General features: G+C 54.5%; 6 protein-coding genes across 12 annotated transcripts; 3 read left to right on the forward strand and 3 right to left on the reverse strand.

The window, feature by feature from the left end:
• Positions 1-20263: 20263 nt before the first annotated feature.
• On the reverse strand, positions 20264-55837 carry USP48 (ubiquitin specific peptidase 48). 7 transcript variants are annotated; one of them, XR_014786059.1, is made up of 27 exons: positions 55494-55836; positions 53497-53617; positions 51190-51346; positions 49893-50020; positions 47995-48119; positions 47772-47880; positions 46118-46251; positions 45773-45855; positions 44854-45033; positions 42576-42698; positions 41626-41775; positions 40386-40586; positions 38965-39079; positions 38661-38791; positions 37547-37615; positions 33621-33745; positions 32150-32272; positions 31320-31381; positions 30747-30857; positions 30230-30355; positions 27601-27707; positions 25603-25707; positions 24468-24623; positions 23609-23734; positions 22528-22576; positions 22272-22298; positions 20264-22171 (listed from the first exon to the last, which is right to left on the reverse strand). XR_014786059.1 is itself a non-coding variant. In XM_084822191.1 (27 exons), the coding sequence occupies exons 1-27, from the start codon at positions 55625-55627 to the stop codon at positions 22149-22151; spliced, it is 3105 nt and encodes a 1034-aa protein (XP_084678317.1). In that variant the 5' UTR covers positions 55628-55837; the 3' UTR covers positions 20264-22148. The 7 variants fall into 7 exon arrangements, 6 of the variants coding, with proteins under 6 accessions (XP_084678317.1, XP_084678318.1, XP_084678316.1 ...); XM_084822191.1 differs by having other exon boundaries at positions 30230-30360; positions 55494-55837; XM_084822192.1 differs by lacking the exon at positions 22528-22576 and having other exon boundaries at positions 30230-30360; positions 55494-55837.
• Positions 55838-62360: 6523 nt separating this feature from the next.
• Positions 62361-66309, forward strand: LDLRAD2 (low density lipoprotein receptor class A domain containing 2). The gene is made up of 5 exons (XM_084822197.1): positions 62361-62448; positions 64778-65248; positions 65335-65484; positions 65859-65993; positions 66086-66309. Exons 1-5 carry the CDS (start codon positions 62361-62363, stop codon positions 66307-66309), a joined length of 1068 nt encoding a protein of 355 aa, XP_084678323.1.
• A 735-nt stretch (positions 66310-67044) lies between these two features.
• On the reverse strand, positions 67045-194579 carry HSPG2 (heparan sulfate proteoglycan 2). Its single transcript, XM_084822320.1, has 101 exons — positions 194438-194579; positions 193643-194298; positions 161503-161638; positions 160999-161079; positions 152390-152499; positions 151587-151645; positions 150991-151151; positions 146112-146237; positions 145853-145981; positions 143721-143987; positions 143416-143535; positions 142470-142601; positions 141329-141473; positions 141084-141235; positions 140035-140181; positions 139308-139471; positions 137943-138122; positions 136770-136966; positions 136018-136165; positions 135744-135871; positions 135242-135328; positions 134515-134576; positions 133653-133720; positions 132661-132801; positions 132058-132240; positions 131330-131509; positions 130520-130638; positions 130166-130277; positions 129109-129222; positions 128566-128684; positions 128390-128476; positions 127173-127222; positions 126666-126745; positions 125646-125786; positions 125356-125547; positions 123452-123490; positions 122624-122728; positions 121425-121517; positions 120822-120905; positions 119015-119107; positions 118141-118221; positions 117441-117671; positions 117249-117362; positions 115897-116024; positions 115690-115776; positions 114811-114869; positions 114019-114192; positions 113498-113608; positions 113111-113211; positions 112016-112196; positions 109877-109936; positions 109258-109380; positions 107794-107946; positions 106670-106812; positions 104331-104466; positions 103385-103536; positions 102530-102668; positions 101680-101822; positions 101409-101544; positions 100504-100655; positions 99818-99947; positions 99563-99714; positions 98199-98340; positions 97683-97837; positions 96563-96701; positions 95827-95978; positions 95407-95545; positions 94665-94816; positions 94088-94226; positions 93805-93944; positions 93410-93560; positions 93183-93323; positions 91521-91655; positions 90863-91044; positions 89998-90190; positions 88995-89174; positions 88234-88494; positions 86896-87070; positions 86451-86548; positions 85546-85812; positions 85136-85248; positions 84735-84882; positions 83837-83953; positions 82870-82954; positions 82185-82329; positions 81882-81981; positions 80893-81002; positions 80488-80596; positions 79124-79222; positions 78817-79038; positions 78357-78601; positions 77961-78132; positions 77630-77752; positions 76823-76879; positions 76425-76500; positions 76028-76106; positions 75376-75417; positions 71315-71385; positions 71137-71220; positions 70690-70793; positions 67045-69071 (listed from the first exon to the last, which is right to left on the reverse strand). The coding sequence occupies exons 1-101, from the start codon at positions 194577-194579 to the stop codon at positions 68899-68901; spliced, it is 13830 nt and encodes a 4609-aa protein (XP_084678446.1). The 3' UTR covers positions 67045-68898.
• A 12606-nt stretch (positions 194580-207185) lies between these two features.
• Positions 207186-214574, forward strand: LOC146335166 (proproteinase E-like). The gene is made up of 8 exons (XM_084822011.1): positions 207186-207253; positions 208140-208225; positions 208915-209012; positions 209534-209668; positions 211771-211907; positions 212940-213082; positions 213849-214001; positions 214479-214574. Exons 1-8 carry the CDS (start codon positions 207214-207216, stop codon positions 214494-214496), a joined length of 810 nt encoding a protein of 269 aa, XP_084678137.1. The 5' UTR covers positions 207186-207213; the 3' UTR covers positions 214497-214574.
• An 8590-nt stretch (positions 214575-223164) lies between these two features.
• Positions 223165-229655, reverse strand: LOC146335167 (proproteinase E-like). The gene is made up of 8 exons (XM_084822012.1): positions 229585-229655; positions 228600-228685; positions 227808-227905; positions 227404-227538; positions 226004-226140; positions 225363-225505; positions 224185-224337; positions 223165-223266 (listed from the first exon to the last, which is right to left on the reverse strand). Exons 1-8 carry the CDS (start codon positions 229622-229624, stop codon positions 223249-223251), a joined length of 810 nt encoding a protein of 269 aa, XP_084678138.1. The 5' UTR covers positions 229625-229655; the 3' UTR covers positions 223165-223248.
• A 3560-nt stretch (positions 229656-233215) lies between these two features.
• LOC146335168 (proproteinase E-like) lies at positions 233216-240357 on the forward strand. The gene is made up of 8 exons (XM_084821988.1): positions 233216-233265; positions 234041-234126; positions 235467-235564; positions 236821-236955; positions 237519-237655; positions 238725-238867; positions 239289-239441; positions 240105-240357. Exons 1-8 carry the CDS (start codon positions 233226-233228, stop codon positions 240123-240125), a joined length of 813 nt encoding a protein of 270 aa, XP_084678114.1. The 5' UTR covers positions 233216-233225; the 3' UTR covers positions 240126-240357.
• Positions 240358-263408: the final 23051 nt, after the last annotated feature.

A 263408-nucleotide genomic window follows, 5' to 3' on the forward strand; every position in this document is an offset into this window, starting at 1 on the left:
AGGGCAAAGCACAAGCCCGCGCCTCCCCTGAGATCAGGAAGGGCGGGGTGTAAATGGGAGAAAGAAGCCCCCCCCAAGCAGTGACTTGCAAGCAAGCAAGGAAGGGACGGATCCTGCAGCGAGCCTCAGCCTGAGCCACTGTGCGGTTAGACTTGCAGCCTTACCCAATCTCAGTGCCGACTGGCTTCCCTGTGTGTTTGTTGGACTACAGCTCCCATCACCCCCAGCCAATCTGGCTGCCATACTTGCTCAGGATGATTGGGGAAGGCTGAGCTGGGGTGTCTGACTATGACCGGGGAGACCCAGATTCCAATCCCCACTCAGCCATGACACTTGCTGGGTGACCGAGGGCTTGTCCTATGCTGCAGGGTTGTTGTGAGACTAAAAGGGGCCGAAGAGCCACCACGTAGCATGCCTCGAGCTCCACAGGGGAAGGGTGGGACTGACCCCAGCAGCACCAGAGACTGGGGACCTCAGAACCCATTGAGGGCATGGTGCCTATTCCCCGTACTACTCAGCAACGCTATCTGAGCCAATGGCGATCAGGATTTAGCCCAAGGAATGTGCCATCTGTCACAGGATTCGGTCCCAGAGCATGAGCAGTCATAGGAGTGACCTCCACACACACGCACAGTGCCTGTCCTTCACTGCCACCAGACCTGCTCCCCCAATTGGGCCGCCGCAGTGGCATGCACGGGGCACACCTTCGGAGCAGCCTACAGCCCTAGAGCTTCTTAACGTAGAATGGTAGGGACTAGCACCAAACTCACCGCAATGCCACAGCCCAAGTAATCCCAGCCTGCCCAGTTCAGCCAAGCGGCATGAGGTCCTGCCTCAACCCGCACACCAGGGACGGCGCAACACATTTTACTGCTCAAGGTGGAGCAGAAATACCTCCCCCTGCCCCATGCAGCCAAGGCCAGCCAAGTTTATTTGGGCACCCAAGGCAGAAAAGCCGGCAAGCGCCTCTCCCCAGCCCCTGAACAGAAACACCAGTCACACCTTAAAGTGACCGTTTCCTGCCCTTTCACAACACCCCAAGCCAGAAGGCAGAGGCAGCTGGACTGCTCCGCCCAACGGCAGGGCCAGCGCTCGCTCACTCCCCTTCCCCTCGTCCCCACCCCCCCCGCCCCGCAGTGAAAGGCTGGGGGCCCCCAGCTCTAGCAGGCCTCCCCATTTCCAGGAGACCTCTGTCGCTCCAGCCAAGGAAGCCTCTCCCCAAGGAACAAGCTGGGCTTGTGGGCCTGCAATGGGGAGGGGAGGGGGGAGGGGAGGGGAGGGGGGAGGGGAGGGGAGGCCCGCCCACTGTCAGAAAGTGCCCCCCCCATGGCACTGGGCTCCAGTCAAGTGGCGGGCGGGCGAGAGCAGCAGCACCTTGGACAGCAACTCTGGCCTAGGAACCTGGCCAAGAACCCTTTATTTCTGGGGAAGGACAGGCAGAAGGCTCCAGGTCCAAGCCCAGCGAGAAGGCGCTCAGGGCCTGCGCTCAGGGCCTTCGGTGAGGGGAGAGGCCCCCCCACGCGCAGGAGCACTGCTACCAGCCAGACCGCACACAGAAGGCCTGCAGGCTTGACCCCGGCACCTCAAGGTAAAAGAGATCTCTGCTCACAGGGCTGACAATGGCTTGAACCTCGCGACAGCTTTGCCAGGTGGGCAGAGAGGGCCGGCACCCATGGTCGGCACACTTGGGCACTCGCTGGGGGACCCCGCATTCTGCGAGGGGCCCACCGCCAACCCAGGCCTCCTCGGCTGCTCTCATTGCACCTCACTGCTGCTGCCTGCTCAGCCTCCCTCCTCTTCAGTTGCTGGGGGGGCAGCCAATTACCAGGTCACACCTGAAGGATGGCCAGCTGTTTCCCCTCACCATCCTTCCAGCCCCAGAGATGCTAGTTCAAGACCCACTGCACCAGAGAGAGGCCTGGTCGTGCGGAACCCCTTGGAGCCCAGCTCGCAATGGGGGAGGGACTCCTCAGCGACAGCCCCATGGCTGCCCCCCCCCCCGCAGCCTGGATGCAGCCCCAGGGGTCCAGCCAGTGCCAGGCACAGGTGGCTAGCATTAACGCTGTCTCTGGGGAGACTCCACGTGCCTCGCACGTGGGGACAACGGATCGGGAGCAGGGAGCCGTGGGGGCTGTTGCCGGACCACACTGCAGACGGGAGGACTGAGGCAGGGGAAGGGGGCAACTCCTCTCGCCCCACTCCCCCGCGTGGGAGTTGGGCCAGGGGACCGTTCAGCTCATCCGCTGAGCAACTCCGCTGCCTCCACTCGTTTGGTACGCACGGAGATATTTGGTGTGCCTCCCCGCTTTGTCGAAGGGAAGCTTGACAACGACATTTGGCCGAGCCCAGGGCGGTGGGAGGTGCGAAGAAGCCACCACAAAGAATGCCACATGCTGGGACCTGGCAGAGATGGAAGCTGGAGCGCGAGCCATTAATGAGAGCCTTGGCATTCCAGTGCGCAATTCAGAGCGGGGGGAACCATCTCTGAGCCACATGCACCGGGCTGGAAATAAACACACAGCCGGCGGCAGTGGGGTGGGGAGGCGGGCAGGCAGGCAGCCATGATGCAGGCCCAGAGTGAGTGAGGCCGGCGTGGCCCCATGGCTGAGGAACCAACCAGCAGGCAAAGGATGATCAATCCCACAGTACTGCGGGCAGAGGTAGCCGCCACAGCCTGAACCACAGGCCTGGCGATCGATTCCCAAAGGTCCTAAAATTATAACAACAGCCACATCCCGAGGGTGGCAGGAAGGAAGAGACCGTGGTATTTCTCTTGCTCAGAAATCTGAGAAGAGGGAGAGAGAAACAGACAGCCCCATCTTGACTGCACTTTCAAGATCCCAGCACGATGCTCAGTCTCCTGCTAGCACAGCGAAGCAAGCCCAGCACGTGGGACACGCACGCAGGGCCCCCCTTTTGCATGCACAACCCCGAGTCTGCTGCTGCTGCACCCTCCGCCTGATGCCACCAGCCCTGATCACGCCCCCATCTCCCACTCCCTCCCACTCAGTAGACATGAGTCACCAGAGATAACTGCCATTCCCAGGCCAAACAGTGCAGCTATATTCAGCCCGTATGTGCCGCGGTGCCCCTCGTGCCCTTGCCACAGGCGCTGCTGGCCCTACCAGCGTGGTCACACATGCACAGAAGACATGTCCCTCCTTGGGCCAGCTGCCTGCATGGAGCGGTCTCCCCTTCGGAGCAGCCCAGGAGACTCAGCCCTGCGGCCCTCTGCAGGTGGCACTATGGCCCACGGCACGGAGGGCTGCTGTGCGCCACCTGGAGCCATGTGCAAAGGGCATGAAGTCAGATGCCTTTGCTATGAGGAATAGGCCACATGCAAAGTGGCAGCCATGGCCAGCCTTGCGGGAAAGTGGCTTCTTTTTGTGCATGCCCAGAACAACCAACTGCTCACAGCCAGCTGCTCAGCCCTCCAGCGAGCAGAGAAGCCAAGCAAAACCTTGGTTCAAATCCCAGGGCAGGTCCAGGGCTCGTGAGGAAGAGCCCCACAGTTTGCTGCTGCAACATGGAGCCCTTGAGTGGAGCCTTAAAGCCAAGGGGAGTAAAAAAGGGAAAGAAGGAGCTGGCCATTGATTAACTTGCCTCTATATGGGGAGTGGGGAACCCTCAGGGCCAAGTCTTCCCCAGCCTGATGCCCTCCAGATCTTTTGGACTTCAGCTCCCATGAGCCCCAGGCAGCATGGCCAATGATCAGGAACGCTGGAAGTTGTAGTCCAAAAGATCTGGAGGGCCCCGGGTTAGAGAAGGCTGCTCTAGATGCCGCCAGACTCCCAAGTCCCCTCTTCTGACCCTTGGCCATGCTAGCAGGGGATGATGGGAGGTGGAGCCCATCAACACAAAAAGGGCCACCAGTCCCACCCCCTGCTCAGGTTTCCCAGGGTTCAGTCTCCACCTCTCCCACCGCGCTCCCCACCCCTCCATCCTCCCCTGCTAGCTTCCCCCCAACCCCTCCCTCTGCACTTGGCTCTCTGCCAAGGCTCCTCTGCCTCGATTTGAAAGCTGTTAACAGGGCTGCTTTTCGGGAAAGAAAGCACTCTCCCCCCACCCGCTCCTTCAGGGAACACTCCAGGGTGCATAACCCCTTCGGCGCCACTCGCGCACCGCAGGTGGGACTACAGCCCTCCTCAGCCGGCCACCTGGCCATGATCCTGCTGCTGCTGCTGCGGCCGTGTCAAAGCCACTTCCTCACCCCGCAGATGGAGCAGAGGCTTCGAAGGCGGGGGGGGGGGGCTGCAGGCCCCTGACCCAGAGAGGGACCCATGGCTCCTTAAAAGAGCCAAGGGGCCGTCCTTGCACCCTGTGACCTGGCGCTGAAGGGACCCCTGAAAAGAAGAGAGCCCCTCCAGCTGGCCCGGGCCTGGCTGGGGCGGGAGAGCTCCTACTTTGCGTGCAGAAGATCCCAGGGCCCATCTTCGCCATCTCCCGCTCAAAGGAGCGGGGAAGGGGGGGTGCGGGAAGCTCCTTCCCTGCTGCAGACCCATCAGAGCGGATGGGCCAGGGCTGGCGGGTCAGAGAGTCCGGCTGCTCGGCTGCTCTAAAGCGGGTATCAATAGCTGCTAGTCAGGACCGCTCTGCCTTCGCTCCAGCATCAGAGGCAGTACACTGGGAGGCATGAGCGGCAGGATGCGATCGTGTTCACGTCCTACTTGCAGGCTTCCCACCGGGGCAGCTGGATGGGACCAGAACACCGGACTAGTTGGGCCTTGGTCTGAACCAGCACGGCTCCTGATATTCCTGTGCCGCTCCACCCCACCCCCGTCTCCGCTGGACCCGCGCTGACCCCCGAGAAACGGAGCTGGGGCGTCGCCCAAGGGCGCCCGCACACGCGGCGCACAAGAGCCACGAAGACGCGCCGCGCGGCAGGCCGAGCGGGGGGCTGCGGCCACCAGCCTGGGGGGGCAGCCAGGATGCAGGAGCCGCCGCGCCGGCTGCGGCTCTGCCCTCGCCCTCGGGCCGGGAGATGCTGTCTCGCGGAGCCCCCGCGCCCGGCGCCGCTCGCGCCCAGCCGCTTGCCGGGGCGCATCCCGCCCCTGGACGGCCCGCCGGCAGCGCTCCTCGCAGAGGGCCCAGGAGCCGCCCGGCCGCTGGATGAAGGCCGGAGAAGGGCCGGGGGCGGCCGGGGGCGGCCGGGGGCGGCGGGGCCCCGCCAGCCCTCCTCCTCCCTCCGGCGCCTCCTCGCCTCCCCCAGCAAGGAGACTGCCGCACAGGAGCAGCAGGCGCCGGGCGGGGGCTCTCGTCGCGGGCCCCCTTCTCGCCGTAATGCCGTCGACAGACTCCGGGGGCGGGGCGAGCCCCCCCCCCCCCCAGCAGGCCGGCCGTACCTCCCCGCTGAGCGGCTTATGCACAGCAATGGCGCGCTCGGGGCATCTGGAGCACGCGCCCCCCCCCCCCCCATCACGCGCCACCCGAGGAGACGGCGCTCGCAGAGGCACCCTGGCCGGAGAGAGAAGGCAGGCACTCGGGGCATGTCCCGGAGAACCCTCGCCACCGCTCCTGCCCGCTTGAGAGCTGGCTCCTCCCCACCAGTCACACGCCGCACGGAGGACCCCGGCAGCGCGCCTCCGTTCGCGTGGCCAGGCCAGCGCGCGCACGCGCCCCGTGACGCCGGCGAACCGCGAAGACGCCCCCAACCCCGGCACCATCGTTTCCAGGCGAGAGCGGGATATTCGGCAGGTGCGCGCCGCTAATTCGCCCCAAACGGACACCCGAGGGAGGGGGACACGGCGCGTGTCGAGGAAGCGCGCGGAAGCTCGCCGGGAGAGCGCCGGGCGCTCCCGCCAGGTGGCCGCGCGCTCCAGGGGCCCCGGGCGGCTGCTTCCGAGCCCTCCGAGCGGCAACAGCCCCCCCGCAAAGAACCCAGGCGTCCGAGCCCTCCCAGCAGCGGGCGCCCCCACCTCCGTCGGCCCGCAGCGGCGCCGCTTACCGGAGCCGGCGCGCTCCTGCCCCCGCCGCCGCCGCACTGGCGAGCCGAGCGAGGGTGCCCAGGCGAGGCGAGGCGAGCCGGCGCGTCACGCGGAGCTCCGGCCCCTGCGCCGCTCCCATTGGCTGCCTCCGGCGCTCTGGCTCCTCCCCGATCCCGAGAGCTCGCCCCCCCTGGGCAGGAGAAATCCCGAGTTCGCCGGCGGCAATCCGGAGACCCTCGCCCAGGCGCGGCGCTCGCTCTCCGGGCCAGGCGCCGGCAACCGGCGGCCCTCCAGAGCGCTTGGACCGCGACTCCTTCGGGCCAAAGCGAGCGGGGGGGGGGGGGACCCAGGATGGCAAGGGATCAGGGCAGCAGAAGCACAACTCCCCTTTTATCGCTGTAGCGACGGCGGCGCCGTTGTTTGGGGGAGCGCCGAATGCAAACCTGCACCCGCGCAGAGGGTTTTTGTTTCAAAAAAGTAGGATTGGCAAACAGGTGTGTTGTTGTCCGCGCTCTGCTATACCAGGAATGTAGGAGCAGGTGTAAATCAGGGAGAGGAGAGACCTGTGAGCGGGGTGCTTCACAACGGAAGCGACGCCCATCGCCGCTAAAGCCCCCCCCCCCCGTCTAACATTGGGCAGCTGCAGCCCTGACACCAGCATCCGCCCAGCTCTAGCCGAGGGGCCAGGCCCCTGCAGCCCTCTTGCCCACGCTGGTGCCCTGCAGCTGTTTCGGACTCCAGCTCCCATAAGCCCCAGCCAGCATGACCCATAGCCAGGAATCTGGAAAGCTGCTGCCAAAAGCACCTGGAGGACACCTGCTTGAGGAAGGCCACTTGAGATGCTGCTGGCAGAGCTGCACGAGAGGGCGAGGAGAGCGGGGACCAGGCCATGCCACCAGCCTGCTGGACGTCGCCTCTTCCTCTTCCTCTTCCTGTCCCTCCCTTTTTCATCGAGTCTTCTTCGCTTGTAAGCCTGCAGGCAGGGGCCGTCTTGCTCTACCGATTAGAGGCAAGTCACTCCAGGAGCCGTTTTGGCTGCACCGTGGGATAAAAACACGACAAACAAAGAACACGATATGGATTTTGGAAGTGTTCTTATGGCCATCCTGACTGCCTTTGTTTGTTGTGTGAGTGAGAACCAGGATGTGGGGCTGGATGCGCTCTTGGCCGATGATGCAAGAAGACTTTGCTTAATCTTTTTAGTGTGGCTGTCAATGAAAACCAAACCGGAGACACTTCAGTGATGCATTAGACCTAATAAAGAATGCACGGGTGCATTATCTCATTGCTCCTAAAGAGCTACAGCCATATGAGTTCTGATTACAAACTAAGTGGGTGCCAAACGGGTTTAACTGTTCTGGTCTCTCCCTCCCACGCAGTCCTGGGAACTGTCGTTTTGCAAAGGCTTCAGAGTCCTTTGCTCTAGCCTCAGGGTAAGGTTACCCCTAAGCCCCAGCCACCATGGCCAACAGGCAGGAATTCTGGAAGCAGCAGTCCTTTGGGGGGTCCCACTGCATAGCAAGCATCTGCTCCTGGTGAGGTGACTCAGTGCCTCATTTGGGGGGCATGACTCCCCATAACACCAGTTTTAACATGATTAAGAGTTCTTCAAATTATAACATATTTAGACCGGTTGCTGGGTAACATGGGTGGGAGGGTGCTGTTGCACCCATGTCCTACTTGTGGGTTTCCTGTGGTTGGACACTGTGAGATCAGTCTGCTGGACTAGATGGACCCTTGGGCTGATCCCACAGGGCTCTTCTTATACTCTTCCTGGCGTGTGAGCTGTGTTGCCTCTCACACCTGTCAAGCAACTTTTGGGCCTCCACAAGGACTAGAAACATTTTGCTTTAAAAGAGAATTGAACGTTGCATCCAGCAGGGATGGTGAGGAGACAGCGATGTTGGCCTTTGGGAAGACTTGCCTAAGTATAAGGCTGCGACTTCCAGCGCTGCAGAGAGAATCCGTGCGCAAGAGAACGGTTTGAACACAGGCTTAAACTTTAGTGTAGATTCATAGATTCATAGATTCATAGAATAGTAGGGTTGGAAGGGGCCTACAAGGCCATCGAGTCCAACCCCCTGCTCAATGCAGGAATCCAAGTCAGAGCATCCCTGACAAATGGCTGTCCAGCCTCGTCTTGAATGCCTCCAGTGTGGGAGAGCCCACCACCTCCCCAGGCAATTGGTTCCATTGTCGTATTGCTCTAACAGTCAGGATGTTTGTCCTGATGTTCAGCCGGAATCTGGCTTCCTGTCACTTGAGCCCATGACTCCGTGTCCTGCACTCTGGGATGATCAAGAAGAGATCCTGGCCTTCTTCTCTGTGACTACCTTTCAAGTACTTGAAGAGTGCAATCATATCTCCCTTCAGTCTTCTCTTCTCAAGGCTAAACATGCCCAGTTATTTCAGTCTCTCTTCATAGGGCTTTGTTTCCAGTCCCCTGATCATCTTTGTTGCCCTCCTCTGAACCCTCTCCAGTTTGTCTGCATCCTTCTTAAAGTGTGGCGCCCAGAACTGGACACAGTACTCCAGATGAGGCCTAACCAGTGCTGAGTAGAGGGGAACTAGTACTTCCCGGGATTTGGAAGCGATGCTTCTATTAATGCAGCCCAAAATAGCATTTGCCTTTTTTGCAGCCACATCACACTGTTGGCTCATATTCAGCTTGTGATGGACAACAATTCCAAGATCCTTCTCGCTTGTAGTGTGGTTGAGCCATGTATCCCCCATCTTGTAACTGTGCATTTGGTTTCTTTTTCCTCGGTGCAGAGCTTGGCATTTATCCCTATTAAATGTCATTCTGTTGTTTTCTGCCCAGCGCTCCAGTCTATCCAGATCACTTTGAATTTTGTTTCTGTCTTCCAAAGTATTAGCTATCCCTCCCAATTTTGTGTCATCTGCAAATTTGATCAGCATTCCCTGCACCTCCTCCTCCAAGTCATTAATAAAAATGTTGAAGAGCACTGGGCCCAGGACCGAGCCCTGCGGTACCCCACTCGTTACCTCTCCCCAGTTGGAGAAGGTCCCACTGATAAGCGCTCTTTGAGTCCGATTCTGTAGCCAACTGTGGATCCACCGGACCGTTGTTTCATCTAGCCCCCTTTGAGCTAGTTTGCTCATCAGGAGATCATGGGGCACTTTGTCGAAAGCTTTGCTGAAGTCGAGGTATATGATGTCTACAGCATTCCCACAGTCCACAAGGGAGGTGACTTGATCAAAAAATGAGATCAGATTTGTCTGGCAGGACTTGTTTTTGACAAATCCATGTTGGCTTCGAGTAATCACTGCATTGTTGTCAAGGTGCTTCCAGATGGATTGCTTTATGATCTGCTCCAGAATTTTCCCAGGGATTGATGTCAGACTGACTGGTCTGTAGTTCCCAGGTTCCTCCTTTTTACCCTTTTTGAAGATAGGGACAATGTTAGCCCTCCTCCAGTCATCTGGCACTTCTCCCGTCCTCCATGATTTCTCAAAGAGAACAGACAGCGGTTCTGAGAGTTCTTCTGCCAGTTCCTTTATTCCTCTAGGATGCAGTTCATCTGGCCCTGGAGATTTGAACTCATTCCAAGTCATTAGGTGTTCCTTGACCATATGCCTATCGATCTCAAGATGCAATCCTGCCCCTTCAGCCTGTACTTTGCCTTTGCCAGGGGGGTCATAGACCCTCTTTTGGGAGAAGACTGAGCCAAAGTAGGAATTGAGCACCTCTGCCTTTTCTTTGTCATCTGTTATCATTTTGCCATCCTTATTTAATAGCTGAACCACCATTTCTTTCCTCTGCCTTTTACTATGCACGTAGCTGAAGAAAGCCTTTTTGTTGTTTTTAACATCCCTTGCTAACCTCAGCTCATTCTCCGCTTTAGCCTTCCTGACGCCATCCCTGCAATTCTGTGCTATCTGCCTGTACTCTTCCTTTGTTGCTTGGCCTTCTTTCCACTTCCTATATGTGTCCTTTTTTGTTTTCAGGTCATCCCTAAGCTTTTTGTGAAGCCACATTGGCTTCTTCTGTTGTCTTCCACCTTTTCTTCTTGTTGGAATTGCTTGTGATTGTGCCTTGAGAATTTCCTTTTTTAAAAGCTCCCACCCATCTTGGACTCCTTTTCTCGCTAGCGTCGCTTGCCATGGGACCTTACTGATCATTGATCTGAGTTTATGAAAATCAGCTTTCCTAAAATCCAGGGTACGCGTTTGACTACACTCGGCTTTTGCTTCCCTTAGAACCAAGAACTCAAGTACAACATGGTCGCTTTCCCCCAGAGTTCCTGTAACTGCTACTTTATCCACTAAGTCATCTCTGCTGGTTAGGATCAAGTCAAGGAGAGCCAATCCTCTAGTTCCTTCCTCTACTTTCTGTAGGAGGAAGTTATCCGCCACACAAGTCAGGAATTTCCTGGAGGGGCCATGTTTTGCAGAATTTGTCTCCCAACAAATATCGGGGAAATTGAAGTCCCCCATTACTACTACATCATGCTTCCTTAAAACATTGGCTATTTGCTTTTCAAAAGTTTCATCCTTGTCTTCTCCTTGATTGGGTGGCTGGTAGATGTAGCTGTGCAGAGCCATCTGCTGGCTTCCTAAGGAGATCAGGGGAGGGACAGAAGTTTGTCTGTTCAGTATTCAGTCACACCCCCAAAACACAGAGGGGGCAGTGCAGAAAAAGGCCCTGCACAGGAATCAATGCCCCAGGAGGAAGGAACAAAGGAACATGAGGTAGCTCCTTAAAAGCTTAAAGTGGCCACTCATCACGACAGAGAGGCACGCTAGACTTTGCCCACATAATAGGCCCACATAGCAGCAGCACAGCAGGATCAGACCAAAGGCCCATCTCACTGAGCCGGATGCGCTTCCAGGGGCGGATCAGAAGAAGCGGCCCCGAGCAAGCCTGTGGATGCACCAAGCTCAGCATCGTCAGAACACTGGATTGGCGGAGGGTTTCCAGCATTTTGGGTGGGGGTCTAAGACCAGGCCTACGTGGAGATGTGGGGACTAAACCTGGGAGCTTTGGCATACAGCGCGTGCTGAGCGTTGGCCCTTCCCCTAAAAATAAAGCATGGTTCCAGCCCTCATGGTTCTGAATTAAGGGCTGACTTAAATAGGACTATGGAGTCAGTCCACTGGCCGGCCTCATCTGCGCTGACTGGCAGCCGCCCCACAAACAGGGCTTTTAGGGGACAGCCCTGCCATTTCCTCCCAGAAACTGGCATATAGAGCTATGCCAGCACACGGACGATCCATTCTGCTCTTATGGCTAATATAACCAGAGGCAGAATGACACACACAAGAGCAGAAGCCGTGTTCCGTTTCCCGCAGTGGCTAGGCACCTCTGGAATACCCACAAGCAAGACACAAGGGAAATGTGATCCACAGCAACTGCTAGTTAGAGGTATATTACCCCTGAACATGGAGGTTCTATCCTTTTAAAGGCAGTAGTCACATCTAAAGCAGTGAGTTCTGTACATTTATTATGCATTACGGGACCAAGTCTTTGCCTTTGTCTGGCCTGAATGTACAGCAGGGCTAACACGTTCTTCTCTTCTCTCTTGCTCCCATGCCCAAGTTCCCTGGGTTGGTTCCCCTCCGACTGCTGCCCATGTGGGAGTGACCCTCCAGTCTCCATCCACTCTGTGCCCAACTTAATTTTTTCCACAGTGGAAGCATTCATGCAGTTGGGAGCCACAACCCAAGTGCTGAGAAAAGAGGGGGGAAAGGGACTCGCCGACTGGCGCAAGTTTACAGCACAGCACCACTCAGGTCATGCGCAACAGGCCTGCTACCGACTTGCTCCTCATCTTCAGGAAGCAAGTCAGTAGCCCTCAAGAACCCCAAGCTAGTAGGCCTGGTGCTGTCCAGGGGTGTTGGGTCCCAACTCCCATCATGAGTTGTGGCCCAAGAGGTCTACAGAGCACCGGGTTGGAGGAAAGTTGTTGCACAGACCCATGTTGTCACTCGACGTGGAGACCAAGTCCAGAGCAGGGAACCAGGGATGCAGAAAAGCCGTGTGCCAAGTGCCCGAGGTGTGGGGAAGGCGCATTTCAGTGAGGGAGCGCAACGCGGCATTCGTGTGGGTAGGACCCTCCATCCTCAACGGGTGGGCCCCTTACCCACTGTGTAAGCGAGGCAGGGCAGAGCCTGCTCCTCCGTCAGCCCCACTGAAAGTGCTGCTTTTGACACAGGACACTTCTGGCTGCTCCGGCCTGGTTCCCACGGCTCCTGTCCCTGCTCCTTTAGCACGGACTTAAAAATGGTGGCGGGGGGGGGGGGCATCTGATGGAACGTTTTACATGTCGAGAAGCAAAGGCAAACAGCCTTCCTAGCGCTGCCCACCATGGAGAAATGGAAGGGGGGCATTTTAACTGTACCACCTCCCCTAGGAGATGCTTCAGCTACTAAAGCCTCACAGAGTGGGCCATTCACCGAGGGGCTTTTCTGCCAAGGGGCTGCTGCCTCTTCCTCACAGTCTCCCCCGCCCCTGCCCCGCTCCCATGCAACCTCTTTGGCAAGGAAAGGAGATCAATAGGACGAGAACAAGAAGACTGATCGATGCAGCCTGCAGCAGAGAGGCAGAAACCGCTGGATGGAGTAGATGCAGGAAGAGACGGGCCTGCCCTTGGAGGGGGGTGGGGGAGAGAAGTCTTTCTGTGCACTGCAGCACAATTCCATCCTTGGCTACCCGGTGGGATTGCCCCACACGGCTGCCCTTGACGTTCAGCTCTCTTTTAAAGCAAGGCATGTCTAGCCCTGAAGCCCTAGATCCTGAAGGCCTACGATCAAATCCCTATAGCTCGACTGGCACAAGGAGCTCCACGATGAGACAAAGCAGTGGGCTGTAATGTAGCCGCTTTAAAATGGCGTTACTTTTAGGGGTCAGCAATTCCCTTGGCCCCAGAAAAGGAGGCCCCAAGCCGCCTCACTTGGAGTAGATGATTGCTTTGCAACTAGACACCTGTGCCCTTTTTCCCCGCACACATTGAACTGCAGTGCCAAAGAGCTTCTCCTGAACACATGAAGACTCGCTTCCATCTTGCCCTGGAATCCCCAGCTCAGCTCAGCTCGCAGCCCACTTAAAAATCTGCAACCTTTTCGTGCAGGGCTGGGCCACCACACACCACAGAGCGCACACACGCAGAGGCTTGAAATCTCTCACTTCAAAGCCGCTGGAGCTCTCCAGGATGGGGCTGACAAGCGGAATGGACTCAGGGACGGGTGCATGCGAACCAACGCTTCATAGAATCATAGAATCACAGAATAGTAGGGTTGGAAGGGGCCTACAAGGCCATCGAGTCCAACCCCCTGCTCAATGCAGGAATCCAAGTCAGAGCATCCCTGACAGATGGCTGTCCAGCCTTGTCTTGAAGGCCTCCAGTGTGGGAGAGCCCACCGCCTCCCTGGGTAATTGGTTCCATTGTCGTATTGCTCTAACAGTCAGGATGTTTGTCCTGATGTTCAGCCGGAATCTGGCTTCCTGTCACTTGAACCCATGATTCCATGTCTGCATTCTGGGACGATCAAGAAGAGATGTTGGCCTTCCTCTGTGACAACCTTTCAAGTACTTGCAGAGTGCTATCCTATCTCCCCTCAGTCTTCTTTTCTCCAGGCTAAACATGTCCAGTTCTTTCAGTCTCTCTTCATAGGGCTTTGTTTCCAGTCCCCTGATCATCTTCGTTGCCCTCCTCTGAACCCTCTCCAGCTTGTCTGCATCCTTCTTAAAGTGTGGTGCCCAGAACTGGACACAGTACTCCAGATGAGGCCTAACCAGTGCTGAGTAGAGGGGAACTAGTACTTCCCGGGATTTGGAAGCGATGCTTCTATTAATGCAGCCCAAAATAGCATTTGCCTTTTTTGCAGCCACATCACACTGTTGGCTCATATTCAGCTTGTGATGGACAACAATTCCAAGATCCTTCTCGCTTGTAGTGTGGTTGAGCCATGTATCCCCCATCTTGTAACTGTGCATTTGGTTTCTTTTTCCTCGGTGCAGAGCTTGGCATTTATCCCTATTAAATGTCATTCTGTTGTTTTCTGCCCAGCGCTCCAGTCTATCCAGATCACTTTGAATTTTGTTTCTGTCTTCCAAAGTATTAGCTATCCCTCCCAATTTTGTGTCATCTGCAAATTTGATCAGCATTCCCTGCACCTCCTCCACCAAGTCATTAATAAAAATGTTGAAGAGCACTGGGCCCAGGACCGAGCCCTGCGGTACCCCACTCGTTACCTCTCCCCAGTTGGAGAAGGTCCCATTGATAAGCGCTCTTTGAGTCCGATTCTGTAGCCAACTGTGGATCCACCGGACCGTTGTTTCATCTAGCCCCCTTTGAGCTAGTTTGCTCATCAGGAGATCATGGGGCACTTTGTCGAAAGCTTTGCTGAAGTCGAGGTATATGATGTCCACAGCATTCCCACAGTCCACAAGGGAGGTGACTTGATCAAAAAATGAGATCAGATTTGTCTGGCAGGACTTGTTCTTGACAAATCCATGTTGGCTTCGAGTAATCACTGCATTGTTGTCAAGGTGCTTCCAGATGGATTGCTTTATGATCTGCTCCAGAATTTTCCCAGGGATTGATGTCAGACTGACTGGTCTGTAGTTCCCAGGTTCCTCGGTGCAGAGCTTGGCATTTATCCCTATTAAATGTCATTCTATTGTTTTCTGCCCAGCGCTCCAGTCTATCCACATCACTTTGAATTGTGTTTCTGTCTTCCAAAGTATTAGCTATCCCGCCCAATTTTGTGTCATCTGCAAATGTGATCAGCATTCCCTGCACCTCCTCCTCCAAGTCATTAACGAAAATGTGGAAGAGCGCCGGGCTTGCACATTCATGATGCGTAAAGGAACTGCCAGAGTCCTGGCCCAAGTGGTCCCCAAGCAGCCGCACATTTCTCGGGCCAAAGCACGCAAGCCCAGTACGCTGCCAGCTGCAGAGGTGGAAGCATCTCCCCACCACCTTCTGAAGCATGGAGCCAGCTGTCCCCAGGAGGGGCTATGGCCACGGGGCCAAATCAACTGGGCGGGAAACCTGTCCCTGCTTCTGCGGCTACATATCATACTCTGGCGAGCCGGCTGCTCTGCGGCTACGTCCAGCTGCCAACGAATGTGGGGCAAAGGGGCCGCGTCCATGGCTCAAAAGGGTTTTCACCCCAGGCATTGGCCTTGCTGTGATTGGTGCCAGCCGGCTTGCAGGAAATGCAGCCTCATCCATTGTGGAGGGAATGAAACGCTGTTTTATTAACACCGCAGAGAACAGCCTGGACTGGGAGATGAGGATGAAACAGAGCCATTCCACCTCCAGACAAACTGGGCTTGCTCATTCCAAACGTCTTCCCTTTCTTACATGCATAGCTCCTCTCCGGGGACCAGTAAAATATAGCGGATAAAGAGGTAGGAACTTCGGAAGGTGCCTTCTACGGAGTCAGACCCTTGGTCCATCTAGCCCAGTGTTGTGGACTCTGACTGCAGCAGTGGCTCTCCAGGGTTTCAAATGGGGGTCTTTCGCGGTCCTACCCGGAGATGCTGCCAGGGATTGAACTGGGGACCTTCTCCCCGCAAAGCAAGGGCTCTGCCGCTGAGCTACAGCCCCTCCCCACTGGGACGCCTCCTTCGGTAGAAAAGGAAGCAGCAGGCCTGGTTCTTATTTGGAGGTTATTGGCCAGGAAGTGGCCAAAACTGGCAAGATGCTTGGAAGTGGGGCCTGGCAGAAAAGGGCCCACATGCTCCGGTTAGCCTCCAGATCCAGTCTCGCTCTTTCTCTGGGGGGCCCAGCTGTGCCCTCTGGGGCTTGGACCCTGGTAACCAAGACCAGAGTTCAGTAGCCACCAGTATATATGTATCAGACACCAAATCTGCCCTCCTACATCTCCAGGAGGTTGTGGGTGATCCTGCCACTTGGCATATAAACCAACAGGTAGCTTAGTCCTTCCTCAACCCCACAATCCAAACCCCATCAGAAAAGAAATCTTGCAACTTCTGTTCATAAAGGATGAATCATGATACTATTTTGGATGGGGGGAGGCAGGGAAATTGGGCCCCAACCAGATGTGGGCAAGAAGAAATAATGTCGCCAAAGGTTCACGCCATCACAGATGGCAAGATGGTTACAGGCCTTATTTATTTATTGCATTTATATCCTGCTTTTTTTCCTCTTGCGAGGAACCCATGGTGGCTTACACCGACCTCCTCCTCTCCATTTTATCCTCACAACAACCACCCTGTGAGGTAGGTTGGGCTTAGAGTCTGTGACTGGCCCAAAGTCACCCAGGGAGCTTCCATGGCCGAGTGGGGACTAGAACCTGGATCTCCCAGCTCCCAGTCCAACACTCATAAGGAGAGCCCTGCTAAATCAGACTCAGGGTCCATCTAGTCCAGAATTCAGTTCACACAGTGGCCAACCAGCTGTCGACCAGGAACCCACAAGCAGGCACGAGCGCAGCAGCACCCTTCTGCCCATGTTCCCCAGCAACTGGTGTACAGAGGCTCACTGCCTCTGGTACTGGAGGTAGCACAGAGCCATCAAGACTAGTAGCCACTGATAGCCTTCTTCTCCAGGAATTTGTCCAACCCCCACTTAAAGTCATCCAAATTGGTGTCCATCACTACATCCTGTGGTAGCGAATTCCATAGTTGAACTCTGCGCTGTGTGAAAAAGTCCTTCCTTTGATCTGTCCCACCAATCACCTTTATAAGGTGACCCCAGGCTCTAGTATTTGGGGGGGGGGAATGTGCCCCTGTCCACATTCTCCACACTATGCATCATTTTGTAGACCTCAGTCATGTCTCCCCTCACCCTCCTTTTTTCCAAGCTAAACAGTCCTAGCTGTTGTAACCTTCTCTCACAGGGGAGATGCTCCAGCTCCTTGATCATTTTAGTTGCCCTTTTCTGCACTTTTTCCAGCTCTACAATATCCTTTTTTTAGGTATGGTGGCCAAAACTGTGCACAGTATTCCAAGTGTGGTTGCACCATAGATTTGTATAAAGGCAATATGATATTGGCAGTTTTATTCTCAATTAATTTTCTAATTATGCCTAATATGGAGTTTGCCTTTTTTTTTTTTTTTAACAGCAGCCACACCCTGAGTTGACATCTTCATTGATCTGTCCACCACAACCCCAAGATCTCTTTCTTGGTCAGTCTCCGCTAGCTCAGATCCCATCAGGCTATGCTTGAAGCTGGGATTTTTTTGCCCCAACGTGCATCACTTTACACTTGCTTACATTGAACTGCATTTGCCATTTAGATGCCCATTCTCCCAGTTTGGAGAGATCCTTTTGGAGCTCTTCATAATCCCTTTTTGTTTAAACCACCCTGAATTTCTCTGTCTGGAACCACCCTTCAAGACAGAGAAATAAATTGTACTCCTTCAGCTCAAGGTTATTCTGTTTAAAAAAAAGGGCCTGCCCCCCCTTCCTGCTGGAATTCTGTGCCAGCTGCTAAGTCCTGACCACAAGGGTCCCCGTGGGCCTCTGCTGTCAACTTGTGGCTACCTTGGACAGAGTCAAGTGACCTTCATGCTCAAGACAGTTCCAGCATGAGAGATGTTTCGGCTGAAGCACAGGACAGCAGCCAAGTTGCTTTGACACACAGTTTGCAATTCAGCCTCTTCTACCACTGAGACAGGACGGTGGAGTTGAGAAGCATTGCTCTCTTTTAGGTGTGTTCCTACCCTTGGAACATTGTCGCATCAGGGTTTTTTTCAGGCATCCATCACACAAAACACACTAAGTGAACTTACCCTCAGCTGCATTCTCACCTCCTGGCACTTGCGCTCTCATGGAGAGAGCTGTGCATTAAAGCAGGATTGGACCTTGAGCAATCTTTTTACATTTTTGCTCTGACATTATATGCTCATGGGACAAGCCACGTCAGGGCACAGGACTGCACTTTTGCCTTCCCTGTTTTTCCACCACCAGAATGGTTCAATAGACGATCACTTAAAACAAGGGTCAAAAGCCCTGCTCAGACTAGCTGAGTATGCTTGAATCCAGGACTCAGTCTCTCTCCCCTTCGCGCTCACCACCTACCACTGCTGGAAACAGAATCAGCATGCCTCTAGAGCTGCAACACCCTCCATTAATTCAGCTATCTTCTCCAGAGTAGGTGCAAGCAAAGTGCTATCTTCATGTAGTGTCAATTGTCCTGTTATTTGGTAGTTACGTAGTGCCATCTGTGTGCATGGCCCTTTCCATAGAACAAGAGGGCAGGTCCTTATCCAGGGAAGCTTGTAGGTTAAAATTCGACACGGGAAACATTCGATCAGGCTGTAGAAGAGAGCGAGCTGGGGAACAGGGCACTCCATCGACTCAACTGCCATCGACTAGCCATTTTTTGGCTCCTCTTCTTCCAGCTGCTTCTATTCTAGGTGGCTACAATAAGAAGAGTAGCAACATCTACCTGCACTACTTCTGGTCCTTGTAAGGAACCACAGTTTTCCCTTCCCTTCCCTCATCCGTTTTTCCTTTTGTGGCGTCCCTTCTTTTTTCTTGCAAGCCTGAGGGCAGGGGCTGTCTTGTTTTTATCTGTAAGCCACCTTGGGAGTCTCTCCAGCTGAAAAGCAGGGTATAAATGCTATAAACAAAACCAACCCAGGAAGGGAAGGTGGTTGTTGAAGGAAGGAAGGATCATGCAGGTGTTCTGGCCATCCCAAGTACAGGGTACAAGGGAGAAAGGGCCAAGGCTTTGAGTGAGCAGGAGGCCTTCGGACGGAGGAGCTGGAGAAGGGGAAATCCATTCTTTTCTTTCCTCGATTTCACTGACTCATCTCGAGCTGATCACTGTAATGTTCTCTTCGCTTCTTGAATAGCGTCTCGGCTGGACTCCCAGGTTCTGCTGCTCCCATGATCTTCCTCACTCGGTGCTCCAATTATCTCTCTCCATACTTCTCACTCACTTCCTCTTGTGCCTCCTCTGTTCTCAGTTTAATTACAAGTTTCTCACTTGGGAGGATTTTCATGCCTCCTCCCTCTACCTCTTTATATTCCACCAACACTAACCTCCTACGGCTCTAGCTCTTTCTGCTATTTCCCCTACTTTGTCCATCTTCTCTTGTGGCTCCCTGGGCCGTGAACACCCCCCCCCCATTATATTTCCTGTATTTCCTCATTAAAAAGATGTTGCAAAAGAAACATCTCCCCACCTTGTTTAATCCCTGTATCCTCCGCGATTAGGCCTAAGCCTGGCTTTCCACAATCTCCTTTCTGCCTCCACTCTCAGATACACATCAGTATGTGTTTTATATCTGATGAGGCAGGATAGCTTGAAGCAGCATTTCTGGTCTGACTGGAAACTGCTGAGGGTAACATTGGGACTAAAAGAACAAGGGAGTAGCGTGTTGGTAGTGGAGCACAGGCTGCTTTCTTCTAGGAATCACAAAGTTACTCCTTTCAAAACAGCACTGTTTTGTTTCTTTATTTAAAACAAAGCATACAATTTTGAAATAAGTTACTTGGCCATTCCTAACGGAAAGCGGTCCACATTAACAAGCATTAAGATCAGCACTGGAGGTCCTACCAGCAAGAGCCGTTAGGCTGGCGGGATACTAGAAATACAGCTTTCTCAGTGGCGGCCCCAAACCTTTGAACTCCCAGGGAGACATGCATGGCTTCGTCACGGCTAGCTTTTGGAAAAACCTGGCAGGCATGTTAGTTGCGGTCTGCTTAAAAATCAGCTGCAGCTGGTGTGCAGGTGGGTGCACTTCACTGCAGTTGTACGTTCGCGTTTGTGTAGTATTGCAAGCCAGCTTGCGAGGGCAGTGTGCCCGAAAAGGAGGGTGAAAAACCTCTTGGAGGAGTAATAACAATAAGAACTCACAACTTGCTACTAGCAATGGAACTTTAAAAAAGGGAAAACATTAAAATAATTTGTTTTAAACCATAAATTCTGCCAGGCAGAAATGCTTCTACAAACTACCTCAAACATCCTTTAGTGAAATGGATGTAAATATATTTAAATGCATTAAAGAAATTATACAGCTGCTCAGCTGCAGTCTAAATATCTGCTGATGCTTAACCAGTTTGTGTTCATAGATACAAGAAGAGCTCGCCCAAGAGCTGAGGTGGTTGAAAAACTTCGTATTAGAGCAATACGACAACGGAACCAGTTCTCTAGGGAGGCGGTGGGCTCTCCCACACTGGAGGCCTTCAAGAGGAGGCTGGACAGCCATCTGTCAGGGATGCTCTGACTTGGATTCCTGCGTTGAGCAGGGGGTTGGACTTGATGGCCTAGTAGGCCCCTTCCAACCCTACTATTCTATGATTCTATGATCTTCCTAATCCTAACGCAGAAAGAGTCTAGACTGGTCGATAACGAGAGCTCAACAAAGTACAGATGACAGCTGAGCAGGCGAGTGGAAAAAAAAACCTTTATGCAATGCAATACAGTACAAATCAGGTAAGACGGTCCACATGTACACACTTTAATAAGGCTCTGAAAGCTAGTCCAAAATGTTTTGCAAATACAGACAGAAAAAGGTGGCAAGCGATCGTGGTTTGCACCTGTTTCATCTGTTCAGTGGCAACCTACAGAAGTGCCTGTTTAGTACAACTTAGGTGTGGTCTGTGTGTGTGTGTGTGTGTGTGTGTCTCTCTCTATATATATATACGTATGTATGCACACACACACATACATACACACACACACACACACGTACATACGTACGTACGTACGTAATGGTTGATCAGTCTTCCCTGTGAATTTAGACAGACATTTTCAGCAAGGAAGTTTGTATAAAACCTGGGGGTGGAGGGGGGAGAAACAAATGGAAAAATAAAATATCAGAATTCCAGGGGCTAGATGTCCATGCATGGCTGCTTCCATCTAGAGCAATTAAAACCCCTCCCGGGCCTGGTTTTGTGGGGAAAAGAGAAAGAGAGGCTGCTTCACGAAACACTAACAATGGTTTGTTGAATTATTACTGTCCTCTTTACCTTGGGAAAGAATAAAATTGGTCACGCTCCACTTTCCACCTCTTAAAAAAACAACAACACACAACCCAGGCAGTTCCCTGGATCCAAGCCCCCAAAACGAAAGAGACACAGAAGTAACTTCAACGCCAAACCTCCCTCTCCCACTACTCAAAACCTCACAAGCTTTTCTGATCTTGCTGGTTCCCTCCTGCCCTCCCCAGAACAGCAAATGGAGGTTACAGTATAACCACCAAGAAATGTACAGCTCGTTACAAAGGAAGAAGAAAAAAGAAAGATGACCTTGCCCACCCCTCCCCCACACCGGCCTTTAGCCTTCAGAAGTGTTTTCCCCCCTGCTAGCATGGTTGAGCAGAAAAGCCCTTTTGGAGACATTCCTGGAGGTCTCGGGAAGTGTTTGTGCAGAGCCCCCTCGACGCAACCAAGAGGCCGGCGAGCTTGAAGGACACACACTGCCTCCGCACCCCACCTTGCACTTCAGCCCAAGACAACCGGAGCAAGGCTGGTACGAGGTTTCCAGACCTGAAGCTCTTCATTGGCTCCTGCGCCGCACAAAAGCAAGCCCACCATTCCTGGGCCCTCTCTCTACTGCAGCAAGTGGTTAAAAGCAATGGAATGAAGTTGTTCTGCAGACGAGGTCCAGGGCTATAATCAGGGGCCACCTTAAGATGCTGGAAGTAAGACCACTCAAAGAGGGCGGGTGTCGTTAGGTAACAGACTAAGTGCCACCCTCTTTCCCCCTCCTCACCCACCCAGCTTTCTTGGGGCAGCTGATGGAAGGGATCTTCCTGCAGGCAGGTCACAGTTTTCACTCCTGGGGGCATCTACGAAGCATTGAAAAGGCTGGACGTTCCAAACTTCATGAGCAATCGAGGGCCAAAGACACTGGAAGCACACCCATTCAGGATTCCAAAACCCTGCTGAAGCACGGAAGGCAGGCCTCGCCGACAGCAATTTTGGAAGAGAGGCTTGGAGGGTGAAAAGCCAAAGAGCAACAGTGCGACAAGCCCACTTTCCTCCTCCTCCTGGTCTGCTAGAATGCACAAGGTGTAATCAGTTCCTGACCGCTACTCAATGGTCCACCTGTGTTGTCCTGGGTCAAAGGCCGGAAACGCCCTCCACAGAAGCCTTCTGATCCTGCAGCGCAGTCCGTTCTGAGACATCTGGGGCGGTCCTTCAAACGGAGTCCTGCCGTTGGGAGGGGCTGAGCGGCTGGTCTTCAGGTCCACTGTTCCTGGAATGCCCAACCAGGTCCCAAACTCATCCCCCAGCTGGGCTACTTCTGTTACCGGTAGTAGCTGTTGAGAGGTTAGTGTCCAAGGAGACCAGTCCCTGAAGGGAAAGGGAAAAGGAATGAGCAAATGGGTGCGGAGCTTAACAGGTCAAGGACAATAAAACAAAAGAGGCGGCAAAGGGAAGAAACAAGGCCTACCTTTGAATCCTTCTTCAGGCATACAGACTGGAAAGGAAGGCAAAGATGTCAGAACACACACTTCTGGGGTGTGACTCCTAGCGAGACATTTTGGTGGCCTCCACTGGCACTTGTAAGGCAAGTGCAGGGTTATTACTTCCCTGCTTCCGCCACTTGGTATTTCTTTCCCTCCGCCTGCCCCCCTAGACAGGCCAGAGGGTTGGGTTAGGAGACGTAGGGATTATTTTAGGGGTGTGTGCATGCATGGCCACTTTACCTTGCATAACATCGTCTATTGCTGCATAATCCACAATTGGTTCGTCGGCCTGTTTTTTTTGGGGGGGGGGGGGGCGGGAGACAGACATTAACAAAAAGAAAGAAGCCACAGGCCCCATTAGCTGCTTTATCAGACGTACTTTCAAAGAGAAGACAGCACCTGCTTCGTTGCTAGACGTTTCCAGGCCAAACCCTTCAGATCCAGGAAAAAACCCACCAGCCTGCCATGGTGGTTCAGACAAGCATTGGTGGGGGCTATCCAGCCCCTTTCCCCACGGGTTCAAAAGCTTCAGACAGAGAACACCCAAGTCCTGTTCACCGGGCTGTGCATTTTCAGTTCATGGCTGATGGTGATATTGGGGTGGGGGTAGGGTGTCTTGAGTGACTGGCCGGATTTCAATGAAGTTATTTCAACATGTTAATTTTGCATTTAATTGTTTCCTGCCTTGAGACTTTTGTGTATGTGTGTGTGGGGGAGATGTGAGGGGATGAAGATGGGGCAATTATCCAACTGAGCTACAGATCGGGGAAGTGAGGTAGAGGCGGCAACTTGAGTTCATGACCATCACCTTTCGGGGGAGGGGGGGTCAGTGGGACATTTATTTATTACATTTCTATACTACCCAATAACCAGTGCTCTCTGGGTGGTTCAGAACAGTTGGAGGGGGGATCTGGACCCAGGCCAAAAAAGGTGCCCAGGCAGGCATTTCAACAAGGCATGCTCGTTAGCCCCCAAGAGGTTGCCAATTAGCACCTTGCCCACTACTGTGGCACGCTTCCTAGCTGGTGGGCTTTTGCTGCCCTTGGATGGCTTAAATGCAGCTTTCCTCAACTGGGCGGCCTCCAGATGCATTGGACTCCAATTCCCATCAGCCCCACTGGGGCTGATGGGAGCTGTACTCCAACGCATCTGGAGGCCGGCCAGTTGAGGAAAGCTGGCTTGATGTGCCTTCCTGGCAGGAGGCAGGTACATGCTTTGATGTACATGCTTTGATCAGCCTCACTGCACTATGCGCAACCTCACCGCCAACAGCCTGGCGGAAGGAGATCCATTGCAGCTTGCAGGCAACCCCTCCAGTTACCTTTAACAAAACCACAGATTCTGGAGTGACCCCGAGGCTGCCGAGGGTGGCCGAGTCGTCAGTGAGGATTGTCCCATCGATCGACAGGTTCTGGTCGAACGGAGCAACGGAGAAGGCGTGCATGATCTGTGCCAAACAAGGCGCAGGGGGAGATTTTTGTGCATGCAGAATCAGAGCAGCGCGTGCACACACACACACACACACACACACACACACAGGCACTTAGAAACCCACACCCCTGGCAGTATCCTGGCATTTCAGCAAACATTCTGTTTCCTTCAGAGGGCTTCCCATCAGTGCTACCCTGGCCGAGGAATCCCGGTTTCCTCACTGCCCCTGTTCGTACATAAGGTCTGGGTTCAGATCTCATGCTACATAAGGTCTGGGTTCAGACCTCATGCTACACAACCTACAGAAAAGCCAATCAGGGCTGTGCTATAAAAGCAGCAGGGGCGGCTGTGCTGCATGACAGCCCCTCCGTTTTCACACTGACAGGTGGTCGTTACGTGCAGACCAGGCCACTCTGCCTCACATGACACCTGTTCTGAATCGCCACTGCCTCATCCGTTGCCTCCTCTCTGCTTCCTTCAGTCCTGCCACACTGCCAGTGAAGAGAGGCCTGCTCCTGAAAGCATGGTTCCCTTTTGATCTTTGGGGCGGGGCGGATGAAATATGCCTTAAACAGGGCTTCCAAGACAGTGACAAGACCTCTCGGAGTGGCCCTCCCTCACAGTGACACCGCCCCCCTTTCTTCCCCCCATGGGATTACTAGCCGCGGTCTGGGGGGGGGGCAAGAGGCCTCCCCACACCCGCGGGAGCAAGACGAGCCATCTCAGGTCGCCAGAGCAGTCTGCCTCACCTGTATTTTCAGGTCCTTCAAGGTCTGGTTTGCCGAGACGAGGAGCGCCTTCTCCCCACGGACCTTCCTGTGCCGGGTGCTCCGCCGGATCCCCTGCTTCTGGTAGACGATGTAGCTCGGGTGCGACACTTTCTGCCGCTTCGTGTTGCTGTTGGCCTGGAAGCAGGAAGGACTCGCTGTCAGGTCTGCCCAAGCAGCAAATCACTTCTTAATCTAGCAAGAAAGATCTAGCATTTTTATTTAACAGCCATTATTCTTTATTTCAAATATTTCTAGCCCACCTTATAACTGATTGGATCTCAGGCTGTGATCCAATCAATAAAACTACCTACAATATATCATCAGCATCGAATCGACACGAATAACGCATGCAAACAAACCTGAACTCGGCTCCAGTCAATTAACCCTCAAGCCCTGGGTAAATAGGCAGGTCTTAACTTGGTGGCAAAAGGCAGCCAATGCTGGCGCCAACTGGGGAAGGGGACTCCACGACCAGGTGCCACAGCTAAATCCCTCCCCCATGCCTCCAGGTGATGCACAGCTCCCAACAGTGGGATACGGAGGACAGCTCCCTTGGATATACAGGCAGAGGTGCGCCCTCAAATATCGAGGTCTCAAGCCATTTAAGGGGTTTAAACGCCCTCACTAACACCTTGAACTTGGAGCAGAAGCATATTGGTAGCCAGTGGAATTCCTTTAAAAACTGGCGTTACGTGGTCTCTATATGTTCTTGAGAGCAAGGTAGCCGCTGCATTCTGCACTCGCTGCAGGTTTTCGTTGTCTTCAAGGACCACCCCACAGAGAGCTCATGGCAGTAATCTAGATGGGAAGTTGCCAGTGCATGAACTATGGTAGCCAGATGATCCCTGATCGGCACCGGTCGTAGCTGGAGGATCAAATGCGGCTGCCTAAGAGCTGCTGGACGTTACTTCCCGTTTAAGCCATTGGCCAAGCTGGCTGGGGCAGATGGGACCCAGAGTCCAATGTAACCTGGAGGGCTACAGGTTCCCCACTCCCGGTTCAGAAGATCAGGTGCATAGTGAGATTGCCCCAGGACAGGGGGACAAAGTTAAAAGCACCCTCTCGGCACCAGGAGAAATAACCACTCCCAAGATCAAAAAGTGGCCAAGCATACCTGGCTAAAATCCGGATCCTGCTCCCCTTCCAGCCGGGCCTCCTCTCTCTCCTCTTCTGCCTCCGAGCTGCTGACATTGAGCTCTGGGGCAGCATCCTTCATAACCTGGATTCGTCCGCCGAGACACAGAAAAACAAACTCCTGTGAGCCATGTTGTCAAAAGACACCCAAGTCCCATGTTGTGTGAGTTCACTGTGACCAGGACAGGATTCAAACATAGGACAGCTGCGTAACAACCTGTCAGTAGATGCCACATGACTCAGGTTTGGGTAAGGAGCGGGACGGCGAAATTATGAAAAGCAGCCTGTGCTGGACTGTGGAAACCAGAAGTGTGAACTATTGGGGGGGGGGGGGCGGATAAAAAGATCACAGATCAGAGATAAGGGGGTCCCTCTCCCCATTCTAGCCTCCAGGCCAGGGGAGAGGACTTGGGGAGGGGCATAGGTGGGAGCCGCCAAGGTAGTCCAAGCCTCTGCACTCAGGATAGAACCCTGTGGGCTCAGTAAAGTTTGACTCTTGGTGGGCTCTGTAGCTGCTACAGACACCATCCCCCCATTTTTTCCTTAACCCCCCCCATTTCAGAAGCAGCGATGGGGGCTGCATGTTGTCCAACCCTGCACTAAAGCATCTCCTTCACTATCCCAGCCCCTCTACTTGGAGCCTTCTCAGTTGCTCCTTCTACAAGCTGTTTTAGCTCCCCAGAATTCCCTGAGCCCTATAATCTTGCTGTACATCGGCCCAAGGAGAAGCATTGCAAGTGGAGCAAGAAACAACACACACATGGCAAACAACCATTTGAAAATCAAAGGCAGGCACAACCTGGGCCTGCATGCACCCCGGGCTTTCTCAGAGCGGCTGCCGTTCAAGTGCATCTTGGATAAATGAACAGAAGCATCGCTCTTGGTTTTATACACGGTGTTATTAAGAAGCAGGGCCAGCTTCTACAACAGAGAAGGAACTGTGCTGTAGTATAATGAATTCTCCCCTAAGAAACATCTTCTAAAAGCAGCTAACTGGACAAAAATGGAGAACTGCACCAGGAAGGCTTTTAACCGTCAGAGGGAGAGGGACATACGCACACGCACTCATGGACTACGAGAGTCTATGAACTGCCCTGCTTCAGAAGCCCATCGGGGGCGGGGGGTGACCACAGCTCAGCGGTGGAGCCCCTGCTTTGCATGCAGAAGGCTCCACTTCAGTCCCTGGCAGCATCTCCAGGTAGGGCTAGGAAAGAATCCTGCCTGCAACCCTGGAGAGCCGCTGCTGCCAGTCAGTGTCAACAAGCTAGATGGGCTGAGGCTCCGATGGCGTTGAAGGAGGCCTCCAGTGTTCCCAGCCCAGCACCCCGGTGCCCAGCCAGCCACCCCTGTGAAGCCCACAAGCCTGACACAGAAGGGATGGCCAACAGCTCTTAGCTCCAGTTCTGATATGCAGAGGCCGTAGCTCAGGGGTAGAGGCCGTAGCTCAGGGGTAGAGGCCGTAGCTCAGGGGTAGAGGCCGTAGCTCAGGGGTAGAGGCCGTAGCTCAGGGGTAGAGGCCGTAGCTCAGGGGTAGAGGCCGTAGCTCAGGGGTAGAGGCCGTAGCTCAGGGGTAGAGGCCGTAGCTCAGGGGTAGAGGCCGTAGCTCAGGGGTAGAGCCCCTGCTTTGCCCACAGAAGGCCCCAGGTCTGAGGCCTGGCACTTCCAGACAGGGCAGGAAATATTGCTGCCCAAAACCCCAGAGAGGCGCTGCTGCCAGTGGGCTAGAGACCCAGGGTCCGACTCAGTAAAGGCAGCTTCCTCCATTCCTAGGCATATCGCCGTCAGCCACAGGAGATGTTCCATTCCTAGCTATGAGCTCCCAGCCGCTGAAGTATGTCCCTTCCCTGACTGCAGCTAAAGCCCTCGTGGCAGTGGCTGGCGCAATATCCCCCAGCGATGGAGCGCCGCATCCGTGACCAGGCGCTGGGCGGGAAGAGGGCCCGGTGGCGGCTACCGAAAGGCGAGCATGCGGGCCTACCTTTGTGTTGTCCACCACTTTGCGGACGTAGATGGTGGCCTGGGCGTACTCCCGCAAGTCCCTCTGCTGCTGGCACAGGAGGCCTTCTCTGCAATCCGAGCACAACTCTGGTGGGGGCGAGAGAAGGCAGGTGTTCTGGCAATGGGGTCTGCCTCTGCAGAGACCCAGTGGTTGGGGGGGCGGCGGCAGCCTGGGGCAAACAAGGGCCACGGCCCTTTCATTTACTCACAACACTTTGCAGGATGCCTTTCAGTGACTACCCAAAAGACAGCTTGCACCAAGCTTTCCCGACCTGGGGCTTTCTGGATGGCCTGGACTCCCATCACTTGGCCATGCTGGCTGGGAGTGACGGGAGTTGTAGTCCAGCACAGCTGGAGGGCACCAGGTTGGGGAAGGCTGGCGTACACCATAATGGAGTAATAAAACCCTAAAACCACTAAAATTATACTTTGGGGCAGGGCTGCAGTACCTCTGGCCCTGGGGCCAAATCCTGCCCTCCCATGTTTCCTCAGATGGCCCCGCCCCTTCCCCCACCCCCCAAACCGTTTGGTGGCTTCCTGGGTTTTGTGCATTTTTCCCCATTCTAAAAGCTTAAAATGCCTCTCCAAAGGCTTTGCTACCGGCAGGAAGAGCGTGAAGCTAGACTGGTGTTCTGGCTCTTCCCCCGGGTCCCAAGAGGGCCAGATCTGGTCCCGGAGTCTGAGCTTCTACTTCCCTGATGTAACAGTAACACTGTCTTATACGTGTCAGTGCAAAACTGAGCTATGGAACCAAGGCAGGTGCATTCGACCCCCGATTTGCTTTTCTGTTTTTAACAGTCTCAAGACTGCCTTACACCAGAGGACATTTTTTTTCTTTGAGAGCATTTCAGACAACACATTTTATCTGCTGTTTGCCGATACATTTTATGGCGCCGTTTTATTGCTGTTTTCCTAGAGTTTTTATTGCTAGGCTTTTGTTTTAGTTTGTTATTTGATTATATACCAACTACACTCATTTCTCCGAGTGTGGATCCTTATCGAGTACAAGAGAGAGGTATCAGCTGGCCTGAGGAGTGGGGAAGAGGACCCCAAGAGTTGCAGAAGTGCAAGAAATGTTCAGAAAAGAAATCACCAAAAGAGCTGAATGCGGACTCTGTGGGCATGGAAGGCTGACTGGGGTTGGGGAGGGGGGAGGAAGGAAAAGCTGTGGGGAGGGGAATTGGGAATGGAACAGAGCATTCAGGAAGAGGTCATTGCTGACTAGAACCCTGAGCAGCTGTGCTCCACTTTTATTGCAAGTCCCCTTTGTGTACCATAGTGTGTCAGCACACAAGAGAAAGGGGGGGAGGTGTAAAGTGGCACAACAGCAAAGCAACAAGGAGGATGTGGATCCACTATGGATGCTGTCAGTCTTAAGATAAGACCTTTTTATTTTCCCAGGCATTTTAGCTTTCTAGACTTTTAGCTTTGCTGTTTTAAATCTGTATTTTAAATTCCTGCACTGCTGCTAGGTTTTATTGTGGTTGTATTGTTATATTGTGGTTTTAATGTTCTATATATTTTAAATTGTTTTACTGTGTGCCGTTTGGTTTTAATTTTTGTGAACTGCCCAGAGAGCTTCAGCTATTGGGCGGTATAGAAATAAATAAATAAATAATATAAAATATAAGAGCCAGATAAAGGCTAACAGAGTATTTAAAAAAATATATTTTGAGCTAAATGTTTCGGCTTCTGCAAGGCAGAAGCCGAAACATTTAGCTCAAAATATATATTTTTAAAAACTCTGTTAGCTTTGAGAGAGAGAGAGAGAGAGAGAGAGAAACATATGAGTTCTGTAGGCTGCCGTGAGTATACATCATCACAGAACAGTGGGCTATATAAATATCAAAACCAATATTCCCGTGAATAGTGAACTCAGGTGGTTGTGCCAAGAGGAAGCAAAACGGGGCCGCTGAGAAAGAAAGGGAGATGCACTGGCATTTTCAGGTGAACCTCGAGGGATGCAGAAGTACTGATATTTTTTAAAAATCATAGAAGAGGCAAAACCTTTAAAAAACGCAGGCCGGTGAGGACCGAGCATGCTTAGCGGGCTCCAGTGGCCACAGAACATTGAGGGTCAGCTGGAAAAGAGAGCCAGAGAAGGGGGAGAGTGAATTGGCTTGCTTGAGCCCCTTGAAGCTTACTGGTATACAGGAGGAGGACAAGTCTGGCTATCCTGAACAGGAGCACGCTGGCTGGGGGATGATGGAAGTAGGAGTCCAACAGAATCAGAGGACCCCAGGTTGGGGAAGGATGCTGTTAACATTTTGTCATACATTCCACTTGTCAAACGGTGCGCCTGAACGGGCACCAAGCCTCCAAGGACCTTGGGCTCCAAGCCCAGCAAGGAAACTCTCCTGCAAAGAACTGCAGACATCATCTCAGGAGCACAGCAGTTACCCAAAATAATTTCTGGCCAACCCTCACGCAGCTGATCGTTTGCACACCATCCTGGAAGGCAGCCCAAGCGGCTGGCGCAGAGTCAGACGTTGAAAAATAAAAATACATGAGCTGGCAGCCCCGAGAGAGGGAGAGCACCAGGACTGAACGGGCCAAGGGTAACGCAGGTGCTGGCATGGATGTACCCCCCGCCCATCTCGCTTGCTCACCGGGTTCAGTGATGTAGGGCGGGCTTTCTGGGCCGGCCTCGGCAGATCGCCTCCGGATGACTCTGATGGCGTGGTCCACCACAAAGAGCTTTTGGACCCTCTCCCACTCGCTGGGCCATATCAGAGCTATACTGTGCAAAGAAGCAGAACATGCTGCCTGCCGTGGAAAGGGAAGAGCATCCTTGCTTCTCCCCCTCCCTCCTGCATGCCATGGGTTGCGAGTTGCGGATGCAAGCAGCTTCCCGTTAAGAGGCGTTTCAAAGACCTCGGCCCGAGTAACGCCACTGGAGGGGAAAGTGAGCCGGCCGGCCACACAAGCTGCTGTTCCGCAGGCCAGTGCTCTCCACACAAAAAGGGTGCCTTTGCCTCAGCCCCAACAGCCGTGCCTCCTTGGGAGGCTGCGCACTCCGTGGAAGGGAGCCCCGCAAAAAGCCCCCGTTTTATGACCCCTTTCCCCCAAGTCGTTTCCCCAAAAACATCCCTGGCAGAGACAGACGACTGAACAGCACAAACTCACAGTTTAGAGTCTTCTTTGGTCATGGAAGCAAACGTGAACATCAGGCCGCCGTGTGGACAGAGAAGATCCCGGTTCCCTACCGAGGAGACAGGGCTGCACCGTGTCGGCCTCCTGCGTGGAAGTCAGGAGGAGAAGATGGCAGTTTGCAGCAACATTGTTTTGCAGGCAGAGATTGGGGTGGATGTTTTTTATTTTAACCGGGACAGAAAGAGAGAAGGTGCTAATTGGAAACACAGAAATCCAGTTCTGAGAAGGGATGCATGAGGACACGCTGAGCATCATTTCAGTACATGTCTACAAATGGTCACAGCTCAGCGGTGGAGCCCCTGCTTTGCATGCAGAAGGTCCCAGGTTCAATCCTCAGCACCTCCTGATAGGGCAGGAAAAAAACTCCTGCCTGAAATCCTGGAGAGCCATTGCTGCCAGTCAGTGTCAACAACACTGCGCTGGATGGACCCAGGGTCTCAGTGTAAGCCAGCTTCCGATGGTCCGCTCAAGGTCAAAGAGCAGGGGACAAGGGGGGCAGCGGCAAGACAGGAAGAACAGCAGAGCCATGAACAGAAGGCGCTTTACCTCACAAACTTCCTCCACTCTTCCACAAAGAACTTGGAGACAACATAGAGCTCCCCCACCTCCTGAAAACAAGAGAGTTCAATTTTGCGACATCTTTGAAGAGGAATCCTTTGCTTTCTCGAGAGCAACAGCTTGGATTCAATTAGGACTGCAGAACACCAAGGAAAATTAGAACTAGGGGCCATGAAACAAGCACGGCTTCAGCTGGTCTCTTCTCACCTGGCAGACCCTGCCTTGCAATTCACATCTACTCCCAAATAATTACACATCACATCTCTTGAAGTTTCTGTTGTACTAGGAAGAGAGGGGGATCAAGCTTCTAGATCAGGGTGGGCAGCTTCTGGCCCTCCAGATGGTTTGGCCTACCACTCCCATCAGCACTAGCCAGCAAGGGATGGTAAGGGATCATGGGAATTGTAGGCCAAGGTATCTGGAGAGCCACAAGTTGCCTCCCTTGCTCTAGAGGCCAGTTAAGAGTCTCTTGCCTTCTAGGCCCCATAGCCACTGTTCTGGATTCTTCTGCGGAACTAGACAGAACTGCACAGGGCAATGCCGAGCCCCCACACCCCTCGCTCTCTCCCAGGAGAACCAATGGAATTCTGAACACGTCCACCAAGCTTACTCAGTGGGGTTTACTTCCAGGCGGGCAGGGCCGGGCAGGGCTGCAGCCTTCAGCACTCGTGTGACACATACAGACACGCTCAGCATAAGGATGGGGAGCACAAAGCGGAAGGTGATGCACTCTGCCGCTCACAGACAAGTCCACTACCCCGAGACGGACCCTCACAGCACCGGAGCACAGCAGCTGCCCCCCTGCCTGGCCTTCCCACCTCAGGCCAGCTGCTGAGGCACGGCCGGCTTTTGTCCTGGAAGAGGTTTGGAAGAGATGCCTTCTGCTCGCCAGCCATCATTTTGTGGAGGGCTTCATTCTCCTCGCCTTCCCGCTCCAGAATCTGCACAAACACACACACACACAGGTCACGCTCGCCTGCTTGCTGCTTAAAATACAAACAAACCAGGTGGCTTTTTAAGTCAAGGGTGGTACCACGATGCACCCTACTGCAATTCTCAGACCATGAAAACAATTCTGCAGCACTGGCCTCGGGGACTGCAAGGTGGGCACAGGCCCAGCGAAGGGCAGGAAGGGCAGAAAACCCCCCCAACGGCACCGGAGAGCACCACTCCAGCAGCTCTCTGTTCTACCCCTACAGGCCTTCTCCCCTGGACACATCCAGGAGCCTTCAGGCTCCCTGCTGTGGTCATGCCTCATGCAGCTGATGGTCAACTCCAATTTGCCTCTTCCATTCCTCCTCCTCTCCAGTGGCGTCCTGGAGACAAGGCTCCCAGGGTTGAAGCACGAATGCTGAGGTCACCTGCCACCCTGCTCAGGCTTCCCTGCTCTCTCTGAGCTTAGCTGCAATCTCCACAGTAGCTGGGGGGAAATGGATATATGGTTCCCTGTCTAATGCACAGAATGTTTGGGTGACTTGGTCCTAAGTGGGCAATTAAGACCCATTAGCTCTACAAAAGACCTGCTCCTGATGGAGATGAAAACTGCTACACCTAGTTTGCTGACTCTGAGATAAGCTGTTTTCCCTTGGGGCTGGGAAAAGAAACTCCTGGAAAACCTTGATCTGTTTGGGGGAAGGCTGTGTGCCCTTCTCTTTCCCTTTCTCATACTATCTCAGGGATCTTCAGCCATGGTTTAAGATGCTAACCACAACATTGACCTTTGCCGGGCTCGCTCTTCTGTGACTGTCAGCTGATGCTGATAAACTGGGGGGTATGCTATGTACTCCTGCTCTTGGGTGGCAGCGGGGATTGTGTGTGTGAGAGAGCATGTGTTAATACACACACAGAATGAACATGCACACCACATACAGATATAGATCAACATAACGGCCTACATTTCTGGACTCTTCTTGGGGGGCTATGGGAACTGTCACCATGAGTTCCTGAGCTTCAAAACTGACTGCTACACCACTGCTCCTCTCCCCCACAGTGGGCACAGGGGCAACAGAAGCCAAGCCCCTCCGCTTGGGAGATGTTCCTGTGCCAACCTCAGCCCACTGGCCTCACACTGGGAGAAAGACTCTTCCCTTTCTTAGCACAGGGGCAAACCAAAGAGGGTTTAATGACCACTCAAGCGGCTATGTAATCTGGCAGAAGCAAAGAGTTGTTTGCAGCAGTGCAAACAGCATTTCCCCTTTTTGCCTGCAGGACATCCTAGCGTTTGGGCTTCTGTGGTGTTCTTGCATGCAAGTGAATTCTGGCCACCACAGGCAAACACGAGCCAAACACCTTGCACTGAGAACAGGAGTCTTTGTTGTTTGGGAACTCTGGGGCACTGCGGAAGTAACACTGCAGCTTCTCCCACGCCTCTCTGGAAACGACCCTCCGCTCGTTCTCCAATATGCACAGGTTGCCTGTGTGGAAAAACAACAGAGAAGCAGGAGTGGTTCTGGCTGCCGCCAGCAAACCCCCCTCAAAAAACAGTCACACAACAACAAACCGAGAAAGGTCTGGAAGATCACTCTGCACGTCACACAAGAGCTGATGCCTGCGACCTCGTTGGGCCAGGGCGGCAGCCAGGGGGAAGAGGAGGAACCACTTCAGTCCCCTTCGACCCTTTTAAATGCTCCCTAGTTAACTGCCAAATGGAAAGGGTAAAGTGATCCCAAATGGACGGCACTTCTTAACATGTAGGCTTTGCGATTCTCCCTGAAGGAGAGAATCCAGGAGCTGGCAGGAATCCCAAATCAGGGAGGGGGGGGGGAGAACAACGACGACAACACTTCCAGTCAGTTTCTCAGCAGATTCTATTTGAGGCCACTGTGGCAAAATTCTGCCATGCTCTAAGGGGAAAACAGCAGCAGCAGCACCAGTGTCTTGGTTGTTTCACAAGGAATGGCAGCCAGAGGGGACAGCAAAACTGATCAGCTCTGGACGAACAAGGCTTGCTAAGTGTTGAGGGACATGGCATCACTGCCAGATTGCAGCGGAAAGCAGAAGGGCAACGGCTATGCGAGCATATGTACGAGTGAGGGGACAGATGACAGAAGTGTACAAAACCATGTGTGGTGTGGAGAGTGGATAGGGAGACATTTTTTTCTCCCTCTCTCATAATGCTAGAACCCAACGGGGTCCTCTCATGAAGCCGAGTGGTGGGAGATTCGGGACAGATCAAAGGAAGGACTTCTTCACACAGCACAGCATTAAAGGGTGGAATTTGCTACCACAAGGCGTAGCGATCGCCGCCAATATGGATGGCTTTAAAAAGGGGTTAGACGAATTCCTGGAAAAGTGGCTACTAGTCCTGATGGCTCTATGCTACCTCCAGTATCAGAGGCAGTGTGCCTATGTACAGCAGTTGCTGGTGAACATGGGTGGGAGGGTGCATTGCACTCCTGTCCTGCTTGTGGGCTTCCCACTGGGGCATCTGCTGACCACTGTGGGAACAGAATGCTGGACTAGAGAGGCCTTTGGTCTGATCCAGTAGGGCTCTTAGGCTCTTTTATTCTTATACGGATGAACAAAGGCAAAACAGCTCCAAAGCAGGAGGAAGTTGGGCTTTCCTGAACAAGGCCCAAACCTGGGAGGTCCCCTGCTGTCAAGGATGCTATCCCTCGCCCTGGCAAGACAGGGCCACCTTGAGAGAGGCCCAACACCCCAGGGCCGGAGCACTTGCTTGCCTGTGGGAGGACCCCCTCCCAGCCCAGGGTCCATTTCAAAGGTCTCAGGGGACAGGGCTGGGAAAGGTCTTCGCCAGCATCCCAGTAGAGCTGCAGCCCGTGTGCCACTCTAGATGGCCCCTTCCCCGCAACGCTTTCAGGTCAGCCTCCCCTCAGCTGTTGACCTCCAGATGTTGGACTACAACACCCAGCATTCCCCAGCCAGCACAGAAGGCTGCTTTAGCCAAGTCAGCAAGAAGCAGCTTCCAATTCCTTCCCCTCTTCTCATTCTAGGGAGCAAGCAAGCACAGTCACATCTCCGGCTCAGGGAAGGAGAGGAGAACGGGCACGGGCAGGTGCTGGATGCAAGCCAGGACAGACTGTGCCCCGCCCCACAGGGCAGACCCATTCTCGCGAGGCAGCCATCCTCTGTCAATTATTTGCCCCCCTGGCTCAGCAGAGCCGAAACAGCTGGCGGCACCCACTGATTTGACACAGCTCCTTTCTGCGCCGTCTCTAAGGTTACAGGCCAATTACAAACGCAGGCGGCAATTAATGGGAGGGGAACGTGCTTCGTTTTAGCTTCTGCTCTTGCTCCAGGGACAACACAAGTAGCACTGGAAGGGTGTGGCAGAGAGGAGTGAACCTGGTTCCAGAATGTGAAATGGCTTGAGATCCGAGAAACACACTCTCCAGCTCACTCGGTGTTCACTAATACCGACTGCGACAATACAGGCATTCGTGCCCACACAGGTATGAAACCTCTTCAGGAAAGGGCCAAAAGGGTAAGCTCCATTTACTTCAAAAACACACATAACTGGTCCAACCAGGCCAAGACGATGCCTAGGAAACACAACTAGCTCTAATGGACCCACCGTGTACTCATGTGCTTGTGACGCTCTCTGGTTTTTCATCCACAGCCACACAAAAGAGCCCGGCTGCTCCGGAGAAGAACTGCCCCAGCTTCACCACCGTTCTCTTCTGTCAGGAGGGGTGCTATCAACTATAGTCATTTATGGGCTATTTCTACGCCCCAGGGAAACACACAAGCCTTCGTTGGCTCCTTCGGTAGCTCCAAGCCTATTCACCTACAGCCCAAATAGGACATCTTTCCTGTGATGCTTGGGTGTCAATGCTGCCATGTGTGGGTAGAAGCAGTGAATCTGGGCCCCCACACTCTGATTTTCTGGGGAAGGCTGGGAGGGAAACTGGAAACCCTTGCCAACTTTCCCTGGGTTTTTGTATGCCGAGAAGGAATGGCTCACATTTTCCCACGTGTTTGTATGTGTCTCTCTCTCTCTCAGCATGACATCTAGGAAGCCACTCTGCCTAACGCAGACAGAACAAGAGCTGGTAGTATTCGGATGGGTCTCTGGCACCATTATAGCTGCGCTGATCCCCTTTCATCCGCTAAGAACATTTTGCGTGCACACCAACAAGATCAGTCTACACCTTGTCAGCTTGCAAAGCCTGATGGGGGAGTCTATTTTTCCTCCAAAGTCATAACATTACAAATAAACTTCCCATCACAATAAATGTTTAGGAGTGCAAAGAGGTGCATCAGAAATTACTCTCATCAGTGAATTGTCAATGACTCATCTCCAATGTACTTTTGGTTTGATGAGACTACCTATGTCAGCTTTCCCCAACCTGGCGCCCTCTGGATGGGTTTTGGAATGACAACTCCCTGCATCCCCCAGCCAGCAATGGTGATGATGGGAGTTGTAATCTAACACATCCGCTGGGAACAAGGTCTGGGAAGGCTGACCTACATAGGTGTCCCCCAAGAAATGGATGTCATGCATCACACTGACCAGAAGCCATGTGGCAGTTTAAAGATTAGCCCATTTATTCTGCCACATCCTTTCATGAACACCATCCCCTTCATCCAATTCATTCCTAAGGTGCCAGAAGACTCCCGGTTGTTTTTGCTGCAACAGACTAACACAGCGAACCCGCTGGAAACTGTCCGAGAGCTTTTCTCTAGGGCTTTGACTTCCTGGGAATGAGCCGCACTCACCTCTCCTGGGCCTTCTCAACTCACCTCTCAGGCACGATTTCAAAGCAAGCATCACATTGGGACACCAAGTGGCCCCTTTTCACAAGCTGCCCTTGGTACGTAAGAGCCAGCGCTCAGAGCATTGGACCGGGAGTGTGTTCAATTCCTTACTCAGCCACGAAGCTCACGAGGGGACCACGATGGCTATATATGGCCTCCAGGAACAGGGGCCATGGGCCTGTAAGCACCAGCTGCTGATGTACATGAGGGGGAAGGTGCTCTTGCACTCATGTCCTGCATGTGGGCTTCTCAGAGGCATCTGTTTGGCTGCTGTGGGGACCAGGAGGTCCAACCCAGCACGGCTCTTCTCACAACCTGGGGGCAACCGCCATCTCCCAAGCCATACCTGCCTCACACGATAACTGTGAGGATAAAGCTGTAGGCAGGGAGAGAACTACATGCGCTATTCCACGTCCCACGGAGGGAAGGCGGATATCAACGCAACCTACAGAGGAACAGCGATGCGCTCATGTCCCACTCCCTGTGCCTACTCTCACCGTGGGGGCAAACGACGTCCTCATTGAACTTCAGGTCCTCTTCTTCGCGCTTCTCTGTGCTGGATTCATCTGGCGAGCAAGGAAAGAAGGCCAGCAGCCAAGTGAGATGTCCGTCTACTGAATGGCCCGCACCTCGCAACGTGCAGCAGCACAGGGCAACCAAGCCGTCCGCCCTCCCTCCCTGCCAAGGCTGCTTCTTCACAGCAATGTAATGGACCAATGCTGAGCCGAAAGACTGCACAGCCCCACGTACTGGGGGAGAGATGGGGGGAGAGATGGGGGGAGAGATGGGGGGAGAGATGGGGGGAGAGATGGGGGGAGAGATGGGGGGAGAGATGGGGGGAGAGATGGGGGGAGAGATGGGGGGAGAGATGGGGGGAGAGATGGGGGGAGAGATGGGGGGAGAGATGGGGGGAGAGATGGGGGGAGAGATGGGGGGAGAGATGGGGGGAGAGATGGGGGGAGAGATGGGGGGAGAGATGGGGGGAGAGATGGGGGGAGAGATGGGGGGAGAGATGGGGGGAGAGATGGGGGGAGAGATGGGGGGAGAGATGGGGGGAGAGATGGGGGGAGAGATGGGGGGAGAGATGGGGGGAGAGATGGGGGGAGAGATGGGGGGAGAGATGGGGGGAGAGATGGGGGGAGAGATGGGGGGAGAGATGGGGGGAGAGATGGGGGGAGAGATGGGGGGAGAGATGGGGGGAGAGATGGGGGGAGAGATGGGGGGAGAGATGGGGGGAGAGATGGGGGGAGAGATGGGGGGAGAGATGGGGGGAGAGATGGGGGGAGAGATGGGGGGAGAGATGGGGGGAGAGATGGGGGGAGAGATGGGGGGAGAGATGGGGGGAGAGATGGGGGGAGAGATGGGGGGAGAGATGGGGGGAGAGATGGGGGGAGAGATGGGGGGAGAGATGGGGGGAGAGATGGGGGGAGAGATGGGGGGAGAGATGGGGGGAGAGATGGGGGGAGAGATGGGGGGAGAGATGGGGGGAGAGATGGGGGGAGAGATGGGGGGAGAGATGGGGGGAGAGATGGGGGGAGAGATGGGGGGAGAGATGGGGGGAGAGATGGGGGGAGAGATGGGGGGAGAGATGGGGGGAGAGATGGGGGCTACCTTTGCTCTTTGCATTGCCGTTTAGATCGCCGTTGCTTTGGTCTCCATCCTCATCTGGGTAATCCAGCTGTTCCAGGGCCAGCTGACGCCAACTCCGCAACGATGACTTCCCAACCCAAAACCCATCATTCCTGTAAGGAGGGGAAGACCACTCAAGCCCAGGGACCAACCTGGCTTCCGAGTACGGTGCAGGGGTTCAAAGGTAAGGCTGTGCCTGGGGAGACGAGGGTTCAGTTCCACCTTCAGCCACACCAGCGCCCCCCCCAGCCAACACACTCCGCACTCTTCCAGAGGATCGCCTTACCCCTTGACGGTCACTTTAAGCAAGTTGGAGACCGCCTTGTAGTCCTCGTTGAGCTGGTTCTTCAGCCGCAGGACTCGGCACCGCTCCACCACACAATCCCTGCACAGTGCTTTTACTGGGGATGGAGGAAGTGGCAAACGAGGCCGTCAGCACCAGCACTGCTGCTCTGTGTTTGGGCCCAAGGCTGGCAATGTGTTCTGCCCTCGGGTAGGATGTAAACGGGCTGAAGACAACGGCCCAGCGCCCTCCCCTCCCCAGGCCCCATTTCATAGAGCACCCGCTCTCTCTCTACCCTCTTCTCTTGGGGGGAATTTTTGACTCTTTGAAGCTCCCCACTGGCCCCAATCAGGTACCCCCTCTCCCGCCCCAAATGTAGTGATGTCGCCCTCCCCACTTCCTTATCCCACGGAGAAGGCCGCCCCCCCGGCTGGCTCCTGCCTGGAGAGAGGGGTGGTTTCCCTGAAGCCATTCACAGACGCGTGGAAGCCCAAGGGGGACCGGGCGCCATGCTCGGCATTCGCAGGCCAGCACTTTGCAGGCTAGCAGTTTACCTCGCACGCTCCAGCCCTGAGAATGCGGCTGGCAGGCACCTCTGGGTGAGGCGTGAAGGGAAGAAGGGGCCGGCTGCCGTGGCAGTACGCTTCCCAGCTGCAGTGCACAGTAAGCGTGGAGGGATCACCCACGCACCGGGACGGTGGGCTTCCCTGCTGCTCTGCCGAGGGAAACATTTCTGGGGTATACTCGGCAGCCCAGGAAACACCCCCCCCCCAAACACAGGGAAACCAGGCAGGGGAAGGGAGGGGAGATGCAGACGCTTCTTCGGCGGCGCCACTCTCTCAGATCCTTCAAATCCCTCTTGGAGAAAGCTGCCTTTCTTGTGAAGCTTTCAGCACACAACCTTATGGCTCCATGCCCTATCTCCCACAACCAGGTGTCTTCCAGATGTGTTGGACTACAACTCCCAGCATCCACCAGCCAGCCAGCAACCATGCTGGCTGGGAACTATGGAACTGGAGTCCAACACATCCAGAGGGAGCCAGGTTGGGGAAGGCTGCCATAAACCTTATTCTCTTTGCATCTTGTTCTCCCATCCTAAGTACAACACTTTCATCCCCCCCTCGTCCTATTTACTGCCCCCTGCACTGAACCATTCTCCCTGGCCACAGGGCAGACTCAAAAAGCAGGAAGCCCCCCCCATCACCCCCCCCCGTCCCAGAAAACAGCATTCATCTGTCATTTCCCACTAAGCAGAGGAAGTTACAACTGATACAGAGGGCAACACTCTCCTCTTGCAATGAGGGACGGTCTGACCATCGCAAAGAGGGACGGTCTGACCATCGCAAAGCTTTTGAAACTGGTCAAAAGATGGGACTTGGTGCATGAGCGACTCTTCCCAACGGTTCTCCCTGTGCTTTACTCACCCGTCAGCCGGGGTCCCCCTCCGTATCTCTTGTAGAAATAGTCAGCAACGTACTCGGAGACCCGCTTGACAGTTGGTATTTTATCCGGGTGCAGCTTGCCATGTAAACACAAGCAGGCCGTGTTATCGATGGGCTTGGGAGGGGTCGATTCGTCCAGCCACTGCTGCAGCCACTCCAGAGACACGAAGTCGTAGGGGCAGCCTGGAAGGAAGGCCGGGAGGTGCGTCAGCGCCGTAGGCCAGCACCCCTGTTCCGTTCACTTGCCCAAACCTGACCTTGGCTAGCGCAGCCTAAGACCACGCATTCCCCCATTCTGTGAAACTCAGGAGTCTGCACAGTCTTCCCGCCACCCCAAGGTTAAGGAATTCAAGATCCTTCCACCAGCAGAACACACTCCTCCTGCTGGGGAAGGAGCATTCAACAGGAGAACAGGTCTGCTTCCAGGAGGTGAACTTCCTCATGGCCCGAAAAGAGCTCCGTCGCCCTCTGTTTAAATCACGGCCCTCTGGCCAGCAGGAGCGTGCGTCGGGCACCTGGAGCAGCCTCCTCCCGAGCCTGGCACACTCCGAATGGATTGCGCCACAACTTCCACTATCCCCCAGCCAGTAGCCATGCTGGCTAAGGGATGATGGGATATGTAGTCCAACCCCAGTGGAGGGTGCCAGGTTTGGGAACGCTGACCTGAAGCGGAGCGCCACTGGTGTGCTCGCACAAGCCTCTCGGAAGGCCTTCCCCTCCATCGACGCAACGGCAGGAGGCCTCTGAACTCCCTCCCCCCTACCAGCTGTCCCAGCAGCAACGCAAACGCTCCATCTGCACCCCTCAGAGGCTTACTCCCCGCAGCTTGAGGCAAAGGAGACTGGCTAGTCTGTACCTGCAGCAAAATGAGGTCGTGAGTGGCCTTCCCGAACACAAAACAGTTCCCTGCAGGTGAAAAGCTAGCATAACAAGGGAGCAGATCAAATCACACACGCTAGTTTTCTTCCTGCAGGGATGTTTGCATGTGGGGAAGCATTGAAAACTGGCCTCGTCTGTCTGCAGACTGAAGCAGATGGCTGACCACCTCAGGATTCTGCCACATGAGTAGACCACGCCTGAGAGGGTTAAACAGCCTCCATGGCCACGTCTCTGCTCATGTGGGGCCGAGAAGCATCCCCTCCCTGCAGCTCGCCTAGGACAGCCCCACTCTCAACCCAGCGCGCTACCGCAAGAGGTTTTATGAACGGAAGATCTTACAGACCAGCTTTGGCGGGCAACTTCTGGTAGAGCTCCTTCACCTCCTCGTGCTTGATCTTGCCCCTGGCCACGCTCTGCTTGCGCATGTCAGACATTTCGTTGCACCACTCCTCAAACTTGCTGTTATCCCGCTCTACGAGCTCTCGTAGAAAAGCTGGGCAGGGAGCGGAGTGAGGGGGAAGGATTAGAGCAGAGCCCAAGAGGAAGAGGAAAAAATGCAAGGGAGTCCTTTACCTTAAAACAACCTTCTCCAACCCAGCAACCTTCAGATGCATAGTACTACAATGCCCAGCATCCCCTAGCCAGCATGGGAGTTGTGATCCAACACATCTGGAGAGCACCTGACTGGGGAAGGCTGCCCTGAAGGGCCCAGTGAGGAGCAACTCTACAAGCATTCCTCACTCTATTATCTGAAGGACTGCCTTCTATGAGAGTCAGAGCTTTCTTGGTGGTAGCCTGGCACTTTTCGATTTTCGTCCCCGGGGAGATACGTATGGCCTCATCACTACTGGTTTTTTTTTAAAAAAAAACCTTCAAGACACATTTATTGCAGTCTGCATTCGGTGCTTAAAAATCATTAGCAGCTTTGCGTGTGTGTGTTGGTAAGAGGCTGACTTTCTCTGAGGGATTCAGTTCATGTAGGTTTTCAATTAGATCATCCTAGATCTCTTTCTGGCACAAGACACACTTCTTCCCAACCAGCATCCTAGATTCCACCCTTTGGCTTAGGCAGCCGCAGCAGCAACTGAACTTGGGTTAGGAAGGAAGAGGAACATCTGGCTGTAAGGAGACAGCTTAGGATGTACCCCAAAGCCAGTACATGCAAGAGGGAGAGACAAATCTGCAGAGAGGGAGAGACAAATCTGCAGAGAGAGAGGACTGGCTAAAAAGAGACCAGAATCTCCCTCAGTCTCTCCCTCTCCCCCTGCCCCCCACACACTCAATCAGCCTTACCTGGGATTTCAACGGTGAGCGATTTTTCCCGCGTCTGTAACCTGTACACCAGCATGTAGGCGTTTCGAGAGCGGTACATCCCCTTCCCGCACTTGGGCCTCCGAGACTGGGATTTAGAAGGCTCTAGTGGAGAAGAGAAGCCAAAGCAAGCCACCACTGGGAATCCTGATCTCACTGAAGAAAGCAGTGAGCGCCTGTAACCTGTTCACCCCATCCCGCCGAAACCCCCTTCTGGACTTTGGCATGGATATGGCCTGCACTGAGGGGGCAGGTTTCTCTCCAGGAAGGGCCAGCCCCCCGCCCCCATTCTAGGGACCCAGGCAGGCCTGAAAACACCCATAACAACCTAAGTAGGCCTGCAGCAACGGGCAGCCTCTAGGATTCACAACTGTTCTCTTGTGTTTGACTTCCTGCCTTCCCCAAGTGCCTCCCTGCAAAACAGCTCCGCACACCATGAACTAAGAAGCAGCTGTGGAACTGCTGGCTATGTCCACTTAGGACATGAGGTACTTTGCAAGAGGGTAGATTAAGGGCACAATGCTAAGCATGTTTGGACAGAAAGAAGTCCTGCATATCCCAGCATGCCCCAGCCAGCATGGCTAGCTAGGGCAAGCTGAGAGTTGTGGGACCTTTTTCTGCCTAAACACATTTAAGATTGCACCTTAAAACTGCCTTTTTGAGCACACAGAGTCCAATGTAGCCTTCCCCAACGGGATTACCCTCCAGATGTTTTGGACTACAATACCTGTCAAACTCAACAAGGGGCAGATGGGAGTTGTCGCCCCACATCTGGAGGGCATCACATGGGGGGGCTGGCCAAAGGCATCACCTGGAAAGGGGGCACTTCTGTCCAAAGCATCTGCTGTGTATTCCATCAGGTCTGCTGACCCCCCACTCCAAGTCCTCCCTTGACTGTCACCACCAGCAGCCATTCCGGCAGGCTGCAACAGAGGGGAGTGAGAAGGGGAAAACAGGGCCATTGCACCTGCTTTCTGAAAGACTTAAAATTCTTCCCTTTTCCCTTGTGTGTAGTGTCTTTTCAGGGTATAAGCCTGCAGTGAGGGACTGCCTTGTTTTACTGATTATATGCAAGGTGCCCTGGGAACCTTTCTGGCCAAGGACCAGGATAAAAAATACTGCAAATAAGCCAACAGATTAAAGAACATTTCAACAGCATTTCCCCTCCAAGTATTATTTCCCAGCTTAGATGGTGCTGGCCTTCGACTGCCCTCCCATTCCGGAGGCCTGCCAGGAGGACCTGCATGGCAGAAGAATCTTCCAGAGCAGCAGGTCCATGTGGTGGGCCCGCACACTCCCCAGGGGCTAGCGGCCCCACTTCCACCAGCAGGCTTTCTGACAAGGTGCCTGTCTCTGAATATTTCCAGTCATGAGTAATTAATATCACCTTCCAAGCACATGAGGGAACAGGCAGATGCCCATGGCGGGCAGCAGGCAGCGGACAGGGGAGGTGGCTGCTGGCAAAGCCTCACGGGAGGCTGCAAGCTGCACAAAGCAATCTGAGGCTGCTGCAGACATGCCCCCCTTCCCTTCGCCCAGCCCACTCAAACATCAGCTGCACAACAGGATTGCATGAACATGCTAATGGAGTTGTTTCTTCTAGGTACAATTATACCGAGACCCAAGAGATTTGATGCAGGCGGAATAGAATCTAGGTAGCTAACCTTTTGTTGATCACAAAGGACTAGTTGCACATCCAAACTCCGCAGGGCGTCGGTGTCAATCCAGGAGCGCTCAGCACAGAGATGCCATGAGTCTCAGAACCACATATGCAACCTCTATGATCTCCCCCTGACCAGGCCTTGCAGAGGCCTCAAGGAGACAGATACCCAGGGCCTGATGTTTGCACCCGGATGGGATGGGGAGCAATGGGTAAGATTACAGGGGCGGCCGCCCAGGTGTTTTGGCCTACAACTCCCAGCATCCCTCACCATAGGCTATACTGGCTACAGCTGATAGGAGCTGTGGCCCTCCAGATGATTTGGTCTACAAGTTGCCCACCCAGAGATAGAAGGAAATATGAGTTCTATGAGCTCTCAACATGGGCATTTAGACCGGGAATCTTAAGAATGCGAGTCTGTCTGCTGTAATGGGTTGTCTCCCAACTATGGGAGATTTTGAGACAGGAGATTAACAGTACCATCCTAGGCATGTCTACTTGGGAGTAAGCCCCACAGCATTCAATAGGCCATACCCTCAGGTAAGCAGGAGCAGGAACAGTGAGGGTGGAAGAGAGCAACTCACAACCGGGGTGTTTTACCTAGGTCTTCTTCTGCACCCAGCTGCAGTTTCTTGCCTTCCATCTTCTCTATCTCTTCATCATTAAACCTGTACCACTCTCCCGTCTGCGGGTCCTTCACATGGGCAATGTAGTGGCCAGAGTAGGCGCTCACGCCACGGTGGATCAGAACCGCACTGAGCTCGTAGACAAAGATGCTGGCTGGAACACAGAAGAGAGTGTCGGCTAAAGCCCCCCACAGTGCGTATGGCACACCCACCATCGCAAAAGCAGAGCTCACCTGACTTGTTTTTCCACAGCCCTTTGAGACACAACCCATAAAAAAGCTGCTCCTTGACCATCTAAGGCCACACACCTATGTCCTAACCCCAGATCTGGGGGCAGGAACACATACTCCAGTATATCTGAAAGACCACCTCCTCCCATGTGAAGCTGCCTGTAGTTTAAAATATGCTCAGACATCCTTTCGTATGTCCCACCACAAAAGAGGCTAGTTTGGGGCAGGGGCTTCTCTGTGGTGATGCCCAAGTTGTGAAACTCTCCCCCTAAGATAATAGGCCCCTTCTTTGTTCAGCTTTAGGCGGGCTGTTAAAATGCTGTTCTGCATGGCATTTGAGTGATTTTAAGGGCGCAATCCTATGCAGGTTCAGACAGAAAAAAGTCCTACAACTCCCAGCATGCCCCAGCCAGCAATGCACCGTAAATGTATTAACTCCACACTCTGCTCTTAAAAGCAATTTTCTCCTGCTCTTCATTTTGCTGTGTGTGATGTTTTAAAAGTTTTAGGTCACTCGGAGATGCCTTTCTGGGCCTGAAAGGCAACTCACGTATAATTTTAGAAATACATCTAAATAAAAACAGCCTGGGTACACAAGTTATTCTAAGAAGAGAATCTGTATCTCTCTGGTAGAGAGCAGGAGGCGCCTCACGTACAGCCCACCTTTATCTTCCAGGAAGGGCTCCATGTCCAGCAATTCAGAAAATTCAAAGTAAGTGTTTAGCTTCTTCTTATGGCCTGTTTGTCTGGAGATGGAAACAAGAATGAAGAAGAAAGAAAGAGGCACACAGCATTCAGTTGGGGAACTCACCACCTTGTTCTGGCCTTGAAAAGCTGATCTCCCTCCTCTTCCTTTCCCCTCCACCCCTTTTCCCTTGCGTGTTCTACCATCTTAGTTTGCAAGCCTGATGGGATGGTCCCACCCCTCTCTTTATTGACATGAGCCACTTTGGGAGACAACAATGGTCCAAAAAGTGGGATACAAATTCAGCAAACAAACACAGTCACCTATCGAATACAAAGCGCATGAGCTGCAGGTTGAGGGTGCAAGGAAGACTCAGGAGACGGATCCTTCTGGTAGCATTCTGCTTGCTCTGGCAGGTTTCACAGAAGTACCGGTTGTCCCCTTCTAGTTTTTCTTCCTAGCCAGGAAAGACGAAAAGCAGGTCAGCAGGGAGAGGGAGCTGCCACCTCACTCATGTGGGAAAAGACCCTTGGCACCAAATGCCATTCAGGCCATGCAAACAGACCCTTCCCTATTCAGGGGAAGAGTGTGAGGGCAGGGAGGCACTATCTCCAGTCCTGGACAGTCACCAGAAGTCCATCTCTGAGAAGAGCCAGAGAAGGAGCTGGATGATGGGGGTGGGGGTGGGGCAGGGGAAGAGTGTAGCTTCGTGGCATTACTCATGCCTCATAGTTTTGAAGAAGGCAATTCCTGTTGGTGTAGGACGAATCTTCCCATAACACCACCATCTGTCATGGGGCTATAACCATGACCCCTATTTCTCGTTGTAAGACAGAAGTGCCGTTATAGGCTGGTCAAGACACACGCTGGATGAAATGCATGCAAAAAAGGCTTTTCCATGCTCCAATTGCTGCCTGTGTATGTCACCTGATTCACAAACTACTTCTGTGGGTTCTTTCCTCCAAACAGCTACACTAGTGGACACAATCAATTTGAGACCCATATATTAAGGGAGCATTCAAGGAGCTATCCACCTGAACGCCCAAACTTGTTCCGTCCCACTGCTTTAGGACCCACAAACACTTCCAGCACGAAACAAAAGATACCCCCCACCCCAGGCCTGGGGTACTGAAGCCCTTTCAACCCAAGGGCCAAATTCCATTTTGGAGAAGCTCTCAGGGGCTACAGTGCACTGGTGGGCTGGAGCAAAGGACAAAAGGGGCAGGGCCAAAACACCCCCCCCCCCGGGCGTATTTCTCGCTCGAAAGTTCTTACTGCCAGTAACTGAGCCTTAGGAGAGGCATTTCGTCCTTGTAAAAGGTGGTGAGCTCTGCAGAGAATCCAGGAAACCACCAAATAATTGCTGATTGGGGGAAAAAGGGGGCAGACTGATCTGGGGAACCCGGGAGGGCTGGATTTGGCCCCCAGACCTGAGGTTCTGCACCCCTGTCCTAGGCACTGCATTCTAGCGGACTTGCAGTGCAATCCTATGCATGCTTATTCAGAAGTAAGTCCCCATGTGTCCACTGGAGCTTACTCCAGGGTAACTGTGCATGGGATTGCAGCCTCAAGGATCTTTGTTTAAAAAAAAAAAAAAGTCTCCTGTTTTCAGATGTACAATTCTTCAATTAACACGGCCAGACAGATTACAATCTGTAAGGACCAAAACCTATACGACTGCCCTGTATTCTTTGGTCATCACTTGAACGGATGCCTCAAAGCGTGCAGAAACAAGGGTCAGGTTAAAAGCGTTAATGGCCTGAACCTGATGCCCCCCATATGTGCTGGAAGTACAATCCCCATCATCCCCAAACAGCCAGCATGGCCACTGGGGCAGCCTGAGTTAGATCTTTCTTCAGTTCCCAAAGAAAGAGAGCCAAGATTCTTCAAGGCAAAGCAAATAGCATCACAAGCAGCCAGACTGAAGCATGGAAAGAATGGAGCATTGGAAGTAACAGAACCAGGAAGGGCTTATACCTTCAGGAACTCTGTGATGCAATCCGACAGCTGTTTGTGGCCCTGGATATTCAACTCAAGCTCATAGAATTTGGACATGAGTTTGGACTCTCTGCTACACTGGTTGCACCTGAAAAAGAAGCCACAAATGAACGCCACAAGAAGGATGACGACAAATTGCAAGCACCAACATTGGAAACATTCAGAGCTGAACAGCAAAATGGCTTGAGCGAGACAGGCTTACACTGTGACGTACGCGTACTCTCCGCAAAACTGCTTCTGGACGATGTCCCGCACATCTGGATTCTTCTGTGAGGACAGGGTATCCTCCAACAGCGACATGAACAGCTTGGAAAACTCCTGCGCGTCCTAGGAGAGACGTACCCAGATTAGACAGCATAGTAAGAAGCAGAGACATCACCTTGCCGACAAAGGTCCGTCTAATCAAAGCTATGGTTTTCCCAGTAGTAATCTATGGCTGTGAGAGCTGGACTGTAAGGAAGGCTGAGCGCCGAAGAATTGATGCTTTCGAACTGTGGTGCTGGAGAAGACTCTTACGAGTCCCCAGGACTGCTAGGAGGTCAGATCAGTCCATCCTAAAGGAAATCAACCCTGAGTGCTCACTGGAAGGACAGATACTGAAGCTGAAGCTCAAATATTTTGGCCACCTAATGCGAAGAGAAAACTCTCTGGAAAAGACCCTGATGCTGGGAAAGACTGAAGGCAAAAGGAGAAGGGGACGACAGAGGATGAGATGGCTAGATAGCATCACCGATGCAATGGATATGAACTTGAGCACACTCCGGGAGAGAGCGCAGGAAAGGAAGGCCTGGCGTGCTATGGTCCATGGGGTCACGAAGAGTCGGACACGACTGAACGACGGAACAACAACAACAATATGTCGCCTTATTTGATAAAAAGCCCTCACGGATGTTGCACAGCAAAGCTTTAAAACAATAGAAAATAAGAATGTTAAGTACAGTAAAAACTAAGAACATTAACCCTGCATAATTTAAAAGACAAGATTAAAAAGATGCAGCTTCAAACCCTTTCTAAAAGCCAAGCAAGTGCAGGCCAATGGTAATTCTTAAGCGAGTGGATGCCACAGCATGGGAACGACACAGGAGAAAGCTCTTTCATGCGTGCCTGACAAGCAGGCCTCTCTGAGTAATAGTGTCTGCATAAGGGGCTCTCCTGCAGATCTTTATACCCAGGCAGTTCGACAGAAAGACAGGTGGTCCCTTAGATAGCTAGGTCCTAAACGGTCTAAAGTTTTAAAGGTTAAGACCAACACCTTGAATAGAGCCCAGAAAGCATTTGGCACCAATCACAGGTCTTTCAGGAATAGTGTAATATGGTCGCGATACCATATACTGATTAGCTGCTGCGTTTTGCACCAATTTTAACTTCCATTGTAAAGTCGGGGTTCACTTTAACAAAACAGGAAATGCAAATAATAAGAGATTTGAATTTAGCTCTTGAATTATGTTTTCATCTTATGGCACTTTAAAAAGCGGGGAGGAATAAAGCCATACACATCCTCACTCCATTGCACCAACTGCGACTTTCTGGATCAGCACACTGCCTTAGATACAAGACGTTAAGTGCGCAATCCTATGGCAATAAGCCTCCAAACTTGGAGGCTGACGGGCATCCAATGCAGAGCAGGAGGGATGGTGGAGGTGATTGTCACCTCTGCGCTCCTCCCACTCTGCATTTCAGCTAGATGGGCTTTTCCGCCTGTCTAACTGAGGTGTTGGAGAGGGAAGGAGGCTGGAGGATTCCTCGTAAGGCAGCTCCCCCATCCCCAACTCTCCCACGGGAACGCCCCTTTTACCTTCCCTCCAAGTCTGCTTTTCCAACCTCAGAGAGGCAGCTGGCACAGTTCTCCCCATGCCAGCTGTAAGGGGGAGGGGGTGGGGAGTGGTGACTCCAACCTCAGATCCAGGAACCCGATCCTATGTCCCCCGCCCGCAAACACTGTCTAGGGGGCACAGGATTGCTCTCCCTGTGTATAAAGCATTCCTTGTTCTCCTCAGCTCAAGAACTGCTGTTTTAACGTTACAGGTGGCCATTTGTTTGATGGAGATGCTCCCCCAAAGTAAAAAGACCAAACCATGCACCCCCCCCCCCAAACGTTACCTGCTGCTGACCTGTGTCCAAACCCAGAGCTTTCACAAACCCCGACGGATCGATGTAACGCCTCCGGCTGTTCTGCAGCAAAGCGAACAAGTACTGGAGGTGCTCGCAAATGGTCTGAGGCTCGTAATCTATTGAAAGGCAAAAGGGCTTCCTTGAAAGTGGAACATCTACCACAGCCATTCCCAAAGTGGTGTACTCCAGATGTGTGGGATGACAATTCCCAGCTTGGAGGGCACCAGGATGGGGAAGGTTGATCTACTGTCGCATACACCCATTGGCAATGCAAGAGGAATACTTTGGCTCTCCTTGTTTGCAATAAAATCCTCAGTCTGTTACATACGGAAACAGCAACAGAAGCAAAATTCTCAAAATATACTGGTCTAAATAACCATGAAAATCAAATCCTTTCAGAAAGACAATTAAGATTTCCACAATCCCCTCTGTTAGGGCTTGTTTGTGACCTAGCTGCTGCTTAAGTACTATGGTGCCCATGAGAAGTTGCTGTAGTCTAGAGGGCAGAGGGATTGTCATCTGGGATTTCAGCTATCATGGATTGCGACCCCTTCTGAATAGAGATTTATCAGCAAGCTGAATGACCTAAGCCCCAGAACATGGAGGGGCTGGAGCCTCTACGATGTGGGACTGCTAGAACCTGTCAGATGAACCACCATTATACAAAGATATTTGTTCAGACTTTAAAAAGAGGAGCCAGTCCTGCTCTTTCATTTGAAGCTCTTTGATCATTTACAAAAGGTAGCACAACATCTCCACAAAAAGTAATATAAATATTAAAGAAGAAATGAATCATGCAGTAAACCCCAATAACTCTCACTCTTTCTAGAAGTCCCACTGGCACAAACCTTAGGGACAAAGGCACATCCCAAAATGCAGGCAGGAAAACACTTATAAAGTTCAACCCCCTTTGCCCTCTCCTTCCTCTTCAAGGGTTCTCTTCGTTCTTATCAGAAGTTACACCATTCAGCCTTATCTCTTTTCTGGAATGTGCATTCATGTTTTCTCTGCCTTCTGAGGATCTCAGACTGACAAACCATGGCCTCTCATCTGCCAGGGATTCCCTGTGTAACCTTAAGCAACTGTCTTCTCTGTCTCTATCAAATGGGAACAACTTCCCTCTCAGTGGTGCTGTATGAGCAAAACACGAAGACCACAAAGCACTTTGCCATCTGGGTATGCTACGCAAGACACCTGAGTGTGGCCGATTGTTCTGGCTTTGAACAACACAAAGTCCTCCCAGAGCCATCAAAACACCTCCCTGCGTACAAGACCCTTGACTGACCTTTGTTTACTGGGGAGCCCTCCGCCGTCACGTATTCTGGGCGGGCAATTGGGCACAAATAGAGTGCCTGTCGGAGCTCCAAATTCAGGAACCACATCTGTAGGAAAGTGTTGACGTAGCAGGTGGCCCCCAGGTTTGTGAGGCCCACAAACGCATTCTGGTGGGGGAAGGGGAAATGCAGTCAAGCATTTGAGAAGGATACCCATATATCCAAAAGACAATTGCAGCTGCAGTGAGGCCTTCTCCAGAATGGCCTTCCACAACCTTGCACCCTCCAAATGTGTTGGACTACAAATCATGGCCAGGTGAGGGAGTATTGGAGTTATAGTCCAAAATACCTGGAGGGCACCAGGTAGGGGAAGGCTGCTCTAGAATATAATCCCCACCCTTAATGCCAGTTAAATTAGTCTTGGTTGGGAGGCTGAGTTTATAACAAGTTGACCCCCAGTTTACAGAAAGCTTCATCATTCCATTTATTTATTTATTTATTTATTTATTAAATTTATTAATCGCCCATCTGACTGGTCACCCAGCCACTCTGGGCGATGTACAACCCACCATAAAACAATTTAAAACAATAAAATTTTACCATAATTTTTTTTTTTTTAAATACCCTAACCCACCCCAAATGCCTGCCTGAACAACCACGTTTTTAATGCACGACGGAAGCTCATTAAAGAGGGGGCATGACGGAGTTCCCTAGGGAGGGAGTTCCACAGAGTGGGGGCCACCACAGAGAAGGCCCTCTCCCTCGTCCCCACCAGTCTAGCTGTCCTGGCTGATGGGACAGAGAGACGGCCATCTGAGGCTGATCTTGTTAAGCGGCCTGTCTGGTGTTGCTGGAGGCGCTCCTTAAGATAGGCTGGGCCAGAACCATATAGGGTTTTAAAGGTCAAAACCAACACCTTGAATTTGGCCCGGAAAACAACTGGTAACCAGTGCAACTCCTTCAGCACTGGAGTGATGTGATCTCGCCGGCGGCTGCCTTTAATCAGGCGAGCCGCCGTGTTCTGTACCAGCTGCAGCTTCCGAACCGTCTTCAAGGGTAACCCCACGTAGAGCGCATTACAGTAGTCTAAACGAGAGGAGACCAGGGCATGTACTACCGATGGGAGCAGATGGTCGGGAAGGAAGGGGCGCAGCCGCCGTATCAGATGGAGTTGATACAGCGCTGTCCGGCTCACAGCTGACACCTGAGCCTCCATGGACAGCTGGGAGTCCAAAATGACCCCCAGGCTGCGGACCTGGTCTTTCAAGGGTAGCCGTACCCCATTCAACACCAGGTCAACATCCCCCAGCTTCCTCTTGTCTCCCACCAAAAGTACCTTGGTCTTGTCAGGGTTCAGCTTCAGCTTATTCCTCCCCATCCAACCACTCACCGTCTCCAGACATTTGGACAGGGATTCTACGGCCAACCTTGGTGAAGATTTGAATGAGAGGTAGAGCTGCGTGTCATCCGCATATTGATGACACTGCACCCCAAACCTCCTGATGACAGCCCCCAGTGGCTTCACATAGATGTTAAATAGCATCGGGGAGAGGATGGAACCCTGTGGCACCCCACAAGTAAGTGGCCACGGGTCCGAAACCTCCTCTCCCAGTGCTACCCTCTGGTACCTGCCGGAGAGGAAGGACCGGAACCACCGCAATACAGTGTCTCCAATGTCCAACCCCTCCAGGCGGTCCAGGAGGATACCGTGGTCAACGGTATCAAAAGCCGCTGAGAGGTCGAGGAGAACAAGGAAGGAGCATTCACCCCTATCCAGAAATGTTTTACATTTCAAACACCTTTTTCTCCTGCCTTCCCATAAAGAAGTGCCAAGGCAGCTAACAACATTTAAAACCAATAAATATCGAGAGAGTTAAAGTGACTCATAAAATCCAAACATACGGTGACGTATACATATATACAGAAAACCGCAGTGTTGCCCAATCACATAAAAATATTATTAAAACAGTTTCCTGCAAAACAACTTCCTAACATGTGGGAGAGCTTGTAGTTTCTCATCTTTGAGGATAAGGATCCATCCCATTGCAAAAGGATAAGAAAGAGGCAGATGAGGCATGGCCTACCTCAGTAATGCTCTCTATGTCTTTGTAACAGCAAAGCAATCTCCCAGCTTTCCTTAGGAAACCTTTCCCAGTTTGGGCACTCAACAGCCAGGACTCCAGATCTTTGGGGAGCCAGTGCAATTCCAGCCTCCCCATATTGGGCCTCAAACATGAGCACCAAAATAAAGTTAAGGAAGCACCTCAGGGAAAGAATCCTCCTTGCTCACGCTATGCAGGAAGACCACGCCAGCGTACCTTTTTTCTCCTCTCAAAGTTTGGATCGTCAATGTTGTGAAAGGTGTTTTCGTCAATCTCTCCCAGCCAGATGTGCTCACCGATCCCTACTAGGCAGTTTGGGTTTCCTCGGCAGTTTCTCCTGCAAATGTCACAGGGCAGATTCAGTAATCTTAAACAGACTGCCTTCTCCCCCTTTTCTACCCAATCACACTCTCCAAGACCGGGGTGGGCAACTTGTGAGTCTCCAAGTGATGTTGGACTGCAACTCCCATCATCCTTCACCACTGCCTATGTGGGCTAGGGCTGATGGGAGATGCAATCCAACATCTGAAGGGCCACAAGTTGCCCGCTGCTGTCCAAGACCAACCAAGACCACTTATTTTCTAAAGTAGGCCTACATTGCTTGTTCCCATAACTCTACCGTGTCCTAGTCACCAAAAAAACAATAACAGAAGCCATGATGTGGAGGAGATTTAATTCTCAATGGGTGGGGTTACTGGGGGAGGGATGAACTTTGTCAAGTAACAGGCTGGGGAGGGGAATCTTTCCTCCACAATGGTGTGCCTGAAACATTCTTACTTTCTCCCTTAGAAGTGAAAGACAGGCAGTACTCTAGTGGGGCAGAAGTAAAATCCTGCAGCGGGAGATGAAGCAAATGCTGACACAGGTCCTGCAACAACCAGAGCCTCCCTCTCACCCACCCATCACACACTGCCAAGCATGGTCATGGGCCCTCAGCTCTTGTGCGTTAATAATTAAGGATCCTTCTTCACAGCAGGCCCACCAATTATTGACAACATTAGCTAGATGGGCCTGCTCTGTTAGCTGGAGGCAATCAGAATCCTCTCTTGCAGGGAGCCCATCTATACATATTGATAATTAAAATTAACATGCGTTCATTCCTGTTTTACCAATTACTTTATTAGAAATATATAATACATAAATGCACACACAGCGTATTTATTTTGTTTATAAAATAAATAAATTTATTTTATTTGTTTGTTCCATTTATACCCCACCATTTTCTTCCAAGGAGCCCAAGGTGACACACATGAATCTCCTCCTCCTCTCCATTTTAATGAATTGTTGGGGTTGCTTTGGTAATAATGATGTATTATTATTATACCTGATGTATTGATACACATTCTTGTTTTTGTACCACTGTTCTTGTATTGTGAGCCGCTTTGGGCACATTGTGTGGAAAAGTAGCATATGAATTAAACTAAGTAAGGATGATGGTAATGATTCCATCCTCACAATAACCCTGAGGTCAGCTAGGCTGAGAGTCAGCAACTGGCCTAACGTCATCCACTAGCCTTCATGGCTGAGGGGGGGCTAAAATCCAGCTCTCCCCAGTCCCATACACACACACACGCAGACTACAATATAGATACATGGATAACACTGTATAATTACTGGTTATTATTAACATTCACATAACTCATTTTATGTTATGAAGCTTATTTATTTTGTGCACTTTAACCACTACCCCATACCACACTGGTGCTCTCTCCTTCACACACACACACACACACACTTATACGCTACTATACACACACAAACACATATTATTGTACAGTTATTTATCATTAACATCTTTATAGTTTATGTTATTTATGAAGTTTATTTTGTGCACTTTCATCACTACTCTACTCACCAGACTGGTTCTCTCTCTCTTACACACACGCGCGCGCTCTGATACACTACAACACACATACACACACCTGTCTAATTATTCATCATTATTAACATCTGCATCACTACACCACACTCTCCCCCCGCCCTCATACATCCTGACTACATTCCTACTTGTTCCGTTTTCCTCATACTCCACATGCGCCTTGCAGTCTGAGCACCGGGCAACGCCTGGGCACGCTGCACGTGACAGGCGGCACAGGAGGCCTTCCCAACAAGGCAGCCAGCGGCGCCGCCGCAGGGGCGCCTAAGGCCTGCGAGGGGGCCGGGGCTGGGCAGGCCCTGCTGCCCGGCCTGGCCCCCTCCGCCGCCGCGCTCACCTGCAGGCTCCGCGCTGACAGGGCTCCAGGCCGACGCGGTAGGCCGCCTCGATGTGCTCCTGCGTCACGGCCTCGGGGGGCACCGTCTCGGTCCACCGCCAGGCCGCCTTCTCCAGCTGCAGCCGCGGCGCCATCCCGGGCCCGGTACGAAGAAGGAACGCCAGCCAGTGAAGGGGGGCAACCCGGAAGAAGACCGGAAAGCGCCGGAAGCGGAAGTGGCGAGCGCCAGCCCCCCTCCTCCTCCGCCACGCCCCTCGAGCGACCACGGCCCTAGCCGGCTCTTACGGGCGCTTTCGGGGCGCCGGCTTGTGACACCACGCGCCGGGACGCGGTGACGTCACGGCGAAAGGGCGGGAAGAGAGCCACGGAGCGGGGCGCGGCTCGGAAAGGCCGGCTCGCGCGGATTGGCGGGCTCTTTTTCAAAGACCGCCTCCCTTTCTCTCGCGTTTTCCTTCTAGGCTCCGCCCCGTCCCCGAAATCTCCTCCCGCTGGCGGCAACCAGACAACGAGAAGCGGGGGGCGGGGAGAAAGAGAGCACGGCAATTTCCCGCGCGTGCGCAGTTCCGCGTAGCGGAACCCTTCCCTGCTCGCGACGGGCCCGAAACGTTTCGCCGAGGCGAGGGCCCACAATGCATCGCGCCGCCCGCGGCGGTTGGTGGCGCGAGGCGCTGCGTGCCGGTTTTTACCTCAGAAGTGCCCCTCGTTTAAGACAGAGACAGAAAACCCCCCGTTCGCTTTCGCGCTGGAGTTAAGAGAAAAGGGGATTGTAGTTATAAACAGAACATTTGCGAGGGAAGCAGACTTCTTCCTCCCTCCGAGGCGGCTGCCGCTTGGCCCTGCTTCTCGTCACGCAGGGATGTGCAATCACTTCATTTCTCTTCACTTGTTCACGATACATTTTTATTCGTTTTAAGAAACGAGTACATGTACTTATTAAGACAAATGTACGGAAACAATACATTTATTCATTTTTGTTGCTTCAAAAAACGTATCCTGCCTTTTAATTCAGAATTTACAATTTAAGGCAGCTTACAAAAATAAAATCAAAACACCAGTGTGTGTGTGTGTGTGTGTGTGTGTTTTAAAAAAACAATTTAGTGGTGTGGAAGGGAAACAAAACAGCCCTATAGTGCAGGGATGGGGAATATGTGGCCCTCCACTTAGAATAAATCCCCTCATTCCTCACTATTTAAGGCACATCCCTATGATGTTTAAACAGGAAAAAAATCCTTTTTTTCTGTCTAAATGTGGGCTTATTTATTTATTTATTTATTAAATTTCTTAATCGCCCATCTGGCTGGTCACCAGCGTCCTCAATTTATATCCCGCCTTTTTGCCAAAAAATGGCACTCAAGGCAGCTAAGAATAAAATTCCGATTGAAAACAAAAATTTTAATTACAATGTAACATAAGAACAAATAAATTAAAAACACGCTTATGTAAATTTGTTCTTAGTATTGTACGCTGCCTAAAGTGGCCGGGTAGCTGGCCAGATGGGCGGCTAATATCAAATAAATAAACGTCCGACACTACGGCAAGTTCCCCATCCCTGCTATACTGGCAACCCTGCTATACTGGCACGTTATCCTGAAAGTGAAAGGAGCAATCGTGGGAAGGGAAAAGAGGCTGAAAACGAAGAGAGGAAGGGATAAATTACATTTGACTGAAGGGGAAGTCTGAAGAGGGAAGAAACTGAAGAAGAAAGGGAGAAGTGAGAGCAAGAGAACTGGAAAAAGGAGAGAAATGTTTAAAAAGCTAAGAAGTAATGAGAAGCCAAGGAAGAGGCAGATAGAAAAATATTACAGCCTGCCATAGGGAACTCCTTGTTTCGGTCAAACAAGGAAATGACTGAAGGGAAAAAATATGAGGGGAAAGAATGAGAACAGGAAAAGGAGGCTGCAGAATAACAAGATAAGGAAAGAAAAAGAGTGAAGTGGTGAAGGGCAAGTGCAGAAGAGGAGAAATAAGAAATATTGTGAGTTGTTTTGAGCATTATTCAGGCTTGAGCATTGTTTCTAATGGAAAGAGGGGATATAGATGTAATAAATTTTTAAAAGGTGTGGAAGCACAAAGAAAAAGACATTCAAGCAGGGGGGAAATAGCAAGGAGGAAAAGATGAAAGAAACACAAGACCCCAAACGACCATTGGACTAATGAGAGGGTCAGTTAAAATATAACTCTATTTAGTAGAACAGAAACACACACATTCTTCCTGCAATTTCCAGAGGGTTCCACAAATTAGTCTGTTGCAGCAAAACCAACAACTAGTATTGTAGTACTTTAAAGACGAACACATTTAGGGCACAATCCTATGCATGTGTAGATTGAAAAATGTCCTACAACTCCCAGGAAGCCCCAGCCAGTACTGCTGGCTGGGTCATGTTGGGAGTTGTAGGACTTTTTTCTGTCTAAACATGCATGGGATTGCACCCTATTTTGGCATAAGCTTTTGTGGACGCTGCCCACTTCATGAGGTGCAATTCTTCCTGCAGAGTCTGCTACTATCTGTGTGATGTTAGATGAAGCACCTTCGTGATGGATAGATGCATTTGTCCAAATCCATATTAGAACTGGAATGTCTTATCATTCTTATGGGCACCATGGCTACTCTTGCTTTTGCAGATTTGCCAAGACATTGCTTTACTGCAGGCAGTGCCAGCTACAGGTTGGGCAAGGCACCCCCTTCATGGGTCACTGCCTTGTTGTGGCGAAGGGGCTTGCGTAACTCAGTGAAGCCATAAGCTATGCCGTGCAGGGCCACCCAAGACGGACAGGTCATGGCAGAGAGTTCTGACAAAATGTGGTCCACTGGGGAAGGAAATGGCAACCCACTCCAGTATTTTTGCCAAGAAAACCCCATGGAACGTAACACAAGGCTAAAAGAGATGACGCCGGAAGATGAGCCCCTCAGGTCGGAAGGGGTCCAATATACTACTGGGGAAGAGCAGAGGGTATTTCCAAGTAGTGCCAGAAAGAGTGAAGCGGCTGGGCCAAAGCCGAAAGGACACTCAGCTGCGGATGTGTCTGGTGGTGAAAAGAAAGTCCGATGCTGTAAAGAACAATATTGTTTAGGAACCTGGAATGTCAGATCAATGAATCAAGGTAAGCTGGAGGTGGTCAAACATGAGATGGCAAGATTGAACATCGACATCTTGGGAATCAGCGAACTCAAATGGACAGGCATGGGCGAATTTAAGTCAGGTGACCATTATATCTACTACTGTGGGCAAGAATCCCTTAGAAGACATGGAGTAGCACTCATAGTCAATAAAAGGGTGGGAAAAGCAGTACTGGGGTACAATCTCAAAAATGATAGAATGATCGAATCCAAGGCAAACCATTCAACATCACAGTAATTCAAGTCTATGCCCCAACCACTGAGGCCGAAGAAGGTTGATCGGTTCTATGAAGTTCAACACCTTCTAGAACTAACACCAACAAAAGATGTCCTTTTCATCATAGGGGATTGGAATGCTAAAGTAGGAAGTCAAGAAATCACCGGGATAACAGGCAGGCATGGCCTTGGTGTACAAAATGAAGCAGGACAAAGGCTAATAGAGTTTTGCCAAGAGAACACACTGATCATAGCAAACACTCTTTTCCAACAGCACAAGAGGCGACTCTACACATGGACATCACCAGATGGTCAATATCAAAATCAGATTATGTCCTTTGCAGCCAAAGTTGGAGAAGCTCTATACAGTCAGTCAAAACAAGACCTGGAGCTGACTGTGGCTCAGATCATGAGCTGCTTCTTGCAAAATTTCGGCTTAAAATGAAGAACATAGGGAAAACCACTAAACCATTCAGGTATGACCTAAATCATATCTCTTATGAATACACAGTGGAGGTGATGAATAGATTTAAGGGATTAGACCTGATAGACAGAGTGCCTGAGGAACTATGGACGGAGGTCTGTAACATTGTTCAGGAGGCAGCAACGAAATCCATCCCAAAGAAAAAGAAATGCAAGAAAGCAAAGTGGCTGGCTGATGAGGCTTTACAAGTAGCTGAGGAAAGAAGCGAAGCAAAAAGCAAGGGAGAAAGGGGAAGATATATCCAACTGAATGCAGAGTTCCAGAGAATAGCAAGGAGAGACAAGAAGGCCTTCTTAAATGAACAATGCAAAGAAATCGAGGAAAACAATAGAATGGGAAAGCCTAGAGATCTTTTCAAGAAAATCAGAGATCTCAAGGGAACGTTTTGTGCAAAGACGGGCATGATAAAGGACAAAGAAGGCAGGGACCTAACAGAAGCAGATGAGATTAAGAAGAGGTGGAAAGAATACACAGAAGAACTATACAGGAAAGATCTGAATGTCCCTGATAGCCATGATAGTGCGGTCACTGAACTTGAGCCGGACATCCTCGAGAGTGAAGTCAAGTGGGCCTTAGGAAGCATTACTAACAACAAAGCTAGCGGAGATGACAGTATTCCAGCTGAGCTATTTAAGTTCCTAAAAGATGATGCTGTTAAAGTGCTGCACTCAATATGCCAACAAATTTGGAACACTCAACAGTGGCCACAAGACTGGAAAAGGTCAGTTTACATTTCAATTCCAAAGAAGGGCAATGCCAAAGAGTGTTCAAACTACCGTACAATTGCGCTCATTTCACATGCCAGTAAGGTTATGCTCAAAATCCTACAAGCTAGGCTTCAGCAGTATGTGAACCGAGAACTACCGGAAGGACAAGCTGGGTTCCGAAGAGGCAGAGGAACTAGAGATCAAATCGCCAACATTCGCTGGATCATGGAGAAAGCAAGAGAATTCCAGAAAAACGTCTATTTCTGCTTCATTGACTATGCTAAAGCCTTTGATGGTGTGGATCACAATGTTGTTGTTGTGGATCACAATAAACTGTGGCAAATTCTTAAAGAGATGGGAGTACCAGACCACCTTACCTGTCTCCTGAGAAACCTGTACGAGGGTCAAGAAGCAACAGTAAGAACCGGATATGGAACAACTGATTGGTTCAAAATTGGGAAAGGAGTACGACAAGGCTGCATATTGTCGCCCTGCTTATTTAACTTATATGCAGAGTACATCATGAGAAATGCTGGGTTGGATGAATCACAGGTCAGAATTAAGATTGCCGGGAGAATTATCAACAATCTCAGATACGCAGACGATACCACCCTAATGGCAGAAAGCGAAGAGGATCTCAAGAGCCTCTTGCTGAAGGTGAAAGTGGAGAGTGCAAAAGCTGGTTTGAAACTCAACATTAAAAAAAAGAAGATGATGGCATCTGGCCCCATCACTTCCTGGCATATAGAAGGGGAAGAAATGGAAGCAGTGACCGACTTTATTTTCTTGGGCTCCAAGATCACCGCAGATGGTGACTGTAGCCATGAAATTAAAAGACTCTTGCTCCTTGGGAGGAAAGCTATGGCAAACCTAGACAGCATAGTAAGAAGCAGAGACATCACCTTGCCGACAAAGGTTCGTCTAATCAAAGCTATGGTTTTCCCAGTAGTAACGTATGGCTGTGAGAGCTGGACTATAAGGAAGGCTGAGCGCCGAAGAATCGATGCTTTCGAACTGTGGTGCTGGAGAAGACTCTTACGAGTCCCCTGGACTGCTAGGAGGTCAGATCAGTCCATCCTAAAGGAAATCAACCCTGAGTGCTCATTGGAAGGACAGATGCTGAAGCTCAAATATTTTGGCCACCTAATGTGAAGAGAAAACTCCCTGGAAAAGACCCTGATCCTGGGAAAGATTGAAGGCAAAAGGAGAAGGGGACGGCAGAGGATGAGATGGCTAGATAGCATCACCGATGCAATGAACATGAACTTGAGCACACTCTGGGAGAGAGCGGAGGACAGGAAGGCCTGGCGTGCTATGGTCCATGGGGTCATGAAGAGTCGGACACGACTGAACGACTGAACAAGGACAACAAGGGCAAGGCATCCTCGATCGCTCCCCTCCCTCAGTGAGTCCATCTTCTCACTGCCATTGACACCAGCTGCTATTCCTCCTCCTCCTCTTTCTCATCTCTTCTACCACTTGCTTGTTTTATAGGCAAAGAGCCAGTGAACAAGTAGGCAGTGGCATCTGCTGCTTTTCCTTCTCACCACCACTTTTGCCTGGGCCTGAGCAAGAGGCAGGTGAACAAGCAGGCTGCATTATGGGAGACGGGGAGAAAGCCCAGGGTGGGTCCCTGATGGGTGTGGGCCCTTGACAGGTGCATGACCATGCTGACCTTTGATGCCAGCCCTGGAGTCTGCAGGAGTAATTGAAGTGAACACTAAGGCATGGCACCACCCCCCGTAAACGGCACTGCAGATACAGCCTCAGCGTTCCTCGCCCTCACGGTTCATAGTAGGCTGGCTTTGATTGAATTGACTTAGAATTTATTTCTAAATTGCCACGCTCTGGCATGGCTTTGCTCAGAAAACAGATGTGAGCTCCCTGCCTCATAGTGATGCCAGCTGGCTCGAGATTCTCATGCGGCGTTAGGTTTTATGGCATGACAGGATGCTTGCGTTGCTCCATCAAACTCCCATCATCCCCATGGCAACTGAGCCATGCACTCAGTGGTTGCAAAAGCGGAGGTGAAGAAGCACAAAAGTCAAGCTGTTGGAGCCATTGTGCCCCAGGTTTGTTTTTTTTTAAATACACATATCCCAGGATTGGACCTCCCCCCCACTTTTCTTTTCTTTTTTGGCAATAAGCTTGCCAGCCTCTGCTTTTGTTCCCTTGTCAGGCCATGCTAAAGCAATCTCCCGTTAGGTTTGCTCATTAGAGGCTGGGGGGGGGGGGTCAGTTCAGTCCTGCTTCTCACAGCTGTTACCATTTCAAGCAGGTCTGCCTTTTCCCCCATGATAGCCTGGTGTAGAGGGACTCCCAAAAGAGGCATGATGGCAAGGATGGGCAAAGAAAACCAGGGAGGATGTTTACAGGTGTGGGCAACAGGGCTGCTTCTGTTGGACATTGCGGTCTCGGCCATGCAGACAGGTAGGATGAAGCTTATGGAAGCTTCCTCAGTTTCCCTGCTGGGCTGTCTGCTAGGAACTCTGCGGCCCGGGCTTAGACTGATGCTGGCCCCCAAAGACAATTCTCTGTGATGGAAGTTGAGCTGGCGATGGGACCTGCAGTTAAAATGGGAGTGGGAGTGTCCGGGTGCAGTTACTCAGTATCTCAGCAAGCTCTGCCTGCCTCTGCTTTCATGTTGCTGGCCTTGCAGAGTAATTAAACAGCCCTGTTAACGGAACTTGGGTTGTAGGTGCTGAAAGTGTTCAGCGGGTGGGCATGAAGCGGTAGGATGGGTGCTTCATGAGCTGCATGTACTGCAATTATCTTTTGAAATGAACTCGGAGGATGCAAAATCTAAGGAAAGAAATGTGGATTCTTCTTTAATAGCTATAAATGCTCTTGTGTGGAGCTGAGGTGTGGGAGACAGAACAAGGGTGAATGCATGTGCAGTCAGTATCAAATAGACACAGTAGGAAGCACCCTAATCAGAAAACCTTCAGCCTGTCAACATACAAAAGATACAGCAGGAAGCTTAAATAGGGTTTGGTTTAGGTCCCACCATATCAATTTTGTAGCTTGTTTTTCTTTGCCTCTCTGCCGGGTGTCCTGTAGATCTGGGGTGTGCCCTGAGCCGAGGTATGCAGCACTCACAGAGTTTTCTTTTTTGGTCTTTTTGTTTTAAGAGAGAAGGGAAGAAAAGAAACACCCCAGGGAGATAGTTTGAAAGGTGAGAGTGAGAAAGAAAAGAGAAAGATGTACGCGCACGCATGCAGTGAAAACGTTAACCGGGATACCATATGGCAGGTTGAAACCCAGGTCTGGAAAGGATGCAGCATCTGATATAGATGAACTCTATACCTTTTCCACTCACTCAGTTGCAAGGTCTCTATTATTCATTTTTTTAAAAGCTACTTTGAATGCTATAACTTTAAGCCCAATAAGCACTTGGCTGCTGAGATAACCATTTGGATATTTGGAGATAATCAATTTTGAGATAACCATTTGGACTGGACTTCATATTCTCAGGACCTGCGATCAGGGTACTTGGCACGATTCAGTCACTGAGAAAGAAGCCAGAATAAGCTAGTGCCAGAAAGCACCTGAATTAAATTTCCTAGAAGCATGGGGGAGCAGGGAGAGGAGGGACCCCTCCTTGAGCTCCTGGGCTAGTTTTTCATTGCTTTCACTCCGGTATGTGTGTAAATTATATGATGATAAACAGCAGTGGGAACTGAATGACCAGAATTCTTGGATCTAGTGTGCAGCCTTTTGTCGTTGTTTCTGGGTAATGCTGAAAAGGACTATTAAATTATCAAGTGCCTGGGAATTGACGCTCTTTTGGATTGTTAAAGACCGAGAAATTTATTGTGGCAAAAACTTTTGCGGATGAGAGAGAAAGAGGGCTGTAGTTCACAAAAGCTTCTGCCACAGTGGAATCTCTTCGTATCTAAGGGCTAAACTACATGCTATGTTAAATACATAGTGTGCAGCTGATCCTCACCGCTATTTTGTTTACCTTGGTGTTAGCATATTGAGAACCATCAGGATCAAGACCACCACACATAGGTAGGGGTGATTTAAACCTAACCCCCCAGCCACTCTTCCCCCTACCCAAATTCCCCCCACCACAGGGACTAAAAAAAAGAGAGAAATCCTCCAAGGCACTGCTGTTTTTGCTACAACAGACTAAAGAGGGCTATCCCTCTGGAAGTTATTCCGATTAAACTGGCTTCTCTTGGCAGTCCCTGGCTCACAGATGGACCCATACAAGGTGAAGTGTGAGGCTCTTCTTCCTACCTAAATAAAGATGCAATGTGCTTGGCACTGTAATTAATAAACTATTTGAGAAATACTGTCTCAGTATACTGCTGGCAGTAGTTGACATTTCCACCATATAACTGCCAAGAGCATAGAGTTATCAACAACTCATCACAAAGTTCTATTAGCCATAAGAGCTAAATGAAACCTCTGTTTTCCGAGTCTGTCTTCCTCAGAGTATCCGATGGCTGGGGATAGATAAGAAGCCACAGCTGAGGCAAGACGGACTCACTTCAGTCTGCCCCAGCAGGGCAGCTTCTTGTTTTCTCATCTCACATGCTAGCTAAGCCTTTACTGAATGTTTGTTCACATGGCCTGCTGAGGGCCAGGCCAGCTCTGAGGGGTTCTGCAAACTACAAGGAGCCTGCTAGAAACCTCTGAGAAAAGGCAGGGCCTCCAGGGAGGGTGTGCCCCACAGATCTGACTCCTTGTGCCGAGCAGATGGCTCATCTCCTGATGCGCGTGCCCTCCCTCTCTCTCTCCCTCCCAACAGTGAGTTTGGTCGATGTCTGTGGCCAGACCCTCCAAGGGGATGGGATGGTGTTAACGTCCCACCGAGACTCCCGCCACTACTACTTTGTGGTCACTGGCACGGACTGCCAGCTTACCCTGCAGGCTGCGTCCCCTAGAGACAAGGTCCAGTTCCAGTTCCGCTTCTTTCTGGTGTACAGCATGCTGCGCTTGCCTTCCAGCACTCCTCCTGCTGCCAGCAAGGGCCACCACCCCGCAAGCTCCCCCCATCCCCGCAGGGAGCAGGACACCCTCAACCCTTGCACCACAGGCTCCTACCTGCAGTTTTATGATGGCAAGGACCACATTAACAAACCCCTGGGGACACCGCTGTGTGGGAAGCACATTCCCAGACCCATCATGTCCACCAGCAACTTCCTGACATTGCGGCTTGTGACACGTGGCCAACAGCCTCGCGTGGACTTTGTCGGCGACTTCACCTCCCTTCGAACCGGTAAGGTGGGAGCAGACTCAGCAGGTGGGCTTGGGCTGAGCTGGCAGCCGCTCTGCCCTGCTGCATGTGCCGTTTTGTGCTCGCAGGGCTGAACGCTTCGGCTTGCAGCACAGAGTCATACTTCCCCTGCCGCAACGGCAAGTGCATCCCCCCCAGCCTAGTGTGTGATGCCAGCAACGTGGACAACTGTGGGGACGGCACAGACCAGGCTGCCCAGCCCCCGGCCTGGTGCAAAGGTCAGTGTGGCAGCAGAAGAGGAGGGAAGAGCATGGGGGTGGGGTGTCCTGGAACGTCCCCTGCATGCCCACCACTGTCAAAGGACAGCATGGATGAGAAAGGGGGACGGAGTGGCTATGAAGAGGAACTCTCCATCTCTGCTGTGAGAGCAACCTCTAGGTGCTGAGGAAGGAGCTGGCTGGAGGCACAATGGGGAAGTGAAAGGGGGCTCAGGAGCCGCCTCGCATCCGTCACATGCACCTGAAGCAGAGGCTTTTAAGGTTCTTGGGGAGGGTGGTGGGAGAGCTCCCCACTTTGGCAATCTCAGTGGCCAGCCAGGAAGCACAGAGGCGATTCCTAATGTGTGTTTGACTCTTGCCCCTCTTCTACCCAGGCTCAGCCACACATTTGCCACCCCTGCATGCTGAGGCCTCTTCTGCAGCTGGTGTCCTGCCAAGTCAGGTGACCTGTGCAGGACCCCAAGAAAGCCAGCTCCTGCCCCCAGGCACAAACACTTGGGACAAAGCAGGTACTGCCTCCAGGGCAACCTCAAGGGGCTGGATGGTGGGGAACGTGGTTGGCTCAAATCATCTGCCCCTCACCGCCTTTCTTCTTCTGCAGACAAACGCAAGCCTTTCCTCATCTCGCTGGCTGCCATCTTAGGCGCAGCCTTGCTGTTCTGGTGCTGCTGGAACCCAGGCTGGTTCATTTGGCGAGTTGGTGCTTGCAGGTACCTGCCCGGCTGCAATGCCATCTGTGCCGCCTGCCACCTCTGCACACGCAGCTGTGCCCGCTGCGAGCCAGCCAAGGTGACCCCGCGTACAAGCGCTGAACCGCCCGTGTGACTTTTCTTTCTCCTGGGATGGGTGACAGGGCCATGGCCCTCAGTGTCAGGGCATGAGCGGGAAAGGCGTAGGTAGTGGAGACATGATGGGGCTCAGCAGACAAGACATCCAGCAAAACTGCATCATGGCTGGTCTCCCAGGGACAGAGGACAAGAGGGAAATCTGCTTTCCTCGTCAATATCATGGGTTGTAAATTAACTGAGTGCTCAAGCACATGGGTCTCTCTTTTGCTCTAGGCTTGCCCCACTCTCAAAGGAGCCCTCCCTCTTAAACTAGCAAACAGCAAATAGTGTGGTATAAAGTTAGGCCTCTGTTCCCGGGGTGCAGTTACAGACAACCAGTGAAGAATGTTAAGCTTCCAAACATGAGTATTTTAGACCACAGGGACGATCCTTCAGCCAAGGATTGCAAACAGAATCCTGCTTAACCATAACAGGTGGTAGGCCAAATACTGAAATCAATCTTCCTCATAATTGGAATATTGATCATTAAAGACAGAACATGAGTAGAAAAGCAAATTACTGGGGCTGGGGGGATTTTTTCTTCTGGTTGTGCAGCTGATTCACTGGTCCTGGTAGGTACACAATGAACCCAAAGATCAGTATTACATCCCTCTTCTCTCTCCCCTCCACCTGCCCCTGCTCCACCCTATGGTTCTCACCTTGTCCTTGGCCAAGTTATTGAGATCTGCCTCAGCTGAGGGTTGTTAAGAAAGGGAGCCACAGCATTCCAAAGTTTGTGGGGTTCAGCACCATTTATTTAAGAAAAAAATAAGAACAAATGGGGAGATAGCAAAGGGAAGCAAAGACAGGAACGAGTTTTGGAGCAACATGAGCCCTGCGGCGTCTCCCGGAGCGGAGCATATTCTGACCTGGAAGGGAGTGGGCAGGGCAGAATAATGGACACTGGTCACGAAGACTCAAGGGGCCAAGCCAAAACTTGCCACAAGACAGAGAATGTGGGAGCTTGGCTGGCATGTAACCCTGCGATTCCAAAGCTTGGCTGATGAGGCCCCCGTGATCCGCTTAGCACCACCACTGTCTGCGAGAAGAACGCCTGAGACAGTTTGATGGGGGAAGAAGGGTGTCACGTTGGCCAAGGATCAAGCTCTGCCCCCACGTCTGTCATCCTCAGCGTTTTGGGGGTGACTGGGGGAAGGAGGGAGTGGTAGAGACCCCCTCCCTGGTTACGGAAGGTTCCTTGTGCCTCTTCGTTGCCTGATAAAGAACTCCCCTTGTGGAACCGCTGGACGGGAACTCCTGCTGTCCGGCTCAGGGCACAGAAGGCAGCTAGGAGCTGTTGGCAGGGAAGGGAGGAAGGAGGGGCAGTTCCTTGCAACTCCCCAGCTAAGCCGACAGCACAACACCCTGTTCCCACCCTGCCTGTGGAAAAGAACAGTCTGATCTGAAATGTCGATGGGGGACATGAATGCACTTCCAGGTGGCAGGGCAGACCAAGCTGCAACAGGCCAAACCCAGGTGGGCCGGCAGCTGCTCCCTTGTCTCACCCTGGCAGAACCCAGGGCCAGGGGTGGGTGGCTGCAGCTAGGGGACTGTAGACTGCCAAAGAGCAGACTGGAGGGCCCCACACTTACTAAGGCACTAAAGGAGCTTTAGGGTTGTGGCTTCATGTGGAGGGTGAAGCAGCCAGGCCCATCTCTGCCTCGTGGCCTGTGGACATCGGCACTCTTGGTGCCTCCTTGGCATGGGATTCTCAGTCCTAGCTCTATGCAGAGTTCTGCCTTTACCTGCGGCAGGTAATGCTGAGAATCAGATGGGCATGGAGGTGCAAGGGGTGGATGCTTGGAAGCACCCATGCCTGGCCCTGATCTCTGAGTCCGGACAGCCAAAGGGGTAAAAATTCCACTGTCGGGATGGGACATCCCTACAAACACAGAAAGCTCAAACTCCTCCTCGTTGAGAAGTGCCATTCATGCTGCACTGCTCCTGTTAATCCTGACCCGGCGAGTGTGCCGGATGCTGCTGAGGGTTGGGAGCAGCAGCTCCTCCCTTTGCCCCCCTCAGCAAAAGAATCCTTTCTCCTCATAGAGCCCTATATCTTTGGTCACGGCCTGCCTGGCCCAGCCTAGCAGCTGAAGCAGAGGAGCCATGTGGCCACTTTGCCCACCCTGTGGCCTCAGGAGTGTCTTCTCTCTTCTTTGGCAAGAGGTGAGACAGCACACCCTCTCCCGCCCCCAGCTTGAGCATCCAAGGCACTCTGTGCATGCTCCTCTGGCATTCCTGGGAGTCCTTGTCCGGCACAGCACTGTCCAAGGCCCTTTCGCGCTGGGGCAGCTCTCCAGTCCTTAGTGTCCTGTGCCGTCTCTCTGTCCTTCCTCGTGAGGGCTGGGGAAGGGAGAGGCAGGCCACAAGTGGCCCCACTGGTCTGTCACTTACACAAAAACACAAACCAACTCCCTTCCCCTCCCCCCTCCACTTTTTTGGTAGCAGCAAAGCACCATTTTTTCTGTGTTTCTTTCTTTTAAAAAAATCATAATAAAATAATAATAATAATATTAATAATAGATGTCTCTCAATTGGCCTGATGACAACAAACGGCAGCAAGGAGCGTGGGAGAGGCGAGCCTGGCCTATGAAGGGCACTCCTGGATGTTCAGGGCTGCCTCTGAGTGATGCTGTAGGTCGACCGGCTGCTGAGGCTGCTGGCCTGGCCTGTCATTGATCAGCACCACGTTTTTGATGCAGCCTGTGATTCCTGAGATGTACTTTCCTGCAGTCAGAGCCTGGATGTCAGGAGCTCCCCCTGTGCAGAGAAAAAGGAGAAGCCATCAGTCCAGCTGCTTTCCTCCTCCCTGTCACCAGGAGGACATCCAAGGGTCCAGGAGAGTCCACAACCTCGAGACCAGGGGTGGGGAACCTCAAGCCCGTGGGCCAAATGTGGCCCTCCAGGTTTCCCCAGATGGCTACATTCCCTTTCCTGTGGTTTTCCAGCTTTTGCACCTCCCCCCTCCCCAAATCCTAAAAGGTTGAAAAGCCTCTCCTAAGGCTTAGTTACCACCAGTAAGAACTTTGAAGCTAAAATATCCTGGGATTTTTTTGTATTTTGGCCTTGCTCCTTTTGCCTTTGGCCCCGCCCAATACTTGAAGGTGGCCCCCCAGAGAGCTTCTCTGGAATTGAATTTGGCCCTCGGGCTGAAAGGGGTTTCCCACCCCTGCTCTATACCAAGACTTTGCTTCTGAGCTTCATCTACCAGCACAGCCTCCCTTGCCACAGGCCGTGATTTTTAATTATTTCGAGTTCTTCAGAGAACTGTAGCCTTTTGAGTCGTCATACAGCCTTCCATTTAGTCACATCTGAGATTCACGTCACTTCCTACTGTTGCTGCCATGTCCACTAAGGGGCTGCACTTGTTTTTAAAACATGAAAGAGTAACACACCCTCATTTCTTTCCAATTTGTTTCTATGAGAAATGAACAAGAATATGGAAATAATGGGGAGAAATGAATTAAAAACCCTTTCAGTTTGTTTCTCCCATTTATTTTTCATGGGAAGTATTCTTGCAATCAACAAAGAGATACTGCGTTGCTTAGGAAACCAATACACACGGGGCACATTCTGTAGGGAACAGATCTCGGAGTGCTCTGAAAGTGACAAGATATGAAAATTGCCCAATTTGAAGCATAAAGCTATGCGAAGCTTAGAGGGTAAGCCCTCTCTTAATTAATTACAAAATGGGAAGCCTTTATGCGATCTGTCTGAAATTTGGCATATCTGACGCCATGGGAAGTTAGCATAACACCTGCAAATTTTGTCTCCTTTAGATGGGAGCCACCAAAGTTGTAGGTATCAGGTGTTAGGTCCATTATAATCAGTGTAGAAGCAAAATGAAAGAGAAACAAATGAAACAGTAACAAAACAAAACAAACAGAATGAATGAGGCAATGACCTGGTACACATGTAATGACAACTCAGAGTACAGGCTGAGTATGGGTTAAGTATGAGTTATTGTTGAATCGTGGGTAGTCGTTATGTGCAAAACCTGCACTATGGTTTAACTATGGGTTGTTAACCACAAACAAATTAGAGTTCACAACCGACAACAAACTATGGGTTCTCTTCCTGGGTTGCTCATGGTTAACAACCCATAGTTAAACCATAGTGCAGGGTTTGCAGCCCACGATTTGATGACAACCCATACTCAGGGTTATCATTACATGTGAACCAAGCCAATGAATGGAAAACAAAATGAATGGGGCTCCAAGAAACAAAATTAAAAATGATACAATTCCCCCTCCCCAAGTGCTCATTCCTAATGTCCACACATCAAGGCTCCCATTGGCTTTGACGTGCAGTCCACAGACCACCAGCAGGATTGTGGCCCTTTAAAGAGGTCCAGCTGGGTAAGGACAAAAGCACTTACCTAGATACACTCGACCTTTGGTGTTCACCATGACATTCTTGCCGGAAGATTCCCCAGTTATCATCTCCTCACCGTCCACTTGAAGGAAGCCTTTCTTCCCTTCCCTGAAGAAGAAACAGGACAGTCTGTCAGAAAGACCCAAAATGGTTTTGATTGAGGTTGGATGGCAGTGAACAACTGTGGAGAAGGAGGTGCGTGTGTGATTGCATGTATTGCCCGCAGGAACCAAATTGCAGATCCGGCCAGAGGACATTGCAGAACTTCCTCAAGGGAATCTTCACTTGTAACACCCACATTTCTCTTTGTTCCTGTCTTGTTTCTTCACTGGGCTGGGATTACCCACCCTCGGTAGGGCCTGTGCCTTTCTCTGCCCTGTAACTTGTGAGCTCGCTGTACTAGGGACAGCCAAAGCACATCCCCCACCCATCTCCCCGCTGCTCCCCTCACCGGACAGCCGTCACTCTGTGCCACTCGCCATCATCGACAGGGTCTTCAGAGAGGATGTTCGCTTCCCCACTCCCTAGCTGGTAACTGCAGAAGACACACGGTTAGCATCGGAAAACAGGCAGCTCCATCGGCTGGTGCAATATGAAGGGAGAGTTGGGTCTCAGGCGGCTTTGCTTACCTGAACACCAGGTGCCCGTCCTTTAGCCCAAGGCTGATGAAATCCTTTGCTTTGCCACTTTCCCCTTCCTCCTGTGAGAGAGATCAGGCATTGTGCAACTGTTTTGCCCACTCTTTGCCTTAGGAGATGGTACCACCATGGCTTAGCAGGAACCTCCCATGGAGGGAGAGGAGTGCTGCCGTGAGCGCATGTCAAACGAGAGGTCGGCAGGGAACCTGGGGTGTGTTTGGGGTGGGCCTGGCATCAAAGCCAGCTTGCTGACGCCTCTCCCACTAGCTACTGCCATTAGCCGTCCAGCCACTCTTCTACCTCACAGGTACATCACAGCAGGGGCTGCCAGAGGCAGCGCCTCTGCGTTGCCCAAAGTGTGGTGCTCAGTGCGCAGCGTCGCACTTGGAGACACACTGAAGAGCACGAGCAAGACCTACCCACCAGCTCTCCATACTTGTAACCAGCTAGGAGCAGCAGAGAGCAGCAGCTTCAAAGAACAAGAAGGGGCAAATGCAGATCTTCACCTGCTCTTTCTTAGCTGTTGCTCTCTCTTTTATGTTGTTCTATATTTTAACATCTTTAATATGTGCCTGCGAAATCCACTGAGTAACTCAGGGGGTCGGGGGGGTGCCACCACAACTGTAGTCACGGGTTGGGGGGAGGTCTGGGGTTGGGGGATTAACAGGCCAGCTGAAGAGAAGAGGGGCTAGACACCTTACAGCTGTCCCCTCTTCTGGTTGTCCCCCCAACCAGATGGATCCTGGCAGCCTTACCAGCTTGCCCTTGGGTCTGCTGCTGCTGCTGCTGAATGCCTGGTCAGTCCACAATAAAATCTCCCTCATCCATGATTTGATTGCGGATGAGGGGGCGACCTGGTATTTATTACTGAGACCTGGGTGGGGGATCTGGGAGGGGTCGCTCTTTCCCAGTTGCGCCCTCCTGGGTACTCAGTGCAGCACCAACACCAACTCGAGGAGGGGGGTTGCCGTGGTCTCTAGGAATTCTATCTCCCTCTCTGGGCTTCCTGTTCATTCGCCTGTGGAACTTGAGTGTCTGTACCTTGTGTTGGGTACCCAGGACAGATTAGGGATTCTGCTGGTGTACTGCCCACCCCGCTGCCCATCAGACTCCCTGCCTGAGCTGATGGAGGTGGACTTGGACTTAGTGTTGAGGACCCTTAGGATGATGGTTCTGGGGGATCTCAACTTCCATGCCAAGGCTGCTGTATCCAGGGTGGCTCAGGACTTCATGGCCGCCATGACAACCATGGGGCTGTCCCAACATGTCATTGGCTCAACACATGTAAAAGGACACACGCTCGATCTGGTTTTCTCAACTGAGTAGGAGGATGGTGATCTGAAAGTGGGGGAATTCACATCTATTCCCTTATCATGGTGAAATCACTTCTTACTGAGGTTTAGACTCTCAGCAGCCTTTCCCCTCTGCAAGAGTGGGGGACCTATCAAAATGGTCTGCTCCCAGAGGCTAATGGATTCTGATGGATTCCAGAGGGCTCTGGGGGTTTTCCTGCTGGTATGGTTGGTGCTCCTGTCAAAGCCCAGGTCGCTCTGTGGAATGCAGATATGACTCGGTTGGTTGACACGATCACGGCCAAGCGCCCTCTCCCTCTGAGCAGAGCCCGGCCAGCTCCTTGGTATACACTCCAGCTGAAGGCAATGAAGCACGAGGGGAGATGGCTAGAATGCAGGCGGAGGAAACTCGTGCTGAGTCTGACCAAACACAGGTTAGAGCTCATTATCAAGCCTACTCTGTGGCAGCGAGGGTGGCAAAGACACAGTTCTTTCCCACCAGCATTGCATCTTCTCGGTGTCCCCCAGCGCAGCTTTTCCGAGTGATTCGTGGGCTGCTACATTCTGGCCCAGGGAGAGAAACTGTGGAATCCTTGGTAGCACACTGTGACAAGTTTGTACGGCACTTTGAAGATAAAGTCGCTCAGATTCGTCATCAACTGGACACCACAATTAACACAGCTCCATTAGTAGAGGTGTCCAGAGCACTGTCTGGTCCAGTTTTATTGGATGAGTTTCAGTTATTGAGGCCTGAGGATGCGGACAAGATGCTTGGCCAAGTCGGGTCGACCACCTGTGTGCTAGGCCCTTGCCCTTCATGGCTTATTACATCGGACAAGGAGGGGATGTCTGGCTGGGTCCAGCAGGTTGTAAATTCCTCCTTGAGAGAGGGTGCCAGCCACTTTAAAAGAGGCGGTAATCAGGCCACTCCTGAAAAAGCCTAACCTGGACCCAGAGGATGTTAAGAACTATAGGTTGGTGGCCAACATCCCCTTCTTGGGCAAGGTGCTTGAGCAGGTGGTTGCAGGACAGCTCCAGGCACTGTTGAATGAAACAGATTATCTAGATCCATTTCAATCGGGCTTCAGGCCTGGTTTTGGAATGGAAACTGTCTTGGTCGCCCTGTGGGATGACCTCTGCCGGGAGAGGGACAGGGGGAGTGCGACCCTGTTGATTCTCCTGGACCTCTCAGTGGCTTTCGATACCATCGACCATGGTATTGTTCTGGATAGGATGTCTGGGTTGGGAGTTGGAGGCACTGCACTGCAGCGGTTCCGCTCCTACTTGGCTGGCCGATTCCAGAAGGTGGTGCTGGGGGATTACTGCTCTGTGCCATGGCAATTGTGCCATGGGGTTCCACAGGGCTCTATTTTATCCCCCATGCTGTTTAACATCTACATGAAACTGCTGGGGGAGGTTATCCGCAGGTGTGGGCTGAGGTGCCATCAATATGCGGATGACACCCAGCTCTACCTCTCTTTCTCATCAAATCCAGGTGAGGCAGTGGCTGTTCTGAATCAGCCAATGGACTGGATGAGGGCCAATCAACTGAAACTCAATCCAGACAAGACGGAGGTACTGTTAATGGGTGGTTCGTCTGCCCGGCTAGGTGATGTTCAACCTGTTCTGGAGGGGGTTGCACTCCCCCTAAAGGATCAGGTTTGTAGTTTGGGGGTGCTCTTGGACCCAGAACTGTCACTTGAGGCACAGGTGAACTCAGTGGCACGGAGCACTTCTTACCAGCTTAGGCTGATATATCAACTATGCCCTTATCTGGGCAGAGATAGCCTAGCTACAGTTATCCATGCTCTGATAACCTCTTATCTGGATTACTGCAATGCGTTATACATGGGGCTGCTTTTGAAAAGGTCCGGAAACTTCAGCTAGTCCAAAACAGGGCAGCAAGATTGTTAACAGGGACTGGCCGAGATCACATTATGCCAGTACTTTTCCACTTGCACTAGCTGCCTGTTCATTTCCAGGCCCGATTCAAGGTACTGGTTTTAATATTCAAAGACCTTAACGGCTTGGTGCCAGGTTATCGGAAGGATCGCCTCCTCCCATATGTGCTTGCCCAGACCCTAAGATCACCTTCAGGAGTCCTTCGCTGTGAGCCCCTGCCAAAGAAATGTGGCAGGTGGCTACCAGGAGGAGGGCTTTTTCTGCTGTGGCACCCTGGCTGTGGAATGAGCTCCCTGGAGAGGTTTGCTTGGCACCTACATCGCACTCCTTCCGGCGCTAGGTGAAGACCTTTTTATTCTCCCAGTATTTTAGCATTGTAGCTTCATAGTCTTTTAGCTCTGGCGTTTTAAATCTGTATTTTAAATCTCTGCATTGCTGCTAGGTTTTATTCTGCTCGTACTGTTATTTTGTGATTTTAAGCTTTTATATTTTATATTGTTTTATGCTGCGCTTTCAGGTTTTAATTTTTGTGAAACACCCAGGGAGCTTCAGCTATTGGGCAGCACAGAAATAAACAGAGAGAGAGAGAGAGAGAGAGAGATGATAGATCTGTTCTGAAGGCCTTGGAACAAATGGATGCTCTCCCAGCGACCTCAGGCCCACGGCTCACCTGCCCACTTGGAACACTGGAGCCTCCCTCAGAGCTTCTGGAGGCCTGGTCAGCGCCACTGCAGTGAGCTCTTCTGACATTGGCTCGTGCTTGGGTTAGCTAGTCCCATGCTCCATTTCCCCCGCCCCCCATCACGCATTTTAGCATTCCCCTCACTGTGCCACAAACCGAGTCCAGCCAGTAAATACCTCATTAGCAACATACGGCTCAAGACCCGCCTCCCCGGTTGCCTGGAAAGAGACAGAGAGAGACAGCAAAAGCCACGCGTGTGAGCAGTGCAATGGTTAGCAAAGCAGCATGCCTCACAGCAAGGTCACAACCTGCCTGGAGACAGGGGCGAGCAGCGGAGGTGCGCCTCGCAGCCTCAGCAACAGCTGTGCAGCAGAGTGTGTGCGTGCGGCATGCGCAGCCTCGTGAGGCTGGGCAGAAGAAGCCCACAAGCCATGGTGCGAAGGCACGTGCAGGCAGCGCCCTGTGCGAGCCTGCAGGGTCTTGCAACAACCAACATGTGATCGCACAACCACCAGGCTCTTCAGTTGCCCTTCCTCCCCAACACTGTGAACAGAGCTCTGCCTCTGCCGCCCGGCAGGATGAACAGCAGCTGCCCCAGAACTGCTGCGCGGGTCTCTCCAGTCCTGCCGACCTTTTCCGCACCGAGGGGCCAAGACACCGTGGCTTTTATTGGGGAGGCCCGGTGCAAACAAGCCTCCCCTGATTCGCTTTCTCCTGCCACCCTGCTTTCCCCCATGCTCCCAAGCTCACGTCTTCCCACCCCGTCACACCCCGTCACTCCTCCATAGCCCAGCGCTACGTCTCCTTCACGCGCTTGCCTTCACTCACCACACCCTGCCAGAGGAGGAGCCCGCTTGGAGAGCTGGTGCGCACTTCCAGCTCAATCGTTTCCGGTGAGTCGGGGAGGCTGCAACAGAAGGAGACAGCGGTGGCGACCCTTCCTTGCACACTCCCTTCATGTGAGGGAGGGGCAGGCGAAGCAGGCTCCTGCAGCGCAGGGCTGTTATGGCAGAACAACCATGTGCCCAGCCTGCCTGGAGCCCCGCAGCTAAAGAAGTTCTGCTTGTCTCTCTGTAGTTCTGCACAATTGCGCCGTCCGCCCTCCCCGGAGCGCTCTCTGCCGCCTCCAGTGTGACTGGCACTTTTGCTAGGTTGCCAGCACTACTCAGGATGGGCACCATACGCGTGGGGTGCCCAGAGTCACAGCACCAGCGGTGACGCTCACCTCCTGGGGAAAGCATGCCGTGGGAGGGCCACATAGCCACCATCATGGAAATACACGCCGTACTGTCCAGGAGCATCTGGTGGATCGAAAAAGAAGGGTGGGTTTGAGTTGGGGGTGTATAATACGATCCAGCACCCACCATGGTGGCTGCAGCAGCCTGAGGGAATGGGAGGAAGATACTCTGGATGGGGGGGGGGGAGCCGAACTGGTGCCTGGGGGTAGCAAATGGCTCTTAGTGTAAAAGTTGCTCTGAGACGACATGCTGGTCTGAGTGGGCCCCGCCCACAGAGATGCCTTCTTACCACCCCCACCCCCAGCTCAGCTGCATGTTTGGGGCCAGAATTTTGGCTCCCTGCCAGAACAAGATGTGGATGGAGCCCAGAGGGAGCCCGGCATACCATTTCCTCCACTGCCTTCAGGAGTCCACTCGGCGTTCAACTGGCGCTGCGATTCATCTGCATGGAAAAGAAACAGACACCGGATTTACATCAGGGGTGCAGAATCTCAGGCCTGGGGGCCAAATCTGGTCCCCCTGGGGTCCCAGTCCAGCCCTCTGTGGTCCCCAGAAGGCCACACCCTCTTCCCCCAGCCCCACCCCTTTCCCCTGACCACTGATTGTTTGGTGGTTTCCTGGCTTTTGTGCATTTCCCCCCATTCTAGAAGGCTGAAATCCCTCTCTCAAGGCTTTGTTACTGCCAGGAAGAGCTTTAAGCTACAATAGGCTGGATTTTTTTTTGCATTTTTGGCCCTGCCCCTTTTCCTGTGGCCCACCAACCTCTGGGACGCGGCCCCAAGAGCTTCTCTGAAATGGGATTTGCCCCATTTCACATTTGCCCCATTCCTGCTTCACATAGTCAGTGACCCAGTTGGCAGGAAGACTGTTTACCCTACAAGGCCACGATGATCTGTCTGACTTTGTTTTCTTTCGGCACCAAATTAAAATATTCCTTTTCCCCCAGGCCTTTTAAAACATTTTAATATTTTAGAATTTCACAATGTAAAATTTGATTTTATTTTTAAACTCAACGGAGTGCTGTTTTTGTCTGGCTTGCTGGTTAAAGAGTTGCTGTTTTTAACTTGTCTTTTAATGTGTCATTGTATGTGTTTTTAAAATACTAGAGTTGTTTGCTTCCAGTGTTGGTGAAGGGGGGTGTATAAATTCTAGAAATCAATAGACAGAATGAAGAAATTACCCCTGAGCTTACCGTGTTCACAGAATGACCCCAGGAAGCCTGGGGGGCACACGCAGGCCGTGTCTCTACAGGTGCCCCCATTGAGGCAGGGGTGCTGCAGCCGGCACTGGGCTTCGGACATCTCACAGCGCTCCCCTGCAGAGAGACACAGAGACACTGCTGTGAAGATGTGCGAGTGGAGGACAGTCCCTGCAGGGGCGACCCACCATGAGCAGCCGGGTGCTGGCCGTGTAGATCCCAGACGATGCAAGCGTGGGAAACGTCCCAAAACTAGGCCAGTAAAAGCCAGAGACGTGGCTGCGAGGGGCTTCCACATCCCCCGCCTCTGCCGTGGCTCTCTCACCCTTGTAGCCGTCCAGACACAGGCACTGGAATTCGTACTCGCCGGTGAGCAGGCACTTGCCGCCATGCTGGCAGGGCCTGCGGTCACAAGGAGAGCTGTCGACACACTGCGAGATGCCACGGCTTTCCAGGAAGCTGTAGGAGACGTCCACCTTCTTCCCGTTGATCGAGACCTGGAGGGGAGAATGCCGGCACCTCAGCTCCCAGTGTGCATCCGGTTCCTGTCACAAGGCCCGGTGAGGAAGGACGACATGGTGCTTGCTGGGGAGCCCCTTCCCTTCTTCTCGCTGTAGATGTGCCCAGGCGGGTCTCCCGCAACGGGAAGGGGGGACCCAGGAACCAGCGGCCCCTTCCCTCCTGCCTGGCCTCCCACCCTCTCTGCCGCACAGGCACTCGCCTCCCCGATGCAGCCGTCGAAGTGGCTGGAGAGGTTGGCAGCAGCCGGCACTCTGACGGTGCCGTCCACACCTCCCAGGTACATGGGTGTGCGGAGGTTGAGGCCCTGGCTTTTCCCGGGCGAGGACCTCTTCACAGGCCGCTCGTCGTCCACCTGCAGGGTGCCGTCCTTGTTCAGGCGCTCTGCTGTAATCTTGTGCCACTGCCGCAGCTCCAGGGGCTTTGCGCTCCGAAGGACGGCCGTGCCTGAAAGAGGACGGAGGGAGGCTGCTGGCAATGGCGGTCTGCTTCGAGGTGGGCAGAGGCTGCATGGGGCGGCAGCTGTCCAGCTTGGGCGATCGGAAGGGTCCCCCCCAGTTCGCAGAAACAGCTCTCCCGGTTCCAGGTGGAGGGAGCTCCATAGGGAAGGAGAGCGCTGCAACTGGGAGGCGAGGACGCGTGCGTGGGAGTGGAGCCATCACCTGATCCCAGCTCGTAGCGGAACTCCACGTGCCCGTTGGCCATGTTGAGCGAGACGAAGTCTGCCACTGGGGCCCCGTCGCCACCGCTGAAGAGGACCAGGCCGTTGGGGGACAGAGGCTTGATGTCGACGTCCACACGCAGCTCGTAGTGGATGTTGGTGAGGGGCGGGTAGGAGACGAAGGTGTCACCCCCATGGAAGTGGGGTGTGGTCACCGTCTCCCCTGTGGAAAAGAGGAGGAGGGCGAGGTCAGCCAGAGCGCTGCATGGCCCCTCGCCCCCGGGGCCCCTCACGCTGCCCTCGCTCACCTGCTGTACACCTCTCCCCGTGTTTGCCCAGGAGGCAGCGGCAGGCGTAGCCTCGCCCGGTGGCTTCGTTGATGCAGGTGGCGTCTGGGCCGCAGGCCTCTGTGAGGAGAGCGAGAGCGAGCTGGCAAAAGACTGGGCCATGAGGGCATGCAGGGCATTTCGCTGTGAGCCAAGCACTGCAGGAAGGGGGAGCCTGGCACCAATCTGGGTGGCGCCCCTTGACCGGGGGTCCCCAAGCTTTTGGGGTCGCTAGGCGCCTTTGTCGTTCTGAGGGAATATTGCGGGCGCTCTAACAAAATGGCTGCCCTGGTGGGTACAGCCGGTCACCAGAATGGTCCTTTCCCAGGAGGCAAACGCATGAGGCTACAAGGAAAATAACCTGCCCCAGCACCTGAGTCCAAACAGTCTGAGCTCCGAAACACACAACCCCTCTTTTGCACCCAAATAAAGATGGCGCTGGAGGGCGGCCCTTCGCTGTGTGGCATGCCAGCCTCCCCATTAATTGAAGAAAGGTTACAAAACGCAATGAAAATCTGGAGGGGCAGGGAGCCTGGCAGACGCCGAGAGAGGGGGACACGGGCGCCCTCGAGAGCCCCCCCAGGGAGAAGCCAAGCTCCGGCTGCTGGGGAAGATCCGCGTGGCCAGCGCAGTGTGCTCAGGCGAGACGCCGCCTTCCCTGGGGTCAGACCGCTGACCACCCAGCCCAGGGTGGCCTCCGCTTGCCTGGCCGCAGCTCCCCAGAGAGGACTTTCCTAGCCCTGCCAGCAGAGCGCCTTGGGGGATGCACGGGACTGGCCCCAGGGGCTTTCTGCATGCGAAGCCGGGGCTCCCCAGGCAGCTGCTGGCCCGCCCGCCATCCTTCTTCCTGCCTTCCCTGCGAGTGGCCCCAGGGGTCCTCCTGGCCCAGGGGCGCCTCCTCTGACTGGCAGCAGCCCTGCGGGCTCTCAAGCGGGGGCCTTTTCCCCTCTCTGCCGCCAGAGCTAATGCAACAGGAGATGTCGGGGACGGAGCCTGGGACCTTCGGCACGCCAAGCAGGGCGCTGCCCCCAAGCCACAGGCCTGATGGCTATGGGGCAGGGCTGAATTAAGCTTGCCCAGGGGCACGTTCCATTGGTCTCCCCCGCCCCCATCGGGAGTCGACTGCCGCACACTGGGAATGGCGGCTTGCTTGGCGGAACCGCTGTGCTGCTGTGAGCCCACTGCTCCCTTCCCCGCGACTCGTGGGCGTCGTGCCGGGCCACGGCGGCTCCGCTGGAATGTGCTCCAAGCGACGCGCTCTCCGATCCCTGCTCTGTGAGGCGCCGTGCCTGAGTGGAGTGGAGAGGGAAGCGCCTGGCGCACGCAGTGGGGGGGCCGTGCCTCACCTGGGTGGCAGCGCAGGGCCTGTGGGTGCTCGCAGTTGCTGCCAGCAAAACCCTGCCGACACTCACACACGTAGCTGCTGCTCTCCGAGTCCCTGCAGACGCCTCCGTTCTGGTCGGGGGAGAGAAGGGCAGGAAGCGGTTATGGCCGCTGCCCAGGGCCGCCCCGTGCTAAGGGGGAGCAGCGAGGAGCGAGGCTGCGGAGACCCCCTCTGCTTCTCCTTGTGAAATGCTGGTGCCGCCCCTGCCTTTTTCCTCTTCCCTCTCCATCCCCTTTTCCTCCTGTGTCGTGGGTTTTTTTCGTTTGTAAGTCCACAAACTGGGACTGCCTTGTTTACTGATAGCTTGTACTATGGGAGGCTTTTTCACTGAGGAACTGGGTAAAAATACTTTAAATAGAAATAATACCTGGCATGGCCGGTCCTGGCAGGTGGGGCAACTGGAGACGCCCTGGGCGTGCAGGTCCAAATCCTTGAAGATCACCTCCTTGCCTTGGATGATCAGCTGCCGCACACATCCTAAGCGGGGGGAAAGGGAACAGTGAGGTGGGAGTTGTGGGGGAGGAGAGAGAAATGGTGTGGTCAGTAGTGGGGGGAGGAATTAACGGGGGGGGAGAGGAGAGAGGTGCCGTTAAGCAGCGATCAGTGATTAGGGCCTCTGTGAATGGCAGCTCTGGACCTGCAAGCGCACCTCCCGAAGAAGCATGGACACTGTGTCCACAAACGAGAAAGCGGCGGGAGTGCTGGCAGCGGTGCGACGGACGCGGGGTCGGACTGCAACTGCAGAGACCCGGATGTCTGCCACTCCTCAGCCGTGACGCTCGCTGGGCAGGGCTTCGGGCAGTCACTCCCTCAGCCTAACTTGCCTCATAGGGTTGTTGCGGGGATGAAATTGGGGAGGGGGGAATCTGGAACTCCTTGGAGAAGAGGCGGGGTAAAAAGTTTAGAAATAAGCAGCCCTAAACGCAGCCTTCCCCAAGCCGGCGCCCTCCAGATGAGTTGGACTACAACTCCCATAACACCCGGCTGGGATTATGGGAGTTGTAGTCCAACACATCTGGAGGGCGCCAGCTTGGGGAAGGCTGCCTAATGGACAGGAGGGAATCGCCTTTACGGAATCACCTCTCCTTGCTGTTCAGGGCTCCACCCAGAGAGCTCCGGCTATCGGGCAGTATAGAAATCTAATGAGCAGAACTAGGAATGTAATAAATAAATAATAGCCATCGCAGGGTGGTAAGTTCTGGAAAGAGAGGCGCCCCACGGGGTTAAGGGGAAGCCAGCCTCGGTGCTGGGAGGCCTGAGCCGGGCGGGGGGCTTTCTCTGAGACACACGTGGCGCCTGCTGTTGTGAGGCCTGCCGCCAGCCATGTGCGTGTCATGGCGGCCGCAGGACTCTCACCGATGAAGCCGCTGCTGAGGCCTGTCTTCGCCACGGCGGCATAGCTAGGGTACCCGCCCAGGTAGAGCCCCTCGTTGAGGTCCAGGCCCTGGAATTTGCCCTGGGGAGACACAGAAGCGGGAGGATAAGCCCAGCAGTCCCCCGCACGCGCACAGCCGCCTCCCAAGAGCCCTGCGCCGAGTCTTGCCCTGTCTGCGCACGGCGCGCGGTGTCTTGCCAGTTCCAGTATCCGTCCCACAGAGTCCCCCTGCAGGTCGGGGCCCTGCAAGAGCAGACCCCCCTCCCCTCACACTCGCCGCTCACCTGGGACGTGCCGTTCACAGGGGGGTGGCTGTCGAGCACGAGGGAGCCCTGGGTGAGGTTGCGGTAGAGGCGGACGGTGTGGAACTCTCCGAGCCTGATGACTGAAGGGTGGCGGATGGTGGCCATGCCGGAGCCGGCGTCGAACCTGCAAGTCCAGACAGCTTGGAAGGGCAAAGGCACCGCCCCAGCCCCCCCTTCCCCGCGCTGGCCAGGCCGGGCCTGCTTAGAAAAGGACCTTTCCACGGGCCAGCAAGATGCTCACGGGCCACGCTGGCGTGGCCCCGCTTCAGCTGCCACATCCCAGACCTCTGGGCTCGTGAGCAGCGTCCAAGCAACGCCTAAGGCCGCCTTCCCCAAGCCCACATCATCCCCACATCATCTTCAGCCACGGGTCATGCCAGCTGGGGTTGTTGGGAGTTGTGCCTGTGGGGCACCGCATGGCTCAACGGAAAGAGAGGCGAAGGTGGACGGGGCGGGCCTCAAGCCCTGGAGGCTCATCTGGCTGTCAGGCGGCCCGGCCCCGAGCCTGTGAGACCAGCTCAGCGCCCCCGGGGATTGGCGCACAGGCCCTGGGCGGTGAGGGAGCCCGCTGTCCCAACGCCGCTCCTGGAGAGCCCCCGAGGCCCGGGAGGGGCTGCCTGGGCCGAGCCGCCTCCGCCCGCCCCGAGCACATCGAGCACCTCACCTGAGCTCTGGACGGCCCCCCACCAGCCCGAAGGACACGAAGTCGGTGCCCGTGTTCTTCTTCTGCCCAGTGTACACCAGCATCCCTGTCGAGAGCACAGCGGAGGGTGAGCAGCCGCAGCGGCACGCGCTGCCCGACCCATGGCCAGAGAGATCTCGCCGCCAAGGCACCGAAGCAGCCCTGGCTGACTCCCAGCCCCACGCAGCGGTCTGGGCCTAGAGCGGGGCGCCGCTCGCCCATCCCGCTCGCCCAAGCGGGCAGCTTGTCTGTGGTCAAGCCACGGAACCCGGCTGTGGCACAGCCTCCCGGAGGGCAGCTCTTAAAGGGCCAGGGCGCCCGTCATGCCCACACTGCGCTCGCTGCCTGACCCTGGCTGCGCAGCAGGGCAAGAGGGCCCCGGAATCCCGCAGGGCCTCTTGTAGCCGGGACGCAACAACACGCCGCCCCGCCCTGGGCAGGAGGAAGCGCCACTCCTCGGACTGGCAGTCGAGGCGCGGGGGTCAGGCACGGCCCAAAAGATGCAGCCCAGCCAGCAGGGGTTAGGCAGGCAGGGGGGGGCTTTTGAGCCACCACAGCAGCTCCCCAAGACACTGGTTAGTTTGCCACTGGCGGCCTGTGAAGGGGGCACGCCTCACAACACACGCACACACGCGCACACGCTCCGATGCTGAGAGGTTAAGAGAGGCGCCTCGGACCGGCTGGAGAAGCAGCAGCAGCCCAGCAGACGCAACTTACCTGAGTAAAGCATGAGAGCTGGAAAGGGGGAGGGGGAGAGGAGGGGCGGGGGGCACGGAGGCAGGGGGGACGAGATGGAGGGAGGGGCGAGAGGGGGAACAGAGTGTTGAGTGAGAGAATCGAGGAGGCGAGGAGCCGGGCCTCCGTCAGCAGCGAGAAAGGCGGGTTCGGCCCGGGGAGAGAGGGGGGCTGCGCACCTGGTGCCCGCCCCCCGCCTGGCCCCTCCCCTTACCATCGGGCGTGTCAGGCCGGAAGGAGATCTCGATGGCAAACGTCTTGTAGGCGTCCTTCATGGTCGGCAGGAGTAGGTAGGACTGCGGACTCTGGGTGAAATAGGGCACCACGCGCTCTGCGAGCACAGGGGGGCAGAGCGGCGGGCTGAGGGCTGGGCAGTGGCCAGGCGCTGCAGCTCCCCTCCCCTCCCCGGCGCCCATTTGCCTCGGGGGAGACCCCCCGCCACAGCCTCAGGAGTCACGCCAGCACCCCAAGCGGAGGTGGGCTCCTCTTTGCCGGGGGCGTTTCAGCAGAGGCTGGACACCACTGTCGGGGGTGCTGTAGAGGGCTGGGCTGGATGGCTCCCAGGGCCCCTCCCGATCGCATGATTCTGTGAACAAGGCCCGGCGGGGCGAGCGGACGTGACATGCGCACATCCCATGCGCCTGGAGGTCCTTTCAGCCAGAGGCACCGGGGGCTGAACTGGGGGTTCTCCCCCACCGGCCTTCCCCTTCCTGCCCTGCAGGGAGCCCGTCGGGAGCCCAACCAGCGGCTGCCAGGCCAGGGAGCAGGACGGGACGGGCTCAGAGCCACCCAGGTGGCTGCTCAGTCTGCGCCGCACTCCTGGCATTTCTCGAAGACGCCCAGCCTGGCACCCTCCAGATGCACTGGGCAGGCCATGCTGCCTGGGAGGCCACGCATCCGGTGGCCCCAGGCGGAGGCTGGCGCAGGCCCCCCAAGGGAAGCAGGATCCCCGGCCCCCGGCTGGGGGAACCTCGGAGGGCCGCCTCTCCCGCCTCGCTCTTCCGAGCTTGGCGTTCAGCAGCCCCCTGGACGCATCCCTTGCCCCCTTCGTGACGCTGCTGCGGAAGAGCTGGGAAAGGGCCTGGGGAGGCAGGGCTGGCCAGCGCGCTCACCTCGCACTCTGAGCATGGAGAAAGCCGTCACCTTCCCTTGCCGGTTGGATGCTGTGCAGACGTAGATGCCGGTGTCCTCCGGGCGGGCGGCCGGGATGGTCAGGACGTTGCCCTCCAGGCGCACGCTCGGCGGGAGGTCCCCCTCCAGCTGCAACACAGGGCAGCCCCAGGGCCTCAGCGGGCCTTTCCTTCAGCCAGCCAGCCTGCCCCAACCCTGCTCCCTGCTGCTCCAAGCGCCCAGCGCTGCGTGCGCAGCCTCGCCGCTCGTCTCCAGGCTGGCCCACTCTTCCGCCCCCAGGAGGCCTGGGCTGCTCCTCCCCATGCCCCCGTCCCACCTCAAGCCCGGGGGCCTCCGCCTCACCCGCCTGCCTTTCTGGAGGGGCACCCCTTGCGAGGGCTACCTTGGTCCACGTGACGTCTGGCACAGGAAACCCGGAAGCCAAGCACGGGAACAGCACCGCGGACCCCGCGGAGACCTCTTTCACTTCCGGCTGGGCTGCTATTTGGGGGACAGCTGCGGGAGAAAAGAAACGCAGGCTTGTGAGTTGCGGGAGGGGCGGGGGAGTGGGGCCATGCCCCCTGCCCCACTCAAAGGCTTGATTTTCTCCCTCTTCCCTCCCCTTCCCTTCCCTTCCCTCCCCTTCCCTTCTCCTTGCGTGTCATGTCTTTTCAGATCGTAAGCCAGGGACTGCCTTGTTTGACAGCCGCTCTGGGGGCCTTTCTGGCTGACGAGTGACCTAAAAATGCTTCATATACGCCGGTCAGTGAATGTCCCTGGCGGGGACTGCGCAGCACAGCTGGGGGCACTCACACTGGACGTGCAGGATGACGTGGGACTGCACTGTGCCGACGTCGTTGGTGGCGGTGCAGCGGTACTGCCCGGCGTCCGCCTGCTCCACCCGCTCGATCTTCACCATGGCGCCGCTGGCCAGCACCCCTGGGCGCAGCCGCCCACCCACTTTGCTCCAGGTGACCCGCGGCTTGGGGTCCCCGAAGGCCAGGCACTCGAACTCCACGGCATTGCCCACCAGCACCGTCTGCACCGACGTCCGGATGTTGATCATCACTTTGGGCAGCGCTGAGGAGACGGAGGGGAGAAGCGACGGGGCCTTGGGGTGGGGAGACACCGGCCTCCCCCCGCCCACCCCCACAGGCAGGAGACCCTTGGCCGCAAGGGGGAGGAGCCCGGAGGCACCCCAAAGGCTGGGCCCAGCCTTCCGCAGGCTGTGGAGGGAGGCAGTGGGTGCAGCCAGCTCTCAGCCGCTCTAGGCAGCCGGTGGCAATGCTGCTTCTTGATGCTCTCGTGACCTGGGTTCGGTGCAGCGAAGGAGCCGAACAGGGGTGCAGAACCCTTTCAGCCTGAAGGCCAGGTTCCATCTTAGGGAAGCTCTCGGGGGCCGCATTTCACTGGTGGGCGGGGCCAAAGGCAAAGGGAGAGGAGCCCCAAATACAAAAACGTGCCAGCCTAGTTTAGCAGACAGCCCTTCCTGCCCGCAGCGAGGCCTCAGGAGAGGCCTGTGCCCTTCCCAGAACGGCGGTGGGGGCGGAGCAACAGAAACGCCGGGGCAACGAAAGCGACAGGTGGGCGGAGGAGAGGAGTGGGACGTCAGGGGGCCTGGGGGTGGACTTGTCCCACGGGGCAGCGCAGCCTCCAGCCGGGAGGCCTCAAGGGCTTGTTGTGCCACCGCCTCCCTCCAGCTGCCCGCGCCCGCTCACCCTGGATGGTCAGCCTGACTTTCTCCTGAGCCTGGCCAGAGGGGCTGCTGGCGCGGCAGACGTACACCCCCTGGCACCCTCGGTCCAGCCTCTCGATCCTGCAGGGAAGCAGAGGAAGGCTCTGTGAGCCGGGCGGAGCGGGTCTGTCTCTGCCTCCTCGTAAGGAGTGTGCAGGCACGGCGCCCCCCTCTGGCCCGCTCCCACCTGCCCTGGGTGGGGGACAAGGGGAGACTGCCTGTCCCAATTCTGCATGGTGCCATGGGGTCCCAATTCTGCACGGTGCCCCCTCCCTGGCCACCCCCCATCTTCTTCCACTCGCTCCCCATCACAGACGCCTCCATTCTGTTTAAATCCACTGTTCTTATGTAGCTCCCACCACCAAATTCCCACTCCATCACACTCTCAGATGAGGGACCAGGGCTCCCCATGGCGCCCCCCCCCTTACCGAAGCACTCCGTTGTTGATGGTATGGCTGGGGGGCAGCTCCCCCTCCTCTTTGAACCACTCAATCCGTGCCCAGGGGTCTCCAGCAACGGAGCACACGAACTCCGCTGTGCCGCCCACAGCTTTCGTGTCACTCCGTGGGGTGACCTGGACAGATGGAGGTCCTCCAACTGGGCCTGCAGTTGTGGGGACGGAGGGAGGGCGGGAAGAAAGGTGCTGTTTATGCCAATGCTCTTTACAGCCTGCTGGAAAGGCCTTGCTCTGGACTTCTTCTCCAGGCAAAGAGAAATCTAGTGGGGTCTGGAGCAGGGCCTTTTCCATGGTGGCTCCAGGCTCCTCTGGGCAAAGAGTACAAATCTAAGAACTGGTTCTTCCTCAGGCCCTCGTGGGTGGTGCCGCCGCCTGTCTTGGGGATGTGGCTCTATTGCGTTTGATCGCAAATCACAGGCAATTAGCGAAGTTTAACTGAAACCCAGTGGAAACCACTTCAGTCCATTGATTTCAGGAGCTTCCATCTTACATTTGCACATGGGGGAAAACGCTTCTTCCGAGCCCAGAAGCAAACATCTTTTGAGATGATGCACAGATTTTAGCAGCCTTTATCTCAGAAGAGACATAATGGAGGAAAACTTGTTTTCAAGACAACAAAGAGTCTTGTGGCACCTCAAAGACTAATGAATGTATTCTGGCTTCCACAGGCGCAGCTTCCCGCTGAAAATGAGTTTAAGACGGTGCTTGCCACCCGCTATTTTTAATACTTTATTTATTATTTATTCACAGTATTTATCCATAGTGTTCCTGCCCACCTGGGCTCTCAAAGCAATGTACAGCTGCATAAAATCCAATAAGGACATAACCCCCCACACGTCTTGAAGCAGGCCAAAAGAATCTGAAACGTCAAAGGCCTGGCGAAAGAGTGCAGCTTCCGCTGCCTGCCTGAGACCCCAGAGGGGCGGGTGCAACCTGACCTCTCTTGCAGGGAGCCAGTATGGCACAGCAGTCAGGAGTGTTAGGCTGGGACTGGGGAGGCCCAGGTTCTGGTCCCCACTCAGCCATGAAGCTCTTTGGGGGACTTTCGGGGACACCGACTCTCGGCCTCACCGGGTCGTGGTGAGGACAAGAGCAGAGGATCATGTATGCTGCCTTGGGCTCCTTGGAGGCAAGGGGGGGACACAAATGTAACAACTAAATACATAAATAACATTTGCAACCCCAGCTGTTGTGCAGTCTCCTCATGGCCTTGTTCAGAGCCCCGAAAATATCCCCCCCCCCGGGGGCCTCTGTCCCCGCCTTGCAGCCATCAGCACTGCCTCTGCTGCGGCCGGGGCCCTCCGCTCACCTTGCACCTGGACGCGGGCCAGGGCCTCGGCAGAGCCCACCCTGTTCCTGACGTGGCAGCGGTATGTCCCGGAGTCGTGGGCCATGGCAGGGCTGATGTGGAGGACACCCTCGCGCACCGTGGCACGCCCGGGGAGGCTGCCGTTGACCTTGGTCCACTCGTAGCGCAGGGGCGGCGTGCCATGGGCCAAGCACTGCAGCTGCACCACCTCACCGGCCCGTACCGAGGCTGCGTCCGGGAGGCTGGTGGCGTATGGAGGCGCTGGGCGGTGGGGAGAGGGGAGGTCAGGGCTCACCCAGACATCCGGAAGGCCCTCCGGAAGACGTGGGCAAGCGGTGCTGTGCCCCTACTATGGGGGCAGGCCCCGCACGGCCTTTTGTAGCCCCAAGCGCACAGAGCATCCCCAAGGCCAATGCAGCAGCAACTGTCCGCCCACACATAACCCCCCACACACGCACCCCTGACCCATGCTGGGAAATGGACCATTCCTACCTCCTTCTCTCCCCTCCCTCTGGGAGGTCAGTTCCTGCCCCGCAAGGGTGCAAGAGAAGCAGCCTTGGGCCTGGGTCCGCCCAAGCCACCACCGCTCAACATGTCCTCCAGATGCGTTGGGCTGTGACTCCCAGGATCGCCCAGCCCCAGATTGGGGATGCCTGGCATACTCTGACATAATTCCCGTCCTCCACCTCCCTCTCCCAGTGGCCGGCCGGCAACCCCGGGAACGCCGCATCCGCACCGCGCCCCGTCCCGTCCCCGCTCACTCTCCACGTCCAGCATGATGAAGGCCTCTGTGAAGCCGGCCGTGTTGGTGGCGTTGCAGATGTACTGGCCCGAATCCTGCTGGGCTGCCCGGGGGATGACAAGGGTGTCGTTCTCGAGGCGATGCTGCCAGGGCAGGGGGGCCCTCAGCTTGGACCAATGGATGGCTGGAGGGGGGTCGCCTGCGGGGAAAGGCAGAGCCGTGAGACGCAGGTGGCCATGCACCAGGTGAGAACAGCTGCTTCGAGCACTCTTCCCCCTGAGCAGCGGTGTCTGCGTAGGGGTGCGGCTCGCAGCCAGGCGCTGCTCTGCGAGGGAGCGCCTGGGGTGGCCCTCTGTCAGGGAGGGGCCCTGCGATCCAGGGAGATGTTCCGGAGTCCTGGGACTGGCCCCTTCTTGATCACGCGCTGCATCTCCTCCGAATCCCAGGATCGCTGGTGGTTCTGGCAGGGCAAAAGGCCCACTTCTTGTCCAAAACTTCCCCATCCCTAGACCTGGAGTGCAGAACCTCAGGCCCAGAGCCCAAATCCAGCCCACCTGGGGGCCAAATCCAGCTCACCGGGGTTCCCCAGATGGTCCCACCCCTTCCCCCTGATGGTCTGGTGCTTTCCTGGCTTTTGTGCCGCTTTCTCCCATCCTACAAAGCTGAAAGGCCTCCCTCTCCCAAGGCTCAGTTGCTGGCAACAACAGCTTTAAACTGTAACACAATGACATTTGGGGTGTCTGGGCCCTGCCCAATTTCGTCTCCCCCCCCCCCCGGAATGTGGCCCCCAGGAGCTTCTCCAACATGGAATTCAGCCCTCGGGTGGAAAGCAGTTCAGGACCACTGGCCTCCACCAACCTTCCCCAACCTGGTGCCCTCTGCATGTCTTGGACTGCAACTCCCAGCATTCCCAGCCACCTTGCCCATTGGGCATGCTTGCGAGGGATGGGAATTGCACTCCAGCACATCTGGAGAGCATCGGGCTGGGGAAGGCTTCCCCACAGACCCACACAGACGCACACCTGTGGCAGAGCAGCGGAGCTGCGCGGTCTCTCCCGCCACCACCGTCTGCGTCGGATTCACGCGGATTTCAGGCGCCCCGGGGTCCCCGTGCACAGCCTCCACACTCACTCCCACCTGCGCCTCCGCTGTGCCAAGGGTGTTCTGGGCCATGCACACGTAGGTGCCGGCGTCTTCGAGCTTTGCGGATGTGATCTGGGAGGGCAGAGAGAGCAGGGGGCGGGGGGGTGGGGGGATGGGATGACCCGGACAGGGCTGTAACAAGAATGTGAGAGGGGCCCAGGGCCCAACTAGCCCAGCACCCGTCTTCCCACAGGGGCCAGCAAGGTGCTTATTTGACTGACTGATCAACTGATTTGATTCGTGCCTTGCCCTTCCACCCAAAAAGTGGTGCTCAAGGCGCCATCATCAAAAAATCCAAGTTTAAATGAAACTTAGTTCAAATCATCAAAAACAAATAAATTAAAAACACAGGAAAACACAATTATAAAAGAAATCAAAACAGCACCCGACCCGTTAAAAAACCCTTCAGCAACAGACCAGCTGCTGGGCCAAAGGCCTGCCTGGATCAAAGCACCTTGGCCTGCCTGCAGAAGGACAGCAGAGGACAAGCTGGCCTAGCCTCCCTTGGCACGGAGTTCCAGAGCCTGGGAGGGGCCACCGAGAAGGCCCTGGTGTGTTTCCAGAGACCCGCAGGCAGGACAGGAGGCCAAGGTCGCTCCCTGCTGGGCAAATGGCATCCTCTGCACCCTGCTTCTGAACCCTGGAGGCTCTGTATGGGTGGCCTGGCCCTGAATCGCTGGTGCCGTGACCTTTTGGGCACCGCTCCCCTTGCCCCATCCCACAGGGGGTGAGCCTCCGACCCACCTGCAGCACCGCGCGGCTATCCAGCGGCATCAGGGTCTGGTGCTCCACCTTCTGGCGGACACCCAGCTTGCTCCAGCGCACCAGGGCCCGGGGCTCGCCTGCCCCCAAGCAGTCCAGGCTGATGGATTTGCCCACCTTCACCTGCACAGGGCCCTTGGGCACCACCGAGACCGTTGGAGGCCCTGCGGGGGGGAGGGAGGCGGGATCAGGCTGTGGCAGCCATGGAGCACGCCATGGAGCACGCTATGGGCTTGAGCACCTGGCCCAGCAAGAGTGGAGCAGCCCGTAGCAATTCTCCTGTGCCTGATCCTGCAGCGTGCCGGCTACGCGATCCTTTTAACTCAGATGGCCACGCCCCTTCCCCGCCCACTGGTCACTTGGTGGTTTCCCAGATGTTGTGCGGTGTTTCCCCCCATCCTGAACGGCTGAAATGCCTCTCCGACGGCTTCACGACTGGCAAGGAGAGCTTTCAACTCAAATGGGCAGGTATTTTGGGCCTCGCCCCTTTTGCCTTTGCCCCCCCACCCCGGGATGCGGCCCCTGAGAGCTCCTCGGAAACGGAACGTGGCCCTCAGGCTGAAACTGGTTCCGCGCTCCTATCCTGCCCCTGGAGTTCTCGAGAGGGACGGGTGCCCCGGCAGCAGTGCCCCTCGCCTACCTTGCACCATGAGGTTGACCACACTGTTGGCGATCCCAAAGCGGTTGGCGGCCACACAGCGGTAGGCCCCCTGGTTCTGGGGACGCGCATTGGAGATGGCGACCACCGACCCGTTGGGGCTGATCTTCACGTTATCTGTAGGGAGGGGCGGGAGAGGTTTCGTGGGCCCTCACACCCCCGAGGCCCAGAAATGCACACCGGGGGACTGCACCTTGGATCTCCTACACGGGAAGGGTTATGATGTTTCGCTGCTGTTTTATTATTGTTCTACTGCAAGTTAATTTTAACAGGGGGAAGGGCACGACATAAATGTCGTGAATCAGGGCTGGGAAACTTGTGGCCCTCTAGAGGTTTTGGCCTGCAACTCCCATCGTCCCCAGCTAGCATAGCCAATAGTGAGGGATGATGGGAGCTGTAAGCCAAAACAGCTGGAGGGCCTCATGTCATCCACCCCTGTAGCAAACAGCTCACAAGGCATGCGCGTCACGCTTTGCCTCCCCCTCTGTGCCTGGGTCGTGGGGTGGGCCCGGCTTGGGCGAAGCCTCCCGCCGCTCTGGCCCTTGCCTGCTGCTCTGGAGCACGGCCCGTCTCTGTTCTGGACCGCGGAGCCCTCTGTCCCCTGTGGACTGACAGCCAGCCCCTGCCTGGGACCGCGGCGCCGTGGGGCCTGTCTGTTGCAACCACCCGTCAGGATTGCGCCTGGCCGCCCAAGCGGTGCACAGAATGATGCTTTTCTCCTTCTCCCCATGCTCACAACATAAGAATATAAAAAGAACTTCAGGTCCACCAAGTCCAGCGCCCTGCTCCCACGGTGGCCAACCAGCTGCCCGCGGGAACCCACAAGCAGGACAGGAGTGCGAGAGCTCCCTCCCGCCCGTGTTCCCCAGCAACTGGTGCACGCAGGCTCACTGCCTCTGCTCCTGGAGGTAGCCCAGAGCCATCGGGACTAGTCGCCATGGATAGCCTCCCCCTCCAGGAAGCGGTCTAGCCCCCTGTCCAAGTTGGCGGCCATCACTGCACCCTGTGGCAGCAAACTCCACAGTTTGACTCTGCGCTGTGTGAAGAAGCCCCCTTCCTTTGCTCTGTCCTGAATCTCCCACCAACCAGCTTCATCGGAGGACCCCACGGGGTCCTGGTATGATGAGAGGAGGAGAAGTCCCCTTCTCCACCCCACCACACCACACCTAACCTGGTGCCCCTCTCGCATGTCTCCGCTTACCTCTTTTCTCAGCTAAACAGTCCCAGCTGTTGCACCCTTCTCTCACAGGGGAGCTGCTCCAGCCCCCTCATCCCTTGAGTTGCCCTTCCCTGCACTTTTTCCAGCACTACAATATCCCTTTTTCGGTGTGGGGACCAGAACTGGACACAGAATCCCACGGGTGGGTCCCAGCCAAGACAAGTGTGGGCCTCTCTTGAGTCCAGCCACTGCTTCCCCTGGAGCTGGTTCAGCCTGGGAATATAGCTGAAGCTGAAGCTCTGGGCAGGTCCTCCTCCCCCTCAGGGGACCGCAATCCCCCCCGCTGCTGGGATTACGGGAAGGGTCTCCTGGGAGGCGCAGAGGTCCCGTGGGCAGGCGGGAGCCCCGCCTCTTCGATGCATCTGGGGGCTGGTTTTGCTGCCCAGCCTCCGGATGGGACGGGACGGTCTGGAGCGACTGCCTACCTTGCAGCTGGTTGTTGGGCAGCTTCCAGGAGACCTCGACGGGCTGAGCGCCGTCATGGACCCGGCACCTGAAGGCGACGTCTGCTCCCCTGCGGACAGCGGTGCTGTGCGGGTCAATGGAGATGACGGGGCTCTGGCGGCCTGGGCACAGAGCAGCAACGTGAGGCTGCAGCCCAGGGCAGCCACACCTGCCCCCCCGTCCCACCCCTCAGGAGCCTCGGACGTACGGGAGGCAGTGCTGGTGTTGGCGCTGGCGCTGGCGAGGACCGAGACGGCGAAGGACGCTTCCTGCGGGGCGGCCCCGCCGCTTGTGCGGCACACGTACTCGCCAGAGTCGGCTGGGGCAAGCTGCACCAGCCGCAGGTGGGCGTTGGAGACCTGCGTGCACAGAAGGGAGGCTGGGCAGGCCTTCTCCCTGCGGGCGGCTCCCCGTCGCCTCCTGCTGCTGCCTGAGCCCCCTCGGCACCTCCCCCTGGGGCCCTCCTCAGCTGCCTCCTCCGGCCCCGGAAGGAGCAGCACTCCCCTGCTTCCACAGTGCCCCGGCCTGCTGGCACGCAGGGGAGTCCCGCCTCCTCACCCACCCGCCCCCCAGAGGCGCTCCTGGGCTGGGCCATTGCCTCACCTGGTGGCCGGCAGGCAGGGAGCCCTCTCGGCGATACCACGTGAACGTGGCACGGGGCTGTCCCGGGGCAATGCAGGTTAGATCTAGGGTGTGCCCTTCGGCAACGACGGAGGAGGAAGACTCGATCCTCAGGGGGGGAGCTGCAAGAGGGGAGGAAGCAGGAGCCTCAGGGCAAGCTTCTCCAAGGCCCTCAGCCGAGCGAGCGGCAGAGAAATCAGTGTGGCAGCAACACCCGTTTGGGAGGGGCAGGCAAGTGAGGCCTCGGCCTGCCCCTGGGACTCACGCAGGGAGGCGCTCCCGCCGTCCTGGATGGTGACCACCAGCGCAGCCTCCTGGGTGGCAGCCGTGCCAGTGACGCGGCAGACGTACTCTCCGGAATTGGCCGAGGAGACCCGTGGGATGCGCAGCCGAGTGCCGGAGACCTGTTCGGGGGAAGCGTTAGCCACGTGCCTGCCCGGGGCTCGTGTGCGCGTCCGGCCTCTCCGCTGTGTCCGTGCACTGCAAGCCTGGGTCTGTGTGTTTCTGCCTCTGCGTGTTTTGCTTTGCCTGCCTGTTTGTGCCTCTGCGTGTTGCACGTGTGTCTCTGTCCCTGCCCCCCGCCAGCCAGACCTCGGAGCCTGCTCCTTCACACCAGCCCTTGCAGACCCTCTGTCCTGGATGGGAGGACAGGAGCTGATGGGGCAAGGAGGACTTTGCAGCCAGAGGCCCCGAGCCACAAGCCAACGGCAGGCACATGCACTCCTGGGCTCCCCTGGAGCAAAGGAGCACCTTCCCGAAAAGCCCTAAGTGCCCCTGGCTCCCGAACCGTCATAGGCGCAGGGGGAACAATCCACCCCGGGGGCCCAGCCTCCCCCCGGTACCTGGTGGTTGGCGGGGAGGGGTCCCCCCCTCTTGGACCACGTGACTTTGGGCTGCAGCTGGCCGGCAACCAGGCAGTTCAGTTCCAAGGTCTGTCCCTCTGCGAGGGAAGTCGACGAAGACTCGATCCTCACCGGGGGGACCATGCTGGAGGCTGCTGGAGGAACAGACGGGTCTCTGTCAGCAGGCTTCACTGAACAGCCACAGAATCGTAGAACAGTAGGACTGGAAGGGGCCTACAAGGCCATCGAGCCCAACCCCCAAGAGCTTCCCTCTCTGCCACCCTCTCCCCGCCTCCACAATGTCTCCCTGCTCTCTCCAAGCTGCAGCGGGAACCTTTTGCTTTCTCACTATGCCGGGCTAAGCTCCGCACCTGTTTCCACCATCGGTGCTCAAGCCAAGACTGTGTGAAGCAAGAACAAAAAGTGCAGAGGGTGGGTTCGGGGGCAGGAAGGTTTCTAAGATGGAAGGTGAGTTTTGTCCCTTTGAGCCCAGTGCCTCTGACAGAAGGGATCAAGCCCTGTTGAAAGGGCTCCATTTCAGCTCCTGGGATGGATACACCCCCCTTTCCTTTACTTGGGGGGACTTCCTGCCTGGAGCATCTGATAACCCCCCGCCCTGCATAAATGGATCCCCCGAGCAAGAGCAGAATTCCCATTCTTCTCCCAGCCCTGGGGGAAGTCTCCCAGGTTTCCTGCTGACCCACGTCAGTGAGCCCTGCGGGTATCCCCGGGAAGCACATACAGTGGGTGGAAGCTGAGCCGCTGGCGACGGAGACAATCACGGAGGCCTCCAGGGGGCTGGCGCCATCGTTCACATAGCAGACGTACTCCCCGGAGTCGGCCATGGAGGCCTGCAGGATCCTGAGGTGGGATCCGAGGATCTACTCGCAGAAAGGGAAAAGCAGGAGAGGGAAGGTTCATTCCCTCCGGAGAGAGGCCCCTCACAGACTCTTCTGGCCAGGGCGTTCCTTTGACGGCTGCCCCGTACTCCAGAGCCTTTGGCTGCAGCTGACTGCCCTCCTGGCTCATTGGCGGAGTGCAGGAGGAGCCCTCCGGCCCTATCCGATTTGCGGCCCGTTTTCCGAGCCGAAAAGGACTCCACCGCTCCGCCTCCTGGCGCCCTGCGGCAGAAGCCTTTGGTTCTCCAGCCAGCTCCCCTCACCTGGGCGTTGACAGGCAGGGCGCCCCCACGCTTGTACCACATGACCCTGGGCTGGGACTGGCCCGCCACCAGGCAGTTCAGGTCCACGGTCTGTCCCTCGACGATGGATGCGGATGAGGTCTCGATCCGTATTGGGGGGGTGACCCCCACAGCTGGGAAACCCAGAAGCAAGCAGAGTGTAACGGGCGCCGAGAGGAGAGAGAGGGGTATTGGCATTTCTTCAATGGCAGACGATGGTGTAGTGGAACCAGGGTTCAGGGACTTTTTTATTACTGGGGTGCTGCCGACGTCATCTGCCACCCCCCTTCCTCAAACTTCCCTGTTCCCTCTAAGCTGAGCTGCAGTCCTCACATTAGCTTGGGCGGGGGGATGAATTTTCCCAGCAACAAGATATTGTCCCCTGTTGCGATGCAAAGTATTGGGGGGCGGCCTGCTCTTGAATGGAGAATCGAGACCCACCAGTTTGACTAAAGACCCGCTCCTGGTGGAAATGGAAACTGCTAGAACTGGCTTGTTGATATGCGACCACACTGCTGTCTGCATTTCCGGACTCTCCTGAGGGGTGTGGCTACAAGGACCGTCATGATGACCTTCTGCACTTCAATTTTTTTCCACTACGCCACTGCTGGCCGATGGCGCCTGCCAAGCCGCCTGTCGTGCTCCCGATAAAAAAAGATCGTCTCCACCCCATCCCTCTCTAGAGGGTGGAATTTCCAAGACGAGCACTGAGACTTACCAAAGGATGTGCCTGTGCCGCCCTGAATGGTGACGACGAGGGAGGCCTCGTGAACGGCCGTGCCGTTGCTGACGCGGCAGACGTACTCCCCGGAATCTGCCGCCGAGGCCTGCGGGATGCGCAGGAGGAAGCCGGAGACCTGGGGAGGGAGGCGAGCCGGCGGTGAGGGCGGCACCAGGGCACACTCGCTCGCGCATGGCGGCGAGGCAAGGAAGTCTCTGATGTGAGAGGGGGGTATTATGCTCTCAAGCCTCACTGTGTGAATGAATACAGGGATCTGCTAATGCGGTGTAGTTGTTTTCGCACATCTGGGGAAAATGCTGAGCAACCTGCCTGCGTTTAAAGCTAGCAGATCCACGACAGGCGCAGCCAAATAATTTCAGACCCAGCATTCAGTGATCGGGGGGGGGGGGGTAGATGTGTACTACTTCAGCGGTGAAACGCACAAGGAGTATTTCTCCTCTCCCCCACAACTGCCATTCCACGCTTTGCAACCAAGACTCCCCATACATTCGAACAACAACACTGTTTGGTAGCCCTGGCTGAAAAAGCAAAACGCACAATGTGCAATGCTGCATTTCAAGCTCACTCGAATCGCAGCCCCACCTGGTCGCAGCCATGACATGAGGTTTGCCTCTGCCGCCCAGGGCACTCTGGCCCCGCGCCCAGGCCTCGCAGGGCCCTGAGCAGCACCCCGTTCCGGGGCACGCGCAATCCCGGCCCGCCGGCAACACTCCTGCTCCTGGTTCTCCCCGCCCCCGAGGAAGATCACATTTGTTTCCCTTATCTCGGATTAGCCACTTTTAGCGTTTTTGCGGTGCAGCTTGTACGCCTTCAATGTGTTATAAATGAAGTACAAAATAAAATAATGACGATGCTTTGTGCCCAGAGCAACTGGAGGCATCCAGTGAGAGGGAGGCGGCTTCTGCCCACGGTTCCGTGCAGCTGCTGTGCCGAAGAAGCATCCCTCCGGGGCTGCCTGTCGGTCTCTCAACTCTCTTGCTCGCCGGCAGCAGATGCCAGCGCGGACGTCTGTGCCGAGAGTGCCCCGGTGCTTTGCCGCCTAGGCGGGAGGGAGCGGGAGGGGGCAGCCCAGGCCTGGCGCCTGCGTGATCCATACCTGGTGGCGGGTGGGGAGGGCGCCTCCTCGCTTGTACCACGCCACTCTGGCCTGCGAAGCGGGACCCGCCACGATGCACTTCAGATCCAGCGTGTGACCCTCGGCGGGGGAGGCCGACGAAGACTCGATGCGCACCGGGGGAGTCACGCCAGCGGCTGTGAGCCACAGAGGAGGGAAGGCTAGCGACGGCAGCTGAGTCTCTGCTGTGGTGCAGGCCGTGGGGAGCCGGAGGGCTTGTGTGGGCACAACCCCTCCTGCCTCCCTCCTGCCCCATCCAGCTCACGCTGGAGGCAGCCAAGGCTCCAGCAACTGGGCTGAAGTGCAGGACTTCAGCCCAGCCCTGAAGTCCTGCACTCCTGCTGGACAACACATTCCACGAGGCCTCGATCTCCGGCTGCTCTCGGGAGCACCAGGCCCTAACCCGCCCCACCCACCTTCCCCACGCAAGCCCATTCAGGCAGCCTGTCCCCACCGCGGGGGCTGAAGGCAGACCTGCCGCGGGCAGCCCAGCCTTACGGAAGGAGTCGGTGCTGCCTGGCCGGATGCTGACGAAGACAGAAGCCTCCTGCGTGGCGCTGGCACCGTAGCTGACGCGGCAGATGTACTCGCCGGAGTCTGCTGGAGAGACTCTGACCAGCCGCAAGCGGGATCCGAAGGCCTAAAAAGAAAATGGGGCTTGCATTCACAGGGCTGCCTGGCGCCACAGTGAAGAAGCCTTAGTTGCTTCTTGGACGAGGTTGGGCCGGTTTGCTAACATATAATGTTGCACAGATGTGGCATGAGAGGAGGAAAAATGGTTCTAAAGGAGGAAAGACACATTCTTTTTATGGTGCATGGACACACCACAGCAAACACCATCATTCAGAAAAGGTTTCCCTCCCCTTCTCTTACTCGAGAGGAGAGGAACACCTCGTCTAAGTCAGCACTTGCCACCTGCGGATTTTATATGTACTTGTTATTAAATACACACACACACATTTGTCATCTCTTTACTCAGGGCACACCTTCTGAACCGATCAAGGTGTCATTTATTGATTTAAAGATATTTCTAGCCCGGCTTTTAGGGTACAAAACCCTCTCAAGCCAACTCACGAAATAAAAACAACACAATAAGGCATCAGGATTCATAAAAGCCAGTGACCATAATAAAAACAGACATCCCACCCAAAAGGTGCTAAAACAAAACAAATGGCAGTCAAAACCATCAGCAGTCCCATAAAAAAAAGAAAGACAACTCAGGAGAAGGCCAAAGGAAAACAAATGAATTTTGAAAGTGTTCCTGTAGTGATGGGTCTTGACAGGTTTCAATTGGTGGTGCAGTCCAGAGACCTGGGGCCACTGCAGAAAAGGCCCTCTCCCTCCAACCCACCAACCTGGCTGCTTTTGGGGGCAGGTGAGACGAGCCATAATTGCCCATCTTATTTTAAACGAATCCATCTAGCCGTTGCACAATCAGTTATTATGATCCTCAGCCGAAACCCCTCAGACTTGCCTCCCTCTCCTCTATCCCGTTTCTGCAAGAAACAAGCCTCCATCCAGAGGCCAGAATCTTGCCATGCGAGATGAGAGAAACGTAGGAAGGGGCCTTCCCAGGCGCTAGTCCTGGATCCGTCAAGCTCAGTATCATCCCGCCGTGACTCTCCACTGCCTCCAGCCGAAACGCTCCTTTCCCAAGTCGTTTTTTTAACTGGGAATGCCGAGGCGGAGCACGCGCAGCAGATGTGCTGCCGCTTAAGGACAGACAAATTGAGGGGCCGACCCCCCCAAGGATGAGCATCAGAGCTCAGGGAAGGTCCCGAGGCCCGCCCAGCAGCCAGCCAGCTGCAAAACTTGGGTGTGCCAGGAAAACCTCAGGGGGTCCCTGGATGTGGCTGCTGTACCTGGTGGTTGGCTGGCAGGGCACCCCCACGCTTGTGCCACGTGACCGAGGCCTGATCCTGGTGGGCAACAACGCAGTCCAGCTCCAGAGTTTGCCCGTCGGCGACGTGAGGGGACGAGGCCTCAATCCTCATGGAGGGCGTGATGCCTAAGGCTGGAGGGGCCAGGGAGAGGAGGGTGAAGGCCGCGCCAGGCAGAGCCCACGAGTAGGTCCGCCCAGGCACCATCCCGGTCCCTCCCACGGGGCCAGCGCTTACTGGAAGAGGAGCCGGTGCTGGAGATGATGACGGAGGCTTCCCGGACAACGGAGCCCAGGCTGACCTGGCAGATGTACTCGCCTGAGTCCGCGGCGGAGGCCTGTGGGATGCGCAGGCGGGAGCCAGAGACCTGTGGTTGGGGCACAGACAGGCGCCCTGAGCACGTCAAACCGCCTGCTAGCAGGGTGGACCATTTGTCCTTCTGGCCCAAGAGGGTCCCCTCTGCCTGGCAGCGGCTCTTCAGGCACTCATGCAGAGACAGAGGGGTCATCCTCAGCTACGGGAAGCTGAGGTGGCTTAACGGGAGATGCCAGGGATCGAGCCTGCAACCTTCCCCATCCGAAGCAGTTGCCCTGCCATGGAGCCACGGTCCCTCTCTTGAAGCGGCCCTTGCCTTCCAGGCGGGGGGGCCACCCACTCTGCTCGCCACACGCCCCTCCGACTTCCCCAGGGCACTCTTCGCAGCCAGGGAAGCAGCGGCATCCTGGCCGGCCCCGGAACACCACTACAAAAACAGCCGGCGGCCATCCAGCAAGAAAGGGCCGGGTTTGCAGCGCGGTCGCCGATCCCTCCCTTGTGCGCCCAAGGGAGACATTTAAGAAAGCCCGAGGGGAGCCAGCGGGGGAAGAGGCCCCTGAGCTGAGCTGCCCGGCCCCTTTGCCTGCCAGACCCGGGTGCCTCCGTACCTGGTGACTGGCTGGCAGGGGGCTGCCTCGCTTGCGCCACGTGACCGTGGCGCTTGTCTGGCCCACCACAACACAGTTCATGTCCAAGGTCTGTCCCTCGACAACGTAGGGCGAGGAAGATTCGATTCGCAGCGGAGGTGTGATCCCCGAGGCTGGGAAGGCAAGGCGGGGGGCAGTGACAAAGTGGGCGGGGGGGCTCAGAACAGATAACGGGGTGCACTCCTCCTCCTGCCACGTGGTGTTTCCTGACTGGGTGAGATGCCACAATCCAACACAGCCGGGCAGGATGCCCGCGCTCTAAGGCAGGCATGCAGAACCACATTCCATTTCAGAGAAGGTCTCGGGGGCCACACTCCGGTGGTGGGCGGGGCCAGATGAAAAGGGGCGGGGCCAAAATCCCAGCCTATTTCCGCGTAAAGCTCTTCAGTGACGAAGCCTTGGGCCCTTTCGACCTTTTAGAACAAGGGGAAAAGCTGTACAAAAGCCGGGGGACCCCAAACGATTGGTGGTTGGAGGAAAGGGGCGTGGCCTTCTGAGGAAACACAGAGGCCGGACTGGGACCCCAGGTGAGCCGGGTTTGGCTGCTGGACTTCAGGTTCCGCCCCCCTGCCTTCAAGGCCACCATCCTTCCTTCACCAACGCCTCAACTTTGGGCCATGTCAGACAAGACCCACGATGGCGCCCAAGTAACTGATTACTTGGTTTGGACTACAAATGTGTCCAGCTCGTAACGTGAATCATGAGTCCTGCCAGGTGCCCCCGGGCCAACTTTTAGGTGACAATGAAAACGTCCAGATACCCGACCGCAGGTCTCCACTGCGTCTCCCCTGCTTTGGCCGTGGCGGGGTCCAGCCACTGACCCATGACCAGGGGCAGGGGGGGGAAGGAGGAGATGCCTGGCTCACTTTGGGAGGTGCCGTAAACGGTGACCATGACGGAGGCCTCTTGAACCACACCGCTGTCGCCGTCGGTCACCCGGCACACGTATTCGCCAGAGTCTGCCGACGTGGCCTCAAGGATCCTCAGGTGGAAGCCGGAAATCTGGGGGGGGACCGAGAAGCGACTCGTACAGTTATACATGGACAAAATGGTGCCGAGAGAGGAGGCCCTCGCCCAGATGCACACAGGCGTCGGAAGGCGAGGCTCGAGTTGGCCAAAGGCCCCAGCAGCCCCTACCTTGTGATTGGCGGGGAGCGCCCCCCCGCGCTTGTACCACGTGACCCTGGGCCGCGACTGGCCCGCAACACGGCAGATCAGGTCCAAGGCCTGCCCCTCAGTGATGGAAGACGACAGAGACTCGATCCTGACTGGAGGGGTCTCTATGGAGGTAAAGCAGAGCCGTGCTGGATCAGACTGCAGAAGATCCGTCTAGCCCAGCATCCTGTTTCCAACCAGGGATAGCCACGTACTTCCAGGAAACGTGCAAGCAGGGCCTGAAGGCAACTGCTGTTTGCCCCACGGCATCTAGTACTCCGGTGGAGCAGGAGACGTGGCTCTGAGCTACGGAGGAGAGGGCAGCGTCCCTCAGGGGTGCGTCCTGCTGGTGGGCGTGGCCCAAAGCAAAAGGGGCGGGGCGAAATACCCACAACACCAGCAAAATACTTCAGCTCTAAGCTCTTACTGTTGGGAACAGAGCCTCAGGAGAGGCGTTTCAAGCTTTGTTGGAGGAAAATGCTGCATAAAAGCCGGGACAGCCGCCAAACGACCGGTGGTTGCGGGAGGAGCCGGAGGAAGGGGCGTGGCCACAGCCGTTGAGTCCTCGCCTCCTCCATTTTGGAGGAGGGCGCAGGGACCCAGCCAAAGAGGCCCCCAGCAGCAAGGGGAGGGATCGTGTCCCTGGAGCCCAGAGGGAGGCTCCTGGGACACGATCCCAGGAGGCTCTGACTTGGATTCCTGCACTGAGCAGGGGGTTGGACTCGATGGTCTTGTAGGCCCCTTCCAACCCTACAATTCTGTGATTCTATGACCTCCACATCTCCCAGGTCTGCCTGCTGGAAGGGGGCCTGGGAGACCAGTCCAGCCTTACCGTGGGAGGGGCCGTGGCCCCGCTGGACGGTCACGGTGATGGAGGCCTCCTTGGGGCCAGCTCCATTGCTGACCCGGCAGACATATTCCCCCGAGTCCGCTGCAGAAACTTCCATGATGCGCAGGAGTGGGCCATAGACCTGGGGAGGAGACAGCGAGGTCTTGTGCCTGTCCAGGAGTGTCGGGACGAGCCCTGGGAAGGGGCTTCTTCCTGCCTGCCCTCTTACCAGCTCAACCCCTGCACTTTCCCCTTCTTGGTTTATTACTTTCCATATTTATACACACACAATTCACAGCTCCCGGCCCCAGCTCAGCCAAGACGCTCACCCGCCTCTCGCTCTCTCAGCTTAACTTCCCTCACAGGGGCGTCGTAAAGATTAAATGGGAAAAGAGCAGCCAAGGGCATCACCCTGAGCAACTTGGAGAAAAGGTGGGAGAGAGCCATCGCAGACAGAAAGTGGCAGGATGCAGCTGACAGACAGAGACAAGAGATATGGGGCAGGAAAATGGCAGCCCTACAGACCTCCCATCACCCCCGGCCAGCATAGCCAGTTCGTGAGGGAGCATGGGAGTTGTAGGCCAAAACATCCGGTGGGCCATAAGCTGCCCACCCCCACGACAGAGAGGCAGACAGACAAATGCCGGATGCAGATCGACGGATGGACAGATGTATATATGGAGACAGATCCCGAGCTCAGAATTCTTTAATTCTCAGTGTCGATTGTTTGGTGGGTCTCGGGGACTAGTGAAAAACAAAGCAGATCCCACATGCCGACCTCTGCCCACCCCCTCCTGCACCCAGGGACGAAGACGAAGGCAGCGGGGCTCAGCCCCCAGGATCTGGGCAGGTGCTCACCCGGTGGTTGGCCGGCAGGGTGCCTCCTCGCCGGTACCAGGTGACGGAAGCAGTTGACTGGCCGGCCACAATGCAGTTCAGATCCAAGGTCTGTCCTACTACGACCGAAGAGGATGAAGCTTCGATCTTGACTGTAGGCGAAACACCGGAAGCTGCAAGGATCAGTGGAGGGAACGGGTAAGAATGCAAGGGTTTGGATTCCGTGTCTTTATTTATTTATTCATAGCTTTTTTTGAATCCCACCCTTCAGCCAGCAAGGCTCCCTAGAGTGGCTTGCAAAGTTAGGAGATAAAGACAGCCCCAGCCCGCAGGCGTGCGATCGAAAAAGACTCCGCACAAAAGGAAAGGGCGTTGGGAGGGAGGAGGGGGGAAAGCCCAGGCAAAACTCAGGCACCCAATTCTTTGGAGATGCCCAGATTAGGCATCCCTGGGTCCAGTGGCTACAGGGGTGCCTCCCAGGAAGTCCACAGGCGGGGCAGGGGGCAACGGACATCCCCCGCCGCTGCTCAGCTCCCCTCCTCTCCCCAGTCCGCCATCATTCCGAGAATGCAGCCACCTCGAGTGCCATTTTTGGGTAGAAAGGTGGGGCATGAATCAAATAAACAAATAATATGTTGCCCCTGAACATGGAGGCTGTTGCCAGACCCATTTGCCTCTTCCTCCATGGAGCTCACAAGCCCCTTCTAAAGCTCCCTCAACTAGGGCCATCACACGCAGCAGCAGCACATCCTGTTAGCTATGTGCTGCGTGAACCTCCTCTGACGGCTTAAAGGGGCTCAAAAGGACAGAAGGCTTGGCATGGACAGCTGGCCGTGTCTGTGCGTGACTTCCTCTCTGCGCCTGCCTGCCTGCCTGTATGGGTCTCAACTGCTTGTGTGTGTCTCTGCGTGTCACCGCCCTAGTGAGTCTGCAGCAAGGCTTCCCAAGAGGGAAAGGTTCTTCTTACCTCGGGCGACCACCACCTCGATTCTGGCCTGGCCCACACCTGCAGCGCTGCGCCCCACACACAGGTACATGCCCCCGTCAGCAGCTGTGATGGCGGGGATCACCAAGGTGGCGATGTCCGTCCGCTCCGCACGGGACTGCAAGCATGAAGAAGAGCCAGCGGAGCGCATTGGTGCTGTGGCCGAGCTGCCCTGCCCCACACACCATGCGGGGGGGGGGGCCACATGCAAAAGGCGCCCCAACAACAGGCCATCCACTGACCACGGCAACAACGGGACGCTCGCGTCACAGCAAGGACAAAAGGACCCAAGCAACAGGCCAGGCAGGGAATGCCCTTGACGGGGGTTGCGGGGGCTCCACTTCCAATAGCACACTTTCCTTATCCATTTTTGTTTGAGGTTATTTATCGGGGTGCTTCCAGACCAGGCTTTTATCATGCCACTAGCCTGCCTCGTTCACAGAATTTTGTGGGGGGTCCAGGCGATCACGCTGTCTTTCCTGCATAACTCCCCGTGTTTTCCCACCACCTCTTCCGTCTTTCTCCCTACTGCAGAAAATCCGTTCAGGGAAGAGAGACAGAAGTGCTGCCCATGGCCTTCTGGCTGGGGTGCCCAGAGCCCTCCATCTGGAAGCACCCTGACTTTAATGCTGCATTTTGCTTTGTCAGCTGCTTGGGCACCTCCATGCTGGAGGGTGAAAGTGGGAGATAAACCTCTTCAGAAACAATAAATACGCCTATAGGCCAGGGCTGTGCTCCGGGAGAAGGCAAACGCCTATCCTGGAAACTGTGTTTGCTGTGATAATGACATGGAGGGTGACAGAGACACCGTGCAGAAGGCCAAGCTCCCCAGCCACGGCGAACTAGAAGACAAACCCCCTTCCCTCCCAGAACAGTGGCGCAGAACCTCAGGCCCAGAGGCCAAACCCTGCCCTCGAGATTCCCCAGAAGGCTGAAATGCTCTCCAAAGGCTGAGTGACCGGCAGGAAAAGCCTGGAGGTGCAACGCGCTGGCGCTCATGATCCTTTTGGCCCTGCCCAGCCCCGAGAACTTCTCTGCCATGGAACTTGGCCCTTGAGCCGAAAGAGACCTGAGGGCCCTGCTCCAGAAGCCCGTGGCTAGTGACATCTGAGCCACGCTCTGGAAGGGTGGGCGTGTGGGAGAGACCAGGGGCCCAGGCAGGGAGAGAGAACAGCCCCCTTCTCCCCACTGTAGAATCGGGCAGAGAAAGAGCGAGAGATGCCAGCAAGGGAAGGAGGAAGACGACAGAGACAGAGCAGGAGGGAGCCACAGAGCGGCTCGTGCAAGATGGGGCTACCTGCCGGAGCTCCGCAATCCGCTGCCAGAGAACGTCCAGACTGTCACCTTGGAAGTGGAAGAAGCCAAAGACGGGGAGAGCCTGGCCAAGGAGGGAGAAAGACAGAGGGAGGCGGCAGGCCCAGAGGCCAGACAAGGAGGAAGAGGGGGACAGATGGAGAGTGAAGGAAGAGGGGTGCTAGAGAGTGTCAGGTGGCTTCCCCCAGCAGGGTGTGCGCAGGCCCTTGCCGGGATCCAGCCCTGCACAAGGCAAGCCAAAGATCTCTCACTTTTCAGTCCCCCACCCCGGGGTTGTGACTTGGCTGACTCTCTTGGGCTATCTGGAGTCACTCGCCCCACACGGCTCTCTGCTTGTGTTCTGGAGCCTGGATGCTTATTGTGGTGGCGGCGGTGTCTGGGCTGGGGCGTTGGGCTCAGGGCCCTTTGGACTCTATGCCGTGCAGAGTGGCTAGGTGGCCGGGGGATTTGCTTTTAGGGAGAAGAACAGAGGTCCTGGGGGGCTCTGAAAGAGCTGCGCTCTCCTGGTTGATCTTGGGCAATCAATGGACTCCTGCACTGAGCAGGGGGTTGGACTCGATGGCCTTGTAGGCCCCTTCCAACCCTACCATTCTGTGATTCTGTGATTCTAAGAGGAGATGCTCAGCCCTAGCTTGCTGGAGCCTGGATTGCCGAGGAGGCCCTCCCCGTCCTGTGCCAGAAGCTGGAGGTCCGGTGGCCAGTTCTCCCAAAGGATCGTGTGTGTATCGGAATGGGGGCGGGAAGTTCCTCCTTACCTCTCCCACTTCACCCCTCTCCCGCCCATGCCCTGCTGCCGACCCCGCCTGTTCCAAGTTCAGCCCCTGAGCACGCGAAGGAACACTGAACGTGTGCAGAGTGCGTCTGCCTCGCCGCTGGGCAAGCATGGTGAGGGGTGCTTCTCAGAACAGGGCTGCGGCTCCCGAGTGATGCTGTGTCTCCCCCCAGACCCCAGCACTAAACATCTGGGGAAGGGTCTCTCCCCAACGCAGAGAGGGCTGGAGCCTTACCTGCGGGGGCAAGCTGCCCCCCTGCTTCTCCCAGGTGATGGTGGCCGCGGGAGAGCCGGCGGCCCGGCAGTACAGCCTCACGGTGCTACCCTCGTGCACTTCCGCCCGCTCCGGGCTCACCTGCACTTGTGGGACGCTGGCACCTGGCGAGGAGTGGAGCAGCTGGTGAGGCCCCCAGCACTGCCTGCCCCCTCCCCCGGCCCTGCCGGAATGGCACAGGACCGGGGGGCTCAGAAGCAGCGTTTCACCGCTACACGAGCTGTGCTCTTTCCATGGGTGCCTGGTCGACGCTGTTCTCGCTGCTGCCGGCTCCAGTTCCAGGGACCCCTTGGGCAAGCCGCCCTCAGCGGCCCCCTCCTCAGGGGCCCACCTCCTCACCGCCATGGCCACCTCCCTCATCACTGCTGCCCCTTGCTTGCTGGGCAGGCAGACGCCCAGGGAGCAGGTCAGCAGGGGCATCCGCTGCTCCCCCTCCTCCCCACCTCCACCATCTGGGCGAGAGGCAGGGGATCGAGCCGGCTGCGATGGGGAAGAAGAGGTGCGACTCTGGGGGCTCTTGCCAGCAGGCCCCTGCTGGGGCGAGGCCCTTGGCAGCTGCCCAGCCATGCTGACCCTCGACGCCAGCCCTGGTCCTCGCTTTGTTTCGTCGCATTTCCCCCATTATCATGGCAACAGCGGAGCGGGGTGTGCATTAAGAACAAGCAGCCTCTTCCTCCTGCAGCAGGGCCCAGGGAGCCCGCGCCCCACCCTGATCCCTCCTCGGGAGGCAGATGTGGTGTCTCCCAGGAAGCAAAAAGCAGAGCTGGGTAACACGGCCGACGGGGGGTTGGGGGCAAGGGGGGAGGCCTGCGACTGCATCGCCATCCCTCCTCAAGTGCCGTAGACAGAATGGCAGCATATTAATTCAACGGATGAACAACACATAGCTCCCTCTCGGGGCCCTGGCGCAGAGCCAGCGGGGCTGTGACGCGGCAGCAAATCCCTCCAGAGGAGGGACGCGCAGGGGCGTGTGGCATCCCGCACATTCGCCAGGCCCCCGCCCCGGCCCGTGGGTGAGAGGCGGGCCGGTTCGGCCTTTCGCAGGCACTCCGACAGACTCGGCCCCTCCTGCCAGCCCGACGTACTGTGCACTTGCAAGAAGGCCCAGGCCAGATGCTGTCCAGCGCTGTTCCGCACGCGGCACAGGTATTGGGACTCGTCGGAAGGCTCAGCTGCCGGGAAGTGCAGGATCCCGCCCTGGATGATGGCCTTCGGGGAGATCACGCCCCCTGGCCCGCCTAGAACAGAGAGAGGAGGCCCCACCGTTTTCATTTAAAGCATCTTGACGCCCCTCTTTTGCCAGAATGGTTCCCAGAGCAGCTTCCAATTATCTCTGCAGTGAGGTAGTCCCTGCCTGCAGACTTACAACCCAAGAGATACGACACATAAGGAAAACAGGATGGGGAGGGAGGAGAAAAAGAACAAGCTCAGGCACCAGGTCTCTAAATGTACAGGTCTTATAATGACCAGCTGGGACAGAAACAGTTCAGCTAGCCTGGTGGGACAGCACAACCAAGGCCCATTCGCTGACAGTCAGCGAAATCCTACACATGTCTACTCAGACATAAGTCTCATTAGGTTCAACAGGGCTTACTCCCAAGTGCATCCTGGCCATGCAATCCTGTGCATTTTTCCTTGGAAAAAGTAAGTCCCATTGAGTTAAATGAGGCTTTCTCCTAAGTAAATAGGTACAGCATTGCAGCCCAACGCTCTTATGATAAATCAGTGAAGGATTTCTGCAATTGGGTGTCTCCCGATTATCCAAACACCATAAATTACAGTTGACATAAATTATTACAAAACATCACTCACAATACTGTCAATGAAATTTTTAAAAAGGCAGTTTTGATTATGATGATGTTACGCGTGAATCTGCTCTATTGGAGAAAATTTGGATTTTCCTCTGGATGAGCTCTTAGAGGAGACAACAGCCTCAGATAGATCATTTCATCAAATACACTGTGAGTCGCACATGGCAAGACACTGTTTTCCCCCTGGCAAGAACGCTGAGGTAAAATCTTGGTGTTATAAGCCACCTCTAGCCCCCCCGCCCCTCTGTGGGTGGTTTGGTCTGGATCAAGGTTCTCGTCTTTTCTGTGTGTTTTTAGCAAAGCACTCAAAGCCATCAGCACCCGCTAGAGAAGAGGAGAAAAACCTCCAGCCCGTGGGCCTAATCCAGCCTGTGGACATTTTCCATCCAGACCACAGAGACTTTGGCTCCTTCTGTGGGCTCTGCACCCTCCTAAGCCCACCCCGCCTGGGAATGGGGAAGGAACACCCCTGTTATCTCCGCTGATTGGAAATAACAGGGGGTTTCCCTTCCCCGTCCCTCTACGCCAGCCAGCCCCCGCCCCCAGTCAGCCGCCTGTCCCTGCACTGGGGCTCACGCACAAGCTGTGTGGGTGCCGACGGTGTGGAGGCGCTGCTGCGTGCTCTGTATGCGCGGTCCCCGGGGACACGCAGGCCCCTTACTCCTCGCGGCTCTGCAAGGGGGCTGTTCGGTCTGGCAGAAGAGACGGGGCCGTGGCTCCCGCCGTGCCGGCACTCACCAATCCACTCCACCGAGGGTTCGGGGCTTCCTGTCGCGGTGCAGCGGAACTCGGCCGGCTGGCCTGGCTGGACGCTCAGCTGCGAGGGCTCGATGGCAGCCATCGGAGGGACGGAGGGTGCAGCTGCCGCAGGACAGGAGGAGGCAGGTTAGGGGAGTGTGGGGAAGCCGGGGAACCGGCCCAGCAGCCCGCGGCCCTTCCAGAGCCACGTTGGAGAACGAGGGCATCAAGAAGCTCCACCCCTGCGTGGCCTGAGATCCCAGATCCGAGACATGAAACCATGTGCGTGAAAATCGAGGCTCGCTGGGCTCTAGAGCTGAAAGGGGCACGGAGGAAGCACTGGCTCTGCCCCACACGCATGGAAGCCGGGGGAGCGGACGGCCGTTGGAGGGTCCTCCATCCTGCCCCACTGCACGCTTTCCCCCCAGTGACCCTGGAGCATGCTGGCGCGTGTGTCAGAGGGGGGCGGGAGCATCACCAGCCCATCATGCCAGCGAACACCACGAGGAACACCACAGGCGGCGGCGGCGGCGGAGCTAAACAGGGCGCCGACACCCGGGGGGGGAGCCCCTGCGGCGATGGACCCCGGGCATGCAGTGGGCAGGCCAAACCGACTTACAGGGTCTGTGGCCCTCCACCACTTCTACGGGTCCATAGAACATCTGGGTCTTAGACGGAGCTGGAAACAAGCGACAGTGTCGGAGGGAGAGGCAGGTGAGAGCGAGGCCCCAGGCCAAGCCCTGCTGAGCGGGAGCCTCGCGGGCAGTGCTGCAGCGGTCAGCTTCGATATGCAGGCGCTCATCCTGACAGCCCCCTAGCCGTGCCCCCAAGGAGGACCCCCAAAGGCAGGCCGCTGCGCTGATCCGCACCAGCAAACCCTGCTATCAGCCTCCGCTCTGCCAGGAGCAGGTCTTTTGTGAAATGGACGGGCCTAAACTGCCCATTCGTGACCAAGCCAGCCCCAAATACTTTAGCCCACAACAACACACTTTGCTGGGAACAGCTCACAGCAGTAGCTCACAGCAATATGCTTCTGCTGGGAAAATTCATTTCCCCCCATGACCGTGCAGGCTGAGGCTAAGCTTGGGAGGAACGGGGCATTCTGAGCGGGGAGGCGGGCGAGGACGGAGTCCTGCTGGTCAAACAGTGCTGACGCGCCGTCCCTGTGGGCCCTGCCTCTGCGACACTGCTGCTCGCAGGTTCCTGGAGCAGTGCCCCTGCTTTGCAAGGAGCTGGTTCGGGGCGGGAGGCAGGACGGAGCGGCTGGGTGATTCTGCCTCGAAGCCCATCGCAATGGCCTCTGGGCTCCCCAGCTCTGAACGGTTGCTACAGGTCACCGGAAGCCAGGCCGGAACAGCCGGCCCTGAAGGACAGCAGCAGCCGCAGAAGGGCTTGGCCAGCTGGCCCCCACCCTCAATTCGCAGACAGACAAGGGCGGGGCTTGGCTCACGGCGGCACTGCCACGGGGCCCCAGAGGCGCAGTTACGCTCACGCCGGAGTCCTGGATGCCAGAAACAGGGCGCACGCAGCACAGCGCCGATGCGGAGGCTCCCCGTGGAGATCAGCGAGCCCCGTGGAGTAACGTAAGCCCCAGGATATCTGGCGCTCGCCACTTTTGCGCGAGATGTGTCCAGCAATGTTTCATGGGCGCCACGCCTGAAATCCTCTGTGAGGAACTTAGAAGGGGCCGTAGCTCACACGGGAGGGGCCGTGGCTCAGCGGTGGTGCCCCCGCCTTGCATGCAGAAGGCTCAGTCCCCGGCAGCATCTTCAGGCAGGGCTGGGAAAGAATCCTGCCTGGAACCCCAGAGAGCCGCTGCTGCCAGCCCGTGTCGACAGTCCTGGGCTTCCGTGGGCCCAGGGTCTGAGTCGGTAAGAGGCAGCATCTTATGGCCCCGTGAAGCTGCCAGAGCAGCTTGAGATCACCCTGCTGCCGGGTACGCAGTCAGGACCACCTGGCCTGGCGCGGCCTGCCTGGCTAGAGGCAGCTCTGTGGCACCTGCAAGGGCGGCGTCTTTGCCGGCACCTGCACCTGGCCCTTCTAGCCGCAGACGCCGGGGGCGAGCCGGAGCCCTTCTGCACGCAAGGCAGCCTCTGTCGCTGGACTCTGAGGCCTGCCTGGAACGGCGTCTAGCCCCTTCCCGGCCCCTGTGGGATTTACAGATCGGGAAACTGCGATGCAGCTTCTGATCGACCAACTGGTCCTTTGGAATAAACGAGCAAACTTTCAATCGACACGTTTCGATCCCATCCTCAAAGCCAAAACTTAAAGCAGCCCTACCCAACCTGGAGCCCTCCAGTGGTGTTCAGCTGATTGGGGATTGTGGGAATTGTAGTCCAACACATCTGGAAGGCCCCAGGTTGGGGCGGGCTGACTGGACAAGATCCTGTCCCACATTGTATTTAGGACAAAGGTCAGCTCACCTCAGCCATGCGGTGGAGGAAACAAAGAGTGGGAGGCCCCACGTGGTAGCTGTTCAGGGGTGCTGCTGGTGCCCCCCAAGTTTAAATCAAATGGAGCTCTTGAGCTGGGGGGGCTCCAAAGGGCTGGGAGGGGCCCCAAACCCCAGAACCTGCCTGTGTTCCCTTCCTTCCCTTCCAAATCTCTTTGCCTTCCCCGGTGTATCCGCAGAGAAGCGTGTCATCAGGGGTCCCGTGGGCAGCGGGGCTACGGGGGGCAGTGTGTGGCCGGGCGGGGGCGCGCACGTCAAGCCATGATCCTGCTGCTGCCAAGCCCCTCAAGAGCGGCGCTCCCCTACCTTGCACGTAGAGGGTGGCCTCGCCCTCGTCCATGTCGAACATGTTGGAGCCGGTGCAGATGTAGACACCGGCGTCCTCTGGCTGAACGTTGCGGATGGTCAAGATGCCGTTGAAGTCCATGGCCCGGCTGGGCAGCTTCCCGTTGCTCTGCCGCGTCCACACCAGCGTGTAAGCGGGAGACTGCGGAGGGGCGGGGGAGAAAGGCAGCAGCGCTGGAGTCCGAACTCACCACCCAAAAGGCCTGTCCCAGGACTGGGGGCACCCGCCGGCGGGGAAAGGCGGAGGCAGCTCTTTGGTGTGGGGAACGCGTCCGCCATCGGGATACAGCCCCGTTCCCCGCCCCAGCGCTGCCCTGGTCTGCTGGACGGCAACTCCCATCACTCCCTGATTCTGGGGATTATGGGAGGTGCTGTCCGACACGCTCCAGAGCGCCAGGTTGGGGAAGGCGGCTGTATAAGGTGGTGATGATTATCAGCCCGCCTCCCCCGTTTAGAGAGGCCGATCCCCCGACTCAGCCGAGCCCGCCGTCTGACCTTCAGTCCGGGCGACACCAGGTGATGGCGCAAGGCGGGGGGGGGGCAGCAGGAAGGCGGCTGCCGATCCCGGCCAGGCAGCAGAGGGCGCCGCAAAGTTGCTGCTTCCGCAGAGCCGCCGGGCTCGGCGTCGGGCAGCCCGGTCTGGTCTTGCTTCCCTCGAGAGGGGCGAGGGCCACCAGCTCTCTTCGTGGCTGGCCTGCCGCGCTCCGTCCACGCTTTGCCCTCGGGCGAGGCCGACCGAGCCCCGCCCCGGCAGAGGCACCCTCCCCAGCCAGACAAGGTCTGGCTTCCCCTTCGGATGGGGCTGGGGGACGGGTGGCCCTCCAGATGTTCTTGGACGGCAGCTCCCGCCACCCCTGCCAGTGTGGCCAACAGTCAGGGGCGATGGGCGTGGTAGTCCCCAACAACAGCTGCAGAGCCAGAGTTCCTCAGCCCTGTCTGTTCCCGGCGTACACACATAGACAGAGACACACACACAGGCATGGAGACAGGTCCTGAGACACACAGACACACGCAGACGGAGACGCACGCACGTACGCAGACACACACGCAGCTCACCTTGCTCTTGGCCGTGCACACGAAAGTGACGTCCGCCCCTGGCTTCACATTCTGCACCTTCTGCTCCTCCACGGTCACCGTGATGGGTCTGCTGGGGGCTTCTGGGCAGCAGAGAGAGGGGGGAGTGAGAGACCCCCGCATACAGCTGGGGTGGCTGGGTGGCTGGGGCAGGTCTCTCCGGGGAAGGAGAAGAGGCCTCCTCCCCCTCCCCTGTGTTCTTCTTTGGGTCCTGCCCCCAGCCCCGCATGCTAACCAGTGCCCCCCACACTGGCCCTGCTCAAGGCACTGGCTCGCCTGTGAGCCGCCGCTGCCCGTCTCCCGCTTTGTGCCAGCTTCAACCCGACCCACCCAGGGGCAGGCCCGTGGCACACAAGGGCGGCTTCTCACCGGTGACGATGACCTCCGCACGGCTGGTGTTGCTGTGCTGAGCGCTGCGGCAGGTGCAGAGGTAGACCCCGGCTTCGGAGGGCTGGATGCTGGGGAAGAAGAGCTCCACCCCTGGGCAGAGGAGCGAGGAAGACGTCAGCAGCCGCGGGGCAGCCCTGGCCACCACGGCGGCTCACGGGTCCCAGCAGGCCTGCGGACTCCGGGCGGAGTTCCGAGCCCTTCCCAGGAGAGCGGACCGAGAAGGATATCCCCCAGAGAGGCCCCCGCTTGAGGCACCCTGATGGGGCGGGGGGCAGGCATGCTGAAGTACCTGTGACTCACCCAGAGCAGGCGCAACCTTACGGAGGCCTCCGCTCCACTTCTACGCTAAAACGCCCCTCTCCTCATCTGCTGGGGCAGCCGTGAAGCAGCTGCCCCCGGGCTGGGCGACAGGTCGCCCTATGGAGCTGGAGGCTGACTGGTGGTCCTGCTCGATGCCTTGCTAGGGGAGCAAATCCAGCTGCACAGCAGCGGAAGCTCACCTTGCCGCCTTCGCTGGGCAGTGCTGGGCACGGGGCGCCCGTCTTCCCGGGACCAGTAGAAATAATGGGGCAGTGCCCCACTGACATGGCAGTGCAGGGTCACCTCGCTGCCTTGCGACACGGCGGTCCGTGAGGGGTGGACTTGCACAATGAAGGGTGGTTGGTCTGGGGGACCTGAGGAGGAGGAGAGAATCATAAGGCTATGCATGATAACAGCTCCCTGTGTAACCCACCTACATCACGCGGCCGAGGTTTATAAGATTAGGCACAGCGTGGAGAACGCGGAGAGGGAGACATTTTGCTCCCTTGCTCATCATACTGGACCCCGATGGGGTCACCCCACGAAGCTGAAGGGTGGGAGACTCAGGACACGTAAAAGGGAGGACTTCTTCACACAGCACAGAGTTAAACTATGGGATTTGCTTCCAGAAGGCATAGTGATGGCCCCCACTTTGGATGGCTTTAGAAGGGGGCTGGACCAATTCCTGGAGAAGACTATCCGTGGCTGCTAGTCCCGATGGCTCTGTGCTCCCTCCAGTATCAGAGGCACCATGCCCATGTGTACCAGCTGCTGGGGAACATGGGCAGGAGGGCGCTGTTGCACTCCCGTCTGGCTTGGGGGCTTCCCGTTGGGGCAGCTGGTCGGCCACAGTGTGAACAGGATGCAGGACCAGAAAGGCCTTTGGCCCAGTGACCCAGCAGGGCTGCTCTTCCACTCTTCTTCTGTACAGCATCCGCTCCCTGCCAATGATCAGGTGGTGGGTGCAGAGGCCTGTTGCGGTTCTCACTCACCCAGGGGCTCACACTTCTGCCCACGGACGTTGGGGTTCCCAGTGTAACCTGCAGCACACCTAGGAAAGGAGGAAGAGGCACGGGTGAGGGCCACATGGCTGTTACAGCCACCTGTTGAAGGGATGGGTTTGGCAGGCAGGTCCTTGTGAGTTACATGTCCCGGTGGAAGATCTTGGCGACGTGCGTGGCGGGGCCAGGCAGGGCTGTCGCCGGGCTCCACAGAACACAATACTGTGTAAAACCTCCACATGGTAATTTACATTTATATATGCATGTCTAAAAATAATTACTAGGATTTATTTACATTCCACCAGAGGGAAAGCCCGCCAGTTCAGTTCTACTCTACATCATCTCAAATGAAGTAAATACTTGAATTAACTTGCACCCCTTCCCCCCAGGTCATCCAAAGCCAAGCTTAATTGCCGCGCCTGGAGCATCTGCAGGAAGGGGCTGCGCAGCGTGTGCAGAGGGGAAAGCAAACCTCTCTCTCCTCAGCTGCACCCCCCCTGAAAAGTAATTGCCCTGTGTGGCAATTAACGTCAGGAAACAAAAACGCATCCGCTGGCAGCAGCGGACAGGCAGGAGTCTGTAGAACAGGTCCGAGGCCCTGAGAAATAGATTCAGGGCCAGTTCCTGTGGGGCTCGGCCTAATGCCGCCCCTAGGGACGGGGAACATAGGGCAGGGAAGGTGGTCCCAGAGATGTTCGGGGTGCCACAGCCGTTGGAATAGTGGGGGGCCCAGGGGGTCAGAACAAGAGGGAGGAGGGGGGCTGGTTACAACGATAGTGGGCTCCCGACGTTTCAGCGGCAGCCACACAATCACAGCGATGCCCCCCACCACCCCGCAGGCGCCAAGGTTCCAGGGAAAGCTGCACTCACTGTTCGCAGTACTGTCCGGTGTAGCCGGGCTCACAGGCCGTGCAGCGGTAGCCTCCGCCACCCAGGCTCTCACACGTCCGCGAGAACCTGACAGAAAGAAGCAGGCCCCGTTGCCGGGTCTTGGCTGAAACAGAGCCCCGCCACGCCGCCCCCCCCGCTTCCACCCCCCGTTACCAGCCCCCTGCCCAGAGAGACGACGAGACGCACTGATTCTCGGGGTCCGGCAAGGGGCAGGCACACGGCTGGCAGTCCTCAGGGGTGCCGGCGGTGGCGTCTCCGTGGAAGCCGGGCGCGCACTGCTCGCAGAACTCCCCCGCAGCCTGGTGCAGGCAGCTCTGGGGAGAGAGGGAAGAAAAGGTAGGCAACCGCAGCAAGGGGGCCGGTGGTGTGGGGGCAAAACATTTCGCCCCCCCCAGCCTAGTTCTGCTGCCGTGCTTCCCTACTGCTAAAAATGCACTGCTTGGTGAAATGCATCAGTAACGCAACGGGCGCCGTGCCAGTCAAACTGGGCCATCACAGAGTCCATTTGCTGAACGACACGTTTGGGTCGCTTTCGTTCAAAGACACTTCTAAGCACCGTACTGAACGCAGCGCATGAGAGGTCCCCAGCTTGCTGCTCCCGCAGGTGCACCGGACTCCAACACAGCAGGAGACCGGGGAAGGCAGCAGCAGCAGATCGTCGTTAAGCGCCGCGTGTTGCTACCGTACACAGGAGACAAGACTGCCTGCCTAGCCATGCCTGCTGGGAGAAGCCTGGCTAACGTGTGGTGGTCGGGAGCGCCACACAGCGGATGCCATGACGCGACAGGCCCTATTCCGAGCCGGGATGGAGCAGGCTTTCAAAATCTTGGGCGCCACCAGGAGGGCATCTCCTGATGAGCGCAGCAATCCAACGGGCCAGTAGGGGACCAGGCGATTTCTTCGGCATCCTGGTCCAGAGTTGTATTTAAGCGTTTCTGGGACTCTTACACGCACATGCACATACACCCTTTCTCCCCCAGAATTCTTGGGGGCCACAATCCAAGGAGAGAGGCTCTCTTGGAGATGCGATGCAGAGCACGCCTCGTGAAGGCACGTGACGTGGGCTTGCTCAGAGGCGGTTTCTTTTTGGTCGGAAGAGATTGCTCCCATTAGGCAAATGTTTGATATTTGTGCACGCCTGTGTGCATTTACATGATATTCCTGCCATGTGGGGACTAAGGGATGGACAGCGAAAGTGGACTTCGAGGGCTCTTATGGTCACAAAGAGACTTCTATTGAAAGCTTGGAAGGAGGAAACACCCACCACCTATCTATCATTCAATGGTCTGAAGGTCGTACCGCTCTCTCTGCATCTGCACGTACACCCTGCAGTCGTCAGTCTTGCTGGGATAATTATTCAGCGGTATGGCCTGCTTGTATTAATGGACATATTTAAGATACGAGTTCTGAATTTCTGTTAATGTTATTGCAAACTGGCATTGTCTCTTGCTATTTCTGGTCGTTGCTGTTATATCTGCAAATTAAAAATCAAGAACTGGAAACAGAAAAAGAGAAAAAGGCAACTGAGGGAGGCTCACCGAGCAGACTCCGGTCTCCGGGTGGCAGGTGTCTGAGTGCCCGTTGCACTCGCAGAGCGCGCAGTGGCCCAGGTAGAGGCCACCCCCCGTGCGAGTGTAGCCGGCTGCGCAGTCCTGCAAGAGAGGGGGTGGTCAGGGACGGGGCGGCCACAGGTGCTCAGGAGCCCCGTCGGGTCCCGCAGGTTGGCCCACCTGGCAGGAGAGCCCCTGGTATCCTGGTGGGCAGCGGCACTCCTCCACTTCTGGAGCCCGTGCCAAGCTGGTGTAGGTGGGCACGGCGGTCTCCATGCTGACGCCGGTGATGCTGGCCGACACCATGTCCGTGGAGAAAGTGGTGCGGATGAGGATCTCGTCCAGGTCGGCCAGCGCCATCATCAAGTGCTCCCGGGTGGCGGGCTGCCCGTCCGGTCGCTTCCAGAATTGCTGTGGAGAAAAGGGGGGAGAGTTGATCCCAGTAAGGGGGGGCTGGAGTCTCCAGCATGGTGCCCATGGGCATCAAGGCGCCAGTGGACACCTCTCCTGCCTGTCTCCGGGCTACCCACCCCTCCTGGGCACAACATTAAAAAGAAACAAACAAACAAATAAACTATAAAAACCACGCAATTACACCTTCAAAGACACATTAAAACAATAACTCTTCAACTGGCAAGCCAGACAAAACCCCAGCTATCAATTCCGCCTGTTAAACTGTAAAAACCTAAAATGCTAAAATGCCTGAGCAAAAAGGAAAATTTTAATTTGGTGCCAAAAAGGAAACAAAGGTGGTGCCAATCGTTATCCCCCTTGGGAGGGCATTCCAAAACCATGGTGGGGGTCACCACAAAGAAGTCCCTCTCCTTTGTAAAGGCACAGCGCGCGTCTCCCAGGATGCCAGCGCTACACTGGCCCTTACCTCCCGGAAGAGAATCTCGAAGCTTTTGCGTTCCTGGGGCCGGAGCTCAGGTAGGTAGGCCACCAGAGTGATGTCGTTGCCCTGAGGAAACACCAGCAGGAGGAGAGAGGGGTGTGTGCGTGTCCATCTTCTTCCACACACAAGGATATCCCACCCTGATGCCATTGCAGGCAGCCATATGCCACACCACACGCGCGATGTCCGCCGACACCCTCCCCATTGTGACAGCAACGCTGCCCCCTCCCGACCTGGCACCCCCGCTTTTGCGTGCCCTCCGGCCCCGCCACATTTTACATCTGATATCTGCTTTTAATCTGGCTTCTTGTGCTAACGCACTCTAGTGCTCTGTTTACAGGGGGGGAAACTGAGGCTGAGCCAGTGACGAAGCTTCAGGGGCAGATTTGAGCCAAATCTAATTCCCACTCTTTCTATACAATGGAACACACGCGCCCCTCATGCCAGTGACACAGCGCCCGCCCGCCCACCGCCGCATCTCCGGCTGTCCCAGTGTCAGAACACTGGAGGTGCTAAGGGACATTGGGAGGCCGGCAGAAGCACCGCAGGACAGCCCTGCGAGATCAGACCAAGGTCCCTCGAGTCCAGCACTCTGTTCACACAGTGGCCAGCCGCTGCCCACGGGGAGCCCGCGAGCAGGACACAAGCGCAGCAGCACCTCCCGCCCGTCTTCCCGAGAAGCTGGCGCACAGAGTCATACGGTCCCCGATTCTGGAGGCAGAGGCACGACAAGCCCCACTCCAGGCCCAGGCAGGACTTCTGCTGCGTGGGCCCCGATCCCCAGCACCAAGCCCAACGGCCAGCGAGCCGGGGTCTCCCCGCCCCCAGGCCTGGGCATGCCCACAGCCCCACTCCTTACGGTCATCTGCACGTCCGCGTCGGGCAGCGGGGTGCCTCTGCTGCCAGCGTTGTAGGACAGGGCGTAGCGAAGGCGCCCCCCGTAGGAGCCAACCTGCAAGGGCCGGAGGGGGAGCATCAGTCCGTCAGCCCGCCTGTGCCGGGCTTCGGCGAGTGTGACCACGCCGGAATGCGAAGAACCGGTCCCAAGGTCCTGAGCTCGGCGCTCCGTGCGCCTCTTAATGAGCCTCATTTATCCAGCGTATTTTTACCATCTCTGAGAAGCACAGGGTAGTTCTTCTCCCTCCCACCCCACTTTAGCCTCACGACAGCCCTGCGAGGTAGGCCAGGCTGAGAGATAGCAGGCAGCCCAGGATCACCCCTTCATGGCCCAAGTGGGGAATTAAAGCGGGGTCTCCCCAGTTATAGCTGGGCCCTCTCTAACCCAGCATTCCCCAACCCAGTGGCCCCTCCAGACATTTTGGATTCATCTGAAAGCAAAGAAAATTACCCCCCCCCCAGAACTATTGTTTTCTCCTGTGGAAATCTAAACAAGGTTGTAAAAAGATTACTGGACTGAAACTCATATGACTGAGAATTCTTTAATCAGCTCTAATTTATTCAAAGGAGAGGACTTTCTGGAGGTGCAACACAATAAGAAAGGAGATTATTTTGAAGCAATTCCACCAAGTCCCCCCCCCCCCCGGAAAGCTACTAGTAGCCTTTGGGGGGTAGCCTTATGTGCCCAATGAGAGTCCCTCCCTCTCTCATCTCTCTCCTTTGCTAAGCCACCTCTTGCCAAAATTCTTCCCAAACCCGAAGGAAGACGCCTCTCTCTATCAGCCACCAACGGTGCAATCCAGTGCCTGCCTACTCAGAAGTAAGCGCCACTGACTTCAATGAGGCTTACTCCCAGGTAAATGGATACAGGACTGCAGCCTAACTCACAAAATCCAGAGCTTCTTGGTGCAGAACGTGGGGGCAGGGGGTTGTGGGGGATACATAGCAAACACTCCCCTCCTTTCCAAGACATGGAGTGCCCTGCCTCTTGGATGGAGGGACCCCCAAAGCACAAGCCCCCCCCAGTTGGCCCAGGAACTGCACAGTTGCAGCCTTGCCACTGCTTATGCCCCCCTCACCTGTCTGGGCCGGCCTGAGACATTTTGCTGCCTGTGGCGAAGAACAAGATGCCCCCCCACCGTTTCACGTACAAAAGCCAGCTAGCCTGGTCGCTCAAGCAATGAGGATGGGGCAGTGTCCTCTACCGCACCCAAGGTAGCAGGCCAGCTTAGGGGGCACAGGGCAGGCGGTGTGGTACACAGCTCTCCTCCAGCACCCGGCTGCCACCGCCCAGCATCTGCCGCCCGTGGAAACTGCTTCACTCTGCCTTACGATAGGGCCGGCTGTGCACCCCTGGCCCAGGAACAGCTCCCATCAGGACCCAGAGTCCTCAACAGCTGCCCCACCGAGCCCTCTGTAGCAGGGGTGTAGAACCTTCTCCAGAGTCTGAGGGCCGAATGCCATTTCGGAGGAGCTCTTGGTAGCCGCATTCCAGGGGTGGCTGGGGCCGGCGGTAAACGGGGCGAAAAGCACCTGCCTGTTTCCGCTTGGAGCTCTTCCGGCTGGGAACTCGGCTTTCGGAGAGGCATTTCAGCCTTTTGGAATTGGGGGGAAAGCTACACAAAGGCCAGGAAAGCCGCCAAATGTTCAGTGGTTGGGGGAAAGGGGATGGGCTAGGAGAAGGGGGCGTGGCCATTTGGGGAACTTTGGTGGGCTGGGTTTGGCCCAGGGGCCTATGGTTCAGCAACCCTGCTCTATGGGCAGGTTACCTTGTCCCCCAGGAAGGCCTTTGGCAGCTCCCAGTAGAAAGTGGCCTCGGGAAGCAGAGAGAATCCCTTGAAGAGCAGCCAGTACTGAGACAGAAGAGGGAGAGGAACAGGTTCCAGCTGGCAGAGGGGTGACGCGCGAAAGCACACGCCACGCCAGGCAAAGGGGGTCACGCAGAGGGAAGGCCGTGGCTCCACAGCCCACCCCAAGCAAGCACACAGAAGGTGTCCCACGCCACAGGGCTGTAGAGACGCATTTCTGAGCGGCCACCCTGCAAGCGGGAGCTCACGTTGCATTCTGTGGGACGGACAACGCCAGTGCTGTTCTAGGCATCACTTCCAAGCCAAGACAAAGAAACTTTAGCATGGATGGCTTCTATAAATGCTGCACAGATTTCAGTGCCCCCCCTTCATTTTCTTTATGTCTTCAAGATGTCTGGATATTTCTGCCCTCAGTTCCAGACCGAGGTGGGTTTTCTGACCCCAAGGCAGAATCCAACCACCAGACAGCACCTTTTGCCCTGCCCACCTCACACGGACACACTCCGCATGCCGATCACCAAGCCCATGCATACGCCCCCCCCTCCCGCACACACCTGTGGGTACCTTTTTGGCCTCAGACACCCTGAGGCGGTGTTGGGAAGAGGAGAGCAGGTTGCTGGAGGCGTCCTTGGGTTGCCCGTTGGACGTCCCTTCTCCCTGAGGGGACTTGAGGCCAAGAGAAGGTGCAGGAGGGCTCAGAAAGAGAGGCAGGAAAGCAGGGGAAAGGTAGGTTGGCAGCAGGAAACACAATTGCCAGGGAGGGAGGGATGGAGGGAGGGGAAACAAAATCTATACTCCGAACTCTTCCCCAGATTTGCCTTCTAAACCCAACAGTGCAGGATGTGGAACCTCCGGGGGGATGCGGGAGGCAGGGGACTCCTCATTGGGAGGAGTGGTTGCTCCTTCCAGCGTCAGCCAAGTCCCTCTCTCTGTGCTGAGAGGCACAGAACTCAGCACAGAGAGCCGCAGAATGGGCAGAGCGTGGTGTCGCCCACCGATGTCATCTGGCCCGTGGAGAACCTGGCAGGGCGCAGTGTGGCCCCCACCCCGTTTTTGTTCTGCACCCCTGCGATACTGAGCGAGGGGCTTTCTCGTAAGGGTGGGGGAGAATGTTTCTCAGCACGCCCATACAGCGCCCACAAGGGGCAGAGCCGTACCTGGGGGTGTGAGCCAGCAGCAGCAGCCAGAGAAGGGGGGCGCAGAGAGGCCCTGGCCGAGGAGGGGACAGAGCGAGGAGGAGCAGCGAGACGCAGGCCAGGAGGGGCAGGGGGGGCCCAGGCGGCAGAGGGGCTCCCCTGTGCTGCCGGGGCGCGGGGGGACGCCGGCCCAGAGGTGAGGCGAGAAAGCATCTCCCAGATCTCGGCATCACGTCTCATCTGGGCTTCCCGCGCCTGAAGAAGGAGCAGAGACAGAGAGGGAGAAAGGAGGCAGGAGAGCGGGGAGACGGGCGAGGGAAGGGGGACCGAGAGCAGGGAAGCCTTCTCGGGCCGGGGGGGAGACCCCACGGGGGCCAGATGGGGCCAGCTGCAGGGCCACCCAACAAGCAGCCCGCTCTCCACCAACTGCTCCCCGCTCCATGCCGCCATCCACGTGGGCAGCCAGGCACAGCCCAGCCTGCCTTACCACGGCTGAGCATCCTCGGAAAAACGGACTCAAACCGACGGGCTCCTCTGTCATCCTGTCCAGCGCCGCCCCCGCCCCCCACGGCAACGGCGCCAGCCTCTCCCCCAAGTCCACACGGAGCCGCCCTTTGCACCCGTTACCTGGGCGGCTCGCCTGGCCCTGCTGCTGGAGCCCACGGAGCTGGGGATCCAGCCCGCAGCCACGTCCTTCCGCAACTGCTCCTCCGTCAGGGACGAGGAGTTCTGCTAGGGCAGGACATGGGAGGGGGTGACGCAGGAGAGCCGGCTGGCCCCTCTTCTCTCCTCCCTCCCTCCCTCTCTCCCTCCCAGAGTGCTCTGCTCTGAAGGTTGTCCCCCATCTCATCACAAGCACAGGGGCCCGTGCAAGGTCGGGGGGCGGGCGGGCGGGGGCAGCTGCAGGAACAGAGAAGCCACGAGAAGCTGCGAGATGCCACGAAGGGGAAGCGGATGGGAAACAAAGCAGGCCACGACTTCCATGGGAAAGGGAGGTAATCTGCCGATGGCCGGAGGGGACAGGCACATGCACCGGGGAGGGGAGCAAACCCCACCCATACCACACTAACCACTGGGCAGCGCTCTCAGTCCACCTGTCCTGAGCCACAGGCACTGAGCGTCCTCCGTGGCTTCTGCTTTCCAACCCGCCAAATCATTACAGCACCTCAGCAACGTGCAAATGATGGGCCATTGCCCCACAAGGCTCCTGCTTTCTGCTTCCCCCTCCCCAACTCAGCACCTCGCCCCCACCCCCAGAGGACAGGGCCCCTGAAGGACAAGCGCTGTGGGGTCCAAACGGAGATGCCGAAGTCCGGTCGGTGTACTGGACGGACAGCCCACCCTGGCTGGCCCCAGCCTCCTCCCCGCAGCCTGGTTTAGAACCACAGCAGCACACGCCCCAAAGGCACAGGAGCCCATCATGCCATGCTCCGTTACAGGCCCCGGCCCACATACCTTGTGGGCACGACGCATCCGAGCAAAGTAGGTCTCCTTCTGCCCAACAGTCCAGGCAGAAGAAATGAAAGAACGAGAGAGAGGAAGAGGGGAGAAGTGAGATAAAAGGGGCGAGTCATCTAGTCTCTGCTCGGTGCAGGCTCTGCAATGCACAGGAACACAGGCAGCAGCCTTGTGCTGGGCCAGGCCGCTGGTCCTTCCCGCCCAGCATTGTTAGCGCAGGACGCAGCACCAGCACCCAACAGCCGCACTCTGCCAGGAGAGCATCGTGGGGCCCGCCCTGCCTGCCGCTGCGCCCCAGCTCCCTCTGAACAAAGCTGGGAAGACATGCTCCGCAGATTTTGGAGCTGGCCAAAATACACCCGGGGGTCCCAGCGGAATCCCCAGCGAACATGTCATTTCCTGACCCCCTCCCAATGCCCACAGGACTGTCCGCTCCAGACCCTCAAGGGAGAAAAGATGTCTTCATGCAACACACACACAAGCCAATGGAACTCCCTGCTACAGGAAGTTGCGACAGCTGCTGCGAGAAGGTTTCGCCTAACGCCGAGCCGAAATCTGCTCCCCTGCCATTTCCCCCCACTGGTTCTAGTCCTGCCTGTGAGAGCAACAAAGAACAGGTCTGCTCCACCTTCTGCATGACGGCCTTTCAGAGATGTGGCAACCATCACAATGTCCCTTTCACCTTCTGCTTTGTGGCTCTGCTGGGCAGCTGCCTCCCTAACCACCTTCACAGCAACTAACAGCTGCGTTCTCCCTTCCCTCTCGTCATCTTCCAAGACGGCATCCCCCACACCTCCACTACCCTCCAGGAGGCCTTTTCCAGAGCCAGAGAGAGGGTTTGGCATGGCGGAAAAACTTCTGGGTGCATCCAGGAACCACCCAGACTCCTGGCAGACGTGCCACATTATCTTGGCAAGGGGGCGCATTCTCTCCGTTTCCTTGCACACTGTTTGGAAACATCCAGAGTGATTTAAGCTGGTGGGAGACAAGTTGAACTGCCATGGTTTCCCGCAGAGAAACACTGGGAATCGTAGGGTGGTTATTGCAGGGGGGAGGGCTTCCTTCCTTCCTTTCCTCCCTCCAATTCTCAAGAATTCCCTAGAGCTGCCAAAGGCCTTCCTGGGGGACAAGTTAATCTGCCTGTAGAGCAGGGGTGTCGAAACTGAGGACCGTGGGCCAAACCTGGCCCTCTGGAGTTCCCCAGAAGACCGTGCTCCATTCCCCTGGCCCCATCCCCTTCTCCCAACCATACAGTAGTTTGGAGCCCTCTCACCCCATTTTAAAAGGTTGAAACATTTCTCCTCAGGCCGAGTTACTGGCAGGAAGAGCTTTATGCTAAAATAGGCTGGTATTTTTTATATGTTGGGCCTGCCCTGTTTGCCTATGGCCCCACCCACTGCTGGAATGCGGCCCCCGAGAGCTTCTCTGAAATGGAAGGTTCTGCACCCCTGGGCTAGAAGAAGCAAAACGCAAAGGTAACCCATAAGTAAAATTCCAAAACCCACCTGCTTTTTTATAACACCTTGCCTGATGAAGAGACTGGGAGATCTCAAAAGCCTGCAGATTTTTTGTAACCTTTTGGTCGGCCTAATAACGGGATTATGCTAATATGGGCTAGGGGGAGGGAATAACCATGAAACCAGTCAACATTGGCAATGTGGGCTTCCCTGAAGAGCCCTGGGTTCTCCTCACCCCATCCTCCCTGGGGACACTCTGTGGGTTCCCTCCCGCACTCAGTGCCTTGATTGACAACCACCAGGAACAGGGAGGTGTGAAGAACGAGAAAGGACTGGCAGGGAGACCAGACATCACAGGGATGGGCCCAAGAGCTAAAGGCCCCAAGCGACCGAAACGTCACGGTGGGCGTGATCCGTTCTTCCCACCCCTTGCCTCCGACGCACCTTGTCACCCAGGTAGGCCTCTGGCAGCTGCCAGTAGTAGGTCTGCTGCCCCAGCTCGCCAAAACGGCCGTAGGAGAGCTGAGGACCCTCAGGGGACATCTCCACTGAGAAGCCGGTCTGGATGCGGGTGGTGCGCTGGCGGTTGACCAGAGCAAAGCCCTGGGAGTTCCCGGGAAGGAAGGAGCTGGTGACCTGAGAAGGAGGGGAAGAAGACCAGGGGTGGCTTAAGAGCGCCCGCCGGAAGGAGGGAGGGAGGGAGGCCAAATCCGGGCAGGGAAAGCGCCCCTTACCACGTCCCGGTAGTGGGTGGAGCTGGTGCACTGCTGGGTGACGCCCATGCAGAAGCACGGCAGGCAGCCTTCCGGGTTCTCCGGGCTCAGGTGGAAGTGATGCGGGCGGCAGGTGCCGCAGGACGGCCCCTCCGCGTGGGCCTGTTGGGGGAAAGAGATGCGGGCTGGCAGAGCAAAAGGCACGGAGAGACAACACTCCCGAGCCTGGGCAGACCAGCTGGGACGTGGGCTCACAGGAGCCACGGAATGGGCAAGAGCACGGGGCATCAAGCCACGCCAGGTGGGGAGAAAGTGCAGGAGGAGACATTTTTCTCCCACTCTTGTAAGACTAGAACCCAAAAAGGAGCCATGTCATGAAACGGAATGGCGGGAGATTCGGGACAGATCAAAGGAAGAGCTTGTCCACACCGCACAGAGTTAAACTGTGGAACTCGCTGCCACAGGGTGCAATGATGGCTGCCACTTGGACAGCCTTAAAAGGGGATTAGAGTGGGCAGGGGGCTTGTGCTCCTCCAGAGGATGTTGGACTGCAGCTCCCATCAGCCCTCACCAAGGGCGAAGGCTGATGGGAGTTGCAGTCCACCACCACCCCCTGCCCCCCGAGGGCCATCCTTGGATTAGACAGATGTGTGGAGGCGATCAGTGGCTCCTAGTCCAAATGGCTCTATCTTACCTCCAGGGTATCCCAGAGCCCGAGAGGGGGGTGCTATGATGGTGCGCCTGTCCTGCTGGGGGGCTTCCCACAGAGTCTCTGGTTCGCCACTGGGGGCACAGGACGCTGGACCCCGCATCAGGGATTGTGGCCGGGTAAAGTCCCTCAGGCAGCACGTGGTGCAAGTGTGTGTGGGGGGGGGATTCTTGGGAAGGAAACTCTGGCGGCGGCAGCAAGGAAACATGAGCAGTAGCTTGGGGAGTGAGAGAGGTCTGTTTCAGGGGAGTGGGCTCGGGGGTGGGGAAGTGCTAACCGGGTCCCCAGCACCCCCCCTCAGGTCTTCCCAAGGTCCCCCTGCGGATGCTTACCTTACACTGGCACTGCCCGCCGGCATCACACTGGCTGCTGATGCTGCCATGGGGGTCGCAGCGGCACCCGATGCCTGAATCTGGAAGGAGGGGGATGGAAAAGGAGCGCTGAGGGGGCTGGGGGCGCTTAGCTCCTGGCCAGGGAACTTCTGCCTCGTCCCCCTGGTCACATTTGCTGCCCCCCCACTGGCCCCAAAGCCACCTCTGACCCATCCTAGTCCCGTGACGGGGGGGGGGGGAGGCACTCTGGACAAGCTCAGGGGCACTCTCCGCTTTGTCGTCATTACTCCACAGGTTCCAGAGCTGGCTCTCAAAATAAGTCCTGGGGCGAAACCTCGCGGCCGTCTACTGCACATTGAGCTCAGAGGCAGTTTTCTATCCTCACTGCGCCCACCGCCAAAAATCTTTCAAGAATGGTTCTCGTTGGACTCCAGAAATGGTCGACATCCGCGCAGCTGTGGCCCCCCTCCCTGCCGATCACAGCCCCCATCCAAAGGTCGAGCTCACCTGTGCAGGGTCGTCCCTGGCTGGGGTCCCCCATGTAGCCTGGAGCGCACCTGGCCCAGGAGAAGAGGGCTGTGTTAAGGAGGCAGGAGCAGGACGGCCCACCGCTGGAGGGTCTCTTTCAGCTCTTGCCGGTCTCAGAAAGACCCGGACACTGAAGCCCCGCCGCCACCCGCCCGCCCCGGTCAGCTCCTGGGCAAGGCACGCCCTCCTGGGCAGCAGGCGCCCCACTAGCCCGCACCACAGAGCGGCCCCGCCACCGCCACTGTAATCCCGCTTCTGAGGTGTTCATATTGAGTTTTGCCATAGTTGGGTTTTAGGGTTTTAAATTCTGTGATCTACCCAGAGCACTTTGGCTATTGGGCAGTCTAGAAATGTAATACATTGATTGATTGATTGAATGAAATACTTTTTCTCCAAGGAACTCAGGGCAACATTCACCCCCCGCCACCATTTTAACCTCACAACAACCCTGCGAGGTAGGTTAGGCAGGCAGAGAGACAGAGACAGAGAGCGCAGCTGCTCCAAGGTCTTTCAAAGAGAACCGTGTAGAGGAGTGAGACTGAGATGTGGGGCTCCCCGGTCCTAGCCCAACTCCCTAAGATGGGGGTATGCATCAGTCTCTCCCTCTCTCTCTTACATACACCTCACCTCTCGCTCAGGACCCAAACAGACATTACTTTAAATTCCATTATCCAGGAGCTACATCCTTTTTTTCATTTTTTTGCTCTAGAGTGAAAGATGGGGAACCTAGCAGGAGGTTTAATACTCCCCCAGCCCACTGTGGGCCCAATTCATCCTTGCGCCCACGCTCGAGTAACAATGAAAAAAAAAAAAGCTGTAGCTGCTAGATACAGATTTAAAACAAGGTCAGTTTGGGACGTCGGCACGGGGATGGGGAGATGTAAACTGCCCCTCCTGGTGGACTGAGGACCCACGCTCCCCGCTGCCCAGCTGATCAGCGCTGGAAACAGCTGCGGGGGTGCTGATGGAAACACCCCTCAGCATGCTGCCAGGCATGCAAATCAGCGGGGGGCCGGGGCCGGGCCCATGGGCTGTGCTGAAGCCGCCCGAGGACAGCGTGCGCCCACAGGTTGCCCATCTATGTTCTCAGCGACGACACCCCGCGTGAGGGGGATGCTTGTTTGGCCAGCCTGGAGGCTCGGCCAAGGGCGAGGCCCAGGGCGCGCTGGCTGGCACGGTCACCCTAGCCGGCCTACCTTTCGCACTGACGCCCGACGTAGCCTGGGGCGCAGGAGTCGCAGGTGGGCTGCCCGTCCGCGTCCACGAAGCAGGTCTGGGTGGCCCTGGGAGAGGGAAGACCAGCGGGTGAGCAGTGCGCCCGGACTGCCCCTCCGAGGGTCACGGGAGACCGGGGGCTGGCGGCGGGACCTACTGGCTGGCAGAGGGCGGCCCGTGGCACGGGCAGCGGCGGCATTCTCCGTGCCTGGCGTCGCCGAAGAAGCCTGGCTGGCAGCGCTCGCATCGGGGGCCTTCCGTATTGTCCCGGCAGTTCTGGGAGGAAGGAAGGAAGGTTGGGGGAGAGGTATTGCCAGGCCACCTGGCTGAAAGACTCGCGATGCCCAGCCCTGGCTAAGCTCCCTCTGCCACGCTCACGGAGGAGGAGGGGCTGCTGCCTTCCCCAACCTACGGCCCTCCCGATGCCTTGGACTACAACTCCCAACATCCCACAGCTGGCTGGGGATGCTGGGAGTTGTAGCCCAACACATCAGGAGAGGCCCAGGTTGCGAAAGCTAGGCTATGCCTTTTCCCATGGCACTTTATCCCCCGCCCCACACACACTCACCTGTGACCACCCTGTCATCCTAGGAGACCCACATGGCAGCTCCAGAGGGCTTCCTGGGCCTTGGCAGCAGCACCCAAAAGTGATTTGCCAGAGCCAGCCCCCCTCCCCCCCAGCGGCCAGCCCCTCCCTCACCTGGCAGTCCCCCGTCTCGGCGTCACACTCGACTGCGTGTCCGCTGCAGTCACAGGGCTCGCAGGTGCCCAGGTAGAGGCCGCTGGTGGTGCGCGAGTAGCCAACGTCACAGTCCTGGGAAAGGGAGACGGATCTAAGCTCAGCAAGTTGGGGGGAGGGGTCAGCTGCCCTTCCTTTTCCACAAAGGGGCTTTCTGATCAATCCCCCCCCCCCCGTGCACCACCACCTCAGTGCTGACTGGCTTGCAAAGGAGATGAGAGGGGAAGCACAGCCATGTGACCAGCCCTGCCAAAACAGCCCTTGCTTTTTTCCTCTTCCCTTGCCATCCCCTTTTCCTTGTGTGTCGTGTCTTTTTAGATGGTAAGCCAGCAGGCAGAGACTGGCTGATTTTACTGACTGCATGTAAACCAGTCCAGAAGCCCTTCTGGCTAAGGAGCTGGATAAAAATACTTTAGATACATAAACAGAAAAATAAAAATGCCAAGATGATAAAAACAACAAAATCTTTTGAGGCACTTAAAGACTAATGCAGAGGTAGGCGGCCTGGGGCCCTTCAGATGTTTTGGCCTACAACTCCCATAATCTCTGACCATTAGCCATACTACCTGGAGCTGATGGGAGTAGTAGCCCCAAAGATCTGGAGGGTACCAGGTTGTCTACACCTGGACTAATGGATTCATGGTGGCAACAGAACCTCCTTCTCCAGATGCAGGATGTTTTATCCTCAGTTGGCAGATAGACAGACAGACAGAGGATAGAGAGAAACATAAAAACTCAAGAGTGGTACTGAGAAAGAAAATAGTCCAGTGGAGCTAAAAGGTGATAAAGCAGAAGATATATACCCTGTGACATTTCCATGCAAATGTATACCTGCTGTGTTTTCTGTACCGAGAGAGAAACCCTTGGTCCGAACTGAGTCCGAAATGAATTCAATCAAACTTCCTGATTTGTTCTAATGCTGTCATTTCACGGGGGTGTCTCTTTTTGTCATCAAGACAGTAGGACACTTTGATCGTGGGAAGGGGCAGCCTCGGGGTTGTGGGCAGGTTCTGCTCACCTGGCAAGAAGGTCCACGGTATCCTCGTGGGCACGTGCACTCCTCAACCTCCAGGGCTGGGTCCAGGCCGGTGGGATGTGGCACAGCCACGTCCATGTGGATGCCAGAGATCCTGCGAGGGGGAGACCACGATGAGCGAGGTCGCTCTGCCTGGGGGAAGGACGCACCCAGCGCTTCTGGAGCCTTGTCATCCCAGGAACGCCCCGGTGCCGCTGGCGGCAAGACGAAGTCCTCAGAGGAAGCCCCCCGTGGATTATTGCCCCGCCTGAATCCAGAGCGGACCAGAACCACCGCCCCATCGTCGGCAGGGCGAGCCCCATATGCAGACCACCTGCCTCCCCCCACACACGGCACCTGCTCTCCAACGGCTGCTCAGAGTGCGAGGCCCGAATCATGAAGACGTCGATGTCGGCCAGCGCCATCAGGAGGTGCTCACGGGTGGCATTCTGTCCGTCGGCACGACGCCAGGCTTGCTGCCAAGGGACAGACGTGCAAGGGTGAGTCTCCCGCCTCAGCATGTGTGCCCAGGGGGCAGAGCGCAGGGAAAAGAGCCTCCGGATGGGCCGGGAAGGAGAGTGGCAGCTTCTGTCCCGCCCTAAACAAACTGGGGGTGAGCCAGTCAGAGCTGCTTTGGAGCCAAGAGGTCTCATTCCTCCAGGCAGCGCAATGGGCAAGGGCCACAGCTCAGTGGTGCAGCCCCGCCTTGCCGGCAGAGGGGCCCAGGCTCGATCCCCGGCAGCATCTCCAGGCAGGGCTGGGAAAGAATCCTGCCTGCAACCCTGAGGAGCCATGGCTGCCAGCCAGTGTCAACAAAACTGGGCTGGATGGGCTAGTGGCCTGACTCAATATAAGACAGCTTCCTTCGTTCCTATTTAAAGCAGCCCTTTATTCAGAACCACGAGGACTAGAAACTTAAGAATGGACAGTAGCAAAATGGTAGAGCACCTGATTTTTGTGTAAAGGTTCCAGCTGCGGTCCCAGTTTCGATCCCTGGCATCTCTAGGTAGGGCTGGGAAAACCCCTGCCTGAAACCCTGGGGAGCTGCTGCTGCCAGTCAGTGTCGACAATACTGGGCTGGATGGACCCTGGGTCAGACACGGTACCAGGCGGCTTCCTGTGTTGCCAACAAAGGGCCTGCCCAGCTGCCACCTGAAGTAGTCTCACCTCCCGGAAGGGCACTGTGAAGGTAGTGGGCACCCCGGGCAGGGGGCTCGTTTCCGCCATATGCTCCAGGAAAATGCCGTTCCCCTGCAGCAGAACGTCGGGCTGCCCCCGCAGCCGTGGGAAGCCAGGGTAAGTGCTGTGGGTGATGGTGTAGCGCAGCTCTCCACCGTACGAGGTCACCTGGAGACAGAGGCAGCATTGCTTCCACCAAATACTTAATCATATTTTTGGAAGGGTCTAATAGCTAGGAAGACAGGAAATTCGAAACAGGGATGTTTTTGGTAGCAGCAGACAATGAAACTTACTCTACAATCCTATACCTCAGCTAAGCTGGTAATACAACTCCCAGCACGCCCCAGCCAGCATGGAAAAAAATGGGAGTTCCAGTGCAACACATATTTAAATAAATAAATATATATAATATATTCACTGCTGGTTTTTATCACGTTCTCACTGTTTTATTGTGTTTTCATCCCTCTTAATACTGCATTGGTTTTATGTGTTTTTATTGTTGTACGCTGTGTTGGGACAGCTTCTGCCCTGGAAGGTGACCAAGAAATATTTTAAATAAATAAAATAAATAACAAATAAATAAATAAATCTGGAGGGCACCAGGTTGGGCATTCAAGTCTATATCTATTATATGTTAAAACCATTACGCACCTTAGGAGAAAAAGGAAATTCAGAACAGCGTTCCTATAAAGGAAAAGAGAGAGGGGGCACCGCACCTTGTCTCCCCTGAAGCGCTCCGGCAGCACCCAATAGTACACGTCACGGGGCAGCGTGTGGAAGGAGGAGAAGGTGAGCTCCGAGCCCTCCGTGAAGCGGATGCCCTCGGTGACCGTCCGGCTGCTGGCGGAGTTGGAGAGGCTGAATTGCTCCCTCTCGGCGTCTTCGTACGACACTCGTACCTGGGATCAGAGAACAGGGGCTATCAGCAGGGAAAGGAGAGCCAGTGTGGTGTGGTGGCTGGAGTCCTGGACTGGAGAGATCCGGGTTCTAGTCCCCACTCAGTTTTGAACTTCACTGAGTGACTCTGGGCCAGTCTCAGCCTAACCTACCCCACAGGGTTGTTGTGAGGATTAAAGGAGAGAGGAGGATGATCACGTAGGCTGCTTTGGGCTCCTCACAAGTGGGAAACAGGTGGGATATAAATGTAAAAATAAATGCACAGATAATTTAAAAAAGGACGCGGGGAAGGGGCTGGAAGACGAATGCAGCGGGATCCAAGGGCTGGGCCTTTGCTGGGGATCAGCGCTTCTGGGCCGCACAGAGGAGGCCCCGAGTGTCTCGGCCCATGGGACCAGGCGCACAGCCGCAGAGCGCAGTACCTGGTCCCTGCTCCAAGAGGAGCTGGTGCACTGCCGCGAGACCCCCATGCAGAAGCAGCGGAGGCAGCCGTCGGGGTTCCTGTGGCTCAAGTGGAAAGACCCCGTGGCACACTCGTTGCAGAGCCGTCCATCAACATTGGGCTGGCAAGAGATTGGAGAGAGAGACAGAGAGCGAGGGGAGAGAGCTGCAGCAGGGCAAACCAGGCAAGTAAGGTCCAGGCCACAAAGCTGCACGCTCCCCCTGCTTGGGTGTGCACACGTGCAGCACACACGGCCGGCCGGGGTGAGGGAGGGAGCTGGACGAGGCCTTTGCTCCGGGCTGTCAGTGGGGAAAGAGGGAAGGAGACCTCCACTGTATTTCTCAGGGAAGCTGCTTAAAAACTGTCTGATCTGAGTAACCGAAAGCAAGACCAGAAGCACATGGGCGGAACTTCAGGCCCCAGGTCCCAATCCAGCCCTCCTGGCTCCCAATCCAGCCTTCTGGGGTTTCTGCTGCTGGCCATGCCTCCTTCCCTGGCTTCAGCCCCTTTCCCCGACTGCAGATCCGTCGGTGGCTCCCCAGCGTCTGTGCGATTCCCCCTGGTCGGAAAGGCCCAAATGCCCCTACGCGGGCTCCGTTACTGGCAGGAAGCACGTCAAGTGAAAATCTGAGGGTGCTCTTTGCATTTCTGGCCCCACCTCTTCCGCCTTCTGCCTCACCCACCCTGGAATGCGGCCCCCAAGAGCTTCTCTGAAACGGAATTCAGCTGAAAGGGGCTCAACGCCCCTGTCCAAAAGCAATAACCTCAGCGTGTCGACTGAGAATCACGGGCTGGGCGCATGTTTCCGTCTTGCTCCTGGGTTTTTCTGGCACAAGCTCAGCTGTGCGCTAGCTGCCGACCCCACACATTCGAGGCTTTCCCGCTTCCCAGAACTGGCCACAGGTGGGGGAGGCTGCGTCTGGCTGTGAAGGGGGTCTTGACAGCCGTTCCGCGTGCGTCTGCTTGGCTTACCTTGCACTGGCAAGCGCCGTCTGAGGCCTTGCTGCTCCCTCGCTCGTCACACGAGACGAGTTCTTGCTCTGCACAAGGAGAAAAAGGAAGGTTGGAAGGGACAAACCCATAGAGAACCACTGTTCTCCCCTGCCCAGACGTGACCCAGCCCTCCTTCCCAACCTAGCGCCCTTCAGATGTTTTGGACTTCTAATCCCATCTGCCCTGGACAGCACAGACAACGGTCAGGGACCTAACCCCTTGTTTGTGCTTGATGGCCAAGAGTGCACAGGGGCTTGGGAAGAGAGACCCTGGCCAAGCTGGGGCAGGACAGCTGTGGGCACAGGATTGCTACAGGATGGAGGCATGTTCCGGAACATTCCCCGGGAAGCTCTCGGAGGCAGCCATACAAGCTTGTGTGGTCTGCCTGCTGCGCATGAGAGACACCTGAAGCAGGACAAGTGTCACCATCTCATATCAACACTGGGAAACAATGTATGCAAGGAAATCTGGTACAGCTTTTGTACAATCCTATACAATTACGTTGTGCAGGGATTGCACCATCCTGTACAACACATGCAAGGAAAATTTTGTACAATGTACAGGATCCTGTGCCTCTCCTTGGGAGCTGTCTGTTTCTCCCTTTCCCCGTGACAGTGAAGTTCTATGAACGTTTACTCAGAAGTAAGTCCCTCTGTGCTCAACAGGGCTTGCACCCATAGCCATTTATGCAACCTCCCTGCTCTGGTCCGAATAAAGGGACCCCAGAGTACATGGTCCCATACAGTTTTCTGGGGCATGGGGACCATTCGAAGGTTTTACTCACCAGAAGGTTTTACACACCTTTTCTGGGGCATGGGGAGCGTTCAAAGGTTTTACTCACCGGAAGGTTTGACACATCTCCCTCCTGGCTGGATGGGGTTTCCTTCATAGCCTGGCACGCATCTGGAGGGACACATCAGAAAAGATCCCAAGTTAGAGATTTCCCTCTGGCAAGGGGACGGTTAAAACAATGAGGACCCCTTTATGACAACTGCCGGTATGGGGATCTGAGACTTTAAGGAATGTGTCCACTGGTTATGAAGGGATGTGTGGATTTATGGGTGGTGGTGAATATTTGGGGACCAGATTCCTAGGCTCCTGGCCTGCTAGCATTACCATCTGTCCATGCAAAGGAAATTACATGGGGAGGTCCTGCTTGGATGGAGAAGAAGGTCAAAGGTTCAACCTCCAGGTAAAAGGATCAGGTAGCAGCGGGGAGATCCTTGAGATCTCCTCCCAGACAGCACAGACAGCACTGGGCTTGAGAGACTTCTGCCTTCCTTTTTGCATCTGGTCTTTGAGAGTTCCCCTTTGGTTAGCCTTCCCGAAGAGGCTGCCATAGAGGGATATTTGCAAATATATAACTGCAAATTTGCAATTATATATTTGCAATGATAACAGAAAGGAAAAATAATAAGGGGGAGGGGGAAACATAAACAACAACATCAAAGGACAACATAACAAAAAAGTTCATCCATTCAAAATAACTCTTCACAACACCATTAATAAAAAGGAAAGAAAGGCTGATTTTTAAAAAGAGAGGAAGAAACAAACAGCGGCCCACTTGCCTTTCGCAGCGGCGTCCTGTATAGCCTGGGGCGCAGGCGTCACAGGTGGCGTGTCCATCCGTGTCCAGGAAGCAGGACGCGGAGAACCTGTGAGTGGGAGAGAGGGCGCTCACTCCGCCGTCCTCGGCACAACAGCTGCTCTGCCCCGATCAGGGCGCTCGCTGCTGCAGCCGACATCCAGGCAGCGAGGCAGCTCCCAGCAGCGTGCGGAGCGGAGCGGCGCTGTGCAGCATGAGCCGTCGGGGGCGGCTCTCCTGTGAATGCAGCCTCACTCAGCCGCCCTGCGCCTGGGCGTCCCTCTTCAGGGCAGCGGGCGATGCGTCTGCCCTCCCTCCCACAAAGTGGCCGTTGCGGCCGGCAAGCCACGCGCCCTGATGCTGGCCGCAGGTGCACGTCTGGTCTTCACCCAGAAGGCCGTGCACAGAGGGAAGGCGCCTGCAAACCCAGCAGAGCGCTGGCCCTGGGAACGCTTCCCCGCACCCAAGGCCTGCTGCTCGCTCACCTCCGGGGGGCTTCCGTGTACGGGCAGGGGCAGGGACGACAGGCGGTGGGGGTGCCCTTGGTGGCGTCCCCGAAGTAGCCCGGTTTGCATTTGTCGCACTGCGGTCCTTCTGTGTTGTGCTGGCAGTTCTAGGTGGAAGGAGAGGAGCCCGAAGGAGGGTGAAGGGCGGCTGGTTCCCCAAAACAGCCTCGAGGGAGGCCACACAACCCCCGAGCCCCGAACGCCCACGGCCCCCCTCATGCCCCCACAGCCCGCCGCAGCTCACATGCCTTACCAGGCAGTAGCTGGAGGACGGATCGCAGGTGACGGAGTGGCCATTGCAGTTGCAGCCAGAGCATGAGCCGAGGTAAGGGCCGCCAGGCACACGCTTGAAATGCGCCTCGCACCGCTCGCACGAGAGGCCAGAGTAACCGGCGGGGCACCTGAGGAGGGGGGGACAAGCGGAGCTGAAATGGCAGGGGCAGAGGCAGCCATGAGTGCCCTGAGCAGCGGACACCCTCTCTCGCTGGGGCTGTGCTTCCAAGAGGTCGCGGAGCCCCGAGGGAGCTGCAGCCTGCGGGCCTGACATCCACCCAAAATCGGAGTTGATTCTGCCCCAGCGAGATCCCAGACTGATGCTCGAGAGTCGGGCAGAAGGCGCAACAGCTGCCTCCTGAAGAAATAGCCACTGCAAGTGCACCTCACTCCACGTTGGTGCTGTTCAGTTAAGTCTAGTGCTCTGTTTTGTCTTCAAGAGTGGCCAAGTGACTCACGAATGGCCCTGCCGGTCATGATATGGCAGGGCAAACTCACACAAGACGCCTAGAGCCTGCAGAGGCTTCCCTTCTTTCTCTCTGCTTGGGGCTCTGGGAGGCGGGATGGTGTGAGGTGAACTGAGAAAGGGGAGGAAGACGCTGGGCCTGCCTGACAGCAGGCATGATGGGAGGTGCAGTCCCAAACATCTGGAGGGTGCCAGCTTAGGGAAGCCTGGTTTTGATCACCAGGTCCCGGCACCTCCCTCCCACCCACTTCCCCCTGTGACAGCACCTGCACTCTTCAACACCGCGTGCCACGCCCAGGTCAGTGAGCTCCGTGGTGGTGGTGTCCATGACCACGTCACTCAGCCCCACACTGGCCATCCGGTTGTCGTAGACCGTTTGGATCATGACCGCTTCCAGGTTCTGCAGGGCAAACAGCAACTCCTCACGGCTCACCGAGGCCCCGGACTCCTTCTCCCAGTTCTCCTGCAGATGCAACATCAGGGGGATGGAGAGGGGCACAGACACACGGGCGGGATGTGTGGGAGGGAAGAGCCAAGCAGCCCCACGGGATTCTAGGACTGCCAGAGCACCTGGACCAACAGCCTGAGGAGCGCCCAATCCCGCTCCTCAGCTGCGGCCCATGGCGGGCCAGGGAGATTCTCCCTACCCCGTATGATGCAAACCACCAGGGACTAGCTGCGTGGTGGGAACTGGCCCAGCAGCTGCACCCAGCTGGGTTTTCTCAGGAAGGTTCAGGGCATGGGCTTCACATCCTGGCAGAGGCACTAATGGGTCATCTTATCTGAAGATCAGGACAGGGTCATCTCTCCTGATCCACTGGAAGGCTGTGTGTGTGTGGTTTCCCTTTGTGAAGTGCAGCTTGGCTCACTCGTTTGAATCGTCTGTGAGGTCTTCTGAGAGCCTGTGTGGTGTACTGGTTAGAGCTGGGGTGCTGAGCCTCTTTCGGCCTGAGGGCTCAAATCAATTTCAGAGAAACTCTCGGGGGCTGCATTCCACTGGAGGAGAGGGCCAAAATACTCGCTGATCTTATCTGAAATCTCTTCCTGACAGTAACTCAGCCTAGGAGAGGCGTGTCAACCTTTTAGAATGGGGGAGAAGCTGCACAGAAGCTGGGAAACCATCAAACGGCCAGTCGGTGGTTGGAGGAAAGTGGTGGGGCCAGGGAAGGGGCGTGGCCATCTGGGGGTCCCCTGAAGGCCAGATTGGAACCCCCGGAGATCTGGATTTGGCCCCCAGGTCTGAGGTTCTGCATCCCTGCTTAAGACTCAGGGTCTGTAACATCTAAACACAGAGGAGGGAGGAGAGAACCTGTTTGCCTGAGACCTGCATGACAGGTTGGGGTCTCCAGGGACCCTGTCCCTCACCCCCATGGAAGAGGCTTCAGCGTCAGCAGGCCTTGGAGGGACATGCCGCCCCCTCCCCATCTGGCTGCACTCACCTCGCTGAAATGGACCTGGCGCTGGTTCACCACTGACGGCTGTGTGGGCACCTGCACCCGGTAGAGGAGTTTCTGCCCGTTGCCCACAATGACGACGTTGGGTTTTTGCACGGGCTCCGACTGGCCCCGCGCCAGGCCGTAGCGCACCTTGAACTGGAGGTAGCCGCCGTAGGAGTCCAGCTGCAAGCAAAGCATGGGAGGAGGCGGAGATCAGAGTTGCCCTCTCGCCTGCGGTCAGCACCATTCAGGCGGGCCAACAAGAGGCATCCTCCTCCGCCCCTCTCCACGCGAGCCTGCCTGTGCGCTACAGTCATCACCGGAGACCCCCGCCATCTGGGCTGCGAGGGGAAACCAGAGGAAGGCTGGCGGTGGCCCCCTGTCGGTGGACTCGCCTGGCGCTTGTCTGGAGACCATTACCCCAGACCTTCGATGGCGCGAGCTGTTCCTCTCTGCTGCTGGTTTTACGCTGCCCTTTCCACCTGTTTTGCAGCTCTCCATTTGTATGCGTTGTTATTCGGGTTAAGACCGCAACGCACAAGCAATTGATCCATTAGGATCAGCCTTCTCCAACCTGGTGCTCCCTCCAGATGTGTTGGACTGCAACTCCCATCACTGGCCATGCTGGCTGAGGATGATGAGAGTTACAGTCCAACACCTCTGGACAGGACCAGGTCGGGGAAGCCCGAGCTGGATCAATTGATTTCAAAACTAAACACTTTTAAAGGAAGTTATTTTAAATGCAAGTTCTTAAAAATAACTGCAGGTGGCTAAGGAGGCAAATCCCGTCTCCCTCTCTCTTCCCACATAGGGAAGGGTGCCTCTTCTGAGATGACGTGAGCATGTTCTCTAAAAATAAACGAAGGGCTCATCTTGCTTCAGAACCATGGTTTTTACCTCTGTGCAAATGTAATCAATAGACCCATCAACCACAGCAGTCTTCCTAACCTGGTGCCCCCCAAACATTTAGGACTACAACTCCCATCCACCCCAGCCAGCAGGATCAATGGTCAGGAATTCTGGGAGTCATCCTCCAAAACATCTGTAGGGCACCAAGTTGGGAAAGGCTGCCCTAAAGCTCCTATGATTTGCAGACCCTAATTGCCGTCTGGGATTATTTTGTTCGAAGCCGGCCTGGGGATGTTGGGTGGTTGCTTTTTGAAGGGCAGGATACAAATGCCAGGAACGACAAGTACAACAGTCAGCACTCGCTGATGCCCAGGGTCAGGGGGTCCAGATCCCAGTAGGACGGCAGCGTGGGAAGCGGCCTCAGGAAGAGACCAGGGCAGAGACGCAGCGGGCCCAGGCGCAGCTGAGACACAACCTCTTCCCAGCCTCCCCGTGTGTTCCAGCATCGCTCCTCCTCACCTTGTTCCCAAGGAACTGCCTGGGGAGCGTCCAGAATGAGTCGTGGGCCAGGAAACGGCGGGAGAGGTCGACTAGCTGGAACTCCTGCAAGCCGGGGTCGATCTGGAGCTGCGTCGAGGACAGCGGGGGCGTTCCGGGCTGCGAAGGCGCCGTCACGTCAACCCCTGGAGGGACAGGGACAGGGAAGCAACACAGGGAGGGGGGAGCTTTGCCAGGGCTCCGCCAGGAAGGCACTTTGTCTGCGCTGAGAGGCCCTGCTGCGCTTCCGAGTGCTTCACACTGCCCTGCCTGAACCTCAGCGGGTGCTGAGGTCCCTGGTTCAGTCCCCGCCATCTCCAGGATCAAGTGGCCAGAAGGAGATGCCTTTCCGCTGGCGACCTTGGAGATACGCTGCCGCTCCATGTGGACCAGACTCCCCCAACCTCGTGCCCTCTAGATGTGTTGGGCTGCAATTCCCATCATTCCAAGCTAGCATGGCCAAGGGTCAGAAATGCTGGGAGCCGAAGTCCAAAACAGCTGGAGATCTACTTTCTGCCCACCTGTGGCGTAGACAAGCCTCACTTAGACGGGCCAACCGTTTGACTCAGCATCACGCGTTCATACGTATTCAGATGTTTCTTTGCCGAAAAGCTCTACGTGTCCTGAGCTGCCTCCCACCCCAAATTCTGATTTGCCCCGACTGTGGCCACCAAACACCCCTCCACACACCCCGATCCCGCCACCTTACCTTTGAAGTCGTCAGGCACGTCGAAGCGTAGGCGTATGTGGTGGCGGTGGCGGCTGGTGCCACGGCATGCCGTGGTGACGCCGAAGCAGAAGCAGGGCAGGCACTGGGCGGCCCCCTCGACGTGGAAGTGCCCTTCGGAGCAAGGCCCTGCATGTGGGGTGGAAGAGAGGGGGTCAGAGATCAAGGCCACCCCAAGGCTCAACCAACTGTGCAGTGGTGCAGAGTAACAGAACCACAGACCAGAAGGCGGGAGGGGGCCTACAAGGCCCTCGAGCCCAGCCTCTGCTCGACGCAGGAGTCCGAGTCAAGCATCCCTGCCAGGTGGCTGCCCAGCCTCGTCTTGATGCCTCCAGCGTGTGCAAGCCTTTCCAGCAACCGCAGGTGAGAGTGAGTTTGTCGCGGTTTCTCAGGCGAGATTTAAAAATGGACGCTAGACATGCTCAGGGCACCACCCCAGATGGTCTTGGTTACCAATTAGGGTCTCTGAGATTCTGTCTGGCCCTGAATTTCTTGGCAGCCCCGAGAGGCAGCACCCCCAAAGCTCAGCTCTGCCGTGATACTCACCAGGCACTCTCTTTCTCTCAGCTTAGCCTACCTCACAGGGAGGGGAAAAGAAGGGCTTGAGCGACTTAGAGAAAAGGCAGGATATAAATATCACAGGAAGAAAGATGCAAGACGCAGACAGAAATGACAGATCAGGGGCAGGCAACTTCTGACCCTCCAGATGTTTTGGCCTACAACTCCCATCAGCCCTAGTCAGCATAGCCAATGGTAAGGGGCCATGGGAGGTGTAGGCCAATATCTGAGGGCCATAAGTTGCCCACCCTTCAACAGACAAACACAGGATGCAAATGGATTGATAAGGCAGGCAGATGCAGGAAAACTTGGTCCCCTCCAGATGTGTGGTGGGGACCAGATTCAGGAAATCTGACACAGACAGACAGACAGACAGACAGACCCAGGTGCCAGTGGAGAGACTGATGAGCTATGGAGTCCCTGAACTACATTCATGACCCTCCACCTCCTCCCCCCCGCCCCCGCAAGCTCACCTCGACCAGGTGTGAGGCTCAAGACGCCATCCGGGATGCCAAACACCATGCCCCGGGCATTGATGGCCTCGCAGGTGTAGGCCCCCTGGTCGGCCTCCTTCACGTCCTTGATGACCAGCGTCCCCCGGCCGTCCTCGCTGGTGATGGACACCCTGTGGGGCGGAGGGGGGAGTCAGCGTCCCAAGCCCCAGGGTGGCTGGGTGGGGAGGGGAGAGGGGGAGGGCACGCCTGGACCAGTGGCTTACCTGGGGCTGCTGGGGATGTGACCCCAGTTGAGCCTCCAGGTGATGATGGGTGTGGGAACTCCAACGGCCACACAGGTGAAGCGGACTGTCACTCCAGGGGCAACATGGATGGACTCCTCAGGGGGGGTGATCACCTGCGGAGGGACTGGGAGAGAGGAAGGGGGAAAAGAAGGAAAACGGCATTCTCTCTCTCTCTCTCACACACACACACATGAAATACAAAAGGTAAAACTGAACTGCACCAGGCTAAAGGGAACAGCTCTTCTCTGCTCAGGGCACCATAAGACTATGGGAATCATTGCCACGTGATGCCACAGCAGCCCTTGGCTTTGATAAGGGCGCACGGCGCAGCGACATTTTGCTTGAAGAAGAGCCGAGGTTCGACCCCTGGCCCCGCCAGTTAAGCTACAGGCGGGGTGGGGACCTAGCTCTGCCCTAGAGATGGAGCAGAGAGGGGATTGATTTGCTTTGCATTTTAATACAAACCAACCTAATTTGCATTTCCCAAATTAAGATGTAAACCAGAATGTAATTATCCTTCAGCTTTCATAGTTTCCCAAATTTTGCAGTGCGGTTCTCAGCTCAAAAAGCGTACACAAAAATGCTTACAGTAGATGAACTGCGCACAAAAGTATATGTACACGTCTGCTAATGTATGAGTTTTTCCATGCGCTTTAGGAACACAGGAAGCTGCCTTGTACTGAGCCAGACCCCGGGTCCATCTAGCCCAATACTGTTGACACTGACTGGCAGCAGCAGCTCTCCGGGGTTTCAGGCAGGAATTTTTTCAGCCCTACCTGGAGATGCTGCTGGGGACTGAACCTGACCCTTCTGCAGGCAAAGCAGAAGCTCTACCCTGAGTTACAGCCATTTTGCTAATGTATATATTAGGAGAAATGCGTACCAGAATGCACACACTAGCAGCAGTGCATACAAAAACGCGTACACGGGAAGAAACGGGTACAAAAATGTGCATGCCTTTTGGCACTGACTCTAACTGAACATTGTGTGAACTGATGTGGAAATGGGAGAGAACGAACTTGGAAGTTCTAGAAGCTGAGACAGACAGATTTCCCCCCCAACCCTGCCCCCCCGCATCTTTCCACATCCACAGGCCCCTGCTGGTCCCCGTCCCACTCACCGCATCCGATCTCGTCTGAGCGATCTGGACAGTCGGTCTCCTCGTCGCACTGGTAGCTGGCTGGAATGCAGGTGCGGGTGGACACGCAGACGAACTGCTCCGGGCCACAGGTGTCCCCGGGGGCTTTCGTGGCTGGGGTGGGGGGGAAAGGAGCATGAGCGGCATCAACACAAAAGTCGCCCCCCTCTTCCTTCAGAGCTGTGCCTCCCCCTTCCAGTTTCCACTCATGGTGGCGCAGGGGCTCAGACTCTTTTGCGGGGGTGCAGAACCTCTCTCAGCCAGAGGGCTGCATTCCGCTTCAGAGAAGCTCTTGGGGGCTGCATGCCACTGGTGGGCGGGGCCAAAGGCAACAGGGCAGAGCGAAAAATACCAGCACATTTTGGCTTACAGCTCTTCCTGCGGATAACTAAGACTTAGAAAAGGCATTTCAGCCTTTGAGAAAGGGGAAAAGAACGGTCAAAATCCAGGAATCCATCAAACATAAATTCATCACACATTCACCAAATATTGTATTTCAGTGTGAACCACTTAGGGATTTTAATATATTAAGCTGTATAAAAGTATTTATTATAAAGAAAGAAAGAAAGAAAGAAAGAAAGAAAGAAAGAAAGAAAGAAAGAAAGAAAGAAAGATCGGTGGTAGGGCGAAAGAGAGTGGGGCCTTCTGGGGAATTCCAGAAGGCAAGATTTGTCCCCCAGGGCAGAGGTCCTACACCCCTCCTCTCTTGCCTCTGGCATTCTGTCACACTGCAAACTCCTGGAGCTACTTCCATCCGAGTCCGAGCAGCCGCAGGGTGTGCCAACTACCCACACTGGGGCTCATACAGACCTGCAGGAGCCCTGGAATCCCAGGCGCCTGCAAACCGGCAGGCCGGCCGGCTGTCGCTCCACTCGTCCCTCCGCCCTCACTTCCCTCCCTCCCCTGTGCCAGCACGCCAAAGGCTTACGGCAATTGATCTCGTCAGAGCCGTCCGTGCAGTCGTTGTCCCCGTCGCACCGCCAGAGCTTGAGGGCGCAGTGCCCATTCCGGCACTTGAACTCGTTGGGTTCGCAAGGGAAAGGGGTGCCTGTCCAGGAGAGCAGAGAGCGTTGACCCTCTGGCTCCTCTTGCGGGCCCTTGGCGTGGTCCGCCACCCTCCCCTTGGGCTGGAGGGATGGCAGCGCCAGCCGAGAGAGAGCCCCGGCCTGCCTCTAGCTGTCTTCCCGGCTGGGGCAGCCTCGCTGCTCTGGTGCAGCCACACCGGGGACTCACCGCAGTTCAGCTCATCGCTGCCGTCCCGGCAGTCCCTCTCGCCGTCGCACAGGTAGTCCCGGGGGATGCACTGCTTGTTGGAGCAGACAGCCTCGTCTTTCCGGCAGGGGCGCACCTCTGGGGACAGCGATGGCTTGGGGGTGACGGCCCGAGGAGGCGGAGTGACCGGTGCTCGGCGGGTGGTCACCGGGGATGTGCTGGCAGGGATGCGGGTGGTGACTGGCCGCGGGGGGACGGCGCTCCCCCGTGGAGGGATTGCAGCGTGTTCTGAGAGCAAGCAAAGAGGACAGGAGGCTAGTGGCAGCAATCGGGCCTGGAGGTGATGGGTTGCGAGACACCAGCGGCATCTGGAGCCAGGGCTCCCAGCAGCCACCGGCACCAAACCCCTACAGTTTTGTGCCAACCATAAGCCAGGCAGATCGCACTCCGAGGCCCAAAAGGTGACATCTCAGCTGTGGTCCGGGCGGCCCAAACATTCCATCAGCTGACCCCAAGGGCCAATCCCTGCCCACCAGGCACTATTAAACCCCAGCTTCAGAGTTTGCGCTGCAGCCTGAGCAGGTCGGCATGGGGCACTGCCTACGCGGCTCTCCTCTCTTTTCCAGATTGCTGCCTCAGATCTTGACACCCGCCACCTTTTTGCTATGCACCTCTCTCTGGCCCCTTTTGTTACTTGTTTGTGGTGCCGGGGCTCACCCAGATTCCAGCAAGGCTGTACTGAGGGAGATGGGAAGGGGAAGCACAGCCATTCCACCAGCCCTGCTGGACGACCCCTTGCTTTTTTCTCTTCCCTCCCCATCCCTTCTCCCTTGTGTCGTGTCTTCTTAGACTGTACACCTGCGGGCAGGGGCTGCCTTGTTGAACGGATTATACGTGAGCTGCTTTGGGAGCCTCTTTGGTTGAGGAGCAAGATAAAAATACCCTCCTGAAAACATCTTTATTTCAAGAAGCTTTCCTTGATTGACCAGCCACGGTTTTTACTGGTGTTTCCTTTTTAAAAACAATTTTTTTGAAGATGGAGTTTTATTCTTTTTATCTTTCTGTCTATTATTGTTCACCACTCTGGAATCTGTTTAGATGTGGAGGCGTATGTAAATGTAGGAAAGCAAACAAGTAAGCAAGCCAGCCTTGCCTGTTTTGGACCATGTAGCTGCTTGTGGCACACATGAAAAGACGCCCTGCTCCCCCACCCGCCCTGGACTACAACGGCCTGGAGCCTGCCCCTTACTGAGGACTGACTGGGGGGAGGGATGCAGAAGGCACAAGAGGGCCAAATGATCAGGCTCCCTAGAAAGGGGCTCACAAGAAGTGACCAAACCCAAAAATGGGAAGGCAGGACGTGCCCCAGGATGTCCGAATCACAGAACAGAATAGTAGGGTTGGAGGGGGCCTATAAGACCATCAAGTCCAAAGCAGAACCAGAGAGTTCAGCATGTCGTCCCCCCGCCCCTGCGGCCTCCTGGCTCTGGAGAAATACAGCTCTGCCCCCCCCAACACTCCCCATGATGTGACCAGGGAGGTGTTTCTGAAAGAGTGCCTGATCCCCAGCCAGAACGCCCAGGCGAGAGGCAGCTCCGGGCAGGAAAACACACGGCCCTGCTGTGAAGTGGACAGACCGTGGCACTTGGAGTGGGGTTCATGTCCCCACTCAGCAACAGAACTCACTCGGGACCCTGGCCCAGTCTCTCTTTCTCTCTTAGCCTAACCTACCTCACAGGGCTGTCGTGAGGCTCCAAGGGAAACCAGGGACACTGCCCACAAGAGGGACAGAAAAATTAAAGGGGGGGGGGGCAACACCTCCGGTATAGCAGGGGAGCAGTTCCTCTGTAGCAGAGGTCCCAGTCCAGCCCTCCAGGTTCCCCAGAAGGATACGCCCCTGCCTCTGGCCCCACCCCTTCCCCCCAACCACAGATCGTTTGGGGGTTTCCTAGCTTTTGAACCTACCCCCCCTTTCTAAAAGGTTGAAATGCCTCTCCTAAGGCTGGGTTACTGGCAGGGAGAGCGTTCAGCTATAACATGCCGCCCACCACCGCAGTGCGGCCCCCAAGGGCTTCTCCAGAATGGAATGCGGCCCTCTGGCCGCAAGAGGCTCAGCCCTGCAGCTGCGGAGGCTGCCCTCTCCCGCATCTCACCACAGCCGTCCTCATCGGAGGCGTCCTCGCAGTCAGGGTGTCCATCGCAGCGGTATGCCAGGTGCACGCACTGCCCGCTGTCACAGGCAAACTCCTCGTTGGCACACTCACGGAGGTGGGGTGTCACGTCTTCATGGGGTGGGGTGAGAGGAGAGAAGTGAGGCCGAATCCCAAATGTGGGGGGGTGAAGAGAGACGCTGGCTACCTCCAAATTCTCCACCGCCTTCCAACGCCACCCCATTCAGCCCCCAGCACTCACCACAGTCCAGCTCATCCGACATGTCCCTGCAGTCTGGTCGGCGGTCACAGAGGAACTCCCTGGGCACGCACTCCCCGCTCCGGCAAGAGAACTCGTCAGCGGTGCAGGCGCGTATTTCTGGGGGCACTAAAAGCAGAGCTCAGGATCAGGGCCGCTGCACAGGGCGAGGCAGTGTGTGTCTGTGTGTGTATACGCACAGGCGGAACTGGTTGGGAAGGCCCTCCCTCTGCACCCCGGCAAACTCCCCACATCGAGGATGATGGATGACACCGAACCTTCCTAACGATCCAGTTCAAAGCATGAGCGTAGCACACTCAGAAAGCGCGCTGGGCCATTCCACCCCTCTGTCTAAGTCTCCTCTGGCCGAGACTCTACAGCTGGGTTCACACCACACAACAAGCTAGAGTACGGGCTGAGTGTGGGCTGTTGTTGAATCGTGGTTGTTGTGTTGTGTGAACCCGGCTGCACTAACAAACCATGGGTTGTTAACCATGGAGAAGCCACAAAAAGAATTCATGGTTTGTTGTTGGGTTATGAACTGTGGCCTGTTCATGGTTGACAAATCATGGTTTGCTAGCGCACCTGGGTCCACACAACAATCCACGATTCAAGAACAACCCACAGTTCAACAATAACCAACACTCAACCCATACTCTGGCTTGTCGTGTTGTATGAACCAGGTCTAATTCCCCCCCCCCCCCCGCTCACATAACTGGTTGCAGCGCTGCTCGGTGGCATCAGGGACACCTCTTTCTCCCCCCGCCCCGCCCCTGCTTCTGCCACTGTAGCAACCACGTAACGGAGAGCGCAGTGGGGTCCGAAATGGGTTCGGAATCCGTCTCGGAAGTGACCGAGTTCCTTTCCTCGGCTTGGTTTGCCCAGCCCAGCTCTGAATCAGGTGGGGTTGGCCTCCCGCTGCTGATGGAGACGGCTGCTCGCTCAGCCCTTGCCCAAGAACCCCATCGTGCCTAGCAAGCCACGGACAAGGAACACGGCACTGCTCGTTCGCCAGTCCCTCGGGATCCGGTAGGATGCAGATGGAGGCCCCGGGAGTCGTCGGCCCGGATGGCCACAATTTTAACCCTACAGGTGACATACTGGCCGGCAGGATTTGCCAGCCGCCTCTTCCCCCAAGTTCTCCGCACCATCAGATGCGACTTCAGATGAAGTCAGACTGTTAGCCCAGCCTTACGCAACCCGAGACCCTGCGGATGTGTTGGGCGGCAACTCCCAGAGCCCTCCGGCCAGCCACTGCGGTCCAACACACTCCAAAAGCCCGCGGCGCACAGGTCGGGGCTCGGGGGGGTTGTTCTGGGACACGTAGTGCAACACATCTGGAGGGCACCAGGTTGGGGAAGGATGGTAGTCCAGCACAGCGCACTCAGGCAGGATGGGTCTTCGCCATTGCGTCCAACCCAGAATTTTTAACTGGAGGTGCCGGGGATCGAACCTTCTGCATGCAAAGCGAGGCCTCGACCATGGAGCTTCAGCCCCTCTTGCACAAAGCTTTCCATGTTTCACCCAAACTAAGCAGTGGGGGGGGGGATGCATTCCACTGTGATTAAACACAGGCTCAAGAATGGGGCAATTCTGCCTCCCCTCTCTGCCTTTGCCCCCTCCCCAAAACATGAGCCCGTGAGCCCCAGGCGGCTACTGAAGTCCAAGGAAGCGAAAACCTCTGCCACACTTTGTTTGGGGTCAGGCACATTCCAAAAACCCACAGCACACGGTTAGGGGCTGCAAGCGCAAGCCAAGCACAGCAAGAGGAAACTCCCCCACACACACACATGTACACACACATGCCAGCCCCCCAGGGTAGGCTCTCTTTCTGCTTTGTGATGCTCAAGTCCTTTTCAAGATGCACTCCAACTCTGTTGCAATTGGCTTGCTTTCAACTCTTGCTCAGTGCTGTGGGATCAGGGCAAAACCACAAGATGTGACTGAGAGAGGTTAAGTTGGTGGGAACACAGGACAGGGTCTTCTCTGTGCCAGCCCCCCAGCTGTGGAACTCTCTCCGGAAGGAAGTTAGGCTGCCCCCTTCTTTCTCCAGGTTTTGGCAGGCTGTTAAAACTTTTATTTTGAATCTCTTAGTTCTGCACTCCTTAGCTCTCAATTTCTGCTGTTGGCGCTGTTTTAAAGTTTTCAGATTTTAAAGTTTTCAAATTGTTTTGTGAAGTTTTTTCAAATACATTTGTAAGGCTTTTCAGTGGTTGAAATTTTTTAACTGGAAGTCGCCTTGGGGGCCTAATTAAATGCAAAAACAGACAGACAGACAGACAGACCACAGAATGGGCAGGGCTTGTTTCCTGGACAAAGCAAGGGGCCAACGGGCAGGGAGTTTCCAGGCAGGGGGAAGCACCCCAAGCAGGCCCCTTGCCCCAGCTTAGCCGGCGAGGGGCCGGGGGGTGCTCGGCACACTCCTCCTGGACCTGCCCGCCCTTGGCCTCACAGTCGCCCCGTCCAGATGGACCAGGAAGCGAGATCGCCTCTCTTCCAGCTCTCTCCGCTGGGGCAGGGCCAAGCCCACACGTCCGTTCAGAGGGGGCCAGTGCAGGATAAGCCCTGGCCTTTGGCCACGGAGATCGCCTGCCAACACTCCCCAGCTGCCGGGCAGAAGACGCTCCACTCAGCCCAGGTTCCCCTGCACAAGTGCGCACGGCCCGGCAGCGGCACTCCACGGGGCCACCAAGCTCAGGAGCAGCAGGAAGCAGCACATGGCAACGGCGAGCTCCATCGGGCCCGGCCAGGCGAGAGCCCCAGTGGGGGTCCAGGAACGGCACGCATCGCAGGAAAGGCTCACACGCACACACCTGGCACAAGCAGACCGGTGCAAGGAGACCTGGAGCCCCCCTCCCATGAGGGGCTGTGTGCACAGCAGGGGGACAGGCGGCCGTGGCTGATGCCGGCCCCGTGCACGCATGTGCAAATGGGCGGCCTGCTAAGACCTACGCCCTGTGTGTGGAGATAGTTTCCCTCCCTCTCTTGCTAGGACTCGGCGGGAGCTGCTCACTGAAAACAGGCTGGCAGGGGATTCAGGACAGGCAAAAGGAAGCCATTCTTCGCACACAGCTGGGCTGACCTGTGGAACTCCCTGCCACAAGGTGTGGAGGCAGCGACTGGCTTAGATGGCTTTTAAAAGGGACTGGACAGATTCCTAAGGGAGGACAAGGAGGAGACGTGCCAGTGCCTTTTAGCCATAGTAACTCAGTGGAACCTCCACGTCCAGGGGCAGTGCAGAGGGAGAGGGCTGTTCAACTGCTGTCCTGCTTGCAGACGTCTACCTGGCTACTGCGGGAAGCAGGATGCTGGATTAGCAAAGCTTGTGACATCCGTTCCAGCAGGGCTCTTTTTGATCAATTATTAGCCACTGTGGTGAGGCGTAAAGCCTCCATGTACAAAGGCAGCCTACCTTTGAAGATCAGAGGCCGGGGGCAAACAACGGGTGAAGAGAGGCCTGGGCCTCTTTCAGCCCAGGGGCCAAAGTCCAACCAAGAGAAACCCTCAGGGCATCACCCCTGTGGTGGGTGAGGCTGAAGGCCAAAGAGGGCAAAAATGCCCGCCTGCTTGAGCTTGAAGCGCTCACTGCCCGTGGCTGAGCCTCGGGAGGGCGAGGCTGCCGCTGGGCTCGGCAGGCCCCACCGTGGGCTCTTCCGCCGCCCTTAACGCAGCAAAGGCGCATGGGGAATGGTGGGCGGCAGAGGGTCACTCCAACGCCTCCCCGTTGTAAATTGGTGCGGCCAGGCTGCCCGGAGCCTGCAGATGGTGAAACCCGAGCCCTGGAGCAGGAACGGGCCCTGCACAGGCTCTTGTTTCTTCCGGCCGGGCTCCCAGGGAGCTGCCAGGGAACGGAGCCAAGGAGGCGCCTGGTGTGCGTGCGTGTGGTGACGGATGCTGGGGGGAGGATGCCCTGGCAGCCAGATTCACAAGGACGTCGGACGCTGCCTTGCTCTGAGTCGGGCCCTTGCCCCATCGAGCCCAGAGTTGTCAACACTGATTGGGAGCCATGGTTCTCCAGGGTTTTAAGCAGGATTCTTCCCATCCCTATTGAAAGATGTCAGGAATTGAACCTGGGATGTTCTGCATGCAAAGCAGGTTCCCTGCCCTGAGGTATGGGCCGTCCCCTAAAGAGAAAGCAAGATTCCAGTCCTCATGCTTCTGAACTACAGGAACAAAGGAAGCTGCCTTCTACTGCTGGTTCCTCTACCTCAGTATTGTCTACAACTGGGATAGACAACCTGGTACCCTCCAGATGTTTTGGACTACAGCTCCCATAAATCCCTCACCATGCTGGCTGGGGTTGGTCGGAACTGTAGTCCAAAACAGGACCTACTCCTGGCCTACACTGAGCGGTATTGGCTCTCCAGGGTTTCAGACAGGGCTCTTTCCCAGCCCTACCTGGAGATGCTAGGGATCGAACTTGGGACCTTTTAAATGTAAAAAGTGGGCTCTACCACTGAGCTACAGCCTCTCCCCTAAGAGTGCAGCCAATCAGTTAAGGCATAACCTATCAGTGATCCTGGATCTTGATACCTGGAGATGCTGGGGATTGAACCTGGGACCTTCCCCATGCAAAGCAGGGGCTCCGCCACTGAGCTATAGCCCGTCCCTTGGACAAGGAAGATGAGGTGTTTGGAAAGAGAGGCTCCCCCCTCAACTTCTCTCTCCCTGTCCCTTTGCACTGTTCCGACTCCAGGTCCCTTTGCACTGCTCCAACTCCACACTCACCTGGAGACACCAATGAAACAGGGGGTGGCGGGGTTTGGGCTGGAAGCAAATAGAGAGTTAGCAGCAGACATGGGGGCAGAACCCTGCGCCCCGCAATGAACCACCCCTCCCACACAAGCACACGGGGTCATTCTAGTCTGGCTCAGTTGGTTACCTGCTCCCAGTCGCCGGAACTGGAAGCCCCCCGTGGACGTGACATAGGAGGCGATGGAGCCGCTCTCGATGACCGAGAAGAGCACCTCGCGGATCTGCCCTTCGTCCACGTTTCCCTCGGAGCCCACGTCCAGCTCCACAAAGATGTAGCCATCGACCTCCCTGGGGGGGGGAGAAATGGCAGTGAATGCCCCCCAAAAGGAGGTACAATAGTACTGACAGACAGACACGCCCAATGCAGACAGAGCCCCACGTATGTCGTGTACTGAAGGGAATGAAGCCCCTGCATGGAGTGAGAACCCCCCACCCCGCCCCCCAGCCTCGTGGGGCACTGTCAGGGTCCTAGAACATCTGAGCCTTTTTGGCCCGTGAGCCACAGGATCTGCACCCCCGTTCTAACCCCAAGGCCGGAGTCATATTGCATGGGGCTCCTGATCTTTCTCCACATCCGGCCGCTCTACACTGCTCGCTCCTGGAATCTCACACCTCCCACCCAGTCCGAGTTTCTGTCTGCAAGAGAAGCCCCTAAAGGAAAAAAGTCTCGAATTCTGGCCGTCCCGCTGCCACCCCAACAGGAAAATCAACACCCAGACTCACTTGATGAAGGCCACACTGACCACCTGTTCACCAGGGATTTTGTAGTATTCAGACTCCAGCTGGGGAGAGAAAAACGTATCAGAGAAGAGGCCTCGGGCAGCCCTCTGCTGCAGACGGGGTAGAGAGAACCTCTCTGTCCATGTCCTCACGGCTATAAGCCTCTGGAAAACTCAAGAGTTTGCAGCTCATACGTTCCTGGAGGCAGGGAAGGAAGGACTCTTTTGCACCCCATGCCACGATGGACCAATTCCCAAGCAACGAGACCCCTATTATCTCATTGTAAGGGGCAGCTGCCGTGGTTAATTATTTCTCTGTTTCTCTATCTGCAATATTTCTAAACTGCCTTTCTCCAAAGATTTTTACGAAGAAGGCAGTTCACAAAAATAATCACTTGTTACTTTAGTTATAAAACGGATTACATTTAAACAGGGAAAACACTATGTTCGAAGCAGAGAGAAATCTCCATGTATTTCCGGAACAAAAGACAGGATCGATGTATTTTCAGACCATCTGCAAAAGGAGATCCAGGAAGAACAGAGGTGGGTTTCTCTGGGGAGCGTGTGACATCACACTAGGACCACCACAGAAAAGGCCCTGTTCCTGATAGATGAGAATCTCAACTCCAACAGGATGGAGCCCGCAGCAGCAGATTTTAAAATGCTGGGGCAAGGGAGCCGAATGGGAGAAGGTGTTCCCTGCGATCTTCAACACCCAGAAAGCACTGTAGGGCTTGACAAGTCCACTAGGAGGAACAGGATCCTGTGCCTGGTTGGTGCCTGCGGCTGGAGCGAAACGGGGCTCACCGTGTCTACCACCGCTTCGGAGACGTCCCGGAACTCCTCTGAGTTGACATCGTCCAGGTGCGGGCTGTAGTCAATGGACTTTGTGAAATTCACCAGGGCCCGGAAGTAGACTGGAAGGAAGGCAAGGAAGAAGAAGGGTCAGGGCCACGGCAGGCGGCGCACAGCTCATCCGCCCAGCACAGGTGCCTCCCCCAGCCTAGATATTTCATACCTCGGGGTAGCATACTCACACCTCTGGCCTGCCTTGCTCCTAAGGACAAGCTGCCTTAGGAAAAATGGGTATACTAAATAACGGGGTATAGACTGATGGTGGCATCAGAAGTGAACAGTGGGATACCCTATGTGGGGTGTGCTCCCCACTTTGGTGTTAGGAGAAGCGGGGTGCCCTGTGAAGGGTGATCTTCCGCATGCGGTGGTAGCGCTGGGACAACCCACATAGGGAGGCTTCACCACCTTGGAGTTGGCGCCGATGGGCCGCCCCGCTGAAGGCCTTAGCGCCTTCTTTATGTCCACAGGTAGAGAAGAATCCCCACCAAAGTGCGCACTGAGCTAGTGGGCCAAGGGTCGACCCAATGAATCAGCGCAAAGAAGGAGTAAGTTCAGCTGAATCGGTGCCCTTCAAAACCCAGCACCCGCTTTGCTTGGACACACACAGAGACACATGCAAGCGGCTTTGCTCATTTCCTGCGCGCAGCGCCGACTGCTGGCACGGGAGGTGGCGTGTCCGTGCGCGCACGCAGGGCTTCCAAGTGTTGGATGAAGGGAGCTTTGCCGGCCTGTGTGCGTGTGGACCTAAATATGCCACTCAGCTCACCCCACCCCAGATGGAGAAATAATGGGACACTCTTTCCCCGGTCCCCCACACACACACTCACAAACCCAGCCCCCCCTTCCTAGATGGGGAGGGGGCGATGACAAAGAGACTGGGCCGAACCCCCTTCCCTCAGAGAGGAACGCAGCTCCCAGGCTGTCATCTGAGGCCGTCTCCTCCCGGGAGGGGGTGGGAGCAGGCAGAAGTGGAAGCAAAAGGCACCGGATTTTTTTGCTTCCACACCCCCAGGTTTCACACAGGCTTTGTGCCAGGATTCCTGGCCAGCGGCAGCTTCCAGGCCCAGCTGCGATGCTGGTCAACATGCCGGCCACTTCGAGGGGAGAGGGTGTCAATATCTGCAGTGCTCCGGGTGCCTTGGCGGTGGGAGGGGGCCCAAAGCCATGCCTGTGTCACGCACTCGCCAGCCCAGCCCCGTGTGGGAGGGGAAGACGCGGCTGCTTCACTCAGAGGAGCTTCTGGCCATTCTTGTCCCTTGCCACACAGCAACCCTGCAAGGCAGGCCAGTTGTACACCCATTTTATAGATGGAGAACATGCGGGAGTTGACCAATGCCGGAAGGCACGTCCCTGGCAAAGAGCGAAGCCTACGTTTGGGGCTCTGGGGCTGTTGGTCTCTACTGGAGCTCTCAAGCAAGGCTTTTGGACATGCAAAGCTCTGCTGGGGGCAACGTCTTGAGACGTCGATGTGCTGGCCTCACTCTGTGCACCTCAGAGGGACCCCCAGATCCAGGGGACACATCTCGGCCAGGTCCGAGGAACCTGCAGAGCCAGCCTTGGAGAGGTGGGTGCAAATACTCTCTCTGCCTGAATATTCCCCCCGCACCCCCCCAGGGGCTATGCTGGGTAAGGAATACCATCAACGCCTCGCAGGGGCAAACCCTCCCCCCACTCCTGTTCTTCTCCCCACTCCTATGGCCCACACTCTAGGACAGCAACCGAGGAAGAGATGCCAGGACGCCCAACCCTCCGCAACGCAGCCTGTTCAAACAGGGGCCCTTGTTGTCCGACCCACACAAAGGACCCATTCAGAGGCCCCACGGCCTACTGCGATCTGGCAGAGCTGCCTTAGGGCCCCACCCGCCTGCAGAGTCACCCCCAAAGAATGTGCCACGCCCCTGGGATCAAGCCGCTCTTTCTAGTGCCTGGGCCGTCTGGGGGGCAGGCTGTGGTGCAGAGGAGATGGAGAAGGGAGGGTTCTCCCTCTCTCTCGCCCCACGGCCTGTGTCCCCTGCCCCACACACAGTCTCCTGTGAGGAGGGAGGGAAACCCCCAAGCCCTTTGGTCTGGGTTCTGCAGCCCCTCTCTTGTCTTTGGGGGTTCCACAGTCAGCACCAACCCCAGGGATTAATTTAGCCCCCGAATCGGTCATGTTTAGTGGCAGAAGCCTCGATTCCAGAACATGTGAGTTAACAATCAAAACAGGGCTCCCTCTGATCACATGCAGAGTGCCATTCCCTCTCCACTGAGGGAGCTGCGACACACACAGCTGGAATTTGGGGGCAAGGTAGGCAGGTTGGAGCCCCTGCAGCTTTTTGGTTTGGGGGGGGCTACCTGAGCCCATTCACGTAGGTCAAGCGATGAGGAGGCAGAGTGGGGGCAGGCAGATGGAGGGAGGGGTCCCTCGCTCAGCCGCCTTCCTGGGTTCTGTCAAGGCTGATTTCACCACAGCTCTGCTTGCCTGGTGCCAAGGCTGGGAGAGGCCCGGTGCACATCTGGAGCGCCAGATGTGGACTCGGGAGGAGAGGCGGCCTCAGCCGCAAGGCCTGGAAAGAGGCCGCGGCACTGCAAAACATGCACGCACACAGAGCCCGGCGGCAGTGGAGGGCGCCCCAAGGGGGCAGCACAAGGGGTCGAGCGGGGCGAGACCCTCCTAGGCCCGGGAAGAGGGAGCCGGCGGCCGTGAGGGGAGAGGCTGGCACAGCAAGCCAGGGCCGACCGGAAAGGCAGGCAGATTTATTGGCCTGTACCCTGGAGAGAGGCTGCCAGCCCAGGCGGGCCTCCCCTCCACCCCTCCCCGCAAGTCCCTCTGCCGATCACTGGCCCTGCCTCCGAGGCAGTTGCTCCAGCCGTAAGAAGCAGCGCTCGGCCTTTGGCTCCTTTTAAGGAGCCCTCGCTCTGCGTCTTGGGCTCACTGCAGCCCGGGGGGGGGGGGCGAGCTGGAAAACGGCTTTGTGCTGCAAAGAACAATGAGCAAAGGGCCCCCGGCCTCCTTCCTGCTGGCTGAGTCAGCCGCTCCGGCCCCAGCCCCCCTCGCTGCAGCGCACCGGTGTGTGTCTGAATGCGGGAACTGAGGGGCGCCGATCACCCCGCGTCACGGAAACTCCCTTTCGGCGACCCCTTTGCTTCCACCAAAGAATTCTCCGGTGGGTGAGAAGCGCCAAGATGGCCCCAGCCTCCCTCTCATTGGCCCCAAAGGCCCCTTTATACGCTCCAAATCTTGCACAATCCTTGTGGGCAGGCAGGCACAAACCCAACGGGGCACCAGCCAAGTCGCCGAGTCATGCGGCAGCCAGGAAGCCACGCGGCGTTGCGGAATGTAAGCTGCTAGCCACCCTCCGAGGGCAAGAGCCGGCTTGGGGGGGTGGCTGATCAGTCGAGCGTGCCCGCGCATGCTCTAGCCCAGGGTCGTCACCCCCCTTTTAGCCCGAGGGCCGCATCCCACTTCAGAGAAGCCCTCAGGGGCTGCATTCCAGGGGCAGGCGGGGCCGAGAGCAAAAGGGGCAGGTGCCGTCCTATGCATATTTAGGGGGGAAAGGCCCTACCACTCCCAGAATTCCCCAGCCAGCCATGGTGGCTGGGGAATTCTGGGAGTTGTAGGACGTTTTGTCTGCCTGAACGCGTGTAGGGTTGCCCCTAAAGCTCTTACTGACACTAACCGCCTTAAGAGAGGCACTTCAACGAAGGACGAAACATGCAAAAGCTGGGAAACCTCGAAATGATGGCGGGGGAAGGGGCGTGGCTGTTTGGGAAACCCCAGAGGGACGGATTTGGACCCAGGGCCCAAGCTTCAAGACCCCTGCTCTAGGCTAACAAGTGGCCCTCAATGAGGCCCGTTTCTGAAGCACTGCCAGTCCATCCTTGTGGGTAGGACCGAAGCCCTCCTGTTCTGTAGCCAGTGGTGCTGTGCGGGTAGGCCTTTGGGGCAGCGGTCCACGGCCCCACTCAGCAGAAAGAGCAGCAATAATACACATTGCCATCAAAAGATCCCCCTCCCCTCCCTGCTGTAAGACCATTAAGTCTAGAGTTCAGGCAAGGGCACCACTGCCCATTTCATCGGCTGCTGGCAACGTTGTTTAGCACAGTATCCTTTTCAACGTGGATCTATTTCTTCGCCTCAAAAGCGGCTCTTGGGACAACTCACACTTCTGCCCACAACCATCGCTCTTGACAATGAGGGTGGGGAGTGCTCTTAGCGCAGCATCTGCCCTTCCCTGCCTGAAGCTCACACACCGGGGTGGAGGTGGCTGGTCACTTACTGAGCGGAGATTCATCATCTGTCTTGGAGTCGGTTATGCTTGCAGGGGCAGGAACCCCCACAGGAGAAGGAGGAGGAAGGTCTGCAGAGAAAAGAAAAGAGAAGAGAGAAGAAAAGAGAATAGGAGAGAAGAGAGTAAAGAGAAAAGAGAAGAAAAGAGAGAAGAGAGTAAAGAGAAGAGGAGAAGAGAAGAGAAGAGAGTAAAGAGAAGAGAAAAGAGAAGAAAAGAGAGTAAAGATAAAAGAGGAGAAAGAAGAAAGAAGAAAAAAGCGAAGAAAAGAGAAAAGAGAAAAGAGGAGAGAGAAAAGAGAAAAGAGAAAAGAGAAAGGAGAAAAGAGAAGAGAGAAAGGAGAAAAAAAGAGAAAATGGAGAAAAGGCAAAACGAGAAAAGAAGAAAGAAAAGAGAAGAAGGGAAAAGAGAAGAGAAAACATAATAGAAAACAGAGAAGATAAAAGAAAGAAGAGAGAAGAGTGGAGAAGGAAGGAAGGAAGGAAGGAAGGAAGGAAGGAAGGAAGGAAAGGTTTAGTTATTGAGACAGGTGTGGTGTCCAACCGCAGATGTGAGGGAGGGACAAAGAGAGGGAGCGGAGTAAAGAAACACCAAGGGGGCTTCCGGGTGAGACGTTTAATCTGCTCCCCCCCACCTCCTTCACGGAATGTTACAGGGAGTGGGTGTCCTGGACCGGTAACCCTCCCCTGTCTTTCCCCTACTTTCTTTTGTCCTTTTTCCTACCCTGGACAATCCATTAAGGACAGAAAACCGGGATCGCTCCACCACGCCTTGAGATGGGTGGTGCTAGGAGCCCCCCATCCAGAAGCCCCCCCCAGATTCTGGCCCCCGCCGACGCCCCTCAGCACTCCCTCTCCCTCCGCGGCACATGCCCCAGAGGCTCCCTCCCACCCCCACCAGCCCTCTGCTGCTGCGTGTGGTCTGCCCAGGGAGCGGCCCGCAGCCCCGATGGCAGCCCCGGGCCTGCTCCCCCACCACCCGGCTCCACTGCCTTTGGATTCTCCTGATCCAGGCTTGCCTGCGAGAGGATCGTGTCCCACATGCAGACACACAGAGACAGAGAGACACGAACAGCTCCCCGGCAGCGGGAAAGGCATGGGCGTCCAGCATTTCCAGCTTGGAATAGAAGTGGCTGCGTAGCCCACAGTCCCTGAGGCTGAAAGGAATGGCGCAGACGCCCCTCGCTCTTCCAGACTGGGTCGCCGCTCGACCTGGCTTATTGTCGGACAGGCTGGCGGGGGGCGCGCACGAGGGTGTCTGATGGCTGTGGGGAAGGGGCCGAGGCCCACGGGGGGCCCGAGGGGACGTAGCCATCAAGGGCTCTGTAGTCAGAGGAGGTCCTGCAGGGCGCGGAACTGGAGTCCCCTGGGCAGGGTCCCATCCCCATCCGGGGAGCTTCCCTGCCATGCAGATACGAACAAGCGAACAAGCCGCAAGCCGTCTCCAGCCGGAGCACAAGGGACTCGCCCGCGCAGCCCCGCCTCCCCTCGGGATGCCTTGTGGGAGCAGGGCAGGTCTGGGGTTCCCGACCGAAATGTCCAAATATGGGATGGGATCCCTGGAAATCAGGCATGCGCCCACACACGTGTGTTCCACAGCAGGCCGAGGCAGCGCAAGGAGGGTGGGCGGGCTGCGTCCAACGAACATGACACACTGCCCCCCCCCACAACACAACAAAGCCTGAGGGGGGCACCTTTGGGAAGCCAAGGGAGCTGCGCTGCGTTTAGGGAGATGCACTGCCTGGCGCCGGGCCTCTGGAGCTCCAACGGCGCATCCAGAAGCGGAGCCAAGAGGCAGCCTGCTGTGCCGGCATTGTTGCAAGTTGGGGGGAAGGAAGAGCGCCCCCTCCCCGCCTGGCTTCCGCCGGCTGCACGGAGGCGGATGGAAGGGGAAGCAGAGCTCCACCCCTGTGGGAAGGCCACTTCGTTTCTCCCCCCTCTTCCCTCCCGTCCCGTTTTCCTTGCATGCCGTGTCTTTTTAGACTGCGAGCCTGTGGGAGGGACTGCCTTGTCTTTGTGGACCGTGTCTAAGCCACTCCTGGAAGCCTTTTTTGGCTGAGGAGCAGGATAAAGGGAATAAATGAAAGAGAAGAAATAAATCTGCTCAGACACAGCTTGGGAAGCAAGTGAAAGAATGGTGAGGAGTGGGAGGCAATGCATGGAAACAAGGCTGGCGGGAGGTCAGGAGCCACAGCGAGTGCACAAGCTACGAGGTGGGGCAGGAGAGTGCCAGGATGGCGAGGGGGTGCTTTCCAGTTCTCCTGCTGGTTCTGAGGGCAGAGCTGATCACGGGTCCCTCCCTAGCCTGCCTCCTTCTGCGACTTTTCCCCATTCCAGGTCTCGCCCCTGAAGCATGCAAGGTTACGAGGGGCCTGTAGGGCAGCAGATGTGGGTGCTTCCTCCACCGGAGTGCTAAGTACCCCCAGGATCAGGGCCACCTATGCTACAGTTTTAAGCCAGCCTCAGACCCCTTTGAGTGGCACTGCTATTTTTTTCTGCGGAGGGGCTGGGATTCTGGAATGATGCTCTCCAAGGCCTCAGGAGGAGAAAGAGGAGGTGCGCACGCACGGGGCAGCGTCTTCTCCGTCTCCTGCTACCTGACCCTTTTTTAACTGCTGGAGATTGAACCTGGGACCTTCCATGTGCCAAGCAGGGCTCTGCCACTGAGCAGCAGCCTGTCCTCTAAGGGACTACAACCCCCAGGCTCCTTCGTTTTTTTGGTAGTAGGGATACTTGCTGTCAGCCCAGCAGCTCTGCTCCTGAGCAGAGGGGCTGCTCCATGCAACGGGAAAGCGCCCCTGCTTTTACACCAACCTAAGCCAGGAAGCAAAATGTGGCCTGTTGAGCATCTCCTATCCTGTTGGCTTTAAAAAGGCCAAGGAGCGGATCAAGACAGGGCGGAACTGCTGCTCTCCTAGTCTCAGGAGCCGATGGCTAGGCCAGGGATGAGCCAGAGACGCATCTGCTGGAGCAGGTCTCAGAAAGGGGCCGGAGAGGGGGCTTCTCATCTCAGCATGGTGGGGCCACCCTTCTCATGGCCCCTCTGATGTGGGCGTGCTCCAGGCAGGCAGGCAGGCCTCGGCGTGTCCCAGAAGCGCCCCCACAGCCTGCTCGGGTTGAGATCTGGCCGGAGCTGGTGGAGACACATCTGGCCGGAGGCTCTGCGACACTCCCCCGGCCTCAGCTGTCCGCAGCTCAGAAAGGCCGTCCTCAGTGGCACAATTCGGCAAGCCACACGCCCCGCCACTGGCCGGCTCCCAAAGGAGCGGAGGAGCAAGGCGTGGGGGATGAGGCACCGGAAGCTGCCTTCAACTGGGCCGGCCTCGCCGTCCCTCTAGCGCAGCACTGTCGGTGCTGACTGGCCGCAGCAGCTCTCCAGGGCTTCCGGCAGAGAAGGGTCTGTCTTAACTCTGCTAACTGGAGCTGCGGGGGGCCTTCCACATGCCCTCCTCATCATGCCTGCCTCATTCCGAGCTGGAGCACCAGTTCCTCCAGCCCAGCATTGCTGGCGAGGCAAAGGGGCTCTCTGGGACATTCAACATGCAAAGCAGGGGCTCCACGGGGGAGCTGGGGCTCTGTCAGTGGAAGCGACCCTCTGCCGAGAGGCAGCACTGGTTTCCAACATGGGGTTTCCAACGCGGCGCCCATGGGGCACTAATGTGCCCGCAGACACCTGTCTTTTATTCCTTAACATTAAAAAAGAATTGACCGGGCAGCTGGCATGCTGTAAAGTGACGTGCCGCCCCCTAGAGCCATCGTTATTTGGGTTCCAAAGAGCGGTTGGTTTGCACTTTAGAGCTCAGACCACACATCTGCTTTGTACTTCGGTTCTCAGGCAAGTTACTTTTCTTTTAGCAGCCCTACTTTGTCTTCTGGGAAATGTTTTGTGACTGGCTACGCCCACCATGGCAGCCGTTTTATGAATGGGCAAGCCCTGCCCTACCATGGCTGCCATTTTGTGAGCGCACCCATGGCACTCGCTCAAAATTCCAAATATGCTCATCAGCCCCAAAAGTCTGGGTACGCCTCTGACTGGCAGCACCTCTTCAGGGAGTTTGACTGGGGGGACAGGAGCTCTTTCGGAGCCCTGCTACCCAAGATCCTTTTAGCTGGAGATATGCCCGGAACTGACCCTAAGGCCTTCTGTGTGCAAAGCACAGGCTCCATTGCTGCATTACATCCCCCACCTTTCTGCTTGAGCTTTGGGACTGGGGATGCCGTCGATCAAACCCGGGGCCCTCTGCCCGTGAGGCGTGCGCTCCACCTCTCAACCAGGGCTCAGCTTTCCTCTTACCTGTGGGGAGGAGGGGCGTTCCTACGAGGGGAGGCTTGGCAAAGACCGTCCCGCTGCCATTCTCACCACTTCCATAGCCATCTGAAGGGAAAACCAAGAGGCGCCGTGAGCATCAACACAAAGAGTGGCGAGGTACAAGCGATGGCTCGCAGCCTGCAAAGGCCAAGGCCTGGAACCACAACTCCTGAAAGGGAAGGTCTGCTCCGGCCCAGTGCAACCCACCTGCAAGCAAACCCAGAGAAGGAGCAGGGAGGGAGCTGTCTGACGCTCCCAGCGGACTGGGACTCCCTTCCAATGGCTCAGTGCAGGGGGGGATTTCCCCATCCTCAAATAGCGGTCTAGGAGCCGTTTTGCGGGTTTGTGGAACGCCAGCACCATGGAGGTCTCCAGCGGGCCAGAGCCGTGCGTCGTGGGAAGGCCTACCTTCCGCAGCCCGGCCCAGGACTCCAGCTAAGGAGCAAGAGGGACATTCCCCCGGCCCCCCAGCCCCATGTCACCCCGCACCTCCAGACGCCTCATCAGCCAGTAGATCCTCATCATCAGAAAGGTCGGCGTAGCTCCTCCAGTGCCGGCGCACTGCCTCCGATTCGGTGTCTTCCGGGAAAGAGGCCTCATCCGGTCGTCTGGAGGTGTGAGCCGCCTGCCGTGGAAAGTAGAGCAGAGGTTGGTGGGGAGAAGGGCTCCCGCCGCAGGGCAGAGACGTGTCTGCCCCCAGACCCACCCCCGGACAATGCCACTCCCCTTCCAGAGCATGGCGCTGCCTCTGCATTCCTTCTGCATCCCCCCTCGCAGCCCCCCCACCAGCTTCTCCTGCACTGATGTGAAAAGACCCCTGGAGCACTCCTCCCCCAGAGAAGGAATGAGCGGTGCTTAAAGTCACCGGACATGACACCCCAGCGCCAGCTCAGGCCACAGGGAGAAGAGTGAGAGTTGGAAGCCACCCACAACACACGAGGAAAAGGCCTCCTGGGTTCGGAAAGTCACAGCCCAGAGGGAAGTTCAGCAACAGCCACACAGACGGTGCAAAGAAGCCGGGAGACGGCGGACTGCCAGCACACGACGCAGAGAGCACGCCAAGCCCAGTGGTCAAGCTGACGGGCTCTTGGCGGCTGCTGCAGGCCTGGGGAGAGTAATCCTGGCTGGGGAAGGTTTCAATAAGGGGCTTAAAATCAAGTTGCTGGAAAAGGAAGAACAAAGGAAGGTGGTAGGCGCAGAGGACGCTGCCTTATACAGAGTCAGACCTGGAGACACTGGTGATCGAATGTGGAAACGTTTGCATACAAAGCACATCTTCTGTCACCCTGAAGATTCCAGTTCTCATGGTTCTGAATAATGTAGGAACATAGCCTTAAACCGAGTCCGGCCCTGGGCCCATCTAGCCCAGTACTGTCGACACTGACTGGCAGCCGCGGCTCCCCAGGGTTCCAGGCAGAAGTTTTTCCAGCCCTACCTGGAGACGCTGCCAGGGATGGAACCGGGGGCCTTCCGCCTGCAACGCAGGGGCTCCGCCGCTGAGCTACGTCCCACCCACAACACGGCTGCTCTTAGGGTGTGTGCTGGCGTGGGGGGGGGAGGAACAGGGGTCTACCCCAAGGCAGGGATGTCAGAAGCTGCTGCACCAGCAGCGGGGCTGCCATGTCTCCTGCAACGCGCAGGGAGCAAGGTGAAGGTCACTCGAGCCACAAGCCAATGGCGATGCAGCAGGGCTACGGCACGCCAGACCCCCTGCAGAGGACCAGGCTCCTCCTCCTCATGCGGGCACACGCTGATCTATTACATTTCCACACCGCCCAACAGCCGAAGGTCTAACGGCCACAAAGGCAAAGACACAAGAGGCCCTTCCTCGGCTATCCCAAGTAGTCTGGGTGCTTTCAGGTGAGGCTCTTCTCCTGCTGTCGCCCTGCTTTGTTCGTGGAATTTTACATGGGGGTCCAAGCGTTGTCACCTTCCGCTCAGGACCCTCCTGTGTTTTCCCACCGCTTCTTCTGTCTTTCCCCCCCTTCCTGGAAAATATCCATTAAGGAGGGAAACTCGGAAGAGCGGCACAGTGTCTCTGGGTTGGTAATACTAGGCGCTCTCTGTCTAGAGGGCCCACACTCTCCCCCTCACACACAGCACACATTTAACCATTTACATTCCCAAGGACCTAAGATGCTAACTCGTTTACTACAGATACCCATGCGTGTAACAAGAACTTGTGACCAGCTAGGGGACCTTAACAAGAAACTCTACATAAAATTTCCCCTCTCCTAGTAGGAGTTTTGGACAATGACACTGTGACAGCAAAAGATACTAGTTTAAAAAGAACCCCCATACTGACTAAAAAGGCTTCATTCAGCCACACCGCCAGGGCTCGCGAAACGTGCCATCACTTGCCAACAGTGACCTTCTACTGCCTATGTAGGACAAAGAGATCATTGACTATCACCCTATGCAAAAGCTTAAGAAGACACAAATCTAACATCAGAAATGGCAACATGCTGAAACCAGCAGGAGAACACCTCAGCCTCTCATGACACACTGTTGCACACCATAAAACCACCATTCTTCAGCAAAAGAACTCCAATGTGAAATTGCAGAATTAGAATTTATCAGACAGTTTGACTCTACTTGCTTAGGGCTCAACCAAGACTAGGGTTTTCTCCCCCACTACAGGTGCTTAGCGTGGCATAACAAAACAAGGAAGATTATGTTATTGCCCATGAGTGTTGTTGTACATGGTTACTGCTTTGTATACATTTAAGCTTTTTATGGAAACATCACAGGCAGAACCTCTTTCCATTTCCTGACCTTCTGGTTCATTGTTTACAATTTGTTTTTCTTTCTATAGATATATAGATAGATCTCAGCAACTGAGGCTATCTCTTCACTCATCTGATGCAGTAGGCTCTAGCACACACAACAACTTCTGCCATAATAAGTCTGTTTGTCTTTACGTTGCTGCATGGCTCTTGGTTCTTTCTGCTGCAACAGACTAGTGTTGTTACCCCTTCTTTCATTATGTGAGTCACTGTGATGGGCAGAGAAATCAATTATTCTAGGGAAGGGAGCATTTGACAAACATGGATAAAATTTTCAGAAAGCAAAATAAGCCCGGAAGGGGTTACAAATCTCCATTCATGGAACAGGAACTTGTTGTTTTTCTCTCCACATCACCTTTTGCTGAGCTGGACAGAAAGACACTGGACAAAACCACACAAATAGGGATTCCCTCTCAGTTGTTTTAAAAAGGGAGATTTCTGGACCTGATGACTGTGATTACCTTGACAGTAATCTGAGCATTTCCTGCTCAAACCTCAGGAGCCACAGAAGGGCTGAGCGAAGCCAGAGTGAGGTCAAGGGGTCTGGCATAGCTCTGTAGCACTCCGAGCTGGTTCCTGCAGGCAGGATCAAGGGTGCAAAATGATTCCATGCTAATATGCGCCATTTGCACATTTGACACTCCAAAGGAGCAACTCTCTTGCTTGGGGCTGTCCCTACAGACTGCCCACGTTAGCCCCTCGCTCCACATCTCAGTGGGGACCCTGCTTGCACTCAGGACCAATGGGCAGCTAGAAAAGCCAATGGGCAAAGCCCCTGGCCAGCCTGGTGACCCTGCAGCGGCCAGGATTTTGCGTGTGCGCATGCACTTGGGGTCATGCAAGGATGCGCCGCGCATCTGCAGAGCAGCTCGGGGAGGTGAGCGAGTTCAGGCCGAGCGCACGTCCACCCAGGACCGTTCCCACAGCCACCTCTGCTGGAGGGCGTCTGGCCAACTGGCCGCAGGCCACCGCACACAGGAGAGCCCCCACCTCTGGCTGGCCAGCCCCCCCGCCGCCTTGCAGCTGCAGCAACCTCTTGGCAAGCACCTCACAGGCATTACTGAGACACGGAGTCATCTCCGCATCCCAGCACCGAGGAGGGAGAGAGGGTGAGCTCATCCCCAGCTAGCCTCCCACGGCAGATTCCGAGCAGCCCTGCGGCAGGATGGCTCTTGCAAGCCTTCAGGCCAGGAAGGAAGCAAGGCTGCCTGGCTGTCCTCAGCACCGTCCTCTGGGGCCAGGACGTGCAGCTCACAGCTGACCGCCACCGCTGGTCCCCCAGCCCTCACGGAGAGCCGGGGCTTCGTACCGCTGAGCTCCCCAGGACAGGGAAGGAGGCGCAGGGAAGGCAGCCCTCCCAGCTCTAAAAGAGCCCAGCACCAGAGGGCATGCAATCAACCCAAGGCGGGGAGTCCTGCATCCTGCTTGGCACAGGTGCCCCACTGGATGCCTCCACAAAGCCCACAACCAGGGCGTGAAGCCAACATCACTAGTTGCTCCCTAGAAATTGGTATTCAAAGGCAGAGTAACTCGGAAGCCGAAGGCTCTATTTGTTTTAAGATCGGGGGGGGGGGGGGCTTCTCTCGTTCCCGCCACCATTAGAGGCACATTTGGTGGGGATGCGAGAGAGGGCCTTCTCGGTGGCTGCCCCCAATCTCTGGAACTCCCTGCCAAGGGAGGCTTGGTTGGCCCCCTCTCTGTTTTTCTTCTGCCAGCAGGCAAAGACCTTTAGGCAAGTGGGACTTTGGCATGTGAGCAGGTCTGTTGGGGCTGGATGGCACTTTTATTCTTTTATTGCTGTGCTTTTAATTTATTTGTTTTATGATCGTTTTAATCAGGTTTTTATTTCCAATTTCATTTTTTAATTATCGTCAGCCACCTCTCATCCACTATGTTCCGGTGCTGGTGTGTGTGCGTTTGGGGTGGGGTGGGAGCTAGAGAAAGAGACAGGGAACGCCGACGCATCCCTCCCTTCCTTCCATCCGCGCGTCGAATTCCCCCTTTTAAAGCTTCACGTGGCAGCAAGTCCTGTCACTTAAGTGCTCCCTGGAGCTGGGAAGCACTGGAAGGGCCATTCCAAGCCCCCTGCCCGCCCCCTTGAGTCCTCCGTGCTGGCACAGCCCCGCTGAGGCGTCTGTCTGGGGTCAGCGCTCCGTGCCGAGGGGCTAGAGGGAAAGTCCTCCAAGCCAGAAGGCCGAAGCAGCTGGAGGGAGGAAGGGGCCCCTTCGTCAGGCTCCGCTTGCTGCGCTGGACTCCAAAAGGCTCCCCCTCCGCCTCCATCCGGCCTCAGAGAGAGGCGGACCGTGCCCCAAGCTAAGAACAGGGAGGAGGAAACGTGACACAGGCCCTGCCTGGCTGGGGGAAGGTGGGCTGGGCAGCGTCTTCAACCTCTCCAGCTCCAAGCAAGGATGTTCCCAGGCTGGGCCTTGCTTGGACTCCTCCGACTCCTCTTTCCTGGAGCTGTGGGATGCCTGTTTGGACACGGGATTGAGACCAAAGGGCTCATCCTGCTGGGATTAAAGCTGAGCAAACAGCGCCACACTGGGCCAAGTCACAGGCCGCAGCGGGGCTCCCATGCCAGGGCACAGCCACAAGCAGGACGGAGAGGCAGGGTGTGGAAAGGGCTGGGAGAACCACCCCCCTCTCCTCCCCCCTGCCACCTGCCCCCTTGGGCTGTGGATGAGCAGCTTCCCCCAGCAGCCGACAGATCCATGGCTTGGCAGGGGGAAAGCCACGGGGCAGGTCTTTCAGCTTCCCAGAATGCTTACAGCACAACACCGGTCTCTGCCCCGACTTGGGCTGCAGGGGGCGATGGGCGCTGCTCCAAGAATTCCCTGGCTGTCTCTGACTCTGCGACCTTCATCTCTGTCCCGAACAGAATGGCGCGGGTGCAAAGGCCCCAGCAAGCCTAAGGGGGGGCATTGGCAGCCGCGGGATGTCCCTGGGATCCAGAGCTTCCTTTAAGCCAGGCCCCCTCCTAGGACACATGGATAAAGAAAGGCGGAAAAGGTGCCTCTGAGCATAGGCCAAAAGCTGTCGTTGCAGTAATCAAACGCCTGCAATGAGCAGGGAGTGCCTCTGAGCCAAAGCCCTCTAGGGAGGCTCAAAGCCCTGCAAAGGAAGGTCCCCCGGGGGGGCGGAGAGATGGCCGGGGGGGGCTGCCCCTGAGGGAGGGGTCTGTGTGATTGATTGATTGATTGCATTTATACCCTGCCTTTCTTCCTCTTGCAAAGAACCCAAGGCGGCTTACATGATCCCCCTCCTCTCCATTTTATCCTCACAACAACAACCCTGTGAGGTGGGTTGGGCTGAGAGTCTGTGACTGGCCCAAAGTCACCCAGTGAGCTTCCATGGCCGAGCAGGGACTAGAACCCGGCTCTCCCGGCTCCCAGTCCATCACTCTCACCACTACACCACGCTAGCTCTCTGTGACCCCAGGAAGGCTACTGGGGTCCCGCGCTCCCACGGCAGAGAGCTCGCCACACCTCCCTCCTCTTTCCGGGACCCTCCGGAGCTGGGGGAGGGTTTTCCACCACCTTCTCCGTCTGCCTCCACTGCCAGCCCTCTGCCCCGGAGGTGCCCTCCCTGCTAAGGTGGGGGGAACTGGCCTGCCCCCCCCACTTTGACAGCGGAGCCACCTGGGGCAACAGACCGCAGCAGGAATTCATCACGGCAGCATTTTCCTGTGCAAACATGGCTGGCTGCATTATTGAAGCCTGGTTGGTCCTGGGACAAAGGGGAGGGCCGGGGAGACAAAAGGGGGTTTAATTGTGCCGGACCGCCCGACAGAGCATGAAAAGGGAGAGAGGAAACCAGAGCCGGCGAGCCAGGCCGACTGCGAATGCCAGCGGGGCACCGTGCCAGCCTCCAGGGCGCGCCGGAGAGCACCGCTTGCCTGTGCTGGCAGTCCGCAGCCGGTGCCAGCTGGGGGCTCCTGGCACAAGAGGTGCTGCCCACCGCAGTGTGAGGCAGGCAAGGCTGTGCCGGCAGAGGGGCAGACGCGCCCCATGGAGGAGGAGGGAGCAGCAGGGGAGAGACCCGCATTGGGCGGAAGCCGGGCAAAGCCTCCCGGGTCCCAACAGCAGGCCTTGGCCAGGCAGGCTGGGAATGATGGGAACTGCAGCCCAACTCCTCTGGAGGGCGCCAGGCTGGGGAGGGCTCCGGGGCAGGGACGGCGGGTGGGGCCAGTGGCGGAGCTGGGAAAAGGGCCCGCGCCACCGCTAGCCGAGAGGAGGCTCCGTGCTGCTGGCGAGCCCCTGGGCTGCTGCAGAGGCCGCCAGGACGCCAGGACCTCACCCGAGGCGCTGTCAAGCGTGGACGCTCCCCGAGAGGGGCGTTCTTCCCAGCTCGGCTCAGAGGCAGAGCCCCTGCTCGGCATGCCGAAGGCCCCAGGCTCGAGCCCACAGCATCTCCAGGTCGGGCTGGGAAAGAACCCGGCCTGAAACCCTGGAGAGCCACTGCTGCCGGCCAGTGTCGACAGCGCTGGGCCAGACGGACCCGGGGTCCAAGTCATCTAAGGCAGCTCCCTATGCTCAGATACTTTCAGTCTGCTGCAAGCCGCCAGGGGCTTCAGGGTGGGCTGGCTAATCCCCAGGGGGCTCAGCATTAAGCCGGGGGCGTGCCAAGCACGTTGCCCTTCAGGGCCACATGGGGGAAGCTCCACGGCCATCTGACTCACTCCCTGTCAGCACAGCCTCTTTGGCTGGGCTGCGGGATGCCTCCCGGGCTCCGCCGGAGACAGGGCCTCCTCCGCCCTTAAACGGCCATTTTGAGGTGAGAACTGCGGCGGCCGCCAGGCCTCACACACCAGCATGGACGCTGCTTGTGAGAACCGCTGTTGCTCTCCTGGGCAGCACAGAGAGGACACCACCTCCCCTGCCCCGCCCCGCCCCGCCTGGATGCTGTGACACCCTCTCACCAGAGCCAGGGCGCTGATGACGTACAGTGGCGGTGGGCAAATTCCGCTGCTTTCGGGGCAACTTCCTGCCCTGGAACCAGCAGGGGCCGCGCTTCCCCTGGAATTGCTGCCACCCTGCCAAATTTACAGTGGGGGAGGAATGCCACTTCAAAGCAAAACAGGACTCCCTGGACGCTCCTGGAAGTATGATTTTGCCTTAAAGCACACGGCCCTAGTTAAAACCTAGTTTTAAAGCAGAAGTGCTGCTTTTTTTTTGCTGCTGCTACTGCCGCCGCCGCCAAATTTCTCCCGCAAATTTGGCGGCGTGGCCCCAAGAGGCCATGTTTCTAGCCCCTTACTCTTCCTCAACATTCCTCTTAGCCAACGGTGGTCTGCAAGGTTATCTCTGCCATCATCAGCACCCAGGAACTCTAGCAAAAGCGACATGCTGGATGCGGAGATAGCGAACGGGTGGGGGGCCAGAGGAGGGTGACGCAGCAAGCCCCGCAAGCAGAGGGGGCCGAGGCAGGAGGGGGCCGCAGCACGCACAGACCCCAGCCCGACAGAGGGGCCTGTGCAGCCCGGGGTGGCTGCTGGCTCTTGCATCGGGGGAAGAAGCAACGTCCCAGGCTGCGGGGACGTCTGTGTTCCTCCACACCCTACAGGGGCCTCCTTCTGAAAAACTGGATTCCCCAGCTGGCCGTGGGAAGCAAGGAAAGAGGATCCGCGCCCCCCCTTCCTCTCCCGCCAGCCCAGCCCGCTTGCACCTGTCGCCCCAGAATGGGATAAAGGGGAAAACGAGGGGGCTATTTGAGACAAAGCATGAGGTCGTGCAGCCAAATGGCAACAGGAAGAAACAGCCCTTCGCAGCACAGAGGTGGCAGCCGCATTCCTGGCCAGCACGCTTCCCCACGGACCTGGGGAAGGGGCACTGGGTCTTCATACCCTTAGCCCATGGTGGGCTTCTCCCACGTGCACACACAGCCACCCTGCTCCAGCTGATGGAGAGGAGGCAAGAGCTGGGAATGGTGGGAGCTGCAGTCCAACACATATGCAGGGGATGATGGGAGTGACAGTCCAAGACATCACAGATCAGGGCAGGCTGGTGCAATGGCTAAGAGAATGAAGCCACTGTCAAGGCTGCACGAGAGACACAAATCCCACTTGAGCCATGTTCTCCCAACAATTATCCATTATTGGGGATAATCCTGACCTGCCTTACAGTGTGACTGTAAAGAATACTGAGGTGTCTACTGTTGTTTTTTAATTATCATTATTATTATTGGCTTATTATTGTTGTTGTTATTATATATTACTGTGAGGGTTTGAGGCCTACAGAGGCAAAAGGAAAAAAGGTCACGCTTAAAAGCCGGGGGGGGGGGGTTGGTGGGAAGAGGTAGTCCTGAGGGGAGCGGTTTTATTTCCCTGATTTCAGTTTCATTTCCCCAGTTAAGCTTCATCGCTTCAGGTTTGAAGCAGCACTTTCAGTTTTGGGGCAGGAGGGTATAAAAAGAGAGAGCCAGTAGAGCAGAGCCGGGGAGACCAGAGCCTGAAGGGGGAACAGGAAGAAGCAGCCTGGAGAAGTCTAAGTACAGCTAGGGTAAAAGAACTTGCATTTTGCAACTTTCATTGTCTCTTAATGCCTTTTGTATCACTCAGCTCTATTCGTAAATACCTTTAGGGCACAATCCAATGGCCGCCAGTCAGCAGCTAGACAGCCATTGGATTGGTCGGTTCCCGGAGAACTGCCTCCCCGCCCCCGCTGCCTCGTAGGCAGCGCGGACCGTCCCCGGGCTCTGCGCTCATAAGAGCGTGTGGAGTGGGGCAAAAGGGGGCATTCCCAGGGGCGGGGAGTGCGTAAGTGCCAGTACGATGCTTCCTATGGATCGCCCAGCCTCCCACCCTGCGCTCCAACGTCCCATGGCTAGACAGCCGAAATCAGCCATCTAGCTGCAAATGTAAGGCAGCTGCAGCGCAGAGATGATCCCCTCCGCTCCTCCTGCTGTGCACTAGATAGGTGGTCACCTCCAAGTTTGGAGGCGGCCACCACTCCACATGGGATTGCCCCCTCCATTGGGATTTGCTTGCTTTAATTCACCAGTGAACTGTCGTGGTTAAACCTTGCATTAGAGTGTCAATCACCCCACGTTATCGCCTACAGCCTAAACCCCACACTAAGGGAAAGCAGAAGGTAAAAGAAGGAAGGTGGGACTGTTAAGGAGACAAGATATCCTTAAGGAGTTGCTCAGGGGGTCTAGGTCAATGGCGGCACCCTGACAATTGCATTAGCAGAAATGATTAGTTTATTGTTGTATTTCATTGGTTAGATTTTAGCATTGAAGTTATTATGTTTGCCGGTTTGACTGGGAAGCACTAGATGCATTTGTGAAATTAAAATAACCCAGGACTTGCTCAAAGGCTCCCCGCCGTACCTACGCAAATGAAGCTGAATCAGACTGCAGGCAGCCTTCCCCAACCCCGGGCCCTCCGGTTTTGGACTACAACTCCCATCAGCCCCAGCCAGCATGGCCAATGGTCAGGGATGCTGGTTTTTGTAGTCCAAAACATCGGAAGGGCCCTGGGTTGGGGAAGGCTCTGCCACGGGCTCATTAGGTTGACATTTTCGGCCAGCAGCTCTCCCAGGGGTCTTTTCCAATCCTTCTCCCCGAGGATCCTTATCTAGAGATTTATTTATTACTATTTATTCATAAAATATATTACATGCTGCTTCTCATTATAAAATAATCCCAAAGCGAGGTACAAAACCAATAGAACACACTCAAATCAGGCAAACACCGATCACAAATCAGGGAGGAACAGCGACGCCGATGAATAATGCCGGGGATTGAAACTTTGGGGACCAATTTACAATATGTAAAAGCTGTTTCGGAGTGCCCAGGCAGCTCTGCCTAGCCCAGGGGTGGGAAGCCTCAGGTGTGTGGGACAAATCCAGTCCTCCCGGGGTCCCAATTCAGCCCTCCAGGGTTCCCTAGATGGCCACACACCCGTTCCCCTGACCACTGGGGGGTTTCCCAGCTCTTCCTCATCCCACCCCCCATTCTAAAAGGTTAAATTGCCCCTCCTAAGGCTTCATTAATGGCAGGAAAACTTTCATCTACAGTATGCTAGAATGTTTAGTATGTTTTGTAATTTGGCCCAGCCCCTTTTGCCTTTGACCCTGCCCACTATTGGAATGTGGCCCCCAAGAACTTCTCTGAAATGGAACATGGCCCTCAGATTGAAAAAGGTTCAACACCCCTGCTCTAGAGGGCTGTTGTGCTTGCCCCAGTCTAGTCCTCCAGTGGGGGACCTGTGGGACTCCAACTCCCAACTGCCCCAGCCAGCGTGGCCAATGGGCATGGATGCTGTAAGTTGGAGTCCAACAATGTTCAGATGGCTGCAGGTTCCCCACCCCTGGACTGGCCTGATCTGTGCAGCTCTCAACCACGTGACACAATAATGTTCAGAATGCAAGCCACGGAAGACACAGACAGACAGACTAGGGGAAAAAACTCTGCTGAGGGAGAGAGCGTGAGGCTCTGGGCCTCCAAGGAGCCAGGTAAGTCACTAAGTAAATGTTGGAAATTCTTGCCCTGCGGTGCGGAGGAAAGAATGCCAAGCTGAAACCCAGGAAGGCTTCTTTGGCACCGGCTACAAAGGAGGGAGCGGGCAAAGGCAGCAGCTGGCCATGGCGGAAGCAGCGGTTGGGAGGGCCTAGGCATGGGGCTCCTCTGACGGGCAGCTCCTCACGTAGCAGGCAGGGTGGACACCAGGGGCAGGAGCGCGCGCACACACACTTGTCCCCCTCTCTCCCTCTCGCTCCGCCGGCAACATCCCGCTCGCTCCTTCCCTGCAGCCAGGAAACATTTACTTCACGGGCAATTCCTGGCCTGTGTTTAACATGCAACACATCCGGGGAAGGGATTCACCGCAGAGAGCTGACCCGGAGCTCACTTTGGGAATCTGGGTCCCGGGTCGGAAGTTGCCGTCGGGTTGCAGCAGCAGGAGCGCCACTGCAACCCGACGGCAAGAACTACTTGGCCAGAGCTGGGCCCATGAAGCCAGAAGATGTGGGGGGGCCTTTAAAACTGGCCTTCCCCAACCTGGCACCCTCCAGATGTGTTGGACTACAACTCCCATCATCCCTAGCCAGCATGGCCTGTGGCGATGGGAGTTGTAGTCCAACACATCTGGAAAGTGGCAGGTTGGGGGAGGCGGCTGGTTTAAAAGGAAGCGTTTGCCGAGTTTTAAATGTTTCCAGTTTTAGGCGCCCAGGTGTCATTTGGGCCTCCCTGAGAACTTAAATCTATGCTCAATCAGTGCTGCCACCTGATTAATCAACTGAAATTCCTGTAATAGTACGAATCTAGTTGATTAATCAAAGCAATTCAATTTGATCAACAGTGGAGTCAAACCATTTAACCAAACTCTTGTTCCAAAGCAAAATGTCTCCAGTGCCATGGAAACACATTTTGCTTTGAATTTCCCAAGCACTTACGGTTTTGATCTCTGATGGTGTTTTTGTGGTTTTAACTGACTTTTAGCACCAACTTGGTTTTGCGGATTGTTTTTAATCTGTGTTTTCTAAAATTGCATTATTGCTTTTATGATGTTAGCTCAATTGGGAAAACATCTTTAAGAAAACGTTTAATCTTAATAAACAAATAGAAATAAAAATAAAATGGGAAACAAGCAAGAACAAAAGATAATGCAAACATATGTCATAGAAGACATCGTCTTAGGAAAGGCATCCCATCCCAGGTTCTTTTTTTAATGGGATTTTTTTTTTGTCCAACGAAAGGTTAAAAAAAAAAAAAGGATTCATCTCAGCGATTAATTGACATGGAATGCAGTCGTATTCATGCCCACTCAGAAGTACACCCCGCTGAGTTCAGCAGGACTTACTCCCTGGTAAGTGTGTACAGGATTGCATTCAATGGGTTCTGCTATTCCTGCTGAAAGGCATTTTTCCTCTTCCCTCCCCATTCCTTTTTCCTTCTGTGTCATGTCTTTTTAGATCGTAAGCCAGGGACTGCCTTGTTTTACTGATTGCATGCTGCTCTGGGAACCTTTCTGGCTGAGGAGAGGGATAAAAAAGTGAATCAATATTTCCCTTGTTTGATTTCATTTATTCATTTGCAGGCCGTTGGATTTCTAAAATACGGAGGTCTAGGAGAAACCTTCGCACCCAGTGCAGAACCTGAGCTGCCTGGGGCTTCCCTGCCACACAGTTTTGCAAGGCCCTGCCCTGCCACAAGGAAATTTTGCACTGCTAGTGAGTGTTCTGATCTGCATTCTGTCCTGTCCCCACCTGGAACAGCGAGTTTCCACCCCACACCAAAGTCTGTCCATCCAGCAGAACAATAGCAGCTACTCCCACAGTGAACCACATGGCTATTTAAAGCCCAGCAGGCCCAGGTCCTCATGGCCTTGACTTGTTTCCTGAAATTGTCCTGTGGAAGCTGCTGGGCTGGCAATTCACCGCAAGGAGGAATCTCTCGCAAACACGTACAGGAGTCTCAGAGGTCCCTTAAAACTCAAACTTCCTTCCTCCCCCACTCCCAGCCAGTACAGCCTACAGCCCCCCACCCCGAGACAGGGCCCTTCCTTAGCTTTTGATTCCTGCTTCATAAAGGCCCCATAAAACAGCACAAGACACCGCGATGTTCCTAGACAGAACAAGAATCTTCTTTCTCCTGCAAATGTTTGGGGACGGTTCCCCCTTTGGCTAGACCATCTCTCTCCCATGTCCACCCCCCTTACAGGAACTAAACTAAAGGAATGGGGGTGGGGCTGTTCACTTACGTTCATCATCACAGGCCCTATTCCATGTACCCTCTCCCCAAGATTAAGACAGGTGGCAGCTGGATGCAGGGCCTTTTCTGTGGTGGCACCCAGAGACATTTGCCTGCTGGCATTTAGGAACTAAGTGATGACCATTTGTTTGAGTCCGTTTATTGCTTGCTTTTGTGGCTAAATTGCTGTGTATCTCTGGTTTGGTTTCATTTGCGGGATCTTCTTAAGTACCCTCAGCCCCTTTGAGCATTTGAGGGAAGCAGGATAGACATATTTTAATAAAGAGCAAACAAAGGAGGCCAGATCCACATATTCAACCCCTGCACTGTGATGCAAGAGAGAGTCTTCTCTGACATCAGCTTCCCCTTTTTTCATGGCGGCGCTGAGGGTGGGGCGAGAGATTTTGCACAAAGGGTTATGCACATGAAAATGGAAGTGGGGAAAACGGAGCATGCAGAAAGAAAGAAAAAACGCCCCACAAAGGCCCGAGTGCAGCCTCTCCAAAGGAAGACAAGACCTCTCTTCTTTTTTTACTGTAACAATGTTTTTTAAAATATGCGGGATAAAGCTGGCTGCAGTTAAGATCATGTGGGGCCAGTCCAAGTCTTTTTGCTGCCTGAGGCAGAGGACAATGTGCCCCTCCCCGCCCAGTTCCACATATGGAAGCCAACCGGACTAGCAGCAGAACCGTACTTTGGCACCGGTAATGGGACAGCGTCTTCCTAGAGCTGAGGGCTGCTTCAAGGGTGCAAGGTAGGTTGAGCGCCTCCGATGACTGACTGCCCACTCAGCATCCGCCACCTGAAGCGGCATCTTCCACACCTCATGCTGCATAGCGGTGGGGCCGGCCCCAAGACTGCGTAGGCCTCTGCACAGCACTTGCTGGTGAACACAAGCTGGAGGGTGCCATCGCTGCGCTCACGTCCTGCGTCCGGGCTTCCCACTGGGGCATCTGACTGGCCGCGGGGGGAACAGGAGGCTGGACGAATAGGCCTTTGATCCGATTCAGAGCAGGGCCGGCCCAGGACGTTCGCTGCCGGTGGAGCAGCGAACGTCCACCCAACCCAAGCCAAGATGCTTAGCATTCAAGGCCCGTAAGGTAGAAAGTCCCACAAGGACCTCTGCCCCTCCCTGGCAGCAAAACTACAGCAACAGTAAATTAAGTAACTAACCATTTGCTGCCCTTTCCTGACTCCACAGATCAGCTGCCTGAGGCAACTGCCTCATCTGCCTCATGGTAGGGCCGGCCCTGTCCAGCATGGCTGTTCTTACATTCTTGATGTGTCTTTGGGCGCCCTGAAGAAACCTCTCTGGCCCTTGAGTGCCGGAAGCCGGGGGGAGGGGGTTCTGCTCCACATTTTGCCCCAGCTTTCGCTCGGTGCTTCCCAGGTCCGTCAATTCATCTGCAGGCTTCCTGCTTCTCAGAGAAAAGAGTCAGACTTGCCCCCTGATACTTGACTCCCCTCCAGAAAACATCACGGACAACCACTTAAGGTTGCCGAGTGACAACAATGTGCTTCCTCCTCCGACACTTACGCAGGCCCCACACAGGAAGGCAAGGAAATGGACGGCTCGCGGCACCATCAGTCTTCCCCTCTGGTCCCAGAGTAAACACCGGGCTTTAATCGAGTAGAAAGGATGAAAACCCACAGTCAGACAATGCCCCTTGCTCCAAAGGAGGCGGGAGAAGGGGGAAAACTGGAGCCTGGGCAGGGAAGGATCAGCGATCCCATGGAAGCAACAGGCTCCACAGGTTGGGCCTCTTCCCCGACCGCTCCTCTCAGGGCATCCTCGCTTGGGTCACAAGAATGTGGCTGATGATGGGGATTCTCCCGTGATTCATTACCTGTCTCAGCCTAGCCTGGCTCCTATTCAAAAACAACCTCCTCAGCTCCAAAGCTCAAAAACTAGGAGGAAAAGTTCCTCTCCTTGGGATCCTTGCTACAGATAACTTTTTTAAAAAACAACTTTCCAGTTTTTTCACTTCACTATCCTCACCGCAGGAGAGTCTGTGAATGCTCCTCAGAGAATGTGATTCAACAAACACAATCCTGAACACCAAGGATTCGAATGTTTGCCTTTTTGTTAAAATGCAAGCTTCTAGTTCTCAGGGTTATGAGGCAATTCACAAAATATGTACAAGCCAGAGAGAGTTGGCACTTGGCAGGAACTTTCTGCATAGGAGAGTATTCTGCATCCTGGTGCCTTCCAGATGTGTTGGAATGCAACTCCCATCATGCTGACTGGGAATGATGGGAGCTGTGGCCCAACACATCTGGAGGGCACCAGGATGTGGAAGGCTGGCTTAGGACTTTAAAAAATGCTGTCCTACCTAACACCAACCTCCGAAGCTTCTGTCCCCCATACAGAGCAGGAACAGCGGATAGGGAAAAAATCCAAAACGCTGCACAACTAGACTGCACAGCCACCAAAGAGTAAGCAGATGAAGAGCAATTCCGCACATTCCGCGCCACCACTTTAGAACTGCTATTTCAGATTACAGGAAGGGGTGGATTTTCAAATCCGTCCTTCTATTCCCCCATCTACAGGCGCCCAGCAGTATGTGGGGCCAAAGTGCAGCTGCTGCTGCCGCTGAGAAGGAAGAGGGGGTGGGGGAAAGGCCTCTCCTCGGAAGAGCTCCTCTGTAATTGTCTGCCTCCCGAAAGTCGGGTTCCCATCCATCTTCGCACAAACATTATGCTTGGCCTCCAAAACCGATCCCTCCACTTCCAGGGCAGAGACTGGCGCTCCAGAGGTTGCTAAAAAACCAACGGACAAAGAAAACTTTCCGCCGAGGAACTGGCTACATCCTGACCCCGCTACCCTGCTCTCTTCAGAGCCACGGGCACTCTGCGCATGTGCAAAGTCGCACGGATCAGCCGCCGCCCCTTGCTCTGCGCCCTCACCCCATCTTGGAAGCCTCCCCCGACCTCGGCTAACGCCCCCCCTTCCCAGCTGGTATCAGCTGCACTTTCCTGTTCCAGTATCTTCTCGGCCGCTTCCTCTCCACTACGTTTGACACCGGTCCGACCACCACTTCCACTGGGTTTGTTTATCACTTTCCACAGGATGTGACCATGTCTCCACTTCCTCAGGGAGCCCCTCTGGTGTTGCTTCCCCCACCCCCAGGTCCCAGCACGGAGGAGGAAACTTAAGAGCCAGGGACGGCTCACGTTGGGTCCACTCCTGTTGGGTCCACTCCTAGACTGCCTGCCGTTTGTTCCTCACTGTTTTGAATAAAGAGCTGATTTAAGTAGGGACATCGGAAGCTGCCTTCTGCTGAATGAGACCCTGGGTCCATCAGGGCCAACACTGACCGGCAGCAGCGGCTCTCCAGGGCTGCAGGCAGGATCCTTTCCCAGCCCTACCTGGAGATGCTGCCAGCGTTCGAACCTGGGGCCCTCAGCACGCAAAGCGGGGGCTCTGCCTCTGAGCTACAGTCTTTCCTACCATAAGCGTAAAATCCATCGAGGCAACAAATAGATTTAACACACACACCCCAGAGAGGTGCCAGAAGAGAAGAGTGGAAGATGGCTGCAGATGAAAACAGATCGGCCAGAAGCCTCCCCAAAATAGACCCTGTTCCCTGATGGCCAAAAATACGCCTGGGGCAGGCGGCAGCCGAGACGGCGACACTTGGGAGCCCACAAGCCTGGGCCCATGCTGGGAAGGGCCCACGAGAAGCCCCATCCTCTCGCGCCCCTCCCTTTGCACACTCACTGCAAGGCCTCTTGCGGCCCTGCTCAGGACAGCTGGGGCAAGTGTCAACGGAGCAGCAGAAACTCCTCTGCCCGCCACAGCTGCCCAAGAGGCCCGGATCCTGTTCTCTCCTCATGTCCCGTGAACACCGTTGTGTCTGGCGAGCATGCGCTTTACACAGGAGGAGCCGGAATCCCCGGCCTCGCTTCCCCAAGCCACCAAAACCCCCATCCCGCCAGCCTGACATCTTTCTGACACCAGCAAGCGCTCCCTCTGTGGCCCGCGTCAATAAAAAGAAGCAGAGGGAGAGGAAGGAGGAAATGTGATGCCGACAACTGGGAAGCAAGATGCTGAGATCCAAGGTCAAATCCTGCTTCTTAACCAGGCCCTCGGAAACAGGGCAAGAACCATCCTCTAGCACAGCCTTCACCAAACCTGGTGCTGCCAGATGTGTTGGGCTGCAACTCCCATCATCCCAGCCATTCTGGCTGGGGATGATGGGAGCTGCAGCCCAACACATCTAGCGGGCGCCAGGTCTAGTGAAAGCTGTGCCAGCAGAGGCTAGTCCTGACGCTTACAGAGCTGCCCAACACCTAGGAGGCTCTCTCTCACGCTGCAGCCTTGTGTTGCTGATGCCGCCCCCTTGGAACTGGGCATCAAGACATCACCACGGCAATTATTGCGGTGGTCGCTGCTATTGGGGCCTCAGCTTCCCTGGTGCCAAGCACCCACTCCCTGCCACCGCCATCTCCCCCTACGGATGCCACTTCCATAGGAGCCACTGTGGATTCTATCTGTCTCCGCACTTGCAGCTTTGCAAAACAGCCACAATTGCATGCTGTGTCCCTCCCTGCCCCTCCCCAGCACCTGTCAGCCATGGTGGAGGGTTGAGGGCGGGGGGGGGGAGAGCGGCCCTTTCAGGCAAGGGCTCCTGCTGCTGGCCGACTCCGGTTACCGGAAGTGGCACATTTCTGCAGCCGGCCGCCAGTCATGTCCTCCCTGGAATCTTGTGCCATTGGCCAAAGAACATCCTGTCCACAAGGAGAGGAGGCTGTTTCACCAGCATGGATTGGGAGCTCTTTGTGGGCTCACCCCACAAGCCTGGGTGTGCCAACCACAGGGCTACACACTTCTAGGCAGCAGCCATGGCATGACCAAAGGCAGAGGTGCTGGGCTGTCCCGCAAGGAACTGGGGTGTTTTTCTTCTTATCAACTTATTTTATTATTAATATTTTGCTGCAGTTGCGAGTAATACAGAAAAGGGATAAAACCAATGTAAAGCTGTAACTTACAACTTTCGAAACTAAGCATGCCTCCTTCATTCAAGAAATAAATGCACCTGCTTTTTCTAGATGAATCATTTCTCGTTCTTGATAGCGTTCCACCAGTCTCAAAGGGCAGAAGAGAGGATCTTTTGCGCATGGGGAGTAAGCTGCCCAGGCCCTGCTGGGAGGACTCTTCTCTGTCCAGACATGCACAGAATTGCGCCCTTATGGCTTTACAGATAAGCAGCAGCACCTTGAATTGGGCTCTGAAACAAGTCGGAAGCCAGTGCAGTCAACATAGGAACGTCAGGAGCTGCTTTATACCATCTCATATCATTGGCCCATTAAGGTCAGTACTGTCGACGCTGACTGGCAGCAGCAGCTGTCCAGGTTTTCAGGCAGGAGTTTTGCCAACCCAACCTGGAGATGCCAGGGATCGAACCCGGGCCCTTCTGCAGGCAGAGCACGGCTCTACCACTGAGCTACAGCCCCTCTCCACAACATCGGCACAATGTAATGCGCTCCAAGAAGCACACCAGGGAGCACTTCCTCTACACCAGACATATTTTTATAAATCTCCATCGTGCCATTCCTCCATGCTGCAAGTCATCCCCCGCCCAGCCACCCTTTCCACCTTTCCTCATCCAGGAGGTGGTCTGACACACCGATTGTTTTGGTTCCCTCTTTGCCATTTCTTTGAGATCCGTTTTGAGCCCGGGCAACCAGACCTGTACGTGAGGTTCCAGATGTGCCCACAGCATGGATTTCCAGAAGGGTGTTGTTATTGTCTGTTCTGAAGGAGGGAGGAAGTAGGGGAGGAACAGCTGACGGGCACTCTGAAATCAGGACAGTGAGCACACGGCTTGGCAGGGCGCGGATTCGGCAATGCCAGCAACAGCAACAACACGCTGGTGGGGGGTGAGAGGCAGCAGGTGCTGGCAGCAAGGCCTAGCGGTGGCATCGTCAGTGCCGGCTGGAAGGAAGGTTAGCCCTGTGATCAAAGCCCTGGCAAAGGAAAATGCGCCCTCCCGCAGAAACACCCTTCTCTTCATCCGAGAGAGCACCCAGCCACAGCTGAGAGCGCCAAGGATGACTGTTCACTGGCCACCACTTGGCTTCTTCCAAAGGCCTCAGCGCTTTTCTGCTCCCTCCCGGGCTGCTCTCCTGTTGCATAAGATGGCAGCTAACTCAGCCCAGATGAACCTCCCTCATTCTGCTGCACTAGGACTGGAAACAGGGTGATTTTTTTTTGTAATGTAAGAAGCAAGAACTGCTGGTCTTCCTCGATGTGCCTGTGTTTGTCTCAAAGGGCAGAAACTCCATCTGGAAACTCACTACGAACTACAGAAAGTACGTCGCCTCCATTTGCCACCGTTAATGGTTTCACAGTTCCTAAAATATTGTGAAATTAGGGGAAAGAAGGGAGCATCTGGTTTTGCAAAGTGCAGAGTCCCCACGCGAATATGGTGCAGACTCTTTAAACATTCTGGTCTCTGTTTCTCTGGCATTTCTTTCAGGGAAAGCGGAGGAGTAGAAGGATTCTGAAATAAGGGTGTATGAGGAAATGCCTTACAGGGCCTGTGAAAACCGAGAATAAAGGGCACTTACAATGCAATCACAGAACGCCGTCTGTGGCCGAAGTGCTTCAGAGAGCTCACAGCTCCTCGCTTGGGTAGCCGATTATCGCTAGGTTCATTTTATTACAGGTAGAGAAACTGAGGCCATGCAATGAATCCACAGATGGGTGGAATCTGAACTCAAGACATCCAACGCCAACCCAGCAGTGCAGCTAGGGCTGGACTTTGGGGGTAAAGTCCAGGGTCCCACAGCGCCCCCATCAAGTGACCACCCAGAGAATGGCAGGGGATGGAAGGCAGCAAGGGAACAGAAACAACCTCCGCTGTATTCCTGTAATCATGGTGGTGCGATGACTTAAGTGAGTTCGAAACACAAAAACGCACGTGCTCAGGGTATTTTTTTTGTTTTATCAGGGTTGGCAAACATCCTAACATATCAGGATGACATATAACACATCATAGAAGCAGTTGCAAATCATGGGGGGGGGAATGTAGCAGGGTGCTTTACAGATGAAGTAATACCCACGGCTGTCTAAAGCTCTCCCCCACCCCCATAAGCCCATTAAGTCCAGGGTCTAAAATTACCTGGCTGTACCACTGCACAACCCCACTGGAACACGCCACGACCAGCTTCCTACACGCAGTATCATCAAAACACGGCAAGGGTGGGCAGACTCAGAAGGCTGAGCAAGAGGGCTCCTTTCACCTGCCATTACCGACTGCACCGCCACGCTTGCCTTCCCTGCTCTGCTTTGGGCTAGCAGCTGGATAGATGTAAGAGCGCCAGAAGAGCCCTGCGGGATCAGGCCGAGGGCCCATCTCATCCGGCATTCTGTCCACACAGTGGCCAACCAGCTGTCGGACAGGAAACCACAAGCTGGACACAAGTGCAACAGCACCGCCACCACCCCGCCGATGTTCCCCAGCAAGTGGTGCACAGAGGCTCACTGCCTCTGGTCCTGGAGGGAGCACAGAGCCATCAGGACTAGCAGCCATTGATAGCCTTCACCTCCAGGAACTTGTCTTTTAAAGCCATCCAAGTTGGTGGCCATCACTACATGGGAGGCATGTCAAAGGACAAGTAACCTGCCCCAAAGAATGAGTACAAGGCAGAGATGGAGGGCTGAGCCCCATAAGAACATCAGAAGAGCCCTGCTGGATCAGACCAAGGGTCCATCTAGTCCAGCATTCAGTTCACACAGTGGCCGACCAGCTGCCTGTGGGAAACCCACAAGTAGAACATGAGCGCAACCGCACCCTCCCGCCCATGTTCCCCAGCAACTGGTGTACACAGACATACTGCCTTGGAGACTGGAGGGAGCACAGAGCCATCAGGACTAGTAGCCACTGATAGCCTTCTCCTCCAGGAAGTTGTCTAACCCCCTTTTAAAGCCACCCAAGTGGGTGGCAATCACAGACGCACAAACCCTACCCTTAGGTGAGAGATGGAGGGGTTTCTGGCCTAGTAGTTGCACCAGCTACCACATACCAGTCCCACCAGAAGCAGGATTGTTGCTCTTGAGCCTCAAAGGATCCTGCCCGCTGCTCTACATACTAGGCTGGTCTGAGTTTATTTTCCCCACCTAGCCTTTCAGGCACAGCGACAACTTTGTGCAACAGCCTCCAGCAGAAGGAAGATTAAAGATTTGTTTTCCACCAGTGGGAGGACCGTCCTGCAGTCGCACGACATCAAGAGCTGAGGCGTTAGCAAAAGCTTCCTATGCAGTGACGGGTGTGTGTGTGTGTGTGTGTGAAGGTGAGTGTAATGGCAGACCAGTTGCTTCCTCCGGGCCAGGCTAATGTTACATGTCAGCCCTGGAGGAACAGATCTTCTGGGCAGAATGGGGAGGGAGTCATCTCACAGCCCTGTTCCCGGTGTAGTAACTTTCTCGGTTGTTCAAGTCTGGCTGAAACACCAGGCCTGGACCCAGCCTTGCAGCCCATGTCAGAACGGCTTTAGCTGAACCAGAGCCCTGTGCAAGGGAGGAGGGGAAGCCACCACAACGCTCTTCCTCAGACCACCGGGTTCTTGGGCAGCCGGTTATCCCAGGAGATGCCCGCAAAGCGGTGGCGACAATGCGCCCTCAAAGAAAGGGAGGCTTATTAATAGTGCTCCCAGCTATTTCCTGCACACCAGGGACGGATGACGTCAGCAGCATTAAGGTGTTTCCTGCCTGGTCCATACCATACCGTGGGGCCACAGGGTGGATCCAGTTCACGAGAGGCGACGGAGCAACAGCATGCAGCGGGATCGGGCCCCGTTGGCTCGAGGCACCGGCCCGAGGCTGCCAAGGTGCGATAGCATCTCCGTTATCAGGAGGTGCCCACCCAGCCGTGTCCTCCCTTTTTTGCCTTTCCTGGGCAAAGGGCCAAAGCCTGACATTCAGCCAAGAGCAGACAGCGCATAACTTGGTGCCCAGATGCCAGCACGCAGGGCCAGGCAGTGTGCCCACTGACCCCAGCCACAACAAGCCCTAATCTTCCTGTCTGCTCAGGAGGACAATGGGAGAGAAAAGCACACGGATCCCTGCCACAGCAGGGATGAGAAGCAGCACCAGAGGGGCACAGCTGGGGGAGGCTGTCCCAGAGCGGAAACCAACCTGGGTCTGATCTCTCCACTGCCAGGGAGAAGGAAGGGTTCACTTACCACCAGCTGGGTGGCACACAGCAAAAAACAGACCTGGCGTGAGCATCTGGACTCAGGCAGAGGGGCGGTGGAATCCTCTGTGGCCCAAGGGAAATGGAGACACATCGGCCTTTGCAGGTGGTGCCCACAGTGGGTGGGGAGGAAAAGCAGGATTTCAGGGGATGGAGAAGGAAGCATTTTATAGAATAAAATGTATTTAAATCATTTCCATACCACCTTTCATCTGATCAGATCCCATGGAGGTGTAGAACTATATATAACATTATTTAGAGCCGAATACAGAAAAATACCAACATCAAACAGCTGTAACAAAAGACAGCAGTATATCTATTAGGCAGACGGAGGGGGTATGCGAACTGAAATGCCCAGTCACCAGAAACGTCTCAGCCTGGCACCAACATGATCACAAATGAGGCACCAGGCGTACCTCTTTCGGAAAGCCATTCCAAAGCCGAGGTGACCCTACCGAGAAACCCTCTCCTTTGTGTCCACACAACACATTCCCAATGAGGAAGGCCACTGGAATAGGGGAGCTGAACCTGGCGCTCACCAGCTGGGTTGAACTACAACTCCCATCATCCCCGGGCCATGCCACACCACCTCTGGAGGGCACAGGTTGGGGCAGCCAGAGTAGGGCCTCAGCGGAAGATCTCCCCAACTGACCCCGTGCGGGTTGCTCAGAGTCTGCTCTCCAAAGTCCAAAGTAGAGGAAAGGAGGCTATATTTATCAGAGAGCCACGAACGGCCATAATTGTCCTCTGACTTTAAGGAAGGTCAGTGCGGGGGGGGGGGGTGTCTCTCAGAGCACAACAGGAAGCAAAGCAGTACCTGGATGTGAATGAAGGCGCCCCAAAGGAACACCCAGCGGTTCATTGCTGACACGTGAGGTGCAGAAGGCCCGGCCCCTCCGGGGCTCCTCGCCCTCCAAGCCTCCCCCCCGGAGGGGATCTCCGCTGCTATCTCTGATCCCCATGTTGGGGATAATGTGGGGATGTGGGGACTTGGCTGGTGCTGGGAGGGCAGCTGCTCTTCCTGGCGATGGCCAGGCTGCTTCGCACAGGGACACCAGGCCTGTGCGAACACAGGGACTCAGCCGAGGGCCTTTCTCCATGCTGGGAGGGGCACAGAGCCCCAGGCTGCTCCCAGCATGGAGAAAGGCTGAAACAGCTGGTTATATCGGTGGACGTGGAGGCAGGGTGATATCAGTGGACGTGGCCACACCCACCAAAGTCACCCGGCACACGGAGAGCCTGGCAACCCCCACTCCAATACTCTGCACCCCTGAGCTGGATCCTGCAGGGAGATCAGACGCATGGGGGGGGCGGGAGAGGAGCGATGGCAGCGAGTCAAGGGAAGGAGTGTGCAATCTGCACATGTTCAGCAGCTCCGTGGCAGAAAGCAGGCCTGTTCTATGGCTGTCCTGAAACCACCAGCTTCACCTCCATCCCCCCTTAGTCCCGTTCTGAATAGTTTTACACAGCCACAGCTATTCCCTGCTCAGGGCTTGGCCCAACGATGGGTGCATTCCTCTGCCGAGCAACACCGCCTAATTTATCCTTCACGGCACACTCAAAAATAGCAGCCACCGCAGGGAAAGATTGGGGACAGAGCGCATGTTCGCGTGGAGGGGGATGGAGGAAAGCCTACACACTGTCAACATAAACAGCCAGAGAAATAGCATGTTGCCAGGGGATTTGGGCAAGAGATGTGACACCCTTTGATGCCCATTGCAAGAGTATCTCTGCCACCTTTGGATGGCTTTATTATGGGCAATGAAGATCCTTTGGGGGCCTGGCAGACCCTGGCAGAGGTGGAGCCCCAGCAACCGGGGGAGGAAGAAAGAGAAAGAGATCCCCAAAGCAAAGGTGGCTCAGAGGGCAGGCCTGATCCTGCCTACCAGGAGTCGTAGAGGGAACCCCAGCTGGGCAAGGAGCCAACAACCGCCCTACAGAGAACATCCTTGTCCCAATGTCGAGCATTTAGTGACACCCAAACACACGTTAGAAAGTAGGAACGGGGGAACCTACCTTCTACTGCATCAGACCCTTGGTTCCTCTAGCTCAATATTGTTGACACTGACTGGCAGCAGTGGCTCTCCAGGGTTTCAGACCAGGGGTCTTTCCTAGCCCTACCTGGAAATGCTGGGGATTGAATCTGGGACCTTTTAAATATAAGAAGTGTGCTAAACCCTCTCCCCTAAAAGCGTAACCGTTAATGCATAACCTATTGGTGATCCTACATCTTGAGACCTGGAGATGCCGGGGATTGAACCTGGGACCTCTGCGTGCAAAGCAGGGGCTCTGCCACTCCGCTATGGCCCCAACCATATGTGAGAGCATGTTAAAGGTTTGTAAAACTGACGTTTAACTGTTCGTGTAGGCCTGGCCGCAAACTCCTCTGCCTTGCCCATTTTACATCCGGCTGCTGAGCTCTTCTGATATCACCTGAAGGACTTGCCTACCAGCCATACCAATCTATGGCTAGCCAACCCAAGTCAGCTGCTGCGACACCACTGGGCAGAAGAAACACCACCCTACTCCTCACACTCAGATATGGATTCTGCAGCAAGGCTGACTCGGCCACCGTAAAAACCCTCTGGCGTGATCCGATTCTGACCACCTCCTCCTTCAGCCCAGATCACACCCAAACTGTGAACTGCAAGCCTTTGATGGGTGCTCTTGCTTGCCGCCCCTCTCTCGGCTTATCAGACATTCTTTGCAGCGCTCTTTGCCCTCTTTGTAGCACGCAGGGGGGGGGGGGAAGAGAGGAAAAGGCTTTGTGACTTAACCCTTTGTGCTGCAACACGTGGCAACTGGTACATGCCCAGGAAGAGGAGTGGCAAAGCGCTAGACGCCACACCTGGCCCCTAAGGAATGCACTAAGAAGGAGCAAGAATGTGTCACCGAGCAAGGAAGCCCTGGCCTTCACTCCGAGACCACCGCATTGCTAGTGCAAGCCACACCCTACCATCAGCCATTCAACACAGCAAAAACCACTTTGGAAGCCAGGAGTTCTTCTGGATCCATGCTGGGAAACTCAGGTGTATCGCCTCCTGCGCGTGTGTGTATGTGTGTGTGTGTGTGTGTGAGAGAGAGAGAGAGAGAGAGAGAGAGAGAGAGAGAGAGACAGGTAGTCCTAAGGCCAGAAATGTGGTGGTGAGGAGGCCTAAGGGAGTGGTGAATCATTACAGACAGGCAGGTTTCAAGGTTCGGCATGGTTGGGCACCTGCCGAGGACCCACGCCCCAACAGGGGCCCACTGGCAAGAGCCCCATGAACTTGCTCCTCCGCTTCACCCTTGCAACCTGCTTGTGGCAACCTATGTATTGTTCTCCACCAGAGAACTTTGGTTATTGGGTGATTTAAAAGTACAGCAACTAAATAAATAAGCCGCTCACCTGACTCTCACTTTGGCCCAGACGAGGGTGGTGGTGAGGAGGAGCAGGAGATGCCATGGCCAGCTTGCGCCCTGGCTCTCTGCCTGGCAAGCAAGCAACTGGTAGCCATGAGAAGGCAGACTCACTGAGGGAGGGGGCCCACGGAAGGAGCCCTGACCAAGGCCCCACAAAATGCTGAAGCCAGCACTGATGGTAGAAGAGTCAGAACATAAATACAGGCAGCCTAAAACATTTACATTTATTACTTTTTAGTGACCGCTTGGATAGGATACCGCCAGCATATTTTTTCCTTCTATCCCCACCAGTAAAAAGGCTAGAGATGGAACTTTTGTTTTTACAATGGAAGCTAAACATTGGGGGGGGGGGAAGCTGAGCATGCTGTATGGGTAACAGGCCCCCACAGACCTTCCCTCTTCCCATGGTTGCAGACCTGGGGAGAGAACTGAGGTTAGGCACCAAATTTATGCAGGAGAAAAAGACAGCAAAGCCGAACACTGGCCATACAGGCTCATGGCTGAGCTTCAAAAGTTCAGAAGCAGGCATTAAAATGCAAGGATCACATAAGCGCTTTCGAATGTAGAAGAGGGCTGGTTGGTTCCCACCAACACCAAGAATCCCTGTAGTCCACTGAGAAGTTTTAAATTTGAAATGCAAGACTGCAAAACCAGGATCTCTTAAGAGTTAGGATCAAAGGAAGCTGTCTTATGCGAAGAGAGAGGTCCACTGTCTTATACCACCATCGGCACCGACTGGCAGCAACAGCTTTCCAGGGTTTCAGACCAGGGGTCTTTCCTATTCCTATCGGGAGATGCCAAGGATCAAACCTGGGACCTTTCCCATGCAAAACGTGTGCTCTGCCACTGAGCTACAGTCCCTCCCTAAAAGCACAGACAATATTAAGTGATCCTGAACCTTGATTAAGAACATAAGAAAGGTCTTGATGGATCAGACCTGCCTAGCCCAGCATTCTTTGCAACAACCTTAGCGACTTGCAGGAATTGGCAGTCTGTCACATTCATTTCATTGTTTTATTTATTTATCACCTTCAGGATGTTGTGAGGTTGTAGCCCAACAACATCTGGGGGGCCACGGGTTCCCCACCCATGATTTATGGCATTTATAATTTGCTGCTTTCTCACCATATATGTGGCCCTCAGCTCAGTTTATGGCCCATAAAAACAACATAACAAACAACATCAAATGAATGAATGAATGAATGAATATTACAAGAACAATCCATACTAAGCCAGCAATAAAACCATCTACCTTCAATCTCTTTGGAACACTAAACCTTGTGGAATGAGGCTGGGAATGCGCCAGCTGGCTGTGCAGCTGCAAAGGAACCCGGCCACATGAAACCCAAATGGCTCCATGCAGGCCGCATCCTGACAAATAAATCACAGCAAGGCTCCGTTAGAGTGAGGAAGGGCTTGGCTTCAGAATCGGCTCTGACCTACTTCGAACAAGGCATGAGAAGGGCATGGACACAAAGCAAATGCAGACTGCCTGACCCTCAGCCCACAGATCTGGGAATGACGTCCAGAGGGGTCGGAGCCCCGCCCCCTCTTGTTCCAGAAGTCAACCCAGAGCGACCCGTCTCAGCCCCCCACAGGACTCCATGGGCCCCCTGGGGACGGCTAGGGAAAGGTGCTTGTTTCTGCCCGCCAGTTCGCTCCCTTCAGGATGGCCGCAGCTCATCGGCGAGGCCCTGCTTTGCATGCAGTGGTCCCAGGCGCCGTCTCCAGACGGGGCTGGGAAGGGCCGCTGCCTGAAATGCCAGAGCGTCGCTGCCAGTCAGGACAGACAGTGCTGTGCGGGATGAGTGAACAGTCCCGCTCAGCGTAAGGAAGCTCCCTATGCGCCCCATGGCACTCAGCTTGCCGGGGTGCTCACACGCCAGCCCCACCTCCTGCGGCAGAGTCACGGCCCACACAGCGCACCAAGGCCGCCTCGCTCCTTCATGCGCTGCAAGCCGGATGCCAGACGGGACAAGGGGCCATCCGGGTCTTCCACGGCACCCCTGCCTCCCCCTCAGCCACTCCTGCCCTCCTGCCTGAGCCTCTCCCTCCTCAAAGCTCATTTGGAAAATATCTCTCCAGCCCCGCAGCGGCAGCAGCTACTTCCCAGCCCTGGGCTGGCGCTCCTTTGGAGCAGGATGGGGTTCCTTGCATGTCCACCTTTGCTCCCCTCAAAAAGGGGCGTTGCGCAGTCTGTCTCTCCCCTGCCCCCTTTGGGGGAGTCGCCCCACGGGGGCAGGGGGCAGAAGGTAGCCTGCAAACCTCGCAGATGGCCTAGCACTAGCGACTCGGCGTTAGGGGGGCAAGGAAGCCACCCCACGCCGGCCTGCAAGTGTTCATGTCCCCAGCCAGCAAACATCTCTGCATTATCCTCCTCAGGCTTCATGGGTTCTGGATGCAGCCAGAAAATGGGCTTCGGAGGCTGCCTGCTTGTGGTACTCAGCCCCAGGGAGACAGGGAGCGCTCCGCCATGCCAATGTGGCAGAAAAACCGTTATATTTATAGCCCTGCTTACAGTTCTGCCCCACCCTGCGTTTCCTTTCCCCACTTCACTCGCACAGCATCCCACTCTGGAATGGGGAGTCCTCCTCTCCTCCTCCTCCCCCTCCTCCTCCTCCCCTTCCTCCAAATTCCAGACGCTAGCGGCTTCCAGACCAGCAGGCCTCTGTGCACAGAACAAGCCAGGGCAAGTGTGTGTCAGGGAGTGGCCAGGCTGCAAGTATTGGAGAAAGGGGGAGGAAATAGCCATCGCTAAGATGCAGCCACCCTCCCGCTGCTTGCTAGACTGCGGACCTGTTCGTGGCTAGCAAGGCTGCAAAAACTGCAGCTCGCTGTTCCCTGTACAATCGCAGTCCTGACAGAGAGGCACCTGTCCCATGCCAATGTCACGCCCCGAGGAGTGACATTGTCAATGTCTCGAGGAGTCCTCCTCAGAGTAGGAGCTAGGGCCCCAGTGAGCAATGATGTTCAGGCACCGCCCATGCCGGTGCTCCAGGAGGAGCCTGGGCCCTCAGGGGAGGCTGCTGAGGGTCCAGACACCCCCCTCCAGGTGGAAGGGAGCTCTGCTTCGGAGGCAGAGGTGGAACAACCCCCGGGAGTGATGCCTGAAGAGGCAGACCAGAGTCCTCACGCTCAGGAGAAGTGCATAGCTGCCAAAAAAAGGACTCCTCATGAGTAAAAGGCTTCTCATGAGTAAGGATTATCCTCATGAGGAGGACTTCTTTGAGAAGCCTCCAATGAGCTAGAGCTGCCCCTGGGTGGGATTCTGGCAGCTCCCGCTTAAAAGTCTCCATTCCAGGCTGGGAGAGCTGCTCAAATGACATCTCTTCGCCAGCTCTGGACCCAATGTCCCTCATCCTCACCTCTCTAGCGCTCCCTCTGATGGAACTCCTGCAAGTAATCTCGGAGTGCCTTTGACTGTGCCTCTTGCAGAATCCCTGTCTGCCACAATACTCTGAGAACTGTGCTGGCCTTGTCCCTAAACTGCATTGACCTTGCTGCCTGCCTACTCCTTAACTGCATGGGATCCCTAGCTCCTACCCAAGCCTCTGCAGACAGGATAGCCAGTTGCTCAGACACCCCTGGAAAGATCTGTTGGGCCACAGAGGCCTGACCTGATGGGAGGATGCAGAGGACACCTAGTTCCCCTTTATCCCTCTTGGATATGAGGTCAGCCCCAAGCAACAGTTTCAGGGGATGACCCAGGCTGAACTTGGGTGGGGCAAAAGGAAGGACCAGGAGAGAGGCCGTGGCTCAGGGGTAGAGCCCTGCTTTGCATGCTGAAGACCCCAGGTTCAATCCTGGCACCACCAACAGCAGGGGAAGGGTCCCTCTCTGCCCACTGCACTGCCAGTCAGAGTAGAAAATACCAGGCCAGCTGAAGGCAGCCTCCTGTTCCTCTGTTGTGCCACACTTGCCCCCCAAACCCCTGCTCACTGCTGACTGGAAAACTACTTCTGCAAGTTCTCTCTGTCCCATCAGCCAGGACAGCTAGACTGGTGGGGATGAGGGAGAGGGCCTTTTCTGTGGTGGCCCCCACTCTGTGGAACTCCCTCCCAAGGAAACTCTGCCATGCCCCCTCTTTAATGAGCTTCCACCGTGCATTAAAAATGTGGTTGTTCAGGCAGGCATTTGGGGTGGGTTAGGGTATTTTAGAAAACGTTTTTATTGTAGAATTTTATTGTTTTAAACTGTTTTATTATATGCTGTACATCACCCAGAGTGGCTGGGTGACCAGCCAGATGTGCAAGTAATAAACTTAATAAAATAAATAAATAAATAAATAGATAGATAGCCTCATTTGTGCTGCAATGTTCAACCCCCGGAATGGTGGAAAATCATTCCATCTGGGAAGGGGGGTTCTCTCACCTCCACACCCAGCCCGGACACTCCACTGGCTGGCTGGATGTCCTCCCAAGCAACGGGGAGCCAGCGCTGGGATGTGCCTCCCTCCTTCCAGACCAGTCCCAGCGGCAGCGAGGGGGCCCTGCCCAAGCTCTGGCGCCACTCCCAAGCCCCCCTGTGCAGGGCCCGGGGCAGCCGGTGGCACTGGGGCTGCGCCAGGGTGCGGGCATCCTCGGAGCGGCTCAGCAGCGAGAGGGCTGGAGCCACAGCTCGGTGGGGGCGGGGCGCCCCCGCTTGGCACGCAGAAGGCCCCAGGCTCAATCCCAGCACCTCCAGGCAGGGCGGGGGGCATTCTGGCCGAAGCCCCGGGTGACAATGCTGGCCTGGATGGACCGAGGGCCGGACCCCTCTGGTCCTCGGAAGGGTGGCAGGAGGAGGACACGGCCCCGCCCTTGCCACAGCCCTGGCTGCCTCTCAGAAGCAGCGCCTCGGGGCAGCCCTGCTGGGCCCTGCGCGCGCTGGGGAAGGGGCCGCGCCCGGCCCCGCTGCCCCCGGGGGAGGGCGCTCCCTCGGAGCGGGCCCAAGGGAATCCCCCTGGCAGGGCCGGCCTGCGCCTCGCCTGCCCGCTCCCTTCAGCCCGGCGCGAGCCCCGTCCTCGCTGTCCCCGGCTGGCCTCCCTCGCGCGGGCGGGCGGGCGGCGCCTTCGCCGAGGGCGCGGCCGTGCGCAGGAGGCCTCGAGGAATGTGCCCTCGAGGAAAGGGCCGCGCAGGGGCAGGAGGGGCTGGCGGCCTTGCCCCCTTCCTCCGCGAAGCGCCGGGCACAAAGCGGCCCATTGTTGCAGGCGCACAGCGAGGAGCGCGAGCTGCGGGGGTGGAGAGGCCGGCCGGCCGGGGGCGCGCGGGCTGGCCCGCCGACACCTCGCGGCGAGCGAGGCTCCTGCGCCGGGGGCGGGGGGGGAGGCGGCGGCCGCGGAGCCGCCGTCCTGGGACGAGCGCCGCTGCCTCAGCGGGAGAGAAGGCTTCGGTCTGGGCGCCGAGGAGAAAGGGAGCGAAGCATCTCCCCGGGCGCGGAGCGGAGGAGGGCAGCAGCAGGGAGCGGGCCGGGCCTTCTGCCCGAGGGGGCACATCCACGCGCCCCTGCCCCGGGGCGAAAGCCACGCGCCCCGGGCCCACGACGGCAGCGAGCGAAGCACGCCGCCGCGCTAAGGCGAGGGGCAACGTGTCGCCCCCGAGGGACGCCCTTGTGTGGCTCCCGCAGGCGGAAGGCTTGCTCGAGAGCGCCGGGCGGCCCGCCGCGCCCCGCCCCGCCCCGCGAGAAGGGCCGACCACACGGGCACTTCGGGGGACCTCGCCGTTTTGCCGGACGGGGCCCCTTCGGAGCGGTCTCGGCAGCGAAGCGGAAACGCAGCAGGCCGCGCCTCAGGCCAGCCCCCTCCCCGCCGCGGCTGCACAGGCTGGCAGGTGGGCGCGCCCGGCCCGCTGCTCGCTCTCGCCCCGCCTCGCCCCAAGCGAGCTCGCCTCTGCCCAGGGAGCCAACGGTGGCCCCGCCACAGAGGGGCCACGCTTGCGCTCGGCCAGCGAAGGCGCCGGCCCCTTCCTCTATTTTGAGGCAGCTATTTTTACGGGCCGGCGTGGGTCCGTTTGCGGGCCCACGCTGCAGCGGGCGAGACGCTGCCCGGGGCCTGCCAGCTTTTAAATTTAGCCGGCCACGGGCGGCGCGAAGTCGCCGCGGCAGACGGAGGCGCCCGGCGAGCGGCGGGGCGTCTTCCCACCTGGCCGCCCGCCGCTGCACCTAGCCCGCGCACGGTCCAGACTCCAAACTCCACCCGGGGACGTGGCGAGCTCGTGCCCGGCCGGCCAGCCTGGGCTGGGCCGCTTCCCAGGCAGGCAGCCCGCCGACGCCGGCCGCGCCATGAATAGCCTCTAAGTCCACGTTTAAAATTAGACGCCTGGCGCGCTGCAGCCGCCTCCGCCCAGCGCCGGCCCGGGAGGGGCAGCCCTGCCTGGGAGCTGGCCAGGCGCGGGGGGGAGGCGATCCGCACGCGCCCCGCCCCGCGCCCCCTGGCGCTTGCCCAAAGGGGCCCCGGAGCGGCGCGCTCGGGGCGAAGTCGCAGCCCGGCTCCGGCGCGGGCGTCCCCGGCCGGGCGCCCCATCCCCGCCCCGCCGCGCGGCGCCTGCCAGCGAGCCACCCGCGCGCCCCACTTACGCCCAGCAGCGCAGCGAAGATCAGCGCCCAGCCGCAGCGCGCGGTCCCGGGGCCGCCGCCGCCGCCGCGCCTCCGAGCCTCCCCGGCTCCCATTTGCAGAGGCGGAGCCCGCAGAGCGGCCGCGAGGCGCGGGTTCAAGTCCTGCTCGCGCCGCCGCGCCCTGGCGCGCCTCGCCGGCCCAGGCAGCCCGCTCGCGCGCCCGGGCGCTCGTGCTCCTGCCGCCGTCCCCAGCCGGCCGCGCACCAGCCGCTTTTCCTGCCGCGAGCCCCGCGCGGCGCCGGCAGCGAGCGAGAGGGCGCGCCGAGCAAAACTTTTCCCTCTCGCCTCCCGCCCGCCAGGCAGCGCCGCCCGAAATCCCGGCCGCTCCGCCGCACGCCTCCGAGCGCCCCGGCAAACCTGGCCTGGATTTCGGGATGGGGCAGGGAGGAGGCGGAGCGGGCGGAGGCGGGCGGCACCCAGCGCCGGAGGCCGAGTGGCCTGCCGCGCGGGCCGGGCAAGCCCCTTCCCTCCGGCTGGGCGGAGGGCGGGCGTCAGGGGACCCTTCCCAGCCGCAGCCGGCCCAGGAGAGCCGCAGCGCGAGTCGCGGGCGGCCCTTGGCTGCCCTCGGCTGGCGTGCGGGGCGGGAACGGCTCCGAAAAGCGGCTGCCTCGCGATGGCTGTCGGTGCGTATTGGAATGTTACGCCCGGCACTCAGGCCTGCGCTGGCTTCGCTTTCTCCCCCGAATTCCTCAGCCCATATCTGTATCTGCTGGCTGTTTATCGCTTGGCAGTAAGGGGGGCGGCGGGACGCTCCACCAACTATATGCAGGACCAGCGTCAAGGGCAGGTATACTCTGGCACCTGTCGGGGCCCGCGCCCCAGCGGGGTCTACCGACAAGAGCCCCTGGACTTGCTCTTCTTCTGGCCTCTGGAGCATCAGAGAACAATTCCGCCCCATCTTCACACGGACGAGCACACACGGGGTTTATAGATGCAACTGACAGCGCCCCTTTTCCGTGCATTCACACCAGCTGAATGAAACGAGGCAATGCCCAGGCGCATACAGCCCCTGAGCTGCAGAAGGATCCATTAGTTCCTTCCCATTCAGAAGAAGAGATTTTACCCTACAGAGTTTTAGTCGGGTGCGAATCAGTGCGAATCATCATTTGAGAAGAGAGGTTTGCCCATGTTCCATGTGTCTATATGTCTTTTAGTGGCACAGGAAAAAACGAGGAGCTTGTAACACCCCATTCACATCTTCGTTAGACACAAATGCTAGGTGCTGTCCTGCAAGGATAAGTGGTTAGAACTTCAAATGTGGTTAGAACTTCAACTTCTGATAGCAAGTGTAAGTCAGCAAGGTATATCTTGGCCTTATCTAACCCTTGTGCTGCTTTGGTTGACGTTGGGAGCTGCTACGATCAATGTAATGACAACTCCTTTGGGTCGGCCTGCCTTTGGCCGCTTGTACTAATCTGCAAAATATGCCATCATCTGTAAGCATTTTGTGTTTTGCATTTCTCTTAAGGCCCAATATGGAAATAAAGCTGAACAGAACTGAAAACAAACTTGCACACATCTGTTCTGACTCTCATCCACCCCTTGCTCCTTATGTGCACTGCAGATAAGTCAGCTGGCCAGTGGGAGGCCCTTCTCAGTGGGCCCACAACACACTCTCCGTGACCATCACCCAACCCTCTCAAACCAGGGATGCTCTGACTTGGATTCCTGCATTGAGCAGGGGGTTGGACTCGATGGCCTTGTAGGCCCCTTCCAACCCTACTATCCTATGGTTCTATGACCACATCTGTAGTTGAAGCCAGATGATTGCTAGGCCTGTAATTCAGGGAGCCATGATCCTGCTCAACGCTGTATGGTTAATTTTGAAGTGCAGATGGTCATCACAGTGGTCCCCAAGAAGAGTCCGAAAATACAGGCGCGGCTGAGTAGATCCTTGTCAACAAACCAGGTCAAGCAGTTTTCATCTCCACCAGGAGCAGCTCTTTTGCAAAGCAAATGTGTCTTAATTGCCCACCAAAACCCTTTGCATTTCAACAGGGAACAATAGATTGTTCCTGGGAAAAATCATGTCCCCCCAGCTACTGTGAGGATTGCACCTAAACTCAGAAGGCACAGGGAAGTCTGAGGTGGGTGGCAGATGAAGTCAGCATCCCTGCAAATGAAAACGTCCTGGCACTGCATCCCTTCCAGACCTGGCTTCGCTACACCGCTACTCCTGCTCCTTTGGGACAGACCAGGGAGCACGAATCACTGCCCCTGCTCTCTTTCTCTGTAGGCCAGTAATGTACTTGAAATGGGAGAGGCCTGGGCGGGTGCACAGTATCTAATACACGCAGATGCACAAACCAGCTACACAAACACTAGCAGCTGTGCGTGCGCACACTTCCTACTTTTGCACTAGGAACAAAACTGGAAAAGCAGCGCCAGACTTTGTTGCAGGGCAGAACCCAAAACAAACTCTGTAGAGAATCTGGAGGTCTTACGGTAGGCCACACACTGTGTGTGTAAGAGTGTGAGCAGGTGGGCATGCATGACACACTCTCTCCCCTCTGTGGCCATAAGAAAAAACGAAGGGTGCTCCTAAGCATGGGCAGAGAAAGTTCTCACCACAGAGAGACCGCAGCCCCTAAATATATTGGATTACGGAGAGAAAGCTTCCAGGGAAGCGGAAATGTCTTAGTGCCCAGTGAAAGATTTCTGCAGCGATCGCCATAAGAAGCAAGTGGGTGTGCGCACCCTCGTTTGCACAACCAGGCCCTTACAAGGCAAAAGGGATGACATGCAGGGAGGGGAGACACACAGCCTCTCAGTAAGGCACGCCAAGCTATCCAGAAAAAAGAGGATGGGGTAAAGCACACAATCTCTTCCTTTTGCTCCTTCAGGGAGAGGAGGAGGAGGAGAAGATGGACAATCCATTTTACCGTTTTCTGTAAGTGGACTCTCAACTTACTGCTTCTCCCAGGGAGCATTGCTTTGCGGAAACTACTCTTCCCTGTTCCAGGTACAAAACCCAGTCAGAACGTTGCAGCTGCGGACAGATGCCAACCCAACCGGAGGCCTGACAAATCAAGAAAGGGGGTTTGCTTTCAAGGCCAGCAACCCCTGTTTTGCCTACCGCTCACTGTTCCCTGAGTTCATCCTCTCAGGAACACCACGAGGCAAGTAACATTAATTTTGAAGTCACTGAGTGTGTGTGTGTGTGTGTGTGAGAGAGAGAGAGAGAGAGAGAGACTCAGAGCCACACAAGGAGTCCATGGCAGAGACGGGATTTGAACCCAGGAGTCTTCAGATTCCAGCCCAAACTTCTTACATATCAGCTCTCAGGAAAGTATGTGGGGGCCAGGGGCGTGAACTGCCCTTGGCAAGCTGAGCTTTCCCCCATCACTCCAGCCTGTATCTTTGGGGGGAAAGGATTAAGCATAAGGCTAAGGTTTGGTTATTAACACCAAAGTTTGAAAGAGAACTTCAGTGAAGAGACGCAGTAAGAAACTGATGTTTATTTGCCACTGCCCTGCAGAGTAAGCATTGGTGTACCCCGTATCTTTCCATGACTAGGGGACTGCTTCCTTCAAGAGCCTCAACAACTCCCTCCCACCAAAGTCATTATTTCCAGTAGGGCTTTTGTCTGCCTAAGCATGCGTAGGACTGCCCCCCAAGGCTATTAATGGCTACTAGTCAGGATGGCTGTATGCCACCCGTAGGATCAGAGGCACTATGCCTCGCCTGCTTGTGGGCTGGCCACTGTCAGAAGAGAGTTCTGGACCAGAGAGGCCTTTGGTCTGATCCAGCAAGGCTCTTTTTCTGTTCTTAGGTTTAATCAGTTACAGGAAGCTGTTTCTTGACTCCTCAGAACAAGCTTGCTCAACGGGGGCTTTGCTTTCTGACTGGACTTTTAAGCCATCCCACATCTGCTTGTATCCAGCAGAAGGAGGAATGGAGTTCTTTTGGCAGAGCTTCTCAGCCCAACCAAGCTTTGAGCTGTTGTCTCATTCCAGAGCAATGCCAGGGAACAAGCAGTGGAAGTGCGCTTGTTCCTTGGAGAAGGAGTCAGGTATTGAAGAACTGTTGGGAAGAGACTAGTGTAGGCAACTTCGGGACATTAGGAATGTCACTGCTTTTTTCTTTTCTTTTTTTAAAGAAAGCCTTACAGTGGGGACATGGGCCAAACACAAGGCCTGCTCAAAACAGCAGACAGATTGTCAACATCTGTTTTCAAAATCTGAAAAAAGGATTAAGGAGAAGTCTAGGGATGGCTATTAGTTGTGATGGCTTTGTGGAGCCTCCATGTTCAGACACAGTCTACCTTGGGATGCTCGTTGCTGCAGGGCAAACAGCAGGCAGGGGCTGTTTCCTTCCTGCCTTGCCTGTCGGCTTCTCTGACATTTCTGGTTGACCACAGTGGGATTCTGGACTACGTGGACCTTTGCTCTGATCCAGCAAAGCTCTTCTGATGATCCAAGGTGCCTGTTCTGCTTGGTCTCCCCTCCTGCCTAGGGGTCAAGGGAGGAGCCTCCACTCCTTACTCTGTAAAGCACCATACAAACTGGAAGCAAACATGGGCCATCAATTATTAACTCTGCAATTCCTGGCTGAGCGAGTGTGACACCTCCGTTCATGGGAGCCTGCCTTAGGGAGCAGGTATCCTGGCAGGCTGGCTGGAGAGGGAGCCCACCCAGAGATGTCTCCACCCATAGAACCCCATTCAGCGAAGCAGGACAACTTATTTATATATTATTACATTTATATCCCACTTTTCCCCTCCTGCAAGGGGCTCAAGGTGGTGTACATGGCCCTCCTCATCCTCCTTTTTATCCTCACAACAACCCCGTGAGGTAGGTCAGGCTGACTGGTCCAAGGTGACTCAATGAGCTTTGTGGCCGAGTGGGGGCTAGAATTCGGGTCTCCCCAGCCCCAGTCTAACATTCCAACCGCTACACTGCAGTGGCTGCCCAGACCCTGTTATTGCCGAGCTGCTCTTGGGTCCCTCCTGTCTCCGAAACATTTCCCTCTTTCCTGGTTATTGCCACTATCCCTGGTAGAAAGAAGGTGACTAAGGAAAGACGTGATAAGGGAGATTTATACAAGGACGCATGGTGTAAAGCCCAGGTGGGACCTAAAGCCCAGGTGGGAAAAAAATACCTTTTTTCTCTTGGGGGACACATGTTGGTAATGGGCAGGGCTGAAGCCAGTGGTGGGCGGGGCCAGAGCCCAAAGTGGGTGGGTCACCCCCCTTGGCTCTCTCTGCCACACCCTTTTCTCTCTCTCTCTCCCTCTTCCCTCCTGTGCAGCCGTCTGCCAGGGACCGGACAGATGGCTCTTGCCAGAGGTCTGAACTGACCACATGCAGAGGGCTGATGGGCATGAGCTTAGATGGCTGTAAAGGGGGATTAGACGAATTCTCAGAGAGAAATCTATCAGCAGCTGGCGCTCATGAGAGCCGTAGGGAACCTCAATATTCAGGGCAAGGCCAGCTCCAAGAGTTGGCATGGTTGGGCACCTGCCGGGGGCCCACACCCCAGCAGGGGCCCACAGATAAGGGCCCCATGGAGTCACTCCTCTCGCCCCCGTTGCAACCGGCTTCTTCGTCGCTCCAGCCCAGACAATGGTGGTGGTGAGGAGGAGGAGCAGATGCCATGGCCTCCTTGCTCCCTGGCGCTCTGCCTGTCATACAATTGTTTTTAATTGTTTGTTTGTTTGTTTAATTACATTTATATCCCGCCTTTTTTCCTCCTTAAGGAACCCAAGACGGCGTACATAATCTTCCTCCTCCTCCATTTTATCCTCACAACAACAACCCTGTGAGGTGGGTTGGGCTGAGAGTCTGTGACTGGCCCAAAGTCACCCAGTGAGCTTCCATGGCTGAGTGGGGACTAGAACCCGGATCTCCCGGCTCCCAGTCCAACACTCTTGCCCCTACACCACACTGCCTGAGGAAGGGGCCCATGGAGGGGTCTTGCCCAATTGCCCCCAAAACCTGGAGGAGGGCAGCTCTGGACCCCAGCTGCTGGGAGCGACAAGCGGGAAGGGCCCTTGCCCCCGTGTCCTGCTTGTGGGCTTCCCGGATGCATCTGGCTGGCCACTGTGTGAAGCAGGATGCGGGACTGGGTGGACTTTGCTCCGACTCTTCAGGGCTCTCCCTACCTTATGTGTATATGGGGCCAGAGAGAGACCTGCTGCGGGACGGGTCTCTCTCTCTCTCTCTCTCTGCTGCCCTCTGCTGCCAGACAGGAGAATCAGACTCTTGCTCCAGAACAGGTGGAGTAAACCCATCGCCTGCTACCTAGTCCTTTTAGGGCACAATCCTATGCATGTTTAGACTGAAAAAGAGCCATGCTGGGAACTGTAGGATTCTTTTCTGCCTAAACATGCATAGGATTGCGCCTTTAACGAGAGAGGCCAGGGATCTTCTGCATGCAAAGCAGGTTCTGTACCACTGAGCTATGACCCTTCCTCTAAAAATGGTTCTGAACAAAAGGTCAATTTAAACATTGGGAGCTGCTTTCTACCGAGTCAGTCCATCTAGCCCAGTATTGGCAACACTGACTGGCAGCAGCGGCTCACCAGGGTTGCAGGCAGGATCTTTCCCAGCCCTACCTGGAGATGCTGTTGGGGATCCTGGGGCCTTCTGCAGGCAAAGCGGGGGCTCCACAACCAAGCCACACCCCCTCCCAAGCATGGCAGGACAACAGAGTTGTTACGTGTCTGGGGAATAACATCAATGAGAAGGCTGAATGAATTGACTGAGGAAGGTTATTCTAGAGCCCCTACCACCAAAAAGACTCTGCTCCTGTTGCATACCAGGCTAGCATCCAAATAAGACTGAAGGGAAGATTGCAGCAGGGTCTCACTGGCTGATCTCAGACTTTAGGGAGGCTCAACGTGGCAAGATGCTTTCTGAGTTGGCATCACAAGACAATTACATCAATGCCCTACAGCAGGGGTGGGGAATCTCAGGCCCAGGGGCCAAATCCAGCCCTCCTGGAGCCCCAACGTGGCACTACAGGATTCCCCTAGACCCCCTTTCCCCCGACCACTGGTTTCCTGGCTTTTGTGCAGCTTCTCTCCCATTCTAAAAGGTTGAAATGCTTCTCCTAAGGCTTAGTGCCTGGCGGGAAGACCTTTACGCTACAATAGGCTGGGCTTGTTTTGGTATTTTGGCCTCACCCTTTTTGCCTTTGGCTCTGCCTGTTTATCTTCAACCCAACCCACCACTAGAATGCAGCCCTAGGGAGCTTCTCCAGAATTAAATTTGGCCCTCAGGCTGAGAGAGGTTCCCCACCCCTGGCCCACAGGTTCCATGTTTGATCATTCCCTTTGCAATATGCCTATCTCTGTCGTGCATGGGCTGGAGAAAGTGGATAGAGAGAGGTTTTCCATAATACTAGAATCCAGGGCACATCCCATGAAGCTGAATGGTGGGAGACTCAGGACAGATGAAAGGAAGAAACAACGAAAGAAACAAAGCCCTATGAGGAGAGACTGAAAGAACTGGGCCTGTTTAGCCTTAAATTCTCAAGGCACAATCACAAACAATTCCAACAAGAAGAAAAGGTGGAAGACAACAGAAGAAGCCAATGTGGCTTCACAAAAAGCTTAGGGATGACCTGAAAACAAAAAAGGACACATATAGGAAGTGGAAAGAAGGCCAAGTAACAAAGGAAGAGTACAGGCAGGTAGCACAGAATTGCAGGGATGGCGTCAGGAAGGCTAAAGCGGAGAACGAGGTGAGGTTAGCGAGGGATGCTAAAAACAACAAAAAGGCTTTCTTCAGCTACGTGCATAGTAAAAGGCAGAGGAAAGAAATGGTTGTTCAGCTATTAAATAAGGATGGCAAAATGATAACAGATGACAAAGAAAAGGCAGAGGTGCTCAATTCCTACTTTGGCTCAGTCTTCTCCCAAAAGAGGGTCTATGACCCCCCTGGCAAAGGCGAAGTACAGGCTGAAGGGGCAGGATTGCAGCTTGAGATCGACAGGCATATGGTCAAGGAACATCTCATTACTTTGAATGAGTTCAAATCTCCAGGGCCAGATGAACTGCATCCTAGAGTAATAAAGGAACTGGCACAAGAACTCTCAGAACCGCTGTCTATTCTCTTTGAGAAATCATGGAGGACCGGGGAAGTGCCAGATGACTGGAGGAGGGCTAACGTTGTCCCTATCTTCAAAAAGGGTAAAAAGGAGGAACCTGGGAACTACAGACCAGTCAGTCTGACATCAATCCCTGGGAAAATTCTGGAGCAGATCATAAAGCAATCCATCTGGAACCACCTTGACAACAATGCCGTGATTACTCGAAGCCAACATGGATTTGTCAAAAACAAGTCCTGCCAGACAAATCTGATCTCATTTTTTGATCAAGTCACCTCCCTTGTAGACCGTGGGAATGCTGTAGACATCATATACCTCGACTTCAGCAAAGCTTTCGACAAAGTGCCCCATGATATCCTGATGAGCAAACTTGCTCGAAGTGGGCTAGATGAAACAACGGTCCGGTGGATCCACAGCTGGCTACAGAATCGGACTCAAAGAGTGCTTATCAATGGGACCTTCTCCAACTGGGGAGAGGTAACGAGTGGGGTACCGCAGGGCTCAGTCCTGGGCCCAGTGCTCTTCAACATTTTTATTAATGACTTGGAGGAGGAGGTGCAGGGAATGCTGATCAAATTTGCAGATGACACAAAATTGGGAGGGATAGCTAATACTTTGGAAGACAGAAACAAAATTCAAAGTGATCTGGATAGACTGGAGTGCTGGGCAGAAAACAACAGAATGGCATTTAATAGGGACAAATGCCAAGTTCTGCACCTAGGAAAAAGAAACCAAATGCACAGTTACAAGATGGGGGATACGTGGCTCAACCACACTACGAGCGAGAAGGATCTTGGAATTGTCGTCGATCACAAGCTGAATATGAGCCAACAATGTGATGTGGCTGCAAAAAAGGCAAATGCTATTTTGGGCTGCATTAATAGAAGCATCGCTTCCAAATCCCGGGAAGTACTAGTTCCCCTCTACTCAGCACTGGTTAGGCCTCATCTGGAGTACTGTGTCCAGTTCTGGGCACCACACTTTAAGAAGGATGCAGACAAGCTGGAGAGGGTTCAAAGGAGGGCAACAAAGATGATCAGGGGACTGGAAACAAAGCCCTATGAAGAGAGACTGAAAGAACTGGGCATGTTTAGCCTTGAGAAGAGAAGACTGAGGGGAGATATGATAGCACTCTTCAAGTACTTGAAAGGTTGTCACAGAGAAGAAGGCCAGGATCTCTTCTTGATCATCCCAGAGTGCAGGACACGGAATAATGGGCTCAAGTTACAGGAAGCCAGATTCCGGCTGAACATCAGGAAAAACTTCCTGAGTGTCAGAGCAATACGGCAATGGAACCAATTACCTGGGGAGGTGGTGGGCTCTCCCACACTGGAGGCCTTTAAGACGAGGCTGGACAGCCATTTGTCAGGGATGCTCTGACTTGGATTCCTGCATTGAGCAGGGGGTTGGACTCGATGGCCTTGTAGGCCCCTTCCAACCCTACTATTCTATGATTCTATGATTCTATGAGAAGAGAAGACGGAGGGGAGATACGATAGCGCTCTTCAAGTACTTGAAAGGCTGTCCCAGAGAGGAAGGCCAGGGTCTCTTCTTGATCATCCCAGAGTGCAGGACACGGAATAACGGGCTCAAGTGACAGGAAGCTAGATTCCGGCTGAACAGCAGGAGAAATTTCCTGACTGTTGGAGCAATATGACAGTGGAACCCATTACCTGGGGAGGTGGTGGGCTCTCCCACACTGGAGGCATTCAAGACGAGGCTGGACAGCCACCTGTCAGGGATGCCTTGACTTGGATTCCTGCATTGAGCAGAGGGATTGTCTCGAGGGCCTTATAGACCCCTTCCAACCCCACTTTTCTATGATTCTAAGAACTTTTTCACACCATGCCTGGTCAGACTGTGGAGTTTGCTACAAGATGTGCTGTGATGGCCCCCCAATTGGATGGGATGGCTTTAAAAGGGGATTAGGCACATTTATGGAGGATAAGGCTATGAATGGCTCCTAGTCAGATGGCTCTATATCACCTCCAGGATCGGGGGCAGAACATCTCTCAATACCAGTTACTCGGGAACAGCAGTGGGAGGGAGCTATTGCACTCATAAGGACATAAGAAGAGCCCTGCTGGATCAGACCAAAAGTCCATCTAGTCCAGCATTCTGTTCACACAACGGCCAACCAGCTGCCCATGTCACTGAGGTAATCGGAGGGCATGCTCCTGGTGGTTCCACATGGGCCTATGGCCCAGTTGGAGTCCACCAGAAGAAAAGCCTTCATTGTGGTGGCCCCCTTTCTTTGGAACTCCCTGCCCCTGGAGGACAGGCAGGCACCCACACTGTGTTGTTTCCGGCGCCTCCTGAAAACAGCACTGTTCCAGGAGGCGTTCCTTAACTGACCAGCCACAGTTTCTATTGGCATTCATTTTTTAAAAAAAATCATAATTTTAATATGGTATCTTAATCTTTTTATTCTTTTCCTATTTTACCTTTTATGTTCACCGCTCCAAACTCTGTTTTAGATATGAAGTGGTATACAAATACTGTAAATAAGACATACATGCAGTAGCACATCCCGCTTCTGTTCCCAGGAGAAAAAAACTCTGGATACTTACAGTCAGAAGCTAAATCCCAAGGGGAAAATCCTGCAGAAACGTCTTGTAGCCCTGCTCTAACAGAGAATGTCAACCAGATACTTAAACTAGACCCAAGTTTGGAAAGGGGCAATAAAATAATACATAGCTCTATATTGACAAGGGCCACTGTGCAGGCCTAGCTAGTGGAAGAATCTTATTAATAAAAAGTGTAGGCTTAGCTTCAGTCCAGCCTCAGTGTTGGCTCAGGCTTTAGGTCTTTAAGTGCAGCTCATAAACTCAAGTTTAGATCCACATCTCAGCCCAGCCAGTCATGTCCTGCTTGTGGGCTTCCCACCGGGGTGTCTCGTAGGCCACTGTGCCAAGTGGGATGCTGGGCAAGACAGACTGACTCAGCAGGGGTTGCTCTTATATTTGTATTTTCTTATTTCTTCTCTACCTTATGTGGAAAGCTATTTTACCTACACAAAAGGCATGCCTGAGGATTCAGCTGTGCTTAAGAGTAACAGGCTAGAGCTCAAACTAGGAGAAGAGATCTCTAGGCCAGTTCAGCTGTCTCAGGCGCCCTCCTACACCATCATAATTCACATTTATTGTCACTGTCTCCCATTACTAGTGATCTAGCAGGAATCCTGTAACTCACCCCTTAGGAATCGCTGCCCAGACACTTGCTGGGGTGGGCAAAACTGCTCCAGAGGATGGCCAGCTGAGTGGGAACTGAATTCCGCAGCCCTTTTGTCCTGCACTGGTGTTTCACATTGTCATGAAACTCAGGGGTCAAGTCAATCATTTTCTGCTAAGCTGTGCCACCACTCTGCTCACCTCCTCCATTCCCAGGGAGATTAAATAGAGGGTCAGAGCAGGGACTGGCTGTAATGCTCAAGGCTTCTCCGAGGAGAAGTTGGGACTGTTGAGCAGGGAGCATGTGAAAGGGTCCTACGAGGGAGGACAGACTGGATGATGACTGAGTGGGCGAATCCCAACGCTCTCCTTGGCAGAAGAAGGCAGAGTGAAGGAGAAGGAGGGAGGGGGAGGAAAGGAGAGAGAATCAGTCATGCCCAGAGGTATATGGCCAAGGTGGACGTGGCGTGGAAAGGAGAGAGGGTTTGTGGACTGTGGCCTTTCTCCATGTTGCCCATCAGAGGGAGAGAAGGGCGGCTTGTCCCTGTGGCCTCTGCTCGTCCTCTTCCGAAAACATGGAATGAAATACCCAGGCATTGCTAGCCCTCCTAGACACCGGAGGGCAGGAGATGATTGTCCATGGCAAGTGCACCAGAGGGAAGGGAACCAGCATTACAGTTGAGTGTGAACTGAGAGAATATGTCTTTCTTAGTAGATGAAAACACCACTTCTTATTTTGCACTGCTGTTGCCTCTGGGGCATTTCCTGTGCTGGGAGAATATATGGCTAGAGGTTTGAAATAAGTTTCCTTCAATACACACGAAAGGCCACGCGGTGAGTGTCAGTGAGCGGTGGCAATGAATAATCCTGCTCCCCCACCCCACCCCACTGAGGAGAAAGCTATCCGTTGGCCACTTGGCTCTCCTCTCCTCTCCAGCTCTGCCTGGATATGTGGCCTATGTCTGGGCTGCCCTTTGAGTGTCTTGTTCCGGAACCCACCAGCTGATGGCCTTGCCTGGTCATCATCAGCAGCGTCGCCACCATCCACTGACGTCAGATGACGTGCCCCAGGCTGCCACTTCCAGATCCTTTCAAGGCACTTGCCCTGGCTACTCCCTCCCCTTCTCACTTGTCCAGGTGCCTGCAGTGTAACCTTCCCAGCTTGGCACCTGGTTAATTATTTGTTACCCCAGTCCCTGACATCTGCTGTGGGTCCCAGGGAGTGCAGAGGGGCTGGGTTAGAGGAAGTGAAAAAGAAGGCAGGAAGAACGGGGCCTGTTTTGTGGCCTCGACGGCAGGGCTATGTCTGCTGATGTCATCTCACCTCTGCCTTACTCAAGGAGACATTTCTCATGCTGCCCTGTGGAGGAGACACTAGTTATTGACTCATGCTGAGTGAGGATTCCCCTATAGTTTAATGGAAAGCATATAACCCACAGCCCAGACACTAGGGTTTTTCCAAACCAGAGGGAGGAGAAAGGGGGGGGGAGGCCATTATTCACGCATGCTATTTTAATTCATGGCTCACCAAAGATCTGCACAAAAGTCAGGAACTGTTTGTTTTCCCCCCTCAGTTGACCAGACTTTTGCATGGTGGTAAAAAAATAAAAAATGAAGAACCGGCAACACACATTACCATGAATGGCCATGAAAGTCAGAATAGATGGCCTGCCAGGACACGTTTCTAAAACCAGAGGTGTCACTGATGCAGCCTGCCTAAAGACACTCCTCCCTCAGCCTGGTCTGGGTGCATGGGGGTCTTCTTATGGCCAGAGGCAAGGAGAAGGCACTCTTCTTATGCTCAGAGGCGATCTTTATCAATAGTTCACATCTTCTAGAGCTGATTTCTGGGGGTTGACTCCAGGTCAGCACTGCTGGATACTTTAAAGAAAGAAGAATGGATTTTGCACTGGAAATAATGTGCAGCCATGTTTCACCTCCCTTGTAGGAACATGGGAAGCTGCCTTGTATGGAGTCAGACCCTAGATCCATCTAGCCCAGTACTGCGGACACTGACAGGGAGCAGTTCTCCTGGGTTCCAGCCAAGGGCCTTTTCCAGCCCTACTGGGGATTGAACCTGGGACGTTTTGCATACAACGCAGATGCTGTGGCTGAACCCCACTCATTTTCCTTCCCTCCGGGCATGTGTGATTTGCTGAGAAAAGAGATTAGTGGACCATACATGTCCAAGGCTGAACGGTGTCCTTGGGACATGCAGCGATAGCCGCGTATCGCCCTACTTGGGGTGGATATTTAAAGGCCCTGCAGCTGCTCTTCACTCTCACTCTCGAAGACAACCATCCTCGCCACAATGTGGACAATCCTTGTCGCGCTCCTGCTGGCGGCCGAGGGTAAAGCACAGGCCCTGGCGCACCCTGCCAACCCTCTAGCCCAGCTCGTCACGTCATCTGATCCCGCCATGGTCCCAGTAATCTTCTCTCTCTCTTGTGACCAACAGAGCAGTGGGGTCTGCTGCCCCGCTCAAAGCCTGACCGTCCCATCTCGGCTTCCTTAAACGTTTCCTAGGCATGGATAAGGATGGGGAGGGAGGGGGGGTCTCCCTCTTCCTCCAAGGACTGTTTCCTGATAGCTGTGAAGTGCAGGCCCAGGCCTTCACTTAGATGCTTCTGCTTTGGCAGGCTAGGGCAGGGGCTTCTGAGAAGGGGGTGATGGGGTGGGTTTGGCAAGAATGGCTCTCATTGGCGGACGAAGGGTGCTTCTGGACAGCTACAGCTCCTAGCACTACGCATCAGAAGGCAGCTATTCCGTCTTTTCCTCTTTGGAAGGCACAGGAAACACGGGAGGTTTTCAAATGGAAGACGGCGATGTTCAATTCTGTGTTTGAGGCAGGGCGATTGCACAATAAAAGCCTTGTCTGGAAGCACCCAACGCTCAGAAACCCAATGGGTCTTCCTCAGCAGCGGTGTGGGGCAGTGGGGGATTAGTCAGCTGTGGAAAGAGGCCACGAGTGTGAAAGGAGCTCCAGGGAAGGAAAGTTTGTGAGGTCGGGCAGGCAGCCAAGGCAGAGACCACCCTGGGTTATGTTAACCCTCTGGCGGGCAATCCTGGGGAGCGCGAGCAGCGTTGGCCCTTGGGGTCCGTCTCTCCCCCCGGGGTCTGCAGTGAAACAAATGCACATCTCCACCCCCCTGCCCTATCTCACCAGCCCCTGGCCCCCAGGAGGAATTGGGAGGTGTTGCCCTGAATGTCATACACGGTGTGTGTTTTTCTCCTCAGCTCATGGCTGCGGATGGCCCACTTATTCCCCCGTGAAGAGGGTGGTGAACGGGGAAGATGCCATCCCTTACAGCTGGCCCTGGCAAGTAAGTGCACCCATGTTGAACTCCGCATGGTGGTTGTCGTGACCTGTCTCCAAAAGAGGAACTGAGACATGTGTCGTTCCCTATGAGGAAAGACACCCACATCTGGGGGATTTTTAGCCTGGAAATAAGATGTGCGGGACAGGGGAAGGCATGGTAGAGTTTCATCCAATTATGCACGGTGTGGGGAAAGTGGATGGAGAGGAGGTTTTCTCCCTCTAGCTTTGCTGTATGCAGTGAAGTTGATGGGCATTAGAATCAGGTCGGACAAAAGCAAGTTGTGGTTCACACACTGCATAATTGACTCATGGAATTTGCAACCACAAATGAGTTGATAGTCACTAACTTCCATAGCTTTAAAACAGGATTAGACAAATGTGTTTGATGTTATAGATTAATGGAAGTTCTATGTACCTGTTGCTGGGGAACAACAGATGGAGGGGACTGATACCCCAAGTCCTGCTTGTGGGTTTCACAGGGGCGTCGGCTGACCACTCTCTGAAACAAGATGCTGGACTTTAGGACTGACCCAGCAGGGCTGTTCTCATGAGCCACACGGTTGCTTAGTGAGTCACCGTCTAATGCCTTTGAGGCTACAGAACTGCATGGGAAAGAGCCAGGAATGTGCTTTTTGGTGGGGAACAAAACTGCGCAACCCGATAACAGCCCTTTGTCCGTGCTGCATCCCACAGATCTCCCTGCAGTTCGAGAGGGGAGGCGAGTTCTATCACACCTGCGGGGGAACCCTCATTGCCCACAACTGGGTCATGACCGCCGCACACTGCATCTTGTAAGTCCGTCTCCGCACGTGTGGAGTTTAAGCACCAACAGGGGCTACAGAGCCCGAGGCAGAAGGAGATTAATCTCCAGGAGTGGTGGCGGGGAAAGCGGGAGAGCTGAGTTTCTGGAGCCTGAATATTTGACCCCCAGCTCGTAGTGGGAGGAGTGCAGGTGTCACTCAGTCTGGGCCCAGGGTTTGCTTCAAGTTGCTGTTGTTGTTCCGTCGTTCAGTCATGTCCGACTCTTCGTGACCCCATGGACCACAGCATGCCAGGCCTTCCTGTCCTCCGCTCTCTCCCAGAGCGTGCCCACGTTTTGCTTCAAGTACAACACATAAAAACCCAGTAAGGAGAGTAAGGCAGCAGGCATTCAGGGTCAGAGGCATGACCCCCCCCCCAGTAAAGCTCAGCACCTCTTATTTCAGGAGGGAAGCAATGGAGTGGCGGGGGGTGTGTGTGAGAAGGCCACGCAATCCTCACCCCTTTCTGCCCTCCACCTCCCTCTATTAACCCCTGCTTTCCCCCCCAACAGCAACTACCTCAGCTACAGGGTGGTACTGGGCGAATATGACTTGGGCAGGGCGGAGGGCGCTGAGCAGAACATCCCTGTGAACCCAGGCGACATCTTCGTGCACCCCGGCTGGAATGAGAATTGTGTGTCTTGTGGGTAAGTACAACACAGCACAAGAGGGGCGCGCCTTGCTCTCGTCCGAGTCGCTACGTCAGGTGGCATCTCTGGTGAAGAGAACTGGAGAGAGCAGGGGCCGCTTTAAAACGGTGGTCTTCATTGGCTGAGAAGCTAGATTCCACATGGGCCAGAGAGACCCCCGCATCTGGGTTGGGTTGGGAGGAATATGGGGAGAATAGAGCTGTGGGTCCTGCTTTTCCATATTACCTAGTACTCTTTCTTCATTTTCTCTGCACCCTCAGCAAAAAGGTCTAGAGGAGTCCAGCTTGTGTGGGGCTCACATCAGAAGAAAGGCTTGTTTTTGTACTAGCTGATCAAGTTGTTCTTGATCTGGATACCAATGTTAGATTGAGCAAGCAAGTTATTTCTGGGAAGACCCCTTCCCTATTGCACTGAGGAAAAATATCTGAAATTGCCCATCCCATCTAAGCCCGACCCTTCCTTGACGCTGGAATGAGATTCCCAGAAAAACACAGAGGCTGGACGAGGGGTTAATTTGAGTCATATACAATGTTAGTAAGTTGTGGATGTAAGTGATGAGAATACTTTATATAGATGAATAGCCCCTGTGCTCCTGATCACAGAGCACCAGTGAACAGAGAGCAGGAACAATCAAGGAGCTCTTCTCGAGGAACAATTTAGCGAGTTCTCGATGTCTGACTGAAGCAATACTTCTGTCCAAGACCTGAGCTCTTACAGAAGTTCAGCCAGCCTGGCTTTGCCCACTTCCCACATGAAGGGTGGTGTCCTGCATGTTCTCTTGGAGACGTTGGCCATTTGCATTTGTCCCATCACCAGCTGACAATGGATTCCCTGATCTTAGCAATAACAGCAGACTGCTGTGTTCCAAGCCACCTTGGAATCTGATTATTTACGGAATTTGCAAACCACATTTCAAGAGATGTTTCCAAAGCGATGTACAAGAAAGTATTTTGAAGCCAAATTCCTAAAACCAAATTAAAATACAGATTAATGCAGCTAATAAGAAACTGTGCAGCAGAGGAATTAGCTCCCACACACATAACAAAACATAAATGCCTGAGCCTGCTTGCAAAACAACAATAGAGAGGGAGACGACTCAGCATACTGAGTAAGGGTGATCTAGAACTCCGAGGCTATCACAGAAAAGGCCCTGCTACATGTGGGACCCAATCTGGCATCCACAAAAGCTGGAATCCCCCACAATGCTTCTTAGTATCTCAAGAGGTAGGGGAGGAAGTCATGTGGAAGGAAACGCTCCCTGGGATAATGAGAACCCAAGTTAGGACATCTTGGATTTGGCCTGGAAACAAACCAGTAGCCAACACCATTGTTTCAAAATAGGTGTATTCTAATTATCCTGATTCGTACCGGTCAGCACATTCTGAACCAGATGTAGCTTTCTGAACCATTTTCAAGGGTTTGGTCTAATTTGGAGGCCACCAGGGCAGGAATGAGAGTGGCCAGGTCTCCCCAGTGGCCAGTCAGAGGGCTTTCCATTTGCCTTAGGCAGTGATCCCCTGCCTTCTGTCAGGAGCGCCCTAGCTGCCTCTTGCAGTCCCCACCAATAGCCAACTCAGGACACAGACGACGAGGAATTCTTTCCGAGACTATATACCTTTATTACTTTATGACTCTTTCAGAATACTAGTCACTAGCGCCAAAGCAAGGAACAGCACTGGGGAAAGATAGCTGAGTAGCCTAAGCTCCAGGTAAGGCAGTTGGTCCCTGTTTGAAGGAGAACTTAGGGAAGACTCTGAACTTATGGGCTAGGAAGAGATCCTCCCTCTTTCCCTTGGGTCCTCGGGACACGACCGTTGCTTGCGCGCCAAACGAGTGCTACGCCTCCTTTCAGCGCCTTCCATCTGTCGTCGCTCCCTGCGTCTGCGCCGAGCGTCCAATAAGCCCCCCTCCAGTGCTCTCTCACTGCCAGGGTCACTATCTATCCCAGGAATGCTGGCAGGAGGAATCTCTGCCAGCTGCTGTGCTTGTGAGAGATGAGCGAGCTCCTCTCCCATGGATTGCTGTTCCTCCTCAGAATCAGAACTGCTCTGGGGCTCTATGGGCTCAGTTTCCACCCTGACACCTTCCTTCTCTTCCAGGGACGACATTGCCCTGATCAAGCTGTCTCGCAGTGCAGAGCTCAATGATAAGGTGCAGCTGGGATGCATCCCATCCCCAGGAGAGCTGCTTCCTAATAACTTTCCATGCTACATCAGCGGCTGGGGGAGCCTTTACAGTACGTGACTCTACTCGGGGAGTGGGGAAGCTGGGATCATGCTGTCGGGAGCAGTGGACCCGGGTGGGGAAACACTTCAGGTAGGCTTTTGTGGCTGGCCACATCAGCAACCGTCAGTTCCTGACTGTATTCCTGAAATTCCCCTTCAGAGGAGCAAGAGACTTCCACTAGTGGAAAACCAATGAGCCAAAGCTCTCTCCCCACCCCCCACCCCGGTCTGGCCTTTAGCACAGTGGGACAACATCACAATTACTATTATATATGAAGTGTGTTTCAACATTTAGTTTGTTAACGGACATGGCAAAACAGAGCCGTTCTAAGTTTCTGGTGTCTCTCCCTCACCTCAAAACTGGGGTGTCGAACATGGCGCCACCCACCTCCCTGCCCCTCCTGGTTTTTATTTTGTTCCTTAAGATTTAAAAGAAAACTTAGCTGGGAGGCTGGCAGGCTGAAAAGTGAAGGGCTGCCCTCCAGCACCACCTTTATCTGGGTTCAGCAGAGCATTTTGGTGTTTTAGAGCTCACCTTGCCTCTGCTTTGAACTCAGGTTCCTGGTCAAGTCAATGTTCGTTTAGTCTCACCAGTTGGGCTTCTGGGAAAACAGCGTTTTATGGCTAGCCGTGTCCACCATGGCAGACATTTTATGAGAGCACCCACAGCACTCCCTCAACGTTCCAGACGTGCCAACCGACCGAAAACATTGGGGGCCCTGCCTCAAGACACGAGGAAGAGAGTGCCTTGGGTTTCTCTTTTTGCTGTTGGCCTTTAGCAACATGAACACTCGCCTCTAGGCGAGCCTGCTTTGAGCCCCACTTTCTTATTGTTTGATGCCACAAGCTCAAGCTCTTTGTTAGGCAATGGGCAGTTGTAGAGGTATTTGAAGAAATCCGTTACAAACCAGTGGCTTACTGAACACACAGGTAGGAGAAGTAGGCTATTTCCAGCCTTGTTCTCAGGGCGGGAAGGAAGCCGCCTATAAGATAAACATGGCGCCCGACACAGAAAGGTGCGAACGGGGCTTCATCTCTTGCAGCCGGCGGAAGCATCCCGTTCATACTGCAGCAGGCGCTGCTCCCGGTGGTCGACTACGCGCACTGCTCACAGCCCGACTGGTGGGGAGCCGTTGTTCTGGAGAGCATGGTCTGTGCTGGGGGGGACATCCGAGCTGGCTGCAATGTGAGTAGTCCGTGACTGGGAAAGAGGAGACTGAAAATGGAGGGGGGCTGAGATGTGGGTGGCCCTCCGCAGCAGTAATATTTCCAGAGACAGTGAAAAGCAGACAAAGGAGAACTCAAGCTCAACGTGCCATTCCTGAATTCGCTGCCCTAGGGAAAAAGGGAGATCTGCAACCGTAGGACGCTGTCTGCTGAATAAGATCACGTGTACCTCCAATTGCAGCCGATGTAGGAGCAACGAGGACCAGCAGGTCCACTCCGGCCCAATGCATTTTTCTTCACCGCTAGGCCTGTCTTTGTGCGTTGAACACACAGCTGAAGGGTCAAGCCTCTCCCGCTTCCAGCCTGGCTCTCTGAAGGGCCCCCTCCCCAGCCAGTGGCTGTGCTTCCGCTCTGGGTTTCTTTGGGGATGGGGGTAGACGCCCATATGGGGCCAGCTCCCCAACCTCTCCCCTAGGAGACAAAGCCCAAATGAGACACCATGGAAATCGACAGCAGCAAAGGACCAAAAAAAGGAAAGGGGTATTTTTGAAAACATTTATTGCGGCCTCAGAATTTGTAGGTAACGGCCTTCTCCACCAAGTGCATCAAAAAGCGGTCTACGTCTATACAGAAATGGGGCTGAGAAACAATGGAGAATAAACATTCCCTTTGTTGCACAGCACCTAGCTTTTCAGGCACTTGATAAACGATGGATATTATTTTGGACTCGATGGTCACGCAGGCCCCTTCCAACCCTACTGTACTATTCTGTCATTCTGTTTCAGGGTGACTCTGGTGGCCCGCTCAGTTGCCAAGCTGCAGACGGGAGGTGGTACATCCACGGGATCGCCAGCTTTGTCTCTGGCTGGGGCTGTGATACCTTGAGGAAGCCCACCGTCTTCACCCGTGTCTCTGCTTTCAATGCCTGGATTGCAGAGGTACTGTCCATCTTGTCTGTTGTCTGTTTATAGGGGCACAAGCACCCCAGTTCCCATGCTGCCTGGCCCTCTCACTGATGGAAGATTAGGTCTCTTCTGCCAATTTGGGTTGGGGAGAGAGAGGAGTTTCTTAATGTAGGGGCAGGATTCCGTGAGCTCTTCTCATACAGAGAATATCTTACTTGGTTTTCAGGGCTGAAACCTTCAGCCGATGACTCAGGCCTGTTTGATTAATTAAAAAAGTGGCCTTGGATAATCAGGCAGATTATGTTTTAAAAGCAGGTTAGTTTTAACACAAGTACTTACTGTATAAAACACCTCATCCCACCCCGGCTTTGTTTGTTAGCAAGATGCACCATAGATTCTCAGGATCAGATTTCTGCAAATGTAGTGATGGGATGGAGGCAAAGACGGGACTGCAGATTCCTCCTCTCCTTGCCCATTCACTAACAATGCCACTCTGGTTTTGCTTTGCAGATCATGGCCAACAATTAACGCGATGCAGCAACTCCTTCTCTGACTGGACCCTCTGGCAGTCTTAAGAACAATAAAACATGTCCTGGCTACAGTGTCTTTTCTTTTGCAAAGGTTCCTTCTCTCACCATCCCCTCAGACTGCCAAACAATATTAAGGGACACAGAGAAGGCAATTAGTCCTTTGGCTTCATTCACCAGTCCTGGATGAGGTCTCCTTCTGCCATGTTGCTCTTCGGAAGGGTGTACATACCTTTGTGTGAAACGAACCCAGGCTTGTAAATAAGCCCACAAAAGTTATTAGCGTGCAAAAAAAAATACTGGCCTCCTGAGAGTTCGCAGAGGAGGGACCGTGCTGCCCGTTCACTCGCTCGCTTGCTTGTGGTCCCTTATTGTCTGTGGCTACCAGGCAAGTGCTGAAGTACAAAGCTGGCTAAACCAGTGCCTGTAGTTTCTGATCTCCCATAGAAGAAAAGTCTAAAGAAATAGCCGGCACCCCTGGAGAGTACCAGGTTGGCTTATGCACTCAGCCATCTTACCTGTGACCATTAATAGTTGATTCTTCTCAACTAATCACAAAGACATCAGCTAAATGGGCTAATAGTTGGACTCGGTATATGGCAGCTTCCTGTGTTCCATCATGAAAGGTAGCGATTGACAGATCTGTCCTCTATGAATTTGTCAAATCATCAAATCCCTTTTAAAGCCATCTAAGCAGCGGCCACAATCAATTGCCACATCTTGTGGCAGTGAGTTCCAAAGTTTATCAGGCGTTGTGTGATGTGAAGTACTTTCTTTGGGTCTGTTCTGAATCCCTAGCCAAGCCATTTCATTGCGTGACTCTGAGTCCTAGAATTGTGAGGGATGGAGTAAAACGTCTCTCCAGCCACTTAAATTTCATATAGACATTGTTTGGATGTAATGGCGGCATCCAGCAGCAATTCCTGGGTTAATTAACAATGGGTTAACTTGGGGTTGTTTAACCTATGAACAATTCGAAGTGATCAGGTTCAGACATCACGGAAACAACCTACGAATGCTGCACTCGTAGGTTGTTCCTGGAAACCGGAAGTTGCTCGCACATGGCGCACATCCCCACAATTCATGGGCCGCCATTACATGCCAATAGGGCCACTGTGTGCGTGCGTGCGTGCGTGCGTCAGTCATCTATCTATCATCTATCTATCTATCTATACAATTTTCTAGGCTGCCTTTATGGGTGGAACCCTCTCACGGTGGCATACAAGATAAAAACAATAAAATCCATAAAAACAGATTGCCAATTAAAAACAATAAAAACAACACTTACCAATAAAAACCGGCAGGCCAAACATATGGGAAGGTCTTCAGAGCTTTTCTGAAGACCTGCAAAGAAGGAAGCTGACGACCCCCTGATGGAAGTCTATTCCAGAAGCGCAGGCCGCCACCGAAAAGGCCTGCAGGTGAGAAGGGCCTCTGTTGATGACTGCAGAGTGCAGGCAGGCTGATACAGGAGAAGGTGGTCCTTCAATAAACTCGGGCCCAAACCATTTAAGGCTTTAATGATTAAAACCAGGACTTCACATCAGGCTCAGAAACACACTGGCAACCAGTGTGACTGGTACCCTATCAGTATCACATGAGCTGACTAGTATATATCAGAGGTGGGGAACATCTTTCAACCTGAGGGCAAATTTCAGTTTTGGAGAAGCTCATGGGGGCTGTATTCCAGCAAAATCCCAAAAATATCAGTGTATTTTAGTTTAAAGCTCGTGCTGCCAGTAATGAAGCCTCAGGAGAGACAGTTCAACTTTTTAGAATGGGGGGGGGGGAATGCACAAAGGCCAGGAAACCACCAAATTTTCAGCGGATCACGGAAAGGGGGAGTGTCCATCTGAGGAACCATGGCAGGACCCCAAGAGGCCTGGATTTGGCCCCTGGGCCCAAGGCTCCCCACCCAATACATGTCTCTGTGTGTGCAAAATATCCAATATTTTCACTCTATGCTTCATGCATGTTAGCTGACCTATTCTTATGTCCGGTGTTCATTTACATTTTTTATATGTTCTAAATGAACTGTAATTGACTTAATATTGTAATGTAAATTATGGTTATTGTATTTTTGTTTTCGTGAACTGCTTTGAGCACAATGTATTGTGGCAAATGTGGTATACAAAAAAATCAGATGCGAGTTTTTAGGGCACCACAGCAGCTGTTCTTCTCCCTCCTCTTCCTCTGGATAATTTCTGATACCCAGAGGAAAGCAACACCAAAGCCGGGATGCGCATGCATGCCTTGTTTTGCCCCGTCTCTAGTCCCAGGAAGAATGTTTAAGCTTTGGGGAAGAGGAGGCTGCGCAAAGGCGGGGGCTGTTGCGCATGCATAAAGGGCAGCCTATTCTCTCCCCCCCTTCATGGATCACTGCCTTGTTGTGGCGAAGGGGCTTGCGTAACTCAGTGAAGCCATAAGCTATGCCGTGCAGGGCCACCCAAGACAGACAGGTCATGGCAGAGAGTTCTGACAAAATGTGGTCCACCGGAGAAGGAAATGGCAACCCACTCCAGTATTCTTGCCAAGAAAACCCCATGGAACGTATCGCAAGGCTAAAAGAGATGACGCCGGAAGATGAGCCCCTCAGGTCGGAAGGTGTCCAATATACTACTGGGGAAGAGCAGAGGGTATTTCCAAATAGCGCCAGAAAGAGTGGAGCGGCTGGGCCAAAGCCGAAAGGACACTCAGCTGTGGATGTGTCTGGTGGTGAAAAGAAAATCCGATGCTGTAAAGAACAATATTGTTTAGGAACCTGGAATGTCAGATCAATGAATCAAGGTAAGCTGGAGGTGGTCAAACATGAGATGGCAAGACTGAACATCGACATCTTGGGAATCAGCGAACTAAAATGGACAGGCATGGGCGAATTTAATTCAGGTGACCATCATATCTACTATTGTGGGCAAGAATCCCTTAGAAGAAATGCAGTAGCACTCATAGTCAACAAAAGGGTGGGAAAAGCAGTACTGGGGTACAATCTTAAAAATGATAGAATGATCTCAGTACGAATCCAAGGCAAACCATTCAACATCACAGTAATTCAAGTCTATGCCCCAACCACTGAGGCCGAAGAAGCTGAGGTTGATCGGTTCTATGAAGACCTACAACACCTTCTAGAACTAACACCAAAAAAAGATGTTCTCTTCATCATAGGGGATTGAAATGCTAAAGTAGGAAGTCAAGAAATCACCGGGATAACAGGCAGGCATGGCCTTGGTGTACAAAATGAAGCAGGACAAAAGCTAATAGAGTTTTGCCAAGAGAACACGCTGATCATAGCAAACACTCTTTTCCAGCAGCACAAGAGGTGACTCTACACATGGACATCACCAGATGGTCAATATCGAAATCAGATTGATTATGTACTTTGCAGCCAAAGATGGAGAAGCTCCATACAGTCAGTAAAAACAAGACCTGGAGCTGACTGTGGCTCAGATCATGAGCTGCTTCTTGCAAAATTTCGGCTTAAATTGAAGAACATAGGGAAAACCGCTAAACCATTCAGGTATGACCTAAATCATATCCCTTATGAATATACAGTGGAGGGAGGAATAGATTTCAGGGATTAGACCTGATAGACAGAGTGCCTGAGGAACTATGGATGGAGGTCCATAACATTGTTCAGGAGGCAGCAACTCAATCCATCCCAAAGAAAAAGAAATGCAAGAAAGCCAAGTGGCTGTCTGAGGAGGCTTTACAAGTAGCTGAAGAAAGAAGGGAAGCGAAAAGCAAGGGAGAAAGGGGAAGATATATCCAACTGAATGCAGAGTTCCAGAGAATAGCAAGGAGAGACAAGAAGGCCTTCTTAAATGAACAATGCAAAGAAATCAAGGAAAACAACAGAATGGGAAAGACTAGAGATCTCTTCAAGAAAATTGGAGATCTCAAGGGAACGTTTTGTGCAAAGACGGGCATGATCAAGGACAAAGAAGGCAGGGACCTAACAGAAGCAGATGAGATTAAGAAGAGGTGGAAAGAATACACAGAAGAACTATACAGGAAAGATCTGAATGTCCCTGATAGCCATGATAGTGCGGTCACTGAACTTGAGCCGGACATCCTCGAGAGTGAAGTCAAGTGGGCCTTAGGAAGCATTAGTAACAACAAAGCTAGCGGAGATGACAATATTCCAGCTGAACTATTTAAAATCCTAAAAGATGATGCTGTTAAAGTGCTGCATTCAATATGCCAACAAATTTGGAACACTCAGCAGTGGCCACAAGACTGGAAAAGGTCAGTTTACATTCCAATTCCAAAGAAGGGCAACGCCAAAGAGTGTTCAAACTACCGCACAATTGCGCTCATTTCACATGCCAGCAAGGTGATGCTCAAAATCCTACAAGCTAGGCTTCAGCAGTATGCGAACTGAGAACTACCGGAAGTAGAAGCTGGGTTTCGAAGAGGCAGAGGAACTAGAGATCAAATCGCCAACATTCGCTGCATCATGGGGAACGCAAGAGAATTCCAGAAAAACGTCTATTTCTGCTTCATTGACTACGCTAAAGCCTTTGATTGTGTGGATCACAACAAACTGTGGCAAATTCTTAAAGTGATGGGAGTACCAGACCACCTTACCTGTCTCCTGAGAAACCTGTACGAGGGTCAAGAAGCAACAGTAAGAACCAGACATGGAACAACTGAGTGGTTCAAAATTGGGAAAGGAGTACGACAAGGCTGCATATTGTCGCCCTGCTTATTTAACTTATATGCAGAGTATATCATGAGAAATGCTGGGTTGGATGAATCAGAGGTCGGAATTAAGATTGCTGGGAGAATTATCAACAACCTCCGATATGCAGACGATACCACCCTAATGGCAGAAAGCGAAGAGGATCTCAAGAGCCTCTTGTTGAGGGTGAAAAAGGAGAGTGCAAAAGCTGGTTTGAAACTCAACATTAAAAAAACGAAGATCCTGGCATCTGGCCCCATCACTTCCTGGCATATAGAAGGGGAAGAAATGGAATCAGTGACAGATTTTATTTTCTTGGGCTCCAAGATCACCGCAGACCGTGACTGTAGCCATGAAATTAAAAGACGCTTGCTCCTTGGGAGGAAAGCTATGGCAAACCTAGACAGCATAGTAAGAAGCAGAGACATCACCTTGCCGACAAAGGTTCGCATAATCAAAGCTATGGTTTTCCCAGTAGCAACATATGGCTGTGAGAGCTGGACTATAAGGAAGGCTGAGCGCCGAAGAATTGATGCTTTCGAACTGTGGTGCTGGAGAAGACTCTTACGAGTTCCCTGGACTGCAAGGAGGTCAAATCAGTCAATCCTAAAGGAAATCAACCCTGAGTGCTCATTGGAAGGACAGATACTGAAGCTGAAATATTTTGGCCACCTAATGCGAAGAGAAAACTCCCTGGAAAAGACCCTGATGCTGGGAAAGACTGAAGGCAAAAGGAGAAGGGGACGGCAGAGGATGAGATGGCTAGATAGCATCACCGATGCAATGAATATGGACTTGAGCACGCTCCGGGAGAGAGCGCAGGACAGGAAGGCCTGGCGTGCTGTGGTCCATGGGGTCACGAAGAGTCGGACACGACTGAACGACTGAACAACAACATTCTCTCCCCGTGTGCATCCAATATCATTGGGCTGCTGAGAAACACCTGATGCCAAGAGCACAAAAGGGGGAAAGTCATTTGCAAACGCGGGAGAGGGTTGGGAAGAGCCTGAGGGGGAAATAACAAGAGGGAATCATAAAAACAAATAACTGAAAAATATCAGAACATCTAGCTCAAAGTGGGCTAGATGAAACAACTGTCAGGTGGATCCACAGTTGGCTACAGAATCGGACTCAAAGAGTGCTTATCAATGGGATCTTCTCAAACTGGGGAGAAGTAACGAGCGGGGTACCGCAGGGCTCAGTCCTGGGCCCAGTGCTCTTCAACATTTGTATTAATGACTTGGCGGAGGAGGTGCAGGGAATGCTGATCAAATTTGCAGATGACACAAAATTGGGAGGGATAGCTAATACTTTGGAAGACAGAAACAAAATTCAAAGTGATCTGGATAGACTGGAGCGCTGGGCAGAAAACAACAGAATGGCATTTAATAGGGATAAATGCCAAGTTCTGCACCTAGGAAAAAGAAACCAAATGCACAGGTACAAGATGAGGGATACGTGGCTCAACAACACTACAAGCAAGAAGGATCTTGGAATTGTTGTCGATCACAAGCTGAATATGAGCCAACAATGGGATGTGGCTGCAAAAAAGGCAAATGCTATTTTGGGCTGCATCAATAGAAGTATAACTTCCAAATCCTGGGAAGTACTAGTTCCCCTCTACTCATCACTGGTTAGGCCTCATCTTGACTACTGTGTCCAGTTCTGGGTACCACACATTAAGAAGAACGCAGACAACCTGGAGAGGGTTCAGAGGAGGGCAACGAAGATGATCAGGGGACTGGAAACAAAGCCCTGTGAGGAGAGACTGAAAGAACTGGGCATGTTTAGCCTGGAGAAGAGAAGACTGAGGGGAGATAGGATAGCACTCTGCAAGTCCTTGAAAGGTTGTCCCAGAGAGGAAGGCCAGGATCTCTTCTAGATCCTCCCAGAGTGCAGGACACGGAAGAATGGGCTCAAGCGACAGGAAGCCAGATTCCGGCTGAACATCAGGAAAAACCTCCTGACTGTTAGAGCAATACGACAATGGAACCAGTTACCTGGGGAGGCGGTGGGCTCTCCCACACTGGAGGCATTCAGGACGAGGCTGGACAGCCACCTGTCAGGGACGCTCTGACTGGGATTCCTGCATTGAGCAGGGGGTTGGACTCGATGGCCTTGTAGGCCCCTTCCAACCCTACTATTCTACGATTCGATAATCTGAAGGAAAAATATAAGAAAGGCGTGGATAAGAAGGAAGCTGAGGTGGAATTAACTGAGGGAAGGGTGAAAGTAAAATGGAGGGAAAGTAAAAGAGGAAAGTGATGGAGTAGCTGGATCAAAAAAGCAGACTGAATGAGAAATTTGACTATGAGAGTGAAATGAAGCTGAGGGGCAAGAAGAAAAGGCTGAAGAGGAGAGGAATAAGGAAGGAAGGGACATGAAACTGAGGTGGGGAAATGATGAGGAAAATATGGAAAAGAATGGAAAGAAAAATGAGGAAAAATATAAGATAATGACAGAAGAAGAAATGAGGCAGAGGAGGAATAAGGCAGGCTGAAGGAAAAATGAGAGGGAGCACGAATGAGGGGACACTGAATGGAGCTGAAGGAGAATTTAAAGGGGGAAAAGAGTCACTGGAGAGAGAAATAATAAGAGTGCCTGAAAGAATGGTGGCATGAAGCAAAAGAGGCTGAAGGGGAAAATAAGGGACGTGAAAATGAGGGAAAGGAGGACAAACATGAAATTAAAGGAGAAATGAGAGAGAAAAGAGGATGGGGGGTGTAGTGGCTGAAGAAGAAGGGCAAAAAGGAAGACCTGCTGAAGGGAAAATAAGAGGCATTGATGTGAGGAGTAATAATAGCAATGATCTCATGCCTGGTGCTTTTCCAAGCAGGAGAGGACAGGAGGTACCTGCCCCAAAGGGGCTTACAATTTAAAATGTATTACAGAGGAAGGAAATGGAGGCAGGGCCACATGTGTGTCTGGGGCCGGGGGACGCATTTATTTAAATTACACATATGTAGGGAGCCATCTTATGTGTGTTTAGACAGAAAAATATCCCACAACTCCCAGCATTCCCCAGCCAGCATGGTAGTCCATTTCTATATGGTTGCAGTAGGGGAGGAGATAGTCCAAGAGCTACTGGGAGATTTTGCTGTAGGTTAGCAAGGATTGATGATTCCCAATTGTCTAACAAGAGCAACTGTTTCCTCCCCATCCTGTTATATTAAAAACAGATTTCTGTATTGTGTGCATAAGGGTGCAATCCTATGCATGTTTAGATGGAAAAAGCATGGCTGGATGGGGAATGCTGGGAGCTGTAGGACTTTTTCCTGTCTGAACACGCATAGGCGCTGCATAACTGTAATAAACAGTAATGATAACAAAATGACTCCCCGCTGCAAGTATCTTGGTCGAATGATGAAGTCTTGGGGGTTGGACTCACTCGGTGGCCTTGTAGGCCCCTTCCAACCCTACTATTCTATGATTCTATGATAACCAGGAATGGATTTATGTGAGGAAGCACCGTGAGGTGTGTTCACTTCTCTGGTGCTCAAAACAAATGCCTGGACTCAGAATGAGTTAATCCAAGTGTATGTCTTTTCCACCAAGCGCTGGCGGGTGAATCTCGGGGTTGTACTAACGCAACAAAGTAGATCCTGTAAGCCCGAAACCTGCCCAAGTCTGTAGGGCATGGGGATGAGAGGGCTTAGAGGCGCAAGAGACACCACGGAAGGAAAAAGAAAAGGCCAACGGAAACTGGAAGACACAGAAAGCAGGAGCATTTCAACCTGCCTAATTATGCACTATATGAAAATTAATAGCACTGACTTCCAGAGGGGTGAGTGTGCTAGTCTTTGTTGTTTTTTCACAGCAAGGAATAGACCTGTGAATAAGTTCATGCCCTGCCCAGCTGCCTATTTGTTCCTCCATACCTAAAACAAATCCAGACACCGAGGGGAAAGTTGCCTGTGCTGTGTCCTCTAATACTGTGTGGCCATCTCTGAATAATGAGGGGAGGGTGAGAGAAGGAGCCATTGCAAAAGAAGAGAAGACACTGTAGCCAGGAAATGCTTTATTGTTCTTAAGACAGGCAGAGGGTCCAGTCAGGAGGAGGAGTTGCTGCATCGCGTTAACGGCTGGCGATGGTCTGCAAAGCAAAACCAGAGTGGCATTGTTAGTGAATGGGCAGGGAGAGGAGGGATCTGCAGTCCGGACTTCGTCCCCATCCCACCACCCCATCTGGAGATGAGGTGTATAAGAGCAAGCAGGACTGGACCTGCAGGACGAACGAAGCAAGGCCTTTCTTCAGCGGGGCCAAGGCTATGCATGTTAGCCATGGTTTTGACGGCAGCTGTCCTTGCATGTTCCATGTGCCCTTACCTAACAGGATCATTGCCTGTAGGGCTGTCACCCAGTATAAAAAAATCTTAATCATAGGAGTTAACCAGTTGATTAGCAGTGCAGTTCTATACATGTCTACTCAAAAGTAAGTCCCTCTAAGTTCAATGAGTCTTATTCCCAGGAAACCGGAGATAGGGTTGCAGCCTTAGTCTGCATAAATGTGCATATGTCAAGAAACAATCTAAAGAAGAAGAAAAAAGCACATTTCAGCTGCATGCACGTGTCACTGTAGATTAGAAGAGGGATCTACCCTGCCCTTCTCTGAAATACATCAAGGAATGCATCTTTTAAGAATGGCACTTGCCATACCTATTTTTTATAAGTACTTGCATTTAAAAAATAACCTGCTTTTAAAAATATAATCTGGTTGATTATCCAGGGCCACTGTTTAAATTAATAGGTTTTTAACTGATTCAACCATTGAAGATTTCAGCCCGAATTGCCTGTTCAGCCCTGGAAACTGAGTAAGATATTCTCTGTACATGAAGAGGACAGGGAATCCTGCCCCTACATCAGGAAACCCCTCTCTCTCCCATGGGCCACCCACCCACCCGAATTGGCAGGAGAGACCCAAACTTTCATCAGTGAGAGGGGCCAGGCAGTTCTCTGATACAGGAATTGGGGTGCTTGTGCACCAAAAACAGGCAAGAGGAAAAGACAATACCTCTTCAATCCAGGAGTTGAAAGCAGAGACACGGGTGAAGACGGTGGGTTTCTTCAAGGTGTCGCACCCCCAGCTAGAGACAAAGCTGGTAACCCCATGGATGTACCACCTACCATCAGTGTCCTTGCAGTTTAGGGGGCCACCAGAGTCACCCTGAAATCATATTTAGTATTTACAAAGTGCCTCAAAAGCTAGGTGCTGTGCAACAAATAACAAAAATTTAAATGGTAGTACAAAATGGCCCTGTTCAGACATCGTGCTACGCCGTGATGGTTGGGAGTTTTGAGCTAACCATGTTGGCTTAATGTGATGTCTGAACAGGCGTCTTTCCCAACCATGGTGGTTTATTAACCACGGACTAACCATGTTCACTAACCACTTGCTGCATGATGGTTAGTGGGCTTTAACATGGCTTAGCATGATGTCTCAATAGCTTCTTTGGCTGATTGGCAGTTGCCATAGAGCTCCACGGCAAGAGCAGCCAAAGGAGGAGTAGCCACTGAGCACCAAAATGGCCGGCAGCACCAAGTACCAAAACGGCCGGCAGCACAAAGGCCACCGGGATGCATGGCTGCCCATCCGGAGGACTGTGGGTTCCTGCGAGAGGGAGGGTGGTTAGAGACTGGTTAGTTTAACCACGTTGCGGAACATGGTTACCTGCACGTGTGTCAGTAGCACTCGCAGTGGTTAGCAGTAACCACCATGCACCATGGTTAGCCTAACCGCCCTTCCCCAGTGTGCATCTGAACAGGCCCTAAATCTCACAGTAGTAGGGAAGACTATGACCAGGTGAGCTCTGTGTACTCAGTCTGCTGTCCAGGTGCTAAATATTGACAGGCAACGTCCAGGCCGCTGCTCTCCCTACTTAGGGTTCTTTATCTTTAATCTGGACTTGGATTGGACAGCCCTTCAAACAGAGGACTGTCCTTGGCAAGTTAGGACACCAGGACACCCAAAATTGGAGGTGTATCAGCTCTTATTCAGCAGACAATGTTCTATGGTTGCAGATATTCCTTCCCCTAGGGAAGCCAATTCAGGAACGGCGCGCTCAGCCTGGATTTGGCGTTGTCTGATTTTCACTGCCTCTGTGGAGAGGCCACCTCAGCAGCGCCGTGCGCATCTCCCTCTCGGCCCCCACGCAGCTTCCGCCTCCCCTTTGGCACTCACAGATCACTCACATTGCAGCCGGCTCGGACATCCCCCCCGGCACAGACCATGTCCGCCTTCACAGTGTGTCCCCACCAGTCGGGCTGTGAGCAGTGCGCGTAGTCCACCACGGGGAGAAGCGCCTGCTGCAGCTTGGAAGGAAGCGGACCGCCGGCTGCGAGGGAAGAAGCGCAGTGAGCCCGCTTCTCTGCTGGCATCGTTGCCTGACACAGGGCCTCCTCGCTTCCCTGAGAGCCATGCCTGGAAACTGACTGTTCAGTGAACCACTGGCTCGGAACGGATTCCTTTGAATGGCTCTACAGCTGTCCATTGCCTAACAATGAGCTTGAGCTTGTGGCTACAAACAACAGTAAGAAAGGGAGGCCCCAAAGCTGGCCAGTCTAGAGGCAAGCGTCCAGGCTGCTAAAGGCCAACAGCATGGAGAGAAGTCCAAGGCACTCTTTCCCCGTTCCTCTTCATGTTTGAAGGTGACGGAGACGTCTGAAACAACTGAAATGAATGCCACGTTGCCAGGTCCCTGTCTGGTCAACACGATAAAGTTTGAAAAGTGCTTTATATACTGCAATAATTTGTATTTTAAGACACACACACCCCCGTTCTACTTCTGAGACCTTGATTCTGCCTTCCCCACTCCCAGCATAGAGTCACGTACTGTAAAGGCGTCCCCAGCCGGTGATGTAGCATGGAAAGTCATTACGGAGCAGCTCTCCTGGGGGTGGGATGCATCCCAGCTGCACCTTATCGTTGAGCTCTGCACTGCGAGACAGCTTGATCAGGGCAATGTCGTCCCTGGAAGAGAAGGAGGGCAGGGGATCACTGCCCAAAGCGAATGGAAAGCCCTCTGACGGGCCACTAGGGAGACCTGGCCACTGTCATCCCTGCCCCAGTGGCCTCCAAATCAGACCAAAGCCTTGAAAATGGTTCAGAAAGCTTCATCTCGTTCAGACTTTGCTGTCTGATTACTGACCGGTACGAAACAACATAATTAGATGACACCTGTTTTGAAACAACTATGTTGGCTACCAGTTTATTTCCTGGCCAAATCCAAGATGCACTAAACAGACTGAATCCTGATTATCTCGGGGAATGTTTCCTTCCACATTTATTTACTCCATGTATAACCTGCCTATATACAAAATACGCCAAGCGGCATTCAAATCTAAAAACAATTTTGCAAAAAAACAACCAAAACAAACCTACAATAAAAACAATACAGCCTAGAAACAGTGACTGGCCCGCCTTCCCTGCCCCTTGACATACCAAGAACAACTAAGGAAGCTCTGCTGCGGATTCCAACTTTTATGGAAGCCAGATTGGGTCCCACATGTAGCAGGGCCTGTTCTGTGGTAGCCCAGAGTTCCAAGTCTCTGTTACGAAGAATGTTCGATTGTCTCCCTCACTGTTGTTTTTTCACAAGCAGGCAGTTATGTTCCATCATGCGTGTGGGAACTAATTTTTCTGCTGCACAGTTTCTTATTAGCTGTTTTAATCTGTATTTTAATCAGGTTTTATGAATTTGGCTTTTAAGTATTCTTTTGTGCACCGGTTTGGAAACATCTGCTGAAATGTGGTTTGTAAATTCAGTCAGTAACCAGATTCCAAGGTGTCTTGGGACCCAACAGTCTCACAATTTCATATATTTGTCCTCAGTGCTGTAGACAAAGCCCCCACAGAAATAACGTGCTTGCTCAGTCTAAAATGTACATCCAGGTCAAGAACAACGCTGATCAGCTCATACGAAAATGAGTCCTTAATCTGAATCGCATTCCCTGCAAGTTGGATTCCTCCAGACCCTTTTGTTGGTGGTGCAGATAAAAGGCAGAAGGAGCTCTAGGTGAGGTGGCACAGCAGGGCCTGACTTCCCGGTGCCCCGCGCAACACAACGCGGCTGCAGGGCTGTTCCTGTCCCACGTGGAATCCAGCCTCTCTGCCCACAAACAACAATGCTAACATGGCCCCTGCTGCCTCCAATTCTCTTCAGCAGAACTGCTGTTCAACAGAGTGGCTCAGGTTCGGGCTGGGTGCGCCCCTCTCCATTAGAGCTGTACTTACCCACAGGACACGCAGTTGTTATTCCAGCCGGGGTGCACGAAGATGTCACCTTCGTTCACAAGGATGTGCTGCTCTGGGCCCTCGTCCTTGCTCCTGTCATATTCCCCCAGCACCACCTTGTATTGACGGCCTTTTCTGAAAGGGAAACACAAAACCACGCTTGCAAATAAGAATGGCGCTGGAGGGCAGATCTTCATTTTGCAGGATGCCAGTTTTCCAGTTTAAAAAAAGTGCAATTAAAAAAAATATTTTAAAAATAAGATACAAATCTGTTGGGTCCTGGAGCCTGGTGGGCCCCAGAGGGGTGTTCTGGGGCACACTGGAGCCCAAGGACATCACGAGGGAGGCTTCAGCTGTAGCGCCTTTGGGTGCTTTAATCGAGCATGTGCAGAGGCTGGACTTACGAGATGCAGTGTCCGGCGGTCATGACCCAGTTGGGCTTGATGAGGGTTCCCCCGCAGGTGTGATAGAACTCGTCTCCCACCGCATACTGCAGGGAGATCTGCGGGAGGCACGACAAAGGGCTGTTATCGGGCTTCCCCACCCAAAAGCACATTCCTGGCTCTTTATCATGCAATTCTGTGGCTTCAAGGGCGTTAAGACTGTAACTCACTAAGCAACTGTGGCTCATAAGAAGAGCCCTGCTGGGTCAGACCCTAAAGTTCAGCGTCTTGTTTCAGAGAGTGGTCAGACAATGCCCCCGGGAGACCCACAAGTAGGACTTGGGGGTAATAGTCCCCTCCATCTGTTGGCCCCCAGCAACTGGGACACAGAACTTCCATTTATCTAGAACACCAAATAGCGATTGATAGACATCCCACCCCCAGGCATTTGTCCAATCCTCTTTTAAAGCCATCAAAGTTAGTGACTATCAACAAATCTCGTGGTTGCAAAATCAGTTATGCAGTGTGTGAACCACAACTTCCTTTTGTCCGTCCTGATTCTACTGCCCATCAACTTCACTGCGTAAAGCAACTCTAAGAGGGAGAAAACCTCCTCTCTATCCACTTTCCGCATGCCATGCATAATTCTACAAAGCTCTACCATGCCTTCCCCCTTCCTGCACATCTTATTTCCAGACCAAAAAGCCCCCAGATGTGGGTGCCTTTCCTCACAGGAATGACACAAGTCTCAGCACCTCTTTTTGAGACAGGTCAAGAAAACTAGCATGCCGTGCTCACCACAGCGGTACTTACTTGCCAGGGCCAGCTGTAAGGCACGGCATCTGTGCCATTCACCACCCTCGCCATCGCGGAATAAGAGGGCTGCCCGCAACCATAAGCTGAGGAGACGAGAGAAAATCATACAGCGTTGCAAGCAAATCCTACTGTGGGCAGGAGGATGAGGATGGAGAGGTACACTAGTTTCATTGAAGATCCCAGGAAGAGACACAGACCCAGAATTGCCTGCCAGAGGGTTAACACAACCCAGGGTGGTCTCTCCTTTGGCCACCTGCCTGCCAGATCTCACAAAGCTTCCATATCAGCCCTGCAGCCCCTTTCACAAGGGACAGCCGTTTCCGCCTGCACTCGCAGCCTCTTTCCACGGCTGACTAATCAAACTCCCTTGACTCCGAGCCCAAGACGACACGTCCCCCACTGCCCCAAACCGCTGCTGAGGAAGACCCATTGGGTTTCTGAGCATTGGGTGCTTCCAGACAAAGCTTTTATTGTGCAATCGCCCTGCCTCAAACACAGAATTGAACATCGCCGTCTTCCATTTGAAAACCTCCCGTGTTTCCTGTGCCTTCCAAAGAGGAAAAGACGGAATAGCTGCCTTCTGATGCGTAGTGCTAGGAGCTGTAGCTGTCCAGAAGCACCCTTCGTCCGCCAATGAGAGCCATTCTTGCCAAACCCACCCCATCGCCCCCTTCTCAGAAGCCCCTGCCCTAGCCTGCCAAAGCAGAAGCATCTAAGTGAAGGCCTGGGCCTGCACTTCACAGCTATCAGGAAACAGTCCTTGGAGGAAGAGGGAGACCCCCCCTCCCTCCCCATCCTTATCCATGCCTAGGAAACGTTTAAGGAAGCCGAGATGGGACGGTCAGGCTTTGAGCGGGGCAGCAGACCCCACTGCTCTGTTGGTCACAAGAGAGAGAGAAGATTACTGGGACCATGGCGGGGTCAGATGACGTGACGAGCTGGGCTAGAGGGTTGGCAGGGTGCGCCAGGGCCTGTGCTTTACCCTCGGCCGCCAGCAGGAGCGCGACAAGGATTGTCCACATTGTGGCGAGGATGGTTGTCTTCGAGAGTGAGAGTGAAGAGCAGCTGCAGGGCCTTTAAATATCCACCCCAAGTAGGGCGATACGCGGCTATCGCTGCATGTCCCAAGGACACCGTTCAGCCTTGGACATGTATGGTCCACTAATCTCTTTTCTCAGCAAATCACACATGAACAGCAAAGGGGTGGGAAGACCTGGAACCGTGGCAGAGCACCTGCTTTGCACGCTGAAGGTCCCAGGTTCAATCTCTGGCATCACACGCACACAGCACTCACAGAGTTTGAAGGCGCACCGGAGGTCATGTAGTCTAGATGTAGGCAACCTTTTTGAGTCCGTGGACACATTTGGCAACCTGAGAAACTTGGAAACACCACAAAATGGCTGCCATGGGAGGCGTGGCCACAGTGGACAAAGTAACTTTCCCCAAAGACTGAGTACAAGGCAGAGGTGGGACCTGAACCCCAACACACCACACACCTCCTCTGTTCCCACAGTTTTCAGGGCCAACAGAAACCTATTTCAGAGAAAGCAAACTCTTTTTCTCCCTCTTCTGCCAGCCATCTCTCTCTCTCTCGCACACAGGCACAAAACCACACACCATGTATCTGTCAGACAAGTGGGAGGGGTAGAACAACTTGATGGGTGCCAAGAAATGTGTATGGGGTGCCTCCTCGCCTGCCCCTGATCTAGTCCAACCTCCTGTTCAAGGCAGGGCAGGTATAACATCCCCGGCCTTCCAACTTTTGCTGAAGTGCAACCGGAAAAGGAGAGCCACCCTCTCCCGAGGCAGTCTGAATGTTCCTACCATCAGGATGTTCCTCCTTTTGTTTAGCCAAAGCCTGCTTTCCTGCAATTTCCACCCATTGGTTCCAGTGCTGCCCTCGGGAGCCATAAAGAACAAGAGATTATGCAATGCGAGAGGTGCAGCTCTCTCTCACACACACCTATTTTGCAACCCAAGATTAAAAGCTAAAGGAGCACATCCCGAAAGCAGGTATCCTGATATACAAGAATCAATTAACGGAGTGCCATGTCTTCAGCCTGCTACTCTGAATTGCCTTAAAGCAGGGGCTGGGAATCTTTTTCTGTGAAAAGCTGTTGACCTTCATAAGGGCGGCGGGGGGGGGGGGGGATACAGCCGATGACGGGAGGAGTCAGAACCAAAGTGGGCAGAGTTGCAGCACCACGGGATTGCTTTTTCTCTCTGTGCACCATCCCATCCCTTCTCTACCTCTCTGGCACGCACACACACACAGCAGAAGAGGGATCAATTCCCAGAGGGGCAGATGATGCTGAGGACCACATGAAAGTAGGCTGAGGGTTCAAGGCCCCAGCCTTGAAGTGATGCCTGGTTAGAATCCAGGAAATTGCCAAGAGAATTGTAATGTGGGCGGTCCCCTGAATGGGCAATTTACCTGCAGGGTTGGGATATGAGATGAGTGCTTGGCAGATCATGTGTGTTAAAACCCAGCAGATTTTGCAGCTGGAAAAGGGAGAGGGATGGGAGTTTCCAGCTGGAGGTGGACCCTGGCAGCTTCCAAAATTGCTCTGGGTGATCTTCAGCCTGAAGGAGTGTCTGTTTGCTTCCACTCATGTGCTGCTTGTATACTTGTAAATAAAGCAAATATCACAAAGGTGTCATTAAGATTCCAGTGCATTTTTTCACCCAAAGGAAATGAAACCCAGCAGTGCTGCCCGTAGAACAGAGCTGGTGTGTAGTAATAATATATAATTATATATAATATATTATTACTACACACCAGCTTTGTTCTAGGGGCAGCACTGCTGGGTTTCATTTCCTTTGGGTGAGGACAGGAAGGCCTGGCGTGCTCTGGTCCATGGGGTCACGAAGAGTCGGACACGACTGAACAACAACAACAAATATATAATATGGAAAATATAATGATCCAGACTCTGTATGGATATGAACAAACGGCTTCCAAGGATTCCAGACAGTCGACGGCACAGTCCACAGCAGACTGTTTATTCGTGAAGCCTTGAAAGTCAAAATGCACCCTTTCTTCCTGCATTGGGTGATGAAGGGCATGCATATTCCAGTTTTCCGCTCGAAAGAGAGCTACCATGCATATTATTATTTTTCCAGCATGTCATAAATCATGTTCCATTGCTGAAGCCAGGTTTGATCTTGTCGGCCTTCACCTCAGTCTTGTATCACCTCACGCTGAACATGGACGTGCCTCCTTGGGCAAGAACCTCCTGCTTTCCAGCCAGGGTTCCTTGTTAATTGGTAACAGATTCCTCACCCCCCGTCCCGGACACCTGCTCTCGCTCTCAGGGGAGAGACTCCCGTTTGCGCAAGGGCCTGTATTTTTCCAGTGCTGAGACAGTAGGAATGGGTCTGCCTGTAACCCACAGCAATAAAACTCGGGGCTTAACTTCAGTCCCCAGAGCAACTTTGCATTATGGAGGGCTCCTTTTCCTCCCACACAGCCAGGCTCCACACTTCTGGAATCCAGGCCAACCTCTGCAGCAACACACCTGGCTGGCACACATGTCCAAGCACCTTTCTGCGACCTGGGCACGGCTGAAGCGCTGACAGTGTTGGAACCAGGGCGAGGCCAGCGGGCGAGGCTTCCAGGCGGGGGGCGCCTAGTGCCACAACTCAAATGCAACGTGGGCCGTTTCCATAATATTTTCCTGAACAGTTTCGTTCATTTGCGGTAAGAAATGATAACAGGAGAAGCGGTAGGTGTCGTGCAGCAGCTCCAGATTTTCCCCTTCACGGATTTTATGCGTTAAGAGAAACGGACAGAAAACACAAGAGGGTGACAAGTGGAGGGGGACGTCTGTGAATGAGGCAGGGCCACGGCGTGATAAAAGGGACGCCCAGGAGCAGCCTAGGATTAAGCCCTGCTGAGCTGGGTTGTGTAAGTCCCGTGGCCTTGGAATGACCAATCCCTGCCCACTGGACCTACTGAGGCCTGACACAAACTGCCCACATATGTTTATCTGGATCTGAAATGACCCAGGGATCTTGTGACCAGGCAGAGGAAGCTGCTGCCCCAATTCTGTTGACCTCCTGTGAGCTCGCTATTGCCCTCGTGTCCTGCTTGTGGGCTTCCCATTGGGGCATCTGGTTGGCTGCTGTGGGAAACAGGATGCTGGATCAGGCCCAATCCAGGACGGCTCTCCTTATGTTAAGTCCATACTCCCGCCAGTGTTTCCCAGGCAGAAACAGGGAGACGCCTGTAACGCCCCAGTACTGAGACCGAGAATCGCTTCTCCTCAACCATCGCAGCTCCCCTACTGCAGATGGAGGGCCAAGACTGTCTATCGCTCAGCCCACTAGTCTTGCTCAGCTCCATCTCCAGTTCCTGCCCCAAGATGCCAAGAAACCATCTGTTCTGTTTCCTGCTTCTTCAAGCATGGGCAGGTCATTGGGCTGTTTCCGTCTGCCTTTGAGTGATGAGTTGGGCTTCTCATGGCCTGGCGCTTGCCCAGGTCTGGGCTGGAACCACGGAGTGACCTTGGATGATAGGACAGTTTGCACCTGGGCCTGAGGTTGTTGGGCACCTTCACTTGCTGTTGCTGATAAAGGGGAGTATAAAAAGTCCAGTGGCGCCTGTAAGCAACCCCCATCAAGATGCTGACGCTGCTGATACCCATTCTGTTGGTGGCTGGTGGTAAGAAACAGTCTCCCCTAGCCCTCCCCCCCACTCTGCTTCTGCTCACCTAGTGCCAGGGTGAATGCCCCCACCCCCCAGCAATCTTTCAAGAGGCATTGTCATAACTCCGTTTCACAACAAAATTAGGGACAGACCCGTGTACAGGGCCGGTCCAAGACATTTTGCAGCCTGTGGTGAAGGACAAGATGGCAACCCTCTTCCCTATTCAGACAAAGCCCCCAGGGGCAGCTCAAGCTCACCTTAACACTGGCAACAGCCACACCTGAGGGCAGCAAGCTGGCTTAGGGCTTGCAGCATGGCATGCCCAGCTCTGTCCCCCCAACATCTCACCGCCGCTCCCCATCCCCAAGGATCTGCTCCCCGAGGCAGCTGCCTCACTTTGCTTCATGGTAGGGCCGGTCCTGTACCTTGTAACACCCTGTTTTCAAAATATGGATCCCTGCTTGAGTGTCTTTAATGCCCGCACCCTTGCACTGTTGCACATGGCTGATGTCTGTAGTCTGCCTTCTGTACTGCTGCTGCACTGCCACGGGGACACCGAATTAGGCCTCACTCAGAGGGCAGGCTTGAGAACGGAGCATGGCAAAGCAGGAGGCATGCTGGAGACAAACCTCTAGGCCAGGCTACAAGGAACAATGGAGCATGTCAGAGCTGGGGAAGGAGGGGAATGCACTCTGACTCCTCTCCTCCATTCAAATCTCTCGCTGCTGCTTCCAGTGGCATCAGGTCACCAGCCAGTGATGTCTGGCAAACTCTTTGCTCTCCTCCACAGCCTCTGTCTGTGGACTGCCCGTCTTCTCCCCTAATACCAGGGTGGTCCATGGTGAAGATGCTCTTCCCTATACCTGGCCTTGGCAGGTAAGCAAGCTGACTTTCTTTCTTTGTTCGTTCTTTCTTTTCATGCTTATGCTTTTATTCCACTTTTCCTGGTGGTTCAAGCGGATTACAACAGTAAAGAGATAACCCCAAATCAATGCCAGAAGAGTGTAGACAATGAGCAACAACAAAATTATCTCTGGAGGGAAGTTCTGTTGCAGCAAAACCAACAAAGAGTCTTGTGGCACCTTAAAGACTAACAGATTTCTTTTGGCATAAGCTTTTGTGGACACTGAGCTTTCTACATGAAGCATTTATTGTGCGCTGGTGATTCCTTACTCATGGTGTTCGTCAGACGACATCATGACCCTCCAATTTTGCTTCTGTGTTTTAAGAGCACTTTCGTGGGGAGGGTTTAGAGCGGGGAAAATGGCATATTATTTCTGACGGAGAAACAAAAGATATTTTCTTGCTTGAGTATTTGCACTATTTCACTAGAACACAGCGCCACCTAGAGGTTATGAAGCAGAAAAGCAAGAAAGGAAACGCTGTTTGTGTAGAGCTCGAATTTCAATTCTTTGATGAAACGAAAAGTAGATACAGCAAGCAACAAACAGCCTTGTGTAGAAAAGCTCACTGACCCCTTAATCAGACGCATGGAGGTGAAATCCTCTCAGTGGATTTCACCTCCATATAGCCAGACCTGGTACCTTCCATGTAATGGTTTCCAGAGGGTGAGCTGAGTTAGCCTGCTGGGGTTAATACTTCATGTCTCTCATGATGCAGACACCGTCCATGAAGGCTTATGCCCAAATAAATTTGTTAGTCTTTCAGGTGCCACAAGACTCTTTGTTGGTTTTGCAACAAAACTATGGGAAAAGAACCAGTTGAGGCAAAGTCTTGGTGGCCTGGGCTACGCTGGCAAAACACCCCGGCGTCAGAGAGAAACAGACGTTGCTCTGTGTGGTTCGTGTGCAAATTCCCAGCACGTCCAGCTGGGGCCATGTCAGGCCCACATTTAGCTCTGTGGTGGAACACAAGCTTTGCGAGCACAAGGTCCCAGGTCCGTGTCTCCACCTTCTCCAGAAAGTGCTGGGGAAAGACGTCTGTCTGAAACTCTAGAAAGCTGCTGCCAGCTCTGAGGCAGATGGAGCAAAGATCTGGCTCAGTATATGGCAGCTTCCTCTGTTCTCGCGCTTTTCAAGGGAGGTGAGAACAGGAAGCGGCTGGCCCCTCTGGGCCCTAGCAGGGCCTTGGCCGAGGACTAGGACGCCACCAAGTCACGCCAGAGAGAGGTCGAACAGGTGCACCACAGCACGAGGCTGCGAGGGCACTGCTGCCCGCTTGTCTGACACCCGCCCCGCTCTTTTGCCTCCCTCCAGGCCTCCCTCCAGTACGTGAAGGACGGAATATTCCACCACAACTGCGGAGGGTCTCTCATTGCCCCCAACTGGGTTATGACTGCTGGCCACTGCATCAAGTGAGCTCCTCGCGCATCGTTCCTTGTGTGTGTGTGTGTGGGGGGTTAACGATGGAGACACCTGCCTGCCCGCGGGTGGGGGTCCTTTGCTCTTTTACTCCCACGCTCCCTGAGGCTATTTCTCCTCTCTGTGTTGTCTCTCTCCTGGCCCCCAGACATGCAAGCCACTTCGTTCACCTGGCCTCCTCTTTCTCCCGCTCTACGAAATGATGAAAAACCCGTCTTCTCTTTCCTGCATTTGTTCCTCTGATTCTTTCCTGCTCGTGGGTTTATCATGGTAAAGGTTTTAAGCCCTTCGCTTTCTTTTTAATGCAAAGTTTCCCCATTTTATCCTCCAAATCCCTTCTTGTGTTGCTTTACTTTAGGGCCTGGGGGAAAGAGCTTGTTCATTTTATTTCTGTACAGCGCCTAGCACATTTCAGGCTCTTCTGATAAATACTAAATGTTGCTCAACCTGGGGCAATATTACCTATTCCTATAGCTAAAGCCAGGCCTCCTGGGTTCAAATCTGGCCCTCCTAGGTTCATAAGTAGTCACACACCCTTTTCCCTGACCATAGATGGATTGGTGGTTTCCCGGCTTTTGTGCTATTACACACACACACACACACACCCCACCCATTCCAACGGGTTAAAATGCCTTTCCTGTGGATTAGTTACTGGCAGTAACTGCTTTAGAGCCTTTCTACACAAGGCTTTTATTGTGTGCTCACATGGTAGTTTGCAGGTCCTTTACATGACGTTGTCATCCTCCAGGGCCTGTCCCATGCTTCGCAACCATTATCGTGTTTTTTTTCCTAATGAAAGTCTGGTATTTTTCTCAACGGTCTTATAGAAATCTTGAATAGTTCCACAATTCTGCTCTACCACAGCTCCACCTAGTGGATGAGTAATGGAACATATAGAAAGGCAGAGAGATAAAAACCCTAGGGGGGGGGAACATGAAAAGGAGCCAAGCTTAATCCCACAAAGAATCCAGAAGCAGAGGCCTCAGTAGAGGTGTGGGTTAAAAGCCTCATGTAGAAAAGCCCTTAAGTTACAATATGCTGGGGGAGGTTAGCTGGGGGACCCCTTTGCCCCGCCCACCACTGGAATGTGTCCCTCGAGAGCTTCTCTGAATGGAATTTGGTTCTTGGGCTGAAAGAGACACACCTGCTATAGCTTATGGGTCTCAGAGTGATGCTGAGACTCCCTGCCTCAGTGCAGCCTCTTCCCTCGGCATGACCACCGGTCCACCACTGTCAATTTTCCTTTCAGCAAGACACGCAGGTATAAGGTAGTGCTGGGTGAATATGACATGAGCAAGTATGAAGGATTTGAGCAGGACATCCCTGTGAACTCCAACGACATATTTGTGCACCCTGAATGGAACCCCACATGCATCAGCTGCGGGTATGTGAGTAGCATTCTGGGTCCAGCTGTGGGGGTGGGAGTGGGAGTGCACCTCTGAGGGGGCTGGTCCTACCCAGCCCCCTCTTCCCCTTCATGGCTACATCAGAGGAGCCCTGCTGGATCAGACCAAGGGTTCATCTCATCCCGCATTCTGTTCACACAGTGGCCAACCAGCTGCCCACAGGAAACCCAGAAGCAGGGCATGAGCGCAACAGCACCCTCCCGCTCATGTTCCCCAGCAACTGGTGCACATAGGGACACTGCCTCTGACACTGGAGGTAGCACAGAGCCATCAGGACCAGTAGCCACTGATAGCCTTTTCCTCCAGGAATTTGTCCAACCCCCTCTTAAAGCCATCCAAACTGGTGGCCATCACTCCATCCTGTGGCAGCAAATTCCATAGTTTAACTCTGCGCTGTGTGAAGAAGTCCTGACTTTGATCTGTCCTGAATCTCCCACCCGTCAGCTTCATGGGATGGCCCCAGGTCCTAGTATTACGAGAGAGGGAGATATTGTCTTCCTGGGACCCTCAGAGCCTTCTGTGACTGTCTTTTCAACTCCAGGAACGACATTGCCTTGATGAAGCTGTCCCGCAGTGCAGAGCTGAGCAATCAGGTGCAGCTGGCCTGCCTCCCCCCCGCAGGGGAAGTTTTGCCCAACGGTTACCCCTGTTACATCAGCGGCTGGGGACGGCTTTACAGTGCGTGATTTCATCCTTTGGACAGGGGTGCGTGGGGAGGGGGGACGGAGACACAGCAGTGTGTGTTTGCGAGTCAGTGTCTGTGCATGCGCTCTATCTCCCATGTCCTCAGCTAGCCCCGGGACAATCTTGACTTTAGTACAAAGTGCAACAGCACAGAGCTTTGGCTATGGGGCGGTGTAGAAATGTAATAAATACATAAATAAATAAATATAAATATAAATAAATAAGGAAGGCTTACAGGGAGCCTCCATAGCTCAGTGGCAGGACACTTGCTTTGCATGCAGAAGGTCACAGGTTCAATTCCCAGCAACTCCAATAAGCTATCATGTCATGACACAGACATTTCCCTGAGACCCTGGATAGAGCTGCCAGTCAGAGTTGACAATACAGGGCTAGGTGGACAAATAATCTGACCCACCATAAGGCAGTGAAATAAGGACATTAAGGGGTGACACCTGTTTCCAAAGGGCATTTCAGCCCAACCTGTGTGAAGTCACAGACTTTGGAGAAGATAAAAAAAAATAGGGCAGCCATGTTTTATTTAATAGGCTGCAATCTTAAAAATACATCATCATCAACATCGAAAACATTTATACCCTGCCGTTTGTCCAGGAAAGCTCCCAGAGCAATTTACAGATTAATAAAAATAGGACAGTCCCCCTGACCTCAGGCTTACAGTCTAAAGAAAAAGACACGACACAGAAGGAAAAAGAGGTGGAGGGAAAAGGTGCAAAGGAAGAAGCAGCAGTCCCATCAGATACAGTAGGTTATGCTTCTGTGTGGCCATGCGCTAGATTGCACTGTGTTACTCAGTCAGATTAACTGATTAAAAATCAGCTAAAAAGATGCCCCCAACTAATTAATCCTGCAGGGTTTTTGTACAGATCGTCTTCTTTTTTTAATACAGGTACTTATTAAATTAAAAACGTATTAACTACTTATTAAAAGAGGCATTTCCCCTCCCACAAGACGTAATGCCTCTTCTAAGAAGATGCTTTCTGCTATGACGTATGTACGCGTTATTTTGAAGTAAAGCATGCTTCTTGCTTGTCGCTTTCCTTTGCAGCTGGCGGACCCACCCCCTCCAAACTGCAGCAGGCCCTGCTCCCGGTGGTAGACACCGCGCACTGCAATCAGCCGGACTGGTGGGGAGGTCAAGTCAAGGAGAGCATGGTCTGTGCTGGAGGGGACATCCGAGCGGGCTGTAACGTAAGTCGGGAACCCAGGAAGAGGCGCTTAGAATGCCAAGTGTGACTGCTTCACATCGATCCAGACCTTTTACGTAACCATCTGTACCTGCCTGACAGTCCAGTTGTGCGTGTGCCTTCCAAAGATAAAACATTTAGGGCGCAATCCTATGCATGTTTAGACAGGAAAAAGCCCTACAACTCCCAGCATTCCTCAGCCAGCATTTAGGGCGCAATCCTATGCATGTGTGGACAGGAAAAAGTCCTGCGTTTCAGATTCTCTGGTGACGGACAGTGGAGTGGTAGGTTTACTTTCCCTAAAGCCTCGGGGTGCAGCAAAGTGCAGAAGACAAATTGTCTAGGTTTAGTTCCTGAGCAACAGAACTTTCTCCCTTTGAGCGCCTTCATCTTACAGCCACTTTTGAATGGATTCTTATCTTTAGGGTGACTCTGGAGGACCCCTCAACTGCCAGGCCGCTGATACGAAGTGGTACGTCCACGGGATTGCCAGCTTTGTCTCTAGAATGGGGTGCAACGCCTTGAAGAAACCCACCGTCTTCACCCGTGTCTCTGATTTCAACGCCTGGATTGAAGAAGTACGTTGCCTTTCTGGTGAAGTCGCTGGGGGAGGCTGCTTCCACACGGGGCGGCTCCAGCTTTTGGAGGGCCCGGGGCAAGACGCCCTCCATGGCCCCCTCCCTCAGCCAGTCCACCTTCTCACCCCCATGGCCCTCAGCTCCTCCTCCTCCTCCTCCTCCTTGCTTGAGGAGGAGGAGAAACCTCCTCCTTGCTCCACCGTTATTTGGGCCACAGCAAGGGGAAAGTGAGCAAGCAGGTTGCGACGGTGAAGAGGAGGAGCCAGTCCGGGGGCCTCTGGTCAGTGGGCCCCTGCTGGGGTGTGGGGCCTTGGCAGCTGCCCGACCAGGCCTACCGTTGTCGTTGCCTTTGCTTCCTCACTACAGCCCTTTAGCAGGCGGAGGGGTTGTTGCTGGTCTAAAAACGTGTTGACCATCTTTCAAATGCGGAAGGCATTACAACACCTGGGAGGAGAATTAAAACAGGGGCTGCAGACAAGTATGTAGCAGCGCTATATTATTCCCCCATGTCCGTCCCCGTGCCCAGAATCTCTCCACAAGGTTTACTCGGAAGTATGAGATGACAGAGTCAGTGCCAGGTAGAAATTTCTGGCGAGGGTGTTCTATAGCCAGCACAGAAAACCCAGGTTTCATTCCTAACATACTCCTTTCCTTTTCTTTCAGACCATGGCTAAACATCCATGATAACCTGACTGTATTTTGGAGGATTCTCCTAGTTCCAGAATAAAACAGCCAAGAATTGGCCAGCTTTGGTTTTTCTTTTTCTGCTTGTTTTCACCCAGCTTTTGTCCAATTAAATGCATCCCACTTCTGCCAATGTCTCCTGTAAACATCCTTGGAAGTCTAGGCTTCTCTGCGTAATGTGTATGCTATATTTTTTCACCTGGAAATAGAAGGGAATGGTGGAGAAATCATGCACCTGTTTCCCCTGTGTCCTCTCATTTAGGGGGGTCAGCAGCTGGTGTCCCTCGCATCAAATCTGCCCATCCCAATTTCCAAGACAACCCGTTCCGCTGCCGCCGCCGCCTCATCCTCGTCCTGTTTTGGTGTGGAAGAAGCTGAGGTCTGAATATCAAACTGATGATTCATATATTACATTTTCACCACTGAAGATGCTTGTTTCGCTAGCGAGGAGGAGGCGTGTGGTGCACGTGAGAGGCAGCCTGCATGTGTGTGCACTGGCCAGTCACTTTGAAAAGGAAGGGGACTGGCTCACAACTTCTTCAGAATAGCTTTGACAGATTGCCAGAACATGCATGTGCCTTTATGTTCTCCTGCCCTCTTGTCTCCCCGCCTCCCCACAACCTGATGTAAAATTGCTCAGGGCTCCAGATATGCCCTGCGGTAAACAGCCGGCTGTGGCCGTATTGCCTCCTGTCCCTTTGGGAGTTTTGTTTTGTTTACTTTCCAGGTGCTTCCAACAAATGGAAGCAAGCCTAAATGTATTCATTTGTTGATGCAAAGCACTGATATCCTGCCCTTCAACCAGAAGGTCTCTCTGCCTTGGCAATGGCTTGCTCCTCTGAGGATAAGCCAGAAGCGGCAAACGTCTCTCAGCCTTGCTGGATTGATGCATTCAATTCATCTGCCTCCTTAAAGAAAGTCGAAGGTCAAGGGTCAGTTTTGGCATTTCTGACCGGCGGTTGGCCACAGGGCTCCCTTTCCGGCATGGATGCCCATGCAGCCTTTCACCACCAGGCGGCGGCAGCAGCAGCAGACCCATCACGCCTCCCCTCTTTTAAAGGCAATTTCCCAAAGCACCAGGCGCTGGTGCCTCGCTCCAGTTTCCCTATAAGTCATATTCTCTGATCTGGGAGTGCTTCCCCTTGCTCTCTGACTGGGATTACTCAGTAGCAAGGGGGGAAAAAACCCACTTTGCACATGTTCTGGGGAACACTTTTTTTTTGCATAGTTATTTCTAATCTTCTATGACTGAAACTTGGCAACAGAAGGAGTTTCTATAAAGCCCTGGTATGTTTTACCTGGGATGACAGCGCACATTTCTTTTTGGTCAAAAGTCCATACTGGCCACTAGCTTACAAGATGTTGAAAAAGGGGCTTAGATGAATTCCTGGAGGTGTAGCTCTATCTTTGGAGGGTCATACAGAACCTCCAAGTGCAGGGAGAGTCTACCTCAACGTAGATGCCTTGAAATGAATGAATGAATGAATGAATGTGGGGAGGTTTCCTGGTGCTGTCCTGTCCTGCTTCTGGGCTTCCCAGAAGTTTCCGTTTGAAACATGATGCTAGATTCAGTGAACCCACCTTGGGTTCATGTATTCATAACATGCATTCTCTCCTCTCCTCTCCTCTCCGCACACACAAACACACACACACTAACAAACACACACTTATTATGCACACACCACTCTCTCCCCTGTAAGCTATTTATTTGTTTTGTAAGTCAATTCTCGATTTACCCAGACAGATAACAACAACAATTAAAGACAATTAATGTTTACTTTTATTGCCCAGGGATTTGGGCCACATGCTGCTGTTGCTACCAGAGAGTAGGGTCGTCCTTGGATCTCTCTGCTCAGCCTCTGCTACTATATGGAACTCCCGGCGCAGGGTGGGCAGGTTCAAGGCACTGCGCCCATCCTAGCACAAACCTTTAAGTGCTGATGGCCAATTTTCTCACTCTGCTCTTCCCTGCGTCTCCCGTTTCCGTTCATGGCTTATCGCTTTGCCGGCAGGGCACCAGGGTCATCTGAGCTGAACTTTTGCCATCAGATATCAGGCCCAAAGCCTGCTGTGTAAAGTCAGCAGAGCGCCCTATGGCCAGAACTCCGGGGTGTTAGAGGACAGAGTGCACCTTGTCACCTGCCGGATCCACTCCAGGGGGCCTCAGTTCCCTTTTTAGGCCTTTGATCGCCCTCCAAACACGATTCACTAATCAAATATGGAGAGATAAAAGTGCTCAGGGGATAAAAGGCAGGCAGAAAAAGAGACGTCTCACACTAGCATTTCTCATCCCCGCTTGGAAACCTTTTGGAAGCAGGAAACATGTGGAATTCTTTTGCTTTGCCCACAAATGCCGCCAGCAATAGAGCATGCCACGTTCTCGAGTGCCACAGAGCTCTTCATCTGTCATCAAGTCCCTGTTGCTTCTGGAAGCTAGCATCTTGCCATGCTGCACTGGCACGTCTAGATGTTGTCTAGATGGCACGTCACTGTTGTTTTTAAACAGATTTTTAAAAACGGATTTTAAAAATTAAATTTTCCCACGGGGGCGGGGGAATCAACAGCAATATATGAAACAACCAACATTTCCTCTTGCTTATATCAACAAACATGGGTTACCGCCAATCCTTATAATCTGTTGATTGTTAAACCTCTTCCATTGTTGCTCGCACTTAACACAAGACCTCCCTTCCCTGACTAGCTCTGATAAACCAGGTTAGGGCACAATCCTATGCGTGTTTAGACAAAAAAAAGTCCTACAACTCCCAGCATGCCCCAGGCTGGCTACAGCATGCTGGGAGTTGCAGGACTTTTTTCTGTCTAAACATGCTTGGGATTGCACCCTTAATTTATTTAGAAGTGGCAAATCTCACATCTTAATGTACCACTCTCTAATTCTTGGAGGCTTATTAAATTTCCATTGCCTTGAACATCCTACTCTAGTATCAACAATCATGTGATAAAGGAGTGTTTCCTTATCCTTCCTTATCAATGCTTTCAAGCAGGGCTGTAGAACCTAAGCCCCGGTGACCAAATCCAGCCCTCTTGGGGTTCCAATCAGGCCCTCCGGCATCCCCCAGAAGGCCATGTCCCCTTCCTCTGGTCTGACCCTCTTTTCTCCAACCACAGATTGTTTGGTTATGTCCTGGCTGTTGTGCATTTTTCCACATTAAAAAAAACCCTGAAATGCCTCTCCTAAGGCTAAGAGCCTTAAGCTACAATATACTGCTATTTTTGGATCCACTCCCTTTTGCCTTTGGGGATGGCTGAATGACTGGAATGTGGCCCCCAAGAGCTTGTCTGAAATGGAATTTGGCCCTTGGGCTGAAAGAGGTTCAACACCCTTGCTTTAAAGTTTGCTAATTAAAGCAAAAAATTTGAGGGACAGGTGATAGCTTTCCTCCCCAATGCAGAATTTTATTAACTGACGTTAACACTTGTTGCTGTTATTTCTTACCCTGCCTATGCTGCCCCCAACTATGGTAAAAATCCACCCACCCTCTCTTACATCTCCAACACATCTCTGAATACACCTGGTGAATCTTTGCTGGTGAATCTGCACTGGAGTTTTTATCTGTGTGGGGCAGAACTGGGAAAAGGACGCTAACGTGAAAGCTAACTGTCGGAAAGCCCTTCTTCACATACTTGCAGAACTGACTTGTGGAACTCACTGCCCTGGAACGTGGCTAGCAATACGCTGAACCCAACAGACCTCTGGGCATGACCCAGCAAGGCTTTTAAAAAAACAACCTATGGCAGCCTTTCCCAGTCAGGAGGGCACTGGATTGGTGAAGGCTGCCCTACAGAGATTGCTCCAATTAAAGAGATTTTCTTGGCTCTGTTCTGTGCCAAAAGAGAAATAAGCATTGCCTGCTCACACGAGAGCATTTATGACACCCGACAGCTCCCTGTCTTTGCCCTGAGTCATCCCGCTTCATTTTTTTATTGAAGGGGCAAATTATTTTATTGAAAATGTGATCTCAAGGTGTGTTGCAGCCACTTAGCACGAACGACAGCGCTCTTCTTCCCAGGAAAGGTTCAGTTATTTGGAAACACCCTTGCCAAAGGACTGGTTTGAAGCCAAAATATACTGCACTCCATTTCGCCACCTCCTCTTGACCTCCTTCCACTTTCTGCTTGCTCACATCTCTTAATTGCGCCCACTAAGAGTTCCCACTAGGCATTCTGTTTACCTCTCCGTCCGAACTAGGCAAAAGCGCATCATATTTTCATGCCAACTGTCGTGCCTCCTCCACTATAGCTGTTCAGAGAGGTCACTTGCTTATTTTACAGATGCATGCCTTGATTTTATTAGATCGATAGCTGTGTTTACCCTTTTTTGGGTAGCAGGAGAAAAACAGCTTATAAAACCATATGAAGAATCGAAACAAAAATGTCTCAAAAGCTTTCAATAGAACCATTCGGTATGGAGCTGATTAAGGGCGTAATCTTACGCACGTTTTGACAGAAAAAAGTCCTGCAACTCCCAGCTTTCCCCAGGCAGCACTGAAAAACTCCCAGCATTCCCCAGCCACAGCTCCCAGCATTCCCCAGCCAGCACTGAAAATCTCCCAGCAAGCACAAATCCGAGCAATCCCCAGCCAGCACTGCCGGCTAGGGATTGCTGGGAGTTCTAGGACTTTTTTTCTGTCTAAACATGCATGGGATTGCACCTTGAGACTTAAAGCCTGGAAAGGGCTTTGCTGGATCAAGAAAGCCCTTCTTCTCTCTCTTTTTAGAAGGCTGTTATTCAGGATTAGGTGGGCTTCCCTTGAGAGAGGGTCCTATGGCAGAAGAGAAAACCACAGAGTGCCTCGTGGCACCTTAAAGACAAACGAATTTATTATGGCATAAGCTTCCATGGATTACAGTCCACTTGCATCTATTCCACAAAAGCTGATGCCAGTCTTCACCAACCGGGGCCCCCCCAGATATGTCAGACTACAACTCCCATCACTCTCAGCCTGGCTGGGGATGATGGGAGTTGCAATCCAACACATATGGAGGGGACCCAGTTGGCAAAATCTGGCCTATGCCATAATAAATGTTTGTCTTTAACGTGCCACAAGACCGCTTGTTGTTTTAGTCTATCCTCCTTTTTTAAGGAAGTAAGTAGGAAGTCAAGAAATCACCGGGATAACAGGCAGGCATGGCCTTGGTGTACAATATGAAGCAGGACAAAAGCTAATAGAGTTTTGCCAAGAGAACACGCAGATCATAGCAAACACTCTTTTCCAACAGCACAAGAGGCGACTCTACACATGGACATCACCAGTGGAGGTGAGGAATAGATTTAAGGGATTAGACCTGATAGACAGAGTGCCTGAGGAACTATGGACGGAGGTCCGTAACATTGTTCAGGAGGCAGCAACAAAATCCATCCCAAAGCAAAAGAAATGCAAGAAAGCCAAGTGGCTGTCTGATGAGGCTTTACAAGTAGCTGACGAAAGAAGGGAAGCGAAAAGCAAGGGAGAAAGGGGAAGATATACCCAACTGAATGCAGAGTTCCGGAGAATAGCAAGGAGACACAAGAAGGCCTTCTTAAATGAACAGTGCAAAGAAATCGAGGAAAACAACAGAATGGGAAAGACTAGAGATCTCTTCAAGAAAATTGGAGATCTCAAGGGAACGTTTTGTGCAAAGACGGGCATGATCAAGGACAAAGAAGGCAGGGACCTAACAGAAGCAGATGAGATTAAGAAGAGGTGGCAAGAATACACAGAAGAACTATACAGGAAAGATCTGAATGTCCCTGATAGCCATGACAGTGCGGTCACTGAACTTGAGCCGGACATCCTCGAGAGTGAAGTCAAGTGGGCCTTAGGAAGCATTAGTAACAACAAAGCTAGCAGAGATGACAGTATTCCAGCTGAGCTATTTAAAATCCTAAAAGATGATGCTGTTAAAGTGCTGCATTCAATATGCCAACAAATTTGGAACACTCAACAATGGCCGCAAGACTGGAAAAGGTCAGTTTACATTCCAATTCCAAAGAAGGGCAATGCCAAAGAGTGTTCAAACTACCGCACAATTGCGCTCCTTTCACATGCCAGCAAGGTGATGCCCAAAATCCTACAAGCTAGGCTTCAGCATTATGCGAACCGAGAACTACTGGAAGTACAAGCTGGGTTTCGAAGAGGCAGAGGAACTAGAGATCAAATCGCCAACATTCGCTGCATCATGGAGAACGCAAGAGAATTCCAGAAAAACGTCTATTTCTGCTTCATTGACTACGCTAAAGCCTTTGATTGTGTGGATCACAACAAACTGTGGCAAATTCTGAAAGAGATGGGAGTACCAGACCACCTTACCTGTCTCCTGAGAAACCTGTACGAGGGTCAAGAAGCAACAGTAAGAACCAGACATGGAACAACTGAGTGGTTCAAAATTGGGAAAGGAGAACGACAAGGCTGCATATTGTCACCCTGCTTATTTAACTTATATGCAGAGAACATCATGAGAAACGCTGGGTTGGATGAATCAGAGGTCGGAATTAAGATTGCTGGGAGAATTATCAACAACCTCCGATATGCAGACGATACCACCCTAATGGCAGAAAGCGAAGAGGATCTCAAGAGCCTCTTGTTGAGGGTGAAAAAGGAGAGTGCAAAAGCTGGTTTGAAACTCAACATTAAAAAAACTAAGATCATGGCATCTGGCCCCATCACTTCCTGGCATATAGAAGGGGAAGAAATGGAAGCAGTGGCAGATGTTACTTTCTTGGGCTCCAAAATCACCGCGGACGGTGACTGTAGCCATGAAATTAAAAGACGCTTGCTCCTTGGGAGGAAAGCTGTGGCAAACCTAGACAGCATAGTAAGAAGCAGAGACATCACCTTGCCGACAAAGGTCCGCATAATCAAAGCTATGGTTTTCCCAGTAGCAACGTATGGCTCTGAGAGCTGGACTATAAGGAAGGCTGAGCACCGCGGAATTGATGCTTTCGAACTGTGGTGCTGGAGAAGACTCTTACGAGTCCCCTGGACTGCAAGGAGGTCAAATCAGTCCATCCTAAAGGAAATCAACCCTGAGTGCTCATTGGAAGGACAGAGACTGAAGCTGAAGCTCAAATATTTTGGCCACCTAATGCGAATAGAAAACTCTCTGGAAAAGACCCTGATGCTGGGAAAGACTGAAGGCAAAAGGAGAAGGGGACGGCAGAGGATGAGATGGCTAGATAGCATCACGGATGCAATGAATATGAACTTGAGCACACTCCGGGAGAGAGCGGAGGACAGGAGGGCCTGGCGTGCTGTGGTCCATGGGGTCACGAAGAGTCGGACACGACTGAACGACTGAACAACAACAACCTTTTTTAAAGCCATCTCAGTTAATCTGCATCTTGCGACAGCAAATCCCATAAATTCATTCTGTGTTGTGTGCAAAGAAGGACTTCCTTTTGCACTGCCAATCAATTCTACCAGGTGACCCCCAAGATCTAACATTATGGGTGACAGAGAAAAACCTGTATGCTCTCCCCATGCATACATTTTATTTGTTTGTTTGTTTAAGAGATTTATATACACTGAACATATTTAGAAACATCGGTAAGCGGTTCACACAATACATTATAATATACATTAAAAAACAATTAGATTACATAAGAATCACTAAATCATTAATATGAAACATTAATAAAAACATTGTTGTTGTTCAGTCGTTCAGTCGTGTCCGACTCTTCGTGACCCCATGGACCATAGCACGCCAGGCCTTCCTGTCCTGCGCTCTCTCCCGGAGCGTGCTCAAGTTCATATTCATTGCATCCGTGATGCTATCTAGCCATCTCATCCTCTGCCGTCCCCTTCTCCTTTTGCCTTCAGTCTTTCCCAGCATCAGGGTCTTTTCCAGGGAGTTTTCTCTTCGCATTAGGTGGCCAAAATATTTGAGCTTCAGCTTCAGTATCTGTCCTTCCAATGAGCAGTCAGGGTTGATTTCCTTTAGGATGGACTGATTTGACCTCCTTGCAGTCCAGGGGACTCGTAAGAGTCTTCTCCAGCACAATAAAAACATTACAATCCATTAAAACAACACCATAATCACAAACAAACAGTCCGGTCAGCACATTCACTCAGGGAAGGCCTGCGCAAAGAAGTGGGTCTTTAATTGGCACCTAAGCCATGATATACTTGGCGCCTCCTGAATACCAGGCGGGAGATCATTCCATAAATTGGGTGCCACCACGAGGAAGGCCCGCTTTCTGGTTGCTGTGAGATGGCAGCCTGCAGGCCGCGGTAGCACTAGCAAGACCTCCTCCGATGAACTTATCGATTGCTCAGGTCTGTAGTGGGGAAGAGTTATAAAACTCTTTCCCCTGCTCACACAGTATTCTATTTTATTTTTAAAGCTCAAAGCCCCAGAATTGTTAGCTTTCCTTGTCGGGAAGTTTCTCCAGTCCCCCATCATTTTGGTTGCTCTTTTCTAGCCCTCTCTTGTGAGATGGATTTCACAGCATCATTACATGGAAGCCAGAGAAGGTGGAATCCTGACAGGAAAAGTGTGGGTTTTGTTTAATTCTATCCCACCAATTATACAGCTGAGAATCTTATGGCCATCGTACACTCTTTTCTTTTCTTTTCTTTTCCCTTCACTCCATCCAGGCCGCTGCCCGATCCTACACTTTCTTCTTCTTGAGAGCCACAGTGGTGTAGTGGTTAGAGCTCAGCCATGAAGCTCACTGGGGGACTTTGGGCCAGTCACTGACTCTCAGCCTAGCCTACCTCACAGGGTTGTTGTGAGGATAAAATGGAGAGGAGGAGGAAGAGGACCATGCAAGCTGCCTTGAGTTCTTTGCAAGAGAGTAAAAGGTGGGATATAAATGTAATCATCATATATAAATAAAACCTCCTTCGTACCAACTGAGACTCAAGTTGTCCACCGCCTGAGCATCTCTGGTGCAGGTTGCCCGTTGGAACATCTCGCCGCTCATTTCTCTTTTCTGGTTCCCTTTGAGTATCAGTTCAAGCTTCACCTATGCACAGACCAGAATGAGGTGGGCAGCATCCTGAGGTGGAAGAATGAACTGTACCCATTCAAGATTCAGGATCACATTCTCAAATGCTTCCTTGCATGTTGTAAACAATGATTCCCTGCCGATAGAAAACTAGCAGCCTGGGCTGGAAGCTTTCTCCCTGATGAGCTAGCTTTTTGCTTGCAGGGGTTGTTCCTCTTGTTGTTGTTTTAATGAGAGGGGGTATTCAGCCACGGCAGTGATACACCCACCCTTCCAGCTCATCCTGCTGCATATGTAGACCCAGCCGTAGAACTTACATTTAAGGAGTTGTTCTCCACAGCAAAGGGAGGCGAGCACTAATCTGTGCACTGCACAGCGATATGTCTGCTGTGTGCTGAATCTTCTCTGCTCCCAACACTATTCATAGCTCACAGCCAGCCCCCAGTGAATATCTTGGCCTGAGTAAAGGTCACAGGGTGCAACTGACCACGTGGGATTCCAAACAGGGAATGAGTGTTTGAAGAGCCAACGGAGTGGCGGAGGGGGCTGTGTGTTTGCTGCAGTGTGCTAATGTGCGTGGCGGGAGGGCTGTTTATTCTCCGGCCCCGGCTATGGTTATCTCAGCCCTGGCAAAGGGCCGGTGTTTATTACCACCAGCGTAATGCAACTAGGCTGAGAACGTCCTGAACCGGGATGCCTTTGGCTTTTCTTTAGCTGGCACATGGAGAGAGCTCCGCTTCGGTTCCTCTGGCCAGGCCAAGTCAAGCTAGCATCGAGGGGCGGTGTCCAAAGCGCTCCGTCACCCTCCAGCAAGCCTGGTGAACTCTGAACCCACTCCCCATTGCAGGGATCTCTTTGCAAGAAAGGGATTCTGTCCGCCTGCATATGTCCTTTGAGACTGTGACCGGCTGCGCAAACCGTCGGGGGCTGAGGGGGAGCAGCGCAGGCCTCTGTGGTGGGCTGCAGCAAAATGCTGGGTGGAGAATATGACAGACCAGCCTTGGCACCCTTCAGATATGTTGGACTACAGCTCCTATAATCCCCAGCCAGCCATGGGAATTGCAGTCCAACACATCTGGAGGGCACCAGGTTGCAGTCTGTCATGACTTTGAAAACAAGGAGAATACGTTAAAGCAGGGGTGCTGAACCTCAGGCCCAGGGGGCAAATCCGGCTCACCCAGGGTCCGAATCAGGACCTCTGGGTTTGCCAGGTGGCCACGCCTCCTTCTCCTGCCCCCCCGACCACCGATCGTTCAGTGGTTTCCCAGCTTTGCAAGGTTGAGGTGGACAACCTGCAGCCCTCAACACATTCTGGGGCTACAGCTCCCATCATCCTTGTCTATTGGCTCTGCTGGCTGGGGCTGATGGGAGGTGGAGTTGCCCACCTTTGCTTTAGAAGCCTATTGGATGAAAGGGCAGCTCTAGATGCCCCCCCTGAGCAAAAACAATATTGCATGCATATTGTCCAACCTTTCGCAGATAAAAACAGAGCTGAGAATAACATAAATTTCATCCTGGGGCCACTGCCCAAGCCTGCGCTCCCACCTTGATGACTGCAATCTGCATTTCTTTGCTTGCTTGTTTGTATCTTGAAATCTCTTTAAAGCGCCCTGCACCCTGACGGATACACGGGCACCGTGCGGGAGCATGACCCAAGATTAGTCACACAAAATGAAAGACGCACTCCTGCAAGAACACAGCAAGGAAGACAGCTAAAGGCACAACCCTGTGCATGTTCAGACAGAAAAAAGTCCCACAACTCCAGCATGCCCCAGCCGTAGGATGTAGGACTTTTTCTGCCTAAACATGCATGTGATGGCACCCTAAAACGTCAGGACAGACCGAGATTAAGATGCCCAGCGAAATGAAAGAAAAGCTTGAACCTGGTGCTGCTGCCCAGGGGATCACAGCAGCTGAAGTCCAATCTATTTGAAAGCACTGGGCTGAGGAATGCTCCTCTAGTCTAATGCATGACTGTGTACACTGACAGCACGATTACAACGCTTCCCCGAAGGGCAACCCTGGAAGGGCTGTCCCTACCTGGGACCTTCTGCATGCAAAGCAGGGCCTCGACCCCTGAGCTACAGCCCCTCCCCTAAAAATGAAGTCAGATTCTCGTCCTCAAGATTCTGAGTAAAGGGCTGATTTAAATAGGAACATCGGAAGCTGCCTCCTACCACATCAGAGCCTTGGTCCATCTAGTTCAGTATTATCAGCACTGACCGGCAGCAGTGGCTCTCCAGGGCTTCAGGCAGGAGTTTTTCCAGCCCTACTTGGGGATGCCGGGCGGCTTTGAACTTGTGACCCTCTGCATGCAAAGCAGGGGCTCCACCACTGAGCCACAGCCCCACGCAAGACCAAGGGTTTAACCCTGGGGTCGGGATTGTTCGCTGCACGGCTGAGCAGCACCACGCAATCCAGAGAAGCAGGGAGGGCAGCTGGCGAGAGGAGCGGAGGCATTTTCCCAGGCGCTGTCTGGCCACACACGTGGTGGAAATTCACCTCTTCCTTTGCCAACCGGCAGCCCACTTTGCACGCCAGGCCCACCCAGGGCCTGCGCATTGCTCCAACGCCTCCCTCTTGTTGTCCCTCATTAAATGTTAATCTCTCAGCAGCCTGTGTCCTGCGCACCAGCCCGGCAGGGAAACACGTGTCTCTTTTCTTGAGCTGCCCAACATCTAAACTCCCGGCTGCCTTTGCACCAGTGCTGGGAGATGCTGTGCAGTGACGTGCGCCTCTCTGCCAAAGGTCAACCACAGTTGCGGGCGGCTGGGTGGGGCGAGGGCAGCGCGCCCTAGGCCCCAGGGGCGGGAGCCTGGCTCCTGGGGTTTCTGCCAAGCTGTGAAATAAAAGAAAAGGGACGAAGCACAAGGGAGAAGAATGACAGGGTTGGAAAGCCAGGGGAAGGGAGAGCTCTGGATCAGTGCTCTCTGGGGGCACTGCAGTCTGCTATACATCCAACAGTAAAGTCTGCCTCCCCCCGCCCTTCGAACTTCGGACGCTGCCTTACACTGAGTCAGACCTGGGTCCATCTAGCCCAGTATTGCTAACACTGACTGGCAGCAGCAGCTCTCCAGGGTTTCAGGCAGGAGTTTTTCCAGCCCTACTTGGAGATGCTGCTGGGGACTGAACCTGGGACTTTTTAACGTAATAAAAGGTGTTCTACCGCTGAGCTACAGCCTCTGCCTCCAAAGCATAACCTATCAGTGATCCTGCATCTTGCTACCTGAGATGCCGGGATCGAACCTGGGACATTCCGCATGCAAAGCAGGGGCTCTACCACTGCCCTACAGCCCTTCCCCTAAAAATACAGTAGGATTCCAGTCCTCATGGCTCTGAATAATGGCTGATTTAAAAAGAAATCTGAGAAGCTGCCTTATCCTGCAGTCAGACCCTGGGTCCATCCAGCCCAGTATTGTCGACACTGACTAGTAGCAGCAGCTCTCCAGGGTTTCAGGCAGGGATTTTTCCAGCCCTTCCTGGAGAAGTTGCCAGGGATCAAACCTGGAGCCTTCTGCATGCAAAGCAAGGGCTTTACCACTGAGCTACAGCCTTTCCTTATCTATCTATCTATCTATCTATCTATCTATCTATCTATCTATCTATCTATCTACAGTGTTGTAGCACTGTAAGGACTAACACACTGATTGTGCCGTAAGCTTTTGTGGGCCGGCCTTGTTACATGCATTGCATTGTCACCCAAGGGACTGGCGGCTTGGCTCCGACCAAACAAAGATGCCCCCTTTTGGCAGCTGGGAAGGGAGAGAAGGCGTTTCCTAGGCTAGCACAAGCTCCCTGGTGGTGCTTCTGAGAGTGGACTGGTGGGTAATTTTGCCCATGGACCTGGAGTTCAACGCCACGTTTGTCCCTGGATGTGTTGCCCCCAGGCTGGGTTTGTGTGGGAAGCCAGTGGGCAATTGTTCTGTGTTGGTTCTGTGCCACAGAACACAGGAGATGGAAAATAAATGCAGAAGATCGGTGGCATCCAGTCACGTTTACCTTCAAGTAAACAAATCCAGGCTGCATAGCTGTATAACTTTATTGCCGCAAATGTTCCGATGGCCTTCCTCGTCATCGCGTGCGCCACGCCTGGGACTTGGCACCTCGTTTGCCGCTGCAGGCTGTTGGGTTTCCACTCTGAATTGCAGAGCTGAGGTGGAGTGATGACAGGAGACCGTGGCCTGTGCAAAGCACGTGGCTCTGCTCACCCAAGGGAACGTGGCTGGAAGCAAAAGACACGAGGGGGGCAAAGTGCAGCAGGCCAGAGAACACATTTGCTCTAATGTGGACAATGTGTTATGTCCAACGATAGTCCTACTTAGAGTAAACCTATTGAAACGAATGGGACTTCAGTTAGACAGATACTGGATACAAGCCGATGCCACTTTTGAGCCATGGGAGCAATGTTGCCTGTCACGCTCCTTCTGGCCCTGATCCTGCCATTTTAAACACCTCCCAACCCGAGACTCTTAGCTGTGGTGCCCCACCACTCACGGAACGCTCGCACCAGGGAGACTCACCTGGCGCTGGCCCCGAGTTCCTTCTGGTGCCAGGCAAACATGTCTTTATTTTCCAAGGCCTCTTCATTTTTAAAAACTGTGCAGTATAATTGTTTTTATGGCTGCTTTACTCTGCTGTTTTATTTATTTGTTGTGTTGTTGTTCTCGATGATAATGTTTATTATGTATTTATTTACAATATTTTTACTGCCAAAAAAGGCTCCCTGAGTGGCTTACAAAGATTCATAATGAGCTGGTCCCTGCCCTCAGCCTTATAATCTAAAGGACATGACACAAAAGGAAAAGGGATGGGGAGGGAGGAGGAAAAAAGCAAAACTCAGGCACCAGCTCTGAGTTTCAAAGGTCTGATAGGTGTTCTTTTGGGCAGGGGAGGGCGAAATAAGCTCCCGGCAGCTGTTCCTGCTGATGTATGGGGCCAAGCTGGCCTCCCCCTTGCCACGATGTTCTTCCTGGGGGACAAGGGCCGCAGCCTTCCAGCAGGCTTACACCCCCTGGCCGGTAGATGAGTTGACTTGTTGATACGATATGCTGTTGCTCCTGTGGTTTTGCTTGACGTTTTCTGAGCTGCCCTGGAAACATTTCTAGAAAGGCGGGAAGTGAATTCGTTCAATGAACACAAATCGAAGCCAAAGAATTGAAGGCTGCAGCGGCAGGATCCGCAGCATGATTCAGCACGCGACACTTGGCCTGCTCCTGCGGAGAGCGGACATGTTGTATGGCTCACTGATCGGCGTGGCTGATCAAAGCTGCCCTTAAAATGAGGGCGTGAGACTGATAAGTGAATTAGAGAGGCGCAAACAAACGCAGCCTGTGTCACAGCCATAAGCTGGGTCTCAGTAACCCCAGTTCAGGGAATTTAAAAGTACAATCCTATGCATGTTTACCTAGAATTAAGTCCAGCTGGATTCAATGGTGCTTACTCGCTAGTACGTTTGTTTAGAATTGTAGCCGTAGAAAAATGAGGTCAACAAAATTACTAGTTGTTGTTGTTGTTGTTATTCTGTTTAAGGAGACAGACATGTTTAAGGAGACCAGCCCCAGATTCCATGCCTCATTTTGGTGTCGTAACACCCTCCCTGCACAGAAGTAACCCCACCCTTGTTCCTGATCCCACAGCACCCAGCAAGTGGAACTGGATGTGTGCCTTCACACCCACCCCAGGTCCCGCCTCTCCATCCCCGGCAGGGCAGTGCGGTGTGTGTTTGAGGGTGCTGTATTTGTTCCAATGTGTGTTTGTCTGACTATCAGGTTTATTTCCCCTCATAAAACATTTAAGCACCGAGTGAATGACAAACACTGATAGACACAAGACCTTTTGTCGCAATCACGCTTGAGCTGGGCCCAGGTGGCCACGAGTCTCCTCCTTTGGGCAGCGATGTGCCCACTCGTAGGCCTCAGACATTCTGCTTTTCTTGGCTTTTGAATTGTTCCATCCATTGCGCCTTAAACCGAGTCAGACCCCCCCGGGTCCATCCATCCAGCCCAGTGTTGTCGACACTGACCGGCAGCAGCGGCTCTCCAGGCAGGATCCTCTCCCAGCCCTACCTGGAGATGCTGGGCTTGAAGCTGGGGCCTTCAGCCTGCAAAGCAGGGGCTCCGTCACTGGCCTTTCTGCAGTTGCGATTATCTTGGGAGCATGTTGGTTCCATGGCACACACAGCCAAGGGGGTATAAGAGGAGCTGTGTTCAAGCAAAAAGGCAAGGAGACCCCCTGCCCCACCTCTGAGGCCCTTTCAAGACTGATGAGTTTACTGCAGATGGACGGGAAGCTTGCAAAGATGGTGGGTGCAGAGCTACGCAGCTGGGGTTGCACTGCAGGGAAGGAAGAGGACGTTGATGAGAGAACTGGCCATCACGAACCCTGTCCCACTCATTCCAGAAGCTGTGTCTCTTTTATCCGTTCCCAGACAGCTTGCGCAGTCAGCCAAAGTCCCCAAGGAACGTGCCAACGTATCCCCTTCCCTTTAGAGAGTTGTGCCAGGAAAGCTCTCCGTGGGCTCCGAGTTCATTGGGTTTGCCAGAGTCAAGGAGTGCACAGCACCTGCCTCGGGTTGACATTTCAGGTGCTGTTGAGATTCTGCAATGCTGTTGCTGCTGATGACATCCCAGCCTGTCTCAGTGGCTTATTAGCCAAAGGCTAGCAGGGCTTAGACAGCGGAATCACAGAGACACACACTCGACCATTATCATGCTGCTAATGACGGTGTGGCCGGTGTGGTGCAGTGGTTAGAGCCGGGGTAGGCAGCCTTTTGCCCGCCAGATTCTTTGGACTACAACTCCCACAATCCCTGACCATTGGCTGAGGGTGAAGGGAATTGTAGTTGGAAGCATCTGGAGGGTTGGACTAGGACTGGGGAGACCAAGGTTCAAGTCTCCACTTAGCCGATTGCTATCTCTCAGACAGACCTACCTCACAAGGTTGTTGTGAGGAGAAATGGGGGTGGGTGAGGAATAACCACGCACAACACCCTCAGCTCCTGACATGAAGTCTGGGATCAATATGTAACAAATAATTAAAAGGCGCAGTTGTTCCAAACACTTTCTACACTTGGAAAGAATCATGCAGCGATGGAATCCCACCTCTTTTGCAGCCGCCAGTTGTCTTTTTGGGAGACGTTTTTATTGACAGAAGTGGACACAACAGCTGTGGCTTAGGAGCCCCGCTACAGGCTACGGTAGCCACTTTCAAACCAGACAAAAGGGGAGGAAAGGCATCACCTGCAAAGGGGACAAAAGACGGCATCAATTTGCGCGACATTTGTGTGTGCTAGTTTATAAGAATAGATGCAAATTCAGAAAGACTGATTATAACTGAAATGCAAATGCGGTCCATCTCACCAGAGCACAGGAGCCTGTGGCCAGGCAACCTGTGTGCGTCTGCTCAGCCTGCTGTCCAGGCGCTGTAAGCAGGCACCGTCCTTAGGGTTCTTGGCACTGGGCCTGGACAGGTCAGCCTTTCAAACTGGGGACACCTTCAAGCAGAGGACGGTCTGCTCTACAAGAGGGCACCAGGCCACCGGCCCCGTTCCCTCTGGTCTATATTCTCCTCTTTATGGCCTGCCTGGATGCAGAGGCATCCAGAGTGTCACGGTGACATTTGGCACAATCCATATGTTGCCGGGAATAAAACAAGTTAAACATTAAGTCCTATAGACGGTCCACTCCCAGGGCAGCTGAGTCTAGCCAGGGGAGGTTGTGCGGGGTAGTCCGGGGCCTCCTAGGGCCGTGTCACGCAAGCAGATTGCCAGGGCATGAGGATGGGATCGGTCCTACGGAGGCAGTAAAGGACGGGCACTGAACCTCAGGACTGTCTGCAATCCCAATTCGGCCCTTTGGGGTTCCCCAAATGGCCCTGCCCCCTTTCCCCTGATGGGTTGGTGGTTCCCTGGTTCCTCCCCCCATTTGAAAAGCTTGAAATGCCTCTCCTAAAGTTTTGTTACTGGTAGACTGATTGGCTCAGAGTACAGGGGTCTTTCCCATTTAAGTGGAGAGGCCAGGGACTAAACCTGTGACCTGACCCGGCATGCTGAATGTGCGCTGTACTCTACCCCTGAGCTATAAAAAAAAAGGGGTCACAGCTTATCTTATGGGTGTGTGATATTTTCATTATGTGTACATAGCACTTGTGGAATCTGGATCGGATGGCATTGCTGGCCTATTAGCTGCGTAACTTCTTTGAGTGTCTTAAGTTGGCACTGGATCTCATAATTTTTGCGGTTGAATATTGGATTCCAAAAAACTAACATTAACTGTTTCTGAGTGCAACCCTATGCATGTGTAGACAGAAAAAAGTCCTAGAAGAAACATGCAAAGGATTGTGCCCCCAATCTGCTTTTTAAAATTGTAACTGTTGTGAAATGAGTTCTAAAGTGCTTATGGGTTGGTTCCAGATTTAGTCATGACTTCCAGTAGAGCCACTGAAATCGGGGCTTAAATTAGTCAAAACTAACTTAAGTCCCATTGATTTCAGTGGTTCTGCTCTTAAGTGGTTCTGCTCTTCACCTTGCTGCCGTTTTTTTGTTTTGCTTTTTGTTTAGGAGTCCTAGTTTTTTGTTTTGTTTCGTTTGCAATTGGGTTGTTTGTGTATTTTTAAAATTGCTTTATGAATTTGATTCTCTTTTGTAAGTGGCCTTGGGAAGGCTTTGCTCTGGAAGGGTGTAAGTACTTTTAATAACAATAAAGACATGGATTAGTGTTTTCTCTGCAAGTGAGGCATGCAACTAGTTATCTGAGACTTCTAAAAGTGTGATGGTGCTTTTCTGCATCGCAGGCAGATGTGTGTTCTGACATAGAAACATAGAATAGTAGGGCTGGAAGGGGCCTACAAGGCCCTCGAGTCCAACCCTCTGCTCAGTGCAGGAATCCAAGTCAGAGCATCCCCGACAGATGGCTGTCCAGCCTCGTCCTGAACGCCTCCAGTGTGGGAGAGCCCACCGCCTCCCTGGGGTATTGGTTCCATGGTCGTATTGCTCTAACAGTCAGGAAGTTTTTCCTGATGTTCAGCCGGAATCTGGCTTCCTGTCACTTGAGCCCATGATTCCGTGTCCTGCACTCTGGGATGAGGAATTTGATTCTCTTTTGTAAGTGTAATAATTCCCTTTGCCAACACATTTGTCAGCAGGCAGGCCTGCTTTGATCATGGAGGTGATTCATTATTTGGCCTGCTCACAGCGATGCTGTCGGATTGGCCCTTTACGCTGATGCCTCAGCGAGAAGGGCATCTTGGCATCATTGCCCACGTATTGGCATCATTGCCCGCTGTTCACCCTGTGTGTTATAACCTAAAGGCTGAGGTTCTGTCCAGGATTTGGACGATGGCAAAATACGACCGCAGGTGCCACGAACTGGACGGAGCTCTGTTGCTCCCCTTGCAAGGGAGGGAGCCGTAACGCTTGCAGCAGAAACTCTTGGCCCTTGCAGGCTGAGCAAAGAGGTCATGAAAGATCAGGCATTACTGAACGTCTCTTTCACTTGTTATTTCATTTCATTTTATTTGCTATCGGATTTAGAAACCGCCCCACATCAAGAAATATCTGTTCAACAGATTTTTAAAACTTACAATAAAAATGGACATCAGTCAAACAGTGGCTGGAATGTAGTTGTCCATACAGAAACAGTTGGTTGAAAAGAAACATTTTCAGCAAATGCTGAAAACAAAGTAACACAGATGCAGGCTTGATCTCAATTGATGCTTCGATTTAGATTCCTGCACTGAGCAGGGGGTTGGACTTGATAGTCTTATAGGCCCCTTCCAACCCTACTATTCTATGGTTCTATGTACCCCCTTACCTATTGAGGCAAGGATGTCCCCCTCTCTTGGGCTAGTTTCCCAAAGGATCCCAACTTCCTTTTGCCCGACTCCGCAGTTGTCTCAGTTCATCTCAGCCTACTTTAAGAATCCCGGTTTTTACATTTCGTGTGTTTGGTTTGAACGTGATGGTGTTTTCCTGGCTGACACGGGCTACTTGGAGTGTCTGGGGGAAAGCGGGCTAAAAAAATGCTTGAAATCACTGTGTTGGCATGTAAGAGGCAGGTTTTTGACAATGGGCTGGTTTTCTTATCAGCAGCTGATGTGCTCCAAACATGCCCCTGCCAGCTTGGTCTGCAAAGATGTGTGTTTCTCACCCTCCAGAATAGACTGTCCTGTCCAGTCGCTGGTAAAGAAGGCAAATCCCATCACCACCACAGGCTGTCCTGTAATTTCCTCCTATTTCTAGCATCCTTGCTTACGCACTCCAGAAATGTCTCCCTGCTAGCTTCCCTGCCCCCCCCCCTTTTTAACTGACAGCTGGGAAATATCAGAATCTGGTATCTTCAAATAGAAAGGTAAGTTCTAAGACTGCCTGTTTCTGTACCCTTGCAGAAATTCAGCCAAACACATGCAAGACAATTAAAAAGCATGTGGAATAACGATAACAGTAATATAATGATGTTGTTGATGATGATGGCAGCTTTTGAGATAGAGTAAAAGAAACAAAATTAAGAGAACCTCTTTCTAGTAGTTTCTGATTTAAGGCACGATCCTATGCAGGTTTGGACAAGAAAAAAGTACTACAACTCCCAGCATTCCCCAGCCAGCATGGCTGGCTGGGGAATGCTGGGAGTTGTAGTACTTTTTTCCTGTCTAAACATGCATAGGATTGCACCCTTAATTGTAAGATGACAGCCATATACAAAGGCAGTGGGATGTTTGGGAAAGCAATGCCCATGCTGGCTGGGGATGATGGAAGTTGTAGTCCAACACATCCAGAGGGTGCCAGCTTGGGTAAGGCTGCTTTAAGATCCCTCAAGTAAAGAGGAAACCCTCCAAGGACTTCAGTTCGTGTCAGTGGTGGCAATCTAATCTACATTGTTGGGTTTTCCCCCTAGCTGGGGACAAGACCTTTGTTCCCATATTCCCAGTTTCCTCAAGGGAAATGTTCCCTTCTCTCCCCCGCTCCCCTGCTTCACAAATTTATGGCACTGCACTCAATGGCTGAAGAGAACATAACCCTCTGACCCCCACCACCAATCCGCGATTGCTCCACTCAGCTTGTAGACTTTGCTTAGCAAAGCGCTGGAAAAACATGCTGCAGGTTGTGAGGAGGCCGTCATCGCTTTGCACAGGCATTTCCAGGCGCCCTGCGGATCAGGACACCCACCTGAATGCCAGCTGGAGTTTGCTCAAGAGCACTCGCCTGAAACCAAGCCGGCCTTTTTGGCCCATTCAGCCCAGTTTCTTGTGATCGGCACTGACGGGGCGCTTTGCAGCAGGTCGGCAAGGATCCCTGACTCCCAACAGGGTCACAGCAGCAGTCACAGGACAACTCCCAGCCACCCCTCAGTTAGAACGGTGGAAATGAAGATGCCTGGGGGGAAGCAGGACCAGAGGTTTGTGCGGAAGGCCTGTGTCCAAGACATCTGGAAGCCACCAGGCCGGGGAAACCTGGGAAAGGGGATGCAGGGCTTTCCTCGAGAGCCTGCTGTTCCACAGGGGCGCCTCCTACGCGATCTGCCGAGTCCAGCTCAGAGCCGGCTCGACCACAACTGCCGTCGTTCCCCAGCTGTAAGAGATCCACGACAGGATCACGACCATCATCATGTTGGTGTCTCTGCCAGGGCCCTTTCCAGAGTGCGTTTATGACTCCCCCGCAGGGGCGTCGTCAAGGGTCGGCATGGTGGGGCACCTGCCAAGGGCCCACACCCCAGCAGGGGCCCGCCGACAGAAGCTCCCTGGACTGGCTCCGCCTCTTCTCCATTGCAACCGGCTTGTCCACCCGCCTCTCACTCTGGCCCTGACAAAGGTGGTGGTCAGGAGGAGGAGTGGGAGACGCTGCGGCCTGCTTGCTCCCGGGCGCTCCGCCTGCCAAGCAAGCGGGAGTGAGGAGGAGGAAGAGGCGGGGGAGCAAGAGCAGCGAGTGTCAATGGCAGTGAGGAGGCAGACTCACTGGGGGAGGGGGCCCACTGAGGAGGCCTTGCCCAAGGTCCCTCTGAAATGCAAAGCTGGCACTGGCTGGATTCAGTCAATTCTTCACCTGATATGGCCCATTCATTGTTATCAATCTACCACTGGAAACAGCCCCCTCTGGGCTTGCCACGCTTTCCAGAGCACCCCGGGCCCTCGGGTGCATGGTGTGCGTTTGAGCCAGTGCCTCAGGCCTGAAACCCTGGCCAATGGCTCAGTGCGGGACCACGGGACCTCATTGTGCCAAAGAAACTCCCCCCCCTCGACCTGCACGTGCAGAGCAGCTCAAAAGGTTGTGCGCCTGTGCTCTACGGGAAATGATGGCAGAAAATCCTGCAGGCACAATCCTTGGACTTCCAGTTAGGATCTCAGAAAGGCCTTAAGAGGGGAAATGAACTGGTGGCCTCGCTCGGTCGAAGGGCGACTAAGGGCGCCATCCTATGCATGTTAGGCAGAAAAAGCCCTATAACTGCCTACATAGCTGGCTGGGAGTCATTGGACTTTTTTCTGTCTAAACATGCATTGGATTGCACCCTAAGACAACTTTGTAGGGGTCGGCAATTTGTGGCCCTATAGATGTTTTTGGCCTACAACTCCCATCATCCCTTAGCATTGGCTATCCTGGCTAGGGCTGGTGGGAGCTGTAGTCCAAAACAGCTGAAAGGCTGTAAGTGGCCCAACCCTGTTCTATGGCTCAGCAGTAAAGCACGCACACACTTTGCCAAGGAAAGGCCCAGGAGCAAGTGGTTTTGATTTTCAGTTTATTTTATTTAAAACATTTTGGAATCCCCCCTGCCCTCAATGAAGGCTTGAGAGATCTACAGCAAAAGCTGTACGCACAATTTTTTTAAAATGCAACCACCATTCCAAACTAAACTAGAAGAACAATGCATGATAATACAATGGGAAATCCTTCTCAAATCCAAGAGCGGTCAGGAACGCAGATGGTAAGAACAGAGGTGGCAGATAAAAATCTGTAATGGGGTGAGAAAGGCAAGAGGGTGAGAAAGCCCTCTTCCTACCCTCTTCCAGGTGCTAAACTCTGCTGTTGTTAGCAAGAATTCAAGGAGAAAAGGGGTCATCTCACCCAGAGAATCCCGTATGGAAAAAGGAGATGAGATGAACACCAATTATATATATATTTACCACTTGGTTGGCCAATCAAACCATTTTGACACAGACGGCCGTGACACAGCCGTCATTTTGACACAGGGGTTGTGTAGAATTCTGGATTTAAGAACCCTTAAAACAGGTGTGGAATCTCAGCCCTGGGGGCCAAATTCAGCCTGTTTAAGGTCCAAATTTGGCCCTCCAGAGTTCTCCAGATGGCCCCTTTCCCCCACCCTTTGGTCATTTCCTGGCTCTTGAGCAGTTTCTCTCCCTGCCCCCAATTCTAAAAGGGTGAAATGCCCCTCCTCAGGCTTTTTTACTGGCAGTTAAAACTTTGCACTAAAAGATGTTCTAAAAGGTTCCCCGCCCTTGCCTTAAAACCACAGAAGCCACACTCTGAAAGGGGTGGACAGGGGGCGAATAGCACACTTCCGCATGGGAGCAAGGGCTGACCTAAATGGGCATGCTCCGTTTTATCCTCACACCCACCACCTTGCATGGCAGGCTGCGTGAGAGCAAGCGCCATGCCCAAGACCACCCCGTAAACTTCCGGAGGAAGTACTTGAACCCGGTCCTCCCAGCCCCAAGTTCATCCGTCCTTCCCTTACACCACATTGGGACAAAACGGTACGGATGGCTTTTGCTCTTGAAGCTGCTTCTTGTATCACACATCTCCTGAGATTGTGTGTCTTCTGCAGAACTGAAGCTTTCATGACAGCTTTCAGGTCCAAATGAACAGCTCAGGAGCTGGGAAAGGCGGGTGGGAGGGAACCGTGGCTGTGGCTGGGCAGAGGTCCTGGGACTGGGTGAGCTGCCCAGGCCGCACTGTGAAGGCCAACATTCAGAGACTGCCAGGAGCGTTGGGAGCGTCTGGCCTGGGAGTTATGGGAAGCGTTCGCTCCATCCAGGGTGTGCTAAGAAACATCTCCCGGCGGGACAGTCCTTTCTGGGCAAGCAGCCTCTCCCAAGAGCGGCGGGGGCGGCGGGGGGGAGAGTTATCTCCTCCTGCAGTGTGGCTTTCCAGATGTGGTTGGACTTCGGTGCCCATTACCCCCATCCTTGGGTCTGCTGGCTAGGGCTGATGGAAGCTGTAGTCCAAGATTTGGAGGGGCAAATGTTCCCCATCCCTGGCCCTACGGGCGTGCTGGACCACAGCTGCCATCTCCCCCAGGCCCACCTGTCTAAAACTCCGCGAGCGCGGGGCCGACTTGGCTGAGCGGGGGCGTCCCGCCGTCCAGGGCGCAGGGCTGGGGCTGCAG

This window comes from Heloderma suspectum, chromosome 15, assembly GCF_057233095.1.
Source record: "Heloderma suspectum isolate Gila_16-S chromosome 15, 16-S_ref, whole genome shotgun sequence".
Taxonomy (NCBI): Eukaryota; Metazoa; Chordata; class Lepidosauria; order Squamata; family Helodermatidae; genus Heloderma; species Heloderma suspectum.

Excerpts from the sequence above, each read along its gene's own strand:
- USP48 (XM_084822190.1), bottom strand. The coding sequence starts at position 55,627 with ATGGCGCCGCGGCTGCAGCTGGAGAAGGCGGCCTGGCGGTGGACCGAG. Across the intron at positions 39,080-40,385 it reads AGGGGGACCCCGGCTGACGG|TAAAAGCACTGTGCAGGGAT; the intron begins GTGAGTAAAGCA and ends CTCCATCCCCAG. Across the intron at positions 38,792-38,964 it reads CTTAAAGTGACCGTCAAGGG|GAATGATGGGTTTTGGGTTG; the intron begins GTAAGGCGATCC and ends CCCTCCTTACAG.
- LDLRAD2 (XM_084822197.1), top strand. The coding sequence starts at position 62,361 with ATGGGCAAAGAAAACCAGGGAGGATGTTTACAGGTGTGGGCAACAGGG. Across the intron at positions 62,449-64,777 it reads GGTCTCGGCCATGCAGACAG|TGAGTTTGGTCGATGTCTGT; the intron begins GTAGGATGAAGC and ends CCCTCCCAACAG. Across the intron at positions 65,994-66,085 it reads AAACACTTGGGACAAAGCAG|ACAAACGCAAGCCTTTCCTC; the intron begins GTACTGCCTCCA and ends CTTCTTCTGCAG.
- HSPG2 (XM_084822320.1), bottom strand. The coding sequence starts at position 194,579 with ATGGGGCGGAATTGTTCTCTGATGCTCCAGAGGCCAGAAGAAGAGCAA. Across the intron at positions 142,602-143,415 it reads CTCTGACGAGATCAATTGCC|CCACGAAAGCCCCCGGGGAC; the intron begins GTAAGCCTTTGG and ends CCCCCACCCCAG. Across the intron at positions 76,880-77,629 it reads GGGGTCATTCTGTGAACACG|ATGAATCGCAGCGCCAGTTG; the intron begins GTAAGCTCAGGG and ends TTTTCCATGCAG.
- LOC146335166 (XM_084822011.1), top strand. The coding sequence starts at position 207,214 with ATGTGGACAATCCTTGTCGCGCTCCTGCTGGCGGCCGAGG. Across the intron at positions 207,254-208,139 it reads GCTCCTGCTGGCGGCCGAGG|CTCATGGCTGCGGATGGCCC; the intron begins GTAAAGCACAGG and ends TTTTCTCCTCAG. Across the intron at positions 213,083-213,848 it reads ACATCCGAGCTGGCTGCAAT|GGTGACTCTGGTGGCCCGCT; the intron begins GTGAGTAGTCCG and ends ATTCTGTTTCAG.
- LOC146335167 (XM_084822012.1), bottom strand. The coding sequence starts at position 229,624 with ATGTGGACAATCCTTGTCGCGCTCCTGCTGGCGGCCGAGG. Across the intron at positions 228,686-229,584 it reads GCTCCTGCTGGCGGCCGAGG|CTTATGGTTGCGGGCAGCCC; the intron begins GTAAAGCACAGG and ends TCGTCTCCTCAG. Across the intron at positions 225,506-226,003 it reads CGGCTGGGGACGCCTTTACA|CCGGCGGTCCGCTTCCTTCC; the intron begins GTACGTGACTCT and ends CTTCCCTCGCAG.
- LOC146335168 (XM_084821988.1), top strand. The coding sequence starts at position 233,226 with ATGCTGACGCTGCTGATACCCATTCTGTTGGTGGCTGGTG. Across the intron at positions 233,266-234,040 it reads CATTCTGTTGGTGGCTGGTG|CCTCTGTCTGTGGACTGCCC; the intron begins GTAAGAAACAGT and ends TCTCCTCCACAG. Across the intron at positions 236,956-237,518 it reads CCCACATGCATCAGCTGCGG|GAACGACATTGCCTTGATGA; the intron begins GTATGTGAGTAG and ends TTTCAACTCCAG.